Below are 247,042 nucleotides of genomic sequence, written 5' to 3'. Positions count from 1 at the left end.
TACAGTTCAGTAGCATGATTCCCACCAGAGTCCCTACCAGTCTTTTCGGCATCAACTCAACATGCCCAGCCCACTTTTCGAGCATTGATTCCAACTGTTAAGGCACGGGACCGTCAGTCGCCCTTGTTGACTCAAGCCTGCCTAAAGACACCATTGTTGCCGCTGCTCATCAGCAGAAGCTGAGGCAACCTCCTTGCCTGCAGGTCAATGCTGGCCTCCTCGAAAGCCAGAGATTTTGATCAACGTCCTCGCTTAGCTGGAGGTGCCCAGGCACACATGAAGTCAGATACACATCACTGATGAAGCCTTCGTCTGGGAGCAAGCCGCTTAAGTTCTTGCTTCGCATCCTCGTTCAACGTTTGCTATGCTATCAAGATAAGGGCTGAAATTGCTCGATCATCAGAGTTCCTTCGGCTGTATCCAGCTGCGGGTAGAAATTTCAGTGGCCAGCCACGAGATATGGCTTCATACTGTAAGAGAGCGCATCTGAAGCATCTGTCGGCTTTGGATTGAAGCATCCCTTGGGTGGCTTTCATCAACCTGGATTGAAGCCCACCGGCTCATGATCTCTTCATCATGTATCCTAGTCTTGTGTGCATCTCATTTATGACAGGGGAAGAATCAGTTTTGATTTAATTTTGTTCAGGATGAAAGCCTCTTATAGTCTGCTTGGAGACACATAACGGCCTCGTTGGGGTTGATAGAGATACGGTATCAACGAATCCGCATTATTTAAATGCTGGTGTTGGTTGAGTGCAAGCCTGTACTCGCTGATGGATGTGCTAAAAATGCATTGGCTTGTTCCAGCAGCATTAAACATGTCCTGCGGCTTCGAACAGCTTCAAAACATTCAACGGCGTAACTTTGTGCTTCGACCAGCCGGTGAACAATTACATATTTCCAATCAGTCTGTACTCGTAACTGCTTGATTTCAGTTGTCGGCAAAAAAATCCCACAGTAAGCTTCAGCCTCAGTTATATGGGGTGTCTGATCACTGTTTAATCAACGACCATCTCGCCTCAACTAGTCCTCTTCATCATTCATGTGTTTTACAAACTATAAATTAGAGGCCAAGTGTTGGAAAAACATTCGGACACAGATGGTAGAATATTTTTTTCGACAGAATTTGTTGAGTCGTCTGTATGCCACTGTTAAGGGCGAACAACAACTTTGCAGTCATCTAGCTCTACGTCTTTGGTTAGTGGACACTTTCTGCTGTTTGTCTTGTCCATGTTGTTTCAAGAGGCCATCTCTTTGATACACTTTAGATCTCGATAATACACTGATCGACTCTCGATCAGTCATCATCGTCCTGGGAGTTTTCTACCTTTCCTTCTCCCGCCTCGCTTTTTGACACGAGAATTCGGATTTATGTTGGTTTGAGCGGAATATCACAAATGATAAAAGCTTATGGATCGGTTTTCGCAAAAACAAATATGTGGGAGACGGATATGTTTTCCTAAGCGACACACCACTGCTCTACGGCGACAAAAGCGAGCAAAAAATACCCGACCGAACACGTACCCATTGAACAGCCTAACTTGAGTTCCCCGACTCAAACCTGTGAAGTTAGTCCTCAGGGCTGGACATACCAATTACTTACCAGCCAAAGCATTAATCATGGTCTTTTTTGTCGACATGGGGGTTACTCAATGGACCCAGGCTCCAGCCATTGCGGATGGCGGCCTGTTCTCTGCTGGTTTCGATACCTACCTATTTCGGAGTCCGCTCCTGGCTACTCTGACATTGTACGGAATGTGTTCGAACCTCCCCTTTGCCAGCCTCACAGAATACCAATGATCCCTGGCTAGAGCAGCCTGGAGGGCAGCACATTTTCCAGAATACGCAGGCTGTAGAGGCGGGCCAAGTCATTTCACAGGCATTCAATCCAATCTCCACCCAAGTTCCCTCCAACTTTGATCAGGAGGTTTACAACACAGTACCCAAGGGCGGCATTTCAATTGCACAATTTCGGGATGCAAGCGCCAATTCAAACGCCAAAAAGGCTTGAGCCGTCACTTGACAAATCATTCAGGAGCGAAACCCCCATGTTTGCTGGGTCCCTGGGTGCCAACGCAGATTTTCGCGACGCGACAGCCTCAATGCCCACTATCAAACACACGGCAAACGTGGGGGCCGCAATCGGTATGTGGCTACTCTAGATAAGACAGGAACCATGTATGACCCGGATTTCCGTGGCCAGCTAAGCCCTGAAGGGGGGCCACTTGGACTATGCTGGCCATGAGTGATTCTGGCGCCTTGAGATGTACGTGGCACTCAAGTTTCAACTGTTCAACTTTACTCTATTAAATGAGAATAACTAGCGTAGAGTAGAAAACAATGCAAATGTACGTCATCTTTATTATCTTGTTCTATGAATCTATTTCCCTTTTCAAACGCATATTGCCCTTCTGTGGATTTTTAGGAACCGGATTCGATCAAGCGCTAGCTGAGGACCTCGAAAGAACTAGCAACAGCAGACGATAGCCTATAGATCGGTTCGACGTCAGCGTCAAAATGGTATATGGTATGGTCAAAAAGAATGAGGAATGTATAATTTGAGTTAATTTGGATCCGAGGGTCAACGACTTGGCCGGCGTGCATCCTCTATTTTTTTGATGTCACTGTCACATAGTCAAGCAATTCCTTCGGTTTTTGTTTCTATCCTATCCTCCAATGCCATCATTGGTCTTTCACATCGGAGTGTGAGTTGAGGTGGAATGTATCGTGAGAGGAAGGTTACTATCATAAATTGGCGCTATTCTTTGCCAACCCAGCTCAGGATACCTTTGCTAGAGCCAACCATGTATATATATATCTCACGTTTCCAGTACGAACAAGCGACACGTGCTGAATGAATCAAATCCGAGAAATTCACGTAATAGTGGTCATGAGTAAAGCAGGTTTCGCACGGCCATTGTTTGGTTAGCGTTGTCCGCTGATCGATCTAGATCTACCTCCGAGCCCCGGCCCAGCAAGATCAGTGTATTATCCGGCATCAGGCGGTGTATCCGATTCGACATTATTCACCGCCTGATGCCATGCACACCCTCCATGATTTTCTGCCGAACCCACTTTTGTGATTGGCACTCTGGCCTCCAACCGCCGACCCATCGCCTTGCCAGGATTGTCTGATATCGACCAATGTTTCTCCTGAGAGCCGCGCGGACTGTTCAGAGACCGTATGTGCAACAGGAACGGGGGCCGGCGTCCAAGTGGGCTCAAAACTTGTACCAGCACTGCAAGATTCTGCTCGCTCCGAGGCTGTCATCCTGTCGGATTTTACATGGTCGAAAGGGTCATCGCCAGTCCACCAGTTGCCAGAGGGTTCAAGGTCCAGGTCAATTAACCGAACAGTACCCGTCATTCTGGGATGAACGACACGGCGAACTGCTGCGCGTAACGGGTTGCTTGCGCATACCTAAGACCAGTCAGCGCTGGCATAATCCAAAGGGTATAAATAGTCATACCAGAAATCGCAGTTTTTCCGCCTCTACCGTCCATAAAACGTGCCAGCTCCTTTGTGATGTCAATGGGATGGAAACGGTACTTTCAAGCGCGTTCGGTTGCGGTAACGAATCTGGTCCGCGGGCTGAGTGCCTAGAATATGCGTGGTGAATTGCAGGATCTATATTGAGTTAGGCCGATTTAATGTTAAAAATTAGCAGAAAGGGGATCCACTCACATCAAATCCCCGGTCATCTCGATGTTTATGCTCGGGACAATCGTCTCGGTCAAACATACGGTCAAGCTCGAGGATTTGCGATATTTCGTTCCCTACCCAATGGGGATGGTCTATTTCGGTAAGCGCATGACATTGCAAATCATCTGACAAGAAGGGGACACTTACTGAAGTTTTGCAGCTTAACTTGCCACAGAACTTGTAGCCGTCGCACCGTATTCTTCCGGCTTCGGCTTTCTTCAACGAGGTGTCGTATGAACGGCAACGCACGGAAGAGTCCAATGTCTTCAAGTACAAACACGACGGTCCCGTACTGTTCCAGGTAAGGTGGGTGCCCGTAAGGACCCAGCACGCACACTGGAAAATGAATTGTGGAGTGCGCACGATCCGCAGCTTGTGCGATCCTACCAGTCACACCCTGCCCAGGTCGGGTCACTATGTGTAGCAGACGAGTTGGTGCTTCTGGAGGGTTTTGCACTGTAGCCACCGAAGCCACGTGAAATGCAGGAAGCTGCAAGCAGGATCTGACTCCCAAGCGTGGCATCCAGAGCTGCACATACCGCCCCGGTCGAGCCACCCACTCTACTGGAACCACAATATCAAGCCATAACAGCCGGTTGGAAGACCGCGCGAGGGCTTTTCGAGCGGTGATACGCCACGACCTATGGACCCACATGCTGTGCAGGCAAGTGACGGCACTCCAGGCACATCCAGCGCAAATACCACCCAGTAAAACCCAGCGGTAGGATGATGCTCGGTCGATCAAATGGTAGAAAAGGGCGCCGGTGGCGATCGAAGCTAGCACATAATGGACCTCGAGGCCGAGTTGCGGCCACCGTCGAAGAATTCCAGCAAGCGTCCAAGGCATGATTGAGATGAGACTGCATCCGGCCTGTTCCATATTAGCCACTACTAGTTACTACGGGAAATAGGAAGGCTGCCGTTCTCTGTGGCGCTTCACGTACCAGGAGTGGAAGGACGAGGGGAGCTCCAAACATGGTATTTCGAGCCATTGTGATCAAGATGGACCCATGAAGAAGGCAATGTAGCACGCAAATGCGGCCTAGCCACCGGTGGGCCCACTGAAACGTGCCCCGTTCGATACGGTAAATGTGGGCCGGAAGGCTGAAGCTGAACCCGGAGTAGAGGGGAACAAGGTGTGTGACCGCCAGGCATCCGGCTCGCCTGTGCACATCCGCCCAGCTTTGAGTATGAAAGGTGATTACAATGACGTTGGCAATCACCAGGGTTGCAAGTATGCCCCCTTGCGAGTATGACGGGATATCCAGCGACTGGAGCACGTCTGGTGTTGGCGCCTGGAAGAAGCGTCTCCAGGATACGGCGCTTTGTAACCTCAGTGGTAAATAGCTAAATCTGAGTCCAAGGCTATACGATATCCAGCATAAAAGAGCGAGGAGTCCGCAAAGACCGAATTTATCTTGGATAGGAGCCCTCGCAAGCCACTCGGCAAACTTTGAAACAGGGCGGGGCATGCTTTGAGGCGAGACAGAACTGAACATTAGCAGGTTTATATAAAGTTCTGTAGGTAACCCAAACCAGGGCGTCCCAGTGCTTCTGCAAGGGCGGTCGAAAGCACCTTACAATGTTGATGCGGTGATCATGCTGCTGGTGAAAAAGATGGGAAGGCCTCTTTGTACGACTCGGACTGAGATGACTGGTTGACGATTGAAATGATCATCATCGATCCCTCATCAAAGGATCACCGACAACATAAAAACGCTATCTATTGCATAAGATGAGGCTCGTCAAGTATAGGATCAACGTTGAACCACAAGTATACACTGATCAAATCGCTGTAATATTATGCGGTTCTTCATTATCCCATACTTCCAAAGTTGAGCCCAGTCAACGTCCAAAGAGGCTTTTTTAGATGTCGCATGCCCGCCTATTAATTGGGCAGTGATTGTCATTGTCAAGACGATCAAGGTGACCGTGGACAGCGACGGCGACCATGGAAACTGTTGTGACGTTCCGCCCTTGGGGCTTTCATACTGGACTTTCAATGGACCCAGTTCTGCCTATTGATGCAATCTGGATCGCACTTGTCCAAGACGCAAAACATCTTTTCCGAGGAAGGCGGTCGTGTCGTAGCGAACATGTCTCCGAGCTGTTTTACTGTATTGAATTGTTTCGATCTAATGTAGATTCGACAAGACCGCACCTATATCACAGCATTTGCGTTTTATAACTCCTTCTACGTACTAATATTGCAGATCCATTAATAAGGCTTGCTACATCTAATTGTGGCACTTGGTTCCTGGTCTGAAGTTCCTCCAATAGGATGCATGGTGAAGACCATTACAAGATATTTCTGGCTCTATTGTGAGTGTGACGGTCCAATCACAAAGTAAAGCTATCACAAGATTTGAAATACTCGTCTTATCATTCATTTGGCAGCGTATACTTCACAAATGGATGACAGCAGCAGTAGTACCATCCTCCAGCTTCCATGCAGGTCCTAACAGTGAGTGATGGGCTTGTGAGAAGAGGTTGCATGTATATGAGAAACTTCCAATAGCTCAGCAAGAATAGTCGCTTTCTCTCTGCTCGAAATTTCGAGTCTGAACATGAGCTTTGCCCTAGCAAGCCATGATTTACCGTTCATTCGTTCCAGCAGGGAGGAAAGTGAGTCATTGGTTAGACTGGCAGGGTCAAGCGCATCAATCGTAAAGTTTGCCGGGTCCAGGGTGGAATATATCCAGATAAACCCGTTGGAGTACTCAAAAGAAGCTGCGCTCGCGTTCCATTTTGAGACCAGCGTGTTGAATAATGGCCCGAAGATTGTAACTGGAAGGCCGACACAGACGTACGCTGCCTCTACACGACTGTCTTGAAGCACAGTCCTGAGTACCGATATAGCCTGTTCGGTGGATCTTGAATCAACAACGACCGAGTCAGATATCCAGAATTCGGTTGACCAGCGGTTGGAAGAAAAATCGCTTCTCTGCATCAAAGGACGTTGAAAGCGAGAGAAGCCTTTCCTGAGACGGCTTGTTTGTTTTTCTTTCTTTGAACCGAGAAGAATGATCTTCAAATTGGCTGAATGCGCTGTCTGCAGAATCCCAATCTGATAGTCATGCGGTTCCAGATTGCTGAGCTGGGCTTGAGGGAAGACATGAATGACGCCATTCTCTATGGATACGTATTCTCCCCGGCTATCAGCTTTGTTTGCTGAATGGGCTGGTGGAATTATGTTGGAAGAGAGAGTGACGTTAATACTCTGGCCACAGAGCTTTGACTGCTCCCACTTCCAAACGAGCTCTTCAGTCTTCGAATATATGAAAGGGACTTTGGTGACTGGGATTTCTGAGGAGTGATCAGCATGAGGACAATGCTTCCTGCTTTCTTCAGTATTTTCGCAAATGGCCATCGGAGTCATGCCATACCAACTTTTACGCCCCCAATGCGACAGAAGCGGAAGTTCCAGTACTTTTAGCATCAAGGGCGATATCAACGCGTTGCTGTAACAAAATCTTTTGACCAACCCACAAGTGTCAGTCTCTGACAATGTAGATGTACGAAAGCAGGTACGAAGTGGGCCTTGGGAATGAGATTGATGTATGAAAATATCTGAGGGCGTCTGCGTGAGACTCTGATGCTTAAGATAAAAGTTGCACTTCGCGGAGGACTAGGTGTACTTAAGTATTTCCCCGTTGCAGCCTTTCAGCAGTGCTTACGCTGAGCAGCGCTTCCATTGTGCAAAATATTTTCTTTCTTGGTGAGAGTAGAGAGGCGCACATGTTGATCGAACTGTTTGAGACTTTTGGCATCGTGGGAGGCGTTTTGTCACTCAACGTTGGATACAGCACAAGTTCTTTTTGGCTATAATTGTTCCGTGCAACGCGTGACAACAAGCTTACAAAGAGCAGAATTAAAGGTGTACATTGATGCATCCAATGGAAATACAGAGACTATTTTATTTGTGAGAAGGTTATACTAGGACAATGTGCAATGGACAAGATGCAGATGCCTAACAATGTATGTAGATGTTCTCTACTATGCCAACATGGCTAAATATCTGGGAAAACAACTCAAATGATGGCCTTCTTGCTAAACAGCGACATTGCTTAGCACGCACAACAGAGAGCCACTTTCCTGACAAATTGAATAATGAAAAGCTGCAATACCAAGTCCAAATCAAACCTCCAAATCCCTCCTTATCTGTGGTTTTTCCTGCTCCCAGGACTGCCATATCACTAAATATTGTACAACGGGACCGCCGTTTTGTTCGATAGTACGTTTGGTAACTATGCATAGCGGGACTTTCTGGCCATTCTGAAGATGTCAGCTTATATACCTATACCCAAAACGGTATCCCCAATTGACTTACAAAATTAGAAGAGTCATTGGAGGAATACTGGCTGTCATTGAAAGACGCAGAGGATCTGTTCGAATAGGCCGATTGTTCTCCATCGGATACCACGAATGCGCGGTCTTCACTTGTCTCCGAAATATCATCCTCTGAGATAAGATCATCTGAGTACTCGGAAATGGACTCTTGTGCTTCACAGTCACTGAGTTCGTTGTGCGAAGACATGGCTCCGACAAAATCAATGTCTTCTTTCGAGGCCGTCTCAGGTAGACAAATTGGGTGCGAGCAAAATATTGGGTAATATGGTGCATGTCGCGGGTCCAATCTGGTTCGACGCCCAGTTTTATAACCACGGGTCTATTCGATCTTCGCACTTATAACTATAGCCAGTGTTTCAACAGGCGAGCAAGGGCCAAAGAAATGTAGGGGTGCTTCACCCGGCTTATGGTACAAGACCAGTGGTCAGTTGATTCACCTGATGAACCCATGATCAACAGGGTTGCAGTAAGAGATTTTGCAACGTGTACCCGCGTTGACTCAACAATGACGAAATTCACCGAACTCAGCACCAAGGCAGGAATGGATGGGTTCGTCAGGACAGCCATATATAATATCTGACGCGAACACTGATTCCTGGGACCCAGCGGTTACTCTGAAATAAAATTCTCACATCGATCTCGCTTGGTTTCCTCTCATTTAAACCGGCTGGTCTTCTCGCAGGTGAAACACCTTCTAGCGCGATGTGTTCGATTGGGGTAGACATAGACTCGTCACCTACCCCGGTATCGCGGTGTTCGGTATGTCTTCACCCGGAGTCAGTGAAGTGGTTCTTACTTAACGACTTACAGCCTTCCGCTGGCCAACCGAGAACCCCCTCGGCCAATCTCACGCGATTCGCACCTGACCGCCGACACTGGGTACTCTACGAGACCGCCCAGGAGAACGACTTCTTATCCTGGTGGCTGGAGACCGAATATGGACAACAACTGACCAAAAATGGACAATACAATTTCAGATGGTCGACTGAGTCGCGTTCTTCGAAGGTGTGGAGGCACTTTGACCAGGTGGCAGAGGTCGGGTCTGGTCGACCCAAGGTCGTGTGTCGGTCTTGCCTGGCGCCGCTGAATCACCCTCATCACCCACATCACAAATCTCATGGGACCAGCACAATGGGCAAGCATCTGAAATCTACGTCTTGTCGCAGAAGCAAGGAGAAGGTGGCCGTTTCTGCTGTCACCTCAGGCCCAATCCAGGTGGCCCGTGCGGGATCGGTCCCCCCAAGGAGCAGATTCGACCAGGCGCAGCTGAAAGATCAGCTTCTGCGGACAATTACAACCGCAAACCTTTCATTTGGAGTGACAGAAGAACCCACATTCAAGGAATTGTTGAACCTGGTCTATGCCGGACCCCACGGTTTGGAGCTTCCCTCGTCAAAGCAACTCCGCCAGCATATGCACGATGTGGCAAGTAGCTATCAAGAGTCGCAATTGCAGGATCTGCCCGGGGACTCGAAAGTGTCAATCGCCTTGTGTTGCTGGAAAAGTTCATTGGGACAAGATTGTCTGGCTATGATAGCGTATTACTTTGATACAGAATGGAGGTACCGAGAGGCCCTGCTTGGGCTCGAGATGCTTTGCAGGAATGAGACAGGGACTGACCCGGGGGATCAAATATTGGCACTGATCAGGAAGAAAGGGCTCCTCCGTCGGATATTCAGCGTGATTATCGACTATAGGGTCGATGCTAACTTGGCGCTGTCACTACAAGAGAAACTTGTTTCTTCTGGCGGTATCAGCCATCTTCAGTGCTTTTTTGGCGTTCCTGGCACAGTGCAAGCCATACAGCTCTCTCTTCGGCATTTTTCTGAAAACATTACAAACTTACCAGAAAAGGTTCAAAATGTGCGAGCAATATCACACGTCAATGGTTGGACTGACCCCTCGAACGGCGACGAAATTATGATTGTCTTGGAAAAGGTACATCCCCTCCATCCATTGACGAGAAACATTTTGACTGTTGTGCCTTGTAGATTCGGTCATTTGCAAAGTACGTCAACGAGACCAACCAGAAGCGGAATGCATTCTTATCTCTCCAGTCCTCTTTGGTTCGACTGTTACCATTAGATGATGCAGAAGACGGCTGGAAATCGTTGTTTTTGATGCTGAAGCGAGCCAGCAGCTTGAGAAAATTTATTGACCAATATTGTTATGAAAGTGGGAATTTACAGCATAAATTAACAGATAATGACTGGCGGAAGGTCGATTACCTGGTGCAGCTGATAACACCATTCATTGAATTTACCACAGCTCTATTGGCATCGAAAGAGGCGACAGTCCACAACGTCTCTTTCGTGTTCAAGGCACTGATGAAGCATATCGACGAGTCAGCTGGGATATTAAGAAGAAAGTCAGCACCGTGGAAGCGGACCTTATTAAAGGCATTCCTGCGCCTACGGATGGAGCTTGCAGAAGTCTATGAAAACACATTCCAAAAGTTTGAGGTCATGTATGGCACTGGAACATTCGTTGCGCCCCAATACAAAGTGTCCGCATTTGATGACGCCACGTCATCACAGGGCTTGGGCTCTGCTGGGCGCTACATCGAACTTTTGAGAATCTTTCATCTACAATATTCACCCCAAATGCCCACGAGCCTGTCCTGTGCAAATGGACTATCTTGTTCCCCGCAGTTGTTAGGGCTTGAGCGGCTTCTACACCCACTAGCTGGTCCGTTCCATAGTTCGAGAGGTGAGCCAGATGAAGTTGATCAATATCTCCAAGAAGGTCTGTCTATACTGTCCAGTGCATGTTCTATTCGACACTGACCCACTGCAGGGGCTGTCAATATCTCGCCATGCTCGTACTGGAAAGATCGTCAACACGAGTGGCCAGTTCTCAGTCGATTGGCCCGAGATCTACTCTCTATTCCAGCTACAGGCGCTGGTACGGAACGTCTTTTCACCGTTATAGAATATGTCCATGCACGTGGGGGGTATTTGGATGACTCTGCTATGCAAGACTGGGTGATGTATGTGTATTCACAGGGATCAGAAAAAGGTCACATATTGGTCGACCGGTTGGATCATGATACGGCTGACGAAGAATGGGGGCACTTTGAAGTAGAGACGCATAGACCAAGCCCGATCAGCGATGATGAATGGGACTCAGTCCAGGAAGATATCTGCGAGCCCTCGGGGGATGACGAAAACAGCGAGGTAGACACAGTGATTCTGGAAGACTCACCTATGGATGCGGATGCAAGGGAAGAAAGCTCATTTCTGCTCCAGCCTGTCACATGGTTCATCAATAGTGTGCGAAGAAGGTTTTCAAACAGAATAACTGTGACATAGAGTTGGTAGTATGATTTGCCAGTATGATTCAAAAAAAATGCGCCGTTCCGCCTTTTCTGCAACATAGCACTCGCATTGCGAAGTAATTGCCGCTGGTTCGCATTGAGCCACGCCGAAGTCAAGGACATGAGTGGATACAGCATTTGCAGCTCGGTTCATATCATAATTCTCAACTTCAGCATGGTCAGTCTTACTGGAGTTGTGACAGACATGGTTGCAATGGGCAAGCGCCCTGCGCTTGGTAGATCTTGGTGATTACTCGCAACTCTTTCGGTACAATTTTCATCGCTTCATATCTTGCAAGTTCGAAAAGTGTAGATAGCACTTGTAGCATGTGTATGTGAATTGTATTATTGGTGGAGTCATGTGCGTAATGAAGTAGTAGTGCGTATCAGGCTGACAGGTCAATACCATCAGTACAGGATATCCACCAATAGCGCACGTTCAGACTCTATCCTACAAGCACCAGATTTTGGACCCTTAGCATCAGTGAAGACCGGGCCACGACACCACATCAATCTACTCTATTGTACTCTCATCGAGGAAAGATCTATGCTGCTTCCGGTACATGTATCTATTATGGCCCTGGTAGCTCGAGGGAGCTTTCCGTTCCTGCTGCTGCCACGTGGTTTTAAAGCCTCATGTGGTTCTCAAACGATGTTGGGTCGCTTTTTCATATCTGATAACGGGAATGTGTTCAAGTACATGTGTTGGATTCTTGAATGAAATATAAAGGTCGAAATTTCGATGGACACCAGCAATGCACGAAGAATTGGATCTATCACCCGAATTATTGTGAGGAAAATTCGACAATCTCACCTCAACCCCTCATATGACCAGCATAGCGCGCGCAAAAGGGGATGAACAAGTGCTTATAAATGGCTTGAATGCATAAATTAGCATACCCAAATACTGCGCACCGCAGCCGACACCAGCGCATGTTCTGTCCAGTTATCATCTGGATTATAAACAAACGATGACCCTCAGTAAATGATCCGACGCTGAAATGGAATCTAATCTACCTTCCAACCCCGAAATCAACAAACATCAGATGCAACAATTCTTCGCACGCAATTGTAGCCAGTGAAAAAGCACATACCATCACATTTGAAAGTTGTACACCTTTGGGGCCTGCTATATCAAGAGAAGCACGATGCTCAGACTTGGAGTGCAATTTTTATTTTATTAGCAAGCAACCAATCGTTCGGTTCTCGCAAAAGTATAGATCGTTATACTCTGAAACACCCGTAAGGAACATGACAATTCCTCCTCGATCTATGACCATCATAGAGGATGAATTCCGACGCTTGAAATGCATTCGAGAGATTGACCTAGATGATCATGTTTTGGCATTTCTCCAGGAAGCCCAGTCAACACTCGCATACAAAGGACTGCACAACCCGCGAGGACCTTTTAAACGGTCCCTGATCCATTACGCGGCAATGGGTAACTGCACCGAGCTGCTCCTTTATCTTCTACAAGATGGCACCGCGAAAGACGACATCGACCAGAACAAACGTACGCCTCTCTCCTGGGCTGTAGAATATGGAGCATGGGATGCTATGAAGATCTTGCTCGAAAACGGAGCGGACATCAATTCCATGGATGATATGTACACAACACCCTTGACATGGCTGATACGTGCGGGTCAGGGCCCTAACCGATCAGCCATGATAAATTATCTGACGAAGCATGGTGCCACGAAGAAGGGAGCTACACGAGCTTTGATCAAGAGAAAGACTACGAGAATGTTTTCCTAGACACTGTTGTATTACCTTTCTTGGTTGTGAGGAGGCTGTTTGATCTGTGACCTGGCTGAAGGGATCTCCCGACTCCTTGTATTGTTCACAGTGCTCAAATTGTCTGTTTTAGAAGACGGCGAATCTGCAATCCAATCATTCCTTATCGGTCTCCAATCAATCATAACCTTTGTTGATGCGGTCAAGTTCTACTGTAGCTACCTTCTTAGTTAAATTCCCGAACATCAAGCTTAATGGAGAAGTACAATAGGCCAAAGGGAAAATGGTTGAGACTGCCAAAATGATCGACTTATAGGACGGTCAGAATACAGATTAGTTTTAGGTCTTCATTTTCCGCAAGTCCGACGAACTAGGCGAGCAAACATTTAGTATTCCATGATTTGTCTTTTCACTCCTGCATCGTTTCCATTTCATGTGGTGTGGCCATTGCGTCAACAGCAACCCTCTATTTCTTATATATTGCTAGACTAGCCTTTGCCAGGAAAGAATCATCGTGAGACAAGGCGCTCTATTGTAGTTCAGAGGTATATACCTGGTTCCTGATTGTGACGGGAAATATGTGATTATATATACAAGTAGGAGCCAATCTGATTAGGAATCAACCTGGTTGTCTGTATAGATATCTCGGAGCTAATTGGATAGTGCGGCTTGCTTCCTGATCTGCACCAGCCTCATATCACAACACAATTGACAAGACCCAGTACTAAGACGTAGTCCATACGCTCAAAACTCTGGCCAATTAAAAGAATCATAAAATACTTGCAATACACTTGGGTCCAATGCACCAGTCTAGTAGCGCACGGAAAGGGAAAACGTACAAATACCTTGTCTACGATGCTACACGGCCAAGCAAGATGAATGTCTCTTCTCAACAAAGTTCTTATGATATTTATTTTTGAAAATTCACTTGTTTGTTTCTTATTTCCATTCCAACGACACAAATTGAACAGCATAGAAAGAGCAACGAGTATCGGTGTTAAGACATTTGGCCTAATCTCGCACCACAGTGCATAGTACTGCCTCCGTATGCCCACCATCTGATGTCCGTACTATTCTCGCACCAGACCAGCTCCACTTTGTCGGGATTCTTAGATATGAGGGCGAATGTATCGGAGTAAGCGCGTATAAGTCAAAACTCAAATCCAGGCCAGCTTGATACCTCTCAATTTTATTTCCGTCGCGCCCATCTCTCTGAGATAAGCTTCGGTCGCCGCTAGGCTTGTCACATCAGCGTCTCCGCCGTGTAACAGCCAGGTCAATGGCGTGCCACTCTCATAATCTGAGGCATTGATATTTGCTCCTTGCGCTAGGAGGAGTTTTGCAACAGTCAATGAGCCGTACTGGGCAGCCCAGGAGAGGGGAGTGCGCCCCCACTGGTCACGGGAATCCACATTGGGCTTCCTCTTTAGGAGATAGAGAAGGAGATTTGTGCAATTTCCCATGGCAGCATAATGTAGGAGAGACCTCTTGAAGCGATCCCGTTTCTTGAAACATCCTCGCGACTGAAGCGACGAATGAGCTTCTTCCACAAATGCCACTAGATCGTCCTGAAGAGCAATCTCCACGACGAGTTTCAGGCGGTCAAACTCGGATTCAGTGTCGAAATAGCTATGACTGGCTTTCATTCTCAATGAGGCAATTGGGCGTGAGGAGTAGAGCTCGAAAGAATGTAAAAGAGACTTTAAACGGAATTGTTCAGAACTCAATGGAAAATTCTCATATATTTGTCAAAGTGCCCTTGGATGAAGAGAAAGAGATATCAGGTCACTCCGAGCGTGAGGAATAATCGACTCCAAAGTGGTTGGATAACTATCGTGGAAAGCAAAGACGCAGGGAGTCGAGGTATTTATATTTTTGGATCATTACTCAACAATCAACTTTGATGCCGAGCAGGAAATAAAAGACACCGGTGCCTAGTTGAGGCCTGTTGTAAGCCATGCATTCGTATAGCCAACATTGCTTGTATTCGGTTGACGGCTCCTGGGATGGGTAAGGTTTCAATATGCGGAGCAAAGAAGCATTTCAAGTTGGATTTACGCGCATGAAACCAGAGGCACATCTTTTGCTGGGAACGGAATCTCGTTGTAAATTTGGGGCTTGAAGGGCCCTTTAGTTCATCAAGGCTATAATATGAAAAATGTAGCGTTGAAATCTACCAGCCTACGCTTTAGTGTTTAATCGGGAAATTGTAGGACGGCTCGGGTACATTCAAAGTTCCGCTTACAAAGTCTCTCATAGTCTATTTTTGCGGTTTTCACCAAATGCGGAACGAATACCATCGTCATCAAATAGTTGGTCACGCTGCTGTTGACGTTTGATAAGTTCCAGGAACTCGTTTCTTGACCCTGAACTCTGTTGCTCGTAGTCGGACTCAATATATGCAACGTACTAAGGTCATGATGTTGAATGCGCCTCATCTTTGTTCAGAAAACAGACAGCGTTTTCATAATTTGCCACAGACAACATGCAGCCCCTAGATCTCTCAAGGTAAGTCTATAAAAGTCTCTACCGTCCTTCCCCAGATACTTGACTACACAACACAGGACTGGACGTAGCACACAAGACATCTTCGGATTTCAAGCCTATTCACCTCGCCTGAAGATAAACAAGATGCGGTTCTCAGTCATTATGATTCTTGCTAGTGCCTATGCAAGCGGCTCGCTCGGTGGCACTCTAGAGATCATCGATATTGATGGTCAATGCGCGATATGGTCATATGACAACCATGGCTGCACAGGGTCTTCAGCATATTTTGGCCGACTCGAGGGAGAGACATGTTCAAGTAAGTGAATTCGTATCAGGAGAGTCGACAACGAGATACTAACGCACTGGCAGCGGAGGAAGTCAGAAACGGCACCAATCGCTACCCTGTTCACGGGGTGGAGGCTTGTGGCATGGAGGGAAATTCTTCAGCTGCATGGATTGAAGTGGAAGATTCTGGCCTCGTGAAATTTTTCAATTACCAAGGATCTACATCGACCTGTGCGTTCGAGAATGGACTCAAGCATGGCAGTCGGTGCGATGCTACGGATTCGGAATCTTCTACCAAGTCGATGTCGGCTTTGACGACAGCGAAGTCTACATCAAAGATTATGGAGTCATCTTCGACCACATTTCAGACATCATCGTCTCCTAGCTGTTCCAATGTTTGAAACGCTGAGTACAGATGGGAAAGTGGCCTCGTTCCCAGCATGTACCGAACATACCCTGCACGACTTTGCGGGTACATGGTATTTCTGTCTTTTTAGTTAAATGTATGTTTCCAATGCTTGAATTTACTGTTTTTTTCAAGATTCTCATGAATCAAGGGCAAAATAGAGAGAAAAAAGGGTCGCAGCAACGTCACGGAATAAACGTAAACCGGTATTCCGGCCGCTTCGCATGTTAGCGTCAGTATCCCATCTTCTGGGACGATTGCGTCATTTGAAATTGAATAGAACCTTGAAGCTGTCCCATTAAGATAACTATTATTCTCAGCCCAGAGGAAATCCAACCATTGCCGCTGTCAAGTTTCTCAATAACATTCGAGCTCGAAAACAACCACACGGGAGCCTGGATACTGCACATGCAACCGACAGACTCAAGGCATATTTTTTGCTTTGATAATCAGGCAAGACTAGGCTGGTCAATTTTCTTTGCTATTACTTGAATCGATGAATCACATACCGCAGGTCACCCTAATACTGTAGCGAGAAGCAATTGGCGAAGCGCTTGCTCTCTATATGTTGTTCACGAATATCTCTTGGGGACCATGTGACATCTTATGGATGCTTGGATTTTATCACTGCGCTATTTGGCCAAAAATTACTGTGCCTGGTCAGCGATCCCCAAGCTACTACATGTTTTAGAACTTGGACACATATTTATGAGCTTCAAAAACATTGAAGACGAATCCCTGTGTCAATACATCGTTACCATACTATGCACCGACTAGTATAGCTAAATTGAACCGTGGTCTGGAATGGTGGCCCGTCACGCAGGCCACTGATCGGGCGTATACGGCGCATACTGCACCCGGGTGCTTGATTCGACGCATTGTCTGCTCAAGAAAACATTGCATGCGAGCAGCCACACAGCCATAGAGATAGCAGCCTAGAAATCTCACAGAGATCAAGAAGCCAACTGTGGCGTTGGGAAGTTACAGCAATGGCATATAAAGCTGGCTAGGGAACGCCACAGCCACTGCAAACTACAACAACCACGTGAACAATTTTTTAGCTCTGATAATCACCTGGAGAACATCAGAATACCAAAAAAGCTGTACCAAGCGATCATGTAAAGGTCAATGTAACAGCCCCGTATTGCTAAGGTGTTATTCTCGTTAAACGCCAGAAGACAGATCCTACCACTGTACTAGGAAAGTGATGCCAAGGATATCGTGGTACGAGAACTTTGAATGGTGCTAAAAATTGCGCAGATGTCTCAAGCCTGTAAAAGCGCATATCAATTGACAAAAGTGCCAATTACAAAAAAGATTCATATTGTTTAGCTCATTACCTAGTGATCCCGCAACAACCGTAGTTTTGCATCGCGAGATGACCTGTAGCGAAAGCACGAGCCCGCATGAAATGCAGAACCGGCCGCCGGAATCTTCATTCTACTGCTAGCCCTGATTGTGGCCATAAACCCTCTGCATATTCCATCATTTAACATGATAGATCCAGTTTCTGAGTCCCTCACTTGCGCGGACCTTGTTCTCACGTCTGGCATTGTCACTTTGGAGTTATCCTCAAGAACATCATGTTGGTGCATCCCAAAATCTATCACTGGGGTCAACATGTCTAATTCTCATTCCTTTACTAAATCTTGATTGCATCTCAATGTCATGACACCGCATTTTCGATACCGTCGGGCGAGAAAACCCAGGGTCCTAAAAATGATGTAACCTCAATTTCTACTTCATACGCATGAATGCTTATGGCCTGTGTGATTCTCCTTGGCATGGATGAAAAGGCATAAATAGCTCCCACTGGACACACATCAATTCATCTCAGAACGATCATTGCTCTGACCTGCCAATATGCCATCCAATGGTATTTCCAAAAACTCGGACTCAAAGTCAAAAGATTCTGTTTCCAGCGTCGAAAAGGCATTGAGAATGGCCGATAGCGGGTCACTCTCGCAGCAAAAACTGGAAAGTGGAATGCAACAAGCCTCGGTATCATATACGAATTCGAATGGCATCAACCAGCCCTCCCGGGACGAATATCATCCTGATCAGGCGCAGCAGGATGCCCCTGTGGACAACGACCCAACATCGCAAGGTAATACGATCATCGAATCAGTAGAATCAGATGAGATCGAGATGCAGGATCTTTCTGCAAATCGCAAGATCGAAAACCAGCAACAATCTACGCAAAAGGGCCCACTGGACGTACAGAGTGGTCCAAACCGTCCAAGTGTGTCATCATCGCACGAGCAGAATACCGATAAACTGGTTGAGGGTTTGAGATGTCTAGCGATCCTCGATCCGCCTAAGAAACTCAAGAAAGATCGCCTCACGCAGGATCAAGATTTCGAATCCGATGTCATTGTGGATGGATGGGGTACTTTGAGAAATTCGTCCTTCGTGATCGTGCAAGAGGGCCCACCCCACGCAGCCACATACAGATTCAGGTATAAGAAAGACTACACCAATGATCGTACCGCCAACATTTCCGACCGAGATTTTCGAATTTCTGATATAAGAGACCGAGCTGTTAATGGAAAAAAGATTTATCGGTATTCGAGCGAAAACATCGTCTGCTTCTCCGGAGCAACATTCGAAAACCTGGATGCGAGGTTCTCGACACGTGACACATGCTCATACGTGAGAGTTCAATGGCAGGGTTTGAGAAAAGAAGACCAAGAGATGTGCAAAATTTCGCAGGGGTATTCATGGATTCCAAGAGCCAGTTTCGAACGATTCTTCAAGAGGTCAGAGGCAACCGTGGCAAAGATCAAGCAAGTTTGGGATACCCAGGAGCGGCAATACATGGCCTGGGCCCAGGAATCTGGAAGGGGGAATGGTAATCGTTCCACCACGCCATGTCCATTGAACGAATCGTTGAGCCGGCTTCAGCAACAAAGAGCCACTTCTCGCTTGAGAACACCTGCTGTCAGGACGTTCTATCCAGCTTACGATCCTGACGGTAGCCCTCCGCCGTCTCGGCACCATGATGTGGCGGGCATCAGATTCAATCCTGTCAGCCATGACGTGAAAACGGAGAACATCAATTCTCCTACCTGGTCAGAATCAGCGTCTGCCAATGCTATGTCAAACGAGTCATACAATCGAACTGCCTCGGAATCTCGATGGGAGACTCCTATTGTTGAATTCAGCAAGGCGGATTTCATGAAAAGAAAAGCCACAGAGGGTCAGTGGGAACAGAAAACTCCCTCGGAAAGGGAAGTACTGCAAATCAGGGCTGAGGCTCTTTTTGAAATTTACAAAGCGACGATGTTACAGAATAACGCAAGAGAGGTCCACAATTTGGGGACGGCCGACAGTACAGAGGAGGAATATTGATTGCTGATTGGGGAACAAGCACGTCCAATTTACGCGCTGATTTCACTGCTTTTACAGTACTTGCTTGGATTGCAAAAAATGAAAGAGAAAAATCACAAACAAAAAGATTAGTTAGTTAGATAGTTTCTTTAGGCATACTCATCTTGACTCCATCATGATTCTGTGTTGTAATGTCAGACGGGTGCAGATCAGGAACTAAGCCGCGCCGTCGCAATGAAATCCGAAACGTCAGCGTGATGGTCTCACGTATATACAGATGCGAGCTGATTTTGTAGGTGAGTAATCAATATTGAGAGCAGCTGTAGTCGACTCTAGATGCAAGATTGACCGTCGCGTTTAGGTGAACCCAGACTCACCAAGTGGGTTCCGCGCAGATCGTATCTCCATCTGTCCTGTACATCTCCTGACACACCCCGAATCGAAGCCGCATACCTCCTGGAAGTTTTTTGGTTCTAGAGACGTAGGCGAGGCTCTTTGGGCTTTCTATGGGTCTTCGATTAATCATGGCGCAGATTTGAGCGCAGGACTGATGAAGGTGTTTTGTCAGGGCTTTTCACAAACTCAAATGGTAGTATGGTGGCTCTAGGATTCCAAAATATGCTCCCAGGGGCTCTCTAGCTCCTGGGTCTGCTTGGTGTATTCCCAGAGCCATTGTCTTATTCAGTCAGGAACATAGAGTAATGGTCCCAGGAGCAGATCTCGTCCTCCTGGAACCTATAATAGCCCCAGGAGCTAGAGTGTACCTGTCTGTTTCATCGCGCTGTTGGGTACTGTAGGATGCAAAAGCATTTCGTAACGTGGTTGTTAGAGTACACTCTAGTACGGGCATAGCCAATCGAATACTTCAGGGTGTGATTATTTTTATACTATGGAAGTGCAGAATAATTAGGTTACCAGCTTAGTAAGGTCGTTGAGAGCCTTACGATCATCAGGCAGAGGAGAGCTGGACAATCTTCTGGCGCGCTAGTAACGTTGTGACTCTCTTTTGTCCCCAGAACCGTTAAGCGCTTGGTCATTTCAAAACACGCGAAGCACCTTACAGCCTTTGATTACGATGTAATGGTAAAGTCAGTTGCGATTTACTCTATTCTTGAGTTGAACAATCAAAATTCCATTTCCTGCTAAGTTTATTCCAAAATTCAACCACAGGTATGATCCCCGTTGCTGATCACAATGCCGAGCGTCTAACCAAGCATTACCGGATAAGATGGAGATCTTTGCTGAATTCACCTTCACGTCGTACTTCAGCTGTTATCTCCTACGCTGCGTCGAGGTGAGTCGTGCCGACCGACGGACCGGTGCAGTAGACGGGACTCGCGGTGGATGGGCACCTGATATTCTGGCGGAGCGACGGAGACCACTCCACTGGGCTGCTGGCAATCCCTCCGACTGCGGACGCGACTGACTCTGAGAATCGTTCGCTGAAAACATTCTGACGGCGGCAAGTCCTCCGTTGGGCGACGATTCGCTGGCCGTGTTGACGGACTGTGTCTCGGCATTAGAATAGGGGGCTGGTAAAGGGCGAATCAAGGCGTCCACAGCTTCTTCGTTTCGACTGTAGTCGTCAGTATCCTGGTCGTCGCAGAAACAAGATCATCGACACTTACCACACACAGCATGACGTGCCAAAGCCCGTATCTCGCTTGTCCAACCACTCTTCCGCGCAAGATAGATGAGAATGTGTTTGACACTGTGGGCAACACAAGATCACGGACTCGTTCGCATGTTCTTCATCCTCGGCCAGGCAGAACACACAGTGGATGCTGTCGACCTCGTCGCTCGGCGTGATACGCTGGAATGTCAAACTCTGGAAACCAGCCTGGAGATTGGTTGCTGAAAGGAGAACAGCTGGTCGGGCCGGCGACACTTGCCACGGGACACTGTCGGTCCGCAGCGTTGTGGAAGTCACATATGAATTGAATGGCAGGTCTGGCTCGGGGCTTGTTGGCAGTCCCTGCGTGTCTTGTCTGAGCCCGCGCGATGACCGGTCAGTTTCGTCGGACTGTGGAGTGCGTCTTTGGGAGACTGACAATGTCTCACGCTGGCCCGAGTGCTCAACAGCTGATGAACAGGCTGTTCTGGAGCCATGTGGTACTTGTGTCTGGTTGCGGACGGCGGCGTCATACCACTGCTGGCCAAGTTGTTCAGCCTGTCGTTGCCGATGCCATCTCGCGCAGAGAAAGTCTCTGGCAACGTCGCGGAGCTTCGATTGCAAATTTGACAGGTCAAACGGCTCTCTCGCGAGAGTGGCCAACTTTTGATGCCCTATCTTGGTGTCTCCAACTTTGATCAAGTTCTTGCACGGCTCGCCTTTTTTCGTCATGCCGCAACAGGAGCCAGGACCACTGTGAGGGATTTCGCAGACGGAAAATGGGTTCCAAGGCATGGTAGTCATTGATGTGGTCGTGATGTGGTCGACAAAGGCAGAAAATGCTTTGGATTGTTGGTGGTGTTGGGCAATCTCTGCAGCGGCCCCTCGTCAGCTTATATAGCATCTCCGTAGGCTCTTGCCCTGCATGTCTGCGTGCCTTCTGGCATGCAACGCCTTCCTTGAAACAGACGATACGTCGAGAAATGCATTCGCGTGCAGTATGCGTCGGTATACGGCCGATCAGCAGCCTGCGAAAAGGCATGTCATTCCAGATCACTGCTGCGCAATCAGCTGCACTTGTGGCTGTAAATTGTGATGACCATGCATTGGCACAAGGAGTGGCTACTGCGGTAGGCAGCATAGTCGACACATTCCGGGTTGCCTATTGAAATTTCGAAGTGCGTGGTAGGTTGTGATTTATTTTTTATGTCACTAGATGCAGATGTGGGTACGTAGATAGATTCGGGCTCCCGGGGCCATTGACACTGCCAGGAACACATTTGGCGTTCCCGGGAGCTGGACTCCAGATTCTCTAACACCATCTGAACATTGTTGTCAAGGCTTTGATGCTGCCGTGTAGTTGCTACATCTCTCGGAGGAGTGAGAGGCTACACTCCTAGGTGAGAGTAAAGGTCAGTATAAAGAGGCCTGCTATATCCAGTGTTCGAGTCTCTCCCTACACCCTCCTCTGCAGTTCCTATGCTTCCTAGCTTGAATCTGTCCAATCATGGTCTGTCTCAATTGGCTCTTCCTGGGTCTACTGATAAGCTAACACATTACAGCCAAACATCAGAGACCTGCCCAACGAGCTTTTGCTGTGGATTGTGTCGCATTTGGATGGCACTGCATTATTCTCGCTCGCAAATTCATGCACAGACCTAAATTTCAGACTGCAGCCCAGCATCTGGAAGTACAATGCCAAATTTCAGAACAGCAATCTGTTGCATCTGGCCACCAAGGACGACAATGTTCACCTTTTCAAGGCTGTGCTCCAATATAACGCCAACATCAATGCATTCTACCGCGGCAAAACTTCTTTGATGCGGGCGCTCCAGTACTCTTCCGCTGCTGTGCGTGACTTCCTACTCAATCGGCAAGACCTAGACATCAACATTCAAAACCACGCACGGGAGAACGCCTTGTCGTATGCTCTCCAATACGGAACCTTTTCTATCGTCAAGCGCGTTCTAGAACAACCCAATGTTAGAGTGGACGTCAAGCACAAACACGGCCGAACGGCGCTCCACCTAGCAGTCTTGGCAGGCAGAATAGGGGTCATGCATTTGCTACTTTCAAATGGCAGCGACCCTGATATACGGGACGATTCAGGCCATTCACCATGGGACTGGGCATGTCGCTTCAATCGGCCCGTGATGGAACTGATATTTTCAAACGATCCGCAGTCTGAGGCATATCTTGGTACACAATCATCACAAGATGCTGAGCTACCTCTTCACCAAGCAGTGTCCTACGGGTCGCTAGGAGCTGTCAAACAGCTTGTCAGACACAAGGGTCTGAATTTGGAACTCCAGGACCGGAAAGGCTATCCGCCGCTCCATCTTGCCATTCAAAGCAGACGCCTGGAGATGGTCAATATACTCCTCAGTCACCCCCGTGCCAACGTGAACTGCAAAGACAAGAATGGCAATACGCCACTGTGGCTGTCGACTTACTTGTCATGCGACGAGATAACCGACAGGCTGTTGGCGGAGAAAGACATCAACGTGAATTTTGTTGGCGGCCGCGGAAGATTCGAGACGCCGTCTACGTCTCTCCATCACGCGGCAATCAGATTGGACACCGTACTCCTACAACGGCTACTTGCAATACCGGGGATCGCTCTGAATCTCTGCGTTGCAGGCCAGACTCCAATTTCCGTGGCCGCGTATCACGGACTTGCGAACACGGTTTCTTGTCTATTGAGTGTGGAAAATGTAGAGATCAATGGAAAGGGCTCCATAGATCCGCCAATTTGTCAAGCGGTTGTACACGGTCATCTCGATGTGGTACGAGTCTTCGTACAGCAAGGTGCACGTCTAAACATCAATGAAAGCACGATTGCAGCTCACGACACTGCTCTCTGCTTGGCCGCCCGTGTTGGCAACTGGGAGATGGTCCAGGTACTCCTTGCCCATGATCAAATTGATGTCAATCTCAGAAATTCGCGGACCGAGGATCCATTGATGTTGGCGGTCAAGGGGGAACATTTTTCGGTTGTTGAATCCCTTTTGGCCAATCCCGGACTGAATGAATTTAGTTTGAAGAGATCTCTGGTTTTGGCAAGCAATGATTGCATCCAAAAAACCATTCGAAGCAGAATGGTTAAACACAAGACTGGTCAGACATTGTTGAAGCGGTCTCCGAAAATGTTTGGCGGTCTGTCGGAGCCGGAGACTCTGCTTTAGGCACTGTGGCCTCCACCATGCAATGCAGGACGGTAGGTCAATCGACACCCCTCCATTGGCTACACTGTCCACTGTTGCCAGGTCAGTAATTTGATTGTGAAATTCCGGTTGATTTGGAAGAATCTCATGATGTGCGGGAACATCCGCGGATACAGTCTATTCTATGACCTTATATAAACGCTTAGAAGATATAATCCGCTTTCCATGCAGCAAACTACTTTCAATTTCAACGTCGTCGTATTATCTTATGTTGAGGCCATATAATATCAGACAAGCAAGAATATACAATCCTTCACTCTTCTCTTGCAACATTTGACGGCCTAGCTGGATTCAGACTAGCAGGGTGATTCCAGTTATCAAGTACCCTAATCAGTCCGCCCCGGGATGATTGCAGTGCCTGCTCAAAGAAGCGCAGCCGGGATAGCTGCTTGTCGTGGCGGAGCTGAAGACCATCTCTGTTTTCTTTCAAGTGCCGTCCATCCTCCTTCAAGATCCGATTGCTCAGCTCCAGCTTCTGGCTATCGATGTGCTTGGACACGCATGACTCCCACAGGCGTCGATAGATACCGACCAGTCGAGCTGCGGGAAAGGCGGACTTCGTGTTGTCGCGTTCAAGGTCTGCTATCACCTTCAGAATAGGCTGAAATGGCTCGGTAGCCAAAGCATGTCTTACTTCTTCTTCTTGTTGCGAGAGAGAGCGCTGCAATGGTCAGCAAAGAAATTCGGAGTTGAGTTGTTCCCCTTACCGTTGGTGCATGATCAGAAGCGTCAAGTGAATTGAGTCTTTTGGAAACGATTGGCAATGCGGTGAGCTGCTCTTCTTGCTCTCTTTCCTGGTCTGGTGTGCTAGTCGGGGCATCCATTTTTCCATTAGAGGAAGTCGAATGTGGGACGAATAGCTCGTTCATCAATCCATGATTTCTTTTATAGACCGGAGATACAGACTTGGCATTCTATTTGATAATAGTGCTGGTAATCAAGCCTCGTTGTGTTGGTTGATGAGTGTATCTCATATATAGTTGATCACCAAGGATGAACTGTCCGAGACATAAATATTCAATCGCATCATTATTTTCACATTCGTGGAGGACTCAGAAATCTTGAACGCAGACAGATAGAATCCAACACATTGAACAAAAGCCGTAAAAATTCAAAATATTTCAACAGTAGTCACCAGTCCAGAAGTTGATTCAAGCCAAGAAGAAGGATAGGTTTCAAGGGGTGCGCTCGCGCGACCACGGACTGTAGTTTCAACAGTGAGCCAACGTTTCTTAAACGACTCAGCTTCACTGTTTTTCAACATGACCAGCATTTTTACTCGGCGGGCATCTCAATAGCCATGACGATGTCGCTGCAGATAGTTGCGGTATTAAAACCTGCCTCACTTAGTATACGCATCGTGTCCTTCAACGTTTGCTTCCCAGTAGAGCACTTACGCGACTGGAGCTGAGGAGCCTATAAATACGTCCTCCTCCCCCCAGCAATTTGTTCTGCAATACTTTTCCTTGGCTTCCAGAGTCGAGCGGCCTTTCGCTTTGAGGCACCAGATAAGTTTCTTTCTCTGACCTTACTAGAAATCCACTGTACTGACATCTATAGTTACATTGTGGTCCTCCAAGGAAGTGCGAATGAGAATGTGATTCCCACCAACTTCACTTTGCTACTGTACCCATGGCAGCCGACCACTGTCCGGTGAATACATCGATGTAAAAGAGCGGTTAGACCGGTAAGTCCCAGCACGATACTGTCCAAATTCAGCTGACCCCATAGATGATCCAAAATATTACTATGTGCATTCGCCCAAATTACACCAGCCATGGAGCCCCTCCCCGTGGCTTTATGCAGACCATGTGAGTCATGCAGTGTCCCGCCGATCAAAAGCTAATGATGGACAGGAAACCGTGATAACACTCCAACTTGAGTCCGAAGTAGCACTCTGTCAGTGCTCCGCGAAGGGTCATGAATTACGCGCCATTTCTAGCTCTCTCAATCCAAACCATGGAGTGCGTCCTGCATGAGAAACCGCCAACCAAGGTCGCGGGCCAAGGTCATGATGCATAAATTCCAAGCGTTCGTCATCAACGGTGAGGTGAGTGGAATATCGCGCCGCTGGCCGCGTCCAGTCCGATGCGTTGTGTTAATTTTGTGCCACAGACACGAAACACTGACACTATAATGCCATTGTAGCAACCCATCACCAACTGCGGAAGATGTTGTCGCGAGAAAAGCTATTCCCACCGAGTCAGATAAAACTGCAGGCCGACGCGCTCCATCGCGTCTCCACCTCACCGCCTTCGCACACGACGCAGTGTATCTACAAGGAGTCCTCCAATACGACTGTACAACTATTACGCAGATAGGTTCGTCGCCAGTATTTTCCGCCTTGCGAACTTGCCCTACGTATCAGTGTGGCTTTTTCGCACAACCGGAGGGTCACGAACCTGGATACGACACGGCATATTGATGACAGCGTTGCAGAAGAGACATGGTCTCGCTGATAGGCTGGTATGACGACGATTCTAATTGACCGACTGTCTGAAGCATACAGTATCATCGATCACCGAGGAAGTCTTCCATCAACAACGTGAAGTACAATGCCTCGTCCAATCGAAGAAACACTTGCTGACTCTGATCTCATTACAGGCAACCCTCGGATTCGCATGACTCGGACGCGAAGCGACGAAATTGCGGGTCTATTCGGCCTTGCCGGCACCATTACATAGCTTGTGTCTTCTACAAGACTATTTCTGGCACCAACGAGTCGCCACCTCGACCTTTGAGTCGATTGATCCATCAGATCAGTTGTTATGCCTATCTGACCTAGACTGAAAGAGTGCATAGCAGTCTGTCTCTCAGAATTTGAAGACCTAGGGGGGATAGGCGATAGCCTTGTGGCGTGGGTATTTGTTCCGCCTGATGGTATGGATGTCTACTGCGGTAGATGCTGTCTTCATACTCCGACTGAACGCCATGATCGAGACGAGGCGATACCAAGACCTGACGGAGATTATGCGTAACAAATAATTGCACATGCAGCGAGGCATACGGTGATCACCTCAACCTTGATGGGCCCGCTGAGAATTCAAGGCATACGAGCATGGAGACTAAATGCGGGTTCAGTCACGCTTCGTCGACGCATGGACTTCGGAATTTCGGCCCTCAAGATCGAGAGGTACAGGGATGGATGGATGGATGGATGGATGGATGGATGATTTCATTTACCCCGACCCCTCGCAAAGCGATATGCAGGCTACCACAGCTATATATATACGTGTATGTACATATGTGATGTTCCACTTCCTGAAAACGAACTTAGAGCCTCGTCAAGGCCTGTCGTGGCCTAGTTGCCGTTCCCGTTATTAGGCTGCCCTCATGGCGCGCGACTTTTGAACCGTTGTGACGCCTCGGCGAAGTCAAGCACGGCTGTGACCGTCTTAACCCGAGAGACGATGTCTGGCTTACCTCTCTCACCTTCTTTGGAGCCTCCCAGCAGACTCGATACGCTGTTAAACGCATCCCCAATCTTCGTTTTTAATTCCCTTCTCAACTCCTGCAGTTTTGGACAGTCCACCAGGACGTGAGTGACTGTTTCTTGTGCGCCGCACGCGCAGCGATCATCGTCGCGGAAGCCAATGGCGTTCCTGAAGGTGGACAGCCAATTATGGCCCGTGCGTAGCTGTGTCAGCAAGTACGCCCGGCCCCTAGGTAGATTCCCGTAAAGTTTCCTGGTGTAGGCCGCCGGCAGAGTGTTATCAATTTTCCGCAGGTGACCGCCCTTGGTGGATGATTCCCACTCCCGCCTCCACTGAGCGCGGATGTTTTCGCGAATAAGCGCCTTCGTCCTTGACAGCAAAGGGCGGAAGGAATGTGATTTGCCAGGGCTTGCCGCGTCCTTGGCCAGCCGATCTGCTGCGTCGTTTCCTGGGTTGTCGCAGTGTCCGGGTATCCATTGGAGACGGAGCGCGATTCCCGCTGCTTGAGCCTCTGTGGCCGCTTGGAGGATCGCGTGGATAATGCGTTGCCCTGATTTGTTACCGGGGTTCTGGATTGCTTGCAACGCTGATTTGCTGTCGCAGAGAATCGTTGCCGTTGTTGTTCCGTTATGTTCCGTTCTTGGCCGCTGATGACTGATCTTGAACACTGTACTGATAGCGTAGAAGATGCCTATGAGCTCTGCTACGTGAACCGACCACCGGTCCATGGGTCCCACCTGGATCTGCTGGGATTCGATAACCTCGAGGTCGTTGTCGAGTGCAGCGACAGCAGCGCCTAGGTGGCCTTCGCGTCCCGAGGCGTCAGAATAGACCACGGTGGCGGACGTGGAGCGAACGGCGTCTGCCCGCTCCCTTGCCGTCTCTCGGTCTGAGTGGATCTCAATCTCCGAGAAGGGCTCGGTTCGCCACGGTGGTAGCGGTCGTGGGTCGATCGTCTCTAGTTCATCTAATCTTTCGAGCTTCATGGTCTTCAGGGCTTCCGCCAGTGGAAAACGAGCGTACGATCCGATGTTGTCCCTACGTTTTTGGGCTCGCCGCAGTGTGTCCCACATGGGGTGGTCGCGCGGCAGAGTGTGGAGGTTTGCGATGGTGTTCTGCGCTCGGTGGCGGAGACGGAGGTGCGTTGGTAGAATGTGTGCTTCTACTTCCAGGGTGGCAGTGGCCACCGTCTTGAAAGCTGATAGTATGCGGATCAACACCATCCTCTGGACCGTGTTCAAATGTCGGAGATGAGTCTTGTCTCGTAGAGGGTCGTGCCAGACCGTTGACGCGTAGTCCACGACCGGTGTAACGCAGGCTTGGTAGAGCTGTCGCATCTGCTCAGGCCGCAGATGCCGCAGTCGACCCAAAGCAATGCTGACCTTGGTTGCGCGTTTGATCGCTTGCTGGATGTGGTCCTTCCAGCGGAGCTCGTGGTCGAAGATCACTCCTAGCAGTTTGGCGGTGGACGACGGTTCGACTGTCTTCCCGTTCATAACCACTTGGCCTTGGAGCTGCTCGCTTCTCTTCCTGGTGATGTGGATGAGTTCGGTTTTCTCGGCTGCGAAACAAGACCCGGTGCGCTGGGCCCATGCTTCAATGCGGGGGATGTCTTCAGACTGAATCTTGGTCAGGTTGTCGTCGGCTGAGCGACCTACTCGCCAGCGGAAGTAATCATCGATAAAGGCGGATGCCCCGCCGTGGAATGTGACGGCTTGGTCGACAAGGTCTGAGTTGAAAAATGCAAATAGGATAGGCGACAGGGGAGAACCCTGTGCTAATCCTGCGTTCGCCAGCGGCGTCATCTCAGTGCGAAAGTCGTCGAATCCAATGCTTGCGTGGCGGTCGCTCATGAAGCTCGCGATCCATTTTCTCGCCACGGTTGGGATTTTCCTTGCCCGAAGGCAAGCGTCTAGGCTCACTTTGTTGACTCCGTTGAAAGCGCCTTTCAAGTCAAATGCCACCAGCGTTAGCACTTTCTGTTTATACCACGCCCGGTCAATCGCGTTGGAGAGAACCAAGAGGGCTTGTTCAGTGGTTCTACCTGGTCGCCCTCCGAACTGGGTGTCCGGAAGCAGACCGTGCTTTTCTGCAAGATACGACAATCGTCGTGCCATTACTGCCTCAAGGAGTTTACCTAGTGTGTTGAGGAGTGAGATCGGGCGATAGGCCCCAGGGACCGAGTAGTCTGGTTTCTTGGGTTTCCGCAGCACCACAATCTTCGCGCTTCGCCATCGCATCGGGTGGTACCCTAAGTTAATGGACGCGGCGAAGATTTCCGTTATCTGTTTCTTGAGGTATATCCACAATTGTTTCCACACGAGCATTGGTATGCCATCTTCGCCAGGTGTTGATGATCCCTTTGCAGCTTTTAAGGATCGCTGGACCTCTAGCTCGGTGATGGTATACCACGGGAGTTCTGGAGGCGTCCGGGTGTGCCAGTCCTCGTCGGGTTCGTTCATTTGCGGGAAGAAGGCGCCTAGGAAAGCCTGCGCTTTCTCCTCGTTCTCTATGAGCTTCTCGGCGCCGACGTGCAACGCCGGCACGCATCCCCAGGCCTCTTGTGGTTTCATATAGGTGGCTGCTTTCCAGAGCTTCCCTTTCCCGGCTTCATCAAGGAACTGTTTCCAATGTGCCGCCTTCGCCTTCTCGATAGTCCGGGTCCATAATCGCCGTTTGTGTTGCATCTCTCGAAAGAGGGTCGCGGAGCGGGCGTCGTGTCGCCCAATATCTGCACAGCTTTCCTGCCACGTCCGGCGTAGTTGATTGACCTCGGTTTGCTGTATTTTGAGAGCTGGGGTGAACCAGCGTTTGGAGTATGGTGTTGGTCGCAGGTCAGGGGTGTGTCTATCCACCGCTCTAGCCGTCGCCTCTGTGAGCTTTCCGACAATCTCGTCCAGTGCCGGTCTCGTCTTCGCCTCCTTCCATGGGCCCAGTTGTCGACGTACGTCTTCGGCAATCTTGTACCAGTCCGCACGGTCGTAGGCTTTCTTAGCCTTAGTGGTGGGCTGGCGTTGGGGTCTTAGGTTCCATTCTGAGTATGTTGCGCGGTGATCTGACCCATAGTTCTCGTGGTAGAGATGGCACTTGATGAGCAGGCTTGGTCGGTTCGTTACCGTCTGGTCAATGGTGGTGTTCTTTCCCGGGTCGTTGAGGGGCCAGAAAGTTGCTGTCCCTCGCGGAAGGCAACCATGGAGCTTGTGCGTCTGGAAGAAGTTGACTAGTTCGCTCGCGTGTTCGATAAACTGTGGCTGGATGTGGTTGCCGCCCCACATCGGATGATGGCGGTTAAAGTCACCCGAGAGAATTACGCTTGTTGTCTTTTGGGCCTCCTGGGTATTGTATATGATTGTGTTCTGTATTGCCGTGAGGGCTCGTTCTGCCGACGCCTCACCCGGCGTTAATAGCGGGACACATGAAAGGTAAACCGAAAAGATAAGATACTGAGCATCGGCTGTCCAGATCTTGATTGCCGTGATGTCTGGGTGGTCGCAGGTGATCTGTCGATGGAAAGAGGTTGAGACTTTACGGTTGACATAGATCAGGCTGCGAAACCGACCTACATCGGTCTCGGCAGACGGTCGGTATAGTCGCCAGGCGCTGTGGTTGACGTGTGTTTGATAGGTGGTGATAGACGGTTCTTGGATCAGGAGTATATCCAGGTCCTGGTTTTGGTGGTCGTTGATAAGCGCTTCCATCCTCGGCCCCGATTTCATGATGTTTAACTGTAAAATGCGTAGGTTTGTCTCTAACATTGGGAGTTAGAGGTTGCCGGCGTTCGGCACTGGCGGTCGCTGGTTGGGTGTTCACCACCGCAGTCGAGGCATCGGGCTCTCACGCCCGGGGGACAGCGTTCTCGCTCGTGTTGGCCAGCGCAATGCCCGCATCGAGGCGTTTCTTTACATGACCATGCGAGGTGTCCAAATCGTTGGCACCGGAAGCATCTCTTTCTTTTTAGTTCGCAGCGTTCCACGCTGTCGATGAATTTCCGGCCGGCCAGAAAGCCCTTGTCTAGAACATGCTCAACTCCTTCCACGGAGTCGAACCAGATGCCGAGGGACGCGTGATGCCCCAGAGCCTTGTCTTTCTTCTTCAGCCACGCAATCTCCTCGATCCGGAGTCCTCGGTCGGTGAGGTCGTTGTCTTTCATGATTTTCTCAATTGCCTGTGTGTTTGCATTTTCGAGGTCAAAGTCCTCAGTCGGGGTCCGGTGTACCACGACGCCGAACCGCGCCTTGACCAGTTTCGTGTTGTTTCCTAGCTTGTTCAGCCATTCTGTGCTGTTGCGGGCCGCTTCCGCTGACTCTGTGTCTTTAAACCGGATGACATATCCAGTTTTGGTGGTGCCCACCCCGGCTACTTGGGCGTCTTGTGTGGGTGGTGCGTTCGCCAGCGCCGTGCGGATTTGGAGGTTTGCGGTCTCCGTTGGGAGATATCGCCCAAAGGTGTTTGGTCCGTTGCTTTCATTGTCTCTAGGGTCCACAAAAGAGCGCTGAGTGCTGATTCGGACGCAGTCTTGGTCCTTGTCTGGGCGCTGGTGGTTTGGTTGAGAAGGTGGGTGGCTCGCTGCTACTGTGGCCCATGAGTTTGCGGCCTGTGGTGAAGGGAGGGCGTCAATATGCGCCCGCAAGGCTCGAACTTCCTCGTGAAGTTTCTCGTTCTGCGTGTGGAGGACGTTCTGGTCGCGCTTCACTTCTAGCAGTTCGTTCTTGGTGGATTGGATGAGCTCGGTTTGGTAGGCGATCGTTTCTTTTAGGCCTTCGATCAGTCGGCAGATTTCCCGGGTCGTGACGCGTCCATTGTTGTCTCCGGAGCTCGTGGTCTCGGGTCGCGTTGCAGTGGTGTGGCCATCGCTTGGCCGAGCCTGTCTTCTGGTCCGAGGCGCAGCGGTTGGATTAAAGTTGTCTAACGCGTTGGTCGTTGTCATTCCAGGCGTGCGAGGGGGCTCGGGCCCTCCCGCATGTGGGTCCGCCATCCCTTCAGCTCGGTACACAACACTTTCTCCGGTACAGGATCCTTTCTGCAAGTACAGGATGGATCGAAATCCCCGTCTACCTTTCGTCAAAGGGTCGTCTCAATTGCATCCAAAGGGTACCGAGAGGTACAGGGAGGATCGAAATCAGTTTCACCACCTGTTCACAGAGATTCTTTCTCGTACCCTGTCTCGAAACACGCTATACCTACTACGGTTACTCTGCCCCTGAACCCCTTTCTTGGCAGTATCGCAATACAGTGGTAGATAACAGGCTAAGAATAGCTTCCGTAATAGACTCGTAATGTCTCAGTGGTTTCTAGAACGCTGATCTACCAAGCAACATAAACAGACGGGTGCCTACTCGTTTGATGTCGTGGCAGGAACCCGAATCTCCATTCCGCCAACCACTTGCCCTCGAGTGACCATTGCGAATGAGCAAGCTGTACAGAGACAGTACTGTATTCAAAAAGGCAATTAGTTCCTGGCTTGATGCCCTGGAGTCACATGATGACGAGGCTGAGGACGTGCCCCTCACCCGGCTTGTTGTCCGGCTGAGATTCTCGTGTGAACTACTAGGAATCTTTGAAAACAGCTACTCCTTGACGTCCGCCTATTTATCGACTCTTATTCACCGTGGTATCTCTCGTCTGGCCAAGACAAGCCAAGATCTCTGGTTATACTAACAGAGTATGTTTGAGTAGCATTTCGAGTACTATCTTGCGCGTCTGGACATTCTGTTCAGTTGAGTTGTTTTCCATCCAACATGGCTGAGGGTCCCCAATCTCAGGCAGAGCAATCAGTGTTAGCGCAAAACAATACTAGTCCCGAAACATCCTTACGTCGAAAGCGACTTCATCATGACGCCTACACCATCGGGTGGGTGTGCGCCCTTCCGAAGGAACAAACGGCAGCCATAGCCATGCTAGATGAAGAGCACGAAGCTCTCCCGATCCCTCGCAATGACCATAATGCGTATACCCTTGGCTCAATATGCGGCCATAACGTCGTGATAGCCTGCCTACCGAACATGGGAACCAACCCTGCCGCGACCGTCGCGACCACTATGATCAACACGTTCCAATCAATCAGGTTCGGGCTCATGGTAGGGATTGGGGGCGTAAATCCGTCGAAGGTCAATCTGGGTGATGTAGTGGTCAGCCAACCTGTTGCTGACTATCACGGGGTAGTACAATGGGATATGGGGAAGTTGGAACGGGGTGGGCAGTTTGTCCACACGGGCTCGCTGAATAGACCTCCGAACGCGCTACTCAATGCGTCGAACCGGCTGAAGAGCAACCATGAGATGTACGGATCGAAGATAAATGAGTACCTGGATGATGTGGAAAGGAAAATCCCGCGACTGGCGCCAAAATATACCAGGCGTGAGTGCTTGGAAGACCCATTGTTGGTACCTGAGAGGGTGCGTCGGACTCCGACCGAAGTCCACTTCCTGTCTAGGTTATGGCAGGCGATCATGACAGTTGTCGCATATTTTCTTGGTATATGGGCCGTTGGTCCGGTAGGTGAAGATAATGGACAGTTATTAGAGAAAGCGGAGGGAGCGAGGTCTCAAAGAGAAGTGAAGGTGCACTATGGCTTGATCGCATCCGGGAACAAAGTGATTAAAGATGCCCAGTCTCGAGACTCCCTCGACAAAGCATTTGGCGGGCACTTACTATGCGTGGAGATGGAAGCAGCTGGGCTTATGAATGACTTCCCATGTATTGTCATCCGAGGTATTTGTGACTACGCGGACTCGGGAAAGGAAAAGTCCTGGCAAGAATATGCTGCAGCCGTGGCCGCTGCATACGCAAAGGAACTTCTAGGATGTGTGCAGCCTAGTGTTGTTGACGCCGAGTCCTCAGCAAAGGCTATCTTGGAGAAGGGTTAGTAAGTACCTATATGAATATACCGGCTGCGGGTGTCTGAAGTATCAGCAAATACCCGAGACTAAGAAATGACTACACTTGAAAATGGTCCTGACTATAAGTAGTTCAACAACAGATCGACGGCGTGCAGCAGACGGCAGTTGCAACGAAAGCTGCAACTGATTCCATCAGGTCGGACCTTCATAGTGGTAAAATAATGCGCTGGCTTTGTCCCCCGGATCCGTCTACAAACGTCAACCAAGCGAGGACGCTCCGCCATGAGGGGACGGGAGCATGGCTCCTAGAAAATCCTGTCTTCCAGTCATGGTATTTAGGGTCACACCGACACTTGTGGCTATACGGGCTCGCGGGATGTGGAAAAACGGTTCTTAGTGCAATCGTGCTTGATTATCTCACGAAGGGAACCGATGGTCTTATCCTTAGTTTCTTCTTTGACTTTAATGACATCGCAAAGCAAACTTTGGAAGGCTTGTTGCGTTCGCTTGCTTTTCAACTTTACCAAGGTGGGGTTGACTCTGCAATTCATCTTGATGCTTTGCTTCAAGCACACCAGAATGGCAAGGACCAACCTACGACCAAGGCGCTCTGGGTTGTGGTTTTGAAGATGCTTATAGCCCAGAGAAAGGTCTATATCGTCCTAGACGCATTGGATGAATCAAAAACCAGGATTGATGCTATTGAGTGGATCAAAGATGTGGTTTCTAGGCCAGAGTTGGCGCATGTCCAGTTGCTTTTAACGGGACGACCTGAATCCGAGTTTCTACGCCATATTCCCCCTTTAATAGGAAATGAAAACTGCCAACCACTTGATCAGTCTGCTGTCAATTCCGATATCCGATCGTGGGTCACAGCACAACTTTCTCAACGACGTGATTTTACAGAGAAGCCCTTGTCCCAGGATCTGCTTGAAGAGATCCGGAGGAAGGTTGGCGATGGGGCCGACGGAATGTGAGATATTGCTGCTTCAATCAGTATCTATTGATTTACTAACGCCCTGCTTAGGTTCAGGTGGGCGTTCTGTCAATTAGACAGCCTAGCCAAATGTCCGCACGAGGCAGCTATGGAGGAGGTTCTCGTATCTTTACCGCGGACTTTGAATGAGACATACCAACGTATGATTACGAGTATACCGGCGGAGCGTAAAAATGACGCAATACGTCTCCTCCAATTCCTAGTACACTCCAAGGAACCTCTCAAGCTGGCCGAGGCCAAAGAAATAATAGCAACGCCGATCGAAAACGGATCGCAGGGGTTCAACATCAAGCGTCGATTATTTTGCGAGACTGATATTTTGGGTTACTGTCCCGGTTTAGTGACAGTCTTTCACGCCACCGAAACAGAACTACATCTTGCCCACTTTTCAGTCAAAGAGTACCTTCTGGGAGAGAATGACTTCATAATTACGACGGCTAGCATTTCTTTAGCGAGGACGTGCTTAACATATCTTACCGACATCAACGGTAGCGAGAGCAAGATTGAGCGGGATTTTCCACTGGCGAGATATGCGGCGAAAACCTGGACAGGTCATGCTGCGTTAGCTCAGGCTTCCGAATGGATAGTTCGAGCATCAGTCGCTTTCCTAGAAAAAGAAGCGACATTCCAACGATGGGCTCGTTTGTATCAGGCTGACAGGATTTGGGATAACAAACCTGGACCTGCGAGAGGCTCGAGGATATACTATGCTTCGTTCGATGGGCTCGTAGCACCCGTAAAAGAGCTCATTGGCAAAGGAGCGGACGTCAACGCGGAGGGCGGCCGTTACGGCAACGCTCTCCAGGCCGCCTCGTACAGAGGCCATCAAGAGATTGTCACACTGCTCTTAGGCAAGGGAGCGGACGTCAACGCGGAGGGCGGCTACTACGGCAACGCTCTCCAGGCCGCCTCGTATCAAGGCCAGCCAGAGATTGTCACACTGCTCCTAGACAAGGGAGCGGACGTCAATGCCGAGGGCGGCCGTTACGGCAACGCTCTCCAGGCCGCCTCGTACAGAGGCCATCAAGAGATTGTCACACTGCTCCTAGACAAGGGAGCGGACGTCAATGCCGAGGGCGGCTACTACGGCAACGCTCTCCAGGCCGCCTCGTATCAAGGCCAGCCAGAGATTGTCACACTGCTTTTAGACAAGGGAGCGGACGTCAACGCGGAGGGCGGCTATTACAGCAACATTCTCCAGGCCGCCTTAGCAGGAGGCCATCGAGAGATTGTCACACTGCTCCTAGACAAGGGAGCGGACGTCAATGCCGAGGGCGGCTACTACGGCAATGCTCTCCAGGCCGCCTCGTACAGAGGCCATCAAGAGATTGTCACACTGCTCCTAGACAAGGGAGCGGATATTGCACACAGGGTGCCTACTACGGCAACGCGCCGTAGGCCGCCTTAAATTAAAGCCGTAAATGGATGTTAAAGCTGCTCTTAGGGAGAACTGAATGGGAATGGAAATAAATGAGGGACGTAGATCGGATGAGGAGTCGGAAACCGACAGGGGAATAGTAAAGAAGTTGCTAGATATACGTAGATGCGAAGATTAGTACTGTACTCTTAAGGATATATGTGTACACTGCATTTTCTAGCTTCATGTGCACTCTCGAACCCATCATCCTATCGAGAATTTACTTAATGCGCACTGTTTGAACCGAAATAACCTTTTGGTTCTATTAAGTTTTGCAAATAATGTCAAATTACGCGTCATTGATGGTAACAGTTTTACGAGTTATGAGTGAGCACCAAACACGTGATGAAGCCTTTCAGTACGATTCAATACTTGAAACCGAGCTAAGTCGGAAATAAATTAGTGCGTTTCGAAAGAGGGTTTGAGAAAGAATCTCTATGTGCAAGCGGTGAAACTGATTTCGATCCTCCCTGTAAATCATACACCCTTTGGATGCAATTGAGACGACCCTTTGACGAAAGGTAGACGGGGATTTCGATCCATCCTGTACTTGCAGAAAGGATCCTGTACCGGAGAAAGTGTTGTGTACCGAGCTGAAGGGATGGCGGACCCACATGCGGGAGGGCCCGAGCCCCCTCGCACGCCTGGAATGACAACGACCAACGCGTTAGACAACTTTAATCCAACCGCTGCGCCTCGGACCAGAAGACAGGCTCGGCCAAGCGATGGCCACACCACTGCAACGCGACCCGAGACCACGAGCTCCGGAGACAACAATGGACGCGTCACGACCCGGGAAATCTGCCGACTGATCGAAGGCCTAAAAGAAACGATCGCCTACCAAACCGAGCTCATCCAATCCACCAAGAACGAACTGCTAGAAGTGAAGCGCGACCAGAACGTCCTCCACACGCAGAACGAGAAACTTCACGAGGAAGTTCGAGCCTTGCGGGCGCATATTGACGCCCTCCCTTCACCACAGGCCGCAAACTCATGGGCCACAGTAGCAGCGAGCCACCCACCTTCTCAACCAAACCACCAGCGCCCAGACAAGGACCAAGACTGCGTCCGAATCAGCACTCAGCGCTCTTTTGTGGACCCTAGAGACAATGAAAGCAACGGACCAAACACCTTTGGGCGATATCTCCCAACGGAGACCGCAAACCTCCAAATCCGCACGGCGCTGGCGAACGCACCACCCACACAAGACGCCCAAGTAGCCGGGGTGGGCACCACCAAAACTGGATATGTCATCCGGTTTAAAGACACAGAGTCAGCGGAAGCGGCCCGCAACAGCACAGAATGGCTGAACAAGCTAGGAAACAACACGAAACTGGTCAAGGCGCGGTTCGGCGTCGTGGTACACCGGACCCCGACTGAGGACTTTGACCTCGAAAATGCAAACACACAGGCAATTGAGAAAATCATGAAAGACAACGACCTCACCGACCGAGGACTCCGGATCGAGGAGATTGCGTGGCTGAAGAAGAAAGACAAGGCTCTGGGGCATCACGCGTCCCTCGGCATCTGGTTCGACTCCGTGGAAGGAGTTGAGCATGTTCTAGACAAGGGCTTTCTGGCCGGCCGGAAATTCATCGACAGCGTGGAACGCTGCGAACTAAAAAGAAAGAGATGCTTCCGGTGCCAACGATTTGGACACCTCGCATGGTCATGTAAAGAAACGCCTCGATGCGGGCATTGCGCTGGCCAACACGAGCGAGAACGCTGTCCCCCGGGCGTGAGAGCCCGATGCCTCGACTGCGGTGGTGAACACCCAACCAGCGACCGCCAGTGCCGAACGCCGGCAACCTCTAACTCCCAATGTTAGAGACAAACCTACGCATTTTACAGTTAAACATCATGAAATCGGGGCCGAGGATGGAAGCGCTTATCAACGACCACCAAAACCAGGACCTGGATATACTCCTGATCCAAGAACCGTCTATCACCACCTATCAAACACACGTCAACCACAGCGCCTGGCGACTATACCGACCGTCTGCCGAGACCGATGTAGGTCGGTTTCGCAGCCTGATCTATGTCAACCGTAAAGTCTCAACCTCTTTCCATCGACAGATCACCTGCGACCACCCAGACATCACGGCAATCAAGATCTGGACAGCCGATGCTCAGTATCTTATCTTTTCGGTTTACCTTTCATGTGTCCCGCTATTAACGCCGGGTGAGGCGTCGGCAGAACGAGCCCTCACGGCAATACAGAACACAATCATATACAATACCCAGGAGGCCCAAAAGACAACAAGCGTAATTCTCTCGGGTGACTTTAACCGCCATCATCCGATGTGGGGCGGCAACCACATCCAGCCACAGTTTATCGAACACGCGAGCGAACTAGTCAACTTCTTCCAGACGCACAAGCTCCATGGTTGCCTTCCGCGAGGGACAGCAACTTTCTGGCCCCTCAACGACCCGGGAAAGAACACCACCATTGACCAGACGGTAACGAACCGACCAAGCCTGCTCATCAAGTGCCATCTCTACCACGAGAACTATGGGTCAGATCACCGCGCAACATACTCAGAATGGAACCTAAGACCCCAACGCCAGCCCACCACTAAGGCTAAGAAAGCCTACGACCGTGCGGACTGGTACAAGATTGCCGAAGACGTACGTCGACAACTGGGCCCATGGAAGGAGGCGAAGACGAGACCGGCACTGGACGAGATTGTCGGAAAGCTCACAGAGGCGACGGCTAGAGCGGTGGATAGACACACCCCTGACCTGCGACCAACACCATACTCCAAACGCTGGTTCACCCCAGCTCTCAAAATACAGCAAACCGAGGTCAATCAACTACGCCGGACGTGGCAGGAAAGCTGTGCAGATATTGGGCGACACGACGCCCGCTCCGCGACCCTCTTTCGAGAGATGCAACACAAACGGCGATTATGGACCCGGACTATCGAGAAGGCGAAGGCGGCACATTGGAAACAGTTCCTTGATGAAGCCGGGAAAGGGAAGCTCTGGAAAGCAGCCACCTATATGAAACCACAAGAGGCCTGGGGATGCGTGCCGGCGTTGCACGTCGGCGCCGAGAAGCTCATAGAGAACGAGGAGAAAGCGCAGGCTTTCCTAGGCGCCTTCTTCCCGCAAATGAACGAACCCGACGAGGACTGGCACACCCGGACGCCTCCAGAACTCCCGTGGTATACCATCACCGAGCTAGAGGTCCAGCGATCCTTAAAAGCTGCAAAGGGATCATCAACACCTGGCGAAGATGGCATACCAATGCTCGTGTGGAAACAATTGTGGATATACCTCAAGAAACAGATAACGGAAATCTTCGCCGCGTCCATTAACTTAGGGTACCACCCGATGCGATGGCGAAGCGCGAAGATTGTGGTGCTGCGGAAACCCAAGAAACCAGACTACTCGGTCCCTGGGGCCTATCGCCCGATCTCACTCCTCAACACACTAGGTAAACTCCTTGAGGCAGTAATGGCACGACGATTGTCGTATCTTGCAGAAAAGCACGGTCTGCTTCCGGACACCCAGTTCGGAGGGCGACCAGGTAGAACCACTGAACAAGCCCTCTTGGTTCTCTCCAACGCGATTGACCGGGCGTGGTATAAACAGAAAGTGCTAACGCTGGTGGCATTTGACTTGAAAGGCGCTTTCAACGGAGTCAACAAAGTGAGCCTAGACGCTTGCCTTCGGGCAAGGAAAATCCCAACCGTGGCGAGAAAATGGATCGCGAGCTTCATGAGCGACCGCCACGCAAGCATTGGATTCGACGACTTTCGCACTGAGATGACGCCGCTGGCGAACGCAGGATTAGCACAGGGTTCTCCCCTGTCGCCTATCCTATTTGCATTTTTCAACTCAGACCTTGTCGACCAAGCCGTCACATTCCACGGCGGGGCATCCGCCTTTATCGATGATTACTTCCGCTGGCGAGTAGGTCGCTCAGCCGACGACAACCTGACCAAGATTCAGTCTGAAGACATCCCCCGCATTGAAGCATGGGCCCAGCGCACCGGGTCTTGTTTCGCAGCCGAGAAAACCGAACTCATCCACATCACCAGGAAGAGAAGCGAGCAGCTCCAAGGCCAAGTGGTTATGAACGGGAAGACAGTCGAACCGTCGTCCACCGCCAAACTGCTAGGAGTGATCTTCGACCACGAGCTCCGCTGGAAGGACCACATCCAGCAAGCGATCAAACGCGCAACCAAGGTCAGCATTGCTTTGGGTCGACTGCGGCATCTGCGGCCTGAGCAGATGCGACAGCTCTACCAAGCCTGCGTTACACCGGTCGTGGACTACGCGTCAACGGTCTGGCACGACCCTCTACGAGACAAGACTCATCTCCGACATTTGAACACGGTCCAGAGGATGGTGTTGATCCGCATACTATCAGCTTTCAAGACGGTGGCCACTGCCACCCTGGAAGTAGAAGCACACATTCTACCAACGCACCTCCGTCTCCGCCACCGAGCGCAGAACACCATCGCAAACCTCCACACTCTGCCGCGCGACCACCCCATGTGGGACACACTGCGGCGAGCCCAAAAACGTAGGGACAACATCGGATCGTACGCTCGTTTTCCACTGGCGGAAGCCCTGAAGACCATGAAGCTCGAAAGATTAGATGAACTAGAGACGATCGACCCACGACCGCTACCACCGTGGCGAACCGAGCCCTTCTCGGAGATTGAGATCCACTCAGACCGAGAGACGGCAAGGGAGCGGGCAGACGCCGTTCGCTCCACGTCCGCCACCGTGGTCTATTCTGACGCCTCGGGACGCGAAGGCCACCTAGGCGCTGCTGTCGCTGCACTCGACAACGACCTCGAGGTTATCGAATCCCAGCAGATCCAGGTGGGACCCATGGACCGGTGGTCGGTTCACGTAGCAGAGCTCATAGGCATCTTCTACGCTATCAGTACAGTGTTCAAGATCAGTCATCAGCGGCCAAGAACGGAACATAACGGAACAACAACGGCAACGATTCTCTGCGACAGCAAATCAGCGTTGCAAGCAATCCAGAACCCCGGTAACAAATCAGGGCAACGCATTATCCACGCGATCCTCCAAGCGGCCACAGAGGCTCAAGCAGCGGGAATCGCGCTCCGTCTCCAATGGATACCCGGACACTGCGACAACCCAGGAAACGACGCAGCAGATCGGCTGGCCAAGGACGCGGCAAGCCCTGGCAAATCACATTCCTTCCGCCCTTTGCTGTCAAGGACGAAGGCGCTTATTCGCGAAAACATCCGCGCTCAGTGGAGGCGGGAGTGGGAATCATCCACCAAGGGCGGTCACCTGCGGAAAATTGATAACACTCTGCCGGCGGCCTACACCAGGAAACTTTACGGGAATCTACCTAGGGGCCGGGCGTACTTGCTGACACAGCTACGCACGGGCCATAATTGGCTGTCCACCTTCAGGAACGCCATTGGCTTCCGCGACGATGATCGCTGCGCGTGCGGCGCACAAGAAACAGTCACTCACGTCCTGGTGGACTGTCCAAAACTGCAGGAGTTGAGAAGGGAATTAAAAACGAAGATTGGGGATGCGTTTAACAGCGTATCGAGTCTGCTGGGAGGCTCCAAAGAAGGTGAGAGAGGTAAGCCAGACATCGTCTCTCGGGTTAAGACGGTCACAGCCGTGCTTGACTTCGCCGAGGCGTCACAACGGTTCAAAAGTCGCGCGCCATGAGGGCAGCCTAATAACGGGAACGGCAACTAGGCCACGACAGGCCTTGACGAGGCTCTAAGTTCGTTTTCAGGAAGTGGAACATCACATATGTACATACACGTATATATATAGCTGTGGTAGCCTGCATATCGCTTTGCGAGGGGTCGGGGTAAATGAAATCATCCATCCATCCATCCATCCATCCCTGTAAATCATATGACTGCTCATCTCGTTCGGAAAGCTCTGATTTTGCTGTGTAGCGGCCATGAAATTCTCAAGGCTGTGGGGACGGACCCCGTTCTTTGTGAGAGGCGTTGCAGCGAATATTCTGGTTCAGCTTTAACGCGCCCTCGAGCCGGGGGGCGGGGTCGCCCAGAGACCCCCTTTATGGGGGTCGGCGAGGCAATTCCTAATTGCCGGGGGTGCCCCCCAAGGCGACGGGCAAGACTCGTATCCCAGCCGTTTTGTTTTCACATCTCTCAACTCGCTCCCGCCTCGGATAATTTTACACTTTATTATTGAGATTCGAGTCTTATCCCATCGCGTCCATTTGCATGAATCACATGTTCGCCGCCCGTGACCCACCTCTTCCTGTCCGTTGAGATCTCGTCGTTCACTGTATCATGTGATCCTGGTGCGTGGAAAGCTTGGATGTCTTCCCATATCTTGTATGATACACGAAAAGTACTATCGCTGTACTCCCTCAGTACGACTAGCTGTCTTTGATGCTGCACGCTTTGACTCACTTCAAGGCTCTCCTTCGTAGAAACCCCTACAGGATACTCAGATCCCTTATGCCAGCCCTCTTCGCCAGAATACTGAGCAAAGAGATTTGAAATCTCGGTGGACACAGCCTGCCGAAGCAGCTCATGATCTCAGGGATAATTTCCATCCCATCTCAGGGATAATTTCCATCCCATCTCAAGAATTTGTCAGACCACTCCATTGTCTGAGGTGTCTCATTTCGTTGACCACTCTGCGCTGGGCATGCTGCCGGGAGCAAAGTATTGAGCATGACGTTCAGCGTATAGCGCCTCGAATCTCGTTTGTGCTATAGTGATAGGTCGCGGATTCTTTGCTGAGGTATATCCTATAATATTTGCTTAGTAGGCCAACCATCGGGATTGGTCGGCAATAAGAGGAGTGTCTGAGACCAGGAACAACGCCGGCGGTGTGTTGAATGCTCAGTGCACTCCATGGGCACAATACGGACTCCCATTGTTGACAAAACAGAAAGGTCTGGTTCTGAAATTGAAATTGAGTCCACTTTTCTGACCATTGTCAAGCAAATGTGAACGGGCGGTGCGACAAACTAGTCCATGGGTCAGCGCATCTTGCCCGTCGCCCTGGGGAGCACCCCCGGCAATTGGAAATTGCCTCGCCGACCCCCATTAAGGGGGTCTCTGGGGGACCCCGCCCCCCGGCTCGAGGGCGCTTTGAAACGGAATCAGAGCATGCGCTTGTGTGCCTTCAGGTAGGATAAGGCCTTTCTGTACGTCAAAATCAAACCTACATGACATACAGACATGGTCCGTACAAGATTAAACGGCTAGGGAGCCGCATCCTCGCAGCGGCGTGGGGACCAGAACCCAAATCAATACTCTTGGCCCCACGTGTCACAGTCCGACTATGAGCTTGACTGGCATGGCCAATCGCGTGATACGCAGATCATGTAGGTCGTCTTCAAACGCTCGTGCAGGAACCGGCGCTGCGTCATTTATCGGGCATCAGAGCTTCATCGCCGGCAGAGCGCGTAGCAGGTTGGTAAATCGGATCTTCAGGTATTATTTCACTTGATCATAGTATATTGATGAAGGCAATCGCTGCGACTAGTGACGAGGCTGATTGACTGCGTTCATATCATATTTGCGTAGTCTTAGCAAGACATCAATGATATATATCCGCAACTGCCCTTGGCTCCTTCCTAGTAGCCCATAAATCATAGAAAGACACCCAAAAAATAGATATGAGAGCTGAGAATTGCATATGTAAACCGAATGCACAGTACAAAGATTTCGCTTCGAATACTTGCAGTAAATAGTAGAGATGGGTTTCAATAGGCCTCAATCAAGATGTGACTAATAAACTGTTCATTCATGAAACCTCACCGCCTTGGCACACTGAACGACGGAGTCCTCCAATACGATTGTACAATCCTAACATAGATAGGTTCGTCGCCAGCGTTTTCCGTCTTGCAAACTTGCCCTGCGCACCCAGGGTGGCTTTCTCGAACAAGCGGAGGGTGACGAACTTGCATGTGCGTTGATCACCAGTCCCTTCACCGCCCGATTACTGCACATTTCACCACACCGGCATCAATATCAACACGTCAACACGTCAACACGTCAACACACCAGCTCTAAATCTCTACTTTCACTTCACACTGGCATAACAAACATCCTACTGAAACAGCGTCACAGCACAACAGGGTTCGAAGCAGCGACAGCCGTGGCCACGAAGACGCTCCAGCCCGCAGGCACGAGAGGGACACCGTGACACATCGGAGTGTGAGAACCGAAGTCCTGAATCTTTCGGGCTGGGAATCGGGCTCCTTTTTTATCTTTTTGGCCACGTCTCTTTAGAGGAGCCAGTTGCGCAGATGGTAGCGAGAATTGGGTATTTGATGGGCGTTGACGTGATGTGAACGACGTCCAAAGGATGTTTCGAGACTTTGTGGCCTACAGAGTCAAGAGTTGTCCTGAAATCATTTCTCTCAAAATTCTGCGTTGGGTGTGGTGAACAACTTTCATCAACTGTTGAGAAGAGTCATGCCGCAATCATGTGAATTTTACACATCGTTGAATTTGCAATTAAATCGCTCAACAGGGTGCCACCTAGTCCGGCTATGAGTCAGAGTCAGAAATCTTTCTCCCCCGCTGAAAATTGTTCTGAAATTTGTGGCAGATAGTCACGCTTGATTGTACTCGTGGTGGGCTTTTTCGCCAAGTGAGTCCCATTGATCCCATTGAAATTTATTATATGCATCTCCTAGTCCCGTCCTCCTCGAATGGTGGGTTTCTGTGTTGCACACAGCCGACTATTGTTTCTACTACTGTAGGTCTCGAGAACTTCTGATACTGTACTCGTAGGCACACAATCGAACACGCTAACCAGTCCAGGGTGTTTGTCGCTTTCCGCTTACGCAAAATTAAAATTTCTCGTCCTTGTTGTCAGCCAGAATCGGAACTCGAGTCCAGATTTCAGGACAAGTAAGTGAGTCAATTCAGCGTCTCGTAAGGTGAAAAGGCCTTCCACGAAGTCCATGCTTCATGCCGCATTCTCCCAGACCGAGCGTTTCCATGGCTCATCGAATCTCATTTGTCGAGATAACATGGGGTTGGCATATGATTAACTTTCCTGTCCAATAATGCACGGCCTTGGTAATATCTGTTTCCATGCCTTGGGTGGAAGGGTATACGATATTGCTGTATACTGAGTCAAAAAAGTCTGCACCCTAGCCAGATCAAACTTGCCGATCAGCTGCATTACTTGATCGCACTGCTTTCGGCCCAGACTTCCAATCAGGCAGGTCTCGAGCAAATAAGACACTTGACAGTTCCAGAGCTTCCTTAGAAATACGAACATCGTTCTGAAGTCGGTCTTGGTGGGATACTACACGGTCATCGTCGGCATGGTTGGAGACTTTTGCTCTAGAACAAGATACGATCGCATCTTCATGACTGGAGCTCTCTCCGCTCCTATCTTGCTCCAGCATCTTTCGAAACTGGGCAGTGAGTGTGCCTCGCTAGTATCGAGAAACGATACGATTTGGCATTTTCGAAGGAAAAGAGAAGGCAGAGAGCAGTAAGTTACAATAAGATCCTGAGCCTGGTTTCCGGACAACCATGTGAGATGTTGCAGCTACCAAGGCTGACGAGCTGGGTTCTCGTGATCGCCACCCACCTCGCGAGATTGCAACGCTTTTATTACATTGATAAAACCCTGGATACAAATAGCATCCGACGGACCAATCAAACACCATGCGCGAATTTAGACACAAGAAGGTACGGTTCTATGATGCAGATCCCAGCGACGATCCACGGGACAGTAGATCAAGGAGATTCTGTCTGTGCCCCGGAGAAGAGATTGGAAGGATTTGCAAAGGCCCAGACACGGTCCACAAGCCCAAGCCTGATGGCCGTGGGTCGTTGTTGATGTACAGACGAGGTATGGTCGAGGCAGGTGAGGTATTTGGAATTCCCTTCTAGCACCAAAATCCAATCCGTGGTTGTGTTCTCCTGTCAAGTGGCAAGTTGCTCTTCGTCTATCTAGTCTGTATAACGTTCTAGAAGCTGTCTTCTGTCCTGCACCTTCCCCTGATGCTTGAACTCTCCTTGAGCCTATCTCCACTACCCAGTTTGATCGCCAGTCTGACTTGTCTAGCAGATGGCTTGTAGAAACCATGCCAATCATGAACAGACCACATGCGCTCATGGAAATGTATCTCCGGTTTTTGCACTAAACCCGAGGAACCGATTGGCTCCCGGACATGAGTCGACGTTGTGGGCCGGCCCTCCTGCGGCCCTAAACTTTATTTCAATCACCCTGCGCATCTTGATCATGACTCTGGCGATAAAGAATCTTTCTAAGACAGTATTGGTTTTTTCCAGCTTCCCATAGTAGTGTAGACCGAGGCTTGGTGAATATGCCGCAATTCTCTTTACTTCTCTTTTCGGCCGTAGGGCTTGATTACGAGTAACATGGGACGCCAGTGGGGCAGAAGCCCAAACTTCAATTCTCCAGGACGACCGCATTCTCCCACCGAACAGTCTCCATGGTTCATCCAGGTTCAGCTCCCCCAATGATTTGCGGTTCCGCTCGTTGAACCACGGTTTGTGGCAAACTTCATTCCATTGGGGCTGGGGCTGTCGACGGCAACGTGTTCGCTTGATTCCGAAAAACACTCTGCTGTCTACCACTGATTCAATCAAATCTAACCAGACACGCTTTCCTGAGCTGACAATACTTCAGATATCCGGGTTTGCGTTGTCCCCTGGCTACATGTCCTATCTATCCCGCTCCGGGGTGACTCGTAGCACCGTGAATCCCTACGCTGTACGGTATTTGCGGGCCGCATGGCACTTTTTCCATCGTAAGTATGAATACTTGTAGACGGGTCTATTCCGAAGACACGAAAACCCTGCTGAAATCCTTCCCCTTTTCTCAGGCACCTCATCACTATTGCTTTGGTTACAGATAATCGTCTTTCTTTGTTCCTATACGGGGAACACGGAGTGAGATCTACAATGTGGATATTGGTAATGCTGAGGCTTCATTGCTGAGCCCTCACTGGCTTTATTATAGGAAAATGTATCAGAATTAATTTATGGAAATCGCGGCCACAATTTACTCCGACATGGCAATCCAGCATTTCAGGCAAAGAAATGCTACTAGATTGGACATTCTTTTCGCCAAGGTCTCATCCTCCGGGTTGCACAGACACGATGTACATAGTCCCACCTCCAGGACGATCGTGTTCTTTTAGGCTGGTACGGAATCGCTGCTGGCATCATGTGGTCTGTGGCAGAGATTTAGCTTGTGATATGAGAAGAACAAGTCTTTCGTACCTGAGACTTTGCGTTTTGTGTATATTGATCCATTGCTGATGTCAGGCTCGCCAGGATCGGGCGCCAGAATTGTTTGAAACCATTTTTCAATGTTCCTTTGGGCAGGAGTCTTGGCTGAAATGGTCGAGTGTGAAACGCTATCAATCGACGAGCACCGTAGGGCGGCTGGTGTCTTCTGTTTGCCTAACCTTCTGGATGCGACACCAGTGCGACTCTGCTTCCGTAAAATATGATACTTCTTCCCTCGTAAAGACTCAACGCTTCGGTTCACCAGAAATTCTTCGTAATATGCGTCGGATATGGCTTTCCAAGATAGTGCCGGATGGGCTTCTAGCCAAGAGAGCAGATTTTTTTCTTCCCATTCTGGCCAGCCGCATGTGCTACGTGTGGACATGGTGATGGTCGGGAAATGACAGGAGTGGTAAAGACGGGTGAAATGCAGTGGAAAAAAAGGTCGAATAACCGGGTTATTATTTGAAGAATCACACAGCCGCAGGTATAAGCTTGGTGAGCAAACACCAGACTCTCACGACTCGCGCCGAACCAAGGCTCGGGATGCTCACTAGTCATTTTCAGAGGCATTGCGGTTCGTTGAGAACTGTTGACACTAAAAACAGCAATGAGACACCATTTTGTTGACAATCCCCAGTCTCACCACTTCGTTGAAACGTTTAGCCTATCTTGTTTTTTTTTTCTGTTTTCATTGAAGGTCGGTCGCATGTTGTTCACTGTCCAGGTAGGTTCAAGCTCTCATGATACCAGATGATCATCTATCGATATGCTTCAACAAAAAATATCAAAGTCAGCGACAAGGTGTAGTAGTCTCGAAAGTAAACGGTTGAAATTCATGTTGCGAGTCATATAATATGACTCATCTTTTTGAGCGTGTAGCATTTTCAATCGATACCTATGAGCACAATGTATGGGTCATAGATAGATGCGCTTGCAAAGGTCCCCTTTACTGGCAAGCAGCACTCGATTCCGATCCCTTGCTAGTATAAAGTCGGTGCACCCCCACCTTTTACATTGTATCAGAATCAGAACTAGGATCACTCGCCAGCTGACCGTAACTCAGAAAGTATGGGTGGCATTCGGAAAGCCTCGCACGTTCATCGACGACCAAACTTTCGGAAAAGATTGCAACGTGCATTGTCTTTATCATCCTCTGAGTCTACCGATACCGGCAGTCCGTCCAATCCCGCTAGAGGAGATACCACAGACGATGACTCATCATACCAGGATGAACAGGACTCTGGCGACCAGGACAATAGCACCTCAGCGGATGAGAGTGACCAAGAAGCTGGGCAGCCGCGGAGAAGTGTGCCCAGACACAAAAAGGAATCCAAAATACGCGGGCAGACTCAGATATCCGCAGACAGCAATGCAGTTGCTCTGGAATGCCTGACAGAGTAAGTACAAAGCCATCAAGAACAGGATTATGATTCACCGGCTAACAATATGTAGACTGGACAAACGAATGGAGTCAGTTGTAATCTATCCCACGCCAGAACAAAGGCACTAACCTCTTCCCAGGTCGATTGAGCGCTCATCACATGACCAAGTCACCTGGAACGATACCATTCGAAACGATCTGTCCGACATTCTTGGTCGATTGGCAATTGTCGAAACTGGGATCCAGACAGTGACCAGACGGAATTCAAGCAAAGGTACAGAAGGTCAGAACAGTCGGCGATCGGCTCGTTCACAGCAGTAATACAACCCAAGTCCTACCTTGATATCCATCGATGTACTTCAGAGCAAGAAGTAAGCTTGTATCGATCTTGCAGTATGAAAACGAGCTCAAGGAAGAGTGAGGCACTCGTCATCAATTCTAAATCACGCGTTTAGTGTACACGGCTCGATTGACTTTATGGGCATTTGATACTGTGGCGACCTACAGCGTCATCTTTCGTTTCATGCGATCTTCTTGTACTAATGACTCCCTGGGTCGTGCATAAGACAACGTATGACTGACGGAGATGGCTGTGAATGAATAGGCTGTAGTTCCAGCCGTCAAGTTTAACGGAGTGAATTGAGCTTTTCATTAGTTTCAGAGTTGAGGATAATCTTGACTGTACAATTGATTTGCCTAATTGATTATATAAAGGAGAGAATTCTCTAGAAACCCAGAGGTACAGTAATACTCAAGTATCCTACGCCATATTCGATATTATCAAAGCTCAGTTGCGGATAGTGAGGTGAGATACTGTGAAACAGGTCCTGGTTCCGTCGGTTCCGTCGCCCATTTCTTCCCTATACTCCCATGGCATAGACAATTGACCATGGAGATAGTGATGGACTCTGTCGCATATTACACCGAATACTGCGTCGACGGGCATGTTTTCACTCGTTCCCGGATTTCTTACATGACATAAAGCTGTACCCCTGAGAACGATTTGAATAAACATTGTTCGACGTGGTATTAAATAATGTGACTGCAGCCAAATGCTGTTGTATGAACTATTTGCGTGTAGGCTACAATGAAAGAAACTCATCTGCAAAAAACCTACAACCTAGCCAGATCAACGCACTGCAATGATCAGACAAGAGCTTCATCTCCGTTGCTCGCACGTATCTCATGTGGAGTACCAAGCGGGACATCGCCATTGTTTAGTTGGGAATCGATAGGGATTATATCGTGCCCAAGCGTGCCCGAACCGCCCTGGTCAGGCCATTCTGTCTGCATCGTCCCGGAGCCTGGCAAATAGGATGCAGGTCGTCTGTTCTGAAAGGCTTCGATCGTGCTCCAAAATCGAGTAGTCGCAGATATCAGATCTGCGTGTGCCTGATCCAACACCAGCTGTATGTCATTCCACGGCACCTGGTCTTGTAGAGCAGTATTCGTGGACTCTACCTGCTGCTGCAATTGGGATATCTCCCACTGAAGCCTCTGCTGCCTGGCTAATGCAGTATCCTTTGCCGCTACAGCGATTTTCAATTCCGAATCGTTTTGTATTTTCTCGGCTTTGACCTGGTCGAGCAACTGAGAAAGATCGCTATTTCCTCCGTCTCTCTCTTCAAGCTCTTGTTGAAATTCCTTTTCAATGTTGCTCATCATGCGGAGACACTTTCCATGCATCGATTTGTCATTTTTCCTCTTGGAATTCTTCGTAATGGAGGATGCCTGTAATAGTCAGTAAGCAGCAAATTGAGAGAAGCTGTGCCACTGGGCTGCTCTGTTCATAGAAAAGCAAGTGCAAGAAAGGAAGCTTTGCATACCAAATTCCGGCTTGATCTAGTTCCCGCCTTGCACGAATTCCGTTCATCCTGGATGTTCAAACCAGCAGAGAAAGAGGAACAGGATGATGGTACAGCACGCCGGTGTACTCCATCTGACCTGAGGTGTCTGCTGCCCGGGGCAAGCTCGAGATTCTTGGGCATGTTCGAAGTTTCTGTTCCCTCAGTCAAAAGTGAACCAACGAGGTACTAAAGTAACGAGAGAGGAATCAGCAGTGTCGCTTTGAGAAGCTGATCTTATATAGAGCCCGGGAGGCTTCAATTTTAGGATCTCACAGTAACCCTCAAGCAACTGTATCGGGAGGAGAACTAGGCCTCAAAATATTAAGGACAGCAGCCATGCTGGATTTCGTGCACCATCATCATAAGTACAATCAACACCTGCCTTTCAATTTTAGCTGCGGGCCGCGAGCAATCGCTCGCACAAAGATGCATGTCCCCAGACACTAAGATCTCACAGCATAAGAAGGGCCAGCTTCATATGGATTCTAGTAATATAAGACATAAATCACTTTGACTTGACAGAACCAATCCAACTCAGGCTATAGACTCATTAAGAACCAATAAAGGGATATCCGACGACGTATAGTGATGTGTCGCTTCCACTGTGGAATCTCTGAACCACCTTTTTTGCTTTATTGAGTAATCAAAACGGCGGCTGTGAATCTGCGATGTAGGCCCATAGGAACTGCTACAATCAGTGCAATTTTAGAATACAGCTCATATTCAACATAGGCCGAGTCCTAATACGTATGGATGTTTGAAAATGCTGTGATTACCATTACGCCTCAGTCTACGTGCCTCGCGTCCCATCTTGACTGCCGTGCTCAACTAGAATTAAGTGCATTGAAACAAGAGGTCCAGCCCATAAATGACAAATTGATAATCAGTTTCAGCTTTTCAGGGAAGGGTCGAGTCACTTTTCACCAGCTGTTTATATCCTTTGCGATCCGTAACATGAGGACTAGAATATTAGGTGGCTGCTCAGCGCCTTCCAGATGCTTCAAATTTGGGGTGTTTCTCGGCAACTTGAGAGCTCACTGGATACCGCGTGGATGTCAATGGTTGATGATTGGCTGTTGTTCGTGTCATCAGGTGCGGTTTCCACTCCCTCTGATTGCAGTGAGCCCAGTGTCTGCATTGCTCCAGCGATGCTCCTTCTCGTTTTCATCAGCATATCACGCAATTCTCCATTCTCCAACTCAAGAATATGCTTGTCGTGGCGGAGTTGACTGGCCTCATCTCGGAGCGCATGACTTTCATGAACTTGGACATCAAGTTCACAACGAGTGCGTGCTAGTTCCACCTCTACGCGGCTTTTGGCCGCCTTGAGCTCGCAGATCTCCGCCGTGAAAGAACTATCCATCAATTCTTCCCTGTAGCTCTGCGTATTTATTCTGGGTGAGAAGGGCTAAATACATGAGGGCATGAAAAAGGCTCACCTCTGGAAGGCCGCATGCATTAGACTGCGACATATCTAACCATTGCGGGCTGACAGCTTCAAGTGAGGTACCAAGTTCCTTTAGTATTTTCCGGTAAAGAGTTATCTTGCCGCTACTGAGGTTTGATTTGAGCAAAGCAGCATTCGCTTTCGTGACAGACCAAGCGTATCCATCTTCGGGACGCGGTTGGAGACGGACCCGATCGGGAGCGACGACGAGCTAAAGTCGTTGATCTAGCTGTATGAATTTTTGTGAACAAAAGAAAGGGAATACATGTACATACATATATGAGCTGCCAAGGCTTCTCGACATTGTTTACTCAATTGAAAGCGCTTTTGGTTGCTGCTCTTAGACATGGTGAACTTTGTCACTTAGAGATATTGGAAAAAGACACGCGGGGAATGATTCCTGAATCAATGAAAAAGTGAAGACTTGCACAATGCCAACTTAATACTGGGTCGATGATTCGTTCTCTGTCCAGGTAGAAGTTCCGCCCATGGGTAGGGGCCCCACCCTTGGCGTCGATTTTTCTGACAGAAATTCCTGTAAAAGTTTCGCTCACCGAGCCCTCATATTTGGTACTGGATGCGGGAGGAAAGTTTGAATACTGCAATCCTCACTATATAGGTGTAATCCCATGATAATATTGTTTGGCAAGAGTACAGGACTCTACTTGGAAGGGCTCACTATGCGGCGTATGCGGCGCATTTTGCACTTCATTACGGGCCGCAGAAGACGCAAAAATTGATAGAGTGTCAAAAAGATGCATGGAGCAGAAAATCAAGATCGATCGCATATTACATGGGGATTTCATCCATCTAAGTAATACAGTACAGTATGCCATTTTGAGCTCCCATATATATCTTCTGGGCGTCCTTCTATGATGTATGGGCTACTAGTAAGGAGCCAAGGGCAGACACGGATATATATCATGATGTCCTGCTAAGACTACGCATGTATGACATGCACGTAGTCAACCAGCCTCGTCAATATTCGCAGAGATTGCCTTCGTCAGTATGTCTATGTCAAGTGTGTTGAGATTTATGGTAGCCGGCCATGGTTTATGCCATGAATGAGCCATGACGGCAACCGTAGTGATTCACCACCTGGGAAATCTAATTAGGACTAGCTGAAGGCAGAGTTTTCTGGTATATAAGGAGATTCTCACACAAATGAGAATCTCCAGACTTAAACACCTCGGTAATCTATTGTTAGATTATCTATATTGTACGGTCGTACCGGTCATCATTCCTACTTGCATCGTAGCCTTTTAACAAAGTGAAATAATACCTGAAGATCCGGGTTGAACGTTAATCAACCTGCTACGCGCTCTGCCGGCTACGACGCTATGATGCCCGATAAATGACCCAGCGCCGGTTCCTGCACGAGTCTTTGTAGACGGCCTACGTGATCTGCCTATCGCGTAATTGGCTAAGCCAGTTGAGCTCATAGTCGGACTGTGACACGTGAGGCCAAGAGTTTTGATTTGCGTTCTGGTCCCCACGCCGCTGCGAGGATGCGGGTCCCTAGCCGTTTAATCTCTACAAACCACGTCTATATGTCATGGAGGTTTGATTTTGATGTACAGAAAGGCTTTTTCCTACCAAAAGGGCACAAGTGCATGTTGTGATTATGTTCCAAAGCGCCCTCGAGCTGGGGGGCGGGGGTAAGACGAGCTGACGCATGGGGTCACACTGATCGTTCAGCTTTTCTCTACACTGCTGCAGAACAGTAGACTCAATCTCAATTTCAGTACCAGCAGACCTTTCTGCCATGTCAACAATAGGGGGTCTTATTGTGCCCACGGAGTGCACTGAGCATGATCAACAGATCACCGGCTTCATTCCTAGTCCCAGACACTCGTTCTCTTGGCTTTTATTGCCGACAAATCTCGTTGGAAGGCCTACTAACAAAGATTGTAGGATATAACTCATCAGAAAAAAGGTGGCCCTACCACTATAGCACAAACGAGATTCGATGCCCTATACGATGCATTTCATGCGCGATGCTTTGCTCCCGCCAACATGCCCGGTGCAGCGTAGTCGACGGAATGAGACAACGCAGACAATGGAGTATTCAGATATTTTCTTGGCATTGACTGGGAGCTATGTCTAAGATCAAGAGTTTCTTGAAGTGGCTCGCTCTACCGCCAGTTCACACCTGTTTCTTCCGTATCATGGCACAGAGGGCATTGACATAAAGGATCGGAGTATCCCGTAGTCGTTGCCACAAAGGAGAGACTTGAAGTGAGTCAAAGCGTCCAGCATCAGCGACAGCTCGTCGTAATGAGGGAAAAAGGCGATACTACTTTTCGGGAAAGGCATCAAAACCTTATACGCACCAGGAACACATGCACAGTCAACGACGGGATCTCGACGGAGGAGAAGAGGTGTATCACGGGCGGCATCCATGCAAATGGACGAGGTTCGAGAAGACCGAATGCAAATAAGAAAATAGTGAGATAAGCCGATGGGTAAGTAGTTTGAGAGATGGGAGAATCAAATGGCTGGGATAGATGTCTTGCCCGTCGCCTTGGGGGGCACCCCCGGCAATTGGAAATTGCCTCCCCGACCCCCATAAAGGGGGTCTCTGGGGGACCCCGCCCCCCGGCTCGAGAGCGCGTGAAAGCTGAACCAGAATATTCGCTGCAACGCCTCTCACAAAGAACGGGGTCTGTCCCCACAGACTTGAGAGTTTCATGGTCGCTACATAGAGCAAAGCGTGAGCTTTCCGAACGGGATGAGCACTCATATGCTCTATCCCTCGAACTTGAGGGTCGGAGACAGTACTTGTAAATGTAAGCACCAGAAATCCTACTCTTGTCGCAAAGCAAGGAGAAGGAGTGCGTTTCTGCTGTAACCTCAAGCTCAGTCTAGGAAGCAAGTGGGGGTCTTCCGCCCAGAGAGGTAGCTTCACCAAGGCGCAGCTCGAGGAACATTTTTGCTACTCAAAAAATCGGAGTCTCTAGTTTCCAATGTCAGTACGCCCTCGTGGTGCTCTTTAGAGAAACAAGCGTGACGAGTTTCAGAGGTGGAGCACAGATATCTTATTTCTAGAGAGTGAGGAATGGCCCTCTCTCCTTGATGAGACCTTCCGATGCATTCGACATGCCGTCCCCCTTCTTCCCTTGAAAAGCAGCCCCTTGCGTGAATTGAACGCAAAATTTGAACATCCTTCCCATAGCTGACTGGCGACCACGAGGTCCAGGATTAAAGATTGAAGAAAGATCATAAAACCATCACTATCCGTACCGATATAATTAGAAGGTCGTCCAATGAATGTCAAAAGCAATGGGAAGAATTGGTCTAACTTTTAGTCTTGCATGTTGTCGGTTTGGCATGCAGGGATTCTTTCAAGCCCAGAAACCACAGGATCCAGTAAGGGGCTGAGATACCCAAGAGCGACCGGCAGACCTTTGCTTCGCTGTGTATAACCGCTGTGTATAACCTGAGATTTCTCCATCAAGGGATGAAGCCTTCGTCCTTCATGGAAAACGAAGTTTTCTGAATTGTGTGGCTGAGATTTCTGCCTCCTGCACTACCGGGCACAGTGCGCTGACATCGCGGTACGGCCATGTCCAATACTCCACTTACTACGACGTTCACGCCTCCAGCGGCGTGCACCTCTATAACACGCGGCTATTACTTCTATGATAATATATATCATGAGTCGTTGCCATCCGTCACAACAGGCAATGTGGATGTTGAGTTTTACATGAGCCTGGGGCCGTCTGACTGGAATACCTGTTTTCCTTCGGGCTATGCCACCATAGACTATTTTTCACCGGGCTTCTGTCCGTATGGATATAGTGCTGCAGGAGCCACAGGCAAATCTTCTGGTAATGGGATAATTTCCGACGCGACGTGCTGTCCCAAGTGAGCTGAAATCCATTACCTTGTCGAATGGATTGTGTCTAATGCTCGAGGATCATCTAGCGGTTATACTGTACAAACAGGATCTGACCTCGCCTGGTATACATCTGACCAATGCGGTTCAGTCAATTTCGATTCTCCAACGTGGACTGTAAAAGTTGGAGAAGCTGTCAAGTCTGCCTCAGGTCCATACGGCGTAAATGCGAGGGGTATCTCGATCCGCTGGCAAGAGGCAGATTTCACGACAGCCTCCTCAACCATCACAACTACCATGGACCCCAAAAAAGCAGAATTTGGCTCTGGATTGAGCCCAATCAGTGGATTGTCAACCGGAGCGAAAGCAGGAGTCGGCGTTGGTGTAGGAATTGGAGTTTCTTTACTACTCAGCGTCACGTATGCGGTATACCTACTCCGGAAAAAGACCAACAGCAAAAACAACATTTCCCACGAAAACAGCAAGCATCTTCTGCCTGAACTATCTGCACTGCAGTCTGATTATCACCCAGAAGGAGATGCTGGTCAGAAAATATTGCATGAGATGCCTCAATCTCAAAATTTGAATCCCGATCCACCCCAAGAGATGAGCACACACAGACAATAAATATAGAAGAACGCTTTCTTCTCGCTCACGGTCATGTCTTTGCATATTTTAGCTTCTTGGTATAGATAGATAGGAATAACATCCACGGACTGATGGGACAAAACCGATTTCTCCACGAAAAATAGAACGTTTCACTTTGAGGTTGGCTTGCCCTATCCTCGACATATGACTTGAAATTTATGTTTCTCAATGGTCCAAGTAATTGAGCATAGATTATGATAAGTGATAGTTTTAAACAGAATTCACCACTCACAAGTCTTCAGCATACTGTAGGCGAGCCCATGAGTACACAGTCATTCAATTTTTATAGACTGATGGTACAATTCAATATATTCATACTACTACTCCTATTGTATGATAGAAAATAGATGACATCCAAAATAATCTATGGGTTGGATTAGAATCACCTTCTTTATCTCATTCTCTTTAGCTATCACCCTAAATCCATTCATAGCTAGGCCATTTGAAGGTACTAGGGCGAAGAAAATATGCTGACCATGGTTCTTCAACTTTTCAACACTCTTAGAGTAGCTAGATCAGACTTGAATTAAATAGGGTCTGGCCAAGCCTCAAGAAGGACCGAAGAAAATAGATGAGTGAAGCTAAAATCAAGTGAACATGTACAAATAGAGCGAATAGGCAGAACTTGAACCAAGAAAATTGGAATACAGGAAGCGACAAAAATTTGGAATTCTCAATCAGTTCGATTAGGCAATTCTCGTGATCTGCCTTCCTCCTTTCATTTTGTATCACCTTATACGCATGATTGCGCCTTGGGTGCTCGATATATATTGTCGATTGCCCAGATAGCGGCGAAAAGCATGACAAGATAAGACAGTCTCCCCAACAACACACTCCGCAGAATCAGGAATAGTTGACTTGATGACCGCCAAGGCACTGAAAGTAAGTGTTCCGGTACATGGTAGCTCATATTCGCAAACAAGATAATCTATTTGGCCATTTTAATCCACAATGCTTGATGGTCGAGGAAATCAAATGTCCAGGTTATCTTTGGTAATACAATCATTTATGTTAGCGATGACTATGGGTGAAAAATTAGGCGATGGTATTTTTACGTCTTTGGACTGTTACAACGAGACACTAGCCACGGTAATGGGAGCGCAGTTCATATACATTTCACGATTTCCCATTATATTGAACCACGTCCAGGTCAGAGTGTATTTTCCGGGCTTAACGCCTTGGGCCATTGCAAAATTGAGATACATCCCATTTTCGGCCGTGGCTCCTCCGGAGAGTTTCTCTGCATTCGCGTGCAACCCCCTTCGTAGGATTTGATGAACTCCCATTCAGATCCTTTGATTCGCTCACGGTCTTCGGTCCGGCTCAGTTGGCATAAACCACCACCATGTGTCGCGCTTCCTTTGAACCTCATTATGCCTTCAATGCCGATCTAGTAGACAGGTCTGTTGAAGGGGCCAAGAATGCATCTGTGCGTATGTTACAAGGAATAACGCTGCCATGTTCAGAGAGAGGAGAGTTGTTGAGGGAGCCTTGACTGTGTGGCTCAGGCGAAATCATGATCAGATGCCCGCTGACCACCCGTAAGATGATCGTCTCCAATAGTAGAAAACTTTTGATGAGCATTATGACGGTGGTATCCCGGCTTGATCCTGGCTTTGTTGAAGTACCACTTTACCAATCGAATCTCACGTACTGAAGAGGGTGCCAAAGCCCGGGAGATACTGGTTTTATAAGACTATACAGCAAAGCACAGAATCAAAGCTAGTTGTTTCTTGAAATGATTGTAAAGAAAGGTGATGTGATACGACCAGGAGTTTGCTCATCATAGTGATGCCACACAGTGACACTAAGGAAGGATTATGAAATAAGAGTATTGATCCACAGGGTGGAACCACTTGCGTGACTAGCGGTATCGTCAAAAAGGGCTGTAAATTCCTAGTGCGTGCGAAGATCATCATGTGAAAGCTGTCAACGTCCTCACTGATTTGAGCCTCCTACCCCATTCCTTACCTGCACCTTTCAAAGTTCTTAGACCGCAGTATCAAAATATTCACTTGAAATCTAATTCAGTACAGTGTTTTGCTTACAATAAACTTCCGGCAATATTAGCCAGTGGATGGTGCAGCTTTGTTTCCAATCTGCGCAATACTCATATCAAAGCATGATGAACGGAGCACAATTGAAATGCAAAGGTAATTGAGAGCTGAAATTCCCTGCTAGTGCAAGGCGGACCAATATTTACCTGGTGAGTTAATTGTTCGATGTCGTAGCGCTCAACGATAATTCACCGAAGTCAATAAAGGTACTGTAACAGAAATGCATTACTGTAACTAGGCTGTAGATCACAATCATATTATCTGACTCAAGAGTCTCGATGGAATTTTCAATGTAATACTGTAATCAGGCTAACAACTCATGAGAAGAAAAGGTTGAGATGAAGTCGATTCGCCCTTTATCTGCCATTCTCAAGTCTTACAGAAGCCAGTTAACTAGCCGTACTTGAGGCGTGCCAGGAAGGCGGAGAGAAGATCATTTCCATTTCCGTTATCTCGTACTCCACCCCGGTCACCCAAGCTCGCTAGCGATGTATTCCCGCCCATAATCCCTTCGAGGTTTAGCATAAAATGAAACTCAGCATTGATCTTCTTCAAATATAGAAGTGACCTTAACATCATTACATGCCCAGGGGCTATTTTTTATTCCCTCGAGAGAAAGGGGCTGGTTGGAGGCTAAGTGCATAATCGTGAATTTTTATTCTAAGGGGCTGCTGCATAATAGGTTGCATTGGAGAATTGTTAGTGAGCATGATGCAAGGGGCACGCTCTTGTCCTAACAGGTATAAAAAGCAACGTCACAAGGTCGCACCATTTGAAACTTGTGTCTTACGTCGAAGGTTTCAATTGCCTCAATCATGGAGCATAAGCGCCATATCTATCTGGCCTGCAAAGCTATTTTTTCTTCTCAAAATGCCTCGATCCGGAAAAGAAAAACCATTCAAAAGCGTCTCGAAGATCATAGATCGTCGCTCCAGTCTTTAATACCGGATTTTGATCTCAAAAAAGTGGCGATTATATGCCAAACTCTTCTCGAGAGGCAAATTTTTCAGTCAGAGATAAAGGCGAAGCTCGAATTTCCCGAGCTTTTCACAGCTGCATTGGATGGAAATTCCCATCATATGACATCGGAGGAGGAGGCAGCAAGGTCGGAAGCAGAAATCATTGAAGGAATTACACAAAACTATGAAAGGGAAGAATCAGGAGCGGACACAGAACTTCCATTCGACGATTGCAAAGAAAATTCCGATAATCAGCAACTCGGCTGCAGCCAGGTCATGAGTTCCAGGCCTCTAACATCGCGAAAGCCAAGAATGCCATCATTTTATCCTTCATACTTCCCGTACCATGCTCAGCACTCCATTCTTTCGACAGTGCAGCGCGTTTTGGAGGAATCCTGCTTTGAATTTGCACAAAAATGGTTCCCCATGGACATTAAAGAGCACGATTGGGACTGCGCCGAGGCTGTCGAACTTACAAAATGGACGAGGTTGATCCAGAAACGGAGCTCAGAGCTTCCTTGCGGCAGTCTACTATTGAGCGGCTCAGAGCTTAGCATCGCGTTATCGGCCGTTCATAAAATCCGCCACACTGCTGTCCATAGATTATTGACTACAGCACGAGGCATAGATACGCTTGTGCTCTCTGCCATGCGTGTGACTGGGATTTTACAGGATACGCTACGCACTTCCCAGTTAGAGGATCTTCATTTGGATCTAGTGAGTAAAATTGAAACAATGGAGCTTCAGAAAAAGGCTCTCGATAGTTCCCTTGCACAAGATCTGGAAGATGTACGGCTACAGAAAGAGCAACTGGAGCAAAAGGAAGAGGCTCTCAGGGAGAGAGCTGTGAGCAATGATCAGGACATGAAATCCTTGATGGGCATTTTGATAGCAGAAACAGTGGAAAAGGTGTTCAGTCATGACTACAAGGATCAATGGGAAGCCGAAATGTTGGGGTTCGCTACTGCTGACGAGGGTGACGATAGTTCAAATTAGTTTTTGAGGAAAATTAGTTTCTGAGGGAAATATGTGCCATTACGAGAAGAATGGGAGAACCAGGAACGTTGTGGAAGCTTCTTAAATATTTGCTATTAATATTCATTCCAAGGCTTCACTTCGTCGAGCGCCTTGTGAGGGAGTCAGGAAATTTCATATGATTCCTGCCGATTTTGCTGGTCGTATAATGGCGGGCAAGAACCTAAATCGACTGCAAATAGAGTTGTATGTGCCCTTGGATACAGTATCACTAGGACATCTGCGCTGGTACAACAGCATGATAACCATGTTAGAGTTTGCGTGGGAATTCTGACCAGCTGACCAAAACCTTCTTCGTGATCGGCCGTCACGGGTACTGTAGCAAAGTAGACCTGTTGGGAATCACATTCTCATTCGCACTTCCTTGGCGGTCCACGATGTAATTATAGATGTCAGTGCATTGAAATTGTGGTAGGGTCAGACGGAAGAACTTATCAGGTGCCTCAAAAGGAAGGCCTGCTTGACTCTGGAAGCGAAGTGAGAATATTGTAGAACAAATTGCTTGGGGAGGAGGAAGTATTAATAGGCTCCTCAGCTCCAGTCGCGTAAAGTCCTCTGCTCGATTGTAGACGTGAAGGGACACAATGCCTCTCCTAAGTGAGGCAGGTTCTAATACCCCAACTATCTACAGCGACATCGTCGGCACTTTTTGAGATGCCCGCCGATCAAAAATGCCGGTCATGTTGAAAAACAGTGAAGCTGAGTTGGTTAAGAAACGTTGGCTCACTGTTCATCGTTCCATCTTCCATATTGAGGCAATGAAAGCTATTCAACTTTTAATTTTGCCAATAGCACCGACATTTTCATCACTGCGCATCATGGATTGTGTGATTTCCGGGTCGTGCTTGAATGTTGGTTGTCTAAGTCGTGTGTAGTGTTCCGTCCGTCAGGACTCTGGATTGCGGAAGCGTCAGGCGACGATCGTAGGAGCAGGTCCTCGAACCGTCGTTGACCGGAGTCAACTTTCGAACTTGTGATTCTTGTTGATACACGTTATTCACTAATTTTTTTTTTGGTATTTCTCAATTTTGTTCTGCGGGACTTATGAGTCGTTCAAATAATGTAAAAAAAATGTTGTGACATGATATATGTCTTTCGGCATGTTCATTCCACCGAGAACTAGAACAGGAGGTACATTCACCACATAAACAACACAAGACACAAGATTCACACCCAGCATCACCATGACGGGACTTTGAACCGAGCGCTAAGAGTCCTCAGATTCTAGGCAAAGTTCAACTGCGTTGAATGACTTTTATGTTGATAGCTAGATTTCATACTTCATCTAATCTCTTTGTCTGTCTAATCCCACAATGGGGCCCGGAATTCTTGGGAGCTGATCTGATTTTTGGTGAACCATGTATCTTGTGTTTTAAGCTTGAGTCTGGAAATCAGAACATTGGCTCTGAGGACCTCAAAGCGTTTCTAGGAGCTTTGCACCCCTAGGAAATGCTTTTTCGCTTCTAGGGCTGTTCTAGGCTCCAGGAATACGAAATCTACTCCTGGGATTCTTACACTGTGCTCCTAGCTAAATATGTAAATGGCCCTAGAAATACACCATCCAGATCTAGGAGCTACAAAGCCCCTGGGAGCATAATTTGGGATCTCAGGGTGACCATAGTACCTTTCCAATCCGCGGAAAGCCCTCAAAAAACACCTTCACCAATCCTACGCATACTGTAAGTCTGCGCAACTAAGTCATTTCTAGAAGACTGAGCTATAGCCCCAGGAGCGCCACTTACGCCTCTAGGAATCAACACGTCGTCAATAGGAACTTGGCTTGAATCCTCGAGATGAGTATGAGGGTCTCACGTATACGTAGATGGGGACTGACTTTCGTAGATGAATAATCAATATAAAGAACAGCTAAGTTATAGTCGACTCTAGATACAAGATGTAGCGCGAGGAAGCAAAGGAGACGAGGTTCCTCGTGTTCAGGGGAACCCAGATGAACGAACCATGTGGGTCCCGCAGATCGTATCTCCATCCTTCCTGTATGCTTGATGTATGTATCTGGCAGATATACACAATTCACTCCTGAGAGCTTTCCAAAAGCCTTCAGGAAGCCAAGTTGATTTTTATTAACAACTTATTCATCCCAAGAGGCGTAAGTGGCGCTCACTAGCTCATTATATCATATGTTATGTTCCATCACATGTACTGATGGTATTCTTTTTATCACTCTAATACGCTTTACCCAATAAGATCTGTCTCTAGTTACTGGATCTTGACACAAAAACTTCCATCACAGCACAACCAATCTATAAATGCCATAAGAGAATGATAGCTCGTCCACTCATCATCAGCCTCCACTTCAAATATGCATTGGGAAGCAAGCTCAATGAATATGCCTGCTGCGAATATAAAAAAGATCAGAAGCCGAATATCTCTTCCTCGGGTGTTTGTAAATGTGTTCATTGATCAATAACTCACGATCTGGCGCTAAAAGAATTGGCTCGTAAAAAGCAACAAACGCTATGTGATGAAGGCAATACGCCTTAGACGCACTTCACGATCTAGCATCTTAAATCGCTGTATTGATTGATTCATTGGCTGGTTCATGGTCGGTTGCACGTATAGTTCTATATTTGCAGGTATCGACATGTCGATCAGTGAGGATCCTTATTTCAACTCGTACGGCTGATGTCTGGGATTGAGAGTTCCTCCTGGTCTTCAAGCCCAACGAAAACGGATGGATGCCCTTTCTTTGCATTTTGTAATATAAATAAACGGGCTTCCTTATCCAACAAGAGTTATGGTCAGAGACGCGGTGACTTGCTGCGGAGTTGCATGGTCTTCGTTCGATGATCTCTACCGGTCTTCGTGGCCGTGGGCGCTGAGTATCATAGTTTGTTGAATTTGGATGAGGAAGGGACATGCCGCTCTCCACAGCTGCAAGTAGATTGCGGACTGCGAATGCGCTGATCGGAATTTCGACTTCATTGGTGTTGTCATTATCATGGATGACAATGGCATAGAATCTTCCTTTCCGTTTGTATAAATATTTGAGGATGTCGTGAGCGAGCAAGATGCCTTGCGCACACAGCTCATCTGGTCGAAAAGGGTACACGCATTTGTGACAGTGGTCCACATGGTATTGATAAGTTTCTATCACATAGTGTTCATCTCCATGGAGAATTCGCACGTCAAGATCAGAACCAGAAGTACCGGGGAATCCGGTAGCTGTCGGCATGGCGATGAAAAGTTTCTTAAAAAAAGATAAGCGGCCATCAAAACTGAATAAGTGCTTATATCTCTGGTCCATATATACAGTGAGAATCGAAAATAACAATCGACTTGCGACAGCCATCAGATGGGGCTATTTAGGAGCTCAGTGCGTCGAGTGCTGGAATGAGCCCATAGAACGAACCTGTTGAGAATTTACCACAATGCTTGGCAACAATTTCGTGAGGCTGAGGTCGTTTCAATATATTGACATGGTGGGTTGCTATTGGATGTTATTCAGGCATGCAATGCCGGCGCTTAGTGCCAAAAGTCAGAGCACTTGCTCCGAAACCGCGAGCAGATCTATTCTAGATGCCAAGGCTATTTCTGATGATATTGGAAGTCACAATACATCAATTAGTATCCGATACGCGCCTGCCTCGATACTTGTGACGAAGGCTTCAAATCACAAGCCAGCACCGTGACTTTAGATTTATAAAAATAGCTCTCGTTACAACACGGGGTTTAGCAAAGGATTATCGCTCATAGCATCGGATATGCTCGCCTTCTCCCAAAATAGCACAAAATCATACTCGCCTGGTTCTTGCTGGGATAGCTAGCAGAACTCTATAACGAGGCAAGAAAGCAACTTGACAAGAACGAGCGATATAAGAAGAATAAGGGCAATGAATATTGCGATTCTTGCTAACCAAATTTTTTTATGCGGCACAGTGCCCTTGAGTACTCGGATTGGCTGCTGAGTTGGAACGCCCAATAGTGTGATTTGATTTTGGGGTCCACGTCGATCCGCTCGGTTCGGCGCGACCCTCCAGCCGAGGGCTACTACACTTGAAAGGTTGACAAATACAATAGGCTTCGACTCTTTTACGAGGACGAAAAATACAGGAACCACTAGGATTTGCGCATTTTTGAAAAGCGACACCGCTCTTGAACGACCGGGCGCCAAAAGTTGGGCTGCCGCGGGCTCCGAAGAGGGTCTGAGCGGGGCGTGAGAGCTGCCACGCATGACAGAACTAACCGTCAGCGTTTTAGCCGCAATGCATTATTGCGTTAGTTGCTCTTCGGTACCATGGAATGCAGAAGATGCCCGGATTGCAAAATTTGGGCGCTGCAGGCGAAGTTGCGCGCGGCAGACAAGTGGCTTGGAGCCCCCTATTCTGGATCCTGTCAATATTCAATGGGGTCTTTCAACCAAAATCCCCCTGGTTTCGGCCTGTGATACCGCAATGTCTATCGCGCAGGCTACAGTTGAACTCGCCGCGGAATCCGGTCTGGATCTCAATGCAACGGACGACCATGGTAACACACTTTTGGCATTGGCGGCAAAACACGGCAATATTTTACTGGCAAAGCAAATTTTGGGATACCATCGCCTGAAGGTCAATGCAAAAAACTACTGTGGTAGAACTCCTCTTGCCCAAGCAGCGACATGGGGACACATCGGTGTTGTGGCTTTGCTTCTTCAAAATAGCGCGGTTGATGTGAATTCTGAAGACAATTATGGAAATACTCCATTGGCCCTTGCCGCTGAGGAAGGATACGAAATCGTAATAAAAGCCTTGCTTGAGCGGGAAGAAATCCAAGCAGACTCGAGAAACGTTTTCAACGCCACGCCGTTGGCATTGGCAGCTGAGCGAGGACATGAAGCTGTGGTGGTCTGCCTACTCAATCGTCACGACGTGGAAGCCGACTCAGTTGATAAGGAGGGTTGCACACCTCTCTCTCGGGCCGCGGCAATGGGATTTGAGGACATAGTCCGCATATTCCTCGGCCGACCAGACGTGGAAGTCAACTCAAAAGACAGAGACGGCTATACTCCTCTGGCATGGGCGGCGAGAAGAGGCCACGGCGCGGTCGTTCGAGCGCTACTCGAGGGAGGTAAATTGGAGATTGAATCGAAAGATAATGACGGGAATACAGCTCTTATGCTAGCAAGGGAGGAAGGGCACGAAGAAGTCGTACAACTACTGGTTGAAGCAGTTGAAGCAGAGTACTGCTAGCTCCATTGAACTGTATGAATCGATTGCCTCTTCCGCTGAAAACCTAAATCCTCTTGGGATTCCACTGCTTGGAAAACAAGCAAGCCTTTGATTACTTGCCTCTAGAGAATCGCACATAAGAAGATTAACTAGAGAGATTTTTATCCAGCCTGGGAACCGATTTTGATTAACGTTGGCCAAGGAGGCTCTACTACTGAAGCACGGAAATACGAAAGCCAAAAAAAAAAAAAACAACATTAGTAACGATCAAAAGCCATGTGCGGTGATCATGATCATTGAATTTGACGTCACTCTGGGCCAGAGGTTGAAAGTCACACTGCTGCTGAGGGCGCCATCAATTGTGAAACACACATTTTGGCTCTGGATTATTTTGCTCCTGGGAACTTTTTGGTGGTTTCTGAGGGTCTGACCTATAGGTAGGTAGATGGGGAGTGAGTCGTAGATGAACAATCGATACTAAGGAAAGCCATAACTTAACGTGATTCACACCGAAGCTGCGCACCACACCCAAGCTTCATCCTTTTAGATGGATTTTCTCAACCAAAACGCTATCAAATTGACTAAACTAAATACATAATCTAGTGGGACAGGACCTTGTATTGTGCCCCTGAATTCCACAATCTGAGCATCTCGGTAACGCCCTCAAACATGGCTGTAAAGGTGCTAAACCATGATTTACATCATTAGATCCTTGCGCTAAATCAGCCTGCAAGCCTGCACTGGCTGTAATATCAAGGCTGATGCCTCTGGTCCCTTGCGTGTGCCCTGTATATGATGCATCCGAGATATGTCTACATTTCCAAAGTGAGGACTCCGTTTCCTTTTGTTTTTGGAAAGGGCGGTGCGCGATATTCTATGGTAGGTCACGAGAGAAGCCACCGGCTGGCGACGTATGATTAAATGGCTATTTAGGCAACATGGTCTCCCCCATCCCAGCATACCTTTGATGCAGTCCAAATACTTCGGGGTTCTCAGTTTCGCCAGTTGTCACGTTCTAATAATAATGAGAGCCCCGTGGGTGCTGATTTATGGTCTCCTACTTTTCATTCCTTTTGTATTTGCCGGACCAGCTGCCTACGGGATCTGCCAAGCCGGATGTGCCGCCGTTGTGATGGCTTGCTACTCGGCAGCAGGCTTCACTTGGGGAGCTACTATGGGTGCTAGTGCGCCTGCCTCTGTCCTTGTATGCAACTCGGCTTTTGGCACATGCCAAGCAGCTTGTGCTGCTGCTCTATTGGCACCGACACTCTGAGATTTGAGGCTATCACGTAGATACTTCTTAACTAAGACGCGCTGCGCTGGCTTTGAACGGAATTCGAAAATCAACAAACGAAGGTGAGCGATCAATCTCTCGGATTTCACAGTATTCACCCGACTAAGCAGATGAAGGGAAATGTGATTTTTCTGATCAATCGGATTTCTTCACGAATTGTTGCATAGTTCATTTCACGATTCTTGAGATGTGTTTTCCTATAGAATGTATATGGGGGTGTGTCATGCTGCTTCATCGATGTCTTGGGTGTCAGGGATCAGTGAGCGTTGAATGAAATACGTAATATTAGTACAAATTTTCTCCTTTCACCGGTATACTGTCCCGTAACGATGTATAAATCAGATAAATCGCTTGATCATGGCAGCCGGCCGATATGACAACTGCGGCACCAGTCCCCGTTGTTAAGGTAGAAAAATAATTCAATCGGGAGGGGCGCGCGCCATCGCGCAAATCGAGTACACTCGCAGTTGAGGTAAAGTGAAATAATTTAGGGGAAAGCGGATTAGTATTGAAAGGCGTCACTTTGACAAGTTTAGGCGATTGATGTTGGGGTCCTGGCAAATGCACGTGTTCTGGCTGTTGTCGGATCTTATGGTTTGTTTGATTGAAAATCTGCAGCTATTTTGAATTGATGGTACTGTAGCAATCAAATGTAAACGTGTGGACTTCGATTGGTCACAAGCGAGGCTGTAAATGCAGCCGCTCAGCTGGAGTTTCGGCCGACTGTACCCCGAAGCTTGCTTCAATTTAATGACTTCCTCGGCAAAGCTTTACTGGCCCGCCGCTACGGTCGCATCTGCGGCTCGATTTGGAAAACTCCTGCATTACCACTTGCGACCGTGGCGAGTTTGATTCCTGGACCTGCCATCGGTAGGACTGACACTTTTTTGAGCTGGAAATGCTCACATACATTGCTTGATGTCTCCTGTTGTACAGTAACAAGTCACCCAGATATCACTCACCTTTTCATTCGCCTGCTTATCTCAACCTTCCTATTCCAAGTTAATCTTCGCATCCGTTTCTTGCATGTACCATTGTCGGAAAAAACCACACACGCACACACAAACGCAATTTGTTAACACCCGGCGGCTCAGCCGAAAGGGCAACTATCTCTAATCTATTTTACGCGTCATAATATATACAGTACCGTGTCTCCTTAAAGCCCATGCATAAAACCTTGGCAAATATGTCATTTCCAGCAAGCAGTGTCGCAGCGGATTCTCATGGGTTAGTAGTTTTGTTAGCAGGCTAGCTTGAAGGCGCTTCTCCAAGTGTTCAACATCCTATTTTCGGCATTTGAAGCGCGTGTACCATCTGTGACACGAGGTGGTTGGTGGGTTAGTTCGGGAAAAAGGTTGATTTATGTTCGTCGGCATGGTTAGGTGGCCTCGAGTCGGCCCGTGGCGATGGCGAATCGTATAGAGGCTCGTACCGCCTCTAAGTTCGGCGTCCACTTCTGAACATCGGAAGGGGACTTTCCTCCTAGGAAGAAGGATATATTTCCTCGGTGGGTGTTGGTGCATTGTAGTAGTTCCGTCCGGTGTGCCGTCCATTTTTGACATCGAAATAGGAAGTGTTCCACGGTATCTCTCGCTTGTCCACACGCACACTGGTCCGTATCTGCTAGTTTGATTCGATAGAGATATCCATTGAGTCGTGCCATGTCGGTTCGAAGTTGAGCCAGCACGCTCGCTTCTTTCCACGATAGTCGGTCATACAGCTGCCGGGTGTGTTTGCCCGGGTGTGCTGCATTAACTCGTTTTGCGTGTCTCCCTATGATCCCTGGCAGGTCATTGCTGGGGACTGCTTGGGAGCGTGCGATATTCAGTGTTGTTGACTTCGTTCTCGGGACGCGTGCTTGCGGGCGAGCGTCTTCTTGTGTCGCGGCTCTGGCCTGTTCTTTAGCCATACCCCGCAGTTTACTGTCTTCGCTCGTTGGGATCCACCGGATATTGATCTGGGTTCCATTTCTCCGTAGCTTTCTCATCAGTTTGTACAGTTGGCAGACGAGTTCCTGGCCTGACTGTTGTCGGGGATTCCTTAGTGTCAGAGCCGCCGCTTTGTTGCTCGTGAGCAGCGTGATCCTGTAGTCTTTCAGTCCAACTACCATATTTAGTGCGTGTGCCATCGCGGCTAGCTCCGCAGAGAACGGATTTTGCTCTGCTCTTGCACCCAATGTGACGGAAAGGGTCTTCAAATTCAGTTTTCGATATCGAGGTGGCTGCCTTTCGATCGCCACCCCGAATCCGACCAGCTCGTTGCGTGCCGAACTGCTCGTTGCGATCTGCATTAACCCGCCTGGTGCGGTCGGGGACTGTGGAGTTACTTCACCGCCAGCCTGTACGCGCACTTCCTATGGTGCCAATGTAAACAGATTGATGGTTTCCAGGGTTTCCATCTCAATGTTCTTCAGCGCGTCTGCTACTTGATACAACGGCGAATGGTGGTACCTTCTGAATTTCTTGATCTGAGCTGTACTCCTGCGGAGAGGGTTGGTTTCTGGCAGGGTATGTATGTCCGTCCACTCAAAAGACATTAAGTAGCTTCGACAGGTCTACTTGCATAGACCACTACCCCAGCTTTTCACCCGATAAACGAGGTTTCTGGACTCTTGAGGTGGACAAAGCCTCTCACCCTGGGTGTCTCTTAGTTTGCTCCTTAAGCATACATCACGGGCAGATCAACTAGGACGACACCGCTTCAACCAGGCTATCCTGATCTCAGGCCCTCAGTGCGAGTGAGGTAGTTGGTTCCCGGCTGTTTGTAAACCGACACGCGCATCCGTCCTCTCGGGCTATACAGACAGTCTCTTGACAGGCCCCAACCCTGCCGCAGTGGCTGCCATTGTACACCACGCCCCGCGAGAGCCTTCACTCTTGTTTCGCGTTACCTGAGGAGGTCTCCCTCCGCCAGGCCGACCGTGCCTTGCGGAAAGACCTCCATACGCTCCATCCGGCAGTATATGTCGGTTGCTCTCCACTAACCAAGCTTGGTCCCCGGTGTCTGAGCAGGATCGACGGGTTGCCCGTGGCAAAGCCTTAACGAGTCCCGCTGACTGCCACCAGTCAAATACCAATACTTCTCCAGCTTGCGCGTGTGTCTCCCAAGAGGATGCCCGTGTCTCGGCGGTGCCCGTGTCCCGAAGAGCAGTCGCCCTGAAGCTTGCCCGTGGCTGAGCCTTAACGAGATTACAGCGAGCGATCTCTCCGAGCCTTAACGAGTTCGAGTCTTACCGAGGCCTCTGGGCCTTGAACGAGGTCTATCCGATATTTGCTTGACTGCCTGTGTCACCGGTTCACTACCACCTCGCCACATCTCGCAAGATGCGATCCCAGGCCGTATGCAAGCTCAGGGGTGTCCTATCTTCTCCTTAGGCGACACCACTTCCACTGGTAATGCAAGACCAGTATCGGGCCCGAGTGCGAGTCGGGTAAGAAGAAATCGGATGGTGTTCATATGCCGTTATCCCCTGATTTTGGTGTGGTTGTGCGGTCGCTTCCCGCACCGGGCCCGACCGCACAACCACGGCGGATTCAATTTGGTCTCCCCAACCGGGATTAACACCGGACACCACGAGAAGGTATGAATCCATTGTCCCAACAACCTGGCGAGGGCGATCACAACTAGATGTGTGTTGAATCATTTGTAATCAGATGGGTGGTTGATACCCTAAGCATTAAATATTCCAAGCCCTTTAGGCATTATCCAGAAGCGATGCAGATCCCTGGCTACCGTGGCGTCTCAGTCTGTCTCTCGGTCCAAGCTCATGCCTTTTCGCCCAATCTAATGTTTGCCACAATAATTCCGAATTCCTCGTAAAGATACTGTTGGATATCAATTTATATATCGTATCGTGCGAAAACTCAAACTTTGGCAATTACATGACCGAAAACATGTTCCATACTTCCACGACTGTGAGCCCTAAGATGCCCCTTAGATGCCGCTCTCATCTGCATCATAGCCCGTCTCAATTCCCGGAGCTGTCAGCGCGTCCAGATCCTTTTCCACGGCCTGATGGTCAAACCTTGGCCGAATTTCCATCTAAAAAAGGCTTCCCATTTGGGCCTGCTGTTGATTGTCTTCTGGGACGATTCGAAGACCTTCTGGTAGGGGCGTAGCTCGCTATTTGAGCAGCTTCCTGCTGCGCTGCCAAATACAATGCCTGGGAGCTGCGGAGTTGGATGGTCTTTGTCAATGGATCATAGTCACCATCTTCCAACCCTGAAATGCACGGGAAAATATTGAGAATATAAAGGCCCTGAAGGTCCTGTGCCACCGGTATTGTATTTTCACCAGCGGAAGGGAAACGGTCCCATTCACTGTCTTCGGGATCAAAAGGTTCGAAGTCTGTCGCAAACTTCTGTCGCGATCGTTGGATTGGAAGCCAAGCTTCGGCCGCGCTCTGAACTATTTTTTTAATTTTAGTAGAAAACAAATCATGCTGCGACTCCGCAAAGAGGCCACCCGCATAAGAGAGCATTCTGTGGACTACAGCTTGAATCTCGGCTTTAAGAGCGTTACGTTCAGCATCTGGGTCGATAGAGAGAAGCATGCAGCGGAAAAACGCTTCCTTCTCGCCATTGCTTTCTGCAAGATGTTCAAGGGTTTCACGAAAATTGTTGTTCTCTCTCAGAGAATAGCTGGGCTGGAAAATCCGTTGATTAATCTCCCTGAACAGAATAGCCAGGATCAACGCAAATCGTATCGCTTTGGCTGCTGAGGAATTCGAGGGAATCAGAGGAAAGCTTGGTGGCAGAATGATGTCAACCTTCCTAAGTTTTTCCCATATTGCCTTCTCCTTTTTATTCTGTCAGTATTGCATGGGTGAAACGGCTCCCGAGAACTGACCTTGAGAATATTTTCCGGAATATCCTGCTCTATGAGTGGGGATAATTCGGTTGTAGCAGAGGTCCAGAGGCTTTTAAACTCCGTTGTCCTATGGTAAAGGCGACAGAAGTTAGTTCACAAACGCTTGCAACTATTTGACATGACTTACGCAAAGTCATCATCAACGTCCGGATATTGGACTGTGAAATCTTCCATTTTCTGGATACGGTCTCGGATTGTCTGCAGCTCTGTTCTCATCGAGGCGTTGGCATCCTCCAGATCTCTGCTCTTTTTCTGCTCGGAAGATAACACTAATTTCAATTTCGATCCTGCTGTCTTCATTTGATCTATCGTCTTGTCTTTTTCCTTCGAATTGTTTTGCAATGTAGTGATGTCTCTTACAGACTGTGAGACCTTCGCGGCCTCCTGGGAACAAGTTGATTTTAAAACTTTTATCTCCTGCTGTAGAGACCCCAAATTGTTCGAGTATTCAGCAATTTTGATTTCCTTCTCGTGAACAGTAGCACGGAGGGATTCAATTTGCATAGCAGAGTCTTGCTGTTTTGATTTTTCATCCTGGTTGGCTTTAAACATCCCGCTGATGGTGGTTTTGTTTGCCTTCAGCTCTTCATCTTGGGAATGAATTCGCTCACGCTGCTGGGTGATCTCGTCAAGCACGCTCGCTGCAAACTGAGATTCAGAGCTTGATGCTAGTATACTCATATATTTGATAAAGCCTTCTAGGCTGCCGGTATTGGCCACGGGTAGTGCACTATGCTGCCCTGGACTCAAGGGCGAAGAAATGATGGGAGGCATGACAAAGAATTGCTTTGGTGAAGTGTTCAAAAGGATCCGGAATGGTTGAGAAACTGTTTAGCCTCGAATTCCTGTCAGAGGAGAAGGTTAATATATTCGTCGTCATCTCGCGACGGCGTTGGCTCTGTAGCAACAGGTTTGAGGCCAAAAAGCTGAGCCTCAGATGAGGGGAAGGAATCAGTGATGCGGTTCATGTATGCAAGTGCAGGGTAGGTTGCGACGTGTTAGTGAGTTTGTGGCCGTCAATTAAGCAGATACACGATGCCCAGGCTGTTACGTGTCATTTTGATTATGGTCGCATCACTGAGGCTGCTGCAAATCTCGGAGATGTGACCAGGAGGTTATCTAGGACAGTCGCACATTGCTGACGAGGAGCAAGACCACCACCGAATCGAAGGCACTGTGGGTACCCACCTTTTAGCCTATCTGACCAGCCAATAAAGTCAGACTCCAGCATCATCACGTGGGTGTACGGCGAAGAACTCCGTCGGTAACCTCTGGTCGCCCGTAGATTATCTCAAAGCCGGGTTAAAGCCAGAACGATTGGTCTAGGGGAGACTTAGAACCGGAAGCCAGCTCATATGACAGCCTTATTCCACGGCGGGTGAACTGGAGGTGAAAAAGGGTGAGAGTCTCAGGACCATTGGTCGTAGAGCTATTTTAGTCCTACGATCGTTCACTATAGAACAAGTATGGGGTAATCTACAGCTCGGGAGTGCTTGGTCCAGAATCAAGGTCTCCGAGGTCTCGTACCCTCTTCACTGTCGGCTACATCGTGAATCGGATGATCAACTACCTAATCCCACCAATTCCAAGTATGGCAGCTTGTTAAAAGTCTTTGCATGATTCAATCATAGCCAGATGACCTGGCGTTCTTAGTCTGACGGGCCAGGCTACTCCAAAAAGGAGCTGGGAGTAATATGAGACCAATCAGGGACTCAGAACTCCCACGACCCCTATTTTGTATTAGTTTTAATTTCATACGGAGGGTTTTTCAACGTTTACTAATTTCTTTGCCTATTCCGTCATTGTTATAATAGTGTCCTCTCGACCACCGTATGGCGGGCTGAGACTATTTATGGACTTTCTTCTGCTTTGTAGGCTCCACTGATTGAGCTCCTCGCGCGTGATGGAACATATTGTGTCAGAAGCATTGAACTAACAGCGTCGTGTAGTCTATGCCACGAATCTTCGAAGCACTTGAAGCCGGAGAGGGCTGTTCTCATCCAATGAAGACGAACGGCGAACAGGGGTGAACTTCTAACCCATGGTTCGTCTGGAGAGCCAATCCTATTTTGGAACATACCCCTGCAAGCCTGCCTCACTTTCAACTTCTTGAGACAAAGCAAAAATCAAAATCGTGGCGGCGAGGCGAAAAGTTGCAGCTGGGTTTTTCCATCGTCAACCTAGTGAATATTAAGCTGGTAATGAGGCCTCAAAACTGTACTGTGCGGCGAAGACTCCGGCCTCCGGCCTATTCCTATTACGCGCGCCAGATATGCACGGATCACTTGAAAATCCTTCGATAAGCGGACTTATGGCTTTGCCGATATGCGTGAGACGACGTTTAAGCGCTTGACTTCAAGCCGAGTGTTTTGCCTGCGGACGGGTAGGGCGGTTATTCAGATTGTCTCCGTAGGATAGATCCGTGCAGTGGCTGCGTTCGTTGGACACGTGCATGACGCCATGCAGCTGCCGAAATGATATGTGAGATACTCGTGGTTGTTGCTTATTGGTCCACGGTGTCTCTCACAGAAGTGGGGTCTGTCGTAGGACCTCAAAGCCTCAGCATCGCAATTCTACGTAGTCATGCATTAAAATAGTTGGTTGCCCTTCCTTCACCCCGCAGTTTCTATTGGCTAGTCTGGTAGGTGTGTCGCAGCGACCATAGAAATCTTGTCCTGATTATCTGGCAGGTATCCTTGTAAACCCGAGTCGGGGGCCGAGCGAAGTGATCTCATATCAGTCGGCCGTGACAACAGTAGGCCATCAATAGTCATATTTTCCCCCAAGAATCTCTTTGGCATTTCGATACGAACAATATAGGTTACATGGCTGTCACTTTAAGAAGTAGCCCAATCCGCATACCTCCCCAGAGACCCGGAATAGCGAGCAAAACGTTTAGCTTCCGGTGCAAGGCGTCATGTTTGAAGAATTGCTTCAAGTACTTTCCCTTCTTGCTCCCCTCAAGGGCCTTCAGTACAGCCCACCAATTGTTCGCAGCGAGTGGATCCCGCGGCGTATTGAGGTGGCCCTCGTAGTAGTTGATCCGCTCGTAAATCAGTCCATCGGCGGGACGATTGTCATTTGGGTATCGCTCCTTCAGCGATTGAATGAACTTGTGGCGCACAGACTCCACGTCATTGCTGTCGTTTTCGGTCGAGACTAGACAATTGTTAACGGGGGTCCTCCCAGCGAGAGATGAGAAAACGCACCTTCGTCATTATCTGTTAGATACACATCTACGATCCACCACTGGTTGTCGTAGTCGAGGACGTGTTTGGCTGCCGTGATGAGATTTTCGTGATCGTACGCGCACAATCGGTAATCTAGTCCAATCTCCAAGCTAAGAATGACTCCATTGCCACTTCGCGGACGAACGCGTTCTTGCCAATGCGCCTTGGGAACTATCACGGGTACATGATTGTCCCGCATCAAGCGTTGGCACCCTTGAATCTTCATCATTTGTTTCAATTGGCGCATGTTCTGTCGGTCGTCCATTCGTCCTTTGAATCCGGTTTCGAAAACGAGGTAAGAAATGTGCACTCTAGCAGATAGCTCGAAATGACTTTTCTTATAGTCGTATAGTTTTCGTTCCCAATGTTCAACTTCTGACTGCCTGGAACGTGACATGATGGTATTCAAAGAAGGTGACTTGTGATCGAAGATGAGACAACATTCTATATACCGAGTCGCACTCTCTGCGGTAGTCTTTATAGCTTGGGAATTGAATACATTTCAGAAGAGTGAAGAGCTAATGACTTGACTTGACGATCGATCACTTCAAATTGCATGCCCTCCTTTTCCAGCGGTCGATGCAGTCAAAACCGCCCCCCATTGATTAAGCCGTTGATTTTGGGAGGCAACTTTCTGCTCTGTCGCGCTTTCTCTTCCCCATAAGTGAGTTGAAAATTGCGCCGGCCTCAATTCTCTAGCTTGCCGAATTCTAGCATCTCGGACCAGGCTAATTATCTTGAAGCTGTATATAAAAGCTACCTGGTATTGTGAGAAGTTGGTTATGAAGTATTATGCGGATGTGAGGTTCATCATCGTCAGTCTCTCGCTTGGAACCATGAAGCTTTCCACCAAGAGCACATTGGATTGTCTGGTCTCAACCACGGCATTGTCATTTTCCGTCGCGGTTCTAGTCTGTCTATCATTCGTCTTTGTCGGATGTTCGTCATCTTCCTCACCGTCGGATCTATACTTTTTAAAAGTGGGATAAACCCAAAAATCTTCAATCATAATGACTTCGCTAAACAATGGGTAGTTAGACTTGAAAGACTTTCCAAAGCTTGGTGATTTGCAGATTCGGGACTCATTCCACATGGACCGTGCGCGTATACATCGTGGGGGAAACAATACCGTCGAAGTGGCCTCTAGCCTCGATACAGCCGCAAACGAAGCACTGACTGGGGCAACTTCGGCTTCCAGCAAAAGGCTTCAAGCCCAAATAGAGGCCTTAAAATCACACTTGCCACGATACTATTTCGTTGGTCTCCGGGGCTACTGTGAGTCCAGGGATGGCTCGGAGATGGTGTGCTCCGACCCCAGCACATCTTTTTCTTTCAATCTATCTTCACTGCTTGACTCTACCGCGGTCAAAGTCAGCAATTTACTTCCAGAGATCGATCAGAGTTCAATTTCTGGCCACCATCGACTCTCCCTTAGTGTGATCCGATTGTATATTTCCGGTTTTGTGGCAACCACATTGACAATCATCTTAGCTGGGCGTAAGTATTTCTTCTCCAGTACATGTAGTAGCAGGTTACTGGCCATATTCTGCACGGTATGTAATACTTGGGAAAACATAGACTAAACACGCTGACACACTAAGCTTTCCTCGATACTCATTACGACCGCCACAGTTTTGGTCTCGCTGCTGTATGGTCTTTTTGCTTCTGTCGTCAAAAACAACTTGAAGAACTATGGAGTCCAGGTCAACTTGGGAGCAAAGATGCTAATGACGGCGTGGTTGGCCTTGTTTCTCTCCATTGCCAGTGCGATTATATGGCTGATACAAATTTTCTGTTGCTGCATCTGAATGGTGAGCCAATTGCGGGTCTTCATTTTGTTTTTACGCAGTGGAGAGAACTGGAGATTCATCTATATCCTCTATTTTACATGGTTGACGAAGGATTGTATTGCTTGCTTCTGTAGATTACTACCATGTAATTGGGGGTGCTTTTTAAATATCCTATTCGTCAATCTTTGCACCAGTATTTGTTGAGCTCTCCATTCTTCCATAGTTTGAATGGTACAATTGTATATGATGAAATGGAATTTTGGGATTCTTGAATCTGTAGTAAGCAAAATCGGGAACACGAGAATACGAGAAGCTCACTAAAGCAGAACAGCCAATCCTTTCCGTGTTGGGCACTTGATAGGCTCAAGTGTGACAGCGCTTTTTTGCTGTTATTTGAGATCTGGATCTGTGTACATCCTTCTGATGGGCTCAAGAACTGCACGTGCCGAAACTGATGCATTCACGGGACACAACTCCTCACATGCCGCTTGAGCTTCGCATGCCCTTTCCACCAGGGTGCAAATTGTATTTTGAAAAGTTTGAAGTACTTGGTGCACAGAATTCTTCGAGTTTTCGGCACCGAATCTGTAGAGTGTTTGTAGCTCGTGCAAAGTGTGCTCGGTGAGGTCTTGGAGTAGCTTGAAGAGAGCATAACAATCACGGTAGTACGCATTATGTGCTTGCTGTTGCCCGATCTGTCGTACAAGAGGCACAATCTGTTCCATGTCCTTGGATTGCGTGAAGGCTTATTGGGTAGCTGAATGCGAACTAGGAGGTTTGACGCCCATAGCATACATTTACCGAGAAACATGTCGTGCTCTTATCGACAGCCATAATTGCTCAAATAAAGATCGCTTTAATAGCCAGAAAGAAGTTATGTCCAGAGCAAAATATGTCGAGAGAGTTCAACATGAACGCGCTCATTTGTGAGGGTCCGGCTTTTGCGTTGCTCCCTGTTGATGTGATGGTTCTTCACTCACCGTTCTGGTGATCACCGCCGCATTACTGTCACTTCAATCGCTCCCTTCATGTGATTCAATGTACACCAACTTTCCGGCGAAAATAAATAGCCTGAGCTCTTTTGGCTATAAAAGCATCTCCTGCCCAAAAGATTCTCCTCAATAAAGTTGAAACAATCCGTTTGACGTTTCAAAATGAACACACGCGATTACCCAGACCTGCGCAACTGTGCCATTGATATCATAATTGGCATGCTTGGATTCTCCTACTTTGTCGTCTATCTTTTACTTTTTTTGATCTTCCATTTCCCTTCAGCTCAAGAGTCAATCCCATCTGCTCTAGTGGTCATCGCCTTTGGTGGGGGAATCGCTTTGTGGTATCTAGGTGTTGTCATCCAGAATGGCCGGCACGTACTCCGAACTGAAAAAACAACCAAAGAGGGAGATTCGTTGCGGGCTTCCAGTCTGTTTCTCATCTGGACCGCTGCTCTTCCGACTATTACTTTTCTCTTCCCGGCTCAGCCTTTGCTACAGCTTGGATACGCGTCAGCCTTCACCATGATCGTTATTGGAAGTCTCCCTGAGGGTCAACTCAAAGAAGACACAGAGTTGTTGTGTGGTCGGTTTTCCCTCCGATTTGCATCAGTGGGCCTCTTGGCGTTGGTGCCTGCCATTCACGCATTGGCCCAACCGCTTCACGATCCTTCCCCACTGGCCTCTGCATTCGGTCGACTGCTTCTCATCAATTTCTTTGGCTCTGCGTTTTACTTATTTCGTCCTCTGGAGAGATTTCGAATGGGGCAGTCTTGCAAGCCCAGTCTACGCATTATGTACTTGGTTTTGACATACAGCCTCATCGAGTACTCTAAAGTAGTCTTGCAAGTAGCGATTCCTTACATGTCTTGATGCCGAGAGGACGCCGGCAATCGCAAGGAATTGGCAGACTTCAGAGACGATCACGTGGAAAATATTGTCCTGAGGTCTGTTATGACGGTCACTGTGTGTGAAGTATCCAAGTGGATGTTTCGACACCAAACGTATAAATCACTAAGGGGATGCTTGCTATATGATGATCCACCAATGGTTTGATTTTGGTCCTGTGTCTTGTATCTTTGGAAGTTGTTCAAGCAGTGCTGTATGTAGCCATGATGCAGAAACCGATGAACAAAGATCTGCAATTTGAGAAAATGAAACGATAGATAAGACAGCAAAAGTACAGTATCTTCGTAGAACATATCCTCCAGAAATCATCCTATAGAATGGTCCGACTCACGTGGGTAGTCCAAAGATATGATTCCAAAGCAAAATAAATTGGCACGATAACTGACTGAGCAACCCTCAAGTACAGCATGCACGTTCAAAGTTTTCGATCTCGTCGATCATAAAAAATACTAATACCAGCACCGGAGAGCTCAAGAAGCACGATATTACCTGGCTCAGGAACTAAATTTCAGACTGCCGAGCCAGGCTTGTTCTTGAGTGCGAAAAGAATAGCGAAACTTTGCGACAAATCTTTATTTGATGACCTCAATTCTTCGATAATGCCAGAAAGTGAAGTGAAAGGCAGAAGGTGTTGTCTGTCAAGAGGGCGCTGTGATGACCCCAAGAGCTCCTGGGATCTATTCCTGATTAAAAGCAATTTCTTTGACTATAAATCTACGTCTCTTATCCCTCCAAATGTGTCTGCTGCTAAGAATCCCGCGCCATGATATCAGAAGACATTATCAGATCTGTTTTAGTGATCATTCTTCTACTTCTAGATGTTGGAAGACTAGCTCTATTGTGTTATTTTCCGTCAAAGTGGTATTGGTATAAATTTGACGTGGGTCTGTGTGTCCTCTCATGTGTTTCCTTCGCAATTCTTACTGGGTTGTTCTGGAGCAAGCTATTTCCAAGATGGGGCCAAGTGCTCCTCTGGGCTACTCCATTATTTCCATCGCTACAAGCAGTAGGTCTTCGTTGCATGAGCTAATCAATTTACTCTCGGTTAACGGTACCATAGTACCTTCATCTCATCTTTCAACAGCGTGAGAATCCATTCACGCCTCGATTACTACGCATTGTGTACCCTCCATTTGCCGTGCTTTCTGCGCTAGCCAAGGTAGCATTCGCTCTCACTGGAACTTTCCTCCTGGCCTCCGTTCATTCAGGAGGTCTTTTAATTATCTTCATCGACTATCTTGGCGTCGCTGCCTGGTTTTGGTGGATGGTTGGACAGTCAACCTTAGCTCGAGCTAAGCTACAATACGCCGCATGGTATCTCTCTGTCACGGCAGTACTTCTACTTGCGGCTGCAATCGCAGGCACGTTAGCCGAGTTAGGGGTTATTGCTCTGGAGGTAATCTCAATGCCCCAGATAAAATGAAAATCACTGACTGTTGAAAGATCCAGCTATTGATCGTCGCCTTGTCGACGTTCTCTTTGCAATCAGCCTTCTAAACTGCATGAATGTACTCACGTTCTATATGATACGCGTTCTTCAGCAAAGAAGCCATGTCCATGATTTAGAGCTTCGGGCTGTGTAACTAATATGACAGCACAAGGGCTGGAAAAGGAAGGCAAGAAGAGCTTTTGAAAGCTGATTCTGGTCATCGTCTAGTAATAAGTTATTGGGGGCTTTAGCCTACACCAGTGCGAATTGTCCAAAGCGGTCTGATTATATTGCATGTTGCATAAATTGCTCGTGGCTAGAGAAGATATAAGTTTTAATTCTAATATTCACAGCCTAGAAAATCACATCGCTTCACAAAGAAACCTGTTTGATAGAGACTTGTATTTAGGCTGTTAATTCTGAGCTTCGAAAACATCTTGCACTTAGTTGCTCGTTGGTTCAAACTATTTAACGACACAACAAAGAGATTGGATATTTCCATACACCAGATGCTGAGCCTGAATAATTGGCTAGTCATTGTTCGGCCTAGAAACACCTATGAGGCTTAGGGCGAAGTCGTCGCATCCAATCCAGTCGTGTTGTCTCTTGCTCAGAAACTGCTCGTTTCTTGCGCATGTTTCTATTGCTGCCCTTTCTTCGGGATATACCTGACGACCGTGGGAGTGGTGGGACACGTGAAACACGATATCGACATTGAACGCTCGTCCGCATTGCCTTTGCTGGTGAGGGTGTCAAGTTCGCCGAGTCCGGGCGGATGTTGCGACCGGCAGAGGGACCACGGCGAGTGACCATCTTTATAAGTGGAGGCTTGGGAGAGTCACACTGCAGCTGTAGCATGTCGCAATACGTCGCTAGTTTCAGGCATGGAGAACGGCGAGTTTTTGGAGCCATTTCGATTACAGTAACACAATTGCTTACCGGACGGGACATTGAAATAGCTTGACATAGCCCCTTTTATATGTTACTTAGATGGATGGAATCACCATGCAGTATGCGATCGATGTTGACTTTCTGCTCAATGCATCTTTTTGACACTCTATCAATTTATGCGTCTTCTGCGGCCCGTAATGAAGTGCAAAATGCGCCGCATACGCCGCATAGTGAGCCCTTCCAAACAGAGTCCTGTACTTTCCTCACGCATCCAGTACCATATATGAGGGCTCGGTGAGCGAAACTGTTACAGGAATTTCTGTCAGAAAAATCGACGCCAAGGGTGGGGCCCCTACCCATGGGCCGTGCTTCTACCTGGGCAGAGAACGAATCATCGACCCAGTATTAAGTTGGCATTGTGCAAGTCTTGACTTTTCAATTGATTCAGGATGCATTCCCCGCGTGCCTTTTTCCAATTTCTCTGAGTGACAAAGTTCACCATGTCTAAGAGCAGCAACCAAAAGCGCTTTCAATTGAGTAAAAAATGTCGAGAAGCCTTGGCAGCTCATATATGTATGTACATTTGTTCCCTTTCTTTTGTTCACAAAAATTCATACAGCTAGATCACCGACTTCAGCTCGTCGTCGCTCCCAAACGGGTCCGTCTCCAACCGCGCCCCGAAGATGGATACGCTTGGTCTGTCACGAAAGCGAATGCTGCTTTGCTCAAATCAAACCTCAGTAGCGGCAAGATAACCTTTTACCGGAAAATATTAACGGAACTTGGTACCTCACTTGAAGCTGTCAGCCCGCAATGGTTAGATATGTCGCAGTCTAATGCATGCGGCCTTCCAGAGGTGAGCCTTTTTCATGCCCTCATGTATTTAGCCCTTCTCACCCAGAATAAATACGCAGAGCTACAGGGAAGAATTGATGGATAGTTCTTTCACGGCGGAGATCTGCGAGCTCAAGGCGGCCAAAAGCCGCGTAGAGGTGGAACTAGCACGCACTCGTTGTGAACTTGATGTCCAAGTTCATGAAAGTCATGCGCTCCGAGATGAGGCCAGTCAACTCCGCCACGACAAGCATATTCTTGAGTTGGAGAATGGAGAATTGCGTGATATGCTGATGAAAACGAGAAGGAGCATCGCTGGAGCAATGCAGACACTGGGCTCACTGCAATCAGAGGGAGTGGAAACCGCACCTGATGACACGAACAACAGCCAATCATCAACCATTGACATCCACGCGGTATCCAGTGAGCTCTCAAGTTGCCGAGAAACACCCCAAATTTGAAGCATCTGGAAGGCGCTGAGCAGCCACCTAATATTCTAGTCCTCATGTTACGGATCGCAAAGGATATAAACAGCTGGTGAAAAGTGACTCGACCCTTCCCTGAAAAGCTGAAACTGATTATCAATTTGTCATTTATGGGCTGGACCTCTTGTTTCAATGCACTTAATTCTAGTTGAGCACGGCAGTCAAGATGGGACGCGAGGCACGTAGACTGAGGCGTAATGGTAATCACAGCATTTTCAAACATCCATACGTATTAGGACTCGGCCTATGTTGAATATGAGCTGTATTCTAAAATTGCACTGATTGTAGCAGTTCCTATGGGCCTACATCGCAGATTCACAGCCGCCGTTTTGATTACTCAATAAAGCAAAAAAGGTGGTTCAGAGATTCCACAGTGGAAGCGACACATCACTATACGTCGTCGGATATCCCTTTATTGGTTCTTAATGAGTCTATAGCCTGAGTTGGATTGGTTCTGTCAAGTCAAAGTGATTTATGTCTTATATTACTAGAATCCATATGAAGCTGGCCCTTCTTATGCTGTGAGATCTTAGTGTCTGGGGACATGCATCTTTGTGCGAGCGATTGCTCGCGGCCCGCAGCTAAAATTGAAAGGCAGGTGTTGATTGTACTTATGATGATGGTGCACGAAATCCAGCATGGCTGCTGTCCTTAATATTTTGAGGCCTAGTTCTCCTCCCGATACAGTTGCTTGAGGGTTACTGTGAGATCCTAAAATTGAAGCCTCCCGGGCTCTATATAAGATCAGCTTCTCAAAGCGACACTGCTGATTCCTCTCTCGTTACTTTAGTACCTCGTTGGTTCACTTTTGACTGAGGGAACAGAAACTTCGAACATGCCCAAGAATCTCGAGCTTGCCCCGGGCAGCAGACACCTCAGGTCAGATGGAGTACACCGGCGTGCTGTACCATCATCCTGTTCCTCTTTCTCTGCTGGTTTGAACATCCAGGATGAACGGAATTCGTGCAAGGCGGGAACTAGATCAAGCCGGAATTTGGTATGCAAAGCTTCCTTTCTTGCACTTGCTTTTCTATGAACAGAGCAGCCCAGTGGCACAGCTTCTCTCAATTTGCTGCTTACTGACTATTACAGGCATCCTCCATTACGAAGAATTCCAAGAGGAAAAATGACAAATCGATGCATGGAAAGTGTCTCCGCATGATGAGCAACATTGAAAAGGAATTTCAACAAGAGCTTGAAGAGAGAGACGGAGGAAATAGCGATCTTTCTCAGTTGCTCGACCAGGTCAAAGCCGAGAAAATACAAAACGATTCGGAATTGAAAATCGCTGTAGCGGCAAAGGATACTGCATTAGCCAGGCAGCAGAGGCTTCAGTGGGAGATATCCCAATTGCAGCAGCAGGTAGAGTCCACGAATACTGCTCTACAAGACCAGGTGCCGTGGAATGACATACAGCTGGTGTTGGATCAGGCACACGCAGATCTGATATCTGCGACTACTCGATTTTGGAGCACGATCGAAGCCTTTCAGAACAGACGACCTGCATCCTATTTGCCAGGCTCCGGGACGATGCAGACAGAATGGCCTGACCAGGGCGGTTCGGGCACGCTTGGGCACGATATAATCCCTATCGATTCCCAACTAAACAATGGCGATGTCCCGCTTGGTACTCCACATGAGATACGTGCGAGCAACGGAGATGAAGCTCTTGTCTGATCATTGCAGTGCGTTGATCTGGCTAGGTTGTAGGTTTTTTGCAGATGAGTTTCTTTCATTGTAGCCTACACGCAAATAGTTCATACAACAGCATTTGGCTGCAGTCACATTATTTAATACCACGTCGAACAATGTTTATTCAAATCGTTCTCAGGGGTACAGCTTTATGTCATGTAAGAAATCCGGGAACGAGTGAAAACATGCCCGTCGACGCAGTATTCGGTGTAATATGCGACAGAGTCCATCACTATCTCCATGGTCAATTGTCTATGCCATGGGAGTATAGGGAAGAAATGGGCGACGGAACCGACGGAACCAGGACCTGTTTCACAGTATCTCACCTCACTATCCGCAACTGAGCTTTGATAATATCGAATATGGCGTAGGATACTTGAGTATTACTGTACCTCTGGGTTTCTAGAGAATTCTCTCCTTTATATAATCAATTAGGCAAATCAATTGTACAGTCAAGATTATCCTCAACTCTGAAACTAATGAAAAGCTCAATTCACTCCGTTAAACTTGACGGCTGGAACTACAGCCTATTCATTCACAGCCATCTCCGTCAGTCATACGTTGTCTTATGCACGACCCAGGGAGTCATTAGTACAAGAAGATCGCATGAAACGAAAGATGACGCTGTAGGTCGCCACAGTATCAAATGCCCATAAAGTCAATCGAGCCGTGTACACTAAACGCGTGATTTAGAATTGATGACGAGTGCCTCACTCTTCCTTGAGCTCGTTTTCATACTGCAAGATCGATACAAGCTTACTTCTTGCTCTGAAGTACATCGATGGATATCAAGGTAGGACTTGGGTTGTATTACTGCTGTGAACGAGCCGATCGCCGACTGTTCTGACCTTCTGTACCTTTGCTTGAATTCCGTCTGGTCACTGTCTGGATCCCAGTTTCGACAATTGCCAATCGACCAAGAATGTCGGACAGATCGTTTCGAATGGTATCGTTCCAGGTGACTTGGTCATGTGATGAGCGCTCAATCGACCTGGGAAGAGGTTAGTGCCTTTGTTCTGGCGTGGGATAGATTACAACTGACTCCATTCGTTTGTCCAGTCTACATATTGTTAGCCGGTGAATCATAATCCTGTTCTTGATGGCTTTGTACTTACTCTGTCAGGCATTCCAGAGCAACTGCATTGCTGTCTGCGGATATCTGAGTCTGCCCGCGTATTTTGGATTCCTTTTTGTGTCTGGGCACACTTCTCCGCGGCTGCCCAGCTTCTTGGTCACTCTCATCCGCTGAGGTGCTATTGTCCTGGTCGCCAGAGTCCTGTTCATCCTGGTATGATGAGTCATCGTCTGTGGTATCTCCTCTAGCGGGATTGGACGGACTGCCGGTATCGGTAGACTCAGAGGATGATAAAGACAATGCACGTTGCAATCTTTTCCGAAAGTTTGGTCGTCGATGAACGTGCGAGGCTTTCCGAATGCCACCCATACTTTCTGAGTTACGGTCAGCTGGCGAGTGATCCTAGTTCTGATTCTGATACAATGTAAAAGGTGGGGGTGCACCGACTTTATACTAGCAAGGGATCGGAATCGAGTGCTGCTTGCCAGTAAAGGGGACCTTTGCAAGCGCATCTATCTATGACCCATACATTGTGCTCATAGGTATCGATTGAAAATGCTACACGCTCAAAAAGATGAGTCATATTATATGACTCGCAACATGAATTTCAACCGTTTACTTTCGAGACTACTACACCTTGTCGCTGACTTTGATATTTTTTGTTGAAGCATATCGATAGATGATCATCTGGTATCATGAGAGCTTGAACCTACCTGGACAGTGAACAACATGCGACCGACCTTCAATGAAAACAGAAAAAAAAAAACAAGATAGGCTAAACGTTTCAACGAAGTGGTGAGACTGGGGATTGTCAACAAAATGGTGTCTCATTGCTGTTTTTAGTGTCAACAGTTCTCAACGAACCGCAATGCCTCTGAAAATGACTAGTGAGCATCCCGAGCCTTGGTTCGGCGCGAGTCGTGAGAGTCTGGTGTTTGCTCACCAAGCTTATACCTGCGGCTGTGTGATTCTTCAAATAATAACCCGGTTATTCGACCTTTTTTTCCACTGCATTTCACCCGTCTTTACCACTCCTGTCATTTCCCGACCATCACCATGTCCACACGTAGCACATGCGGCTGGCCAGAATGGGAAGAAAAAAATCTGCTCTCTTGGCTAGAAGCCCATCCGGCACTATCTTGGAAAGCCATATCCGACGCATATTACGAAGAATTTCTGGTGAACCGAAGCGTTGAGTCTTTACGAGGGAAGAAGTATCATATTTTACGGAAGCAGAGTCGCACTGGTGTCGCATCCAGAAGGTTAGGCAAACAGAAGACACCAGCCGCCCTACGGTGCTCGTCGATTGATAGCGTTTCACACTCGACCATTTCAGCCAAGACTCCTGCCCAAAGGAACATTGAAAAATGGTTTCAAACAATTCTGGCGCCCGATCCTGGCGAGCCTGACATCAGCAATGGATCAATATACACAAAACGCAAAGTCTCAGGTACGAAAGACTTGTTCTTCTCATATCACAAGCTAAATCTCTGCCACAGACCACATGATGCCAGCAGCGATTCCGTACCAGCCTAAAAGAACACGATCGTCCTGGAGGTGGGACTATGTACATCGTGTCTGTGCAACCCGGAGGATGAGACCTTGGCGAAAAGAATGTCCAATCTAGTAGCATTTCTTTGCCTGAAATGCTGGATTGCCATGTCGGAGTAAATTGTGGCCGCGATTTCCATAAATTAATTCTGATACATTTTCCTATAATAAAGCCAGTGAGGGCTCAGCAATGAAGCCTCAGCATTACCAATATCCACATTGTAGATCTCACTCCGTGTTCCCCGTATAGGAACAAAGAAAGACGATTATCTGTAACCAAAGCAATAGTGATGAGGTGCCTGAGAAAAGGGGAAGGATTTCAGCAGGGTTTTCGTGTCTTCGGAATAGACCCGTCTACAAGTATTCATACTTACGATGGAAAAAGTGCCATGCGGCCCGCAAATACCGTACAGCGTAGGGATTCACGGTGCTACGAGTCACCCCGGAGCGGGATAGATAGGACATGTAGCCAGGGGACAACGCAAACCCGGATATCTGAAGTATTGTCAGCTCAGGAAAGCGTGTCTGGTTAGATTTGATTGAATCAGTGGTAGACAGCAGAGTGTTTTTCGGAATCAAGCGAACACGTTGCCGTCGACAGCCCCAGCCCCAATGGAATGAAGTTTGCCACAAACCGTGGTTCAACGAGCGGAACCGCAAATCATTGGGGGAGCTGAACCTGGATGAACCATGGAGACTGTTCGGTGGGAGAATGCGGTCGTCCTGGAGAATTGAAGTTTGGGCTTCTGCCCCACTGGCGTCCCATGTTACTCGTAATCAAGCCCTACGGCCGAAAAGAGAAGTAAAGAGAATTGCGGCATATTCACCAAGCCTCGGTCTACACTACTATGGGAAGCTGGAAAAAACCAATACTGTCTTAGAAAGATTCTTTATCGCCAGAGTCATGATCAAGATGCGCAGGGTGATTGAAATAAAGTTTAGGGCCGCAGGAGGGCCGGCCCACAACGTCGACTCATGTCCGGGAGCCAATCGGTTCCTCGGGTTTAGTGCAAAAACCGGAGATACATTTCCATGAGCGCATGTGGTCTGTTCATGATTGGCATGGTTTCTACAAGCCATCTGCTAGACAAGTCAGACTGGCGATCAAACTGGGTAATGGAGATGGACTCAAAGAGAGTATAAGCATCAGGGGAAGGTACAGGACGGAAGACAGCTTCCAGAACGTTCCACAGACTAGATAGACAAAGAGCAGCTTGCCACTTGACAGGGGAACACAACTACGCATTGAATTTTGGTGCTAGAAGTGAATTCCAAATACCTCGCCTGCCTTGACCATACCTCGTCTGTACATCAGCAACGACCCACGGCCATCAGGCTCGGGCTTGTGGACCGTGTCTGGGCCTTTGTAAATCCTTCCAATCTCTTCTCCGGCCACAAATAGAACCTCCTTGATCTAGTGTCCCGCGGGTCGTCGCTGAGATGTGCATCGCAGAACCGTACCTGCGTCTGTCTAAATTCGCACATGGTGTTTGATTGGTCCGTCGGATGCTATTTTTTCCATGGTTTCATCAATGTGACCGTAGCGTTGCAATCTAGCGAGGCGGGTGGCAGTCACGAGAACCTAGCCCATGTGCCTTGGTAGCTGCTACAGTTCACATGGTTGTCCTGGAAACTACGCTCAGTTTCTCTTGTATACTTTTCAATGGGGCCAAGACTTTTGATTATTGTCCCCAAGAAAGATAACCTTCAGCCTTTGTTTGAAAGTACGTTCATAGTGTCTGTGCCACAACATCGCGCCACCACATTACAGAAATAATAATGAAGGCTGCATTGGTAGGTGCAGGCAAGCAAAGAAAACATACAGGAAACTAGCAATTGATTGGCATTCGAGAAGCGCGGGTACTAGACGATGATATAGAAGCAATGAAGTCTGGCTATTCCAGCAACCTGATCTCGTTGCATACTTGGTTGTGAAAATGCCATAGCATTGGATAGTGGTCGGTCTATGTATCATCCCTGGTTTTGATACTTGGAAATTGAAGCTCATACCGACCGCCCACTGTGATGCGTAGACGCAATAGGAAGGAAAAGCGCTTCGAAGCCTCTCTCGTCATTTATAAGTTATTTAGCTGTCATTGTCTTGGAAAGAGACGCGCTTTTCTTGAGATCGCTCATTCGGTAGGGACTGGGAAAAGACAAGCATCTTCTTGAGATCTTGCAGCTCACGCTTGAGAACTTCGAAGTCAGTAGCAAGACTTTTCAGGGTTATTAAACGCCTGATGTCCTTGCTCATTCTTGCCCTGTATCTCAATTGTCAGCCCATCTTGTATATGAAATCAGGTTGTGAAAAAGTTCAAATAAACAGGAATGAGGAGTTAAGACAGAGAGCATGCCAGGAGGGTGTACAGTACTGACTTCATTCGTCCGGCAGATCTGAAATTAATTTGTTACAGGATTGGAAGTCAAGGCGGCACATGATATTAGAGGTGTTTGCTTACTGCTTGGTCGAATATGCGCGCCTGTGCAGCCCGGACGATGGATGATCGACTGTCACTGATTCTTGACTATGTTCGATTGAGTCAGTGCTGCGGCGCCTGCTCCCATGTTGATTTTCCCTGCCAGCTGGTACTCCATCACGTTCCATCTGTATTGAGGCAGTAGAATCAGGTTGGCGTTCGTTCCCAGTCCGATTGCGAAGATTTCGTTCATCCAACATTTCCACAAGTTGGGCAGTATATTTGCGAGGTCGATGCTCCGAACTTTGATGATCCGGAAGCGGCAAGTCCATGGTTCTTAAGTATTCAACGAAGTTTGGAAGGGAAACAGAACTTGTCAGGAGTAATAGAACTTCTACAGAAAACCAACTCTTCTTTATACTTCAAGCGGGTTGAAAATTTGATTGCGAAGCTTTGCCAAGTCAAGGGACCATTGTCTTTGTGCCCCTTTGTGCCCAACAATTGCGGAACCGTTTCACCAAAGAAGGCGTAGAAATTCGACATATTTGCCACCAGTGGGACCAAAGGTGTTACGTTACCTCTTGACGAAAGAAGCCCACCACGGGCACGATCAAGAAGATTTCAATTATCTTCCACAAGACTCTGACTCATAGCCGGACTAGGTGCTACCCTGTTGAGCGATTTAATTGCAATTTCAACGATGTGTAAAAATCATATTCTTGCGGTGTGGCTCTCTTCTCAACAGTTGATGAACGTTGTTCACCACACTCAACGCAGAATTTTGAGAGACATGATTGTAGGACAATTCTTGACTCTGTAGGCCACAAAGTCTCGAAACATCCTTTCGACGTCGTTCACATCACGTCAACGCCCATCAAATACCCAATTCTCGCTACCATCTGCGCATGTGGTTCCTTGGTAGAGACGTAGCCGAGAAGGTATAAAAGAGGCCCAATTCCCAGCCGAAAAAGAATCAGGACTTCAGTCCTCACACTCCGATGTGTCATGGTGTCCGTCTTGCCTACGGGCTTGAGGGTCTCCATGACCACGGCTTTCGCTGCCACGAGCCCAGCGATGTAAGACTTGCGCTCCCTCGCTGCCCTGAGCCCCGCGAGTGTAAAAATGTGCTCCCTCGTTGCCCTGAGCCCCGCGAGTGTAAGAGTGTGCTCCCTCGTTGCCCTGAGCCCCGCGAGTGTAAAAATGTGCTCCCTCGTTGCCCTGAGCCCCGCGAGTGTAAAAATGTGCTCCCTCGCTGCCCTGAGCCCCGCGAGTGTAAAAAGGTGCTCCCTCGCTGCCCTGAGCCCCGCGAGTGTAAAAAGGTGCTCCCTCGTTGCCCTGAGCCCCGCGAGTGTAAAAATGTGCTCCCTCGCTGCCCTGAGCCCCGCGAGTGTAAGAGTGTGCTCCCTCGTTGCCCTGAGCCCCGCGAGTGTAAAAATGTGCTTCGCAGGATAGGTCTGCGTCAACAACAATCCTCGCAGGACGGGCTCTGCGTTATCAAGTGTGCTTCGCAGGATGGGCTCTGCGTTACCAAGTGTGCTTCGCAGGATGGGCTCTGCGTTATCAAGTGTGCTTCGCAGGATGGGCTCTGCGTTATCAACAATCCTCGCAGGGGGGCGCTGCGTTACCAAGTGAACTCCGCAGGGGGACGCTGTGATGACAATTGAGACCCGCAGGAGACCGCTGCGTTAACAAGAGTCTCCGCAGGGACATCTGCGACACCAAGAGTCTCCGCAGGGACATCTACGACACCAACAGTCTCCGCAGGGACATCTGCGACACCAAGTTCTCCCTCACAGCCTTGAGCCCTGTGACTGTATAATCTTGAGCTTCCATGCAGCCTTGAGCCCTGCGTTACAGTATCAAATTTGTGCTTTTTTAGGCGTCCCGTGGCGCCGCGGTGCCAGTCCTGATCCTCTGACAATGTGCAGGCACCTCTTCGTGGTGTCAGAGACTAGTATTTGAATTTGCAACAGCATTCGATGAAGCTAAGACCTGCCCAACAGATTCATAATCTGTATCGTGTTGCAAAGCACCTTAGCATAGACAATCAATCACCAGCTCAATCCAAGCTGGGATTCCTCGTTAGCGACCCGTATTCCCACTCTGTATGTCTTTTCTGCAGTGGATGATCCGTTTGCTGCAACGTAAAATCGCATGATTTGGGTGTAGAACACATAGCGATGTTGTGTTGTGATGCTGTTTCGGTATGATGTTGTTATGCCAGTGTGAAGTGAAAGTAGACATTTCGAGCTTGTGTGTTGACGTGTTGACGTGTTGACGTGTTGACGTGTTGATGTTGATGTCGGTGTGGTGAAATGTGCAGTGTTCGGGCGGTGAAGGGACTGGTGATCAACGCTCATGCAGGTTCGTCATCCTCCGCTTGTTTGAGAAAGCCGCACTGGTGCGCAGGGCAAGTTCGCAGGACAAAAAAACGCGGGTGACGAACCTACCTGTGTTAGCATTGTACAATCGTATTGGAGGACTCCGTCGTTCAGTGTGCGAAGGTGGTCAGGTTTCTCATGAATGAACAGTTTATTACATCTTAATTGATGCCTAATGAAATCCATCTCTACTCTTTACTGCAAGTATTCGAAGTGAAAATTTTGTACTGTGCATCCGCTTTACATATGCCATTCTCAGCTCTCAGATCTATTTTCTGGGCGTCGTTCTATGATGTATGGGCTACTAGCAAGGAGCCAAGGGCAGATGCGGATATATATCATTGATTCATTCATGTCTTGCTGAGACTACGCATGTATGACATGAACGTAGTCAACCAGCCTTTGTAGACGGCCTACATGATCTGCCTAGCACGCAATTGGCCATGCCAGTTGAGCTCATAGTCGGACTGTAACACGTGGGGCCAAGAGTATTGATTTGCGTTCTAGTCTCCACGCCGCTGCCAGGATGCGGGTCCCTAGCTGTTGAATGTCTACGAACCACATCTGTATGTCATGTAGGTTTGGTTTTGATGTACAAAAAGGCGTTGTCTTACCAGAAAGGCACAAGCGCATGTTCTGATTCCGTTCCAGAGCGCCCTCGAGCCGGGGGGCGGGGTCCCCCAGAGACCCCCTTTACGGGGGTCGGCGAGGCAATTTCCAATTGCCGGGGGTGCCCCCCAAGGCGACGGGCAAGACTTGCCTGCCAGCCCGTCGATTGTGACATCTCTTAAACAGCCCTTCCATCGGTTCATCTATCCCTTCTCTCATCGGAATCCGGGTCTTATCACCTCTTGTCAATATGCGTGCAGCATATGTTCCCGGCCCGTGATGCACCTCTTCCTGTCGGTTGATATCCCGTCGTTCACTCTGTCATGTTATGCTGGTGCGTGTAAGGATTGGACGCCTTTCCATCTCTTGTTTGATGCTCGAAAAGTACCATCGCCTTCCTCCCTTAGTATGACGAGCTGTCGATGATGTTGGACGCTTCTCAGATCGGTAATGCCAATGCTCTCCGCCATGATACTGAAGAAACAGCCCTGAAATGGCGGTAGACCTAGCCCGTTGAAGAATCTGATGTTCTGAGACATAGCTCCCAGTCCATCCCAAGAAATTATTAGATCACCCCATTGTCTGCGGTATCTCATTCTGTCGATTACTCTCCACTGGGTATGCTGCTGAGAGCAAAGCATCGAGTATGACGTGCAGCTGATAGGGCCCGGAACCTTGTATGTGCTCGAGTGTTAGGGCCACCTTTTGTCTGACGAGATATATCCTACACTCTTTGTTTATTAGTCCTCTAAACTTGATTTGTGGGCAATAAATGCAAAGATAAGGATTGTCTGAGACTGGGAAGAAGGCCGGCGGTGTGTTGATCATGCTCAGTGTACTCCATGGGCATAATACGACCTCCCATTGTTGACAAGACAGAAACGATTGCTGTGTGGTGAAAGTGGCTAAGTACAATGTTCTGCAGCAGCTTAAAGAAAGTGTGAACGGGCGGTGTGACAGGATGCACCATGGGTAAGCGCATCTTGCCCGTCGCCTTGGGGGGCACCCCCGGCAATTGGAAATTGCCTCGCCGACCCCCGTAAAGGGGGTCTCTGGGGGACCCCGCCCCCCGGCTCGAGGGCGCTCTGGAACAGAATCAGAACATGCGCTTGTGCCTTTCTGGTAAGACAACGCCTTTCTGTACATCAAAACCAAACCTACGTGACATACGGATCTGAGAAGCGTCCAACATCATCCACAGGTCGTCGTACTAAGGGAGGAAGGCGATAGTACTTTTCGAGCATCAAACAAGAGATGGAAAGGCGTCCAATCCATACACGCACCAGCATAACATGACAGAGTGAACGACGGGATATCAACCGACAGGAAGAGGTGCATCACGGGCCGGGAACATATGCTGCACGCATATTGACAAGAGGTGATAAGACCCGGATTCCGATAATAGAAGGGATAGATGAACCGATGGAAGGGCTGTTTAAGAGACGTCACAATCGACGGGCTGGCAGGCAAGTCTTGCCCGTCGCCTTGGGGGGCACCCCCGGCAATTGGAAATTGCCTCGCCGACCCCCATAAAGGGGGTCTCTGGGGGACCCCGCCCCCCGGCTCGAGGGCGCGTTACAGCTGAACCAGAATATTCGCTGTAACGCCTCTCATAAAGAGCGGGGTCTGTCCCCACAGCCTTGAGAATTCCATGGCCGCTACGTAGAGCAAATTGTGAGCTTTCCGAACGGAATGAGCAGTCATATGCTCTACCTCTCGGTCTTGAGGGTCGGATATTCCGATGTCCATGCGTCGACAGAGCTTGACTGAACCCGCATTTAGGCTCCACACTCGTATGCCTTGAATTCTCAGCGGTCGCATTCGGGTACAAGCTTCATGAACGATTTGTAGGGCCCATCAAGGTTGAGATGGTGACCGTATGCCTCGCTGGATGTGCAAGTATTTGTCCTGCATAATCTTCAGGTCTTGGTATCGCCTCGTATCGATCACGGAGTTCAGTTAGAGTATGGAGACAGCATCTACTGCAGTAGACATCCATACCATCAGGCGGAACAAATACCCACGCCACAAGGCTATCGGCTATCCCCGTAGGTCTTCAAATTCTGAGAGACAGACTGCTATGCACTCCTTCGAGTCTAGATCAGATACAGTAGAATTCGAAAACAGATTACCCCTCAGAGACACACGCTTTCTATCTCAGCGCCCCGCCGCGATCGCGCTAAGCCGAATTTAGTCGGGGCTGGCCCGCCACCTTCTGGTTAAATGTACTTTTGGTAGATCATCAATATTACGGTATATACACTTTCCAGCAAGTTGCCATGCAGTACAGTACGTACGATCTCATCATTCGTCCGGTCGGGTTAAACTAATCATATATCCATCCATTCTTTCATCCACCCGTAGTTCAGTCAGACCCAGCCCCAGGGCTGTTGGCTTCAAGTTGGATCATATCCATCTGCTCCTCACTGAATGTAGGACTCGGTGGAACAATGTCATCTCTGTCGGAATCTGAACCATAGATCGCACGTCTTCGGGCTCTCCGCTCAGTCTGTTCAGCGCGCAACCGATCCCGTTCTTGCCGTGCTCGATCAGCCGCCCTACGTTCCTCTCTTGTCTTCGTAACATGCTGACAGTCTTGGCAAACCGACAATGGCTTGCCGTCTTCTGAAGCTCCTGCCCCGAAATGTCGACATTGAAGGCAGATAACATAATGTTCCCCCGAAATTTGAATGTGGTTACCGGCCGTGTATCGATTGGTGCCTGGGAGCGGTTTGATACCACATTCCACGCACCATCGATTCATCACATCGAATCCCCATTTGGCCTTTTCCTTTTTTGTCATCTTATCTCCGAATTTTGCCTTTGGTCGCAGTCTAAGACAATCCCGACAAGCGTACAAGTCGTTCTGAAGTCCGAACCCAGCGGTTTCCCATTCTATCAATTTCGCATGGGTAGGAGGCGGTATTGAGCTGCGGAGAATTTGACACGAACTTCGTAGCCAGATGAGATTGGGCGCATCCGCATCGAGATAATAAGCTATAATTTGTAGTATCTCGGTAGGGAGATCAAGGATCGTGTTGGTTCGCGACATCACAAGAATACTTTACGTGGGCTCCGTTGGAGCAGTGAGAGGGGCAAATATGGCGAATATTTGTGTACGTAAGCATATATTTAGTATGTTTTGGAGATAGGTTTCGTATCCTTAGTAGGTCTGGTAGGGGAAACTGAGTTGCCATCGGGCGGGCAATTTTTGGGCTGCGTCATCACATGACTGCGTAGCTAGATCAAGTCATTCGCACAGTATCCAGTCGGCAAAAACGGTCTGTCAAGTGCTGGAAATTGCAAATACCGTAATATTAATAATCTACCAGAAGTACATTTAACCAAAAGGTGGCGGGCCAGCCCCGACTAAATTCGGCTTAGCGCGATCGCGGCGGGTCGCTGAGATAGAAAGCGTGTGTCTCTGAGGGGTAATCTGTTTTCGAATTCTACTGTAGGCATACTAAGTGATCTGGTGGATAAATCGACTCAAAACTCGAGTTGGCGACCCGTTGAAGCTAGCAATAGTCTTGGAAAACGCACAGGCCATGCAATGGTACCAGCAAGGCCGAACAGACACGCAATTTCCTCACTTCGCATTCGAGTCAGGGGAATCCGAGGGTTGCCTGTAATCAGATCAGAGTCAGCCATTGTTGATTCAGTTGGACGAGGCAATGTACTTTACGTTATTGATTGACTTCCCCGGTGATCGATGGTATGCTTCAGACAGTCGGTCAATCAGGATCGTCGTCATACCAGCCTACCAGCGAGACCACTATGTCTCTTGTTTAACGGTTTCATCCATGTGCCGCGTTTTATGCAATCAGCTTGTTCGGGAAAGCCACGCTGGGTGCGCATGGCAAGTTCGGGACCTATCTGTGTTACGATTGTACAGTCGTGATGGAGGACTCCTTTTAGAGACACGACGTCGTGCAGGGTGCGAAGCCGATGAGGTGGAGACAATAGAGCGCGGCCCGCAGTTTTATCCGACTTGGCGGGAATAGCTTTTCTCGCGCAAGAGCGTCCGCGGTTGATGATAGGCTGCTATAACGGGCATGATAATGTCGATGATTTTCCAGTTTGTGGCACAACGCATCGGACTTGACGCGGCCAGCGGCGCGATATTCCTCTCAGCTCACCATAGACGACGAACGTCTGGAATTGATTCATCATGACCTTGGCCCGCGACCTTGGTTGGCGGTATCTCATGCAGGACACACTGCGTGGTTTGGAGTGAGAGAGCCAGAAATGGTGCGTAAGTAATGACCCTTCGCGGAGCACTGACGGAGTGCTACTTCGGAGTCAAATTGGAGTGTATCACGGTTTCCTGTCCATCATTAGCTTTTGAATAGCGGGACACTGCATGACTCACATAGTCTGCATAAAGACACGGGAAAGGGCTCCGTGGCTGGTGTAATCCGGGCGAATGCACGTAGTATTATTTCGTATCATCTATGGGGTCAGCTGAATTTGGACAGTATCGTGCTGGCAGTGACCCGTCTAACCGCTCTTTTACATCGATGTATTCATCGGACAGTGGTCGGCTGCCATGGGTACAGTAGCAAAGTGAACTTGGTGGGAATCACATTCTCATTCGCACTTCCTTGGAGGACCACAATGTAACTATAGATGTCAGTATAGTGAATTTCTAGTAAGGTCAGAGAAAGAAACTTATCTGGTGCCTCAAAGAGAAAGGCCGCTCGACTCTGGAAGCCAAGGAAAAGTATTGCAGAACAAATTGCTGGGGGGAGGAGGACGTATTTATAGGCTCCTCAGCTCCAGTCGCGTGTGCTCTGCTGAGAAGCAAACGTTGAAGGACACGATGCCTATCCTAAGTGAGGCAGATTCTACTACCACAACTATCTGCAGCGACATCTTCAGGGCTATTTGAGATGCCCACCGAGCAAAAATGTCGGTCATGCTGAGAATAAGTGAAGCTGAGTCGGTTAAGAAACGTTGGCTCACTGTTGAACATTCGGTCTTCTATACTGAGGCAATGAAATGGATTCATTTTTTAATTTTACCAATAGCGCCGACATTTCCATCACTACGCATCATAGATTGTGTTTTTCCGCGCCTCGCTTGAATGTTGGTTGTCTGAGTCGTGTGTAGTGTTCCGTCCGTCAAGACTCTGTCTGGATTGCGGAAGCGTTAGGCGACGGTCGCGCGAGCGGGTGCTCGAATTGTCGTTGACCGGTGTGGAGATACGTTGTTCGTTGACTTTTCTTATTTATCTAAATTTTATTTTGTCTGCCGTGGGAGTTCTTGAGTCGTTCAACGAATGTAAAAAAAAGTGTTGTGTTTCAATGTATATCCTTTGGCGCGTTCACCCCAGCAAGAACCAAAAAATGAGGTAATTTATCGTACACAAACACCACAAAATTCACATCAGCACCATCATGCCGGACTTCCAACAGAGCGCTAAAAGTCCTCGGATTCTAGGCAAAGTTCGACTGCCTTGAATGACTTTTGTGTTGATAGTGAGACTGGATACTTTATCTCATCCCCTTTTTCTGTCTAATGCCACAATGGGGCCCAGAATCCTGGAGAAGCTTGATCTGATTCTTGGTGAGCCGTGTATCTTGTAACTGTCAGCTTGAGGCTGAAAATCAGAACACAAAGCCTTTCTAGGAGCTTTGCACCCCTAGGAAATGCTTTCTAGCTTCTAGGGCTATTCTAGGCTCCAGGAAGACGAGATCTGCTCCTGGGATCTTTACACTATGCTCCTGACGGAACAAAAAATGGCTCTGGGAATAAAACATCCAGATCCAGGAGCTGCAGAGCCCCTGGGAGCATACTTCAGCATCATAGAGTGACCATAGTACCTTTCAAATCCCCGCAGAGCCCTCAAGAAACACCTTCACCAATCCTGCGCACAAATCTGCTCCATCGAGTCACTCTGAAAAGACTAAGCTATAGCGCAAGGAGCGCCACTTACGCCTCTAGGAATCAACAAGCCATCAACAGGAGCGTAACTGGTTTATTGAAAATGATGATGTGCATGTTGGCATCAGAATACTGTCATGGATACCTATTGATTCTATCAGGACAGAGATAGAAAGGCCGCATGAATTAAGGAAACGTTTTTTCTTTGACTGCACCCGTGAAAAAGATCACGCTCAAGTGAACTGATATCAGATCGACGAGGTCTAGTGCATTTACTTATTTACTCTGGTTGCAATATTGTAGTTGTCCTTTCAATCAATAAGTGCAGAACGGGGGAGGAAAGCCAAAAAGTAAAACCCTTGTATCTGTAGATAGTTACAGCTTGACATTGAACACGGCGATGCGGAAATACGGACTCTGGTTATTATCATCATACTGTGGGAAAACTTTGCTCATACTTGTTCATATGATTAAAAAGGCAATTTGATAGAAGGTTTACGACACTGGGACCACAAAGCAGGGCATAACGAACCTCGTATGTGCAGCTGGGCTGGACAGACTCCCACCGCTATCACCCTATCTGTCTATATACTGTAGCAAGGACGGTTTACATTCGACGGCATTTCCTTCATCTCGAAGTCTGACAGGGGTAATGTACATGACTTGAGTGGCAAATCCGGGAAATGATAAGTCAACCAACAACAAATGCGGCACTCCCTCTTTGGGGCATCAGAGTCGAGAAATTACACACCAGTTACTCTGTATCTTCGCTAGCCTTGAGAGCTTCACATATTTTGGGAGCTATCAACAAAACTTAGATAACAGTAGCTAAACAAATGCATCGCCTCAACAGGCCTAAATTCGGACCAGCACCCGTGCCTTCATTTCCAAAGTCCCCTGATTTCCACTCCACAGGCGCAGGTGCAGTGTAAGAACCTCGACTGAAGTGTTCAGGATGTTGAGCAACTGTCGCAAATTGAAACGCAAGCCTGGTAGGCGTAAATTGTATTTGATCATATGTTATCCAGCGAGAAAACTAGATGTCAAGATATGGTCAGCAAAATGTGCTATACAGAGTTCCAGGAAAGACAAACACTCGCAATCCGAATTCCAAGCCATAGGCATCTTTGGATTCTCGCAAACATGGTGCCCGGATTCTCGATCAATGGCCTGTCATATTCTGAAGCCGCCCCTTTAAAGAAATCAACAGGGTAGTAAAGCCGGCTCCAACGATGACCTCTAATCAGGAAGTCTTCCGGCAGCTGCTGCGTAGGTGTATCTTCAATTTGGGGAAATGATTCGGCTTCAGTCACTGCAATATTGAATTCAGGATGCAACAAAGTATTCAGATAATTTGCGAGTGCCAGCCATGGAACTAGCGGTTCGAGTCGGTACATGGCAATTGGATGGAGTGTGAGACACCATAGGAATGCCAGAGAAAGATGCGCAGCTTGGTGCATATTTGGCTCACTTGCTTGACTAAACATCATGTGTAAGGTGTGGAACGTGAGCAAGCTGGAACGGAATGCAAACACAGATGAGTAGTTGGGATAGAGATATATGTTTGATTCGATAGGTGTCAGTGCAGATGCCCAGTGCTTTGCAACAATATAAGCGTCTGCAGTAGATTTATTTGCGTTGTGAGCAAAGTCCATCGCAAACTCTCCGTTCTCTTCTCCATAGTCCAAGATCGCTGCAATATTGCAGCACATGATCAACGTTCTTTCTCGTGCCTCCACACCTGACCGCCTAGTCTCCCGAAGCAGTTTTAAAAGGAAGAATTTGGACCGAGTCACAAACTGGTCATATGGCATACGCTTGAAAATAACACCATGGGCAGCCACAAAAGAAGTGACCAATGTGTGTTCCTCAGCCGGTGCGCTTAGAGTATCGTTGAACAGCTGAATCATGCTTTCCCGCGCTTTTGGAAATCGGTCCACGCTGAGTAATGCTTTCGAGAAGTAAAAGAACATCTGCAAAGTATCCGGACGAGAGATAACGGCAAGATAGTGCTGAATTTGGCCAGTTCTAGATAACTGATCGATATTCTGATTGTACCCATCTCTGGAAACGTTTAACCAGTGACGGCGGACTGTCTCATCGGAATTCTCCACTGCAGCACGATAGCGTGCTAGGTCCCCCAAGCATTCTGTCCAGGTTTCTTCAAATGCGGAGAAGTGCTCCTGAAGAAGTGTCACCATCGAATACGAGAAATATATGAAGCTTAGAATATGCTCTTGCACACTGGGGAGCCTTTTGTGCAACAGCTCCAGATAGGAGTAGATTCCGTAGCGCCACATGCGTCCAGGCATCTCGTATCTTTGAGCCAGGCTTCTTAAGATTGGGCTGGCTGCCGGATACTGCGAAACAATGAAAAAGTCAAAATGCTTGTGGAGGAGTGTTCTGTGCAACGAGGTGCACAAGCTCCATTGTTCATCCGATAGTCCCGCGGTTTGGTCTATTTGTGAGACGATATCCACCACATTAATGCATTCTCTTTCTGCAATAACTAGCTCATCGTATATTTCTCTTACTTCATTGAGCAGCTGGTTTTCGGGGATGGGATTGGCCAACTGTTTAACCATTTGTATGTTTGAAGTGTGTCCTTTCATATTGACGGCTTCCGTCTCAAACCCTGAGACTTGATCAATGTGGCTGAGATTGATGGACCTGAAAGAAAAGGAGGTAGATGATCGTTTAAGTAGATGGCGAAAAGCCCCATGGATGTGACCTAGAAAGCCCGGGTGTATCAGGCTCTGCCGTGCCCTAGTTCTAGACTCTTCCAGGTGTTCTAATCATAGTTTCTGCAACATCGGGGAACTTCTTAGAGAGTGGGTGCCATAAGCGTATTTACGTGGCCGATACCAAAATATCTTGTCATACAGTACGCCCGGGTGGAGCTCTTGCTGTGTGCGGGTCGGAACTGATCCACTTAATCAAAGAGCATGCTAATGATTAGTATTATTTTTTGTCTTGATTTCCTTTTTTTACTTTTATATTTTCTGTTTTTCTTTTCTTTTGATTTTTTGCTGAACTTCAGAGGTACCTCTTCCAATGAAATGATAAACCCACGTTGTCTCAGGCATGGTGAAAGATGTCGTTATCATTTAATTGAATTTGACAATCCCTTTATCATTCTGTTCAGCGCTGATTTTATATTAATTGAAGAAAATTGAAATAGATTTGGGTCAGGTATGAGCTCCTAGTAGCACAGCCGGGTCATATTGGACATTGAATCAGTCCACTGTGACGTGGCTTGATACACAAGAGAATTGAGGGCCTTTGCTAAACGTGTAGCTGTGGCAAGGCTGACCCAATGATAGCGATGTGTGTTTTTGACTATGGTTTCAAATATCACTTCTGGAATAGTCATTCGCATTCTTTGCTACTTTCATCATGCTTCTCCTATAAATGATGTCAAGAAGGGAGGTAATAAACTTGACTGAGTTTAATTTTTACTATCGAAAAAAAATCGTGAAGTACTTTCCACTTTTAGCGAGAGACTTGCACTCTAGTACAGGATAGAACACTCCAATACTGATCAGTTCTAAATGCTCGTTGAAGCTAATTTCACTTCCATGAAAATGCCCGCATCCAGAGTTCCAACAGGCCGAGCAACCCTGATTTGAAGACCCAGACTCTTCTGACTATTGCTATAGCCAGGAATACCAAATGCCACGTTCTATCGCCGACCAAAGATCTAGCATATGTCGACGACATTATTTCGTTGTGTAATCTGAAAGCTATTGTTATTCTCGACAGCATCATTGGTCTTGGATGAAGATCTGTCGCTTTACGGGGGCATCCAATAGAGGAAGAGACTTCTCCTGATAACTCAATGGTGGCCAAATGTAACATGAAGATTACTCTGCTGAAATAGATCCACAATCGCCTTTCTTGGCCTCCTTTGCTCATCGTAATACTGGAAAGCCCGTGCGGTACTATTCTGAGCCTCTATCTTTTGGTTCACTGATAGCTGATGCTGAGCATGTGGCTCCCATGAGAATTTGTTTCATATGTCATCTAAGCAACCTGTTCTGCTGGTCTGCCTCTACTTATTATGGGCATGGGCCTGGCTGATTCATGCTGTTTATGCCAGCCAGCCATCGGTGAACCGTCTCGGGTGCTTGCTCTTCAAAGATAGAAGGGTGCTTTGCCATATAATCCTGCAAAATGTACAAAGATTGCAGAGCCTGTTCCTTTTCAAGATGCACTGCCAATTCATCACAGGCTACTTCATTGTAATCTTGGCTCTGGCCTATCTCAAGCGACATGCTCGGCCATTGGGAGTGATTATCTGACCGAACAAGGGAGCCGTGTACGTCGGGATGATCGGTTGACCGGACATGGGCAAGCATTTCGGATGCGTAACTGGGAAAAATTGGCGATTGGTTCGTCTCTGAGATGAAAGCGTCGTTTGTAGGCGGCATTTCACCAGGAGCGAAAGTGGACTGTTGGCTGCTCGAGCCCGGGTCAGAATTCGTACATCGGTTGAAGACCGTGGAACTGAATTTGTTATCCGTAAATTAGACTGGAAACTGTAATAAGATCCAAAATTGGGCAAAGCAAACCTCTGTGACTCTGGTTTAGTTGAAGTAACCTTGTTGGTATCTGCCTCTAGCCGAGTGGACTTGGACTTGCGATTCCTTTTCTGTTGGCTCTTTCTGGGCATTCTACCTCTCCGACCCTTTCGAAGCTCAGACCGAAGCGGAGTATCATCACTGCTTTTGACCTGAAAGTCACTTGTACCGGGTCGAGGTTGGATCGCGCGATACCTGGGAGGCGGCGGCGGGAGGGACACCGTGGGCGCGGATGGTGCAGCCAAAAGTGGTACCGTTGGTTGTTCGTAGCCGAAATCGTCGTTTCTATAATAAGTCGTAGGGAGCCTCACATCTACTACCGGACAGTACGCTGAAACGTTATGATATGCGAGATATGAGCTTGGGTAATTCATCTGATCAAACAAGAACTGATCTCGGGTGTCCATGTTGATCCGGGGTGGAGACCCAATTATATGAGCAAGAAACCTCCCCTGGACATTTCCCAGTAAAAAGTGGTATATCAAGCAATCAGTAATGATGGAATGCAAGGTCTAGATTGTCAGGATTGTTGGACAGGCATCTAAAAGCGAGGATTCGGGGAAGGATTGGCGCTTCTGTCTCGCTCTCAGGGCACTGTACTAGTGTAGAGCTCTAACCACGTATGTGAATTGGTTTTCATCGCCTCAACTTCATTGGAGGATAGCGCAGAGGAACCGAACTTTGATCTTGCTCAAAGAGTTGGTCCGAGCAAGCCGCAACTGGCGCCAATGTCGGGCTCTTGACCATAGTGATTTGTATGACCTGGTCTTAACGCCGAGGCTTGCTCGTAGGGTCCTGCGGCAGACTAAAGGGTCTATAACTGGTCCCATGTCATGGACATAGCAATCATACCAAGCCGTACATAGACAATACTAGGGGTAATATGGCACGTCGGCCCCTGGTCGATCCACTGCCCCTCTTTCTGGTCTCTCTTCCCCTGCTATCCAACACTACCCGTGCAATCTCCCTTTCATGGTATTACACGAAAGAAATTTGCTTCCAGAATGACTCTCAAATGGCTCAAAGACAGTTCCCAGGGTGCATCAGCTCAAGATGAGACCGACTCAGGTGTAAGCCCTGCAGCGGTGCACGAGCCTATCCAGTCAGACATGAAAAAGATGGAGAGGAATGCTTTGGTATGTACTATGCTCATGATAGCCTCCTTTCTCCTCGAAGTGTCCTGTGACTGATGAAATTCCAAGACTCGATCAAACTTGACTTCCATGAGGGATGGTCTGGACCCGGTAAACCTAGCCTCGAAGCTTGTCTGGGATTTCTTACACCCTCAGAAACTTGTACTGATTGAAATTATCTTACAAAGGACCGAAAGTCCCCCGGAGATGATGAACTTCAGTCCAATGATCCTCTTTCTATTTCGAACAAACAGAGACACCTAGGTACTTATGATACGCATTGTCAGTACAAAACTTGAGTATTGACTTGCCTTAGCCATCATGCCCTGCGGTGGGGAGCCTAACGGTATTGGCCATGAGACTCGACGAACCTATGTCTTCAATGACTGCACAATTGATAACACAAGCATGATCAGCACTGGACGGGATAGCTCGAGGCATGAAACTGTGATTCTACGTGATGCTGCAAGTGGCCGGGCTATATTTGCCAACGGAGACATGAGTAGAGAAACCTTCTTGAGAGAGTTTTGTGGGAAGAAGTAGATTGGATGGAAAGCTAGAGCTTATGTAGTTATCTTGTCTGCATGGAATATGGAGAAGTGAGAAGTGGACTTGATGGTACCCGAGCAGGGGGTGTGTTTTCCGTTGAACTTCGAGCCAAGGCTGGCCATGAGAAGTGTTCTCTTTGGCCTCGGGCTGCATTTACCTAGTGAGGAGAGCCCTAGAGCCATAGGAAAATTTCACCCTGCACCACTAGTTGTGCTTTCTTCCGGGGTTGCAGTATGTCTCAATCGACGCCACGAGTACCCTTCATATATGATCACGCATAACGAGGTAGAGTCAACAGAGGAAGCTTTCGGCTAGCGATCCTGAGGACTAGCTTTTTGGCCCCAAAAGATCAACAAGAGTATTTTATGGTATGCGGCGGCTTGATCACGTTGAAGCAATAAAGCACGAGAGCTGTGCGGTCGCGGAGCTTTTGCCCGGCGTTCAAGTAGCCCTTGGAGCCTACGCCAGGTCTTTCATCCTGTCAAGAGTATAGCAAATTGTAACTCCAACAACAAGATGCTGAAAGTCCTTGCCGAAAGCAGCTTTATCGGGTATTTTGGTCGAAATCGAGAAATCAGGCACGACGATCGGTTGACGAAGAGACGGATGGGAGAGGTTAAGAGTTCGGTGGGCCTGAGGACTGTCGGTACTAGAACTAGTATGAATCAGCACAAGTTACCAATACGCAAGAGAGATGCTACATGTTGAAGCATCTCAAAGGCTAGACTTCGGGGTTCAATATGAAAGCTTCTGCTGGGGGGACTTTGAAAACTCAGTGAACTTGAACTCGTCGGAAAGGATGGGACGGAAAAGAAAGTTTGTCACACGGATATGGCGTGTGTTTTATTTTCAAGAGCTGGCAGGTGAAAGACACAAGCTAGGCCAGGGTATTGAGGTGCGTGAGGCAGTGGTGAAGAGAAGACAATCGAAGGGTGCCTTACCTAAAACAGACAGGCAGTGCTGAGCTTCTTCTCCTTCTCGCAAACTCTCTACCTCGCATTCCAAGATCAAACAACATCACACCCTCAACCAAACTCAAACCTCTTTCATCGCAAGTGCCGTTATGTAACAGCATGCCAGATTTAACGCATTCTCCCCGACTACTGTCTACAAACGCATCCTACTACTGAAGACCTCCTGAAGGTCATATCAGTGACGTTGCCGGACAGTCAGAGATGGAAGCAAGAGCCACAGGAGGAATACATATGCTTGGGAAAGTCAGGAGCAGCTCCTCTTCGTCGAAGATGTCTCCAATTTTCAAGTGGCGTACTCTGTTCTCCGTTCACATCTCCCTCGGGGAACCCCTTTCCATTTGCACTCTCACATTCATTCACTTCATATGGAGTCACTAGGATATTCCTAAGGGAGTCGAGGTATTTTTTGCGGACGAAGAGTTGACTTCCTGGCCAGCTGCTGTCTCAAAGGCACGAACCAAGCCCTCCAACAAGTGCTATATCAGAAATCATGGGGACCAAGGAAAAAGCTATGCAACTAGGTCTGTTCAATCTCATAGTGCTGCGTTACAGTGAAAGGTTATTGCTAACGGGTATGAGATTTGCGCAGGTCGTGCCGTGAACTAGTCGGTCTATTACAGCGTACCATACGAACAAGAACGCACGAACACTGAACTTGTGAACAATTCAGTTCCTTTACTCACATGGGAAAGGGGTTTGAGGAATGCGAAGTCTACCCGAGGCTTCAACGATGCCCCTGCATCTGTCAGTGTTGAAGGCTGTCTTGGTGGAACCAGCGACCACCAAAAGCACAATGATGAGCCTATGGTATATTTGCTGGATGATATTGATCTAATGTTTAGAGAGATAGGCAAGGATATCAATGGAGAAAACCGCCGGAGGTTTGAGCCCAAGGCTTGGGGCCCAGTTGAAGGAAATAAGAGCAGTGACATCCCCAACGAGGGAGAAAATCATTCAACTTCTTGTGTACTCATATATAACAATACAGATTTCTTAAACATGAAAAGAAGGTTGGGCAACGCATGAAAAACCTATCCATATTCAGGATAATTGAAAGCAGCAGAGCATTCGCGAGCTCAGGAAGAACAGACTTGGTTGAACTCATTATTGAATGTATCTGAGCTGAGCGTTTCAATCCATTTACCAATATCTAAACACAATATCCAATTCCAGAATAGGCGGTACTGCTCCCCGTGAGGCTGTATATATTTCAACAACTCAACCGCTTGGATTCTGATAAGAATCGCCTCGCCAGGGGCCCAGAGCAGTAATGCATTCCGTGGGAATGCGATTGAGACCTTCGAAACAAGCGAGCAACGGTATCCCGCTATTTGACGATATGAGAATCGATGTTGTATCAATTCTAGTGATCTCTACCATCCACTTATTCATTTTCGGCAGATGCCCTCCGCCCTGCGCTATTTGCTGCCCTCTGGACGCTTCTTGGGCCCAACCGTCTTTATGGGGCTGCGATTGTTTCCAGTCCTCTGAACCATGGTTCTTGTGCTTCTGTTCCTCAAAGATGGATGGAGGTGACGCAAGTATTGGTTCGGCAGCTTAGGCCCTTTTTCTTGAGGATTTAGAATGGGCCGAGGTGGCTGACACACTGTCACAACAATGCTTTAGCCTGCGGTAAATCATTGTATACCCCAAAGATCTGTGCAGCAGGTTTACCTGTAAGTAATATGTCGAAGCCAGCAGGAATGTGAGGTAAAATTATATTCTGCCTTATGAAGAAATGAAAGTGCTGAGATGCGAAGGGGGAATCAGAAATCATGGGCATGACGCCGGCTTTGCGCCCAACTATGAGCAGAGCGCTAGGGCATCCGTGCTCTGTAGAACCCCTATAAACCGGAACTGGTGGTTAGCGGATGAAATGATGGCCAATTGCTTCGAATGACCAATTGCCTCAAAAAGGTGTCCCGAACTGCCCCGGTCCTACCTCCAACCTTTTCTTCGCCAGTAATTTACCGTGGGCCCGCAGCAGACAAACCATGATTATTGGCGATCTATAGCGTGATTGGGTGGTTTATTTATGCCTACATTGCGATTTAATGGCCTAGGCGCTGAAAGAACTTCGCATATGCCAGTCCCTATCGATACTATTCGTTGATCCAAGACAATTGGCTAGCTCTGGCAACCCAAACAATTATTTGTTTGGGTCTCCTGAAACTTGACTTGGTCTTCATTGGCTGCTTATCCTTGATAGCTAGAAGCCAATTGGACTTCAGCCTGGAGCTGCGTAGTCCATGGCCAAATCGACCGACGCCAGTAGGTGACACTCTTGGTGCAGCTCCACAGCCATTTTACAGAAAATTCTATCCCAACAGGATTGCGGTGTGTCTTTTTTCGTATCACATTACGGAATGGGAGTCACCGGCGTTTTCATGTCCTCATGTTCTATCCTGTTTCCTCCACTCGTGGGCGTCCACTCAGGGATTCGACACTGTCTGCTGAGCTTCACAGAATCAGTCTTCTTCCTAAGAAGTTAACGCCAAATTTCTACAATGAATGCAGGCTCTTGCCGCAATTTGGGAACGATGGATCGACTGTCAAAAGTCATATGCGTCGTTCCAAGTATAATGGACTTTGCGCCTGACAGGAGAAATGCTACAGCTTGGAATACTATGTAGATGTGCCGGATTACTGCACGGTTCAAGTTTGGCAAACTCAATATTGCTGATCTTTCGGCCAGTATCTATAGAGCCTAGAGTTGATTTCCACTTTATCCCGTAAAATTCATATGCAATGAGCTGTGACCTACATTTGATGCCGCAAAAGGGGCAGAGGACTCTGTCATTATTTTTACCTTATTGGGTATGGTTCAGGTCTCGTGCCCTCCCCGGCGTGCTTACGAGAAACCGCGTATGAACAATTAATTTGAAGTTTGGTCCAATACCACAATCCGCCCAATCGCGACGAGTACTTCTTATAATACGATCCAGATTCATATACCATCGATCAGTATCGTAGATATGGTCTCTGAACGGTCCGCAAGGGGCGTCTGCGAGCGCGGATATGTTGTTTGTTTTTGGTGTGAGGAGATGGTTCCTTTTCCGACAATGTCCTACTCTGAGGTAGAGGGGCTTCTTTGGTGGAGATGGCTCGGAACTGGGAAGAAAGATATGCCTTCCATATCAAACAATTGGAAGAGCGTGTGGCCGAGGAGAGCAAGGGCGATTTGACAGGAAGACTATGGCTGAGCCAGCCGCTTGTAGCCGACAGACTTAGTGTCCCTGAAAATGCGTGGAACAGCGCTATCAACCCATGGTCCTCCAGCGTAGAGGAAACCGTCTTCCAATTGAGCGGATCGCATGAGCCATCCGCTGTTACGCACGGTGGGTTCTTTGACTTGCAGCCAATGGCAGAAACAATGCGGAACAAATCTATTTTCATTACTCTTCAACCCAAAGATGATGTCTTTCTCGCGGTTTGCCCCATCATTTCAGTGCAGGAAGGAGATACCCTTGGCATATTTGCCGGGTTGATTCGGTACTCTTCAGAATACAGCGTTGTCTACGGTATACCTGGCCCCGAAGAAAACCTTTGGCTAGATTACTCCACGGTGACTGGGGTACTAAACTTGATGAAGGTATCTGCTCCTGGAGCTGACTCCAATGTTCGTCTTCAGTGGGAGCTCATTGATGGGCGGAGTGAAGGGGGTCTCATGTGGAAAGTCTCGGTCGTTGCTCTTCGGGCAATTCAACCGTTTGAAGAAATTGTTCGCGCTGCTCCTCAAAAAGAACAATATCTCTTGCACCAGTCGCCGGCTTGCGCAAAGCGAGGATATATGAAGTACCGAAGTTCCTGATATCTCATCTTTTCTTTACATCTAGCTGCTCATTAAATAGAATTATCGCTAATGATAAAAGTAACTTTTATGCGTGCACCCTTATCTTTTGACATAGAAGTGTAGCAAATATATATTTATTTCTGATTTGAGAGAATCTATTCGATCTGCCAGCATGGTTACGAGATGAAGTCTGCCCACCGCAACTGCAAGCGCTAGCAACGAATTTGAAAGCATGATTGTCTCTGCAAGTAGCTCGGTCCAACCATTCCTTCTTCTGTCACTCTCAATTCTCTATTTTTTCATCTTCCTAATTCGCAGCGTCGAACATGTAATGAAGCACTGCAGCCTATCTGCATCCCGGCACATCGCACGTAGTTTTGGCATTCGGTGGCCTCTCCCTTCGATTGTTGAAGCACAACTCGAGATTTGATGCGGTGCGGAATTCTTCTTGACTTCAAACACTCCACAGCAATTTATAAGACGTTCCCAGAACTTTTTCTATGTGACTTATTGGTTTTGAGGTTCATTCGCACATCGAGATCGAGCGTAACTCTACCGGAAAGAGTTAGAGGCTAGACGGCTGCATCTCCAGAACCAATTAATCAGTAGAATTTCGATAGGCTGATTTAAACAAAGAATCATACAAGATCCTGAGAATTAATTCCCGTTACTCATACAAAGTGTGAATTTGGTGGATATCTCGAAGGCGTATGATTAGGTATCACAGAAATTGTAGGAATGAGTAGTTGAGATGTTGGATTCCTCCCTTTGCTACCTAATCATCATAAACATCATCCTCGTCAGTGCGAGCATCGTAAGAAGGGACACGGTATTTTGACAATTTGATATTCCAAGGAGCTTCGTTGGCTGGATTTAATGTTTCCATCATGCGATAGCTGAGCGCCGGAATTTTCTGAAGCAACTTATGAAAGTTCTCCTGGAGACGTAAGCTGGAAAGGCACCAAGCGGCATACCGGGCTAGCCATTCAAGAAGCTTATCGTGCGGAGGGAGCGTTGAGAACGCCAATGATAGACAGTCAATGACCGCGAGCTGCTCACTCAAATTTTTGGGGTCTCCCACATCTTTAACTACAGTCGTAAACTTTTCAAATGCTAGGTTCTTGAGGTCGTCAACCAAATATGTGTCACTGAATATGTAGACTCTCAAGTGGCATAGCATTGTGTGTGCTTGCAGTTGATGATCGTCGCTAGGGTTTTTTGGCCCCGCAGACTCTGATTTAGGTCGAGCTTTTTGTTTGGCCTCAATAGGTGTAAGATCAAGTTCCGTATAGTCGTTCCGGTATGACCATTCGATGAAACGTGCGACAGTATCATGGGTTGTTTCACTAAATGTGTACTGCCCAGAAGTACGCTCCTGGAATTCGTGAGAAAAAGCAGATTCTAAAGCTCTGCATTTCGACACTAAGAGCTTTCGATGGATTTTCCATGATTCAGAGCTCGATGAGGTGCATAGGCTAACAGTATCCGAGCCTAGAAATCTAGGGTTTTTTTTAGCTAATTTCTTTTCCTGACAGCGAATACCGAGCCTTACTCAGTAAATTGAAGCGCCTTTTTGGACTCCATCACAAAGGTCAAATAATGAGAAATAGTTATCGGCTGGTTGTATAGGTTGATGGGAATAAAGACCAACCTACCCCGCAGTTTGCTGAACTTATAGCTGGCCAGTGGGCAGAATATGACCTAAACGGTGTATGCTACAGTAGTTCTGCCGGCATTATGCCGGGAGAAGCCCGACTTTTCTTCCTTCGTGCTTTTGCCCTTCATTCGCTGCTGTGAGATTCATAATATTATGATGGGCTACAACACGTCTTAAACATTCCTTTAGTGAATTTCGCCACCTATCTTTTACGTATATATGGGTGAATTTCCCCATTGAGAGGAAGGAGACAGTGACAGGTCCGGTACCCGTGAGGCAGTAGTAAGACCACAGAAGGCCTTGCTGATGGTCAATTTTTGGTTTGACATTTCTGCCCATGATGTATAGAACACTAGATAGAATTCTTATTTACTGTGCAATTTAGTAGCCTCAAAATAATGAGCCTGCAAGCTTCAAAACAGTCATTCATTAATTTGAAAATGAGCGGCGCCACAAAGAAGATGATTCGGGAAATTAGTAAAGCCGAAGCCTGGCTGACACCTCGTTCAGAGTGCCACTAGTCCAAATCAGGTTACTGAAGCAACGAAAATCGTTTGGCTCATGGAGAACTTGATAATTGGTGCAGCAACAGGCATTCAATCAAATTTCATACAATTGAAAAGAAACAGGTATAAGCAAGGTATTTAAGCAAACAATCCATGATCTCTGTTCGTCACCTGCTTGACAATCACCAATGATACTAGCGTAAAACTTCGCGGACGAGCACATGGATCACTTTCGCAACTGGATCATGAAGGCCATGGCTATCTTCCTAAAAAGAGGCGCCATTTGGTCGCTCATTGTTATGGGCGATGGACTTCCGTCTGGAGCGGGTCGATGACCTCCTGGGGACGACGAAGCTAGTTGACATTTGACTAGCCTCATTTCCTGCTGCTATACACAGCTTCTGCGAACTTCTCAACTGGGTCATATGGGTCAAAGGGTCACGATCGCAATCTTTGACTAGTAAGATGTATGGGAACACTGTTAGAATATTCACGTCTCGAACGACCTGGTTTTGGCAATCTGGGATTGCGTTATCTCCTGGGAAGCGAAAAGGCTCCCAATCGTCATCTTCAATATCGACTAGATCAAACCCTGTCTCATATTTCTGCTGAGCTCGTTGGATTGGAAGCCAAAAATTAGCCGCTTTTTGCGCAATCCTCTCTATACTCGTGCGAACCGAATCATGCTGAGTTTCTGAGAGCAATTTCCATAGATACGACGATATATTGCGGACCACCGTCTGAACTCTTGCTTAGAGAAGACTCTCTTCGGCATTAAAATCGAGCGAAAGAAGAACTTGTCGGTAAAAACTTTCCTTCTTGGTATCGTTCTCGGCGAGGTGGCTGAGGATTCCGTGGATTTTAGAATCTTCTGGTAAAATGTAATTAGGCTGGAAGATATTTTTGCAAATTTCCCTCGAAAGAATAGCCAGAGTCATGGCTAGACGCATCCCTTTTGCCTTAGGGGAGTTTGAGGGTAATAGAGGGACATATTGCTGGGCAAATCTAGCATTCTCTGTCCGAAGCTTCTCCCAGATCGATTGGTCCTTACGACAAACAATGAGCGGGCATGCTGTAAGAGGGTCTAGATATGCACATACCTTCAAGGTTTTTTCAGCAAGATCCTCCTTCAAGACAGTGAATATCTCGCTTAGAGCAAATATCCAAAGATCTGAAAAGTTCGTCGAACTGGGTGAAATATGTTAGCGTACGAATGTCGCCAATTGCCCTGGAGTAACTTACATTGAGCTTTCATCAAGCTCCAATTGCGGAGCAGTGAAGCTTTTGAGATTTCGAAGTTGGTCTTGGCTCGTTTGTAGTTCTTTGCTCAGTGTGACTTTCTCGGCTTTTAGCTCTTCTATCTTCTGCTGCGTTGATGAAAGCATTGTTTTGAGACTTGATCCAGTAGTCTTTATCTTGTCAATGATCTTGTCTTTCTCTTTCAAATTCTGTTGAAGTGTGCTGATGTCCTTTGCTGATTGAGAAACTTTGCCGAGCTCCAATGAGTAGGATGACTTAAGACTGTCTACCTGCTGCCGGAGCTCTTGTGCTTACTTGGAGCACTCGGTGAGAGATTGCTCCTTCTGTTTAACTAATGCATAAAGTGAGTCGACTTGATTAAGAGCTTCTTTTTGCTTCGCCTTTTCGCTCTCGTTGGCTGCAAACATCTCCTCAACGGCAACTCGCTTTCTCTCCTTTAGATCGAGGATTTCATTTTGGGCTTTCTTCAGCTCTTCATTTCTGACATAGACTTGTTCACGCTGATGACCGAATTCTTCCATCATAACCGACGCAGCTTGGGACTCAGGGCTTGAAGCCAGTGCACTGACTTGCTTAAGAAAGCTCTGAAGGCTATCGCTGTTAAATGTCGAAGGTGCGACATACTGGCTTGCGCTTGAATGGCTTTGGATGCTAGAAGAAGACATGATTAAAAGACTTTGTTGGGCTATGAATATTCTCAGGTTTGCCAATACATAAAACGAATTTTTGGTCCGACAGGAGAGTCTGACGTATTTATAAGTATCTGAAAGAGCTGCAAAAAAATACCACACAGCCATTTCATAGACCATTGGGTTGCATCTAGAGATTGCGATCAAGCACTACACGTGAACAAATGCTCTACAAATGTACGAGGGGAGGTTCATGAGCCACATGATTGTAAGCGCAGTAGAAGTGATGCTAGTTTATGCATGCGAAAGTAGGGCTAAAATGCAACGTGTTCTTGACCCTATAGGCTCAATGTACGCGAGTGATTGCGCGCATATTTCTTGCACCCATGTGCAGCTACGTGTAGCCCGGAATGTGGTCGCCTCGTTGGAGCAAGTCCGATTCTACTGTGAGCTGGGATAGTTGGAGTGAGTGTAGAGTGAAGATTTACAGTACTAGTACAACTCAGGAGAAACAAGTTTAATGTTTCCCGTTCTCGCCCGAAAGCTCGGAATGGAGCGGAGGTGCTGGCAAGCAGGTTGAAATAATTTTTGGCCAGTAAGCTGGGGACGCGAATGGATTATAAAATGCACGGACCTGCGCTTTAGGTGGAGAAGGGGCCCTCAGTTTACTGCTGTACTTCAACCACCACTTTGCACGCCCTCTTAACCAGCAGGCAAACTTGCAGCTGGTCATTGAATTATGAGTTGCTTGGAAATGCGAGACAGAAAGAAAGTTCTCAGAGAAAAAAAAAAAATCAATTCGTTCATGTCCTGTTTAAATTGTACAATGCTTGAGTCGGACTTGGATTCCGAGTAGACAACTACACGTAAATTCTTAGGCTGATGGACATGGTCTAAAGAAACCTGAACGGTTGCGCAAACAATGTTGCAATGTGCGACAATGTAATTCGGACAACTTGCTCAATCGAATACAGTAAGTACAAGGCCCATAGTGGTGAGAAGTTTGGGCCAACAGCAAGCAAACTTGCGGCTGTTGATTAAACAATCGGTGGTCTTAGGAAAAATGAAATAATTCTTTTCCTTTCAAACAACTGAAGTGTTTATTTAATATCATTGGGTAGACAGCAGTCTCCACTCCAAATCAGCGCATTTTTCCTAATACCTAGGCAACCCCCAAGTCTAGAGCAAAAAATTAATTTCACCCAGGTTAGATGTCCTGTGCAAGCTATGCCTGTTTCTGCCATATTTTCCAGGCCGTACATACCTTGTTGATTCATAATAGTTCTCGAACCTTCACGAAAACTTCTCATTCATTTACGTACAGTACAGGCTTTTCCATACTGTACCTCTAGAAGTCACTTTGTCTAAACCATGCTCGAATTACGCACGCTATAAGCTGACTACATAGGCTATCTACTTTCCCCTATCCTCAGGCCTAACTACGAGTAGTTAGTCGTAAATGACTTACATAAGAATATACCGCGAACTCTTTAGTACAGTATGGAGATTTTACTTCGGAACTACAAGTCATCGTGCTTTACCCTCGGGGCCTCACTAATTTCCAGTCTATTGATATAATGGCTGTTCCAATTCGCATACGGAAAATATTGCATACAAGATGTTGATTGCAAATGTTGTGGTCTGGTGTAAGTTCCCCTTTGGTCGTACAACTTCATTTATGTTGTTTCGGTGTATCTTTATCGAGCTCCTCCAGACCCTGGTCTGTTACGAGCATTGGGGATGGATAGTAGGAATTCTTGAAAGGTCAGTTGTCTTTTTATCAAAGGCATAGTTGGAAACATACCAGTTGCGAGCTAAGGAATGCCCAAAATCCCGAAGTATCCGCTGATAGGATAAATACTTGGCCGGTTTCCCGAAGGCGTATGCCCACACAGACGTCTGCATCGCACATCTTGCTATATTCGGACGCTTTTTTCATTAAGCTTGATTTGCGACGACCTCGTTTTTGGCGCATGGACTTTTTGACAGATTGAGATCGATTAGAATGGGTGGGAGGTGCGGAAGCCATGCTAAGAGATTCCGCAAAACGCCGCTATTGGGAATGGCTGAGGAGATCAGGGAACTAAATATATAGATTAAGTAGTTCTCAGGGATTCTGAAAACCTTTGAATGGCTACAGTGTTGAAGCGTTGAAAACCCGTGTCACTCTCCAGAAACCGTGGTCTTCAGAGTCATGGCCCACGAAGACCTGAAACTGTCCCTGGTGAGTTTAATGCCACGGCCAAATTGATGCCTGCCGCACCAAAAAGCGGTTGGTCCCCCCAAAGGCCGAGGAGCTGGTCAATAATATCATAGAAGATCAATAATATTATAGTAACGCATCAAGCTGAGGCCTAGTTATACATATTAGAATTTCGTTTTCGACAACTAGACATGTAACCTATGTGTAAACATGGGAAGAACTGTTCAACTTCAGAGCAACCTTTTTTTTTTTTTTTTTCAAAAGAAAGTAGATTCTTTTTTTGTGTTTATTCAATTTCACAATTGGCATATCTCAAATTCAGAAGAAGAGTTAATTCATCTCCCGTACATATGTACTCGAATTCCTGAGTCAACTAATCTTTTAATCACCAGCCGTAAGTCTTTTGTTATTTGACCATCATGTTTTCACCCCTCATCGGCTGGTCTATGATATTTGGTCTATTCTACTGTAAGATACCAAATTTGCCAAATCCTAAGATAATCAACGTTGTGACTCCACGAGCAGATCTTTGCTTGCTATTACACAATCGGTTCAATGGGGCTTTTGGTGCACTTAGGGAAAGAGTAGGCTCTACTCGACGATAAATTAATTTTTTTTTATGGTACTGCGCCGCAACGTCCCCTCTTCCACTCTGTTTATTTTATTTTATTTTTCCATTTTTGTTTTATTTATTTCCATGTTTTCTAACTGACCAACTCCAAGCTCCATGTTCATTCCGAAGTCGCTGGATGCCCACTCGGAGACTCAGGTACAACTCTCTTAGTGGACAGGGATGTATCCGTCTAATCTATCCTTCTATAGGGACCATGGGCGGTATCAATGACAATAACCTTCTCGGCATTTTTTTAATTAGACCTTTAAAAGGAGCAGATCCCCTCGCTGAGGAGAGAAGTTACCCTTCATTCTTGGTCCTCAAACTTCCAACCCTTTTCTCCTTGGTCTACCACCTACCACCAACACAATAACAATGGGTGTCCAAAGAGCTCTGCCTAATAGCATCTCGCAGAGATACTCAGAACGAATGTCTGAAATGTTTTCATCGGGCTCGCCTGAGCCAAGCAATATCTACAGTCCACGAAGATCAATCGCTGGCTCTGTCGACGTACCGTCAGATGACGAAGGTAGTACTGGTTCAATGGATGAATGCAGTGACGAAGAGGATACCCATGGGCAACGCGTTGTCGAAACTAGAAGTGCCATGGAGCATGACCAAAGACATGTGAAGCCTCAGGACCCTGGGTACCCTAGAGACTCGACATCGACTATTATCGAGTGTATGGCGGAGTAAGTGTCCCAAACCATATCAGGAATCCTCCTCGGTCTGCCTACTAAAGTACTTTTCTTCCAGATTAGATGTGCGAGTGCAGTAAGTATATACATTTGAAAAACATGGCAGTAATCACATACTGATACGCGTTAGGTCTGTTGAGGACTCCCTCCTGAACCAGAATCTGTGGAACAACGAAATGCACCGAGAGGTGGCACATATCATGGCGATTGTCGAAGCGATGAGGGAAGACGTGGCTGCATTGAAAGGAAAGGTTGGGATGGTCTAGGAGGACAACGGCAGGGACAGTGATATTAAGGATCGAAAGTCCGGACGCTTCAAGCGCCCAGCGCAGTGAGGCGGTGTCGCTATCATTCAGAAGTAAATTCAAGTGCACATTGTACTAGAAGGGCGCTGAATATTACAATAATCGACACCAAGTCCTCAGTGATCCGTCAATCGTCTACAGGTCCCTTCGCTCTGTGTATCGATTACTATTGGCCAACGGTTCTCCCTCTGCCGCTATCCCCGTCGCCATGACCATCTGGTACTATTGGGTATATATCAAACACTCTGCACCATGACACGATGCCATACGGCGTTGAATCTATCAGCTGCCATTGCCTTTGATACAAAGACAGAGCGGTGCGCCGTGAGAATAGTCCCGCTCCTCGCACACCATATTGTCCCCAAGCGCACAGTAGTAATTATCTGTGCAATCCTTGAGGCTCTGGCACATTGTCCCATAAGGCGGGACATTTTGGTCAGTGACGCAAGTGCACTTTGCGCCGCCGCCATAATCGGCGCATTGAAGGACCTTGCCTTTGGCGCAGTCGCCCTTGCACTGGCCGCCAGAGTCACAATCACCTCCAATCGGGATAGAGGTGGGCTTAGTAGACGTTGGAGCGGGCTTGGAAGTGGTTGTGGTTGTGGTTGTAGTAGCGTAGATAGAAGAAAACATAGCTTCGATGGAAGACGATAAAGCACGAGCGGCCGAGGTGTCAAAAGTGTCATCAGGGTTGTAATAATCGACCCAAGCAGTGATTGATTCTTCGTCAATCGTCGTGGTGGTGGTTGAAGCCTCAGCACTGCAAGCAGTAATGGTCTCACAGCTGGTAGAGGTCTCGGTTGTATATGTTGAGGCGGGCGTGACAATAGTAGAGTAGACAGTTTCAGTGCAAACATCAGCCTCTCTAGCCTCGCAGTCGTCGTCTTCTGATTCACAGCCTGGGCCCGTGCAAATTCCATCTTGACAATTGGGACCAGTGCACGAGACCCTATGACACTTTGACCCGGTGCATTCGCCTGTGCTGATGTCACAATCAATGCCGATGCATCCGACAGAAATACAATCGAGTCCAAAGCAGCCACCTGAGTTGTTGCAGTCAGGGCCCTCGCACCCTACTCTCTTACAATCAGGACCGTCACAGGATCCACCTTTGCCACAGTCACTGCCAATGCAACCAGAATACTTGCATGAATCATCGAGACAGGTGCCGTTGTCACATCCGGAGCCTGTGCATCCCTTTTTCTGACATTTGGAGCCAGTGCACTCTCCATTGTGACACTCAGGGCCAGTACAGCCGGAATGACTAGCAGGAGGATCAGGATCCGCTGGGTCCTTCCAGCTTTCATGGGCCTTGGGGTCATCACAGTCAAGCAAGCACGGTGTATGGCAGAAGGAGGTACACTTCGTTCCACAGCCAGATGTACAGGTAGGGCCTGGGGGACCACCTTGAGTGAATTTGATGGTAGGGGTCGGAACTGCCACAGGCAAAGGAGAAGTGGACCAAGGCCAGGGAGGTGGATACAAAGTACGGTTGGCTGTCCCGGTGTGTGTGATACCTGGGAAGTCTGGTTTATCGGTGAACACGATTGGGTCCAGTGCAAAACTAGGGAACAGTGTTGTGGAAGTACTTTTGACGTTAGTTGCGGTGATGTTCCAATTCCACCATGGGATTTTGTTCGTCCTGATCTCAGGTATAGCAAAGGTTGTCGTCTGCACAGTGCGGGTCACTGTAGTAGTGACGGTAGTCTGCCCAGAAACAGTCACAGTCTGAATCGTAGGCCAGGCCACCTCGATTGGAGTCACCAAGGATCCGATAAAGAATATAGTCTCGGAATCCAAGGTCGAGGGAGCAACAATGATATTAACCGGACCCACGCCAGTGACAATGTTAGAGCCTGACTTTGAATCGGCAACAGACGCGTCGACGTGAAGATCGCCACTATCACCATCAGAACCAGAGCCAGAACTCGAGCCAGAACCCGATCCAGTGGAGCTCCCAGATTGCGCTACACAGGCGCCTTCGGGACAGTACCCGCGCTGACAGGTGTATTCACACAAAGGACCATAGACGGCTGAGTCTTGCTCGGGGGCAGCCGCGCCAGTGACATCGGTCGTGGGGTTCATGACATTCACAGCTCCCTGCCCTGTACACGTGCAGGCGTTGATTGGACAGAAGCCATGGTTACAGGCGAAGTCACAAAGGCCACCGAGGTTGCCCACGCCAGTGCCTGAAGTGCACGCCGGAGGTAAGAATGGCGAGACGGAGGGCGTTGACAGGGGGACCTCAACGGTACCACATGCCGAGGGAGGACATAATCCGAGATTGCAATCAAAGTTACAAAGTCCGCTGTAGCTCGCACCTTCTCCTGCGATCGGATATCCTACCACACCGGTCGAGTTCGGCTTTTCATAGCCGAGTCCCATTTTTGTGCAGGTGCAAGCTCCGAGAGGACAGTAGTTGTATGTGCATGCGAACTCACAGAGACCCGCAAAGTTGTTAGCGCCGGTCCCGTTCATACACTTTTGGTCAGAAAGCTCGATCTCTGTTTTGGCAGACACTGTGCTCTCTGTCGTCGCACTACCTACCCAGGCATTCCAGTTCTGTATGCCATTTGTGCAACTTCCAGAGATGGCTTTGCCCTCAATAGTGGCGATCACAGTGGAACCTCGCCTCAAAGACACTGTGACTGGTCCAGTGCGACCATCAAAGGCGACACTGCCATGGTAAACACCAACATCATCGTCTGGGACAGATGACCAGCCGACTGTCTCGGCAACCCCTCCAATCGAGACCACGGCTCCAGAGAAAGAGCCCAGAACAGCGGAGAAGAAAATTCGATCTTGAACCATTTCTGCCGGAGGGAATTCGATTTGCAACTGACCGGCAGTGTTACCACTGGTGCCTCCACTGCTGCAAGCCGCTGCAGGAGCCATTCGATACCAGGCAATGATGCTCTCCTGGGTCACCTCTGCCGACCCCTTTTTGTACATATCAATCCAGTAGGGTAGAGTGTTTCTCCAACCATCGTGAGGCATATCAGTGACGTAGTTGTACGGGGCCTGGCCAATCTCAAATGCTTCCATCGCTTTGTCAACCAAGGGTCCGATGTAGTGGGACTCTCCATAATCGTTCCATGAGATAATTTCAACAAATTCGGGCTGCACATAAAGGACCTCCTGCCAGCGGTCATGCCAAAGGTGATCGCCTCGCCATATCCAGTTTTTCTTGTACCCCGGCAAGTTGGTAAAGAACCAAGGTGAGACCGGCATCATGTATGGCATGCCTTCCAGGTACTGAATATAGGATGCATCGATATAGGTGTTCATGTCTTCATCGCCCCAAGGCCAGCCAGCCCAGCTGAAGAGACCATCCACAACACCTGTCTCCACAGCGGGCTTAGCTCCAAGAGAGGACCAGCTCGGAATGAAAAAACAGTTCGTAGCAAGTTTGATCAAAGGCCAGTCATCGGCGCGACCTGGTCCCTCGAATGTGGAAACAAAGGCCTTTCCCTTGTAGAAAAAGTACGATGAATGGGCGCTGTATTCCTGGATCAAGGCGATAACATCGTTTTTCGGCCAGTCTCCATTGCCAGCATAATCAAACGAGAAGAAAAGTTTGAAGCCGATAGAATCAGCCGTCGCAAAGGCAGCAGAAAGAGATTTCATGTTTGTTGGATCATTATAAGCCATATTCAAGGCAAAAGCATCAATGTGCGCATCTTGTGCTAACTTCATGTCATTTTCCCAATCACTGGATGTATAATTGGCCGAGTTCGTGAGCTGGTTGTGCTGTCAGCAATTGGAAGTCATCTTCGGCGACAAGTCGGAAAATACCATAAAATGAGCAAAGACAGCCGCTGCCTGCACTCGGCAGGCGAGCAGGAGGGCTGTAACCCAAGCCACGAACAATCGCATGGCTGGTGTTGATATGTTGAACACTGGGTGCTAAGGTCTTGCCCCCAGTACCTCAATGCCGGTTGTTGTTCTCTTGAATATAGAGATCTCGAGCTCCTTTTCTAACTTGCATAGCGGGTGCCTCGGCTGGGTGAGGTATTTTTTATATTTTCTTTCGCGATAGATAATTTCATGAAAGGTGGATTCTATTATCAAATTTAGAGGCAAATTTCGGTGATAACCGGTGAGCTTGCCTCCTACTAGGTACTCGTTACTAGCTTGCATCTAAAGTATTGTATTGGCCCACTACACTAGCGGTATTAGTGAGAGAGATGCATTTCAAGTTGAATGCCGAAAGCGCCGAGCGTCTGGCTGGCATGCCAAGCCGCGCTAGAGATAACGCCCTAAATCTTAGCTCGGTAGACAGTTCAAAAAGTGCCATCGCGGCAACTCTCGATACAACGTCGCGTACTCAAGCAGGAAACGCGCTCTGAGCTAGCGTTGGAAAGCTATAAATTTTTTTTTTTTTTAAAAAAAAAAACTAAGTCAATCTGTGAACCTAAGTAGCAAGCTAAAAAAGTATAGGCTAGTTAGTTTTTTGAAACAGGTGAAAAAGATCGAGGACCGCAAGCGGAACCAATCTTGGATACAACCCAGCGAAAGAGCGCTAGCGATTCTCGAAGCGCAATTAGAATTCTCTAATACTATGTTTGCTGTATCTCCGTCTGAAGGTTTTCCTTGGTACCGAAGCTCTTTCCTTTTATTGGGCACCTCTTATTCAAAATAACACATGATAACTATTCCATACACGAACAACCCGAAGTCCTGCCGACACCCAGTACAATTCCCTCGCAGTGACCTAAACCACCCAAAGAACGGATATGTTTCCACCAAATTAAAGCTTTTGGTGGTGACCCTTCTGCTTATGACGGAGGATTTCGCGTCTAGCATGAGCCTTCGAGAGCAGAATCACGTTAGCCGTAGGTCCAGAGCAACATGCTTGAAAAGAATGAGAACGAACCGAGTAAGCAATCTCTGATGTTCTTGCAGTACTGATAACAGCGGAGTGCAACGAAGAGCTAGGAGTAGAAGTTGTTGGAGATTCATTGGCCGCTCTAGGCGTGCACCCGCCAAAGATGAATCCTGCATTATCCGAAACGCTCAACGCCTTCGTACGATGCAGGTCACATTGATTTGACTGGTCAACATAGAGCCATGCTTGGCATGTTGATACCTTCTCACACCATCTTTGGCAATCCAAGGCTGTTGCAAGCTCATAGCTAAAGGTGATGGGAGCGCTGTTGAAATAAGCGATTGTACCACTGTGGATGTAGCCTTGACAATCAGGCAGTGCCTCACTGCCTTGGAGAGCCAGGGCAATCACAAGTAAAATCGAACGGATAGAAGCCATGGAGGTAAGACGGTGGAACGGTGCGGAAGGAAGATTGCAAGGACATAAAAATCTTGGGCAACTGGAGGTCAATTTCCACATCATATTAGCCCAATTTTGAGTGGATAGTTTAGCCCATATTAATGGATAAAAGTAGTAAAATGCACTATCGGGTTTTCCTCGTTCCTCCCCTGTCTTATGTCTCTGCAACTCGCTTCGAAGACCAGCTAGAGCCCCGGGGCACAACTTTCAAGTAAAAATGTGGGAAGTGGATCGTGCATACTCGTACATCCAAGTCAGGTTTTAGGATAATAACAGTCCCGCTTCAGTTCCACTAGATAAGTACTACCATGTGCATCCATGGTTACATATCTGGCCCCCAATCTATCCGAAAGGTATATATGGTGTAACCTAAGCATTTGACCTCCCACCATTGTAGTGGGCATACTGTCGACGGCACTAAAAAGTTGTGTCACTGGCTACTCGATCATCTGATCCGATAAGCAACCTTACCATGCAAAGAGGTATGGTTTTTTGGAGGCCTTTAGCCTGCACCTGGGCAGTAACACAAGTCGTGTTCATTAGCCGGAGCGCAAATGAACCATTCTATAGCGGATAACGCCCCCAGGACCTAATTACACTATATCCAAGTGCGGTATATCCGGGTAAAGATGCCTTCATTTTAGTCGTATGTTCAGTCGTATTACTTCTTACTAGTATAGTACAGTATACGGAGATACTCCACACAGGCTAGCACGAGGGTTGTAGATTTTCCGGTCCAGACAGATCCGCTCGGGAAGGAGTGGAGCTATCCGGACGAACAGTCGAAAATTTTTCTAGCGGAGACCCTACGGAGTACAGTGGCCGCACAGGCCTGAGTACATTCGGCGCCTAATTTCTGCCACTTAATCTGCCGGTTCAAAATATCCCTGACTTCCTAACGTTCGATATACCATCCATTTAACGCAATAATAGCCTATACTCTCCATAGCATGCTCTCCGAAAGGCTTTTCAAAATACTCAGATCAAGCTACTACCATGCCTCCTCTGCAGTTTTAATTGAAATATCCAAATATTTGAAGCTGGACTAATCTGAATTAGGAAAGGACGAGAAGAAGGCGGTAAATTTGATTGCCTCAAACATTTGCGGCGCCACTGCAGGAGCTAAAGCTTGTACGAAATGAATATACCCATACTGCGAAGTGGAGAAGGGAATGGTAGTTAGCCAATTTTCTGTCCTCGGTACCAGGTTCCCTTTTAGCACCACCTCCGAGGTTTTGGCTGGCGTTGTTGATTTTGGCTGGCGTTGTTGACTTTCATATGCTATACAGTACTGTATCCGATATCCGAGGAGCCGGAAAACCTCCGGGCCACATTCCATTCCAGATCGACTATAGGTTCCACTAGATAAGGGGCAACAATGAAGACGTACTCGTCCAATCAAACGTTTTGTATACCACACTTAAAGGGTCTAAAGGTCCTTTTACTCCACATTTGTGGCCCTTCGCTTACATATACGCTAGGCGTATCTATAAACCATGGGCCCACTCCCGGTGGGAGTTGTATAGGGACTAGTATGTTGCGCGATTAAATTAGTACTCAAAGTAGATTTCACTGGAACGCTACTTTGACAAGTTTGAGAATTTCTACTGTACCACATCGTGTTGGTATTAGAGTGAGTTGGTAATAGCCCTATTGGAAAAATTATCATGGTTTCTGGTCTATCCCGTACCTGAGTATTTTGTACATATGACAGTGCCATCCTCCAGTACTTTCCAGTCCCAACATCATACACTCATTTCCAAATATCTTTTGCTTCTGCACATTACACCTTCGTTTGACTCAAATGATGGGTTTTGCTCGCCCTGTAGGGGCTTTCAGAACCCTACTTGCCCAGCTTATGCTCTTGACGCAAATTGTGTTGATTGCGCAAGCTCACCCTTACAGCAATCACTCTATTTTCCCACTAGGCTCGGAGGATGACCTCCATCATGTCTTTACAAGAGCCACTGATGCTGAATTTACGGCCCTGCCAAATTCTGGTAGAATTCGAGTGCACACGAGCTGCTTGAACCATTGGAGTTTAGGTGACTGGGATGCCACTATTAATCAACTAAAAGCTGTGGTAAGTGAATTTGTCCAGAATTCTCGGGGCATGAGCACCGGGATGAGCTCAGAGGTGGGATTTACATTTTTCTAATACCGATCATGAGGCAGGCCAATTACGGCGCGCTGGCTACTCAAATGACACTCGACATGATCAACAACAACATGAACAACAACAATCCAACCCTGCATCCTCAGCAAAGACGGATGATAGATCTCTTCATGGTTCTTTATGGGACCTTCAAGTGGAATGATGTCGCTGCAAAGACAAGAGTCAGAGACCGCGCTATACGAGTGAATCGTAGGTTACAAATACCCATTCAGCACAAAATGCCACTGCCTCCAACCTTACGAAATAAATATTCTAGAAATGGCTGCTATTTTTGCGAGTGGTCTGATCCAAAACACGGCCATCTGGAATTTCATTTGCGACGAGAGCGAATGGGTCCTCGACCCTAACGTCCCTTCTCATATCAAAAAAGGTGCGTATTATCCAGAAATATCCCTTCATTCGAACGTTGATCATCATGGAACCATATCTGACCTTTAATATGTGTAGAATATTGGATGATCAATGCCCTACCAGCTGGTCCTCGCAGTCAGAAAAACAGCACGTCTCTTTGTACGATTCCAAACGGTTTTGCGGCTGGATACGGCGGTGGACAAGCGGAAGCAGTGACGTTAACAGCCGCTCACACTCCGGGTCAACCTAGTTGGATGGCATTTTGTGCTGGGGTGTGGTCTGTGTTGCAATTTCAGACGAAAGTCTGGTTTCAACCTGCAAAGAAAGCAGCAGTTGTGCAAAACGGTGATTTTCTTTATCATATGATACACAACACACCGGAGCGACTCCTCGCGCATGAGTTCACCCACGGGCATACCCAATTTGGTGCTTATCGTGCAAGTAAGTACTCCACGATACGACTTCCAACATATCGGTCTGCTAATGAATGGTTCTTTAAATTGCTTTAGCGGATATAGCGTATGGCTGGGGAGAGATCGTTGCACTTGCTATAAAAGACAACGCTCAAACTGATGCTACCCAGTCACTGGCTGTCATAAATGCTGGTACAGTTTCTTTTTCTGAAATATTGACTAGTGAATCGTGCTAATTATCTCCAGATACTTTCACATATTGGATCAATGGTAAGTTGCAGAAATCCTTATGGCTCCCTAAGACGACAGGCGCTACATTGAACTAACCACCGACGGCTAGGTGTATATTTGGAGATGTGCAACTTCCGTAGCGGGAGGTGTGAAGACCCTGATCAGGCAGCAAAAACGCCCTAAACCCCGGACTCTTCCCGACTCACCGTGTGCAAGCAAGTCTTCATCGGGCCTCTTCGTTTGTGAGGATCTCTGCTCATTTGGTATCCCCGGGGCCCAGTTTTGATCTTAGAGCATATTCATCTCTGTGCCTATTCATTCTAACGAGCAAGCGAAGTGTTCCAGTTGTTCCAAGGTTGGAAACGTTTCATGTGACTGATGTCCCTTTCACGTATCTTGATAGTAAACTTGGAACCTTTTTTCTTAGTATATAATGATAGAGCTCAATAATTCTGCGAATAATTGAGATAAATTCAAGCTGACATTTTCCTAATATCGATGACATCCAAAAGGACATCCCCAGGGCGGCTTCTTGTTCCTTTTGCAGTCACAGTCTAATCTAGTAGATGAGCCGCTGTCCTTCCCTATCATCTCGTCGAACCAATCCGCCATTTCTAGCTTCCATCAGTAACTACAGAGTGTAAATTGGGAGGTACCACTAACCTTTGTCTTCCTTGCGCTTAATAATGCGATCGGCCGGGCAGCTAGCAATTGGCCTTAACCGGGAAATCCAATCCTTCAACGAAATATTGGCTTTGTGAATGTCAAAATCCACTTTGCCCCTTTGTTTATCTGCACTGTCGATTCTTTCGAAATCGTAATAATTGTCGTCACAGATAATATCTTCCAGGGAGAGTGTTTCTAGAGATAACTCGTTCCGTAAAAATTTCAAAAAGCTGGGCACAGAAGTGATCTTTTCTTCGTTGCGTTTCCATGCCATTACGGTTTCCCGGGTGGGACAGACAAAACCTCCAGCTGTTTCGGATGGCTCATATGGGTGATATGTAGACATCCACTTTCTGCTCCAATATTCTTCTGTCGACGCCTCAGAGGAATCGGAAGCCGAGAAATGCTGGGGTGATTGGGGTGCACTTTCGGCTGATGCTGTTTCTGATGCTGGTAGGACTGATAGAGGGGCTGGTCCATATTCTTGTGGGGATACAGTCGGTCTGTACGGTGAAGATGTTGAAAATGATGGCGGTGTTGGTTGAAATGATGGGACTGTAGGTCCATATGATTGCAAGTTTGGTTGATATAATCGGACTGAAGGTCCATCGTATGGCGAAGTTGGTTGGTATGGTGGCACGGTAGGTCCATCGTATGGCGAAGTTGGTTGGTATGGTGGCACGGTAGGTTCATTGTATGGCGAGGTTGGTTGGTATGGTGGCACTGTAGGTTCATTGTATGGCGAGGTTGGTTGGTATGGTGGCACTGTAGGTTCATCGTATGGCGAGGTTGGTTGGTGGGATGGCACTGTGGGTTGATATAATGGCGATGTATATCGGACAGATCTTTCATTTTCCTGGCGGTCAGGGGACTCAGCATCTTGTGATCGAGGATTTTCTGTGGCTCCTGACTCCTCGCTGCGCATTCTAACCCGTTTGACTGTAAGAGTGACCAGACCTTTCTTGACACTGAGCAAAAGTGATCTCAAAGAGCTGAAATCGATATCAAGCTTCTTTATATGAAGGTTTCGGAGTCGAGTGAAGCTAATGTCATGGAACATGTTTCCAACGTAGCTTTTAGCCGGATAGGCATGCATGTCATCTTGAACAAGATCAAAAGGCATATGATGTTGCGACAGGGTCAGTACTTCCAGTTGAGGTGCAATCTTCCTGAAAAGCTTCAGCCAAGCCGCCTCATCGAGATCGATGCATAAATGAAGATCCTCGAGGTCTTCTAAAGTAGACAGTAGAGAATCAAATTGCTCTTCGGAGAGGGCAATCCTGGGGCCGATATCACAGCAGAATTTAGAATCGCAAGTGGATAGCTTTCGGGGTCTGCAGCTTGAGCCACATAACGCAAGAAAAAGCTTTGATAACGCCAAGGAGTTCAGTTTCCGTATCTGACTATCCTGGTGGGTGCGCGTAGACTCTTGCAGGCTGTAAACATCGAATCGAAAGTCGATGCGGCTCATCATCTGTCGCCTTCCGAGGAATGGAACTGTCTGCTGTCGGGGGTCAAGCAAAAATTCCGTTCTGTAATGTGCGAGTCCGATTGTTTGGATGTTCTTGAATCGATCCATACATTCCCGAAGTCGAAGACTGAACGTTTCTGATTCCAGCAGGTTGCGATTGTCCGCAAGCATGTCTTTTTGGACAGCACGCCGGCTTTCCAGCTCGTCGCCTTTGACCTGCCGGCAGCTTTTTGACGATATAGATATCATGCCGAGGGACCCTTCAGCGCCATCGAACACCACAGGAATCATCCATAGCTCTTGAACGTGCTCGCGGAGACCATTTGACTTGGATAGTGCTTCCAGTTCGTGGAGACCTTCACTTGTCACAATGAAACGAATTTTTCGGAAATAGGTCTTCCCAAAATTCTCCAGTGAGTTTTGGTACAATGCGCGACATGATAACCTCAGAGCGACCAATTGCTGGTAATCCAAATGGTTACATATTTTTGAGATCAATTCGACGGGCAGGACTGCAATGGACATTTTGGCTGCGCGCGCGACGTTCGAGGTTGAGAACAGTAATACCAAAAAGCTCGGATTGTTATCCGCATTAGTGAGTAGGAATCGTAGAATAATTGCTTTTCAAGTTCCGAAATTCACGAAAAACATGGAGTTCAGTGACCGGGAAAGTCAGACAATGGTGTCTGCCAGAATTTGTGCGAGGTAGAAAGCTTTCCAAAGGTAAGGAGGAACAGGAACAGAGGCGAGAATTGTGATTCCAGACGAGGACTAGCCCTGGAGCCCTGGAGCACCCAGGTGGGCCGGACTAGTAAGGGGTACTGCACACATGTACAAGGCAGTCTGTCCGGTACCTGGGACGGGTACTGATACCGGTTGGTCGCCCCGGTATCACTACCCAAGCGAGAAATGGAGAGCCACGTGATACGCGCACCGCAAACACGTGATCCATCTATCTCTTATATAATCACAAAGCAACCCCGCACGTGCGGGCCCGGGGCCAGCAGGTCACGTGCCACATTCCATGCCTCAATTGTTCAAGTACATTCTCGGGCAATCTTCTAATATTAAGTTTGTTGTCTTAAGTTCAAAGCCAGTCAAATCCCGAGTGACTACTTTCCAGCCGAACACGAGAAGCTAATTCTCTAGACCCTGCAACCCCAGGAACGAGTCATGCCGGTAGACTGATCTCCCCGTCTGTCGATCTCTCTTGGCGGCCCCGGGGGCATTTCCGGGCTGTCCGATCAGCAGAACACGTATTCTTCGGATGTTTCCTATTATGGACTCACCTAAAAGGAACATGCTGAATTACTTTTTGATCTCTGCTAATTGACGGTGATCAAATTACTGACATAATGCATGAACAAAAGGGCCGTCGTGTTTGTGTTTGGTACCAGCCCAAGTTGCCCAACTCACCTCTCTCAGCACCCATTGAACACGAAAGATTGAAGCCACGATGGGCCTTTTGACACTGCTGCAACGTGCCAGCTTGTCACACCTACTGGCATTCGGAACGACAGCTTTTATCGCGTATTGGATTTCGGTCTACATATACCGCGTCACTCTACATCCGCTCGCGAAATTTCCTGGCCCGAAACTTGCAGGCGCGACCTTCTGGTACGAGTTCTACTACGATCTATTTCCTCACAAGCTGCGTTTCCTCTGGAAAATCGAGGACCTGCACAATCAGTACGGACCAATCGTACGAATCAATCCACTCCACATCCACATCCGAGACCCGGAGTATCTTGACGACATCTACGCCAGCGGACGCCGCAAGCGCAATCGTGATGAGTGGTTTTTCCATTCCTTCAAGACTAGTCCGATGGGATGGTCATTGTTCAACACAGTCGATCATGATGTCCACCGGGTGAGGCGCGCGTCGCTCAGTGGGCAGCTTAGGGCGGCGGGGTGACTAACTCACCCTGGAATCCGGGAGCCGATCACTTCCCGAGGCGGCAATGTTACCGTCAACATTATTACTTGCTATATTTGATCGTCAACTCTTTCTTTCTGTTGCATGCATTTTGTGTATATTCTCAATTCGGTTAGTTTAGCTTCAGAGTGACGCTAGTCCCAAACTGCAAGATGGTAATGCAAGGAAAGAAGAAGAAAAAGAAAACACAGGATCGATTGTAATACGCATCAAAAGAGACTTGATTTTTTAATGTGATGAAAAGCGAAAAGCGCAGCAGTGCTTGGCGCGCATAAAGATGCGCCGAGCAGTTATAGAACTCTCGAGTCTGCGGGAATCTTGCACCTTGGCTGGTCCGTTCTCTGCCGAGTGGCTCAGTTTTTTTTTTTTTTTGCCAGGAAAATAAGGCAAGGAGGGGTGCAACTCGTAGGAACGGGGTGAGAAAATTCTCGCTGGTAGACATGGGGGTTAACAAAGTATCAGGGGATGCACGGACATCAAAACAAGTGGAGACAAATAAGCCAATAACATATAATAAACACCATCCTCTCTTTTCTGCGAAGGAGGTGATCAATTAAATACATGAGACAAGATTAAAAATATAGAGTAAAACACTCACCAAGAGCTTCCTTCACTTGCGCATAAGGGATAAGGACCGTGAGAACTAAATGCCATCAAGAACTTTTACTCAACGTTTATCGAGGGTGCAATGGTCAACACATGTTCAGGATCCACCAATCCACCCAATTTCTGCTATGACATTTTTGAAGGGCACCCGTTTCCTCACTCTACTACAGTAACGACCGCCACCGCCTTCCATATAATAAACACAGAGAGACTTATTCAAACCCTAGTCATGTGATACGCTAATCCAGATATGAATAGTTGTAATTAATACGTTCTGTAGCTGACCAGGTAAGAATTACCAGTAGCTTAAATTACCAGTATGGAATATTACAGTTCTTTACTCTAGACTTTTCGCCCTTCGAGAGGTTCTATGCAAACACTGCAATGCGGCGGTCGCCGAGTGGGCAATATCTCGGAAGTTCTTCTCTGTATCTCGCGCCCCTAAGAGCGTAGAGAGTCTGGTGCTTCTGGTGGTCTGTCTGGGATCGGTTTCATGGGGATGGCTGCACAATACGTACGACATTCCATTTGCCCCACACTCGATATCAAGCATTCTTGAGTTCCATTTAGAGGCCAGAAATTATTTGCTAATAGTTCACTCTGATCTGTCTTCTAAAGAATACCATGAAGTAACGTGGGGCTTCGCAAATCAGCTCTCACTATTCTTTTCAACGATTTTGTAGTCGGATTTCCGAGACAATCAATTGTTTAATCATCGGCTGTAAATCTTCTCTTGCCCGTTGACCTTCATGCTTTACTAGGATTGATTGGCCTTCTCACATTCGTTGACAACTCTTAGCACGCTATTAATTATTCTATCCTCATTATTCTGCAGCACTACTTCTTGCTCCACCTTGGAGAAGCTCTTGACTAGAGAACCCACATCTTGGATCCTTACTTAGCGCTTCCTTATCTCCAGCTAACACCGAACGACTAAAATATTATTGCCTCCATAATTTTTACCTAGATTAATTTTAGCCTCATGAATAATTATGATAGGGCTAATATTGTATCTTTGTAAATTTAAAGCTCGCCAATATTATTGCCACCATAATTTTAGCATTATGAATAATTATAACAGGGCTAATATTGTACCTTGGTAAATTTAAAGCTCACCAATTTTAAAGATAGCTGAGATTACTGTGCCAAAATCCTAGGTCCCTTGCTATTTCGACCTGTTACATTAATGCGCTTTCAAAATTCCAGGTCTTTTTGTTGTGCAATTAATCAATGCACCTCGGTTACCATTTCAACAGATCTTATATAGGTAAATTGGTACGCCAATTAAGCACTACATTTTTGTGTTCTATTCGACCGGCTCACTCACTTTTGGCAGAACGGCCGTCCAATTTTTGATTGAATTTCTGAGTTTTCAAGACGTTATGGATCAATACCTATGGCACGATGGTTAGGTCAACGACTACACGTCTAGTTTCGGCGCAGCACAACATTGAAATGGCCGTGGCATTAAGTTGCCGCTCCCATGCCGTGACCTGATGAATTCCCACGCATTACCAGCTAGGTGCGCCGTTTCAGTTGTTCACTCACGATCTGAAACAACACAGTAGCTTTCTGTCTAGTTTTTAGCCACGCTTTTGGCTCAAAAAACCGTGGCCTGCTGCGTGTTCAAAAATCGCCATTGCACTATTGCGCTTTTGCGCTTTTTGCGCTTTCATGACGTTTGACGCTCTTTTTGAAAGCTACTCCCTGGCAAACGAGGCTACAACTATAAGAGCACCCACTTCAACTCTACTTTTCAGCAAGTCCAATTTTACAGTCCCGATGCATATTTCAGGCTACAAACTGGCAGATGGCGACTACAGTCCCTCCTCCTTCAAATGGCCCTTCTTCTAAAAGAAAATCCATTCGTCAAAAACAGGGTCGTCGCAAATCCAATTTGATGAAAAAGGCACGCGAATATAGTAAGATGTGTGAAGCAGACGTCTGTGTCGGGATTCGCCTTCGGGAAACGGGCCAAGTGTTTATCCTGTCGGCGGATATCTCGGGATTTTGGGGATTTCTTGGGTCACATCTAGTATGCAGCCAGACACGAGTCATATGACTGAAGGCTAAATTTTTCAGCACTCTTATTATCCGACCCCATTTTTAATTACAGATGAAGACCTGGAGAAGGCTGGAGAAGGCATTGTGAGGCAACCAAGCGAGGCAAATATTTTAGCTTGAATACTGCAACGAAGGGTTTGCATAGGGTTATCTTGATCGCTTTGATATTTGAATGTGAAAATTTGCTATAACTCAGTTGTATATATTTGGAGGAAACTAGCCACCCACGATGGATTGTTGTCACGTGAACTGCCAACTGTTAGTGTCGCTCTCAATGTCGTCCAGAGTGCCGCTAGGCTGAATGAGGCTTGCTATCATGCGGGCTATCCAAGAAGGCCTGACAGTAACTTCACTTTAGTATCTGAGAAGGTCTATCAGAGATTGTGCCACGTTGAGTGCAGGCTATTTTACCACAGTAGTCCACAATATCATTGTGAGCTTCATGAATAAAGCAGGAAGAAGCTCGAAGCTTGACCGGGAAGAGCCGCCAAATTGGGGCAGGGAAAGGAAGATGAGCCGCCCTGCAATAGACTATATCATGAGGAATATACACCTTACAGTAGAGTAACAACGGTTCCAAGCAGCGATATGGGTGCATGAGAATTAAACGTGGTAACGCTGAACGAGTTGTTGCTTTCGGCATAAATATTAGTCATCCTACTGGTGAAGTTTACTATCCTGGGAGTATAAAGCACCGTGGTTTCCTTGCAATAGTTGAAAAATATGTGATACCTAAGTCCTGACTGACAATGGAAATCACGATCTTTTACGCCATTGCAGTGGGGTGCTTACTGACAACGCTCTTTCTCATTCGCATAGCCCCCTCCTTTCTGAATCTACTCAGAGTTTTGTCGTTCCTCATTACGAAACACTTAACATATCCATACTTGTGGGGTCGCTATAGGCTGATTGCTCCTTGCACTCGAGCAGATGCCTTGTCATATCTCGCGTACGCTATAACAAATATGTTTCTTGTTGCCTTTAAGACTCCGTTAACAACAATGGCAAGAGACCGCGCCGGAACCCTTTTAGTGATTAATATGAGTTTCCTGTTCCTAGCACACCATCTGGGATTCCTTACAAACGCTATGGGTGTTTCTTTGATAACGTGTAAGCGCATTTATCGGGCTATAGGTTAGATGACTAGCATTCTTCTTAGTTTATATATCATTATAGCAATGATAACTGATCGGAAGAGCTAGATACTTCGCGAGAAGCCTAACCTCTTCGCATTAATTGTTTATTATCGCTCTCGCTTAACCTACCCTATTAGATTAGTAGCGCTAATCCTTCTTAGGGCTCTATGATTATAGCCGCGATTTTATTATTATCCTTCCCTTTTATTCGCCGTTTCCTTTACGAGCTATTCCTTCGACTACACTAAGCCCTAGCTATAGCTTATATATATTCTATATGGCGGTATCTACTATCCGGTACTCTACTACCCCGGCTATATATTTATATTCCGCTTAGCACAATACTACTTATATTGCTGGTCGAACTTTTCCTTTTTATCGTTAGGAACGGTGTCTTCCCCCTACGTCCCTATTCTCGTGCCTCTATTAGATATGATCGGGTGCAATAAACACCGATATAGAGCAAAGAGGTAACACCGCTGAAAGTAAGGATTACACTTATAAGGCCCCTATGTTACGCACTTGCTTCCGGGTCGTCGCTATGTTAGAAGATTCCCTGGGTTATACTTGCCTTGTCTTGCTGACTTCCAATCTCAACGATCTGTCTCTCAACCGTACCGTTGCCTAGCAGGCCTTATACGGGCTAAGTCCTTTCGAGGGTATCGAGGAGCGACGCCAAGTAGAGCGCCGAGTTAGTCTATACCGAGGTATAGGCCTTCCCGTGGTGTTGTCAAGTTATAATCAAGTTGTACGAGTCACAAAGGTTTCTGAATAGTAGACACAAGTAACAATGTTGGAATTGAACACGAAGAACTAAACTAGATACATGAGGTCCTATATATATCCTTAGTTCTTCCTTGGTAGAATGGTAGATGGTAGATTGGTAGATGCGCCTTGGCAAGATCTACCCGTATACCATTCTACCCATCTACTACCTGCATGATCACGTGATGGCCGTATCCTTGGTTATTGCGGTAATCACGGAGACGGTGAGTCGGGGGCCGAAAGTGGCCTCTCTCTTACCGTCACTCAGCGTTGTGGTGTAATCTGGGTGATGGTAAATCAAGGGCCGAAAAAGGCGCCTGCCTTGTTCGTCCAATCGTATCTCCCTGCTTGCTTGTCACGTGATCCGATGGGTCGGTCGATTGACTGGTTCATGACCGCCCATCAACAAGTTGCGGCCCCATACTGATTGGTGCCTGGTATGTCCGTAACACTGTGCTTCCAACCTCAACGATCTGTCTCTCAACCGTACCGTTGCCTAACAGGCCTTATACGGGCTAAGCCCTTTTGAGGGTATCGAGAAGCGATGCCAGGTAGAGTGCCGAACTAGCCTTTACCGAAGTAGAGGCCTATTCGTAGTGGCTTGTCAAGTTATAATCAGATTATACGAGTCACCGAAGGTTTGTCTGAACTGTAGACATAAGTAACAATGGGTGATTGAACACGAAGAACTAAACTAGATAAATGAATAGGTGTCCTTATATATCCCTAAGTTCTTCCCTGTAGATTAGTAGAAAGTAGAATGGTAGATGCGCCTTAGCACAATCTACCCGTCTTCCGCGTACTTATCTACCACCTATCACGTGGTTGCTGTGTGATAATTATTTATAGTATCAGATACCGCTTTCGCAAGACCCTATGTTCCTGAGATTATATTCCATGGCATAGTTTTTAGGAGCGCTCTTGGTCGCTCCTAGGGATCAGACTCATAACTCCTAGGATACATACAGCTCCTGGGAGTGAACTGGATAGCCCCAGGAACGAGTATTGATTTCCCGGGCTTTTTAATTTAGCAAGATCGATGCCTCAAAGTTATGCTCTCACGATAAGCTGATCTAAAAAAATATAAGCTTAAGCAGCCTGATTCGGACTACTGGCACTATGAATGATTTTCAGAGTCACGCGGCTTATTCTCACTTGGCTACACAGAGTCGGGCAGGCCCAAGTTTTCCCTCACAGCCTTGAGCCCTGTGATTGTATAATCTTGAGCTTCCATGTAGCCTTAAGCCCTGCGTTATCAAATTTGTGCTTGTTTAGGCGTGCCGTGGCGCTGCGGCGATCGTCCTGCTCCTCTGACCATGTGCAGGCACCTCTTCGTGGTGTCAGAGACTAGTATTCGAATTTGCAACAGCATTCGATGAAGCCAAGACCTGCCCAACATCTTCATAATCTGTTTCGTGTCGCAAAGCACCATAGCATAGACAATCAATCACCAACTCAATCCAAGCTAGGATTCATGTTTAGCAACCCGTATTCCCACTCTGTATGCCTTTCCGCAGTCGATGATCCGTATGCTGCAACGTAAAGTCGCATGATTTGGGTGTAGCACACATAGCGATGTTGTGTTGTGATGCTGTTTCGGTAGGATGTTTGTTATGCCAGTGTGAAGTGAAAGTAGAGATTTAGAGCTTGTGTGTTGACGTGTTGACGTGTTGACGTGTTGACGTGTTGACGTGTTGATGTTGATGTCGGTGTGGTGAAACGTGCAGTGATCGGGCGGTGAAGGGACTGGTGATCAACGCACATGCAGATTCGTCACGCTCCGCTTGTTCGAGAAAGCCACACTGGTGCGCAGGGCAAGTTCGCAGGACAAAAAACGCGGGTGACGAACCTATCTGTTTTATGATTGTACAATCGTATTGGAGGACTCCGTCGTTCAGTGTGCGAAGGCGGTGAGATTTCTCATGATTGAACAATTTATTAGTCACATCTTAAATGAGGCCTATTGAAATCCATCTCTACTCTTTACTGCAAGTATTCGAAGTGAAAATTTTGTACTGTGCATCCGCTTTACATATGCCATTCTCAGCTCTCATACATATTTTCTGGGCGTCGGTCTATGATTTATGGGCTACTAGTACGGAGCCAAGGGCAGACGCGGATGTATATCATTGATGTCTTGCTGAGACTACGCATGTATGACATGAACATAGTCAACCAGCCTCGTCAACAGTCGTAGAGATTCCCTTCGTGAGTATACTCTTGTCAAGTAAAATAATACTTGAAGATCCGGCTACGCGCTCTGCCAGCTATGAAGCTCTGATGCCCGATAAATGACGCAGCGCCGCTTCATACACGAGCGTTTGAAGACGACCTACATGATCTGCGTATCACGCGATTGGCCATGCCAGTCAAGCTCATAGTCGGACTGTGACACGTGAGGCCAAGAGTTTTGATTTGGGTTCTGGTCCCCACGCCGCTGCGAGGATGCGGGTCCCTAGCCGTTTAGTCTTGTACGAACCACGTCTGTATGTCATGTAGGTTTGATTTTGATGTACAGAAAGGCCTTGTCCTGCCTGGAAGGCACACAGGCGCATGCTCTGATTCCGTTCCTTTGCGCCCTCGAGCCGGGGGGCGGGGTCCCCCAGAGACCCCCTTTATGGGGGTCGGCGAGGCAATTTCCAATTGCCGGGGGTGCCCCCCAAGGCGACGGGCAAGATGCGCTGATCCATGATGTGTTTCGTCACAATGACCGTTCAGATTGCGTTTACATTGTTGCAGAACAGTGGACTCAATTTCAATTTCAGCACCAGGAGACCTCTCTGCCTTGTCAAGAATGGGGGGCTGTATTATGCCCATGGACTGCGCTGAGCATGATCAACATACCGCCGGCCTTGCTCTTAGTCGCAGTCACTCCTTTTATTTGCTTTTATTGACGACAAATCCAGTTGCAAGGCGTACTGAACCAGCATTAAAGGACATAACTTATCAGAGAAAATGTGGCCCTAAGATCCCAGCACAAACCAGATTCAAGGCGCCATACGCTGCACGTCATGCTCGATACTTTGCTCAAGGCAGCACACCTAGTGCAGAGTAATCCACAGAATGAGATATCGCAAACAATGTAGTAGGATGATAGTTTCTTGGGACGGGCTAGGTCTACCGCCATTTCAAGCCTGGTTCTACAGTATCATGGCGCAGAGACCATTGCCATGAACGATCTGAGTATTTCGTAGTGGCTGCCACGGAGGAGAGCCTTGAAGTGGGTCAAAGCGTCCAGCATCAACGACTGCTCGTCGTACTGAGGGAGGGAGGCGATACTACTTTTCGTGTAGCATACAAGAGATGGAAAGGCATCCAAGCCTTGCAGGCAGCAGGATAACATGATACAGTGAAGGACTGGATCTCAACGGACAGGAGTAGTTGCATCACGGGCGACAAACATGTGCTGCATGCAAATGGCCGAGATGGGATAAGACCGGAATCCCAATGATAGAAGAATAAGACTGGACAATGAGGTGGCGATTTGAGAGATGTGGCAATCAAAGGGCTGGGATAGAAGTCTTGCCCGTCGCCTTGGGGGCACCCCCGGCAATTGGAAATTGCCTCGCCGACCCCCATAAAGGGGGTCTCTGGGGGACCCCGCCTCCCGGCTCGAGGGCGCGTTAAAGCTGAACCAGAATATTCGCTGTAACGCCTCCCCCAAAGAACGGGGTCTGTCCCCACAGGCTTGAGAGTTTCATGGCCGCTCCATAGAGCAAATTGTGAGCTTTCCGAACGGGATGAGCAGTCATATGATTTACCTCTCGATCTTGAGGGTCGAATATTCCGATGTCCATGCGTCGACGGAGCGTGACTGAACCCGCATTTGGGCTCCACGCTCGTATGCCTTGGATTCTCAGCGGTCGCATTCGGGACGAGCGGCTTCACGGACGATTTGTAGGGCCCATCAAGGTTGAGGTGATCACCGTATGCCTTGCTGAATGTGCAAGTATTTGTCCAGCATAATCTCCTTACGGTCTTGGTATCACCTCGTCTCGATCACGAAGTTCAGTCGGGTTATGGAGACAGTATCCACTGCAGTAGATATCCATACCATCAGGCGGAACAAATACCCACGCTACAAGGCTATCGGCTATCACCTGTAGGTCTTCAAATGCCGAGACAGACTGCGATGCACTCTTTCGGGTCTAGGTCAGATGGGCATACCAAGTGATCTGATGGATCAATCGACTCAAAGGTCGAGGTGGGGACTCGTTGGTGCCAGCAATAGTCTTGTAGAAGAGACAGGCCATTTCCTGGTACAATACCGGCAAGGCCGAACAGACACGCAATTTCCTCGCTTCGAATTCGAGTCATGGGAATCCGAGTGTTGCCTGTAATGAAATCAGAGTCAGCAAGTGTTACTTCGATTGGACGAGGGAATGTGCTTTACACTGTTGATTAAGACGTCCCTGGTGATCGACGGCATGCTTCAGACAGTCGGTCAATCAGGATCGTCGTCATACCCGCCTACTAGCGAGACCACCATGTCTCTTGTGCAACGCTTTCATGAATATGCCGTGTTGTATCCAGGCTCGTCACCTTCCGGTTTTTCGAGAAAGCCACACTGGTGCGCAACACAAGTTCGCAAGACGGAAAACGCGGGCGATGAACCTATCTGTCGTATGATTGTACAATTGTATTGGAGGACTGCTTGTAGAGACACCCCGTCATTTGCAAAGGCGGTGAGGTAGAGACGCGATGGAGCGTGTCGGCCCGCGGTTTTATCCGACTTGGATTAGCTTTTCTCGCGACAAGAGCTTCCGCACTTGATGATGGGCTGCTACAATGGCATTATAATGTCAGTGTTTCGTGTTTGTGGCACAAAGTTGGCACAAGATTGACTCAAAGCATCGGACTTGGCGTGGCAAGCGGCGCGATATTCCACTCACCTCACCGTGGACGAACGTCTGGAATTTATGCATCATGTTCTTGGCCCGCGAACTTGGTTGGCGGTACTGTATCTCATGCAGGACACCTTGCATGGTCTGGAGTGAGAGAGCCAGGAATCACGCGTCAATCATGACCCTTCGGAGAGAACTGACAGAGCGCTAGTTCGGACTCAAGTTGGAGTGTTATCACGGTTTTCTGTCCATCATTAGCTTTTTTATCGGCGGCATACCGTATGACTCACATGGTCTATATAAAGACACGGAAAGGGGCTCCGTGGCTGGCGTAATCTGGGCGAATGCACGTAGTATTATTTCGCATCGTCTATGGGGTCAGCTGGATTTGGGCAATTTCGTGCTGGGACTTACCCGTCTAACCGCTCTTTTGCATCGATGTATTCAGCGGAGAGTGGTCGGCTGCCATGGTGGATGTTTGCGTAGAATTCTGACCAGCTGACCCAAACCTGCGTCTTGATCGGCTGGCACGGGTACTGTAGCAAAGTGAACTTGGTGGGAATCGGATTCTCATTCGTACTTCCTTGTCGGACCATAATGTAATTGTAGATGTCAGTGCATTGAAGTTCCAGTATGGCCAGACGGAAGAACTTATCTGGTGCTTCAAAAGAAATGCCTGCTCGACTCTGTAAGCCAAAGGAAAGTATTGCGGAACAAATTGCTGGGGGGAGGAGGACGTATTTATAGGCTTCTCGGCTCCAGTCCCGGAAGTGCTCTGCTAGGAAGCAAACGTTGAAGGACACCATGCCTGCCCTAGGTGAGGCAGGTTCTAATACCGGAACGATCTGCAGCGACATCGTCAGCACTATTTGAGATGCCCGTCGAGCAAAAATACTGGTCATGTTGGGAATGAGTGGTGAAGCTAAGTCGTTAAGAAACGTTGGCTCACTGTTGAATCTACGGTCTTCATAATGAGGCACTCGAAGGAACTCAGTCTGTGGCTTTACCGAGAACGCTCACATTGCTTGGCCTTTTTTTTTTTTTTTGCTTGAATCAACTTTGGAACTGCTGACTAGTGTTGAGGTATTTTGTGTTCTTAGGGTTTCTGTTCAGTGTTTTGAATTTTATTTGTCTACTGAATACATTTCTGAGTCCTCCAACGAACGTGACAAAAATGTTATGAAAGAATTTGGAACACCCCTGGTGATCAACTAGATGTGAATTATATTCACCCACCAACACAACGAGACTTGATTAGTAGTACTATTATCAAATAGAATGCCAAGTCTGTATCTCTTGTCTATAAAAAGAATCATGAATTGCTGGATGAGCTGATCCTCCGACACTCGACTTCCTCTAACGCACAAATGGATGCTCCGACCAGCACGCCAGCCCAGGAAAGAGAAGGACAACAACAGCAACCCATTGAATTGCCAGTCGTTTCTGAAAGACTCGATTCACAGGAAGCTTCTGATCATGCACCAACGGTAAGTGGAACAACTCAAGTCCGAATACCTTTGCTGACCACCGCAGCCCTCTCTCTCGCAACAAGAAGCAGAAGTAAGACATGCTTTGGCTACCGAGCCATTTCAGCCTATTCTGAAGGTGATAGCAGACCTTGAACGCGACAACACGAAGTCCGCCTTTCCCGCAGCTCGACTGGTCGGTATCTATCGACGCCTGTGGGAGTCATGCGTGTCCAAGCACATCGATAGCCAGAAGCTGGAGCTGAGCAATCGGATCTTGAAGGAGGATGGTAGGCAACTGAAAGAAAAGAGAGATGGTCTTCAGCTCCGCCACGACAAGCAGCTATCCCGGCTGCGCTTCTTTGAGCAGGCACTGCAATCATCCCGGGATCGACTGATTAGGGTACTCGATGACTGGAATCACCCTGCTAGTCTAAATCCAACAGGGCCGTCAAACGTGGCAAGAGAAGAGTGAAGGATTGTATATTCTTGCTTGTCTGATATTAGATGGCCTCAACATAAGATAATACGACGACGTTGAAATTGAAAGTAGTTTGCTGCATGGAAAGCGGATTATATCTTCTAAGCGTTTATATAAGGTCATAGAATAGACTGTATCCGCGGATGTTCCCGCACATCATGAGATTCTTCCAAATCAACCGGAATTTCACAATCAAATTACTGACCTGGCAACAGTGGACAGTGTAGCCAATGGAGGGGTGTCGATTGACCTACCGTCCTGCATTGCATGGTGGAGGCCACAGTGCCTAAAGCAGAGTCTCCGGCTCCGACAGACCGCCAAACATTTTCGGAGACCGCTTCAACAATGTCTGACCAGTCTTGTGTTTAACCATTCTGCTTCGAATGGCTTTTTGGATGCAATCATTGCTTGCCAAAACCAGAGATCTCTTCAAACTAAATTCATTCAGTCCGGGATTGGCCAAAAGGGATTCAACAACCGAAAAATGTTCCCCCTTGACCGCCAACATCAATGGATCCTCGGTCCGCAAATTTCTGAGATTGACATCAATTTGATCATGGGCTAGGAGTACCTGGACTAACTCCCAGTTGCCAACACGGGCGGCCAAGCAGAGAGCAGTGTCGTGAGCTGCAATCGTGCTTTCATTGATGTTTAGACGTGCACCTTGCTGTACGAAGAGTCGTACCACATCGAGATGACCGTGTACAACCGCTTGACAAATTGGTGGATCTATGGAGCCCGTTCCATTGATCTCTACATTTGCCACACTCAATAGACAAGAAACCGTGTTCAGAAGTCCGTGATATGCGGCCACGGAAATTGGAGTCTGGCCTGCAACGCAGAGATTCAGAGCGATCCCCGGTATTGCAAGTAGCTGTTGTAGAAGTACGGTGTCCAATCTGATTGCCGCGTGATGGAGAGACGTAGACGGCGTCTCGAATCTTCCGCGGCCGCCAACAAAATTCACGTTGATGTCTTTCTCCGCCAACAGCCTGTCGGTTATCTCGTCGCATGACAAGTAAGTCGACAGCCACAGTGGCGTATTGCCATTCTTGTCTTTGCAGTTCACGTTGGCACGGGGGTGACTGAGGAGTATATTGACCATCTCCAGGCGTCTGCTTTGAATGGCAAGATGGAGCGGCGGATAGCCTTTCCGGTCCTGGAGTTCCAAATTCAGACCCTTGTGTCTGAAAAGCTGTTTGACAGCTCCTACCGACCCATAGGACACTGCTTGGTGAAGAGGTAGCTCAGCATCTTGTGATGATTGTGTACCAAGATATGCCTCAGACTGCGGATCGTTTGAAAAGATCAATTCCATCACGGGCCGATTGAAGCGACATGCCCAGTCCCATGGCGAATGGCCTGAATCATCCAGTACATCAGGGTCGCTGCCATTCGAAAGTAGCAAATGCACGACCCCGATTCTGCCTGCCAAGACTGCTAGGTGGAGCGCCGTTCGGCCGTGTTTGTGCTTGACGTCCACTCTAACATTGGGTTGTTCTAGAACGCGCTTGACGATAGAAAAGGTTCCGTATTGGAGAGCATACGACAAGGCGTTCTCCCGTGCGTGGTTTTGAATGTTGATGTCTAGGTCTTGCCGATTGAGTAGGAAGTCACGCACAGCAGCGGAAGAGTACTGGAGCGCCCGCATCAAAGAAGTTTTGCCGCGGTAGAATGCATTGATGTTGGCGTTATATTGGAGCACAGCCTTGAAAAGGTGAACATTGTCGTCCTTGGTGGCCAGATGCAACAGATTGCTGTTCTGAAATTTGGCATTGTACTTCCAGATGCTGGGCTGCAGTCTGAAATTGAGGTCTGTGCATGAATTTGCGAGCGAGAATAATGCAGTACCATCCAAATGCGACACAATCCACAGCAAAAGCTCGTTGGGCAGGTCTCTGATGTTTGGCTGTAATGTGTTAGCTTATCAGTAGACCCAGGAAGAGCCAATTGAGACAGACCATGATTGGACAGATTCAAGCGAGGAAGCATAGGAACTGCAGAGGAGGGTGTAGTGAGAGACTCGAACACTGGATATAGCAGGCCTCTTTATACTGACCTTTACTCTCACTTAAGAGTGTAGCCTCTCACTCCTCCGAGAGGTGTGTAGCAACTACACGGCAGCATCAAAGCCTTGACAAGAATGTTCAGAGAATCTGGAGTCTAGCTCCCGGGAACGCCAAATGTGTTCCTGGCAGTGTCAATGGCCCCGGGAGCCCGAATCTATCTACGTACCCACATCTGCATCTAGTGACATAAAAATAAATCACAACCTACCACGCACTTCGAAATTTCAATAGGCAACCCAGAATGTGTCGACTATGCTGCCTACCGCAGTAGCCACTCCTTGTGCCAATGCATGGTCATCGCAATTTACAGCCACAAGTGCAGCTGATTGCGCAGCAGTGATCTGGAATGACATGCCTTCTCGCAGGCTGCTGATCGGCCGTATACCGACGCATACTGCATGCGAATGCATTTCTCGACGTATCGTCTGTTTCAAGGAAGGTGTTGCATGCCAGAAGGCACGCAGACATGCAGGGCAAGAGCCTACGGAGATGGTATATAAGCTGACGAGGGGACGCTGCAGAGATTGCCCAACACCACCAACAATCCAAAGCATTTTCTGCCTTTGTCGAGCACATCACGACCACATCAATGACTACCATGCCTTGGAACCCATTTTCCGTCTGCGAAATCCCTCACAGTGGTCCTGGCTCCTGTTGCGGCATGACGAAAAAAGGCGAGCCGTGCAAGAACTCGATCAAAGTTGGAGACACCAAGATAGGGCATCAAAAGTTGGCCACTCTCGCGAGAGAGCCGTTTGACCTGTCAAATTTACAATCGAAGCTCTGTGACGTTGCCAGAGACTTCCTCTGCGCGAGATGGCATCGGCAACGCCAGGCCGAGCAACTTGGTCAGCAGTGGTATGAAGCGGCCGTCCGCAACCAGGCGCAAGTACCACATGGCCCCAGAACGGCCTATTCATCAGCAGTTGAGCACCCGGGCCAGCGTGAGACATTGTAAGTCTCCCAAAGACGCACTCCCCAGTCGGACGAAACTGACCGGTCATCGCGCGCGCGCAGACAAGACACGCAGGTACTGCCAACAAGCCCCGAGCCAGACCTGCCATTCAATTCATATGTGACTTCCACAACGCTGCGGACCAACAATGTCCCGTGGCAAGTGTCGCCGGCCCGACCGGCTGTTCTCCGTTCAAGAACCAATCCCCTGGCCAATTACCAGAGTTTGACGTTCCAGCGTATCACGCCGAGCGACGAGGTCGACAGCATCCACTGTGTGTTCTGCCTGGCCGAGGATGGAGAACATGCGAACGAGTCCGTGATCTTGTGTTGTCCGCAATGCCAAACGCTTTCTCATCTATCCTGCGCGGAAGAATGGTTGCAAAAGCGAGATACAGGCTTTAGCACCTCATGCGGTGTGTGGTAAGTGTGGATGATCTTCTTTCTGCGACGACCAGGATACTGATGACTACAGTCGAAACGAAGGAGCCTTGGACGCCTTGATACGCCCTTTACCAGCCCCCTATTCTAATGCCGAGACACATTTTGTCAACACGGCCAGCCAATCGTCGCCCAATGGAGGACTTGCAGCCGTCAGAATGTTTTCAGCGAACGATCCTCAGAGTCAGTCGCGTCAGCGGTCGGAGGGATTGCCGGCACCAGTCGAGCGAAGTGGTCTCCGTCGCTCCACCAGAATATCAGGGGCCCACCCACCACGAGTCCCGTCTACTGCACCGCTCCGTCGGTCGGCACGACTCACCTCGACGCAGCGTAAGCGATAACAGCTGAAGTATGACGTGAAGGTGAATTCAGCAAAGATCTCAATCCCATCCGATAACGCTTGGTTAGACGCTCGGCATTGTGATCAGCAACGGGCATCATACCTGTGGTTGATTTTTGGAATAAACTTAGCAGAAAATGCAATTTTGATTCTTCAACTCAAGAATAGAGTAAAACGCTACTGACTTTACCATTACATCGTAATCGAAGGCTGCAAACTGCTTCGCGTATGACGAAATGACTAAGCGCTGAACTGTGCTGGCAGACAGGCTATTCTGTCGACCAAAGGGAAACGCAATGCTACTAGCGCGCCCGAAGAATATTCAGCAACCAGTCGCAATTACCTTACGAATACTGCATGAAACCGGATCTATTGATGATCCGTCGACATAGCTGATGTAACTAGAATGGACCCATAAATAGCGAGAAATAGGGGTAATGGAGATACAGAGTCAGTGATATCTCCAGTTGGCCGGATACAGTAAGGATCGCAACACAACCCCTCTGCCTGATGATCTCAGGCCCTCAAAAGCCTTACTAAGCTGATCCCCCATTTATTTTGCACATTCCACAAAATAGAAAAATCGCACCCTGAAGTACTGCATTGGCTATGCCCGTACTAGTCTGTACTCTAACAACCACGTTACGAAATGCTTTTGCATTGAACAGCGCGATGAAACAGACAGATACATCGTAGAGTCGCGTCACGTGGGGACGGAGATTGTTGGCAGAAAACACCTCTCAAGCTGGCAAGAGACTAACAAACTCTTGTACTTATCGATTTGATTCTGGAAATCAATAAATTGACACTCGGCGCCTCGACGTCATCTGCAGGAGCTAATCCCATACACTTTACTCCTGGGGCTATTCTAGGTTCCAGGAAGACGAGATCTGCTCCTGGGACCCTTACTCTATGTTCCTGACTGAATAAGACAATGGCTCCGGGAATACGCCAGCCAGACCCAGGAGCGATAGAGGCCCTGGGAGCATATTTTGTCACAATTATCGTACGAATACTGCATGAAAACCGGGTCTATAGATGATCCGACGGCATAGCTTAGTAACAAGACTGGACCCATAAATAGTGGGAAATAGGGGTAATGAAATACAGAGTCATTTACACCTCCAATTGGACGGATACAGTACGGGATTGCAACATTGCTGAATCAGCTCCAAACCGCTCTTGATCTTGTTATCCATATTATGTAGAAACACACCTCAAGTACTGGGCAACGACCTCATTGCTTAATTCTATTACTGGTGCATACTGCATCTCTCGGAGCCGATACTAATTTTGACGCTTCTAGCTAAGTCCGACACTCATTTGGCACAGGAGGAACGCAATTTGTCGGAAGAATATATCTGCCGGATCCGTATGGCTGGGATGACCTCAGCATTCTGAATAACGTAATTCACAACCGAGCGGCCACCACAACCGAGTGGCCACCCCACCAAAAACGCATCATTATTAATGCATCTATCTCAACCAAAACGCTAATAAATTCATTAAACTATACGCGAGATCCCTTATTACATGCAGTTCTCTTATGACCTAGGATTCCACAATCTGAGCATCTCGGTGGGGCTCTCGTACGTGGCAATGAAGGTAAAAAACCCTGGTTTACCTCACCTAATACTGGCGCTGAAATAGCCTGTATAGGCTGGGATATCAGGTCTGATGCCTCTTTCACTGTAAGGCCACCTTCGTAAAGTATCTGCCTTGTAGATCTAGCCTTTTTTTGCCTCTTCTTCTCGTTTGCAGCGCGTAAATCACTAACTTCCTTCTCAAGAATAGCTGCCGAATGCATTGTGATTTGACAGGCTTTTAAAACCTGATTTATCGCAGAATTTAGCGGGCTCGGGGGGCTTTTTGAGCGCTGTTTTAATAAGGCTTTTATCGAAGAAGCTTGTTTTTGTAATTGGACGTAATTTGAGGGCGTTTTTGGCTCCCACTCGCTCCCTCGGCTTGAGGGGGGGGTAGGCGTACGAATGCAGATATTGAGCTTTGAGATAACCCGATCAGGGTTATAAGGCACTAAACCGGTAGCACCGAAGCTATTCTTAATAGTCTCCGATTTAAACGCCGTGATTCGAGCGGTCGAGTAGGCTTCGAGGAAGTCTAGTTTATCAATATGATCGACTCCGGCACGCATTTTCGACTCAACAAGCTCGGCGTATACCTGTTTTAACACCGCAAAACAGCCAATATCGAGAGGCTGTAAAAGGTGAGATGAATGCGGAGGCATAAAAATTGCGACAATATTGTTTTCCTTGCAAATTTTGTCGAATTGTGGTGTTAAATGACTACCGTGGCCGTCAAGTATCAACAGTCTATACCTCCCCTTCGTACGTAACGAAGTAGACGGAATAAAGAGCTTTTCAAGCCACCGAAGGCCAATTGCATCAGACGTCCATCCATTCGTACTAACTTCAAGTCTCCAATCATCCGGAAGGCCATCGAACCAAGATTCGATAAAGACTTTGCCCTTAAAGATCACACACGGAGGAAGCGCCCACCCTAACGCACTTATACATTCAATTGTAGTAACCCACGCGCGATTTCCGGGTTGTAAAAGCGATCGGCGGCCATAGTATTCGTTTCTCGTGACAACTTTTGCGGTCGCAATTAAGCCCATTGCAAAACCAGTCTCGTCAAAGTTATAGATATCAGCGGAATCGATACCATATTGAAGGATAGTCTTTTGGACGAGAGAAAACCACTGAGACATAACCCTAGGATCTTCGCATTTGGCTCGCTGATAGTCGTAACGTCTCGAGAAACGAGACGTAAGTGTAGGATGCCTTTTTATAAAGTTTGAAACCCAGTTTTCGCCGACCGTAACAGGGGGTATAGATCCACGCGCCGCCAGTAGTATATTGGCTATTTCTCGTACAGTTGACGGTCGAGGGGCTGCTCCACGTGAATCCAAAGAGATAATCCATTTTTCAAGTGAATCCTCTTCAATCTCTGTCAATTTCAGACCATTGGCGCGTGATTCATCGCGAGAAACGTGGCCAGCAATACGGCGGCGGAGAGTCGTACGAGGCACATCAAATCGGTTTGCTGCCTCTTGAATTGAGACAATTTCTTGCTTCTTAATAGCCTTAATAGCTAGTAAGATCCTACCCTCTTGCTCTGTACGTTTTTGAGCAGATTGAGTACGAATTGGTGGCATAATGGGTGATTAAACAAGAAAGGTCTGATTCTGTGACGCGTTTTTTGGTGGGGTGGCCACTCGGTTGTGGTGGCCGCTCGGTTGTGAATTACGTTAAACTGACTTATACCGGCCGCATCCTCTTGCCCCTGTGCCGAAACCCTTTCTCTTCGCTCCTTCTTGCTGCGCCGGCGATACCGTCTTTTAGTTATCACGCCTGATATGCTACATATATTTCACTATGTCTGACGCTCACACGCAAGCTCACACGCTGGACGAAAGGCTTGTCGCAACGATCTCTAGTATATTTACCTCCGCTGGAGTTCCGAACACCCTTTGGGGCAATTATTTACCGACTGTATATGGCGTCCCCACTATTGTTGACGTCCGTGATTTTTTTCTTCCTTCTAAATGAAATGTTTTTGACCTAATCATAGGGTATGGCTTTTGTTATACCCGACGAATCGACGAAGATTGCCCTGACCTCGATTCGGAAAGCTGGTTTTGCCGGTTGTCTGCAAGGCCTAGGTTGCCCTGTTTTAGATGGATATCGGGGAAACCTCCCCATTGAGCATTGGCACATTGACGACGAACTGGTGATCTCAGTATACCGGAAGTCCGACGTGCTGTGGGAACTATCTTTTTCCGAAGGGAGCCTAGACATTTTGAATGCCTCAGACGAACGCCTTCCATCAGCGGCACCCGGCCGTGGCCGAGGACGCTTCCCGCCTGAATTTGGCTCTGTACAGATTCCTCACCCTGTTCGATACTGCGAGGCTGTAATCATGTTGCTATGTCGAGATAATGGCACCAGATCTGCAAATTACTGGATGGCGATTCTGACCTATATTCTGGAATACGTGGACGGGACAGTTTTATTTGATGAGAACAGCCTGGGCGAAGCCTATAAATCATTCTACCGTGCACTCAAAGAAGGAGATTTCTCAAGGATGTATCTCCTCCTAGATGATCTCCGCAGTGAATTGGCTGTAAAGCGCCGTCAGCTGCACAGAATCGAGAATTACTAGTCTTTCCTTGAAGGTCATGCTTTTTTCATAGTTTTCTCTCTCGGTGGCTCATATTTCAACAATTTTGGTTGTGTCGAACCCCTCTGTCTGAGAAAAATAGTATCCTCTTTGGTTTGAAATCACTCTTTTTCCGGTCTCTGCGTCTCGGAAGTCACAATTGAAATGAGTATGACCAAAAGCCCATATTCTCACAACCTCCTGTTTCCAGCAGAATTCGCCTGACAGATCAGACATAAAACCAGAGGAGATTTTGCTATGCCTGTGCTTCGGATCAACGACGTCTTCGCTGATTAGGGGACAATAATGAGTGAGCACAACGATTTTGCGACTAGGTTCCAAGCGCGAAATGGACTTTATCTCACAATTGAGCCATTCAAGGTCACTTTGGTGTGCTTCTTGGTGTGCTTCAACCGACCAATCACTAATATGATAGAAGTCGTTCAAGCCATAACTGACGTCATTCATCTGTGTTTGGGCTATTTGGGAAAATAAGGTGCAGCCGAGGATGCTCAGTGTTGGTGAAAGATCATAGCGTGTCTGATCGAGGAAAACAAATTGGCCCGACGTTTCGCCTCGTGTGAAAGACTCTTTGAGTTGGGACTCAAATATTTTCACCCGTAACTTTGTTTGAGTCCAATTGCTGTGATATGGTTCGTGATTGCCAAGAACAAGGAATACGATGCAGAAGGCTTCTACTTGAGTGCGAATAAACTGAAAGAAGCCCTCGTCCTTAACATATCCAATGTCGCCGATTAATGCCAGATATGGCGCTCGGGGTTTGACATGAAGAATATCGTATGCAGCTGGGGATTCCAGGTGTAGGTCAGAAATCATTTGGAATTGCGTCTCAGCCATGAGCGGTTATATGCCACACGGATTGTTTCGAAATTTGTCAAATCACCTAAAGATGAGGGGTATCCAACGCTAAATATATCTTGATTGGCGCCATTGTCATGTGACATTCAATGAGACGGATTTACAAAAACCAGGCAAGCAACAGCATTCAGAATGATAGCCAAGAGCATCCTCCTTAGGCACAAATCATTTTTAGAAAACAAGTTTTTTCTTGAATTTGGATTTGCAATACGTACAATGTCTAGCGGGCTGTCTTTTGCTGAGTTGGAGGCAGCTGCCGGGGCTGTCATTGTAATCCTCAAAACCATACCGGAATTCTCGAAACTCCCGAATCGTTATCATCGGGGGTTTAGGTCTCTGGAGATACATTCGTAACTACCGCACAACTGAGGTTCGTTCTCAAGGGCCAATCATAGACTTTGAGTAGCCGCTGATGGCCTTACTAACAGGACGTCGACTTCCTCATAACTGTCCAGAGCGCTCCCAAAGCAGTAAAAGATAAACTGCTTGCTTTGCCATCTTCTCCATTCCAACAAACAGCTCAGCTTTTTTACTACAAAGGCTCCAATGGCAAATTAATTCAGATAGATATTACTCCTGATTGGCAGGTGAGACCGTTGGTCGCAATTTTTCTTCAACAGTATGATATTAATCGTAACCTACAGTCGCCCTATGTCCCCTCTGGCGCGATACCTATATCGACTGTTCGATCGAATGCACTGCCATATATCTCGGAGCTTGATCTACTCATCTTCAAGATCAACAGCTGCGGATTACGACCCACGCCAGGGAAAAAGTTGCGTGATGCAACGGACGCCTCGGAACTTCTAGAAGATCTTAGTACCAAGGGGCCTATTGTGCTTTCGGTGTCTCAGAAGAATGTTATACTTCAATGTTTGGATGACGTGGCTCGAATGTCTGGGAGAGATAAAGCCTGGTGGATTGCGAAGCTGGCTCTGAATTAGCTCCACCTCTTTACTTCTTCAGGTCAGGGATGTGGAAGCTTAGCCGAGTGTTCATCACTGATATTCATCGCTTTATGTTAGTCTTTGTGTCTTTGGAACCAAAATGAACCAACTAGCAAGGTCTATATTCGCCGAAGAATAAGTCAGAGTAATACCAAAGTCATGGCGATTTGCGTTTGTGGCAGTTTCGTTTCCATAATACTTGTCCATTCTTAAAGCGATTGCTCTTGCAGGTCTTGCAAACGCATTGCACTCCCCAGGGTATCATCATCACTAATTGACGAAACTAAGTGAACATCGTACAGTAGTTTTCGAAATCAGTCATACCTTGCTAATATTGACGAAAGTGTTTCTTCTCTGTAGCGGACTTCACAGCACCACACCTGAAGTTCAAGGTTGATACTGTGGTCCAAGCTATTAGATGGTGATATTCGGAAGCACTGTAAGCTTGCAACGCTCGTTTATGGGCAATACCGTAAGTTGCACACGTATTCCCATCTTATGGATCAGTCTTATTGTACATTGTGCCTCCTAATACTGTTTCTGCCGTCTTTGAACTTGATACGCTTTCAACTTATTCGTCTATCTGGCTAATGGGATTCAAAGAAACACTTATATATGGCGTCACTATTCTGAGCCAGACCCTAATTTAATTACACCAGCCTTCTTTCACAATGATTTAATCAACGCCTAGTCCTGGTTCTGTGATTTGCTGTATATTTTTATATATTGAAATGGGGACAGCGCGATGGCAGTCTGGTCGAGACAGACAGGTCGACAACTGGGAACAAAACCCAACAACAAGCCAGGGAAGGGAGCTATAGGCAGATGAGGTCCTGTAGATAACCTGATGCTATATCAAAGAGCATAATACTGAAGAAATCATGAGTCCGAAATGAGTGGCATGCTTGTACGTCTCTTCCTAAAGTCTCTCTAGTTGTGAAATGACCATATCACTCTCCCATGACATTGGTGCCTGAGGAACAAGTCATGAATGTCACGCGATTCACCACTACAATATGAAGTATCTCCCCAGCTTCCAAATTTCTCGATCTTTAAAGTACGTGGGATTTGATTGGTCAACTGATGCGTCGATCAAGCTAGGCTGCCACCGTTATGATGCTCACTAGATATATTCTACCGTTGGAGATGATCGTCTTATGCGTGGTCAGCGGACATCTCATCATGACTTTGCCAGAGCCATACAGTCAAGACACCCTGAACAACTCTCCTCTCGCTGAACATGGCAGCGATCTCCCCTGCAAACTTCGCATGGATGCATTCTTGGCTCCTTCGACGGAGACAATCTATCAGATCGGCACTGAGAATACTATCAAGTTCAAAGGAAGCGCGACCCACGGTGGCGGGTCATGCCAACTGAGCCTGACCAAAGACCGTGAGCCAACCAAAGATTCTGAATGGATGGTCATCAAGTCCTATGAAGGAGGTTGTCCTACAAAGGCAGAGAGACTCGCCGGAGGCGCCACTGCCGATAATGGCCTTCACCTGGATTTTTCAATTCCCGAAGGAGTTACGCCCGGGAAATATACTTTGGCTTGGACGTGGTTCAATCGCATTGGATATCGTGAGATGTACATGAACTGTGCTCCCATCACCGTGGCTAATGGCTCGTTGCAACAGTCCAAAGACGTACAAAAGCAAACGGCTACTTTCCCATCCATGTTCGTCGCTAATATCAATGGCTGTATAACGAAAGAGAACGTGGACATTCGCTTTCCTCAGCCAGGAAGCATTGTGGAGCATGATGGCCAAATGGATCACCTTCTTCGCGAAGGTCAGCCACCATGCACCGGAACACCTACATTCGGTGCATCGGCAGTCATTCAGTCATCCATTCCTGATGTAACCGATGGTATGCTTGGAGAGACAGTATCATCTCCTGATTCATCCGCTTTGGACCGTACTTCATCTTCAATCTCCTCGTGTCGTGTTCTTCGCGGTAATTAGGAACACTGATACGTATTGAGCACTCGGGCGCAGTCGTGTATAGCCTGACGTAAAATCAAGGAAGGGAAAATACCTAATCAAACTCGGAAAAACTTCAGTGCTGTTGCTTCAAAACCATAGTGTAGTTTGAAGAATTCAGACTCAGGTTTCAGTTCATAATAGAAACAAACTTCCCCATCTTCATCACCCATATCAAACTGTTCCCGCTCCCACAGACAGTTTCATCGTGCTAGAAACCCGTCTCTTGTCCCCAGGAGTTCTTGTCCCTAGGAGTTCTCTTCTCCTGGAAGCCTCTGAACCGTTTTGGGCGCAAAGGAGCAGCTTCTACGAGCCGCCTATCCCTATGCATGGGACATCTGAAGAGTCTGCACCCCATTCCGCTGTTCAATCCTGTTTATGACTCGTGGCACCCCGTTTTTGTTGCCACAAATGCCACTTCCTAAGTACCAATAAGATATTCAATCGCAAGACCTTGCATCGATGGCGGCGTGGTATACTGTAGATCATGGAGGGCCCGATCAAGACTTGGTGGGAATGCATCGAAAGTCTAGGGCATTTCCATCTATTGGCGACTAGAAACCCTTGTTCTAACCCGAGATCGACTTCACATGGTCTGCTGTAGTAGCATTCACATAGAAGGGGTCCTAGTATCCAAGACCAGCTTCCCAGGAGCCCGACCAGTTCCTCAAATTTTTCGATGATTTCCTACCTTACAAAAAGGCATCCATATTCTCGGTTTACCCATATTGCGTGCTACAAGGTTTATGTTCTGGTGCATATAAGATATTCCAGAGCTCTCTCCATCTCAGTTTTTTATTCAAGTCACCCAGCACGCCGATTCCACACGATAAAAGCCGTAACCAGCTCCTCTTAGCTCAAACTTTCCAATGTGAGTATTTGCTGTCCCCACTTTTAGTACATGAGTTAATCCTAAGTAATTGATAGATGTTTCTCTACAGACTTCCTGATGAAATCCTTCTTTGCATAGCAGAAAGCCTGGATCAAGCCAAAGATCTGCTTGCGCTGGCCTGCGTCAATCAAACTGCGAATCATCTTTTCCTCGACTGTCTGTACAGGTTCAATGTCCGAAGCCAACGCAGCTCCGCATTGTTTTGGGGATTTTGTCAAAGCAAACTAACATTCGTCAAAATGATGTTGGACGACTACCGAGCGAACGCCAACACAACCGACAGTAGATCTCGCACACCGATCTTTTACGCCGTTCGAACCAAGAACGAGCAAATCATTCGCATACTTCTTGAAAACAAGGAAGCGGATATCAATTGGCAAGATCAACACAGACAGACTCCATTGGTATACGCCATTGAAAGGAATCTTCTGCCAACTGCATCACTTCTACTCGAATTTAATCCATATCTGATTCGAGTGGATATCAAAAAACGGTCGGCTATTTGGTACGCTATCGCTCGCTGCGATGAGAGCCTGGTGCAAGCCCTTTTGAAAAGGGGTAGCGACATTCGAACGCCAGATTACAAAGACTTCTCGCCCATCTGCCTGGCAGTGACGAAGAAACCCCCGAATATCGCCCGGCTGATACTCCTCAATTCAGATCCCGATTCAAGAAAGATCCTACTGAAGGATGTCGCTCTCAGAAACAGTCTGCTCCGTCGGGCTGTACAGGCAAGCCTCCAAGATGTCATCGCGCTACTGGTTGCCCATGGCGCAGATCCAAACTCTAGAAATAGAGATGGCCAGAGCTTGTTGCATCAAGCCACGAAAAATGGTGACAGGGAGGTGGTCCAACAACTGCTCACGTATGAAGACATATCTATCAATGCAACGGACAGACGTTCCTGCACTGCCCTTCACATCGCAGCAGAGTATGGATGCACGTCGGTAGCCAAGTGCCTGCTGGCCAAATGCGGTATAGAATCCAGCGCAAGAGACACCTACGGTCGCACTGCCTTTCACATCGCAGCAGAGTATGGCAACAAGTTGATCACAAGGCTTTTCTTAGCCTATGGTGTTGTGGATATCAATGCCCGAGATGCTAATGGAGCAACAGCACTCTGCTTGGCTGTAAAGGAAAAGCACACAGCTGCAGCCCTGCAGATTCTCGCAGAAGACCATGTAGATCTCAATGTGGCTGGTCAAAATGGCTGGACAGCTCTTCACCATGCGGTCTCAGTGGGAAGCATACCGGTAGCTTGTGTGCTTCTCAACAACGATCAGCTAGATCCGAACCTTCGTGATGATGAAGGATGGCCTCCTCTCACCCATGCTGCTTCCAATGGCGATTTACGGATGGTGGAGCTCCTTCTCGCGAGGACAAACATTCAAGTGAACGTGCATCAGGCCCCACCCCTGTTCCATGCTGCTAAACATGGTCATGTGGAAGTTGTACGCCGGTTGCTCTCCTTTGATACCATCGATATTAATCAGCAGTTTTGGAACAGCTCGCCTCTCTGCGTTGCCTCCGAGATGGGCTACCCAGAAGTTACAAAGCTACTCCTTCGGCACACAGACACCCCCGACACTAATCTCAAAACTTACTTGGGCGATACTGCACTTTCTTTGGCCGCTTACCATGGTCATTTGGTGATTATACATCTTTTACTGGAAGTAAGTGAATTGGATGTTGCTGCTGCTGATAAATTTGGAGACACGGCGTTGTGCAAAGCAGCCCGGAATGGACACGAGCAGGCTGTCAAGCGTCTGTACAGGGACACTCGGGCAAAATGTGCTATTGATGTGAAAAGGGCTGCAGCAGCAACTTCCAACTGTAGAATTGCACTGTACCTTGAAGGACACTTGGATGAGGAAGGCAACTTTTGCACTTGGCCTTGAACTACAGACTGCCCGTGATTGCTTTGTTAGATAACTGTTTATTTTGTCCGGTACAATACATCCCCTTCCAAATTAGCTCCTCGCTCCTCGTACACCATGTTTGCTTCGATTTTGCGATGACCCGTATTATGTCACACTTCAAGCCACAGCACACCCCATTCCGTGTCTTTGATGGTGAAGAATACCGGGGCTACCCAAATATTATACAGACAACACATATTCCACGTCAAACATAGTAGCTAACGTGCTCCGCGGAACTTACATATTCTAGCCTCTCAATATAAGCTTATCCTGTGGATTCTGCCGGATAAGGGCTTTATTGGTACTGTAAATTACCTCTCACGTGAATGAATTACACAAACGCATATACTGTGTAGAAGGGACTCCATATGTGGCACTATACGTTGAATCCACGGAAAAGAGCCTTCCAGCAATCAGAATGATGTATCTATTTGATAGTTCAATCACGTTGAATCCGCGAAATCCCTCGTTCAGACTAAGTTTGCTGCCCTGTATCAGTCCTCCGTCAATTGCGGAAAGGCCGAAAGAAGAGTCCTCGGGAAAGGTTTGTCGGCCCATCCTCCAGCGCATAACGTCGACTACAGATAATGTCCGGCACAGTAAGGTTTGGCGTTTTCCAATGCAACTGGGCTCGTGATACATTCAAGTGGAGGGTCCCTTGCATGCTTGTATTCTATTTTGCCATTCTCGAATACCGGTTGGAAGGAAAGGTTCCGGTAGAGCTTAAGCTGCATTTCATCCAGACGGAGGCCTGGGTGATCTGGGCTGGTGAAAATCCAGCAGTTGTTCCCAACAAAATCCTTGCCTCTATGGTGTTTCCATTCTGGCCTAGGCTTCCAGTTCTGATAGAAAATCTTCTTATCGAGGGCTGACTGAGGCGTGCACAATGGTACGTGATTTAATTCGAATTTTTTCGTACGGTGCTTTTTCCGAGTTCTTGTCAGAACGTTCAAAACCCTTCCCATGATGTTGGTCTGGTGTTTGCAAGAGAAGTTTCCACTGAAATAGTATATATCTCTCTTTCTCTTTCTGGAAGATCGCGTTGCTATCAGCTGAATACAGCGTTGTTTCAAAGAGCACATGTAGGGCGCCAAAGCAACTTATTTATGTCTTTCGGGGAGGACACATCATGCCACATTCAAGGCTGGAAAGATAAATGCTCTATCAGAGCCAAGAAGAAAAATTGTGCATTATTAGAATTCACATCATTTTCTCACATCATTTTCTTGTAAGTTCAGAATACGCAAGGCAGCAGTAGCCATCACCAGGACCTATCGCCTCAGAAAAAGGCGAGAAATAGCAGATAAACTGCGTCCCACGAAAGTTGAACTAAGCTTCTATTTCTACGGGCCACATTAAGATCTAAGGAGTGTTCAGAATGTACAATATAATTGGAGTAAGGGTTGTAGAATCGAGTACACGGACAGTTGATAGACGTGAACCCCCGGCAAGATTTTGAGGCGATAGGCACTAGCTACCGCCTATCTCCTTGTTATCGCATGGAAAGGCTACTAAAGTACATTCCAGCGTCTTGGAGTTCTTGTTTCGCTAGCTACGCGACCCACGCCATGATCCCTTGATCCAATGTTTTTTGTGCATGAACACAGGGTAAATACAGGTGAGATTGATACATAAAATGCTTTTTCCAATAGATCTGAAACATACATCGTGATCCTAGGACTCTCTTGCTCTCAGGAGCTTTTGAAATGTTCCTAGGAGGAAAATAGTAGCCTGTCAGAGATACACATGAAGCGTACTGGATGGATGGAGATGTGATCGGCGGGACCCACATGGTTCATCTGGGTTCCCCTGAACGCGAGGAAGCTACCTTTCTTTTGCTTCCTCGCGCTACGTCTTGTATCTAGAGTCAACTATAGCTTTTCTTAATATTGATTATTCATCTACGAAGCTAAGTCATCATCTACGTACAGTATACGTGAGACCCTCACATTCACCTCAAGGAATCAAAGCCACGACGCAGTCGAATTTTGCCTGAAATCCGAAGAATACTAGCGCTCTGTTGAAAGTCCGGTCATGATGATGCTGTTGTGAATCTTGTTTCTTGTGGTGTTTGTATGGGCAATATACCTCATGGTTAAATCTCGCTGGGATGAAGGTGCCAAAAGATCTATATTGAGCACATCATTTTTTTTTACATTCGTTTAAGAACTCATGAACTTCTACTATAGACAGGATGAAACTTAGATAAAATGAGGGAAACCAACGAAAAATTTATCTCAACACTGGTCATAGTTCGAAAGTTGACTCCGGTCAACGACTTTTCGAGCACCCGCTCGCGCGACTGTCGCCTGACGCTTCCGCAATCCAGAGTCCTGACGGACGGAACACTACAATTAAAAAATGAATAGCTTTCATTGCCTCAATAATAGAAGATCGAATGTTCAACAGTGAGCCAAAGTTTTTAACTGGCTCAACTTCCCTGTTTTTCAACATGACCAGCATTTTTGCTCGGCGGCCATCTCAAATAGCCCGGACGATGTCGCTGCAGATAGTTGCGGTATTAGAACCTGCCTCACTTAGGATAGGCATCGTGCCCTTCAACGTTTGCTTCCCAGCAGAGCACTTCCGCGACTGGAGCTGAGGAGCCTATAAATACGTCCTCCTTCCCCCCAGCAATTTGTTCTACAATATTCTCACTTAGCTACACAAAGTCGATAGCTACACAAAGTCGAGCAGGCTTTCGCTTTGAGGCACCAGATAAGTTTGATCCTCTGACTACTAGAAATCCACTGTACTGACATCTATAATTACATCGTGGACCGCCAAGGAAGTGCGAATGAGAATGTGATTCCCACCAAGTCCACTTTGCTACAGTACCCTTGCCAGCCAGTCAAGAAGAGGTAAGTCCCAGCACGATATTGAGTAACTTCAGCTAATCCCAAAGACGACGCGAAGCAATACTACGTGCATTCGTCCAAAGTACACCAGCCACGGAGCCCCTTCCCGTGTCTTTATGCAGACCGTGTGAGTCATGCAGTGTCCCGCCAATCAAAAAGCTAATGACGGACAGGAAACCGTGTAGCGCACCAAACTAAGTCCGAACTAACACTCCGTCAGTGCTCCGCGAGGGGTCATGGTTTGCGCACCATTTCTGGCTCTCGCACTTCAGACCAGGCAAGGTGTCCTGCATGAGATACCGCCAACCAAGATCGCAGGCTAAGAGCATGATGCATAAATTCCAGGCGTTCGTCATCCACGGTGAGGTGAGTAGAATATCGCGCCGCTTGCCGCGTCAAGTCCAATGCGCTTTGCCAAATTGTGCCAAGTTTGTGCCACAAACACAAATCACTAACATGCTAATGCCATTGTAGCAGCCCATCACACAACTGCGGAAGCTCTTGCCGCGAGAAAAGCTACTCCTGCCAAGTCTGATAAACTGCGGGCCGACGCGCTCCACTCGGTCTCCACCCCACGGCCTTCGCACCCTGCACGACGGAGTGTCTCTACAGGGAGTCCTCCAATCCTAAAACAGATAGGTTCGTCGTCCGTGTTTTCCGTCTTATGAACCTGCCCTACGCACCACTGTGGCTTTCTCGCACAACCGGAGGGTCACGAACCTGGATACGACACGGTATATTGATAACAGCGATATAGAAGAGACATGGTGGTCTCGCTGGTAGGCTGGTATGACGACGATCCTAATTATCAGATCATCTAAAGCATGCTATCGATAACCGGGGTCTTCTTAAACAATGTAAAGTACAATACCCCGTCCAACTGAATCAACACTGACTGAGTCTGATCTCTTTACAGGCAACCCTCGGATTCCCATGACTCGGATGCGAAGCGAGGAAATTGCGTATCTGTTCGGCCTTGCCGGTACCATTACATGGCCTGTGTCTTCTACAGGACCAATGCTGGCACAAACGAGTCGCTACCTTGACCTTCGAGTCTATTGATTCTTCGGATCAGTTGGTATGCTTGTCTGATCAAGACCCGACGGAGTGCATAGCAGTCTTTCTCTCGGAATTTGAAGACCTACAGGGGATAGATGATAGCTTTGTGGCGTGGGTATTTGCTCCGCCTGATGGTATGGAAATCTACTACAGTAGATACTATCTCCATGCCCCCGACTAAACTCCGTGATCGAGACGAGGCGATACTTAGACCTCAAGGAGATGATGCAGGAAAAATACTTGCACATTCAGCGAGGCATACGGTGATCACCTCCACCTTGATGGGCCCTACAAATCGTCCGTGGAACCGAAGGCATACGAGCGTGGAGCCCAAATGCGGGTTCAGTCACGCTCCGTCGAAGCATGGAAATCGGAATATCCGACCCTCAAGTTCGAGAGGTAGAGTATATGACTGCTCATCCCGTTCGGAAAGCTCAGATTTTGCTCTATGTAGCGGCCATGAAATTCTCAGGGCTGTGGGGACAGACCCCCAGACCCCGTTCTTCGTGAGAGGCGTTGCAGCGAATTTTCTGGTTCAGCTTTAACGCGCCCTCGAGCCGGGGGGCGGGGTCCCCCAGAGACCCCCTTTATGGGGGTCGGCGAGGCAATTTCCAATTGCCGGGGGTGCCCCCCAAGGCGACGGGCAAGACTTCTATCGCACCCCTTTGATGGTCACATGTCTCCAATTTCTCTCCCTCGGCTAATCTAGAAGCCATGTCAGGTTTTCTGAGGGTTACGTGGCTTCTAGAAGCAGCTTCATTGCCCCCAGACAAGTTTCAGAGGCTTCCGGGAATATCACATACATGAAGGATACAGGACGAATGGAGATATGATCTGAGAGGGACCCACATGGTTTATATGGGTTCCCCTTAACGCAAGAAATCTACTTTCTTTTGCTCCCTCGCGCTACGTGTTGTATCGATAGTCAATTTTAGCCACCTTCAATATTTATGTTCATCTGAGAGACGCTGTCTTCATCTACGGATGCGTGGGACCATCACAGACCTGTAGTTGACTTTGTGAGCTTGCGTCCGACTCCTGCGACCTTAGAAAATCCATGGAAACAAGCCTTCGTCAGGGTGGTGTCGTCTGGGTGTGTTGACCCCAATTAGTGCGCCAGAAATATGGCTTTTTTTAACAAAAAAAAAGCGTTCGGACCCTGTTGTTCTCAGATACCAAGTCATACTTCAGATCTAGAATCGCTATGCGGAATCCGGCGAGGTTGTGCAGCGGCGGTCTGGTGAAAATTGCGGCTTATTTCGCGCTATGTAAAAAACAACCCTTCGGATTCGCTCACATCAAAACGAGGAAATTTCAAAGCCATACTGTCAGGGAACTCGAGGGTTGGCTAGAGATTAGCCTGCGTTCTCTGCCTCCAGTCCGGAAAAAGACTTACAACATTTAATTAGTCACGTGCACCAATTGGGCCGTAATGGCCCCGCATCTGCTTCTGCCCCTCAGTCGCTTTACGCTTTGCGAAAAATCATTTCACTACTCGAGGAGATAACAAAATTTTCAAAAAGGTAGCTAAAAAAGTTTCGAAATACTGTTTTTAGTTCTTTTTTCTTACTTTGCAGATCACTTTTGGCCCCCAAAATAACCTCCGCCCAACATGACGACCGAACCTCTTCCACGACATGCCGAGGACCTCCGAAGGGAAATTAAGTCAATGATACCAGAAGCTTGCGCCATCAAAGAAGATCAGCTGCAGTTCGCTACGGTTTCAAGTGAGGATTCAGAGGGAAACAAAGAATATGTCGGGGAGCTACTTGGGAAAAAGGTTTCCGCTTTGGTTCAGCAACTGCCGATAGGTGCTGTAAGTAGATGGAATAGAGACATCTGAAAATCACTGACCATGGCCAGGGATGGGGATGGACTCTCGTCTATTTTCGAAAGTCGCGGGGGGTAATGAATGTATTGAAGGATATGTACTTGATTCCGCTTTCTGGCGGCGCAACGATCACCCCAGGCGGCTCGCTTGAAGAAGGGACATATACACATATCAAGGACGAGCCTGTGTTAAGCTCAGACACGGCAGTAATATTTATTGCGCGTCCTTAAAATCTAGCTTCTGTACAAAATTCGCAATGGATGATTCATGCCCTCGCTCACTCATGCAAAATAGACCTTGAGGCAATATATGTAATAATAAGTGGGAGAACACCAATTTATCTTGACTTTATGCTGAACATTCCAGTACCCGAGTGAGCTGGGCACTGCTTGATAGAGGCCTAGGCTCATGTGGGTTTGAAAATTCAAGGGAACCAAGCTGATCAGGCGAGCGTGAATCAATAGCCGATAGTTCGTTCTGAATACCAGGTGTGACTTGCTGCGTATGAGAGGATGACTGGTGAAACTGGCTCGACTGCGCAGAAAATGGCGGGTCTAAGACCGGCTGCACATCTAAAGGAGAGCTGGGCGATTGCCCAGTAAAGCGAGAATCGTGGAGGCCAACGATTTGTAGGTTGAAATGCGAATCACATAGGGGATCGATTGGTTGTGGGTTGTAATGAGGATCGTAGACGAAGTCAATCGGTTGCATGTTGAAACGCGGATCGTACAGTGGCTCAATCGGTTGTATATTGAAACGCGGATCGTACAGGGGCTCAATCGGTTGTATGTTGAAACGCGGATCGTATAGGGGTTCAATGGGCTGTATGTTGAATCGAGGATCGTAAAGAAGGTCGATCGGTTGAATATTGAAGCGGGGATCGTAGAGGGGTTCGATAAATTGTACATTTAAGCGGGGCGCATTAACGTCAGTTTCTGCCTGTGAGCCAAGCCCAGACTGGCCAGTAACGTTCCTTGGTTGTTCATCTAGCGAAAATCCAAGTTCCTCGGCGCTAGTATACGTCTCACCTGGCTGGTTGGTAGTGCTGGGACGAAAACGATGACTGTATGTGTCTGAGCCAGGGGATGATATATCCACTGCGTTTGACAAAGAGCCAGTAGTTAGGGTTTCAGAGAATGATTGTTCAGATGAATCATTTATTGGCGGAGAATTAGGAGCCGGAGTGATCTGATTTGTTGTTGGTTGGCAAGGAGATTGGTATTGGTTGGCTGTACCATCGACATGAGTAATGAAAGCCGAATTTGCCAAAGAGTCACTAAAATATGGATCTGCCCTCGCAAGCACCCCTGCCGTATTATAACGAGGAGCTTTGGCTCGGCTTCCATGCACGTTCGCTGATGATGATGGCGCTGATGTGTGTAATTGGGCGGCGTTCAATGCACCCCCAGCATCTGAGATCCCTGGGCTTACGCCCCGAAGAGAAGCTAGCACATCTGACTCCCTTGAGTTATCCATTTCGTGGGATGATCTCAAAGTGTGTTCCGGACTATCAGGCGGGTGACTCATACTCCTATTATTACTCAAGAGGGGTGAAAGTAAGCTGCCGAGTCGCTGTTCCTCCGAAAGTGTACAAGGATCAACGAATTCTAAGGCAACATTGGTCAGATTAGTCAAAGGTTAGTGAACGAAACATTGAGACCTACTATCGTAATGTGTCTGCAGACGATCAAACCATACTGAAGTCTCTTGAATGATATCTGCGATGGATACCGGGGGACTGCCGTCCGTCGCTGGGCCACCCTCTGAGAGTGACGAATCAATTGAAGTCGAGCCAAGCAGAAGATCCAGAAACTCTGGAATTTCGCTGTAATTTAGAGACCTAAACGGCCGGACAGCGAGAGCTGTAAAGGCAGATATTCCCGATGCCGTTGTAGAGTACCCTTCTCCTTCAAGCCTTTTTTTGAGCATTCGTTCCACTACCAACTGCCTCATGCCCGCTTGGACGGCTCTGGTGGCAAAACTTTTGTCCTCCTCCTGTATAGCCAATTCATCAGTCACATAGGAGGAAATGGTTCCCTGTCGTCCTCGGTTGACCTTTTTCTTCCTCATACAAGAAGCAATCTCGCACATATTTTCAACATCCAAAAAGCCGGCCCTCTCTCCTTGTAGTGCTAGCGAGCGCTGAGCAAGACCCCTCACCATCTTAGATTTGTTCTTGGCCTTGGGATCCCCCTCAACCCTGTGAATATCGGCAAGCCTCCTATCGAGAACAAATGGACGTTTCAACCTCAAGACATGTTCTGGTTGAAGTTTGATAGACTTTATTGTCCAATGTGATGTTTTGTTCAAGGCATCCAGAAGCTTCATCGCACGCGTTGGGACCGTTTTATCAACATTTTCTCTCGAGGTTGGCTGCTCAACAGAAGTGACCTCGTGGATAATTTCATGACTAGCAGATACGTCAACTATTGTTGCGAAAGTTGGAAGGTAGATGAATCTCACTGTGGGGAACAGACGTCTTTCAGACGCGCTTCGATTTCTCGAAAAGTCGCAACGGCTTCATTTATATGGTCACGTAAATCTTCACTTGGTGCATTGCGAAGTGTTTCAAGAGCCAAGGATATATTCATTATGCTCGAGAGTAGTGTAAGGTAGCCATCGCGTCTTCGATGGAAAAGGATTTTCTATCAAGCCTAGCTCCCGTACTGCAATGTACACGCAACGGCTAATTGCTGAGAACTCCCGCATCTCGCGCGTATTTCAGGAGGGGAACCTTGTCCAACCCCTATTGTATCCCTGCTCTTAGCAAAGTCTACGCCCAGCAGCGAATGGAACGACGACAAACGCCTTGTGATGCAGCAAGGGGGCAATGAGGTGGAGATCCAATCAATTCTCTTAGCGGTATTTAGGAACTTTTCACGCCCCACTCGACCAGCAGGCGAAGATTAGAATTATTAAAACAGCTTTTGCCGCTGACGCAGCTCTTTTCTCAATCCAAGTCTATTTGAAGAAACGGAAGGCGAACAGCAAAGCGAGCCAAATACTAACTAACTAGGGAATGAACAAATAGGTGATACTTGTCGCAGTTAGCGGTACGATGGGTCGGATTTTATGCCCAATTTTCTTGTATACCAGCTATACTGTACAGTATGCTTCAGGGATGCTAATCTGCTTGTTTCTGGATTTTCATGTCTATAGAAGAAAGATCGATCCTCTCATATTCACCAAATGTACCTATGAAACATTGACATCACTCAACCGGCGGTAGTAACCTGGAAGCGAGTTAACCACGGCAACTATAATGTCCTAGGAAGCGACGGCGTGAAACGCTCTATTATTGGTCATCGGACGAGGAAGAAAGCAAAAACGTGCCCTTCAACACTAAACATCTCGCCCCATATCATGGCCGTATGGGTGGACTGAATTGCTAAGCCATCGAAAACCCCCTACTCCGTAAAAATTCCAAACGTTTCTCGAACAATAGTTGAGGCCCATATGCATCGATATACAGAAAGATCCCATTGCTAGAACTAACGTATGCCTTATATAGATTTGCGGGATGTACTAAGCATCCGAATATCGAAACCTTGGATATCATAGAAGTGCGCAAGTCGATCATGTCTCGGTTTCCAGTGCAAGCTCTATTAGCTCGACCTGAACCAAAAGTGCTCAAGCGCCTGCCTTGCGGTGATCCTCTTCGTAGGGTCCAAGTTCGTCATCTTACACACCAGGTCCCTGAGATCTGCTTCCACATAATTCCAAGACTCGAAAGGCTGTCTTGGATTGTCTGGTGTAAATTTACCAGCAATCGAGATCAAGCGCTCATGGAAGGGATTGTCTTCCCCTATGTGCTCCAGGAAACCATTGAGGCCTTGTTCATCCGCAAAATAGGACACGTGTCTTTCAAGAATGTAGCGCCAAGAGTCCTCTGCTCTGAGCTGGGAATCGCTTACGCGAAACACCATCTCATTGAGCATAACATATATCATCTAGAGACACAATTAGGAATATGGAGGTAACTGGAACTTAGTACAAAGGACAGACGTACCACGATCCCGAAAGAGAAAATATCGGACGCTTGATTCTGTCTAGATCGGCACCAACTTTCAGGGCTCCTCCACATGGCATTGCCACAAAGAGGACCTCTCAGCCATTTGCCTGATGGTACGATGACCGTATCCTCAAGATCTGATATTTGAACGTTTTTAACGATCACTTGACCGTCAGTGTTCTCGTCATAGTCAACCAAGATATTGTTGGGCTTTATGTCTATGAAATTGTTAGTAATGTGAGTGACTCAGTCTTGAGGATGTCGAAGCTTTCCATTGTGAAGAACTCCCCGATCGTGCATGAAAGCCAGCCCATGTAAAGCCAACTGGAGGATGTGCATCCTTGTTTTCCGATCGAGTGACTTTTGGCTCAAACGAAGTAAGTCTCCGGCAAGGAATGGGTAGACAAACAAATCGAGGTTCGGGACAGTGTCGATTACTGCTCGCACGTTGCGACACGAGGCTAATCCTTTCTGCAAGTTCAATTGATAGTCAAACTCCCCCGGTATCATATTTTTCACAATGAAATTTTGCTCATCTGCTCTTTCCATCATCCAAATTGGTCAGCTGGATGCCGACGGGTAAGATTACATTTAAGCGGCACCTACCGCACACGATACACGCATAGCAGGGGAGTTCTGTGATCAGCGAGAACTTCTTCAATCACAAATATCCGTCCAGAGTCACTCTTCAGAATTGTGCCCAACGGAAGAGGCTCTTGACGTAGGTGCAAAGTGTTAGCCATCTGAGAAGATAGCTTAGAAAAAGGATGTCGACCAATCAAGAGACCGTGAGACGGTGGTCGCAGAACGGTAAATGAATTTTTTGGCTGTATTGGAACAAACGAAGAAACTCTCCGAGGTAATATTCGAGAAAGCAGCATGATTCGTGGCAAAGAAAATGAAGTCTGGTTATGCGACATTAATATTGGGAAAACCACGTGACGAGAGATATAGTCACGTGCTCGATCAAGCGTTTCCTACCCGAGGCCCACGGGATGTGCTTACCACAGAACCAATTCCGGCATTGGTTCCCAAGTAGGCTCAACAACACAGCCATTTGCTTCGCGATTTTCGCAAATATTTGTCCTCAGAGACCAGGGTATTGTCCTACTCAAGGAATTAAATGAATCGTAAAAGCTTGTTTTGCATCATGAAGCACGATATTATCGCGCTTCGCCCGATTTTTTGATACATGTTAATATGATATTTAAAATGCCAATATTAATTCCAAAACGCTATAAAGAACACAGTCCGCCGGTCGAGAACTAGCTGAGTATTCAACGATCAGATTTGCAGAAACCTTGAGGTGGACAAATCTCTTCTTCAGCTGGCAAACATGGCACCCAATGCTAAAGTTCTCTCGACTAAGCTTATCTCTGTCCTTTCCATCGGTGCACGAATGGTGAAAGTCGGATATGTGGATAAAACCGATGCATGGAACAGAGTATATCTCAGCCCAGAAATTCAAGAGAAGTTCAAGGCAACTTCTGCGAAGGAACTGTCATCGCTTAAACCGGAGACGGATATGGTTGCTCTTCAGTAAGTCCCTCCTATACGGAAATTGTCTTTCACATCTAACAACGTGCTGTAGAGAGACCCCTCATGCGAGTGAATCTGACAATCGCACCCATTTTACTGCGGTGGAGATCGATGGAAAGGGATCCGTCATAGCAAAAAGGCATTTTGCCGTGGAATGATCTAACGAACAACAATATGCAATTTTATTGGCATCATGATCATGGCCTAGGATGCAGAGTATCTTATATATGTCTCTCACGATATCCTGGCCTACAGACGAAATAATCTGTCATGTCATGTCTAAGTGCGGTCGAAATGCTTGTCATCCTCACGGAAGTCTTTTCTATTTAGTTGAAGGAGAGAAATTCGTTTTCATATATTCATCTTCATCATTAATCCAAATTGACGGGTAGTCTGTGGGGAAAGATAATGACATACGACAGTAGCCGTATGGTAAGTTATGTCTTATGCAATATGTAACTAGTTACCCGCCTTTGGTTGCTAATCCATGATAAAACGGGCCCAGTGAATAGTGGATACATGAGGCAGAAAATGAACATTCTGGGTGAGTGCCTACGGAAAATTGTCCATCCCATCACAACGAGCAAACAATTCTGTATGTATCATATATTAACGGGTCTGGGTACCGGCTGCTAAAGTTTTGGCCCGGCAATGAATTTGTGCGCTACTGGTTTGTCTTTCGCACAAAAAATCTATACTTAGTATACGCGTAGTCCACAACCACAAAGGTGACACACCGGCGGGTTGAGAAAAGCTCCTTGCATTTTGTATCCGCAGACCACTGAATGTGATGACCAGTTGGACTAAGAAGCTTAAGAACCAGGTGCTTGCCGCCGAAATCTGTGGCGAACATACAATAATTATTTCTCCTCTCCCAAGCTTATTTCATCACTATCTCAGAAAAGCACTATGGCCTTTTCCATCATCCCTGTGGAAGATATCGATATCCTTTTTGCAGATCTTCAAGCAAAGCAACCCGAGATTGAGCGTTTTTCTGCCAGTACTCTAATTTTCTTTTGTGACCCCCACGAACCACACACCTCATACGTGCTTCTCTGTCAACGGGCACTGCTCGGCAAAGATGAAAACGGCAATTACAAGAAGAACTCATGGCCCTTCTCCTGGGAGCCACCTGGAGGGTCTCGAGAGAACTTCGATAAATCTATTTTGAGCACCGCTATACGTGAGACGGAAGAAGAAGTCAACTTGCATGGCTCGCGAATTTCTCGTCATGTCTACAGGGATTCGTGGATACACAAGGGAGTTCAGATGGCAAGATACACATGTCCTCTGGAAGTTCATGAGCCACTCAAGCTCCAACGAACATGGTGCAACAGACAGCAGCAGCCCGTCGGTAGGAATGAAGGACCCATACGGTTAAGGGAAGATGAACATCTTGATTACTGCTGGGTTACGGAAGCACAAATCCGTGGTTCACCGCTCTACGACGAAACGAATCCTCAGCATCAAAAAGGACTTGTTATGCTTGAAAGCAAGAAGGAGATGATCCTCGATGCTTTTTTACGGCTGAGGAATTCTCAATTTGATATGACGTACGCTTTGTCAGTGGATTGATAGTGGAATATTACCTTTCGGGCGACTCTTCTGAGATTGATTGCTTGAGGCCACACTCAGTCTTAAATATGTCCCCCTTGGACAGATAACTCACTTATAGCGACCTGTATAAAGCGACGGCTTAGAAGAGAATGGTCCGGGTAGCGATTATGATGTTGACTATTATTGGGATATAGAGAGACTAAGAGATCCATGCGACATTTTTACCGTGCCAAAGACAATGCGTGTCCTTCTTGAGCCTGCCCCAACCTACGAATATAGAATACGACACTGGAACATCTATCTTGGGCTTTTTCGTTTCTGTATTGATTCCGTTCGAATTGATTTTCCTACCTCAACTATACTACTCTTCGCACAATGCGCCGCACCTTCTTCATATTAGAATTTAATCATGCAGCGGGTCTTGGCTCTCAACTTGTACATTGACAGACTGTTCACCGAGAATCATGCACATTGGTAAACTTGTCTGTAGGCCCCAAACCAGTTAAATATGGACCAATCCAAACAAGGGGAAAGCGACTAGCACCAGAACTATTTTTAGACTATAATAGTTTGTACACCGTAAATGTACACAATGGCTAGTAATTTGTCTTTAGTCGCAAGGAGTTAAATTTACAACTCAAGCCCACAGCAAGCCACAGCAAGCAAGCAGGGCCATACAGCCAAATATTGAGGCTTGATTACCATATAAACCTTCCTCGAGCACATTCAACTTTACGCTGCTCTATCTTTACTGGGAGCCACTGGAAGTGCCAATACTAACCATGATTCGTTCTGACCAAGATCAATTCAATACAGGGTATGTCCATCTCATTGACCACTGATCTGAAACCAGGCTAAGATTTGCAGACGCGGTGCATACGATACAACAGGGGTCAAGAAACCGGGTGTCCCACCTCCACCGCCAAAGTAAAGATGACGTTTCCGCCTCCATTCGGGATATGATATAAATAATAGCTGCCCAGAATACTGATTCTATGCCATTGTACACAACGAAAAGATACACAACAGATCGTCAACAGATTGTCGGTGTTCATCTCCACTCGGAATACCAACCCCTTCAGAGATTCTTGCTTTCCCACCTAAAATGTCCGAACAACCTGATGAGGCACTTCATACTCTCCTTGATACCTTTGTCCCAGGGCTTTCATGGCTTATACGGCTCATCTCGACCGCTCTGGGTGTTCACCTGTTGTCTTCTGTTCTGCCGTTGGTTGCCCTTCCGATCATTTTGACGTTCTTGCTGCCGTCACTTTCGAGGGCTCTGGAACCCATCATTTCACTATTTGTCGCCTCCGCGGAAATCAAACACCGGAATAATCTATACCCTCAAGTTATGAGATGGACATCTAGTGTCAGATTTCACAGCTGCTCAAGCTCCGTTGTTGTTGGGATTACGGAGGCATTCGGATTTCTTTGGGATTCTAATGATGACTCTCTAGACTTTGTGGAAACCGAGAGCCCAGCCTACCGGGGAAAGATAGAAAAGATTCGCATCACTCCTGGACAAGAGCGTTTTCACTTCTTTCGGTATCAAAACTGCTGGTTTGCTTTCTACCGCGACCCGCACCGGAAGGCTCTGGACTCCTTCTCGAGAAATGCCGAGGATATCACATTTTATTACATGGCCTGGAACCAGAAAATTCTGGATGATCTTCTGGTGGATATCCAAAAATACAATGTTGACGGCCGCCTTGGTCAATTGGCCGTGTTCTGTGCACATCAAAATAAGCGGGATGTGGGCTGGCAGAAGATGTGCGACGAGATTCCTCGCAGCCTAGACAGCCTAGCGCAGGATGGAGAGATGAAGCGAGAGATGATTGCCGATGTCGAAAGATTCCTCAGCAAAGACGTTATTGAGTTTTATCGGAAACTTGGCATCCCACATCGACGAGGCTATCTGTTTCATGGCCCACCGGGGACTGGTAAAAGCAGCTGCTGCAAGGTGATTGCCACGCACTTTGAGCTTCCAATGTATATAATCAACCTCGCAACCGTTGATGATTTTGGTCTACAAGAGTTGTTCCGCACACTACCGGCTCTTCCTGCACGCTGTATGGTGGTACTGGAAGATATAGACACAGCCGGGATCGATCAGCGTGGCAATACTGTGAATGAAGAAAAGGATACATCTCGTCCGAAAGGAATCACGTTGGCAACTGTTCTTAATGCGTTGGATGGCATTGGAGCCCACAGCGGCCACATACTCGTTGCCACCACGAATGCCGAGGCAAGCCTTGACTCGGCTCTGACTCGACCTGGACGTTTAGACAAGCAATTTGAGTTCCGAAATCCCGATGCATCGACAATACACGACTACTTCTCTTTCTTTTTCGGTAATCGTGATGCCAATGCAACGTCCCCAAATACAAAGCTTGATCTGCTGGCCAGTCAATTCTCCGACGCCGTTTCTCTTTTGGCCTTGTCACCTGCTGCGCTGCAGGAGTATTTCTTGCAGTGCAATAAAGACCCGGAGCTTGCAGTCAAAAATGCGGCAAAATTAGAAACCACCGATCTAAAATCGGCTGGTCCTTAATTTTACGGGCGACAATGAAACTTGAGGTCGGCTTACGTCTAATGGTGGAGATCTCATTGGGCTACACATAAATTTCTTTGATATTTGCATTCGAGAACTTGAAATTCAATCTTAGTGACGTGAAACTAGCAAAAGGTTCGAAGGTCTGAAGATCATATTTTTGGTTAGAATTATTGGCCTAACACGGAAGTCACAATTTCATGCAGAGAGAATAGACTGATCCTGTTAGAAACAATGAACTAAATTAAATCCAAATTCAAAACGAAATTTAAATAATTCACGTTGTGGGAACATAGACTCCGCGTCGGTGATCAGGATCCGCGGGACTTTACTCGTTTTCCGATAAGCCGTTTTCCATAGTCGATTGCTTCATCTTTAAACTCTCTAAATTCCGGTCCCTAAACAGCAATACTCAGTGAAAATAAAGCAACAGCTATGCTCGCCAAATATGCTGTAAGGTTGTATGATGTTGCACTAGAGATATCCTTATCACAATCCATGTGATACCGGCCTAGATCTTTCATTGCAGGCAAAGGCGATTCGATATTGTCTCAGATCCACGAATGGATATCTAGCGGCGCGTGGTGCGGCATGATGAGAAAGCTGCCAATTGTGGTTTTATATACCGTACTATGACTCCAAGGATATGACCACCTTCCCTTCTCTGGAGAAGACAACATTCCAAAATATTTACTAGCGTCTGACTTGAATTTTTTGAGGCTCAAAATGGAGGTGACTCTCTCCGCAACAATTACCTACCTGATGGTCTTGAAGTTAGAAGTGAGCATCACTTTCTGTCCCGGATAAGGTTACTAACACTTGACCAGCCCTGGGATCATTTCCACATTCGAGAACAAGACGAAACAGGGGTCATGATAGGAGCAGCAGGCAGCAAGCTCCGGCTCTCCCTCGACGAGATGAAAAGCTCCATGTTTGGGTGCGCATTTCTTCTCGATCGTGGAGGATACTTTTGGTGTATCGTGTGTCATACATTGCGGCATTGGAGAGATCCCGAATGGAAGCCACTCTCCGGAACTGATGGCTTGCGGGTCGGTAGCAGAACTCAAAGAGGACTACTGTACCTATGTCCTGTGTTATCTGGTAACACGTCCACTTCGGTTCCATTTTCTGTGCTGAAGATGACGACACCTGGTCGAGTAATGACTTGGCAAGCTGAGCATCCGGACAGCGAGTATACGCTACAGGTCAAGGCTGAGCTACTGTGCCAACTTTGCAAAGCAGCTTGGCTTGGAAATTGGAAAAGATGTCGGCGCCTGATTCTCAGCTTCACTATTGGTTGCTCACGGCTTTTGTTGATTGTCGTAGTCATGACCAAGGGACTGGCAAATGCGATTTGGGAACGGCTATCCAGGGATTCCTTTGAGCCTCTCGAGTGATTCTATGCATTTAATTATCTTCTTTCTTCGACCGGGTACGAGATGCGGGCTGGAGGTTGTCCATCAATGTAACACAATAGTATTGTTTTATTTCCTGCTTCAAATTGATGAAAAGAATTTGAGAGAGTGATCGAGACGTGACTCCATCAGAACAGCTCTTGGCATATTTTCACTTTGCAGGAGGCTTAGCTACCAAGAAATTACCTGTTTCTGCCAGAAAAACCTGATACTAACAGAACATGTTGCCCATTTCGACAGAAACCGTGGACATACCCATGGCCAGAATTTGTCTTTTCTGGAAGATTGATTAATGAATATTCCGAATTGAAACAGCGGAGAGGCTATGACTGAAGTCAAGATGAGCCCTGCCACTAAGATAAGCCTCAGTGCCGTCCCCTTCCGTGAAACATATATTTGCTGTGCCCACACAACTGTCATAGACTTCAGTTTCTTTCTTCATGTTCCTGCTCTAAAGAGTTGACCTAGCAATCGCAGACCAGAATGAAAGCTCGTACTCATAGAGCGTGTCGATACTGTCAGGTCAGAAAAAAACGCTGCATTGGGGGGCGTCCTTGTCAAAATTACGTTGAAGATGGTAGAGAGACCTGTGAGTTTGGCCTCACTGAGATTGGTGGAAAGCGAGATGTACTTCAACTTCAGAAGATGCAGCGGTTCTCAAGGCGCAGATCGGCCTGCTTGCGGTGCCGCAGAAAAAAAGCTCGTTGTACTGGCAAGGGATCTCCGTGTGGAACATGTACCGCAAGCGGGCTTGGAAGCACGTGTGAGTTTCCAAAGACAGAAACACGCGCCGACCACATGGCAACTCCAAATCATTGCAATATCACCACCAATTCACCTCGACAGGACGTTCTAGGTACGGATCAGATCCAACGGCCTGAAAGATCTGTCCGTGAAGAATGCGATATTGAGTCGATATCCTTCATCTCCACATTTGCTGCACTTGACAGAAGTCCCGCAGGCCACGACGAGTCACTGGAAGATGCTACAATCAGTCCTCAGGCTAGTAGCCTGACTGCAATCTCGGAGCTGAGTGAATCCTCAAGCCTGGATTTGAGCAGCTTCGAAAATGCTGCTGACTCATCTTCACCGAAAGACCGCCCTTCATATGAGCAGCTATTCGATGTCCTCCCAGGTCGTGAGATGATTGACCACTTGATAAAAACATATTTTGCCTCTATTTCCACGGTAGGGTCAATCCATCAATAATGCCATGACATGTCCACTAACAACAACCTAGCTATTTGGCGTCATTGACGCCACCGCCTTTGGAGCTGAGTATACGCTTTTCTTGCGGGACCGTTATTCAATGAATAGCTCCTGGTTAGCATTGCTTTTCGCAATCCTGGCCCTCGCGTGCCGTGCAGAAGAAGATCCCACAAAAGGCGGTTTCCCAGACGCTGCGTCGACTTGGTATGAAGAAACCGCCTGGAAATGTCTATCAGTCAACGGCTCACCATCTCATTCACCGCTGAGTACTTTGAAGGCAATGTTACTCATCATCTACGGTCGCACACACCGTGGAGAGAATGTTCTCAGTCAACTGCGAATGGCTTATCGGATGGCAATTTCCACCAAAAGTCACTTCGATACTGCTCAGTGTGTTTCAAATCCCTCAGTCTGCAAAGAGTTTCGGGCTATTTTGCTTGGATTGAAAACTCTCTTTATCATCAACGCCCAAATGCATGACTACTACCGCAACCCGGATCTCACACAAGAATTGCAGTTACTACTTGATACCGCCATAGAGACTTCTGAATTGACTGCCGTGGAAGTGTTATCTCCCATGCAGATGACGTTCACGAACTTGTACTTTCAGCTTTTGAAGATATCAGAAACGATATGTTCGACAACAGAACTTGGTTGGAGGTCGGATTGGAGCGTCTCTACACTTGAAACTGAGATATCACGCATGGAGGATTGCTGCAGCAAGCTCTCCATCGAGTCGAATGGGGCTGTTTGGCAGTTGACTTCTACCCACCCAATCTTCGGGATACTGCAGTGCTATCTCAACTATGTGGTTCATCTTCTCTTTTTGCCTGATCTTGAGAAATACCTAGAAGGGGATATTGCAGTCGATACAAAGTTATCTGCCTTCAAGTGTATTGCGTTCGCAAAGGCCTCGTTGCGAACTTTCAATCACCTGGCAGAAAACATGGAGCCCAGTACTTATGGTTGGTATATTCGAGGGCTCGGAAGCTACTATGCCGAGCAGTCTGCATATTCTCTCGCCAGAGGTGCCGAAGAACTTGAAGGACAAGAAGATGCCGAGAACTGCCGTTCTTTAGTGCAGCGTACGTTGCAGATATTTTCTACATTATCAGGCCGCAGCATCTTCTCTGCGCGAGGAGCTTCTAACCTTCAGCATCCATTAATGCCCCCCGGACCCCAAGGCTATTGCTCAGGTGTTGTTATGTGAGTTTGCTCTAGGGTTAGTGTGGACAGCTTTGTAGGTAATATGTGCCTTTCGCGGTTTTCTCTGTATTGGAAGGCACATCCTTCGTTTCGTGGCTTGGGCCATCAGTTTGTGGAGCTGGAATTTCTTTTTTGTATCATATACGCCATCATTACACATGCTTGCAATTAATATCCTTTCAGCTGAAATTCCACACAGAACTCCACAAATGAGGTTTCAGAACTGTAGCTTCCGTAAAGAAGAATTGAATTACTCGCACCGTTTGGGCCGCCCCGAAGCTCTGCCTATGATCGGATAGGTGATTCTTCCGATGGATAACGATTCGATCATTCGACGGAAGGAAATTGATCGTTGTATGCATGTATTACAGCTACGTCCTCCCAAAGAGCTTAATCACAGCCGCCACTATGTCTGAAAGATCAGTTGGGCAGTATAAAACACCATTTGCCTCCCGGATTAAGCACGGTAGTCTATTTTCTCCGTTCCATTCTTCGAGGACAAAAACAAGCCCAGTCATCTAGAACATCGAAACTAGCCCTCATTTGGTTAGTCTCTCTTTCACCGCAGATATGACATTCAATCAAAGCATGTCATTCGACAACAGCATTCGACCTTCGGTCATGGAGATGATGGGATATACAAACTTGGAAGCACTCGCGCCGCCCCATGAAACGGTCACCGAGGTGGTAACATCTCTCCGGTCGCGACCAAATGTAGTGTCAGGGCCCACTACGTATGGAAGAGGGGATAGAAAAGCATGCAACAGCTTTCTGAAATTCGGAATCCAAGATGGTGATGTATGTTCTTCAGTTTAGTACAAGTTGTTCCACGCTCAATATAGTTGCAGTTCACTAGAAAGGTCGAAGAAGCGATCGGCAGGCATCCCTTCCCTCTCCACCAAGGCCCGGTCATCGTCCAATCGTCCAACCTTCCAAGCAACTGGAATATCCATGCCGCCCACCCGTGCCAAAAGGGAGTATCCATGTTTCGAAGCGTCTCGGGCAATCTGGAGCGTGGTGTGACAACTCTAAAGCTCTATCCGCTCTCCCACAACGTGTCAAGCACCGAATTTGCACAGGAACGAGGAACACCGCAAACGTTTGATTTGAAATCGACTGACGTACTTTTTGTTCGAGGCGCGATCAAGATGGAGATTTCGGTGCCGGCTGGAGGGTTTTTCGTATGGCAAGGATTCTCTAAAAATCCGTGGGGAAAAGATCCAGCAGCATGTGAGGCGCCCGCTTTCATGAAGATCTAGTGCACATCATTGCAAGCTTGGATCAGCGTGTGATTAACACAGCATGTCTATTCAACGTATGTTAGCTACAATATATGGTATTGTTCGTATCAATTTACCGGGATACACTCCATGAATGTACTGTATTGGTAACTGATTCTCAGGCAGTTCAGGTTTTGTGCCTGATCTATAACGGATCTGTAATTTCCGTTTCGCAGCATCCCCACCGTCCTGGATTCTTCATTCCAGGTCAAACAGCGGAACGCATGCAGGACTGGTATCAATAGCAACGTGATTCCGGGTCCAAATTCAGATTCAAACCGTATCAGCTTGCGACCATGTTGAAGTGCTTTCTTTGTTTTGTCACTATTAGGCACTTTCTCTTCTCGAATGAAAATGGCCATGGTCCCTTGTCGATGGGACCCGGAGCATGGCGTAGGCTGATTGCGTCCGGTCCGTCGGAGCCAATCTTGCTCCCACAAAGCTAGGTTGGTCCAATAATGAATTTCCTGTAGCCGCTGTAACCACAAGTGGGTGTTATTCCCTGTTGCTATGAGTTCCGCAGCCCGCAGACCCTCGTGGCCCGATGCCCCTCCCAGGATGACTGGGGTCAAGTCGGTTCCGAGAAAGCGGAGAAAAGAATCCAGCTGCGTTGACAAGTCTGATAGCAGCTTTTCCGCAGTGACTGGGGGCATTTTGTCTGATGGAAATGGGCTGTGAGTACCTAGAATCAGAAAAGTTGGGTCGGCAGGGGTTATCACGCACGCATCCAGAAAGAGGATAGGTTCGATCATACTGCATGATTAAACCTGCACACTCCAATGCGATGTCAGAACGAATACACTGTGTACCCCCCCCCCTGAGTACGAAAGACGACAACCTTGTTTTCATTTTCTATAAATCTTATTTGACGCAAGCTTCCAGTTGATGCTCGTTGATTTGTGCATATGTCGAGTTGAGTCTTTACTGTTCCCTGTCTGAATCTCCACCTGTCATGAGCATTCTACAATTCTTGCAGTGTCTGGGTCGCTCAAAGGTCGAAGAACTATTTCATCCGATTCGCCACATATGTGCTAATACTCTGTGTAGCGTACAACTGCCCTCGTCAGTGCAATGGAATCTTCTCCCGACGAGACAGGCAGCACCGGGCCAAAGGCAACTTGGGCACATATTCTGGGCTCCTATTTTGAATGCATACATTTCAGTGACCTCCTGAGGATCATGCTTTACAGCGCCAAGGTGGGTGCAGCTGCACGTCCTCAAGTGGTCCAGGTGCGGTCCATCCAGTACGGTTTCAATGACGAAAAGAGATCCCTCGTTCTTGATCAATTGGAGGTCGAAGTCATTGTGGATGCTACCAAGAAGACAGTCGTTCAGTATATGCAGTATCCAGATGTGATGGTCATGGATGGAGGCGCGGATGCAGTGGAGAGGTTTTCGCCTATTCCACACACGATATCATGAACCACTCAAGAATCGGAAGTGGATAATTACACCAATTTTGTACGCCTATGCTCTTCTCTCCCTGATATAAGTTCGAAGTCATCATTGGATATCATGCAATGAGAACTCATTAGAGTAGTTGTTCAAGCTAGATATCCCATCTTTACTACCTCGGAATGGGACATTGTCGGAAAAGGAACCATCTCCTCATACCAAAAACAAACAACATATCCGCGCTCGCAGACGCCCCTTGCGGACCGTTCAGAGACCATATCTACGATACTGATCGATGGTATATGAATCTGGATTGTATTATAAGAAGTACTCGTCGCGATTGGGCGGATTGTGGTATTGGATCAAACTTCAAATTAATTGATCATACCTGTTTCTTGTAAGCACACCGAGGAGGGTACAAGATCTGAACCATACCAAATAAGGTAAAAATAATGACAGAATTCTTTGCCCCTTTTGCGACGTCACACGTAGGTCATAGCTCATTGCATATGAATTTTACGGGATGAAGTGGAAATCAACTCTAGGCTCTATAGATACTGGCCGAAAGATCAGCAATATTGAATTTGCCAAACTTGAACCGTGCAGTGATCCGGCTCATCTACATAGCATTCCAAGCTGTAGTAGCATTTCCCCTGTCGGGCGCAAAGTCCATTATACTTGGAACGACGCATATGACTTTTGACAGTCGATCCATCGTTCCCAAATTGCGGCAAGAGCCTGCATTGATTGTAGAAATTTGGCGTTAACTTCTTAGGAAGAAGACTGATTCTGTGAAGCTCAGCAGACAGTGTCGAATCCCTGAGTGGACGCCCACGAGTGGACGAAACAGGATAGAACATGAGGACATGAAAACGCCGGTGACTCCCATTCCGTAATGTGATACGAAAAAAGACACACCGCAATCCTGTTGGGATAGAATTTTCTGTAAAACGGCTGTGGAGCTGCACCAAGAGTGTCACCCACTGGCGTCGGTCGATTTGGCCATGGACTACGCAGCTCCAGGCTGAAGTCCAATTGGCTTCTAGCTATCAAGGACAAGCAGCCAATGAAGACCAAGTCAAGTTTCAGGAGACCGAAACAAATAATTTTTTGGGTTGCCAGAGCTAGCCAATTGTCTTGGATCAACGAATAGTATCGATAGGGACTGGCATATGCGAAGTTCTTTCAGCGCCTAGGCCATTAAATCGCAATGTAGGCACAAGTAAATCACCCAATCACGCTATAGATCGCCAATAATCATGGTTTGTCTGCTGCGGGCCCACAGTAAATTACTGGCGAAGAAAAGGTTGGAGGTAGGACCGGGGCAGTTCGGGACACCTTTTTGAGGCAATTGGTCATTCGAAGCAATTGGCCATCATTTCATCCGCTAACCACCAGTTCCGGTTTATAGGGGTTCTACAGAGCACGGATGCCCTAGCGCTCTGCTCATAGTTGGGCGCAAAGCCGGCGTCATGCCCATGATTTCTGATCCCCCCTTCGCATCTCAGCACTTTCATTTCTTCATAGGGCAGAATACAATGTTACCTCATATTCCTGCCAGCTTCAACATATTGCTTACAAGTAAGCCCGCTGCACAGATCTTTGGGGTGTACAATAATATACCGCAAGCTAAAGCATTTTTGTGACGGTGTGTATCCGCCACCTCAGCCCATTCTAAATCCTCAAGAAAAAAGACCTAAGCTGCCGCACGAACCAACACTTGCGTCACTTCCATCCATCTTTGAGAAACAGAAGCACAAGAACCATGGTTCAGCGGACTCGAAACAATCGCAGCCCCATAAAGACGGTTGGGCCCAAGAAGCGTCCAGAGGGCAGCAGATATCGCAGGGCGGAGGGCATCTGCCGAAAATGAATAAGTGGATGATAGAGATCACTAGAATTGATACAACATCGATTATCATATCGTCAAATAGCGGGATACCGTTTCTCGCTTCTTAAGAAAGTCTCGATCGCATTCTCACGGAATGCATTACTGCTCTGGGCCCCTGGCGAGGCGATTCTTATCAGAATCCAAGCGGTTGAGTTGTTGAAATATATACAGACTCACGGGGAGCAGTACCGCCTATTCTGGAATTGGATATTGTGTTTAGATATTGGTAAATGGATTGAAACGCTCAGCTCAGATACATTCAATAATGAGTTCAACCAAGTCTGTTCTTCCTGAGCTCGCGAATGCTCTGCTGCTTTCAATTATCCTGAATATGGATAGGTTTTTCATGCGTTGCCCAACCTTCTTTTCATGTATAAGGAATCTGTATTGTTATATATGAGTACACAAGAAGTTGAATGATTTTCTCCCTCGTTGGGGATGTCACTGCTCTTATTTCCTTCAACTGGGCCCCAAGCCTTGGGCTCAAACCTCCGGCGGTTTTCTCCATTGATATCCTTGCCTATCTCTCTAAACATTAGATCAATATCATCCAGCAAATATACCATAGGCTCATCATTGTGCTTTTGGTGGTCGCTGGTTCCACCAAGACAGCCTTTAACACTGACAGATGCAGGGGCATCGTTGAAGCCTCGGGTAGACTTCGCATTCCTCAAACCCCTTTCCCATGCGAGTAAAGGAACTGAATTGTTCACAAGTTCAGTGTTCGTGCGTTCTCGTTCGTATGGTACGCTGTAATAGACCGACTAGTTCACGGCACGACCTGCGCAAATCTCATACCCGTTAGCAACAACCTTTCACTGTAACGCAGCACTATGAGATTGAACAGACCTAGTTGCATAGCTTTTTCCTTGGTCCCCATGATATCTGATATAGCACTTGTTGGAGGGATTGGTTCGTGCCTTTGAGAGAGCAGCTGGCCAGGAAGTCAACTCTTCGTCCGCAAAAAATACCTCGACTCCCTTAGGAATATCCTAGTGACTCCATATGAACTGAATGAATGTGAGAGTGCAAATGGAAAGGGGTTCCCCGAGGGAGATGTGGACGGAGAGCAGAGTACGCCACTTGAAAATTGGAGACATCCTCTATGAAGAGGAGCTGCTCTTGACTTTTCCAAGCAAATGTATCCCTCCTGTGGCTCTTGCTTCCATCTCTGACTGTCCAGCAACGTCACCGAGATGACCATCAGGAGGTCTTCAGTAGTAGGATGTGTTTGTAGACAGTGGTCGGTGAGAACGTGTCAAATCTGGCGTGCTGTTACATAACGGCACTTGCGATGAAAGAGGTCTGAGTTTGGTTGAGGGTGTAATGTTGTTTGATCTTGGAATGCGAGGTAGAGAGTTTGCGAGAAGCAGAAGAAGCTCAGCACTACCTGTCTGTTTTAGGTAAGGCACCCTTGGATTGTCTTCTCTTCACCACTGCCTCACGCACCTCAATACCCTGGCCTAGCTTGTGTCTTTCACCTGCCAGCTCTTGAAAATAAAACACACGCCATATCCGTGTGACAAACTTTCTTTTCCGTCCCATCCTTTCCGACGAGTTCAAGTTCACTGAGTTTTCAAAGTCCCCCCAGCAGAAGCTTTCATATTGAACCCCGAAGTCTGGCCTTTGAGATGCTTCAACATGTAGTATCTCTCTGGCAGATTGGTAACTTGTGCTAATTCATACTATTTATAGCACCGACAGTCCTCAGGCCCACCGAACTCTTGACCTCTCCCATCCGTCTCTTCGTCAACCGATCGTCGTGCATGATTTCTCGATTTTCGACCAAAATACCTGATAAAGCTGCTTTCGGCAAGCATTTTCGTAATTTTATTATTGGAGTTACAGTTTCCTATACTCTTATCAGGACGAAAGACCTGGCGTGGGCTCCAAGGGCTGCTTGAACGCTGGGCAAAAGCTCCCCGACCGCACAGCTCTCGCGCTTTGTTGCTTCAACATGATGAAGCTGCCGCATACCATACAATAATCTTGTTGATCTCTTGGGGTCAAAAGGCTAATCCTCAGGATCGCTAGCCGAAAGCTGCCTCTGTTGAAGACTCTACCTCGTTATGCGCAGTCATATATGAAGGGTACTCGTGGCGTCGATTGAGACATACCGCAACTCCGGAAGGAAGCACAACTAGTGGTGCAGGGTGAATCTTCCTATGGCTCAAGGGCTCTCATCGCTAGGTGAATGCAGCCCGAGGCCATAGAGAACACTTCTCATGGCCAGCCTTGGCTCGAAGTTCAACGGAAGACACACACCCTGCTCTGGTACAGTACCATCAAGTCCACTTCTCACTTCTCCATATTCTTTGCAGACAAGATAACTACATAAACTCTAGCTTTCCATCCAATCTACTTCTTCCCACAAAACTCTCTCAAGAAGGTTTCTCTACTCATGTCTCCGTTGGCAAATATAGCCCGGCCACTTGCAGCATCACGTAGAATCACAGTTTCATGCCTCGAGCTATCCCGTCCAGTGCTGATCATGCTTGTGTTATCAATTGTGCAGTCATTGAAGACATAGGTTCGTCGAGTCTCATGGCCAATACCGTTAGGCTCCCCACCGCAGGGCATGATGGCTAAGGCAAGTCAATACTCAAGTTTTGTACTGACAATGCGTATCATAAGTACCTAGGTGTCTCTGTTTGTTCGAAATAGAAAGAGGATCATTGGACTGAAGTTCATCATCTCCGGGGGACTTTCGGTCCTTTGTAAGATAATTTCAATCAGTACAAGTTTCTGAGGGTGTAAGAAATCCCAGACAAGCTTCGAGGCTAGGTTTACCGGGTCCAGACCATCCCTCATGGAAGTCAAGTTTGATCGAGTCTTGGAATTTCATCAGTCACAGGACACTTCGAGGAGAAAGGAGGCTATCATGAGCATAGTACATACCAAAGCATTCCTCTCCATCTTTTTCATGTCTGACTGGATAGGCTCGTGCACCGCTGCAGGGCTTACACCTGAGTCGGTCTCATCTTGAGCTGATGCACCCTGGGAACTGTCTTTGAGCCATTTGAGAGTCATTCTGGAAGCAAATTTCTTTCGTGTAATACCATGAAAGGGAGATTGCACGGGTAGTGTTGGATAGCAGGGGAAGAGAGACCAGAAAGAGGGGCAGTGGATCGACCAGGGGCCGACGTGCCATATTACCCCTAGTATTGTCTATGTACGGCTTGGTATGATTGCTATGTCCATGACATGGGACCAGTTATAGACCCTTTAGTCTGCCGCAGGACCCTACGAGCAAGCCTCGGCGTTAAGACCAGGTCATACAAATCACTATGGTCAAGAGCCCGACATTGGCGCCAGTTGCGGCTTGCTCGGACCAACTCTTTGAGCAAGATCAAAGTTCGGTTCCTCTGCGCTATCCTCCAATGAAGTTGAGGCGATGAAAACCAATTCACATACGTGGTTAGAGCTCTACACTAGTACAGTGCCCTGAGAGCGAGACAGAAGCGCCAATCCTTCCCCGAATCCTCGCTTTTAGATGCCTGTCCAACAATCCTGACAATCTAGACCTTGCATTCCATCATTACTGATTGCTTGATATACCACTTTTTACTGGGAAATGTCCAGGGGAGGTTTCTTGCTCATATAATTGGGTCTCCACCCCGGATCAACATGGACACCCGAGATCAGTTCTTGTTTGATCAGATGAATTACCCAAGCTCATATCTCGCATATCATAACGTTTCAGCGTACTGTCCGGTAGTAGATGTGAGGCTCCCTACGACTTATTATAGAAACGACGATTGCGGCTACGAACAACCAACGGTACCATTTTTGGCTGCACCATCCGCGCCCACGGTGTCCCTCCCGCCGCCGCCTCCCAGATATCGCGCGATCCAACCTCGACCCGATACAAGTGGCATTCAGGTTAAAAGCAGTGATGATACTCCGCTTCTGTTTGAGCTTCGAAAGGGTCGGAGAGGTAGAATGCCCAGAAAGAGCCAACAGAAAAGGAATCGCAAGTCCAAGTCCACTCGGCGAAAGGCAGACACCAACAAGGTTACTTCAACTAAACCAGAGTCACAGAGGTTTGCTTTGCCCATTTCTGGATCTTCTTACTGTTTCCAGTCTAATTTACGGATAACAAATTCAGTTCCACGGTCTTCAACCGATGTACGAATTCCGACCCGGGCTCGAGCAGCCAACAGTCCACTTTCGCTCCTGGTGTAATGCCGCCTACAAACGACGCTTTCATCTCAGGGACAAACCAATCGTCAATTTTTCCCAATTACGCATCCGAAACGCCTGCCCATATCCGGTCAACCGATCATCCCGACGTACACGGCTCCCTTGTTCGGTCAGATAATCACTCTCAATGGCCGAGCATGTCGCTCGGGATACGCCAGAGCCAAGATTATGTGGAAGTAGCCTGTGATGAATTGGCAGTGCATCTTGAAAAGGAACAGGCTCTGCAATCTTTGTACATTTTGCAGGATTATATGGCAAAGCACCCTTCCATCTTTGAAGAGCAAGCACCCGAGACGGTTCACCGATGGCTGGCTGGCATAAACAGCATGAATCAGCCAGGCTCATGCTCATAATAAGTAGAGACAGACCTAGTAGAACAGGTTGCTTAGATAACATATGAAACAAATTCTCATGGGAGCCATATTCTCAGCATCAGCTATCCGTGAACCAAAGGATAGAGGTTCAGGTCACTACCGCACGGGCTTTACAGTATTACGATGAGCAAAGGAGGCCAAGAAAAGCGATTATACATCTTTTTCAGCAGAGCAATTTTCATCTTACATGTGGCTACCATTGAGTTATCAGGAGAAGTCTCTTCCTCTATTGGATGCCCCCGTAAAGCGACAGATCTTCATCCAAGACCAATGATGCTGTCGAGAATAACAATAGCTTTCAGATTACACAACGAAATAATGTCGTCGACATATGCTAGATCTTTGGTCGGCGATAGAACGTGGCATTTGGTATTCCTGGCTATAGCAATAGTCAGAAGAGTCTGGGTCTTCAAATCAGGGTTGCTCGGCCTGTTGGAACTCTGGATGCGGGCATTTTCATGGAAGTGAAATTAGCTTCAACGAGCATTTAGAACTGATCAGTATTTGAGTGTTTTATCCTGTACTAGAGTGCAAGTCTCTCGCTAAAAGTGGAAAGTACTTCACGATTTTTTTTTGATAGTAAAAATTAAACTCAGTCAAGTTTATTACCTCCCTTCTTGACATCATTTATAGGAGAAGCATGATGAAAGTAGCAAAGAATGCGAATGACTATTCCAGAAGTGATATTTGAAACCATAGTCAAAAACACACATCGCTATCATTGGGTCAGCCTTGCCACAGCTACACGTTTAGCAAAGGCCCTCAATTCTCTTGTGTATCAAGCCACGTCACAGTGGACTGATTCAATGTCCAATATGACCCGGCTGTGCTACTAGGAGCTCACACCTGACCCAAATCTATTTCAATTTTCTTCAATTAATATAAAATCAGCGCTGAACAGAATGATAAAGGGATTGTCAAATCCAATTAAATGATAACGACATCTTTCACCATGCCTGAGACAACGTGGGTTTATCATTTCATTGGAAGAGGTACCTCTGAATTTCAGCAAAAAATCAAAAGAAAAGAAAAACAGAAAATATAAAAGTAAAAAAAGGAAATCAAGACAAAAAATAATACAAACCATTAGCATGCTCTTTGATTAAGTGGATCAGTTTCGACCCGCACACAGCAAGAGCTCCACCCGGGTGTACTGTATGACAAGATATTTTGGTATCGGCCACGTAAATACGCTTATGGCACCCACTCTCTAAGAAGTTCCCCGATGTTGCAGAAACTATGATTAGAACACCTGGAAGAGTCTAGAACTAGGGCACGGCAGAGCCTGATACACCCGGGCTTTCTAGGTCACATCCATGGGGCTTTTCGCCATCTACTTAAACGAGCATCTACCTCCTTTTCTTTCAGGTCCATCAATCTCAGCCACATTGATCAAGTCCCAGGGTTTGAGACGGAAGCCGTCAATATGAAAGGACACACTTCAAACATACAAATGGACAAACAGTTGGCCAATCCCATCCCCGAAAACCAGCTGCTCAATGAAGTGAGAGAAATATACGATGAGTTAGTTATTGCAGAAAGAGAATGCATTAATGTGGTGGATATCGTCTCACAAATAGACCAAACCGCGGGACTATCGGATGAACAATGGAGCTTGTGCACCTCGTTGCACCAAACACTCCTCCACAAGCATTTTGACTTTTTCATTGTTTCGCAGCATCCGGCAGCCAGCCCAATCTTGAGAAGCCTGGCTCAAAGATACGAGATGCCTGGACGCATGTGGCGCTACGGAATCTACTCCTATCTGGAGCTGTTTCGCACAAGGCTCCCCAGCCCCAGTGTGCAGGACCATATGCTAGGCTTCATATATTTCTCGTATTCGATGGTGACGCTTCTTCTAGAGCAGGTCTCCACATTTGAAGAAATCTGGACAGAATGCTTGGGGGACCTAGCACGCTATCGTGCTGCAGTGGAGAATTCCGATGAGACAGTCCGCCATCACTGGGTAGACATTTCCAGAGATTGGTACAATCAGGATATCGATCAGTAATTTAGAACTGGCCAAATTCAGCACTATCTTGCCGTTATCTCTCGTCCGGATACTTTGCAGATGTTCTTTTACTTCTCGGAAGCATTACTCAGTGTGGACCGATTTCCAAAAGCGCGGGAAAGCATGATTCAGCTGTTCAACGATATTCTAATCGCACCGGCTGAGGAACACACATTGATTAGTTCTTTTGCGGCTGCCCATGGTGTTATTTTCAAGCGTATGCCATATGACCAGTTTGTCATTCGGTTCCATTTCTTCCTTTTAAAAAATCATCACAGCCGATCGCCTAGTCTCCCGGAGGCACGAGAAAGCACGTTAATCATGTGCTGCAATATTGCAGCGATCTTGGACTATGGAGAAGGGAACGGGGAGTTTGCAACGGACTTTGCTCACAACGCAAGTACTTCTACTGCAGACGCCTATATCATTGCAAAGTACTGGGCATCTGCAACAGCACATATTGAATCAAACAGGCATGTCTATACTGTACAGTACCTGGAACTCTGCACACTGTACTTCAGTATATTTTACTGACCATATCTCGACATCTAGTTTTCTCGCTGGATAACATATGATCAAACACAATTTACGCCTACCAGGCTTGCCTTTCTATTTGCGACAGTTGCTCAACATCCTGAACACTTCGGTCGAGGTCCTTACACCGCACCTGCGCCTGTGGAGTAGAAATCAGGGGACATTGGAAATGAAGGCACGGGTGCTTGTCCGAATTTAGGCCTGTTGAGGCGATGCATTTGTTTAGCTACTGTTATCTAAGTTTTGTTGATAGCTCCCAGAATATGTGAAGCTCTCAAGGCTAGCGAAGATGCAGAGTAACATATGTGTAATTTCTCGCATCTGATGCCCTAAAGATGGAGTGCCGCATTTGTTGTTGGTTGACTTATCATTTGCGGTATTTGCCACTCGAGTCATGTACATTACCCATGTCAGACTTTGAGATGAAGAAAATGCATCGAATGTAATCAGTCTTTGCTATAGTATATAGACAGATTGGGTGTTAGCGGTGGGAGTCTGTCCAGCCCAGCTGCACATACGAGGTTCGTTATGCCCTGCTTTGTGGTCCCAGTGTCGTAAACCTTCTATCAAGTTGCCTTTTTAATCATATGAACAAGTATGAGCAAAGTTTTCCCACAGTATGATGATAATGACTAGAGTCCGTATTTCCGCATCGCCGTGTTCAATGTCAAGCTGTAACTATCTACAGATACAAGGGTTTTACTTTTTGGCTTTCCTCCCCCGTTCTGCACTTATTGATTGAAAGGACAACTACAATATTGCAACCAGAGTAAATAAGTAAATGCACTAGACCTCGTCGATCTGATATCAGTTCACTTGAGCGTGATCTTTTTCACGGGTGCAGTCAAAGAAAGAACGTTTCCTTAATTCATGCGGCCTTTCTATGTCTGTCCTGATAGAATCAATAGGTATCCATGACAGTGTTCTGATGCCAACATGCACATCATCATTTTCAATAAACCGGTTACGCTCCTGTTGATGGCTTGTTGATTCCTAGAGGCGTAAGTGGCGCTCCTTGCGCTATAGCTTAGTCTTTTCAGAGTGACTCGATGGAGCAGATTTGTGCGCAGGATTGGTGAAGGTGTTTCTTGAGGGCTCTGCGGGGATTTGAAAGGTACTATGGTCACTCTATGATGCTGAAGTATGCTCCCAGGGGCTCTGCAGCTCCTGGATCTGGATGTTTTATTCCCAGAGCCATTTTTTGTTCCGTCAGGAGCATAGTGTAAAGATCCCAGGAGCAGATCTCGTCTTCCTGGTGCCTAGAATAGCCCTAGAAGCTAGAAAGCATTTCCTAGGGGTACAAAGCTCCTAGAAAGGCTTTGTGTTCTGATTTTCAGCCTCAAGCTGACAGTTACAAGATACACGGCTCACCAAGAATCAGATCAAGCTTCTCCAGGATTCTGGGCCCCATTGTGGCATTAGACAGAAAAAGGGGATGAGATAAAGTATCCAGTCTCACTATCAACACAAAAGTCATTCAAGGCAGTCGAACTTTGCCTAGAATCCGAGGACTTTTAGCGCTCTGTTGGAAGTCCGGCATGATGGTGCTGATGTGAATTTTGTGGTGTTTGTGTACGATAAATTACCTCATTTTTTGGTTCTTGCTGGGGTGAACGCGCCAAAGGATATACATTGAAACACAACACTTTTTTTTACATTCGTTGAACGACTCAAGAAATCCCACGGCAGACAAAATAAAATTTAGATAAATAAGAAAAGTCAACGAACAACGTATCTCCACACCGGTCAACGACAATTCGAGCACCCGCTCGCGCGACCGTCGCCTAACGCTTCCGCAATCCAGACAGAGTCTTGACGGACGGAACACTACACACGACTCAGACAACCAACATTCAAGCGAGGCGCGGAAAAACACAATCTATGATGCGTAGTGATGAAAATGTCGGCGCTATTGGTAAAATTAAAAAATGAATCCATTTCATTGCCTCAATATAGAAGACCGAATGTTCAACAGTGAGCCAACGTTTCTTAACCGACTCAGCTTCACTTATTCTCAGCATGACCGACATTTTTGCTCGGTGGGCATCTCAAATAGCCCTGACGATGTCGCTGCAGATAGTTGTGGTAGTAGAATCTGCCTCACTTAGGATAGGCATCGTGTCCTTCAACGTTTGCTTCTCAGCAGAGCACACGCGACTGGAGCTGAGGAGCCTATAAATACGTCCTCCTCCCCCCAGCAATTTGTTCTGCAATACTTTTCCTTGGCTTCCAGAGTCGAGCGGCCTTTCGCTTTGAGGCACCAGATAAGTTTCTTTCTCTGACCTTACTAGAAATTCACTATACTGACATCTATAGTTACATTGTGGTCCTCCAAGGAAGTGCGAATGAGAATGTGATTCCCACCAACTTCACTTTGCTACTGTACCCATGGCAGCCGACCACTGTCCGGTGAATACATCGATGTAAAAGAGCGGTTAGACGGGTCACTCCCAGCACGGTACTGTCCAAATTCAGCTGACCCCATAGATGATACGAAATAATACTACGTGCATTCGCCCAGATAACACCAGCCACGGAGCCCTTTCCCGTGTCTTTATGCAGACTATGTGAGTCATGCAGTGTCCCGCTGATCAAAAGCTGATGATGGACAGGAAACCGTGATACACTCCAATTTGACTCCGAAGTAGAACTCCGTCAGTGCTCCGCGAAGGGTCATTACTTACGCACAATTCTGGCTCTCTAAATACAAACCACGCAGTGTGTCCTGCATGAGATACCGCCAACCAAGGTCGCGGGCCAAGGTCATGATGAATCAATTCCAGACGTTCGTCGTCTACGGTCAGGTGAGTGGAATATCGCACCTCTTGCGGTGTCGAGTCCGATGCCTTGTGTCAATTTTGTGCCAAGTTTATGCCACAGATACGAAACACTGACACTATAATGCCATTGTAGCAGCCCATCACCAACTGCGGAAGCCCTTATCGCGAGAAAAGCAATCCCCGCCAAGTCTGATAAAGCTGCGGGCCGATGCGCTCCATCGTCTCCACCTCACAGCCTTCGCACTCTGAACGACGGTGTGTCTCTACAAGGAGTCCTCCAATACGACTGTACAATCATAACACGGATAGGTCGCGAAGTTGCCCTGCGCACCAAGTCTGGCTTTCCCGAACAAGCTGATTGGATACAACGCGGCATATTGATGACACCGTTGCAAAAGAGACATGGTGGTCTCGCTGGTAGGCTGGTATCATGACGATCCTGATTGACCAACTGTCTGAAGCATACCATCGATGACCGGGGAAGTCTTCATCAACAACGTACAGTACAATGCCTCGTCTAACTGAATCAACACTGGCTGACTCTGATCTCATTACAGGCAACCCTTGGATTCGCATGACTCGAATGAGAAGCGAGCAAATTTATTGAGCGTTTAATTTCCCTGCACTACAGTAATACCAGCACATAGTCTGTGTCTTCTACAAGACTATTGCTGGCACAAACGAGTCGCCACCTCGACCTTGGAGTCGATTGATCCATCAGGTCAGTTGTTATGCCTGTCTGATCTAGGCCCGAAGGAGTGTATAGCAGTCTGTCTCTCAGAATTTCAGGACCTGCAGGGGATAGCCGAAAGCCTTGTGGCGCGGGGATTTGTTCCGCCTGATGGCATGGATATCTACTGCAGTAGATACTGTCTCCATACCCCGACTGAACTCCGTGACCGAGACGAGGCGGTACTACGACCTTAAGGAGATTATGCTGGACAAACACCTGCACATCTAGCGAGGCACACGGTGATCACCTCAACCTTGATGGGCCCTACAAATCATCCGTGAAGCTCGTACCCGAATGCGCCCGCTGAGAATCCAAGGCATACGAGCGTGGAGCCTAAATGCGGGTTCAGTCAAGCTCCGTCGACGCATGGATATCGGAATATCTGACCCTCAAGTTCGACGGGTAGATCAAATGACTGCTCATCCCGTTCGGAAAGCTCACAGTTTGCTCTATGGAGCGGCCATGAAATTCTCAAGCTGTGAGGACAGACCCCGTTCTTTGTGAAAGGCGTTACAGCGAATATTCTGGTTCAGCTTTAACGCGCCCTCGAGCCGGGGGGCGGGGTCCCCCAGAGACCCCCTTTATGGGGGTCGGCGAGGTAATTCCCAATTGCCGGGGGTGCCCCCCAAGGCGACGGGCAAGACTTCCCTGCCAGCCCGTCGATTGTGACATCTCTCAAACAGCCCCTCCATCAGTTCTCCTCATCCTTCTATCATTGGAATCCGGGTCTTATTCCCCTCACGAATTTGCGTGGTGCATATGTTCCCGGCCCGTGATCCACCTCCCGCTCTGCGTTGATATCCCGTGGCCCACCGTGTTATGTGATCCTAGTGCGTGTAACGCTTGGACGCTTTCCTCTCTCTTGTATGCTACACGGGAAGTACTATCGCCTTCCTCACTCAGTACGACGAGCTGTCGTTGATGGTGGTGGCTTTGACTAACCTCAAGGCTCTCCTTCGTGTCAACCACTACGGGATACTTTGATCCCTTATGCCAGCCCTCTTCCCCAGAATACGGCCTCCCATTGTTGACAAAACAGAAAGGTCTGGTGCTGAAATTATAATTGAGTCCACTTTTCTGACCAGTGTCAAGCGAATGTGAACGGGCGGTGGGACAAACTAGTCCATGGGTCAGCGCATCTTGCCCGTCGCCTTGGGGGCACAATACGGTACCCATGGTTGACTTGGCAGAAAGGTCTGCTGGTGCTGCATTTGAAATTTAACCCACTTTTGTGCGGGAATGTAAAGGAAATATGAACGGTCGATGTGACAAACTAGTCCATGGGTCAGCGCATCTTGCCCGTCGCCTTGGGGGGCACCCCATTGGAAATTGCCTCGCCGACCCCCATAAAGGGGGTCTCTGGGGGTCCCCGCCCCCCGGCTCGAGGGCGCTCTGGAATGGAATCGGAACATGCGCTTGTGCCTTTTTGGTAGGATAAAGCCTTTGTACATCAAAATAAAACCAACATGGCATACAGACGTGGTTCGTAGAGATTAATCGGCTAGGGACCCGCATCCTGGCAGCGGCGTGGGGACTAGAACGCAAATCAATACTCTTGGTCTCACGTGTCACAGTCCGACTATGAGCTAGACTGGCATGGCCAATTGCGTGATAGGCAGATCATATAGGTCGTCTACAAAGGCTCGTGCAGGAACCGGCGCTGCGTCATTTATCGCGCATCATAGCTTCATAGCCGGCAGAGCGCGTAGTCGGATCTTCAAGTATTATTTTACTTGACAAGAGTATACTCATGAAGGCAATCTCTGCGACTATTGACGAGGCTGATTCACTTCGTTATGTCATACATGCGTACTGTAGTCTCAGCAAAACATCAATAATATATATCCGCGTCTGCCCTTGGCTCTTTACTAGTAGCCCATAAATCAAAAAACGACCCCCAGAAGATATGTATGAGAGCTGAGAATGACATATGTAAAGCGAATGCACAATAAAAAAATTTCGCTTCGAATACTGTACTTGCAGTAAATAGTAGAGATGGGTTTCAATTGGCCTCAATTAAGATGTGACTAACGAACCTTTCATTCATGAGAAACCTCACCGCCTTCGCACACTGAACGACAGAGTCCTCCAATATGATCGTAAAATCCTAGCACGGATAAGTTCATCGCCCGCATTTTCCGTCTTGCGAACTTGCCCTGCGCACCCAGTGTGGCTTTCTCGAACAAGCGGAGGGTGACGAACCTGCATGTGCGTTGATCACCAGTCCCTTCACCGCCCGATTAGTGCACATTTCACCACACCGACATCAACACGTCAACACGTCAACACGTCAACACACAAACTCAAAATGTCTACTTTCACTTCACACTGGTATAACAACATCCTATCAAAATAGCCCCCCAGCGCAAAATCTATATGCATTCTACACCATAAGCGGGAAGGCGGCTTCTGTTGGTTAAAATACTGGTGATTTGGTTGTTCTTCGAGCTGTGCCTCCATTGCACTGGAGCTTTGGTTTTGCGTTGGGTACTAATGACCCTAGGATCTTAGATCCTATCGCTTGCCCGCCTTTGTGGCCCCAGCACCATTGTAATCAACCCTCTGCGTTCACACGAGGAATAATTGAAGGGAAGCCCATTTGATAATGATAAAAATAGGTAATTGCTGGCGACTTCCTCCTTATAAAATTGTTTGGGGGTTTCCCTTGAAGCATTATTCGAAAATGGCTTTTCCTTCGTTCTTTATCTCTCTTTATTCAAAATTAAGCCTCAGATATCTACCTTTTTTTTTCAAAAAGAAGAGCCCTAGAAGCAGCTAGGAACGAATATGAAAAGCTGGGTTATGATTATATGAAGAAGTGAAATTAGTAGATTTTGTGTTACGCCAACCATACAACGAGGTATAGATAATGCGGAGGAGTTGCCTATGGACCACTGGAATCGCCTATTGATACATCACCTCACTTGTCTGCTTGCATATGCACAGTGGGAGCCCCTAGAAAAGGAGGGGCTAAATCCTCTTAGGAGGTCTAGAGATTAGTCTGAATATAACCATACTCATATCAGGCACATCTCCATTCTTCACTCGTATCCATATTATTCCAGGACGCCCCTAGGGGACTGTCCTAACATTTTGGCAAGAAGCTGAAATATTGAGGTTGATGGATCTAGAGACCCGGAGGTGAAGGAAAGACAAGAAAATATGATAAAATTTTGCGGCCTATGGTCACCGTCGCCTTCTCTTCCTTCTGCTCTTATCCAGTACCAAAAAAGCACTCATGTTACTGTATCTACCCAAAACGACTCTCACTTATTCTGCCTAGAGGACTCTACGAAGCTTTTACTTTATGGTAACCCTGCTTCAATCCTGTCTATAAGTAAAGACCGTCGTAAGATAAGTCATTCCGATGTCATTATCCATGTTACGTTCACTTGTACATCTTAGATACCTGCTCATTCAAAGGAATCCAAGAAGCTTTGCAGAATCCAATTTCTTTAAATCGCCGGCAATAATATGGGGCTACTATCCACGGTGTCTCCAATTGCACAAGCAAGTGAAACGCGGCGTAGAAGCGAGCAAGTTTGTTCGTGCCTATTTACAGGAAGCTAAGGGATTCTGTCCAGTTAGAAGTTGGAATAAAATGTGGCTTGCGGTACGTAGGCCCAAAATTCTAATTTGGTAGATTCTTATGTTTCGTCGGTCTCGCGGTCTATCACCAAATAGATAGTTTGCAAGTTGAGTAGGCCAGTGAATCCTATAATTTTCTCAATCTGGCGATCGTATTCGCAAAAGCCCAGCTACCTAACACTTACTGATAGAGTGCAACCAAGTAGGATTGCGATGCAGTTTAAGTGAAACTTGCTAGCCCAGTTAGTGATACACCAGCATGTAGATTACATGTTCTCCCATCTCTGATTACCGGTCGCGACCAAGCGATTGAACAACTCATCTCGCTCCGGTATCACTGTCAACCTCCAAGTTTTTTCTTCCTTATCCTCAATCTCTAAGCTTGCTAGCAACTTCTGGTCCGACGAAACCGCAGCCACTGCCTCAATCGCAGTATTTACAAAGGCTGTTGCCCTCTTCACTCGCTTCATATCACCCACGGCAATTTCAAACACTGGTTCCAGCTTTTCAGAGCTCATTAACCTTGGGTCATCGCGCGTGAATAACAGGCTTGGTCTGGCAGACTCTGTGATGACTGCCCAACCATGTTTCCCCTCAAATCGACATTGGTATACACTCGGCCCGGCATAGATGATGCTTTTTGTCTTAGGCAAAACGCCCAAGTGACCTTTCGCCTTCTGCGAACCAGTTGCGGCCCGGACGTGATCAATGGCCAGCTTCGTCTCGAAGACAGATTTGGCATTGCCTTTGAAGAAGCGGACAATCTTAGAAAGATGTTTGTGATTTGGCTTTTCTTTATCATCGTCGCTGTGGGCTTTCTCAACTATTGAAGGCATGGTCGCATGAAGGACGTCGGAACGGGTGGCACCAAGAGGTATATTCTCAGCTTCAATGGGATTTTGATGATCCGGGTCATCGGGGTAGGAGGTAGGTACAGGAGGAAGAGGCGTTTTGTGTGCTTCGCTGATACGAAGAAGAGTTATTGCGATCTGGGTGTTTGTAGGGACGCCGCGAAGGAAGTTGCTACTTGTAATCAGTATTGGAGCGAACAAGAAGTTGGGAGACTGACTTTTTCGGTTGTGCAAGCTCCTTGTAATTGGGCACGTTTCGTTTAAGCCACGCTATCGCAGGTGTCAGCATTGGATCGCCAAAAATGACGAATCCAATGAGACACCCAATCCCTTTGTATACCATGTAATAGTTGACGAAAAGAGATACGAGAAATAAAGGGGCAAGAACAACCACTATTCTAATAAATGCAAAACGAGAAAATGGCGGTGTTGGTGAAAGAGCGCTGAAGTTGTGTCAGTAAAACCATATGAGAAAGCAATGACGACTTTACCTCGCAAATCTTTCCCAATTATCACAGCTAGCTCTCCCATCACATGTGGTGCAATGTCAAGAACGTTGGCAATACTTTCTGGATTGACTCCAGCCCATATAATCTCTTCCATCGGCTGCTGAGTTTGATCGGTACTCTCAGTAACATGTCCGGGTGCAGAGCCTGCAGATTGGACAGCTTTAACTGCTTTGCTGATAGGCTTCGGTACCTTCCCTTCCAGTGGATCTCCATCTCCATCCTGTTGTTGGCTGTTGTGCATACCGACAGCTCTCTGAATATTGTGTCGGACGTTGTCGACAAAGTTGGCTGCTTCCTCTTCGATAGCTTCATGCGGCTGCTTTTCCGGAGCACCAGTGATTGTATCATTCGTACCTAGCAGACCTGCTTGGGGCTTCTGAATCCCGCCTGTCCTAATATTTACCAGAGCACGCGGTGCTGATGGAAACAACATGTTGCGAACTTGCACCGAAGATACCACCATTATCAATATTCCAAGAGCAAGCGGCATCAATAGATCAAATAGCCATGCAGCGAAGTAAACCTTAATAATTCGGTTCAGTCCACATCTTTTTGAAAACTTTTAATCCAGGAGTGGAATTGTGTCCAACGTACCGCACAGAATATTGATGTACGACAAGTCTCCTTCCAGGAACGAAGTCGTGAAATTTGTTTTCCAAGGCTCGCGATGCCAAGAACCACGGTCAAATAAACTCGTTGTAGGTGCAGACCCACCTTATCCCCGGCGTGATCTTGAGACCATGCATCATTGAGGTCGAGACCACTTGCATTTTCAATAGACACCGCTTTGACATCGAAGACATCCTGATCAGTCTGAATTAGTCCTGTGAATATATGGTCGGGACTAAGAAAGCCCCACCTTATTGAAGCGTCTGATGAATGCAAAAAGCTCTCCGTTCGTATAACCACCAACCAACGGATCGGGTATTTCTACATTAGCCTTATGCCAACCAATGTCCCTCGCGGCTTCGGTATTGCTGCCACGAGTGTACTCTGTCTGGATAGCACCTTGGACCTTCGGTACCTCGTGCGCTAGCTCATGGCTGTCCGCATTAAGGTCCTTCTTCATGACCTCTACCGGGCCGTTAATCATTGCATAGGCCTGAGCTTCCAAGGTAGCCACCATACTAGGGGTGTTGCTGCTATGGATGAGGGTTTCTGGCTTTATTTTCTGGTAAATGAGGTTGTGATGAACCAATGATGCGCCAATCAAGCCATAAGCTTTATTTTGTAAGGTAGCCAGCATCGTCGGAGAAGCAATATTATGATCGAGGAGAGTCTCGATGTGGTCGGGCGTTTCTTCACCCTGGGACAATTCCTGGCCACTAGAATCATCAACAAGCGCACTAGCCTTGTCATGTAATTTCTGCCTCGTAGTTGGAGCAGCATCGTGATGTACCTGGCCGCTTGATATGGTGTCAAAGTGATTGTGCCCATCGATCACGGGTAGGTTCTTCTGGCCATTTGCAAAATCACCCAGCTTATGTGAGCTCTCTTTTGAGGTTTGCATCAAATTTGGAAGATGAGTCTCAACGTGATCCCCTGACGTTGCATAGCCGTGATTGAGTGTTGCATATCGAGTCGTAGATGCATTGCCATTAGCAACGATATCATCAATCTGACTTTCTGTCACATCAAAATTTGATGCCACATGTTCATTGCCGCTCAGGTCTGGTTGGTATTGAAGACCGGTGCCTTGGTTTACCTGGGTACATGCCTGCTTGTCCACATCCTGATTTTGTTCTTGTAAAGCTCGGTCAGCGTACTCATTGCTCGCTGGGGGAGTGATCCCCGAGGAGTTGGCGACATATCCGGCGTGATTCGACATTTCGAACCAATATGCGGTCGCCACGTCGTCGTCGAAATGAAATGATGCGATTAAAAAGCTTTACATAGAAAAGCACTAAGTTTAGGCCGCCCGATTGAGCTGCCGGGCAGTACGGGCTTAGGAATTAACGGCAAATATAGTAGCTTATGTAAATCTATTCCTGGCGGCGAAAGTCCTGGTTTGTCAATTTCTTTCTTGCACATCAGGTTCTAGTGATGCTGATAGCGCGCGTCAGTGGCGATGACGTCATTCAACCCATATCACTGCTCTTCTAACACAGGATTTCTATGCAATACATGATGACAGCCACTATCTACTCTCAGTTTCTAGTTATATTTTTTTTCCTTGATCATTCTTTGCTGGCGGTGTACATGCTTATCCTCGTCGCCACTTACCTTTCTTTCTTTTCCTGCACTTTTTTCACACCAGTAGACTTGTGTAAGAAGGCAGATCTGATTCATCATTACGTCCGATCTAAGCTTACAAGTGACTTCTTCCCCTGAAGGCAAGGCCACTAACTTCGTCGTAGTTTGCGGTTCTGCTATATGATAGGCTTGCTTGCGCAAAGTTCAAAATCTACGTATCTCTAACTTGCTGATTGTAAGTCACTTGACTAGAACGAACCGACTTGACATTTGAATCCCTATGTTCTATAGCGAATCGCAGGAGTGGAAATAGCTTTGCCACAATTACAACCACGCTATCGGGAGCTTTGGACAAACTTGCAAGCACGCAATAAAAAATGGATCGGCTCTAAATGTGAGCCGTTGTAAACTGATGAGTGGTCCCCGTCAGTCGGAATCTGTTCCCACCAGTCTCCTGTAGACCAATACCCATTTTTCCGATCAAAGAGATGGCCGTAACTTTCTGTGAGGCGTAGTACCCGAGTACGTGATATCAACCATGCTCTCATGCTGAGAGGACACGGTTGAAGCCCGACCGGGGTTTGCAAGTGCCATCTGAACCAAGACCTGGGAGACCCGTTACTGCGAAAGTATACTTAACATGAGCGCTGATTAGTATCAGAAATTCCAGCATAAGGTTTAGAGTGGCAGAGAAATCCGGCCTGTGCTTATAAGCCAACAAGGCGTTCATCTTTCTTGCTTTGTACGTCATTGTCCTGATTATGGTTTTCGATGACCGAAACAAACGCTAATTCCAGCTCAGCTTCTTCACCTTCTGCGGTATGTTTCTTGAAAATGCAGTACTCTGGACCTACCGCAAGAAGAACATAACCCGTATACACGAGCAGAAAGTGGAGGCAGGTGCGCGGCCACCTCTCGATGCGACACACCACGCTAACCCTGCGGGGAACGTTTAAGATATTGTTCAGCTACTTAACAGGGTCCAGCTAGTTTTATTATCTCTTGATCTGCGGGCCACCATCCTTGAACACTCCGATTCCGCTTTGGCTCAGTATGACTATTTAGTGAATTATGCCTCTCTAATTAAGGCTGAAATATTGAATATGTCAGAAAACATGGTGGATTATGCTACAGAATTCAGGACGAAGATCGCGCGGTATTGGGGCGAGGAATTCTCTACAAAAGAGCATTTTATCAATCGGCAGCCGGTCTCTCTTGTCGGAACGTGGTTGTAATAGTACGCAGTAATAGGATCATCGCCAATTGGGTGCTTGCGATTTGTAATTTGAAAATTATTTAAAGGATGCAGGATAAAAGTGGTCTCGAACCTAGCAACGTATTCAATAAAAGATTAAGGCATTGAAGCATCGGTAATTAAAAGGCATCGGGCACGGCTCAGTATCAGCCAGGCTGCTCTTGTAGAAGCAACGTTTGTGTAAAGTACATAGCATAAATAAGCTTCACGGCGCCGGGGAGATATTCACTTGCTCCACCTTTCTGGCGCTGTTCTTCACTTTGTTCAACTGTCCCATTGAACGAGACATGACCTACCTTCTTGCATTCGGTCAGTCTCATCTTGCGGACAAAGAATGCCTCTCAATACTTCCGGGGCCTTGATTCGGATGCGTCTCGTCATTATTTTCCTCACCATCACCTGGCTGGCCCATGCCGGTCTCAGTTCGGCCCCTGTACGCTTTGCGGTCGCTCTGCGAGACTGCGCAAAACCTGACCTCGTCCCCCCAAGCGACTCTATTTTGGAAATAACGTTCCAAAGCTCATGGACAATGTCGTCGAGGGCATGGTGATTGTGGCCCTGGTCTCAGCCCTGTTCTCCATCTTCAGGTTTGTCCTTGTGATTTACCCGAAGTGGCTAAAAGAGGACTGCACCGCTCGATTCTACTACAGTTGCATTTAACCGTTGTGAGCTTGATCGTTCTCTCCCTAGGGGGTTATGTTGTCAGCCACGTCCGCAGCTTTCCGACATCCTTCGAGTTTTTTGACAGTGCGGGCCACTTTCCATACTACAAGATTATGTATTATGGAGCCGTTGGCAAGGCCGCTTTCGGAGTCTAGGGGCCATTATGTCTCTCGTGTGTCTTGCCGTACGTGGCTGACGCGGTCACTAGCAGGGTACGCACACCGAGCTACAAAACAATCGAAGAGGCTTTTCGAACTGCTTCCTAGAGAAAGGCCGTGAAACGAGAGTCAGCTGGATTACGAATAAAGTCGATCGCATCTGATGACGATTTCGAAGAATGAGGGAGGGAGGTGGAGTCCGCAAACGCTAGAGAGGTGCGACGGATAGGGTCATGCAAAGGAATGGACTTTACTGCAGAGTTGCTGAGATAATGTACCAATTGAATTACCTGATTAGAATCAAAGCATGTTCATCGCTTGATCCGACTAGCCAACCAATTGTGGCCAGTATTGGAGCAGTATGCGGGGTGGCGTGATGCAGCAAGCAGATGATGGTTGACGACCTACACTGCGTAAATGTTTATCAACCTTGGTGGTCATGAAGGCTTCAAAAGCCAACTCTAGAAACGTGCGAGCTGCCCAGGGATCACATAGCCTCAACAATGCGTACGCAAGTTGTGGACTCTCCGTTCCCACTATCATAAATTCAGTCACGTTCCTGTTGAAAGCTCTATCAGCCCTAGAAATGCACGTCTTGGCCCTGGGATTCCTCTTGCTCCCGGGGGCTTTAGTGCCGTTTTTGGGAGCAAAGAAGCAGCTTCCAGGAGCCATCAGCCCCCAGGAAGCCCAACGGAGCTTCTGGGGTTCTGTGCCTCCACCCCGGGGAATCAATGTCATGTTCCTGTTGACGGTCTTCTCAGCTCCTGGAACCTCATGCACAAATCCTGTGGCTATGGCTTGCCTTTCCAGGAGTTATTGAATAACTCAGATTTGTGCGTAAGTCTGGTGAAGGTGTTTTGTGAGTTAAATCCCCACCCTTGGAAGCAGAATACTGACTCTAGGATCCAGATTGAGGGTTCCAGCAGCGCAATAGCTCACAGATCTAGCCATTTTATTCCCAGAGCCAGTTCGTAATCAGTCAGGATCGCAGAGTGAAGATCCCAGGGGTAGACCTCAGACTCCTAGAAACAGGAATAGCTAGGGTTCCGAAAGGAATAAAGGAATGCGAATATGAATATATGAATTTTTTATTCGCGCGAATCAACGCATTATTCATGTTTAGTATCGCGGTGGTCAAAGCTTATGGCGGGACTAGCGATGGACATTTAAATAGATGGGATTCCCACTTTTGATAGTAACCTCAACAAGAACACTACAACTACCTACCTCAACACGAATAAGGATATCGAATATGGCTGGATTAGGCCGATATCCGTATTCAAACCAGCCCTATCGATCCCCCTTTCGGATCTACCTGGGATTGAAGATATGTGCCTTGGTTAACCTCAGAACTTGCCTGCTCCTTTATCTGTTTCTGATCTTTTAAGGCTTGGCCGGCGGGCTTATCGTTGGCCGGGCAAATGGTTATCCAAAAGTTGATGACATGAATGACGTCATTCGACGTTCTGAATGCAATTTTCCAGTAACCACGTCATTGTTGAACAAGAATGGTGTGGCCTTTGCGGCTCAGCGTAGGGTTGTGCTGAACTCAGCCTGGTTATCATCAGTGGTACGGACTTATGAAAGAACAGTAAACGATCACGAATATACCTCTATATTCTCTTGACGTCGACAATACTGATTTGTCCCGCGTTGCTACTTCGCAGTTCGCACAAAGGGTCTGGTGAGGTCAAGGGATCGCATCAGTGGCGATAGTCATTCGCCCATATCAATGCAGGTTTGAACTTGAGATTCCCCGGCAACGCATAGTAGATAACAGTATTCTCCGTGTTCTGGTAGTACTTGTTCATGGGTCGGCAGTCCGTTCCAGAGGACTGGGACCAGAGAAATGTCACCACTCAACCATTCTCATTGAATCACCATGTTTTCAGCTTAAATCAAGATGCTATGGAAAAATATTTCATTGGATTTCAAAGGCCTGGTTTGACATATCATAATTTGTGTGTCGCTACGTTTGCCCCCAACCACGTAACCACTGTGGGATATTTACATGATGTAAAGAGTCCCTTCCCACTAAAAGGCCATTCCATTGGATATAAGAAGGTGCGAAAATCCTTTCCAACTCTCCGGCACATTTCTAGAAAACCATCGAATCCTTTTGGAACCTATCTACTCCACAACACTACAATTGTAATGGAGACCGCTAAGGTGTGCGGATTTTTGGGATATCATCCTCGCTACATCAAACACTAACGCATATATATACTTAAGAACGCCGCAAACTACGCGAAGGAGACCGTCCAGGGAACTGGAGCCGAGGCCTCCAAGGAGACCAACAAGAATGTTGCTAAGGACTCTGATGCTGGCTTGGGTACCCGAGCAAGCGCTGCAAAGGATGCCCTCGTGGACAAGAAAGATGAAAAGTCTCATGAGACCAAGGCTGATGTTCATAAAGGTAATTCAAAATCTCTTTTATTGTTTCGTTCCTCGCTTTATGGAACGTTAAAAATATTATAGAAGCCGCTAAACACTAAGTGGGTGGACATGAACCCAAAATTATGATATAGTATGAACGAATATCATTGCTAAGTCTCAAGTCTTAATAACAGTTGCTTTCAAGATTTTTTTTTGGATGCTGCAAAGTGAATTGAATATAAATCCGAAATAGACCCAAAGCAGTCTGCGGTGCTCACACCAGACTAGATTTATTTCTCAAAAGGTGTGGGCATCCCTGAGTTACCTGGCCATCTGCTGTGGAACAGGTCTGCGAGATTATCGATCGGTACCTTCATGAGACCCAGAACTTCCTCAAATGGTGGTTTGTCTGGTGCACTAGGATTGGAGTGTGAAGGAACGAACATCTTCTTTCGGCCAAAGCTTCTAGCATAGCTCTCGCTATCCTATTCTTGAGTCAAAAATTCTTCCAGCCTGGGCAAATGGTCAATCTCTTCCTCATTATTATGCTTGTAGAGATTCTCCATCAGCTTCTTGATAGCGGGAATAAAATTCGTATCCGAAGAAGTCATGGTTTCAAAGCCTTTGAGATTCTCAGTCACCAAAATACATCACGTTAGCATGGCATTCGATATGAGGTGGACTTTAGCTTGCCTTTAAGTAATCTTTACAGCCCTTATCGGCCATGTCGATGCCATCAATGAGAAGCTTCTCGAAAAAAGGATAAACGACAAGCTCTTCTCCAATATAGTGTCGAGCTAGTCCCCAGGTAAACAAGGTCGGGAAGCATTGCTGCTCATCATTTCCCGATGATTCGATGATATTTTCATAGTAGGACTCAATCTCACGAAGATCTGTTTTAATCGCGTCACTGATGCCAGGGGCCATGGCGAGAGGTGAGAGGTGAGCTGTCGAGCCCACGTCTGTGAACCATGAAATCACCCTTTTGATACTGTACTTTAACAACTTGTCCATCTCATAAGCCATTCTCTGGCATAGCAGTCCAGGATGTTACAATACTCAAGCGATCCTTGCATAGAATCACGCTATTTCTTTCAACCTTGATCATAGCAAGCACCTTCGTTCCATCTGACTGATGGAAGACTGGACACTATGTATCACCTCATGATGATGAATCCGTTTGACTGTTGGGTTGATATTCTCTTCGCCTTGTGCTTCACTCTCGCTTAGTGTCCGAGACCATTCTTCAAATGGCTAAACCTGAAGCTGAGGTCGGATTCGTTGAAGGATCGCCAGCACATTAGAGCAAGAAAGTACGTGCGAGGCACAGACTTTGTAGATCAAATCAACAACGTAGGCCACCTGCGCTATGGAGGACTACTGCAGGTCTCCACTCCTACCTACGGACTGGAAATTTGAAACGTGTGAATCCTTTGTACCAAACTAGCTATTCTCTATTTCGTCCTCGCATTTCAAATGCGGTTGGTTTTGACATACGGTCTATGACTTCCTTCCCGGTGATTCCTCTTGAAAATGATACCGTCAGACCTAGCCTTTCGGACTACCCATGAATGCGATGAAACGAGAATCAAAGTCATTCATGTTTGGCAGCATGTGGCCATGCCATATTCGGTTCGTATGATAGCTTAATTCCTGTTTGTTGGTTGCGGTATTATTTTGTAACAAACCGGAAATTAGCGTATGCTCGTTCATCATATGAATAGATCAAATCTATTCGTATTTTTTTAGGCTTAGACATGTGAATAAATGGCCTATCATGTTGATATTAGTCAATCCATACTACTTTCGGACCCCTGACACAAGCCATTCAGAGATGTGCGTCTTCCTCGGCAGTCCATCAATGGCCATAACCAGACGCTGAACGTACAGTCGGGCTAGACATACGAGTATGAGAAACGTGGATAAATTACATAAGAGTGTAGAGGTTATCTGTCTAAGCTTGCAACAAAGCCTGGGTCACACAGGGATTAATAGCTTAACCTAACTTCGACGGTCCATGAACCCGCGCTCGTCCCAGCTCCATTGTCACTTAATCTATTAGAGATGTGAGCAAGCATATCTTACCCCTGAGGAACTTCTTAAACCATATTGTCATCGATACCAACCTGAATGCCAGATTGATTGGTACGAATGATGCGTTTGATGTTTCTCGGATCTATTTGCTGCTTCAGGCAGATTTTCCTGGTCACCTCCCGAACAGTACGTTTCGTCAAGTATATTGCACGATAGTAGCCTACGGACATGAAAAGTTCTTGTCTTCAGCAAACCGAACATAAAAACAAGCGACTGTAAGAGATTAATAATCAAATGGCCAGAAGGTAGATGAAATAGACTATACTAACTTGAATCTGTCGGCTGTTCCGCTGGCGGGTTGTAGGCAGGATCGACATACACAGCTTTGAGAAAATTTTCGGAGCCATCAGACCGGGCCCAAGGAATCTTTTGAACAGGTATTAGATGCCTAGAGCCTTTCATGGGCGCGAAATGACCCAATTCCAAATGTGGCAAGTTAAGCGGTACCAACTCGCTTGTCGGGGAGAGAGCAGAAATGCGAAGTTGCTCGGTCGTTTTGAAGCCATCGATAGTCTGGCGAGTTTTATGGTCGGCTTTTAACGAAACCATTTCCGTGAAGCAGGAGGGGGAAAAGAGTGTGGCTGTCCTGTTCGTCGCCTCGCTGATCAAGGAGAGTTATAGAACGAGTCGACGTGAGCATTGCCTGCATTTTGGCCAGGTTCGCTTGAAGGCAATCTTCGGATGAAAATCCTTGAGAATCTCCATCTTTTGAATTAACAGGCCAGGTGCGCTTATGTTTCCGAGCATTTGAATGGCGCGGCGGACTTCCACGTTTTCGTTTGCCCTGGGCACTGTTTTGTTTCGCTTGCGCGATCTGCTTTCTGAGCTTTTGGATTATTTTTTCAACGTGCGCGATATCATTGGACAGCTTTCGCTGGGCACCGTGATTCCGTAGGACCTTCACTAAGCAGAAATTTATTCCGGGCTCCTGTTTCAGTGCCGCTTCACGGTCTCGGGAGCCCAGTATCTCAGTCTTCACACAGAGTCTGACAGGTTCGCCCTTCACACCTTTGCAGTGACTAAAATATGTGGATAGAAAATTGAACCGAACAGGTATGACACATTCGAACGTTTCAGAGGCCATGTCAGGCGTCCAAGTAACGCAGAACCCGTCAACCGAGGCATTTTCGACGTGAATCTGCTGATTCTCATGCTTCGAATCGCTCCTATGCGTGTTCACATATTCGACAGCGCAGGGATTCATCCGGCGCTTATGGGCCTCATGCAATCCTTGAGTCTCTTCCCACAATTCCCAACAGCTCATCGGCTTCGATCTTTGGTCTGCATTTTCGAATGATATACGGATGTACGTAAAATACCTGACCGGCCCAGTAGACAACACAGGCGGATCCGAGTCCACTACAGAGAGCGTATATATTTGACCCATGTTGAGATAAGTCACGGGGACTGCCTTGGATAACTTGAACATGGCGGTCTGAGCCTTCATAGAGACGTCGTAACGAAGCCTAGAGGAATCGCAAATATTCAGTCTGATGAGAGGAAACAGCTGGGGAAGAAGCTTACCCTTCAGTGTCTACACATGGCAGGCTACTTTTTCCAGTTACTGCAGTAGGGCTCGCAACGCGCAAACTTGAATCAGCACTGGTCGGTTGATGATTTTCATCATTATGTCTGTTCTAACAAAACGAATGCTAACAAGAGGAGTCTAGCCCATCGTGCAAGATAGCAGTCACTAAATAGTGCTTTATTGAGGGCTGTTTTGATTGGTGCTTTGCGCACTCTGCAATCTGTATTGGTGAAATGGGTCAAGCCATAGGCTTTTTGAAAACCAGGGTTAGGGATGAAAATGGCAAGAGCACTATCAGAGAAACCACCTTTCCAGTGGATTTATGCAATTCTGCGGATGCAGGTGCAGATTGTGATATATTCAATTGTGGTAAGTTGAAGAGCAGTACGTCAAATGCAGCGCTGACATGTATTTTTTCTAGAATAGTCTCGCGCGGAATGGCAAGAGGAGGAGTTCACTGGGTGGATGACAGGGCAATCACCATAGTCGGGATATATTTAGAGTCAGCGAGGTGCATCAAGCCTCGTGAGCCCCATAATTAGCCCCGTAGTACGCCTTAGGTATACAGTACAAACCTAGTGCTCCGAAAGGAATTGTCGACGATCGATGAACCGGTAAGGTCTCGTACGTAGCAATGGATTATCACTAAACAGCCTGCGTTTTCTTCCCATAGTAGGTAAGAGCATACCAAACCTGCGGAGGCACTGCGGCCTTTTGGAGGGTATATTCTCTGGCCATCAGGTTGGCCGTTGACTGAACGAGATATCATACCAGGATAAATGATATCAATCCAGATTCCAAAAAAGGTCTCCGCAAACATAGTATGGCAAGGCGGCCAGTTCATCATAACAACTGGACTGGGGTGTCGGATGAGCGTCTTGCAATGGCGCAAACGCGTTGGTTGTAGAGTGAGAACCGGACGCCCGGGAGAAGTTCACGGAAACAAACGTCAGCGATCTAGCTTGCTCGCTCTATCCTCTGTGTTTTCATCTTATCCATCCCTTATAGTAAAGAAAAGTATCATTCCTAGTCGAAAATCTGATACGTACTCCCAGCCGCATCGCAAGCTAATCTTTCTTGGCCAATTTGCCCTGAAGCCTCCCCACTTTGAACAATAGAAGGTCCATAATAAGGTAGCGTTGGTAACCTGGTGCCGTAGTTGGTGAAGAGGGTACCATGTCCTCTGCTAGATGTTGAGAGATAAGGCATGAGGTTGTTGTCCATCCCTAGCATTGTTAGCTCGAAGACTGGGTTATGTCGAAGAATGAGCATAATAGATATAGGATTCGCCAAGTGAGAACAAGAGAAGGTGTATGCCAACTTGAAATTGCCACTAGACAGGGATTCTATACCTTCTTCAAGATTCGTCATGACCAAAGACAAGCACCATATAAGGTCATTGAGATGGCCTAGCGCCTCCGGCAGATATTACGATTTTAAAGGACATATAGAATGTGTGAAATGTTGTTGAGATTACTGTATCGAATGATGGATGAACTTCAGAAGAACTGCTATGTCATGATTGATGCATGTCATAATCGTCATGTCGCATAAAATCGGTCCTCATATTGATAGACCCAAACGACCCCGCCGTCAAACTCAACAGCATTCAAGAAAGTGCCTGCACGCTTTGGGGATTGTGAAATACGTCGTGAGGATCAATTTCGGCCTTGATGGTCTGAAGCCTCGGCAGATTCGGTCCCCAATAAGAGGTCTGTGGATCAATTAGCTGGGGATCGACATATCCCGGATAAGCTCCAAAGTCAGAGCTGGGATGGTATGATGCAGCAACTGCATTCAGCCCGTTGAGAAAATTCTTCGTTGTAGTAGAGATGGGCCCAAGAAGGTTGACTGCGTAGGACTGCATCCACATGATGGCTTCGCGATGGGCGTAAGCAGTAGCGTTGATAGGAATGTCGTTAGTTGCACCACCTTCCACGTTAAAGATGATAAACCAGACCGTTGTCCCTTTTTCAGTTGTACCAATGTATTTGAACATTGTATCGACTCCTCTATCTGGGATGAGGTTCTCTGGAGTGAAAGACATGGACTTGCTATAAAACGGGACCGGGATTCCGCCGACAACTGACTCCGTAAGAGTTTCAGCGCCGCTGCCAAGCATGCCCATCCAATCAGTCAGGGTCACAATATTTGCTGGGTTGCTAGGTGGGAAATGCTTCTCGATTTTGAAGGCTTCCCATTCTTCTTTGGAGCCAAAGTAAGTGCCCGAGATGATGACGCCTGCGACAGATACTATAAGCTCGGACGCGAATTTCCGGGAAAGATCCTTGCTGGATATCAGCCGTTGCCAATCCTTGAACAGTTCCGCTTTTTCGGATGTGTTGCCTAAGTTCCAAATAAAGGAGTATTGGATGGCCTCGCCTGGTGCTTCGTGCGTGTGCAGCTTAAACTCAGTGACAATTCCAAAGCCCGCTGCAGCACCTCTAATGGCAAAGAAGACGTCCTGGTTGTGAGCTTCAGAAGCTCGGATGATGGTCGAATTGGCCAAGACGACCTCAGCCTCAACGATATGGTCCAGGGCCATGCCCCACTCGCGAGACAGCGGGCCTAGACCGCCAATTGTAAAGTGTCCACCAGTGCCAACTTGAGGACAGGTTCCATGAGCCACTGCTCTTCCACCTGCATAGTCGAGACGAGTCTGAAGATCTCCAAGGAGTGTGCCTGCTCCGATAGTAGCGACGAGAGTGTCAGGATCGACGGAGAATTGCTGGAACTTCTTCAAGTCAACGACCACTGCGCCATCCGTGCCTCCGAGACCTATCAAGAAGTAGAGATTAGCAAGGTTAAGTAAGTTCTGGGTGGACACAAGAGATATACCATAATTAGCATAACTGTGTCCTCCGCTGCGCGCCTGAACCTTGTACCCATTGTCGACCGCGCAGCTGAGGATGCTCGCGACTTGTTCTGTCGTACTGGGGTACGTGATGGCTGCTGGAATCACTGGAGTGTCTAGATTGTAAAGGGGGATGCGGAATGTAAAGAAGGCGTCAGTTCGAAAGGTCACCATCGACGGATTATGTCCGACGGCTGCCACGAGGCAGTCGTGGCCGGCGATGCTTTGAGCGTTTCCCATCGCGAAGTCGTGGACGGAGTTTTGTAGAAGAACACAGGAGAAAGAGGGAGAGGAGGGTGTGAAGAGGGAGAAGAACGAGACAGAAGATACATCCCAAGAAGTGAGTGTGAGTCAAAGAAAAGATTGAAGCTGAGGAAGCTGTACCAGAGTGCGACTCCCGTCCTCATTGCAGAGCCGATTCTCGTGTCCAAAATTACGCTAGATTCAGCTTCCCAATGGAGCTACCGTGACTGGAAATTTACAATTAAGGATAACAGGCATACTGTAATATATATTCCCTGACGGCGACAATACTAATTTATCCCGTTTTCCTGCCTGCCAGGTAACTGGTCTATTGATGCTGATGGTGATTCGATTGCGATGACGTCATTCGGGTCCATAACACCGCCTCTTTAGTACAGGATTTCTATACAATATGACAGCTATCTTATAATAATGGGTCGAGAAAATGCCATGATGGCAATAATAGGCTGAAAAGGCCGCTTCAATATGTTTGCAGGGCTGTTCAGTACCTTTTTACAGTAGAGCGAGAGCAAAGGAAGCATACAGAATAACGATGCATCCCCAGAAGACCGGTCGCAATCGACAAATCAGCGTTCTCCTCGATGGACGCACGTCGCATTGCGCATTTCCAACTTGGACAGCACCAGCTGGAGGGGCAACTGAGTGTCTTGCTCTCATCTCGGGGAGAGAAAGAGTATCCTCTTCCTCAGCCACAGACTTCAGAATAAGTACTGATACTCCGGATCGGCCATGGTTCAAAGCCGCCAAGAGATGCTACGAAGCTGATTGCCTTATGCATAAGCCTCTCTATAGAGACAAGGTGAACCTGCTTGGTTATATTGCAACGCATGAAAATGAAAGCAAAAGAAGAGAAAAGAAAGGTAAGTTTTGGCTAATTCACGTGCATATATCATTGAAAGTGACACGAATGATTATCTGAAGGAGTAAGTGGAATAAATAGAAGACGTCACCATTTTCGGGCTTTGGCCAAATGCAACACTTCTTCTGCATAAACTGGGCTTTTTTGCCTAAAGTATTTGCCATTGCAGTAACTGTAAACTTTGATGCGTGGGGTAATATTCCTTGCTCAATCATAACCCTTCCCACCCCCTCCCTCCCTCGCCTTCCCAATTGCACCAATCTTGCCTGTTTTTTTCGTTTTATGATTTAATGTCTAATCGAGCATTCCTCTGTATTTTAGTAGCGAGTAATTCTCGATTCGATGTTGCAGTCAATTTGTGCCGACGCTGTTGTGTGTGATATAAGACTTGCTCGACTGGAAGCAAAGCTGCAACATCGGACTTAATCCCACACTTTGTCTTTACAAAAACAAGTTGATTTGGAATCAAATCGGACCGCATGTTGTGTATACATAGCCTCATCTCCCCCTCAGGTAATATGACATTCCTCTGAACTATAGCAGACTCCTCAAGGTAATTCATAAAACCCGGATATCCCAGTGGGAGCGAGCCCACCCGATCAATCTACCGAAAGTGCTACGTTTTACCATGAGTATAGCCTGACTATTTCTTTAATTTCCTCTTTCTCAGCTTACTCCCACCCATCTGGATCCGCAGCTTCCGGCTCTGGCAATGTCAGCATTCCGTTGACCTTTAGGTCGCTCAGTTTAGACTTTGCCACGTTTGCTTCGTTTGCTCAATTGGACTAGTTTTCTAGGATTAACTTCACTTAGATTCTCTACGTTTAGCTTTTCGATACGCCGAGACCCTGACATGTCTCTGGACTTGTAGAATCCTGATCTCTGCCAAAATTCCGATCCTACTTCTCATATTTCCCGCCTGTATTCACCATGCATGTTCTCCCTTTGGTGGCATTCCTCCCTCTCATTCTTGGAACAATATCCTCAGCGCAAAGTGCACTATCCAAGGCAGAAACTGCCCTCGATGTCTTGCAGACATGGTATAATGGCAGCACAGGGATATGGGATACATCTGGGTGGTGGAATGGAGCCAATTGCATAACAGTACTTGCTTATCTGGATCTGATGGATGGAAACGAAACAGTCTAAAGATCTGCGATGGAAGTGTTCAACAACACGTTTGCTGTGGGTTCGAAAGTAAACCCTCATCCCAATTTGGGGAGGGTAATTTCGTGGCCACCACGGACAAGGGACGTTCAGACGCTCGGCATCGTCGAGGCCTCAACTTAGACTGATGGCTCCTACGATGACGACTCCTGGTGGGCACTCGCCTGGATCGCAGCATATGATGTCACCAAGAATCAAGATTACCTAGACCTGGCGATCGGCATCTTTGACCATCTGGTATGGAGCCACAAATATGAAAGGACTAATGCAATGCTGATTGATCTTCCATGCAGACCAACAACGGGCCAACCACTTGCAGCCGTGGCGGAATCTATTTGGATGATAACCACAACTATGTGAATGCTATTACTAATGAGTTATTCCAGTCTGTCGCTGCACATCTGGCGAACCGCGTGCCAAACAAAGAGAAATACGTTGGCTGGGCTCGACGCCAATGGAAATGGTTCCAGATCAGCAGAATGATCAATGACCAAGGCATCATTAATGATGGACTAACAGATTGCAAGAACAGCGGACAGCCTATGTGAGTCGCACATGTCTTGCGAAAATCACCATACGATGGCTAACGGTGAATGCTTTTTGTCTTTCAGATGGTCCTACAACCAGGGCGTCATTCTCGGTGGCCTCGTTGAGTTGGATCGAGCTGCTCCCGATCCATCATACTTGAAAGCTGCGTCCAGTATTGCCAAAGCTGCCATTGAAACACTAGCCGACTCGAACGATGTGATCCACGACACATGCGAACCAAAGATCTGTGATGCGAACGCAAGGCAGTTCAAGGGAATCTTCATCCGAAATCTTAGTCTCCTGCACCGTGTCTCACACAATGATGAATATGTCAAAGTTATTCGAGCATATGCGGAAAGCATATGGACCCATGGTCGGAACAGCACCAACAATCAGCTGGGAGTGGGTTGGGCAGGTCCGATCACAATAGTCGATGCGTCCACCCATAGCTCAGCAATGGATGCGCTGATAGCAGCGATTGCCATTACCTAATATGCGATCTTCGAACTTGAAACTGTTGCATTCTGCTATATATATATATATCGATGTAGACCTGGGGGCGGGGGAACCTAGCGTCATATTGATCGGTGGTCACTCACTTGTTAAACCGCTGCAGCCGCCCTCGACATCAACTTGACCGATACACACTGGGTATTTCTTCCCTGGCCCCACCGCCAAAGCTTTAGCGCAGTTAGTGCCCTGAAACGAACGAAGTGAGAGAAAGGGAATAATCAACACGGATGTACGTGCGCACGAGACGTTGCAAAAAGCGGTGGCTTAACTACGTATAAACTGTTTTGCCACGCACGTCCGTCATATCGACTCCCGTGATCGGGCCTGCCCAATCCACTCTGAGCTGAATGTTGGTGCTGTTCCGACTATGGGTCCATATGCTTTCCGCGCATGCTCGAATAACTTTGACATATTCATCATTGTGTGTGACATTATTTTGTTGACAAAACGGCTTTATTACCTCTGTTGAGATTGATGCAAGATCCATCGTATGGTGCCTTACAGTCGAGGCATCATTCTGATGTATCAATTCAGATGCCTCAGATCTCTTCAGGTCAACATTGACACCACCCAGTTCAGTACTGTGCGACCAGAGTTTTTCTCCTTATATAATAGCAGATCTTTCATACTATGGAAGATCAGACTCAAACACCCTTCTGGAATAGACTGTTTGCATGCTTCATTCATCTTCTACCATTAGACATCGTGTATTTCAACAACCTCAACGTAACAGCCAAGAGCAATTTTGACATACACATATATATATATTGAAATGGGGATGGCTCAATGGCATAGCATACAGGTCGATATCATGGATGAAGGATCAAGCAACCAACACTCCCTAGACAATTATGACAGTTGCTGTTGTCCCTGTCTCCGCCGCCATCTCTGAAAAAGAAAATTAGTTGGCAATTGCGTCTATTAGGGGAACATGGCGGGCATAAGCGAATGTGCAGAGAACTCACATATTGTAAACCGATACTTGTGAATCATGCGTCATATTGTCCACCTAAATGATGTGTTCCTTTGAAATTGCGTGTTTAATAATTGAGACCAAGACTCAAGTTTAATAATTGAGACCAAGACTCAAGTGAAATGAATCCCATCAGGCGTGATGCTGGGGCGAACATAGTTCTACGTAATTGTGACGTAACAATTGTCTGCGTGTCGCTGGAGAGATACCATTCATTGCTCAAGATAACAGGTATAAGTTTCGATTACGATCCTTTTTTCCTGGAGGAGAACAATGAATTATATATAACTTGAGATTCAATTTGGTTTCCAATCACTTGGTGCTAAGCTCTAAGCTTTATGGAGACATGATTTGAACTAGTCCATAAAGACTTGACCAGCTTTCTCGAATGTTGTATGGCATTGTTGAGGCACAAAAGTCAACGCTAGACACCCTTTTCGGTGCGCAGTTTCTGTCTATGGAATGCTTCCTTGACCCTGTCCAATGTTGATTTTGCGCGGCCACCCTCTGCAGTCCTTGTCGAAGCGACCCCCGGAGCGTCGGGTTGTTCGACTTCACCCCTGACTGCGTCTTCATGCTCATGAAGCTGTTTCAGCAATTCGCATGTTAGCTTACCGTATTGATTAATACATTCGAGTTTGGGGGTAATGAGAACTTTGGATGAGCTTACTCTTTCTTTTTCTACCCCAGCATTGAGAGTAGGATCATGATCCTCTATGGCAGCTTCGTTGGTAATGCCACTCATGATATATGTTCGATGATATTGGTGGATAATAGAGTAAAATCTTTTTAGATGTCTTCAAACAGATGTCTACGCAACGCTGCAGCATTATAATAGAAGCGCATCAATCCTCGTGACTGGTCTGTCGTCATTTACAGCTTAGGTGGTCGAGCGGCACACCAATGAGCGTGTGGAATTACAATCCGAACAGAAGTCATGACTTGCGCGTTTGGCTCTGCTCATTGTGACATGGGTGGCTAATCTAAGTACCAAAATACCATTATAACTAGGCAAAGACTACATGTATCTTTAGCAGGGGTTTGCTATGTTAACAAGTCTTCGGCGTCGTGCAGACAGCTCTTCGTGCATTTAAAGACTAGTATTTGAATATCGCAAGAATACTCGAAGAAGCAAGACATCATAATTTGTTTCGTATCTCAAAAATTCATCGTTAAGAGATATGATGAAACCTAGATAGTTCTTCGCATTTCAATCGCCGCATCAAATTTTCAGCTTAGGTTTCCTTCGTTCGTGTTGAGACCTGTTGAAAGCCGTGCATTCGTTTTGCCACCACTATTTGAGTTTGTTGCTGGCTTCTAGGATTTTTGAAGTTCTAAAAAGCTAGTCAAGATGCAGAGCAAAGAAAACTCTCGCATTCCTATTGAATGCGCTTTAGAGTCAGGGCCGCATTTATTGTTGGGCAACTTATCGTTTTCCTGAGTTTGCCACTTGGCCAAGTCTTATACATAATCCATTTCAGACTTAAAAAGTGAAAAAGTAGCATTCAAGCAACCTGTCTACGCTATAGTGTATAGACAAGGAGATTTAGAACTGCCAGATTGCGTATAGCTCAGCTGCGCCTGCGAGGTCCTCCACAGCCTGCTTTGTGGTCCCCGGGGGCTTGAAACTCGTAGGGTCGCAGATAGTGTATTAACTCGCTATTGTACTAATATGAATGAGTAGGAGCAGGAAGCCCTCTTAGCTTGAACGTAACTAGAGCCAGTATTTGCACTTCGCCGGGCTCGGTAATTCTGTACAGATAGCACGGGTTTTAATCTCGGTGGTTTGCCGTTCACCCGCCAGTTGGTGCCCAGACATCGCCGTTCTCATTACTGCCTCCAGAAATCAGGGGGAAACTAAATCTACTAGGCCTGATGCGATATCAATTTCCTTGGGTCTGGTGTATTTCACGGCTGATGTCTAGGAAAAGCCCCCTTTTCCTTGTTATGCGCATTTTCTGCCTCTGTCCATATAAACTGCAACCAGGTGTTCAACGCCCCCATCCAAATACAAAAATACGCTCTTTATCATCAATATCAAGAATCGGACACGCTCCTGTTGACGGCTCCATCGGTGCTAGGAACACTCTTTTTGACCCTAGGAGTTCTCCTGCTCCCGGGGGCCCCTGAACCGTTTCTGGGAGCAAAGAAGCTGCTTCTAGAAGCCACGTAGCCCCCAGGAAACCCGACATAGCTTCTGAGGCCTAATACCGTCACTTCGAGGAACCAAAGCCACGTTACTGTTGACAGTCTTTTGGTTCCTGGAGGCGTAATTGCGGCTCGTGGGAAGGGATCCAATGATGCAGATTTGTGCGCAGGGCTGGTGAAGGTTTTGTGTGAAAGCTTGGCGATCTTGGAAGGCAGTGTAGTGACTCTAGGGCACTAGCGTAAGCTCCCAGGGGCTTCATAATTCCCAGATCAAGCCAATGTATTCCTAAAGGGAGTTCGTGATCAGTCAGGAACGTTGAGTAATGGTGTTAGGGATATACATGAAGTATACAGGATGTTTGGAGAAATGATCTGCGGGACCCACATGGTTCATGTGGGTTCCCCTGAACGCGAGGAAGCCTGTTCCTTTTGCTTCCTCGCGCTACGTCTTGTATCTAGAGTCAACTACAGCCTTCTTTAATATTGATTAATCATCTACGGATACGTGAGGCCCTCACAAATGGTCCCAGGAGCATATCTCGTCTTCCTGGAACCTAGAATAGCCCCAGGAGCTTAGACATATGGGATCAGCTCCTGCAGATGACGTCGAGGCTCCGAGAGTCAATATATTGATTTCCAGAGTCAAATCGATAAGCACAAGGGTTTGTTAGTCTCTTGCCAGCTTGAGAGGTGTTTTCTGCCAACAATCTCCGTCCCCACGTGACGCGACTCTTACGATGTATCTGTTTGTTTCATCGCGCTGTTCAATGCAAAAGCATTTCGTAACGTGGTTGTTAGAGTACAGACTAGTACGGGCATAGCCAATGCAGTACTTCAGGGTGCGAGTTTTCTATTCTGTGGAAAGTGCAAAATAAATGGGGGATCAGCCTAGTAAGGTTTTTGAGGGCCTGAGATCATCAGGCAGAGGGGTTGTGTTGCGATCTGTACTGTATCCGGCCAATTGGAGATATCAATGACTCTGTATTTCCATTACCCCTATTTCTACTATTTATGGGTCCATTCTAGTTACATAAGTTATGCCGACGGATCATCAATAGATCCGGTTTCATGCAGTATTCGTAAGGTAATTGCGACAGGTTGCTGAATATTCTTCGGGCGCGCTAGTAGCATTGCGTTTCCCTTTGGTCGACAGAATAGCCTGTCTGCCAGCACAGTTCAGCGCTTAGTCATTTCGTCATACGCGAAGCAGTTTGCAGCCTTTGATTCCGATGTAATGGTAAGGTCGATTGCGTTTTACTCTATTCTTGAGTTGAACCATCAAAATTGCATTTTCTGCTAAGTTTATTACAAAAATCAACCACAGGTATGATGCCCGTTGCTGATCGCAATGCCGAGCGTCTAACCAAGCGTTACCGGATGGGTTGAGATCTTTGCTGAATTCACCTTCACGTCATACTTCAGCTGTTATCGCCTACACTGCGTCGAGGTGAGTCGTGCCGACCGACGGAGCGGTGCAGTAGACGGGACTCGTGGTGGGTGGGCCCCTGATATTCTGATGGAGCGACGGAGACCACTTCGCTCGACTGGTGCCGGCAATCCCTCCGACCGCTGACGTGACTGACTCTGAGGCCCGTATCTCGCTTGTCCAACCACTCTTCCGCGCAGGATAGATGGGAAAGCGTTTGGCATTGTGGACAACACAAGATCACGGACTCGTTCGCATGTTCTTCATCCTCGGCCAGGCAGAACACACAGTGGATGCTGTCGACCGCGTCGCTCGGCGTGATACGCTGGAACGTCAAACTCTGGAAATCGGCCAGGGAATTGGTTCTTGAAAGGAGAACAGCCGGTCGGGCCGGCGACACTTGCCACGGGACATTGTTGGTCCGCAGCGTTGTGGAAGTCACATATGAATTGAATGGCAGGTCTGGCTCGGGGCTTGTTGGCAGTACATGAGTGTCTTGTCTGAGCCCGCGCTATGACCGGTCAGTTTCGTCAGACTGTGGAGTGCGTCTTTGGGAGAATGACAATGTCTCACGCTGGCCCGGGTGCTCAACCGCTGATGAACAGGCCGTTCTGGAGCCATGTGGTACTTGTGTCTGGTTGCGGACGGCGGCTTCATACCACTGCTGGCCAAGTTGTTCGGCCTGTAGTTGCCGATGCCATCTCGTGCAGAGAAATTCTCTGGCAACGTCGCAGAGCTTCGATTGCAAATTTGACAGGTCAAACGGCTCTCTCGCGAGAGTGGCCAACTTTTGATGCCCTATCTTGGTGTCTACAACTTTGATCGAGTTCTTGCACGGCTCGCCTTGTTTCGTCATCCCGCAACAGGAGCCAGGTCCGCCATTGGGGCTGACCTCTATCTCACAAACCAGAAGCGGATTCCAAGGAAGCATGGTAGTCATTGAGGTGGTCGTCAAAGGCAGAAAATGCTTCGGATTGTGGTGGTGTTGGGCAATCACCGCAGCGTTCCCTCGCCAGCTTTATATGCCATCGCGTGGGCTCCTTATCTACATGGCTGCGTGGCTGGCATGGAAGGCTTCCTTGAAACAGTCGGTACTTCGAGAAAATGCATTCACACGCAGTATGCGCCGTATACAGCCGATCAGTGGCCTGCATGAAGGGATATCATTCCAGACCACTGCTGCAATCAGCTGCACTTCTGACTATCCATCGCGGTGACCACGCATTGGCGAACAGATTGGCTACTGCGGTAGGCAGCGAAGTCGACAAATGCTGCGTTAGGTTCTGGGTTGCCTATGAATTTCGAAGTGCGTGATAGGTTGTGATTTGTTCTTATGGCGCTAGATGCAGATGTGGGTACGCAGAGATAGATTCAGTTCCCATGCCATCGACACACTACCAGGAACAGTTTTGGCGTTCCCAGGAGCTACACTCCAGAGATTCTCCAACTCCGCCTTAACGTGTTTGTCAAGGCTTTGATGCTGCCGTGTGATTGCTACGCACCTCTCAGCGGAGTGACAGACTACACTCCTAGCTGACCACGGAATTTAGCTGAGGTGAGTATATAAAGGCCTCCCATATCCTACTTTCACATCTCTCACCTCACCCCTATCTACATTTCGTTTGCTCCATCCGCTGTCCAATCATGGTCCGTTCAATTCGTTCTTACGGGGTTTACCGATGAGCTAATACGTTACAGCCAAATATCAGAGACCTGCCCAACGAGCTTTTGCTGTGGATTGTGTCGTATTTGGACGGTAGTGCATTATTTGCCCTCGCAAAATCATGCAAAGACCTCGATTTTAGACTGCAGCCCAGCATCTGGAAATACAATATCAAATTTCAGAACAGCAATCTGTTGCACCTGGCCGTCAAATACGACAACGTTGGTCTTGCGGAGGTTTTGCTCCGGCAAAACGCCAACATCAATGCATTTTACCGAGGCAAAACTCCTTTAATGAGGGCGCTCAAATACTCTTCCGCTGCTGTGCGGGACCTCTTGCTCAGTCGTGGAGACCTACACATCAACATTCAAAATCAAGCGCGGCAGAGCGCCCTGTGGTATGCTATCCACTACGGAACCTTTTCCGCCGTCAAAAGTGTCTTAAATCAACCCAACGTCCAGGTGGACATCAAGCACAAGCACGGCCGAACGGCGCTCCACCTAGCAGCCTTCGCAGGCCGAATAGGGCTCGTGCATCTGCTACTTTTTAGAGGCAGCGACCCTGATCTACAGGATGATTCGGGCCACTCGCCATGGGACTGGGCATGTCGCTTCAACAGACCCGTGATGGAAATGATTTTTTCAAACGATCCGATGGCCAAGGTGTTTCTTGGTACCAAATCATCACAAGAGGCTGAGCTACCTCTTCACCAAGCAGTGGCCTATGGGTCAGTAGAGGCTGTCAAAAGACTTCTCAGGCAAAAAAGTTTGGATTTGGACATCCAGAACCGAAAAGGCTCTACGGCGCTCCATCTCGCCGTTCAAAACAAACGTTTGGAAATGGTCAATTTGCTCCTAAGTCACCCCCGTGCCAACGTGAACTGCGAAGATAAAGATGGCAATACGCCACTTTGGCTGTCTACTTACTCGTCATGCGACGAGATAACCGAAAGGCTATTGGCCGAGAAAGACATCAACGTCAATTTTGTTGGAGGCCGCGGGAGATTCGAGACGCTGTCTACATCTCTCCACCACGCCGCGGCCAGGTTGGATACCGTGCTCCTACGACGGCTGCTTGCGGTGCCAGGGATCAGTCTGAATATCTGTGTTGGAGGCCACTCTCCAATCTCCGTGGCTGCATATCACGGTCGCGTGAACACGGTTGCTTGTCTGCTGAGTATGGAGGGTGTGGAGATCAATGGAAGGGATGTAATAGATCCGCCTATTTGTCGAGCGGTTGCACGTGGCCATCTCGATGTGGTAAGACTCTTAGTGCAGCAAGGCGCACGTCTGAACATCAATGAAAGTACGATCGCAACTCACGACACTGCTCTCTGCATTGCCGCCAGCGGTGGTGACTTGGAGATGGTCCAAGCACCACTAAGCCATGATCGGATTGATGTCAACATCAGGAATCGATGGTCTGAGGATCCATTGATGTTGGCGGTCAAGGGTGGGCATTCCTTGATTGTTGATGCACTAGTGGTCAATCCCAGACTGGAAATCTTCAGTTTGAAGAGATCGCTGGATCTAGGAAGAAACGATTGCATCCAGAGGGCCATTCGAAGCAGAATAAAAGACGACAACACTCCTCAAACATTGTTGAAGCGGTCTCCAAGGAGAAGGTTCGGTGGTCTGTAAGAGCTGGCGACATCTACTTCGGGTAGCTGTCATGATGCAATGCGGGACGGCCGAGTTAATTGACACTTTCTCCGCTAGCTACACTGCCCACACTGTCATTGGACCCGTAGTTTTTCGTTTATAATGTATTGGGTCAATAAAAGCGACACTAGAACATGCGGGATTATTCGCAGACACATTCCACAAAAGCTGTAATATGAGTTCTCGAAAAGATATAAGCTTCTTTCCCTGCGGTAACTCTTCATTGCAACATCGTTGGATACTGTACATCATTGGATACTCTCCACATGGTAAAAGACATAGGACAATCAAGAATATAGAATCCTTCAACCTTCTCTTGCTATGCCTGGCAGCCCTGCCAGGTTGAGTCTGCAAGGGTGATCCCAGTCATCGAGGATTCTAGTCAATCGACCCCGAGATGATTCCAGTGCCTGGTCAAAGAAGCGCAGCCGAGACAGCTGCTTGTCGTGGCGAAGCTGAAGTCCGTCCCTCTCTTTAGTCAGGTGACTGCTAGCCTCCTTCAAGATCCCATTGCTCTGCTCTAGCTTCTGGCCATCGATGTGTTTGGACACGCACGACTCCCATAGGCGTCGATAGAGTCCGACAATTCGACCTGCTGGAAAGGCAAACTTGGGATCGTCGCGTTCGAGGTCTGCTAGCACATTCAAAATAGGTTGAAAGGGCTCGGTCGCCAAGATATGTCTTGTTTCTGCTTCCTCTTGCGAGGGAGAGAGCTGCGACGGTCAGCAAGAGCATTGGAAGCTGAGCCGCTTTACTTACCAGTGGAGGGACATGATCAGAAGCCTCCTGCGAATTCTCTGTTTCAGAAACGATTGGCAATGCAGTGGGCTGTTGTTCTCCTTCTTTTTCCTGGTCTGGCGTACTGTTAGGGGCATTCATCTTGATCGCAGGGGAAAGTCGAGTATCTGGGCAATAGTATGTCCACTAATTCTTGGAGGTTTGTATAGACTAGAAGACATCGGTGGCTAGTTACTCAGTCTCATTTCACCATGAAAGTTAATCAGCGTAGTCAGCTTTTCAATCGCTTTCAATCTCAGCACTCTGTTAGCAGTCCGTTCAATGATGGTGCTGGTGATCAGTCTCGTGGTGTTGATGGTTGGTGAATGTGCCTCATATTAGTGGCTTCCGATGATGAACGGTCCAAAAGATATATATTCAATCACAACGCATTTTCCACAATCGTTTGAGAGCTCAGAAACCCCAAACGTAAATAGAGTAAAATCTAGAGGACAGAAAAAGAAAATCGAAAAAATATATCTATCTTAACCAAGATCACAGGTTCAAAACCCCGTCAACAAGGACGGCCAAGCTTCAACGGGTTGACGGGTCGAGTACGTACCCGCGCCCGCGCACGACCGTGGCCTGACGCTTTCCGCAGCCTAGGCGAACAGAACCACACACAGCTCAGACAATCAACACTCGAGCGAGGCCAGAAAATTTCCATCTTCCTTAGATGAAAATGTGAGCGCTCTTGTAAGATCAAAGAATGAACAGCTTCCGTTGCCTCAATATTAAGACCGTAGATTCAACAGTGACCCAACGTTTAACCGACTGACTCACTTTGACTCATTTTCAACATGACTTTAGCATGTTTTCCCGATGAGCATCTAAGATCGCACCATGAGTTTCGCTGCTAATAGTTGCGGTAGAATGAAGGCATGGGTTGCAACAGGCCTCACTTAGAATAGACATCGTGTTCAACGTTTGCTCTCTAGTAGAGCCCGCGTGCTACAGGAGCCGAGAACCTATAAATACGTCCTCTTCGCCCAGCAATTTGTTCTCCATTACCATCACTTGGCTATGCAGAGTCGAGCAGGTCTTCGATTCCTGATAAGTTCTTCCCTTTGACCTACTGGAATTTCACTGTATTGACATCTATAGTTACATCGTGGACCGACAAGCTAGAAAGTGCTTGTGAAACGCGACGACCACCAGGTCCACTATGCCACCCATGGCAGCCGATCAAAGAAGCAGATTTATGTTAGATGGTCGATGTATTTATGCGAACATCTATCCACCATAGCAGCCGACCACGGTCCTGCCCCTGAATATCGGTGCGAAAGATCGATTTCCATACAGGTATGTAGATTTCAGCGCGACCCTATCCGAAACTGGACTGACTTCAAAGACGATGCGAAAGAAAGATCCATGAGTTCCGTCCAATGCGCGCCAAGCCACGGAACCCTTCCGGTGTCTTCTTTCAGAACAGGTAAGTCACTCATTGTCTCGCCGACCAAAAAGCTAATGATGGACAGGAAACCGTTGACAGCGCACCAGAGTGAGCCCGAACCAGCACCCCGTCAGTGTTCCACGCAGAGTCATGGCTTACACACCATTTCTGGCCCTGTCACTTCAAACCATGCAGCATGTCCTGAAATTCTGCAAACCAGGGCCGCGGGTCAACAAAAGGACGCATAAGCCCCAGACGTTCGTTGTTCACGATGAGGTGAGTGGAATATCGCGCCTCCTGCTGCGCCGGTTTTGATGTTCTACCAAGTCTGTGCCCTAGACACGAACACCACTGATATCTTCATACTGGTGTAGGAGCAGCCCATCGCCAACTGTGAAAACTGTTGACGCGAGTAACCTATTCCCGCCGAGTCAGATAAGATCAAGGAGCCGACGCGCTCCATCGCGTCCCCTCCTCACCGCCTTCACACCCTCAACAACGGAGTGCCGCTACACGAAGCAAGTCTCCCAATTGGACTGTACAACTTCTTGTCACAGGTGGGTTCGTCGCGCGCCTTTGCCGTCTTGTGAACTTGCCCGGTGCATGCAGCGCGGCTTCTCGAAGCGACAGTCGGAGAGTGCGACGAACCTGGATACAACATGGCGTGTTGGTGACTGCATTGCCGAAGAGAATTGGCAGTGATCTAGTTGGTGAGCTGGTATTACGACGATCTTAATTGACCATCTCTCCCAACCGTACACTCGGGGGATTTTTCATGAACAACGTAGAGCACAACACCTCGTCGGACTTGATCAATCTTTGCTGACTCGGATCCCACAACAGGAGATTCCCTCATGTTTCCATCACTCGAGTCGCATGCGGAGCGAGCAAATGTCTTGTCTGCCCGAGCTCCCCTATACCAATGCGATCGCATGCTGTCTATAGCTTTCACATGACTACTGGTGGCATCGATGAGTCGCTCCGTAGACCCTTTCTCCCAGTCGATATGGTGCATCAGATCATGCGTTGATATGCATACCTGATGCAAGACCCAAACTTCAATGAGCGCATACCACTGTCTGTTTCTCAGCATTCGAACACCCCAAAGGACAGCCTTCTTGTGGCTTGGGATCCGGGTGTTTAATGGGTTGACCATCGTTGTCCTCGGATAGTGTCTAGCGTATTTTGAGCCTGGAACTCTGAAAGATGCCGAGAAGTTCTGGTTTCTATGTCTGCTACATGGCGGACAAGCCGTACCTTCGCAGACGGCCAGGTTTTTAGTCCAAGTCTGCGTGCAAGGAGAAGGTGACGTGAAAGTCCCGTCATTTCTAGCCGGATATGTTAACATGACCATCCCAGCTTCGGATGGAGTGCACAAGACCGAGGACAGCCAAACCAAAGAGAGGGCCCATGACCCAAGAACCACCGTCTGATGTAGTCCCGCCTGATCCCTCTCCGCGTTGCTCAGCTTGTCGACATATACGAGCGAGCGGGAACGAACGATTCGGACATAAAATGGAGCTGCATGCTATCAAAAGTGTTTGTCTCATCCCTGACATCATTTGTTTGTGCGTTTTGTTACTCTAGGTGGATGTTTAAAGTATAATTTCATGGGTCATGTAGTAAACCATAGCACTTTCCATAGTAACGTTAATAGACCGAAGAATGACGGAATTACGGCCGATACTGTTTCTCAACCATTTTGTACGGCAAGTCGGCGTACAGTATGCTCTTTCAAATCTTCTATGATATGTTTCTCCTTGGCTAGCGGCCACCTTTGGTATTTTACGGTAAGGGCATTGCCAACACATGAGCTTTAGGAAAAGCCAGCTTTTCGCAAGTTTTATGAGCTTATCACTTTGCAATAAATAACTTTCACTAACCAAATAGATGTCTACATATAAGGTATGTGGAAGGCCAGCTCCATACTACCTGGTTTCGGTCGTTGTCCAATTGGTAGATTCATCTCGAAGAACAACGTCCGTCAGTGGCGAAGACGGTCGTGACCCCACAGAACTCACAATAAAAACAACTATCATGCACATGCTACAAGAATTGTTGTTCTAAACGACCGCCACCACCTTCAAGTGGTCAAGCCTGGGCGATCTCAATCAGGTGGGTTTGACTCCTGTGTTCTCGACCACAGTGAGAGCAATTAACGGGTCAACATAGTCTAGTTCCTCACATTTAAGATTCTCACTTGAGATCACTTCAGCCTCCGTTCTTCGATAGAGAACCAATCGGGATATTGCTAGGAAACGATTTCCATGGCTCGCGCAAATCTGCGAATGGTCTTCACCATCAGAGGCTAGAGTAGGGGTCGGTAAACAGTGAAAAGTTCTCTACTGAGGGCTGAGTTTTGCGTTTTTGCCACTGAAATCTGTACTTCGGTCGAATAGCATGTCCAACTTTGCTTAACCTCGAACTGATACGACCTGGAGTGCAAGTGACTCGCACGCTGCAGTATCGAAAACTAAGCGAGCCTGTGGCCGTTCTGTAAGAGCACTCAGTAAGAGAGAACTAGAGAGCTAGGCTGGATTTGAACCAACTCCGAAGACAATATATCCCCATAATGGTTTTATCGGGCCGGTATCGTAGGTTCCCAATTTCTGAGCCCCAACTGGTCTATTTGATAGCTAAGTTTAGGAACTTCAGAGCATGTCTCGCATTATTCAAGCAGCAGGGTCATCAATTTTGCCTCGTCAATTTCAGAACTAGTGAGATGTAAACCTCATTATCCTTCGGGAGTTTCACCACCCTTTCGGATCAATTCTTCATATGCCTTCGTCTTTTCCTTGTTGATTCCAACGGGGTTATTCTGGGTACTAGAGTAAACCCATATTTTTTAACCATACTACATCATCGTAGCCTTTTCCCTTGATTTCACCACTCACGCTCTAAGCCCAGCAGTAACTCTGGTCAAGTCTTTGTTTTGATCACCTCCAGCGTTGTATAGCTCTTTGTGGGGATGGTCACCAACAGCATCTTGATCTTGATCAAGAACAGCTTGAATACGTCCCTTCCCCTCATCTGAGACGTTCGAGTTGTTCAACGATCTGTCATTGGAAACTCTGATCTTAGCGTTTCCCATACAACCAGCCTTACGCTAGGTAGCCCACTCACGTCTTGTGACCGCTCATAGGATCAAAGATGCCCTTGGAGTTTAGGATGGTGATATACTGATGTCGAATATTGTTCGGCAGTTGACTCCGACGATAGTCAGTTATAATATTGAACGATGTGCAAATATGGAAATTGTAGTTACCGGAACGAATTATGATCATATATTGTGACATGGGCGTCATTTCGTCATACTACCGTCATTTGTGTAGCGTAAACCGCCACATGGACGGAGTCAATTGATTTATTCTTCAAGCTCCCACGACCTTGAAGTCATATGCAACCAGCCTCTAGGCATGCCGGCTATTGGGGTGGTCGTATGTAGATCGCCCCTCTCTGCTTGATGTAATTTGTTTAATGGTCAGACACTGGGTGTATTAGATTGAACAGTCGTTAGCCATTAGTTGCTAACAATGACTCACATCCTATTGGTGGCGAAAAATCGTAGAAATGGGCATGTCTAGGCTCGGGAAAGCGCATATGCAATAATTTTGGTTACCAGGATGTAAAAGATGTCGTCAGCATGGTTAGCCGACCTACAGGTATTTAACCACAATACTTGGCACAGATAATCCAAGGTGTTATGGATCCTTAAGTATACAATCCACTTTCTTCCCATCTGACAATGCAGAACTTTCGCCATGTGAGACTTACCCCGGGCGCACAAACAGGCCCCTTGTTCAGTCTCTATCACCATCTACGTGACTTGTTTCTTTCTGGGAAGCAGACCAAGTTATTCCAAACCAGGTCCGAAGGTCTAGCGACACAGACAAAAGGCCCTACAAATAATGGAACAGGAGCACCAAATGCCGATCTAAGCAGGGACGGTTCAAAGACCCATGAAGGTAAGATATATCTCGCTCTTCTTGTCTGGAATATGCGCAGTCGCATTGGGAGTCCACATTACTGACGAGGATCTGCAATCAAATATATAGAATCGCTCAAGTCCTCTCCTGCTGCAGCTGGGATAACAAAAGACCATGAGAAATACTATAGTCTCAAAGCGCACCGTCAAGGACCAAATACCGAAAGTGGAGAACTTAACCCCGATATTGAATCGAAACAAGTGAAAGATCATAACAAGGCCACGGCTAACCGTTACGAAAAGCGTTGACTACCTCAAATTACCTACAACACTTCATTTTACGTCTGTTACAGATTGTTAAAATGTAACTGTATTTTGTTTACCTTTTGGCCACTCACAACAGGCGATATGCAGATTGTCACAACTAAGCATATCTGTTTTTGGTGCTAGCTTAATGGGGGGCCAAGGGTTGATATCATTCTGATGTGATTCGCGTCGCCTATCAGTGGATCTAATGAAACAGCCGGGCCATTCTCATTTGTCGGATAATTTTACCGTGATTCGGCTGTCTTGTACCCCCACACTTATACTCGCCAGACTCTTTGTTTGCACTTGTGTAAGAAGACTTCACGATGGGATATCTCCATTGAAGGCACACACCTAATAACATCAAAATACGGCCGGCGAGGAATTCCTTTATGGGAAATGATGCCTCCATGGGGATCGCTACCTATCGAACAATATTTGATTGTATGATACATACACACTTTCTCCATTTACACTGACCCTTTGTTAATACCCTCAATAGAAAAACTGGAATCACTCCTCAACCGACGCAACCAGCCAGCAGCGGCGGCGGTTAATCTCTAAATTTCTTGAAACATGATGAGATCACCGCAGAACTTCTTCTTGATGAGCTCCCTCCACGAATGCCCACGCCAGAGGAGATTAGTCTTATTCTTCACACCCCGGCGGTCCGATGACATCATTCGCCGGAAGGCATACTATTTGTCTAAGGATAGCGTGCTTGTTTTTCTTCGGACCCATTATGACCCGGAAGATGATGGCAAAATGAACGAATGGGTCTATGAAACCGATCTGTTCGAGGACAACTCCTGGTGGGCATGTCTCAACAATCCACACTTGTTCAATTTCGGCTCAAATTGGCAGCGGGTATACGAAATCATGCCCGAGGTAGCTGGTTTCGTTGATCGTACTCAACGATTCACTCACCCAAGAGAACTAAACTGTTTTCGAGCATCGTTGAAAAAGGGTCCACGTACGAAGGAACAAAAGGGCGCCGATGAGTGTATAAAGAAGCGGCTTAAGATACCTGAGGAGTCAGAGAACCGTCTACATGATATCAAGATAGCGGCATATATTGTCATTGCTTATCAAGAGGCTTTTCGGTCTGGGCTGTTACGTCTGCTCTGTTTGGATGATCGACAAAACATTATTCGGGAGGTACGCGTGGATCAGAAGCCAGCTGAGATCACGAAACTTATCTTGCAGAGGGACCCTATCCTCGGACTGTGAGGTTAAATGGAAGGGAGTGGGGGTCGATGGGAGTGGCCGTTTGCGCCGACGATCTGAAGTATTGTTCATTACGATGTCGTCCTTAGGCAAATGATATCCATCAGCACGTATGTTGGGCAGCTCTGCGGGCAGACTCTTCCGTATGTCCAAGGTATATGGTAAGCAGTTGTGTAAACTAAGAACTCATACAGCGCCAACGTTCTCCACAAGTTGATTGAATTCAACAAGTAACTACACCATATTTTACTTCGTCAATTCCAATTTTCAACCTCAATTAGTAGCCAAAGCGGCCTACACGGACATAATTACCGCAATACCTACTGAGATGTTAAGCATAGTCAATATGAACATGAATGAAAGTTCCGCTATCTCCTTGGATGCTAATGTTAAGGAAGAAATGATGTTGTCTGTATGAATGGGAAGGAGACGGCAAGACATCCCGGCATTACGCTTGATCAACTAAAGTAGGTAGTAAGCAAACTTGGGACTAGGGTCTCTTCGAGATTAGCCTTTTCTAAAGCAACTTTGTAATTGACCTATCCGAGACACCTTGATTCATCGAAGAGCATTTGCACAATACCTTAATGTTTCTTGAACTCCTCGCTTACCCTGACTTGAGCGAGCAAAACTCATAGTCGTGCCGCTAAGTTTCAGTATTTGCTGGCAAGATGATTTAGGCAATGCAAAGGCTTGGACTGTTGCATGCCCACCAGGGAGTACTCTTCACATATGAGGCTGGTCGCACTGGGCCCTTACGACTCTTTCACGCTTTATCGTAAGGTCCGCTTGAAGCTGTCAACAAATCGAAGAAGTGGAAGCCTTCGCAATGCTTGTCGCAAACCTCCCTTGTTTTTCGTAACCGCCACTTTCGCCAACGAAAAAATGCCGAAGTTCCAGATGCCACTTTTTGCTAATTGCTTGATGGGTGTTTCTTTGACTTATTGCTGTCATCAAGTTGATATCACCATGTTTGTCCATTTTCCACGGACAACAGAACCATTGGCAATCTCCTCGGGAGTGCAAGGTCAATGATACCACAGATCAATCTTGCTCTGATCCAAAGGACTGAGATGCATTATGTCAATACGAGCAGCGCGCAGAACTACATCATCAGGTATCAAACCAGTAAAATCCTGTCTGAAAACGTTTTCCAAGGTAGCGACGAAATGGTCAGATGTCCAGAAACCTTCTCGCCGCGGGGAGCTACACACCAGGCGCAGTGTCTCCCGACGCGTGTGCCAGTCACAGCATTTAGTGGCACATAAATAGAGGATTTGCAGAATCATAGGTTGGGTAGAGAATATTGACATTTATTCCGCCAGGCTCAAGTAAAGCGCCGCCGACTTGTTTATCCGCTAGAATCGGAGTAAAGAGGATTCATGAGACATTTCATCTAGGGGACTCTTATGAGAAGCAAGTATGATATCACTGAGCTCAGTCCATAGCTCGATCAGCATCATCGGGCCGCAGGCTTGTGGTCATAACATGTCTCATTGTGCCGAAATGAAAGCGTGAAATTCGCTCTTCCAGTTCATCATCCTCTCCACAAGTGTCTTTTCTGCACTACCCTGGTAGAGTAGACCGGCAAGGGCAGCGTTTAAGCTCTGCAGACTAAATTCCACAGGGAGTTCGATTTTGAAGAGTCGGCCTCCTGCAAAAATTGCCAATGCATAGAACTCATAGCAATAGCTACATGCCGCACAGCAGGTTCCTCCTCGGCAACCTGGTGGACGAGTCGCTGCCAGAAGTCATCGATCATGTTCCCGGTACACTTTCTAGAGGTATGCCCCCAGAATAAATCGAGGTACCGCCGTTCGATGGGTGATAGACCCACTTCGCTGGGATCTACTAGCTGTCGTGGAAGTAACTGTCGTGCAATGAGATTGGGGGCCGAGGTGACCCATATTTCTCGCACGGCGCGTGTGCGCCGGTCGGGAGACTCTATGTATTTGCATACTTGCCTTGTGTTGGTGCACATCAGACAAGAGGAGTGACTTTCATCGCACGTTTTATGGCGAATTCTGGAGAATGATATATTAGTTGCCGTTGGAGGGGCGAATCTTACTGGTAGCTGTGTATAAGCTTACTTGCACGTTTGATAGCCCGAGCGAACCTTCTGATGACTTGTGGCTCATCTGGCTTTGCTGGTCAGCCGTGGATAGGGCTTGGGGTTCACTCTTAGCTAAACCCTAGTTATGTAACGCTATTCGGCATGCGAGCTGGCCACCCACCCAAAAAGCGTCATGTAATATATCTAAATCAAATAATAAAAACAATAAAGCAAATATAAAAAAAGAAATACTAAATTGTGTTCTAATTAGATATTTTTTGCGTAAAAAAGCAATATAAAAAAAATTACAAACAAAAAAAGTTTTTACAAAATCTTTTATTACAATTAGATGCTCCGGCTCCTGGCCCCACCACACCTACAACCTAAGATGTTGAGCATCTTCAGACCCCCCTTCTGCCAGCGAATCCTTTAATCCCCTAGCGATACGGTAGCAAATCTCGCTGCTATCTAAATTATCAATAACATGGCGCGTTCGCCAATCAAGTCAGCAAGGGCCGGGATAAAAACTTCTAGGAATGGTGGCATTTTCTGCTCTATCCCATCTCGCCAACACCGCCTTGTGGCCATTGTTGCTAAACCGCAAGACAATTGTTCACCACGATCTTCATATTATTTGCATTCTGTCTCCTCAATGTTTTGTATTTAGCTCCCGCGCTGCTTCTGGTCTACGTGACTAATGACCTGACATCCTTTGTTGCTTCCCCATAAACATTACCTAAATTAGACATAGTACAAAAAGAGTAAAATATTTGAGCTAGTTATGAGTGCAAGGTTCCCATACTGAGCAGAGAGTCTGCAGAGAGGCTTATGATATACAGTACCACACATAAGGTCGCGAAGACAGCCTTCCCCTAGACGGCCTAAGAGCGTCCGACACAATTGGCGTGAAATCTAAAGTAAGTTGATATAATGTCATGCTTGAAGCCAATATGATAAACCAACAAACAGCGTCCCGGAAGCTGCATCCTTGGATTCCATGTCTTAGTGGCGATGACGGCCAAGAAGCCTTCAATTCTGTCCAGCGTGATGAATCTAACGGCATCCTTATGGACCAAGAAATGAAAATTATGGATGAAATATCCGCAGCCATGGCAATCCACAAACTTGGTTGAGACAGCACGGCACATATCGCTATTTTGGGGATCACTGCAGACACGAGCACGGCCCAACCAGTAGATATGTTGACTTGTTCGAGAAGATGAATCAATAGTGATACTCAGAACGAGGAAACAAATTATTAAAGTGGCTGATATGCACTCCTCTCGAGTCACTTGCCCAGTTCCTCTTTGTTTTTAGGGTCTTTCTGTTCAATACCAGTTTGCTGGCAAAGAGGACTCTTTTTTTCAAGACTCGCCGTCTTCCTATACAAGTTCTTGTTGGCATCTTTGTCAACATTACTGGCACTTGGGACCGGAGAATAAGGGCTTGAAACGCTCTCGCGACAGGGATGCGCTCTGCCTGTTTGAATAGCGCCCTGGTTGGTTACTTGGTGGGCTGCGGAAAGAGCGAGATCACCGGAGTCAAAGTACATCCGATCCTTCCGGTTGTCAGTTGGAACTTTTTCCATTAAATTGAATCCAAATACCTTCGATTGCTGCCCGAGTAAATCTCCATGCGGCCGCTTTTCATATGGTCTGTAGTCACCTTTCTGACCTTCCGGGAGTGGCTTGAGGGAATATCATTAGCGCTTCAGCATGAGATAGGTTTTAGAAAGTCTCACTTCGGTAAATGATTCCTCGTCTCCTAATTCCATTTTGATAGATTATCCATGCGCACCTTTGAAGATCATTGTCCAAAATTGCGATAGAATCTCCGTATTAATTCGCCACAACCAATGTGCCAATGACGCAATGGCTTATTCTGTCTGCATGGTTAGACAATCAAGGGATATGGTAATTCCGGTCTCCTTAGACCAATATGAAAAAAAGATAAGTCAGCCCGAGTTACGCAAGGCTCTCACTTTGGATAGCAAGACTCAGCTCCTGTCGGTATGACGTAATAGCATAAGGGGCCATATTTCCACAGCCACTCCCTATGTTATGAAGAAGCAGAACTGGACTGTTTATTTCTCAGGTTCATTTTCGGGACGATCGTGAGGTCAAAATATTTGCAGAAGCTGTGGTCTGAGCGTAGAAATTGAATATCTTACAACATATCAAGCGGTGGAACTTCGCGCTTCACCGCCAGTCCTATAGCCAACTAAACCGACATCCAGCAACGCTAACAACGCTGTATTATATGTATTAGCTAGAGCCTTCATATTTTATAAATTAAGCATCAATCAGGTAATGAACAAGCTTCAAGGGCGAAAAGAGGGTGAGCAGCAAGTGGATGAATGCTGTGAGCAGGTGACTGTAGATTAGAGTTTCGGCTCCAAGTGCCATACAGGTGGGTTACTCTTCCTCAAATCCGCTTCTCACTTCCGTATCGACATAAGAGAGTTGAACCCTCAAACCAAGTCAAAAGGACACCCAAGCAAGAGTTTCGATCACAAAATGCCGAGGCCTCCGTCAGGTGTGTAAAAACCTCACTATTATGTCTGTTGGATTTGATCACAGATATCTCTCTAATACTCACTGCTATTGCCCTGGAATGCGAAATTTTTACTCATTCAACTTCAGTTCTGTGGTCACAAACGGCCCATGAATCAGATCCTGAACAGAATTCAATTACCTTGGTGTTCCAGAGTGAACATATTACACCTTCTAATATTTCCCTATCCCCTACGAACCTATTACTGGCGAACGATGAATACGGTTGCTCCTTCGATTTCTACGGCCAAATTGTACCCGAGAAATCAGATTTCAGTTACGATGGTCGTTATGTTATGCTCAGAGCGCAGAAGAAGTATTTCTCAAGTTCATACTGGCCGAGTTTGACAAAGGAAGCACTTCCATATATTGTGACAGATTTTAACAGAGTAAGATCCCCACCTTTCAAATTATCCGTCTCGCTGGGGTTTACATGCGCCTGCTTATTGATCACAGTCTGTCGATGTTGAAGATCAAGATATGGAGAGTCTTCGGTGGTTTAACATGGACTCACATCCCCGGGACTGAAGATAGCAACTGCCATCTTAGTACGAACTTTCAAAATATTATCTACAAGTGACGACCATTGTAATTGATAAGACCATAAGATGGTGGCTGATTACCTGATTGCACGGGAAGTTGTGAAAGCGCGCCCACTCAGACTTTTGGAAGACAAGAGAAGCAGTAGAAATATTCCGTAGAAATATTAAAGCAGAGGTTAAGGCGGTTGGTATGTAAGCACCTTAGTTGGCTCCATTAACCTATATCGCCAAGTCGTTGTCTACTATTTAGTTCGCTTTTGTAACCCTCGTCCTGACCCCTCATCCTGTGCGTAGTCTATTCCAGAAGTCGACATGCGCTTGTGCCTTTCAGGTAGGATAAGGCCTTTCTGTACATCATAATCAAACCTACATGGCATACAGACGTGGTTCGTACAAGACTAAACGACTAGGGACCCGCATCCTCGCAGCGGCGTGGGGACCAGAACACAAATCAATACTCTTCGCCTCACGTGTCACAGGCCGACTATGAGCTCAACTGGCATGGCGAATTGCGTGTAGGTAGTCTAGAAAGGCTGGTGCAGGAACCGGCGCTGCGTCATTTATCGGGCATCAGAGCTTCATACTGTAGCCGGCAGAGCGCGTAGCAGGTTGGTAAATCGGATCTTCAGGTCCTATTTGACTTGACGTTGACATACTCACGAAGGCAATCTCTGCGAATATTGACGAGGCTGGTTGACCATGTTCACGTCATACATGCGTAGTTTCAGCAAGACATCAATGATATATATCCGTCTCTACCCTTGGCTCCTTACTAGTAGCCCCCAAATCATAGAACGACGCCCAGAAAATATATATGAGAGCTCAAAATGGCATATGTAAAGCGAATACACAGTACAAACATTTCGCTTCGAATCCTTCCAGTAAATAGTAGAGATGATGGGTTTCAATAGGCCTCAATTAAGATGTGACTAATAAATTGTTCAATCATGAGAAACCTCACCGCCTTCGGACACTGAACGACGTAGTCTTCCAATACGATTGTACAATCCTAACACAGATAGGTTCGTCGACCTTCTTACAAGATATTTCCAGATCTGCCAGGCGAATAAAGTCAGTGCACCGTCCTTGCATGCTTTCTGCCTATGCTGCCTCATTTATTTCGATTTGAGACTGCACAATCTGAATTCGTATACAAGAGATTCGCTGACAGATGAATTCAGTCCGAGAGAGAACAAGGATCCGCGGCGCTTAATCACGCCGAAAAGTCTTGCTGCAGACTTGGACGATCTCAAGCGTGCGGTGCAAGATCTGAAGAACATGCTTGTCTCTTCCCAGCCCGGACCGAACAAACGGTATCAGGAAAAGCGCGTCTCTTTCGAACACCCTCTCAGCTAAATGACTTACAAATCATGAGGCCTCAAAGCGCATTGTCGCCCTACAATGTCTACACATCGAGACTGCAATGACCCACAGAACGGTAGATCTAGGCAGTTTTATTCGTGGCACGGGGAAGATGCTGAGAGGATCTGCAAGGATCTAGTCTTGACACGATCCACAAACCCAAATCGACGTCTGTTAGCGTCTGATGGAACCATGCTCATAAGAATCGTTAACCGGCGCAGAATCAGGTGGTATGAACCGGGTATTCGAAACTCAACCAATGAAGATAGCTAGGCTCACAATTTCTCCGCACGATGGAAAGCTTGACGTGATCTAGCCCCTGTGGGTCCCCCTAAGATATTACTAGAGAAAAGTTTCCCTGTAGCATTATCATTCCTGTCACAGACATAGATGGAGAATGCACGATGAGTTGAGGGCATGCGATATTAACAGATGCACAAAGCTTATTCTTTCTCCAAAGGAGTAGCTTGTTCCTAGGATCATGGCCAAATGTGAGGGTCTCACGTATACATAGAGGTGGATAGTGTCTTGAGATGAACAATCAATATTAAGAACAACTATAGTTGACTAAATACAAGACGTAGCGCGAGGAAGCAAAAGAAACGTAGCTTCCTCGCGTTCAGGGGAACCCATATACACCATGTGGGTCCGGTCCCGCAGATCATATATCCATTTATCCTGTACGTTTCATGTATATCCCTGACAAACTGGGTTGGAGCTCCCAGAAATAGATTTTGGTTTCCCAGAAATAGGAAAGAGCCCCGGGAGCTATGTTGGAGCTTCCAGGGGATACACAGCTACTAGAATTGCTTTTGACTTTCCAAGGTTAATGCATTGATTCCCAGAGTCAAATTAACAAGCAAGAGAATTTGTGAAGGCTCTCCTGCCGACCCCAGAGTTGTGTGTTTTCTGCCAACAATGTTCGTTTTCACTCAACAGGGGGGCCTTGACCGCGATCATCACATGGTCACTTGAATCAGAGGTAGCCTGTGTGTTTTCAATCCGTTGAGGTGATAGTGAATTTAAATGATACATACATTGCTATGGCTAATACGCCCCCTCTATATCATATACAGCTCAGGCGTCACCGCCAGTCCTTTGAGTTCTTGTTTGCTAGTGACATCATCACATCACAATAGTACTCCTGCTCCTCGTTCTCGACATCTGGCGTTTCAAGGCCATTTCACGCCCTGCACGTCGCAAAGCAAGCCGTCACTCCCGTGTTGAACAGCGTCGCTAGCATATCAGATCACACGCCGCCGTCAGCCTAGGGCCATGTTTACCTGGAAGAGACCTCCATACTTAGTTTGAAAATGGATTTCCTGAACCTGCCAAACGAACTGTTTATGTTGATTGGCGAACAACTGGAAACGTAAAAGGTTATTTATGCTCTTATGAGAACAAACTCGAGATTTTACCTGCCCCTGCTTCCGCAGCTCTATAAACACAACGTTAATTACTCCTCGAGTTCAGCTCTGTCGTGGTGTGTCAGGCATGGGAACGAAGGAGGAGTGGAGTTATTGCTGAAATGGGGTGCGAACGTTCAATTCTGCAAAGCCCCCCTTCCTAACACATGGGGCTTCGATGAAGATTTTGGATGTGCCTTACATTTCGCAACGAACCGGACTATAGCTCAACTTCTTCTTGAACATGGAGCCGATGTGAATGATTTATCTCACCAGGGGAGATCAGCTTTGCACGTAGCTGTGGAAAATGGTCAACCAGCGATGGTGGAATTACTTCTCGATTATGACGCACTGGTCAAATCAGAAATTGAAGATGAAGAGACCCCCCTACAATAGATAGATCTACTTTGCCCATCGTCCGTCTACTTCGGCACGAACACAGAAATGGAGATCGACAATGGTTTGGGAGGATAATGATCATCGTTTCAAAAACTTGCGCCACGAGAGTAGTGTAACTTGTTTGAAGAAATGCATGAATGCGAATTCAGAACTATTGCATGTTATGCAGAAATACGACAACTAAGTCAAATCGGAGCGACTGGGGTCCCTCCGATATGACTTCAACTATTTGCACACCCTCTTCGGCAATCTTCTCGTCTACTACGGCTTCCTCTTCAAGCTCGTCTTTTACACCATCGACAACCTCAACTACTACTACTACTACTACTACTACTACTACTACTACTACTCCACCTATTACCACCTCGACAATGCCTACAGCCCTAAAGACTACAAATCCAACCACAATCAATGCCTTGATAATATCCACCGGCACTTCTGTTGCACTGTGTGCCAAATGCGCCCCCACCATGGTGGATACGAACCTTTCCAAGACTGCAGTATTCAGCACTTGTTCCCAAGGATGTATTTGGTACTTAAAATCATCATTATTTCAGTAAAGACGGTATGGTAACTCGTACGGGCAACATTAGAGGGGATTAAGGTTAAAATTACAATCATCAATGATGTGCTCGGAAATTTCAGAATTTTTCGTTTAAAGTGAAAGCACAATTTGCAGAAGATACTACTCCTTGATAAGATTAATAGCACGCAAGATGTCTTTGAGACCGTCCTGGCTCGCCGGGAACAATATCTGCCCAGACCTCTTCCGGAACTGCGTCGTTGGGGTCAAGTAGGTTCCAGTTGGGACTAGGTTCAGACTTGATCCTTTCAAATTCTTCTGCCTCGCTCCAGCGGTCATCACAATCGGGGCAGTCATGGTCCAAAGACCACAAACGAGGACGGATTGATATGACTGGCAAAGAAAAAACAATGCAAGAAGAGCACTGACATTGGCCCTAGGTATGCGACTAAACCGAATACTGGAACAGTCCTCAATGATGGGGTTGCTAATGTGGAATCTGAATCCTGGACTTGCATCGTTCCCAGGCCATGAACCATCTTGAGGCCAAAAACTACTGCATCATGATGATTATACGTTTGCGGGATCCGGTGCAACTAGTTCAAGTCCAGTCCAAATTTCGAGCCGTGTCGTGAGAGGATGTCCATACAGACCAGCCACGCTCGCTGCGAGGAAGGATCCTTGGCAGACATCTCCTTCAGCCATCGAGTGGCCTTCTTGACCCGGTGGGTAATGCTAGCGGCCTTTGGGCTGCCCAAATGGGTACGGGCCAAGAGCTCGACGAGGAGGACGGTGGTTGATTGCATGATGTTGTGGACGATGCACCACCACGGCGCGACACTATAAAGCCAAAGCCGATCTGCCTCCTCGGGTAAGAAATCGAGCATTCGACAAGCCGTTTGGACGCAAATTGCTGCTATATTGTCGCACGTTGCAGCTGGAGATCTTGCTTCAGATGATTGCAGAGAGAGACGGCGGAGAGAAGGCTGTGTGATTATCAGCTTAGTGGCGTAGAATCGGAAGGCAAGATTGGCACGTTGCTGTGCGGAGGTCTGGGTTGTATTCGGTGTTGTGAAATCAAATTCAGCTGGGAGACGAGATAGCCAGTCGTCGGCATGGCTGTTAAACGTTGAAATTGCGGTTTCGATCTCATCCCACGATTGCCGCATCGCTTTCTGAGCATACAAATTTTCAATTGCCTTTCGCAGAAGTTGGTCTAACTCCACCGCGTACAACAAGAATAGAGACGTGTTAGGTTTCATACTGTTTCTCGTAGCGAGTGTTGCCCGTGCCTCCGTTTTATTCCCGATACCCTCCCATGGCAAATTCGTGTTGCTTCTCGAAAGTAAAGATGTCAAAGATGCACCCTGGGTCCCTTGGTCGGTGATAACCTGCGTAATCCGCGCATTCGAGAAGTCCTCTTCCATAAATGGTACAGGAAGAGGTGTGGTGCAGAAAATTCCTCTTATGCTTAGTGGATGACCAGTCATCTCGCATAAAATGGTATCTAGCATTGAAAGCGCCCACCACAACCGATACCGTAGCTCTTTCGAGAAGTACGGGACGCTCTCGCTGTCGCTTCGAAGATTCAGACCCATGGTCATGGCCGATCGGATCGCAATGCCAATGGTTTTCCAAGACCTAAAAAGGAAAACATCCTAGGAATCAGAACACTCAGTGTATAAAAAAAGCCCTCTGCAGAATACAAACCTGTTGACTTGCCCAACCGAAAGAAGATATAAAGCGGCCAGGCCCTCCACCTGCACCTGTTGCAGATCCGGATGGTCTAGCAGCGCGACGTTCCCTACACTCAGCTCCGACGCCCGTGCAAAAAATGTCCGATGATCATCGCGGTCCGGTTGGGGCTGATCGATAAGGTATAAATGTCTGGCTGCAATGGCAAGGATCAGGTTCAGTAATGCCAACCATCGTTTGCTAGGTTTCGAGTTCGGTTCCGAATAAAATGATTGGTATTGGTTCAGAAACAGGGATTTGCCAATGAAGGGGAACGCGGGGTGTACAGCGTGAAAGTAAGCATCAACGAGTCTGTCAGCGAGAATTTGCGGGGGGCGGCGTGCGAGATCGACATAGTCGAGTACCAAGAACTCCAAGTTGTCTTGAAAGTAGTTCACGGAAGAGATTGCATGGCAACCCAGGGATTCCTTGATTGGCGTGGGGTTGTCCTGATCCAGGTAGCGTTTAAGCCTGTATAACCATGCTATTTCCGAATGTTCGCCCACAAATCCTATTGTTTGTACCTTTTTATCACAGCCCAATTCTTCTTCGGTGTAGTTTACACCTCTAAAAGAAAAGATCGGGGGCCCAGCATCTGCATTTTGTTGTTGAGCGTGACTTGCGGTAGTAGTGGATAAAGAAGTAGCAGGAGGCTTAGCTTGTGGGGTCATTTGTCTTAACTTTATTTCCCTTGGAGTGCGGTTCACTGATTGAACTGATAACACTTCGAGCTTGAGACAGATAGCGCAGTAGTGAATTGTTGAAGGGTGTCAACCTGCATGGATGGTCAAATACAGGGGTGTTTCCGGCCGAGTTGTCGGGACCGGGTATTTCGGGTCCTTGGCCGCAGATTTATACCGCCTACTATATAAGTAACTAGCTTACCTTGGCGCGCATTAACACGCTAGCGTCGCGCTGTATATCAGCCAGCGTGTTGTTTGTGAGTATTTCTGCATATATCAAGCTTACTAGTGTGACTCCAGTTCATCAGAGGCGCCGTGAGATTTTTATATACCACGGACGCGGCCTTGTAGTTGAAGCTCCAGAACCGCAGTGCAGCTCTGATACTTTCGGTCCCGAACTCCGGATATTCAATAAACAGGACAAATCATAGAATGCCCGTGATATACACATTTTGTGCAGTGCTTGACTGTATGTTTGACTATTTCGCTTACATAATACTTGATACTTATAAAGAAGCCTTGATGCGAAATATATCACAGAAATATCAGATCAACAGCCTTTTTTCCTCAAGATAAATCAAGGATGTTCTACGTGACAGTGCCAGTTGAAGCATGTTAATTCTGTTGCGGGCTTTGACGTCGCGAATAGGTTCACAGGGGATGGAGGTATTATCAATATTGCCGAAGAGGCGGACGAGGGCAAGGAGGTGTCGTTCATTAAATGAAAAGGTAGCTATGAATCCAAGGGTTGCAACATTCTCATTTTTGTTTAGTAACGTTGTAGAAATGGTGACTCAGAATCTTCCTCAAAATGTAGTGGATGACGAAGTGTGTGGAGAAATCGCGGAGATGATATGCGGGTAGGAGAAGGCAAAGACGAGGATTTGTGAGTTCTGTTCTAACGTGCAGTACTCAAAGACCTCATACGTTTTTGAAGTCCTAGGTCAAGATGCATACGAGGATAATCAGAAGGCTTTCACGAAAACGATCGAAAAGCTGGAGCAATAAAGGGTATGTATCGACAAAAAGAAGAACAGCATAATGCCCACCCAGGAAACAGATTTGGCCATCAGCTTTCGTGTATAATGCAGAATTCATGAGCCAAATTTCCGCTTTCCATTATGGTCAAGTCTATAGCAAATCAAAGGAATTGACGACGATAACGGTATCACTGACATGCTATGTGGAGATCGGTGTGTTCGGAATAAGCTGGGAAGATAGAGAAAACCCGATAATTAGCGTAATACTAGGGCCCACGGTCAACGTCCAATCCAAGTGTAGAGGCGTGACGCGAGAGAAGATCCATATAAATAAGCCAAGCTCGCTGCGAGGAGGGATCTTTGGCGGACATCTCGTTCAGCCACCGGGTAGCCTTTTTGACCTTCTTTACAATGATGGTTGCATCAGCTATGATGGGATGGACTCGGGTGAATAGTGCGATTAAAAGGATCGTGCTGGATTGCATGATGTGGTGAAGAATGCACCACCACGGGGTGACCTTGTATAACCACACCGTGTCTACCTCATCTGGGAGAAGATCGAGAACCTGTCCTGCAACTTGGACGCACATAGCAGCCATGGTATCACACACAGCCCCGGGAGAAGTCTTACCAGATAGGTCGGAGAGGCGCCGAAGGCAGGGCTGTGAAATGATCAGTTTGGTAGTGTAAAATCGAAAGGCTAGGCTGGCTCGCTCCCGAGCGAAAGGCTGCGATGCATCGAGTTCGTTAAAGTAGAATTCTGTTGGAAGACGAGAGAGCCATCTGTCGGCATTGTTGTTGAGGGTAGAAATCTGGATTTCAATTTCTAGCCATGATTGTCGCGTCGCTCGGGGAGCGTACAGAGTGTCCACGGCCTGGCGGGTAAGAAACGCCAAGTCCACGGCGCATAAAAAGTACAGTGAAACATTGGGTGTAAGGGCTTGAGCATTCTGCCCGACTTGCTTTCCTTTTCTCTCCGACTGCACGGAACGGAGTCGACCCGCGAAGGTCTCTCTGGCCGCAATCGCGGGGTCAGTAGAGAGCAGTGAAGACATGAACTCGTTCCGGGCTTCTTGATCAGAGATAAGCTGCATGATCCGCTTATTGCTGAAGCTCTCCTCTGTATACGGCAACGGAAGAGGCGTAGAGCAGAAGGTCTCCCCGATGCTGGGTGGTCGGCCGGTCATCACGCATAACACGGTATCCAGCATAAATAGTGCCCACCACACACGGTATCTTGTCTCCTTTGAAAGGTGCCCAATGACGACATTCTCGCTACGGAGATTAAGCCCCATAGCCACGGCTGATTGGATCGCGATACCAAATATCCTCCATGACCTAGACAAAGAGATTCACACGGTCAGACATCGAATCCCACAAAAAGAATACGCGCAGAAATCCGCACCTGTTGATTTGTCCAACAGACAGAAGATAAAAGGCCGCTAAACCCTCGACTTGGACCTGCTGTAAGTTCGGGTGCGAAAGCAATGCCACATTATCGATGCCGAGTCGCCAAGCCCGCGTGAAGTACACCAAATAGCTATCTGCCTCCGGATGGGGCGGAAGGCCCATCATCAGCGAATGTCTTGCTGTAATCGCAAATATCAAATTTAACACCGCCAACCATCGTTTTCCAGGTCGCACGTTGGGATTCGCATAGAACGAGTTGTACTGTCCAATAAACGTCGTCATGCCGATTATGGGGAAGGCAGGGTGGACCGTATGGAAGTAGTTGTCGACAAGCTGAGTAGCGACGTGTTGAGGAGGGCTTATCGAAAGATCCACGTCATTGAGCATTGAGATTTCGAAGTCATCCTGGAAGTAGTTGACTGACGAGATGGAAAGGCGATCGGAACGGTTTCTGGTCGGCGTCGTAGTGTATTGGTCGAGGTCCCGTTTGAGTCTGTACAACCATGCTATCTCCGAGTGCTCGCCCACAAACCCCATGGCCTGGAGTTCCTCGCCGCCATTGAAGTCTTCTTCGGTGTAGTCAATGGCGCCGTAGGTAAAAGCCGTGTCCTCGGGGTCTGCGTGGGGTGTTAAAGGACATGAAAGCTGGAAACGATGATATGGTGAGAAGCAATACTAGGGAACCGAGGATGAATGCAACATACCTTCTGAAGGGTCTGGTCAACATGGCGGGCCGACAGCTTATCGAGTCTAGGATAAAGGTCTTGCAAGAGAGTTTTGTAGGCTTCGACCTGTGTGGTTAGATCGCTCAGCTGCCTAAAGAGTTGTTAGAAGCCAGTCGGAGGTGAGCTGCTGCTCTATCTTAAGCCACCCACTTGGCTATCTTCTCCCCCTTCCGGCCACCATACAAACACCGGACGTCAGCATCTTTGCAACGATCACAGGTGGGACGGTGTCCGCTACATTTGGCTTTTTGTTCACGGCAGTTTTCGCAGGCCCGACTGACTCGACCGCTGGTAGCTAAGTTACCAGGGTGCGCAATTCGTGGGATCTGGACCTTTGTATTCGGTCGGTCGTAGGTGGCCACTTCGTCACGGCTAGTGAGGCAGTCGGCAGAGAAGTCGAACGCAGAGGGCTGTGAAGAGAAGAGGATATTCAAGTCATAGTCGGAGAGGGTTGATTCGTTTTCTGGATGGTTCGATGGGTGTTCGGAATTCATTGTGCAAGGCCTAAGAGGTAAAGATACCTAATGAACACAAGCCAACAAAGCCGAAACATTAGAGTGGAAAGCCCCTTCGCTCCGTAATAATATACAGATATGCAGAAAGCAAAATCATGAATATCAGGCAGGACCTTGGCGCAGCGGTGTGGGTTTATGGCTCGAGGACGGTGTAATGTGGTATGCTGGATGCGAAAGCCGCGCTATTTGCCACTACCCGACTGTTCGTCCCGCGCCAAGCCGAGTCCGGATAGTCTTCGTATTAGACATCTCAGGCGGAAACTCTCATCAACATCTCAGGCGGAAACTCTCATCATAAACACCTTGCCCTGCATTAATTGGGGGGGTTGAACGTTATTCTTCGGCCATGATCCGTGGAGACGCAGGCATAGCTCGTATTATAGGACCGTAGTCCAATTGTCGCCAGCAGAGATGTTCAGTTCGAATCTTGATCTTATTGTGCCATGAGTCAACTGATATCGACTGTCTCTCGGCTGGAATGCCTACCCGTCGACTCTGCAAGGAGCCGATAGTGATGTGCAGAGTCGTTGTGACGCTGCACATTCCCGAACAATGTTTCTATTAGTGCACGGCGACTCGAGCAGCCATCCATAGCTTGCTAGAATTTGGCTCGGCGTTCCTGCAACAGATGGTTTCTTCCAAGCTGTGGGTCAAAAGCTTACGAACGTGGCGGCTGACATGGTTGTTCCCTGCGGCGACCTAGTGGTATCTCTTCAATCAAACCCGGAATAGGCACCGGTAAGATTTGTTTCTCAGACCGCCTGTGCAATGGATGAAGGCCCATCGGAATGGTCAGCCTAGTGGCCTTTCTGATTGCTGACGCCGGCGTAGATAGGGCAGCGCTAGACGGTCTACCCGTGATATTGGGTTCTTCCTCCTCGCCCGCTCCGACCCCATCCCACACGTCCCTTGTTCATCATGTCTGAGACAAGGCAAAAGCGAGCGACCGTTCGCGTTACAGACCCAGCTGCACGGGCGCTTAACCCAAAGATACGGGGCAACCTGGCTATTAAGTGGCGAGTATTCTCAGTTGGCAAACAACAAGGTTTCCGCATTTTCTGAGACAACACACCGGTATTCATGATCTTGAGAAGTGACGACAAAGCTATATCATGTTCAAAGAAAGAGAAGTTCGATGGTGATACAATGGCAGATAATGATTGGTGGTCCTTGAGTCAATGCTTGAAATAGGGATTGTTGGTGGGCTGTTCGGAAATTTTAGCAGGGACACAACACGAAGTTGACGGCCACTATTGAGCCCATTGCTTCCAATGTTGAGTGAGTCACCCCATCATTCATCAATGTCTGAACTCCACTGATGCTTGAATGTTGGTGATTGCAGAACAATGACCCTCCTGGCCCCTCTCGCAACGCACTCGAAGTCCTCACCTGCTGCACATGACGATCCCGAACACACAGAACACCCAGAGAACGTGACTTGATTGATTGTCTGTCTATCGAACCGATTTAGTATATTTCCTCCATGTATCTTATGTGCAGGCGTATGTTTGATGAATTATCACCGCGGAGGTGAACATTCGGTCTCGAGGTCTTTCACTCGCACGTCGTCCGTCGAATCGAAGATACATACACACCATGCTCTTCAAAACCACGTGCATCAGCAATGGACTTTCATAGACAGCTCACATGGGTTGAGCGTGGATATTCACCTCGCTGGCCGCACCTTACGCAGTTGCAAGCACTCCAGAAATTCTCTGTGATGCATTTAGCCACGTCAACCCCATCCAATGAGCATGGAATGTCATATCGATCGAAACCCACCGGAACTCAACATAGCCTCAATCATTTGCACACGCAGTTTGGATACTCTGGTTCGTTTGAGGAGCCCAGCCCTCACTTCTGCAGGCGCTCTAGATCCTCACCATTGGGTCGCACACGTTATCACTTCGATCGAACACCTACACAGTCGGCGAGATTACAATCGAACTTCCATCAATTCATACAAATGAAAGTATCGGATCGTTCGCGTATTTCGCGTGCTTTTGTCGAGGGAGGATAGTCGTCTAGACAAACCGGCCGGACCCAGAAGCTCCCAGCTGGTTGTGCCTTCCACTTTTGGGTGGAAATGATGGCCTGATCGATCAACCACTGCCTGGATCGCCCTAAGGACTAACTGGCTCGACATTGTCGCGTACTCTGAGAGATGTTCACAACAGTTCCGTGAAAACTGTTGGGTTGGAGCTTTCCATTTCGGCCTTGTCGCTGAACAACTGACCACTCCTCGTCGGGTTTCGCCACACAGTACTGGTAATATCAGTGCGAGACAGTGCTTCTTCCAGCTAAGAAATGCACACCCATGGGGGTTCTCCCAAGTCAGGAGATCTTTGCGGCCTTTGTTGCCTGAGACCTGACGAATATAGGGACAAGTTGTGTGTTGTTATGATGATGTGACAGGAGTCAGGCGTTGATGAAATCGAAAACATTGCGGTTTCACGAGATGGAAAATTTTCATCCAGCCCAACAGCCCAACAGCCCAACAGCGTCATTGTCTGACCGATATGCTCAATGCAGATGAAGGTCTGAGATATAGGTAGGTAGAGGTTCGATGGAGCTTTGAGAGATGGTCATCTTGACGGTTGGTTTCCACTAACTCAGTGCCAACCAGGTCCTGCGAGGTGGGCTTTTGGGTCTCATCGGCAAGAACAGCTAAGTAAATTCTCAGCCTGCGCGATGCGATAACAAACGTGTGAAGATGTTACCCTTTGCAAGTCCATATTCCAGCTTCGGGTTTGTTCAAATTTTGTTCAAAATTTCAAGAAACAGGCAGGGGCCGGTGTGGCGCGTTATGGGATATGGAGGAATCACACTAACCAGGAAAAAGAGCATCGATATCAGCATTTTGGGGAAGTGTTGGTCACTAAAACTCACTGTCCTCACACGATATTTTCTGGCATTATGTCCCCATCCGTGTCCATCTGCGTCCATCCCCTGATGACCATCTCGACCTTGTATCTTTATCCCGTCATTTCTCTGTCATCATTGTACAGTTTTATCCTGTCGGTTGATGTGTGGCAAGGTGAACCCTGCATTCGGTTGTGAACCGACCAAGGAAAAGGCCTGGTTTTTTCTCTTTTGAAAGGACTTGCTCTGATCTCTCAATGCTTCCAGAGTGGCAATGGGACGGATTATAAAGATGCTGGGCGTGATACATGGCCTAATTTGAATCGTGGTCAGATCACCGCGTCCGACGGGCAACGTCTGGTTTGTGCGAAGGGTGCACAATGAAACTGGGGGACGGATGCTCTGTGGAATGGGAGAACACGGGAAAAGACACCAGGACTCCTTGGCCCAGCATGTCGGGACCACCTCATCCACTTCGCCCCAGCCCTTCTAAGCGTCTCGGCCCTTTATCACCCTATTATGATGGTTTGGAACGACACTAAGCAGTCTAGGGGATTAAATGAGTCTTAGACCAGCTATGGGAGATTCGCCCCAAGGAACCCAAATTGGAAATCTGACCAACACTGGATGATTGGAAGACGCATGCGCCAAAGATCCCTTTAGGAAGCGCTCGAAAGCTATTATTGTACGAGCCCCGGCATAGTGACTGGGTTTCTCCATAGCAGCCTAGTCTGTCGGTAATATCGCACAGGTTAAATGTAGCAGCGGCTGTTTATTGCTGCCTTGAATACTTTTCTACAAGGTACGCCCAGTATTCCGATATTTACGATCCATGGTTAGCCAGTTTTCTTCGGAGGCGATGTTTCCACGCCTCCAGCTACGCGGTCGATCATCCAAACAAAACCCCACACCACGGTACTTCGTCAGTATCCGTATTAAACATCGGAAGCACTTGGGCTATCATAACTGACTAGTTGTTAGATTCACCTAAAACATTTCTGCCTCAGGCATTAATACCAGGTGACCTGATCACATGACTGAGTCAAGCTCCCTCTCCCTCTTACTCTCTTTGTTTTATCCAGTAACCCAATAAATTGAAGAGTAAGATGTCTCTGCGTAGCCACATGTGGCGGTCTATCTGATTTAAGTCATCGATGCTAGCCTGGACATGTTCTCTGCCAACACAGTATAGGTGTGAAATATAGACGTCGATGACTTCGTTGACAACAATAACTGTTGTGATATGAACCTGGTGCAGATCAGGAACCAAGCCGCACCGTCGGCATTAGCTCCGAAGTGTCTATACGGACGACGAAGTTGATTTCCAATAAACTTGGCTAATTGTAGTATATATAGGCTCATATATCCCTCTGAAATAAAAAGTCAATTAATGCCTCTGAACAACAACAGGTAGGTCTGATCTTGAGCGTATCGCCTGATTATAGCTGAACCGAGGGAAATCCGGTGTTTGCATTCGA

General features: G+C 47.5%; 56 protein-coding genes across 56 annotated transcripts; 32 read left to right on the top strand and 24 right to left on the bottom strand.

The window, feature by feature from the left end:
* Positions 1-1,620: 1,620 nt before the first annotated feature.
* On the top strand, positions 1,621-2,011 carry N7511_001765 (uncharacterized protein; the record flags this gene model as incomplete). The annotated part of the gene is made up of 2 exons (XM_057124190.1): positions 1,621-1,759; positions 1,782-2,011. 2 exons carry the CDS (start codon positions 1,621-1,623, stop codon positions 2,009-2,011), a joined length of 369 nt encoding a protein of 122 aa, XP_056989923.1.
* A 1,011-nt stretch (positions 2,012-3,022) lies between these two features.
* N7511_001764 (NADPH oxidase family protein) lies at positions 3,023-5,175 on the bottom strand (the record flags this gene model as incomplete). The annotated part of the gene is made up of 5 exons (XM_057124189.1): positions 3,023-3,421; positions 3,551-3,628; positions 3,686-3,795; positions 3,851-4,574; positions 4,648-5,175. 5 exons carry the CDS (start codon positions 5,173-5,175, stop codon positions 3,023-3,025), a joined length of 1,839 nt encoding a protein of 612 aa, XP_056989922.1.
* Positions 5,176-6,270: 1,095 nt separating this feature from the next.
* N7511_001763 (uncharacterized protein) lies at positions 6,271-6,878 on the top strand (the record flags this gene model as incomplete). The annotated part of the gene is made up of 3 exons (XM_057124188.1): positions 6,271-6,509; positions 6,540-6,615; positions 6,762-6,878. 3 exons carry the CDS (start codon positions 6,271-6,273, stop codon positions 6,876-6,878), a joined length of 432 nt encoding a protein of 143 aa, XP_056989921.1.
* Positions 6,879-7,840: 962 nt separating this feature from the next.
* N7511_001762 (uncharacterized protein) lies at positions 7,841-8,240 on the bottom strand (the record flags this gene model as incomplete). Its single annotated transcript, XM_057124187.1, has 2 exons — positions 7,841-7,978; positions 8,034-8,240. 2 exons carry the CDS (start codon positions 8,238-8,240, stop codon positions 7,841-7,843), a joined length of 345 nt encoding a protein of 114 aa, XP_056989920.1.
* Positions 8,241-8,755: 515 nt separating this feature from the next.
* On the top strand, positions 8,756-11,364 carry N7511_001761 (uncharacterized protein; the record flags this gene model as incomplete). Its single annotated transcript, XM_057124186.1, has 4 exons — positions 8,756-8,812; positions 8,864-9,991; positions 10,045-10,798; positions 10,850-11,364. 4 exons carry the CDS (start codon positions 8,756-8,758, stop codon positions 11,362-11,364), a joined length of 2,454 nt encoding a protein of 817 aa, XP_056989919.1.
* Positions 11,365-33,619: 22,255 nt separating this feature from the next.
* N7511_001760 (NACHT nucleoside triphosphatase) lies at positions 33,620-37,125 on the top strand (the record flags this gene model as incomplete). The annotated part of the gene is made up of 3 exons (XM_057124185.1): positions 33,620-34,742; positions 34,850-35,693; positions 35,748-37,125. 3 exons carry the CDS (start codon positions 33,620-33,622, stop codon positions 37,123-37,125), a joined length of 3,345 nt encoding a protein of 1,114 aa, XP_056989918.1.
* A 23,543-nt stretch (positions 37,126-60,668) lies between these two features.
* N7511_001759 (uncharacterized protein) lies at positions 60,669-61,544 on the top strand (the record flags this gene model as incomplete). The annotated part of the gene is made up of 1 exon (XM_057124184.1): positions 60,669-61,544. The coding sequence occupies one exon, from the start codon at positions 60,669-60,671 to the stop codon at positions 61,542-61,544; it is 876 nt and encodes a 291-aa protein (XP_056989917.1).
* Positions 61,545-65,995: 4,451 nt separating this feature from the next.
* N7511_001758 (ankyrin repeat domain-containing protein) lies at positions 65,996-66,769 on the top strand (the record flags this gene model as incomplete). The annotated part of the gene is made up of 1 exon (XM_057124183.1): positions 65,996-66,769. One exon carries the CDS (start codon positions 65,996-65,998, stop codon positions 66,767-66,769), a length of 774 nt encoding a protein of 257 aa, XP_056989916.1.
* Positions 66,770-67,772: 1,003 nt separating this feature from the next.
* On the top strand, positions 67,773-68,021 carry N7511_001757 (uncharacterized protein; the record flags this gene model as incomplete). Its single annotated transcript, XM_057124182.1, has 1 exon — positions 67,773-68,021. One exon carries the CDS (start codon positions 67,773-67,775, stop codon positions 68,019-68,021), a length of 249 nt encoding a protein of 82 aa, XP_056989915.1.
* Positions 68,022-73,034: 5,013 nt separating this feature from the next.
* On the bottom strand, positions 73,035-73,685 carry N7511_001756 (uncharacterized protein; the record flags this gene model as incomplete). The annotated part of the gene is made up of 1 exon (XM_057124181.1): positions 73,035-73,685. The coding sequence occupies one exon, from the start codon at positions 73,683-73,685 to the stop codon at positions 73,035-73,037; it is 651 nt and encodes a 216-aa protein (XP_056989914.1).
* A 21,876-nt stretch (positions 73,686-95,561) lies between these two features.
* N7511_001755 (uncharacterized protein) lies at positions 95,562-96,248 on the bottom strand (the record flags this gene model as incomplete). Its single annotated transcript, XM_057124180.1, has 1 exon — positions 95,562-96,248. One exon carries the CDS (start codon positions 96,246-96,248, stop codon positions 95,562-95,564), a length of 687 nt encoding a protein of 228 aa, XP_056989913.1.
* A 3,901-nt stretch (positions 96,249-100,149) lies between these two features.
* On the bottom strand, positions 100,150-101,667 carry N7511_001754 (uncharacterized protein; the record flags this gene model as incomplete). Its single annotated transcript, XM_057124179.1, has 1 exon — positions 100,150-101,667. The coding sequence occupies one exon, from the start codon at positions 101,665-101,667 to the stop codon at positions 100,150-100,152; it is 1,518 nt and encodes a 505-aa protein (XP_056989912.1).
* Positions 101,668-104,666: 2,999 nt separating this feature from the next.
* N7511_001753 (uncharacterized protein) lies at positions 104,667-104,880 on the top strand (the record flags this gene model as incomplete). The annotated part of the gene is made up of 2 exons (XM_057124178.1): positions 104,667-104,798; positions 104,821-104,880. The coding sequence occupies 2 exons, from the start codon at positions 104,667-104,669 to the stop codon at positions 104,878-104,880; spliced, it is 192 nt and encodes a 63-aa protein (XP_056989911.1).
* Positions 104,881-105,116: 236 nt separating this feature from the next.
* On the top strand, positions 105,117-105,338 carry N7511_001752 (uncharacterized protein; the record flags this gene model as incomplete). Its single annotated transcript, XM_057124177.1, has 1 exon — positions 105,117-105,338. The coding sequence occupies one exon, from the start codon at positions 105,117-105,119 to the stop codon at positions 105,336-105,338; it is 222 nt and encodes a 73-aa protein (XP_056989910.1).
* Positions 105,339-109,418: 4,080 nt separating this feature from the next.
* Positions 109,419-110,129, top strand: N7511_001751 (uncharacterized protein; the record flags this gene model as incomplete). Its single annotated transcript, XM_057124176.1, has 1 exon — positions 109,419-110,129. The coding sequence occupies one exon, from the start codon at positions 109,419-109,421 to the stop codon at positions 110,127-110,129; it is 711 nt and encodes a 236-aa protein (XP_056989909.1).
* A 757-nt stretch (positions 110,130-110,886) lies between these two features.
* N7511_001750 (uncharacterized protein) lies at positions 110,887-111,291 on the bottom strand (the record flags this gene model as incomplete). Its single annotated transcript, XM_057124175.1, has 1 exon — positions 110,887-111,291. The coding sequence occupies one exon, from the start codon at positions 111,289-111,291 to the stop codon at positions 110,887-110,889; it is 405 nt and encodes a 134-aa protein (XP_056989908.1).
* Positions 111,292-113,026: 1,735 nt separating this feature from the next.
* Positions 113,027-114,199, bottom strand: N7511_001749 (uncharacterized protein; the record flags this gene model as incomplete). Its single annotated transcript, XM_057124174.1, has 4 exons — positions 113,027-113,320; positions 113,375-113,462; positions 113,517-113,795; positions 113,829-114,199. 4 exons carry the CDS (start codon positions 114,197-114,199, stop codon positions 113,027-113,029), a joined length of 1,032 nt encoding a protein of 343 aa, XP_056989907.1.
* Positions 114,200-115,835: 1,636 nt separating this feature from the next.
* On the bottom strand, positions 115,836-116,192 carry N7511_001748 (uncharacterized protein; the record flags this gene model as incomplete). Its single annotated transcript, XM_057124173.1, has 2 exons — positions 115,836-115,919; positions 115,968-116,192. 2 exons carry the CDS (start codon positions 116,190-116,192, stop codon positions 115,836-115,838), a joined length of 309 nt encoding a protein of 102 aa, XP_056989906.1.
* Positions 116,193-117,408: 1,216 nt separating this feature from the next.
* N7511_001747 (uncharacterized protein) lies at positions 117,409-117,943 on the top strand (the record flags this gene model as incomplete). Its single annotated transcript, XM_057124172.1, has 3 exons — positions 117,409-117,671; positions 117,736-117,753; positions 117,808-117,943. The coding sequence occupies 3 exons, from the start codon at positions 117,409-117,411 to the stop codon at positions 117,941-117,943; spliced, it is 417 nt and encodes a 138-aa protein (XP_056989905.1).
* A 321-nt stretch (positions 117,944-118,264) lies between these two features.
* Positions 118,265-121,858, bottom strand: N7511_001746 (glycoside hydrolase family 71 protein; the record flags this gene model as incomplete). The annotated part of the gene is made up of 2 exons (XM_057124171.1): positions 118,265-121,723; positions 121,778-121,858. The coding sequence occupies 2 exons, from the start codon at positions 121,856-121,858 to the stop codon at positions 118,265-118,267; spliced, it is 3,540 nt and encodes a 1,179-aa protein (XP_056989904.1).
* An 874-nt stretch (positions 121,859-122,732) lies between these two features.
* N7511_001745 (uncharacterized protein) lies at positions 122,733-123,248 on the bottom strand (the record flags this gene model as incomplete). Its single annotated transcript, XM_057124170.1, has 2 exons — positions 122,733-122,792; positions 122,859-123,248. 2 exons carry the CDS (start codon positions 123,246-123,248, stop codon positions 122,733-122,735), a joined length of 450 nt encoding a protein of 149 aa, XP_056989903.1.
* Positions 123,249-125,073: 1,825 nt separating this feature from the next.
* N7511_001744 (transcriptional regulator family TF) lies at positions 125,074-126,623 on the top strand (the record flags this gene model as incomplete). Its single annotated transcript, XM_057124169.1, has 7 exons — positions 125,074-125,352; positions 125,445-125,634; positions 125,702-125,815; positions 125,893-126,237; positions 126,306-126,401; positions 126,456-126,479; positions 126,550-126,623. 7 exons carry the CDS (start codon positions 125,074-125,076, stop codon positions 126,621-126,623), a joined length of 1,122 nt encoding a protein of 373 aa, XP_056989902.1.
* Positions 126,624-127,098: 475 nt separating this feature from the next.
* Positions 127,099-129,102, bottom strand: N7511_001743 (F-box protein; the record flags this gene model as incomplete). Its single annotated transcript, XM_057124168.1, has 1 exon — positions 127,099-129,102. One exon carries the CDS (start codon positions 129,100-129,102, stop codon positions 127,099-127,101), a length of 2,004 nt encoding a protein of 667 aa, XP_056989901.1.
* Positions 129,103-130,033: 931 nt separating this feature from the next.
* Positions 130,034-130,492, top strand: N7511_001742 (benzoate 4-monooxygenase cytochrome P450; the record flags this gene model as incomplete). The annotated part of the gene is made up of 1 exon (XM_057124167.1): positions 130,034-130,492. The coding sequence occupies one exon, from the start codon at positions 130,034-130,036 to the stop codon at positions 130,490-130,492; it is 459 nt and encodes a 152-aa protein (XP_056989900.1).
* A 2,437-nt stretch (positions 130,493-132,929) lies between these two features.
* On the top strand, positions 132,930-133,303 carry N7511_001741 (uncharacterized protein; the record flags this gene model as incomplete). Its single annotated transcript, XM_057124166.1, has 2 exons — positions 132,930-133,154; positions 133,202-133,303. 2 exons carry the CDS (start codon positions 132,930-132,932, stop codon positions 133,301-133,303), a joined length of 327 nt encoding a protein of 108 aa, XP_056989899.1.
* Positions 133,304-149,074: 15,771 nt separating this feature from the next.
* On the top strand, positions 149,075-149,861 carry N7511_001740 (uncharacterized protein; the record flags this gene model as incomplete). The annotated part of the gene is made up of 2 exons (XM_057124165.1): positions 149,075-149,218; positions 149,271-149,861. The coding sequence occupies 2 exons, from the start codon at positions 149,075-149,077 to the stop codon at positions 149,859-149,861; spliced, it is 735 nt and encodes a 244-aa protein (XP_056989898.1).
* Positions 149,862-150,953: 1,092 nt separating this feature from the next.
* Positions 150,954-151,681, top strand: N7511_001739 (uncharacterized protein; the record flags this gene model as incomplete). The annotated part of the gene is given in 4 exon segments (XM_057124164.1): positions 150,954-151,050; positions 151,070-151,107; positions 151,166-151,324; positions 151,382-151,681. The coding sequence occupies 4 exon segments, from the start codon at positions 150,954-150,956 to the stop codon at positions 151,679-151,681; spliced, it is 594 nt and encodes a 197-aa protein (XP_056989897.1).
* Positions 151,682-152,866: 1,185 nt separating this feature from the next.
* N7511_001738 (uncharacterized protein) lies at positions 152,867-153,649 on the top strand (the record flags this gene model as incomplete). Its single annotated transcript, XM_057124163.1, has 1 exon — positions 152,867-153,649. The coding sequence occupies one exon, from the start codon at positions 152,867-152,869 to the stop codon at positions 153,647-153,649; it is 783 nt and encodes a 260-aa protein (XP_056989896.1).
* A 1,149-nt stretch (positions 153,650-154,798) lies between these two features.
* On the top strand, positions 154,799-156,457 carry N7511_001737 (ankyrin repeat domain-containing protein; the record flags this gene model as incomplete). The annotated part of the gene is made up of 1 exon (XM_057124162.1): positions 154,799-156,457. One exon carries the CDS (start codon positions 154,799-154,801, stop codon positions 156,455-156,457), a length of 1,659 nt encoding a protein of 552 aa, XP_056989895.1.
* A 5,550-nt stretch (positions 156,458-162,007) lies between these two features.
* N7511_001736 (uncharacterized protein) lies at positions 162,008-162,456 on the top strand (the record flags this gene model as incomplete). Its single annotated transcript, XM_057124161.1, has 2 exons — positions 162,008-162,211; positions 162,259-162,456. 2 exons carry the CDS (start codon positions 162,008-162,010, stop codon positions 162,454-162,456), a joined length of 402 nt encoding a protein of 133 aa, XP_056989894.1.
* A 118-nt stretch (positions 162,457-162,574) lies between these two features.
* Positions 162,575-164,817, bottom strand: N7511_001735 (uncharacterized protein; the record flags this gene model as incomplete). Its single annotated transcript, XM_057124160.1, has 3 exons — positions 162,575-163,833; positions 163,891-164,636; positions 164,690-164,817. The coding sequence occupies 3 exons, from the start codon at positions 164,815-164,817 to the stop codon at positions 162,575-162,577; spliced, it is 2,133 nt and encodes a 710-aa protein (XP_056989893.1).
* Positions 164,818-167,574: 2,757 nt separating this feature from the next.
* Positions 167,575-167,935, top strand: N7511_001734 (uncharacterized protein; the record flags this gene model as incomplete). The annotated part of the gene is made up of 2 exons (XM_057124159.1): positions 167,575-167,777; positions 167,830-167,935. The coding sequence occupies 2 exons, from the start codon at positions 167,575-167,577 to the stop codon at positions 167,933-167,935; spliced, it is 309 nt and encodes a 102-aa protein (XP_056989892.1).
* A 751-nt stretch (positions 167,936-168,686) lies between these two features.
* Positions 168,687-169,352, top strand: N7511_001733 (NUDIX hydrolase; the record flags this gene model as incomplete). The annotated part of the gene is made up of 1 exon (XM_057124158.1): positions 168,687-169,352. The coding sequence occupies one exon, from the start codon at positions 168,687-168,689 to the stop codon at positions 169,350-169,352; it is 666 nt and encodes a 221-aa protein (XP_056989891.1).
* A 1,087-nt stretch (positions 169,353-170,439) lies between these two features.
* N7511_001732 (uncharacterized protein) lies at positions 170,440-171,888 on the top strand (the record flags this gene model as incomplete). Its single annotated transcript, XM_057124157.1, has 1 exon — positions 170,440-171,888. The coding sequence occupies one exon, from the start codon at positions 170,440-170,442 to the stop codon at positions 171,886-171,888; it is 1,449 nt and encodes a 482-aa protein (XP_056989890.1).
* A 726-nt stretch (positions 171,889-172,614) lies between these two features.
* N7511_001731 (uncharacterized protein) lies at positions 172,615-173,285 on the top strand (the record flags this gene model as incomplete). Its single annotated transcript, XM_057124156.1, has 2 exons — positions 172,615-172,668; positions 172,716-173,285. 2 exons carry the CDS (start codon positions 172,615-172,617, stop codon positions 173,283-173,285), a joined length of 624 nt encoding a protein of 207 aa, XP_056989889.1.
* Positions 173,286-174,101: 816 nt separating this feature from the next.
* On the top strand, positions 174,102-175,722 carry N7511_001730 (fungal specific transcription factor domain-containing protein; the record flags this gene model as incomplete). Its single annotated transcript, XM_057124155.1, has 2 exons — positions 174,102-174,491; positions 174,544-175,722. 2 exons carry the CDS (start codon positions 174,102-174,104, stop codon positions 175,720-175,722), a joined length of 1,569 nt encoding a protein of 522 aa, XP_056989888.1.
* A 584-nt stretch (positions 175,723-176,306) lies between these two features.
* N7511_001729 (uncharacterized protein) lies at positions 176,307-176,977 on the top strand (the record flags this gene model as incomplete). The annotated part of the gene is made up of 2 exons (XM_057124154.1): positions 176,307-176,516; positions 176,561-176,977. The coding sequence occupies 2 exons, from the start codon at positions 176,307-176,309 to the stop codon at positions 176,975-176,977; spliced, it is 627 nt and encodes a 208-aa protein (XP_056989887.1).
* Positions 176,978-178,069: 1,092 nt separating this feature from the next.
* N7511_001728 (uncharacterized protein) lies at positions 178,070-178,420 on the top strand (the record flags this gene model as incomplete). Its single annotated transcript, XM_057124153.1, has 1 exon — positions 178,070-178,420. The coding sequence occupies one exon, from the start codon at positions 178,070-178,072 to the stop codon at positions 178,418-178,420; it is 351 nt and encodes a 116-aa protein (XP_056989886.1).
* A 4,222-nt stretch (positions 178,421-182,642) lies between these two features.
* N7511_001727 (uncharacterized protein) lies at positions 182,643-182,864 on the bottom strand (the record flags this gene model as incomplete). Its single annotated transcript, XM_057124152.1, has 1 exon — positions 182,643-182,864. The coding sequence occupies one exon, from the start codon at positions 182,862-182,864 to the stop codon at positions 182,643-182,645; it is 222 nt and encodes a 73-aa protein (XP_056989885.1).
* Positions 182,865-183,100: 236 nt separating this feature from the next.
* On the bottom strand, positions 183,101-183,314 carry N7511_001726 (uncharacterized protein; the record flags this gene model as incomplete). Its single annotated transcript, XM_057124151.1, has 2 exons — positions 183,101-183,160; positions 183,183-183,314. 2 exons carry the CDS (start codon positions 183,312-183,314, stop codon positions 183,101-183,103), a joined length of 192 nt encoding a protein of 63 aa, XP_056989884.1.
* A 3,000-nt stretch (positions 183,315-186,314) lies between these two features.
* On the top strand, positions 186,315-187,406 carry N7511_001725 (DNA/RNA-binding domain E.t1.c1-type; the record flags this gene model as incomplete). Its single annotated transcript, XM_057124150.1, has 2 exons — positions 186,315-186,827; positions 186,894-187,406. 2 exons carry the CDS (start codon positions 186,315-186,317, stop codon positions 187,404-187,406), a joined length of 1,026 nt encoding a protein of 341 aa, XP_056989883.1.
* Positions 187,407-194,773: 7,367 nt separating this feature from the next.
* Positions 194,774-197,695, bottom strand: N7511_001724 (uncharacterized protein; the record flags this gene model as incomplete). The annotated part of the gene is made up of 5 exons (XM_057124149.1): positions 194,774-195,530; positions 195,577-195,628; positions 195,850-196,390; positions 196,462-196,671; positions 196,727-197,695. The coding sequence occupies 5 exons, from the start codon at positions 197,693-197,695 to the stop codon at positions 194,774-194,776; spliced, it is 2,529 nt and encodes an 842-aa protein (XP_056989882.1).
* A 1,954-nt stretch (positions 197,696-199,649) lies between these two features.
* N7511_001723 (uncharacterized protein) lies at positions 199,650-200,133 on the top strand (the record flags this gene model as incomplete). Its single annotated transcript, XM_057124148.1, has 2 exons — positions 199,650-199,861; positions 199,884-200,133. The coding sequence occupies 2 exons, from the start codon at positions 199,650-199,652 to the stop codon at positions 200,131-200,133; spliced, it is 462 nt and encodes a 153-aa protein (XP_056989881.1).
* Positions 200,134-202,290: 2,157 nt separating this feature from the next.
* On the top strand, positions 202,291-202,631 carry N7511_001722 (uncharacterized protein; the record flags this gene model as incomplete). The annotated part of the gene is made up of 3 exons (XM_057124147.1): positions 202,291-202,305; positions 202,369-202,552; positions 202,615-202,631. The coding sequence occupies 3 exons, from the start codon at positions 202,291-202,293 to the stop codon at positions 202,629-202,631; spliced, it is 216 nt and encodes a 71-aa protein (XP_056989880.1).
* A 366-nt stretch (positions 202,632-202,997) lies between these two features.
* On the bottom strand, positions 202,998-203,439 carry N7511_001721 (uncharacterized protein; the record flags this gene model as incomplete). The annotated part of the gene is made up of 2 exons (XM_057124146.1): positions 202,998-203,134; positions 203,223-203,439. The coding sequence occupies 2 exons, from the start codon at positions 203,437-203,439 to the stop codon at positions 202,998-203,000; spliced, it is 354 nt and encodes a 117-aa protein (XP_056989879.1).
* A 1,172-nt stretch (positions 203,440-204,611) lies between these two features.
* Positions 204,612-206,237, bottom strand: N7511_001720 (uncharacterized protein; the record flags this gene model as incomplete). The annotated part of the gene is made up of 4 exons (XM_057124145.1): positions 204,612-204,766; positions 204,876-205,119; positions 205,148-206,096; positions 206,131-206,237. Coding segments are annotated over 4 exons (1,455 nt in total), but the record flags the coding sequence as incomplete, so codon positions are not given.
* A 1,506-nt stretch (positions 206,238-207,743) lies between these two features.
* On the bottom strand, positions 207,744-209,228 carry N7511_001719 (FAD-binding oxidoreductase; the record flags this gene model as incomplete). Its single annotated transcript, XM_057124144.1, has 1 exon — positions 207,744-209,228. One exon carries the CDS (start codon positions 209,226-209,228, stop codon positions 207,744-207,746), a length of 1,485 nt encoding a protein of 494 aa, XP_056989877.1.
* A 1,813-nt stretch (positions 209,229-211,041) lies between these two features.
* Positions 211,042-212,298, top strand: N7511_001718 (uncharacterized protein; the record flags this gene model as incomplete). Its single annotated transcript, XM_057124143.1, has 4 exons — positions 211,042-211,215; positions 211,402-211,515; positions 211,572-211,822; positions 211,890-212,298. The coding sequence occupies 4 exons, from the start codon at positions 211,042-211,044 to the stop codon at positions 212,296-212,298; spliced, it is 948 nt and encodes a 315-aa protein (XP_056989876.1).
* A 1,418-nt stretch (positions 212,299-213,716) lies between these two features.
* Positions 213,717-214,037, bottom strand: N7511_001717 (uncharacterized protein; the record flags this gene model as incomplete). The annotated part of the gene is made up of 2 exons (XM_057124142.1): positions 213,717-213,878; positions 213,963-214,037. 2 exons carry the CDS (start codon positions 214,035-214,037, stop codon positions 213,717-213,719), a joined length of 237 nt encoding a protein of 78 aa, XP_056989875.1.
* An 11,057-nt stretch (positions 214,038-225,094) lies between these two features.
* On the bottom strand, positions 225,095-225,665 carry N7511_001716 (Con-6 family protein; the record flags this gene model as incomplete). The annotated part of the gene is made up of 3 exons (XM_057124141.1): positions 225,095-225,185; positions 225,255-225,416; positions 225,484-225,665. 3 exons carry the CDS (start codon positions 225,663-225,665, stop codon positions 225,095-225,097), a joined length of 435 nt encoding a protein of 144 aa, XP_056989874.1.
* A 440-nt stretch (positions 225,666-226,105) lies between these two features.
* On the top strand, positions 226,106-226,594 carry N7511_001715 (uncharacterized protein; the record flags this gene model as incomplete). Its single annotated transcript, XM_057124140.1, has 2 exons — positions 226,106-226,325; positions 226,416-226,594. 2 exons carry the CDS (start codon positions 226,106-226,108, stop codon positions 226,592-226,594), a joined length of 399 nt encoding a protein of 132 aa, XP_056989873.1.
* A 576-nt stretch (positions 226,595-227,170) lies between these two features.
* On the top strand, positions 227,171-227,821 carry N7511_001714 (uncharacterized protein; the record flags this gene model as incomplete). The annotated part of the gene is made up of 1 exon (XM_057124139.1): positions 227,171-227,821. One exon carries the CDS (start codon positions 227,171-227,173, stop codon positions 227,819-227,821), a length of 651 nt encoding a protein of 216 aa, XP_056989872.1.
* A 3,338-nt stretch (positions 227,822-231,159) lies between these two features.
* On the bottom strand, positions 231,160-231,645 carry N7511_001713 (uncharacterized protein; the record flags this gene model as incomplete). Its single annotated transcript, XM_057124138.1, has 2 exons — positions 231,160-231,558; positions 231,613-231,645. The coding sequence occupies 2 exons, from the start codon at positions 231,643-231,645 to the stop codon at positions 231,160-231,162; spliced, it is 432 nt and encodes a 143-aa protein (XP_056989871.1).
* Positions 231,646-236,817: 5,172 nt separating this feature from the next.
* On the bottom strand, positions 236,818-237,012 carry N7511_001712 (uncharacterized protein; the record flags this gene model as incomplete). The annotated part of the gene is made up of 1 exon (XM_057124137.1): positions 236,818-237,012. One exon carries the CDS (start codon positions 237,010-237,012, stop codon positions 236,818-236,820), a length of 195 nt encoding a protein of 64 aa, XP_056989870.1.
* A 239-nt stretch (positions 237,013-237,251) lies between these two features.
* N7511_001711 (fungal specific transcription factor domain-containing protein) lies at positions 237,252-239,060 on the bottom strand (the record flags this gene model as incomplete). The annotated part of the gene is made up of 3 exons (XM_057124136.1): positions 237,252-238,296; positions 238,366-238,838; positions 238,914-239,060. 3 exons carry the CDS (start codon positions 239,058-239,060, stop codon positions 237,252-237,254), a joined length of 1,665 nt encoding a protein of 554 aa, XP_056989869.1.
* A 1,258-nt stretch (positions 239,061-240,318) lies between these two features.
* On the bottom strand, positions 240,319-242,681 carry N7511_001710 (uncharacterized protein; the record flags this gene model as incomplete). The annotated part of the gene is made up of 4 exons (XM_057124135.1): positions 240,319-241,390; positions 241,458-242,107; positions 242,167-242,278; positions 242,338-242,681. 4 exons carry the CDS (start codon positions 242,679-242,681, stop codon positions 240,319-240,321), a joined length of 2,178 nt encoding a protein of 725 aa, XP_056989868.1.
* Between the last annotated feature and the right edge of the window lie 4,361 nt (positions 242,682-247,042).

Source organism: Penicillium nucicola (genome assembly GCF_028828085.1).
Source record: "Penicillium nucicola strain IBT 29836 chromosome Unknown utg000001l, whole genome shotgun sequence".
Lineage (NCBI taxonomy): Eukaryota > Fungi > Ascomycota > Eurotiomycetes > Eurotiales > Aspergillaceae > Penicillium > Penicillium nucicola.
This window is presented reverse-complemented; position numbering and strand designations above follow the sequence as displayed.